This window comes from Anas platyrhynchos, chromosome 10 (genome assembly GCF_047663525.1).
Source record: "Anas platyrhynchos isolate ZD024472 breed Pekin duck chromosome 10, IASCAAS_PekinDuck_T2T, whole genome shotgun sequence".
Classification (NCBI taxonomy): Eukaryota; Metazoa; Chordata; class Aves; order Anseriformes; family Anatidae; genus Anas; species Anas platyrhynchos.
This window is the reverse complement of record NC_092596.1, coordinates 8,450,934-8,711,015: the sequence shown is the minus strand read 5'-3', so window position 1 is coordinate 8,711,015 and position 260,082 is coordinate 8,450,934. Positions and strand designations below refer to the sequence as shown.

The following is a 260,082-nucleotide window of genomic DNA, read 5'->3' as shown; positions in this document are numbered from 1 at the left end:
GCACGGTGGCATCCCAACCCAGCCCTCTGGGGGTGCCACCGTGCCCAAGGCAATGCAGCCACCCCTTGCCTTGCCCCGTGCGTGGGGCTGCATGGCAGGGCTTATAGGGCCAGACAGGGGCAGCTGGGACACCAGTAAACAGGTCTGCACCTTGCTGGGGACAATCCCCAGCGGGGTGAGATGCACTTTCTGGAGAAGAGTGGAAAATTCCTCTTGCTGTGCCGGGCACTCCCTCAGCCCCAGCACATCAGCTGTTGTCTCGCAGGACTTGGCATGCCCCGCAGTGTTTATCAACACCGTTGCGCAAGGGCCGTGGCACACAGCTTGGCAGGGCCGCGTGGGCCGCTTGGGCAACCGGCTCTGCCGAAAGCCAGAGCACTTGGGAAAGAGTCCTGCAGCCTGCATGGGAGGCGAGACACGCCTGGCAGTCCGGCACGGTGTCGTCAACATGATGGCCATGGGCACCGGATGGCTGTCAGCGATGTCTGCGCCCTGGGGTTCGCTCCATCTCGTGTGACTCTTCCAGCACGTCCACAAGCACGAGGTGGTGCCACTCTCTTCGGCTCTGGGGCCCACAGAGCAGGCACCAGCCCCAAAATCCATCCATCCCCAAGCCACTTCGGTGTCCAGAGGGCTCCGTATGCCTCCCAACACCTCTCCGTGGGTCTGGTTTCATCTGGCAGGGCTGTGAAGGACCTCGGTGTGTTGGTGCCCCCTTACCCAAGATGTGTGGCTCCCTTCTCACCGAGGAAACCCTTCTGAGGGGTTGGGGGCACCAGGAGGAGCATGGACACCACAACGGCACATCTGGATGAGGGCTGCTCCGTGGGTGCAGCTGAGCACCAGCACTTTTTAACTTCAGGTGTGCAGAGCTGGCACGGTCCCCTGGGGCAGAGGAGGAGGATGGTGTCTGGGGGGCAGAGGGGACATGAGGCTGAGATGGGGGGGGCAGCAAGCGGGCAGCCCCAGGACGCAGTGGCAGTGGCAGGCAGGGCGGTGGGAGCTGGAGGTGTTGGCCAGGAGGCTGCTGAGAAGCAGCACCATGAGCAGCGTTCCGCACTGCCAGAGACACCCTGGAGCCCAGGAAATTCCTCGGCTGTTTCTCAAATCCCAAGGTGCGCCCCAAAGCCCGGCTGGAGCCAGAAAGGGCTGGCAGGTTGGTGGGGGTGGGTGCCAACCCCCACGGGGCAAGGAAGCAAAGCGTGGTCCCTCTGCACCCCCTCCAAGGGGCCGGCAGCTCCTCCGGGCACGAAAGGCACAGGGACCGAGGAGGGGGCTGCCCGGAGAGGGGTCCCATCGGGAAGAAGGGCAGCAGCCCCCTAAATTCAGCATCACGCAGACCCTTCCCCAAGCCTCCAGGCAGCTGGAGCCGTGGCGGAGAAGCAGGCTTCGTGCAAAGCCGGCCAAGAAGTTAGTCGGAGCAGAGGCATGCGTAAACATTTGGTTTCACCGAGGGCTCCGGGCGAACACAGTGTACCCTGGCTCCACGCAGCGGGAACAGCTGTGGCCCTGCGGGGCCCAGAGGCACCAAACCACAGTGGCAGAGCGACCTCCTGCGGCACGGCCACGGCCGGGGGCACCCCAAAACATCCTCGGTCCCTGGGAGCACCCCAAAACATCCTCGGCCCCCGGGGACAGGGCGCGACGCCGGTGCCAGGCGGATCCGCGCCCCTGCGGAGCCCCAGCCAAATTCTGGCAAAGGGGGCTGGCAGCTGGGGTGCCTCTGCCCGAGAGCTGTTAGCAGTGGTTAAGCAAACGATGCGGCAAACAACCCAGATATTGCCTCGCCTCGCTTGTGGCTGGCTGCAGTTTGGATTTCCAAGAACGGAAGCAGCCCGGGGCATGCTGCCGCGCCGGCAAGCGCAGCCCCTCATAGGGGAGAGGGAGCTGAAACCCAGTCCTTGCTCCCTCAGGTGGGGAATCTGACAAAATAAAAATATAAAAATAAAAATAAAAAACCCACTCACTGCACCTCTAGATGCTCCAGAGCACGGCACCAGCCGAGCCCTGGGCTTCCCTCTCTGCACCAACAGCGGGACCACCGCCAGCTGGGGATGCGCAACCCCACACAGACACCAAAACGCCACAGCCACAGCCCAAAACCACTCCCAGCATGGCCACAGAGCACAAGGTGCTGACAGGAAAACTCCTCCACCTCAGGGGAACCGCAGGGCTTGTGCCCATGCTGCCAGCAAAGGGGGTTCCCAGACCATTCCAGGGACTGCGTGGACCAAGGGATGTCCCCGAGGTTTACCCGTGCTCCTTGCCCAACCCACCCCAAAACCCAGGAGTGGAGGGGCCAGGGGCTGGTGGGGGGCACCCCACAGCCCCCAGCTGTCTCCGCTGAAGCTAAGGACAGCCTGCACTGCAGGTCAGCTGCGGGACGGTGACTTTGGACAGGTACCCGCGTGCTCTCCAGCTGGTATTTCGGAAAGCTTCCCGGGTTCCTGCACCCGTTTCTCAGCAGGCCCTCCCCCTGACAACAAGCAGAAGTTCCTGCGAAGCCTGCTCAGCTCGGGTGCGAGGTTCCTGGAGCTATTTCGGAGAATTTCTCTGAAACCCCTGTGTGCTGCACCCTGGTTATTCAACAGCCACACAGCACAGCAGGCGGGCTGGCTCCTGGCAAGCGCTCAAGAAGACAGATAATGGAAACGCAGAGCACAGCATCGCTCAGTGGTGGATCTGATTAATGGCAGGCTCGGAGGAACCTCAAACTTGGTGGGTTGGGTTTCTGTATTATTATTACTATTTGTTTTTGTTTTCTGGGAAATAAAGTGTCTGAGGTGTTGTGTTTCAGGCTGAGCATTTAAATGTCCCTCCTCTCTTCCCCCACCCCAGCAACGTTCTGCACAAACCAGTTTTCTCCTGAAGCTTTACATATATGTTTTGAATGACTCATTTTGCAAAGAATTGTACTCCCAGGATTATTTTTTTTTCTTATTTTAATTTCCTGAAAGCCTTTTCTTTTTCTGCGCTGGAGAAAAGACCCTGAGCGGCTCGGTGAGCTCGGTGAAGGTCACCAGAACACAGCACCATCCATCAGCGCACGCCTCTCTGCTTCCCACCAGCCTCGAGCTCTGCTGCTGAGCTTACTGCATGGTTTCTTGGCCAATTAGTGTTACAACATACATACATGCAACAAGCAGAACCACGCCAGCTTTCCACACGTTCTTGCCAATCGCTCTTGTCTTTTTAAGCCTTTGTTAATACTGAAATGTCTGGTGATAATGACAGGCCTAAGTCCCAGGGATGCAAGACCCTGAATCATGCTTTTCTTCTCCTTAGCTGGGGGACAGCTTTGGATGTGTGAGCTTCACTGCTTATTTCCAACCTCCTTGCTCTCGGCTGCTTGTTTTTTAATCAGCTTGGAATTAACTGGCTTATGGGGTGTTGCTTGCTTGTTGGGTTGATTATGGCCATTGAAAAGCAGTCTTAATTTTGATCTTAGGCGTCCTGGTACTTTATTTCTACAGCACCTTCTATCTCATCTTTCCATTTTTCATGGAAATGAAGTTCCTCTGGGATACCATGAATTATGGTAGCTGTTCTTTTGGCTTTGCTCCCAGAAAGCTCGTCCTAGTGAGAAGCAGCACTAGCTGCGATCTGGGGCAGCACTGGCACACAGCGTGATTAGCGGGGACGCGGGGCACTGGTGCCAAGTGACCGGGTATGAATTTCAAAGCTGTTCTTGAAGATGACGAAGATGAAGGGAGACACTTTGCACAGCAAACAACACCAAAGCTGGGCTGCCTAAGGAAGAGCAGCAAAGGGAGAGGAGACCTTGGGCAGAAGAGATTTTGCTGTTAGCCCTCTCTGCCAACATTTGGCTAGGACTTGAGGGGGAACGGCAAATTTGCCAGAAAAATGACAAGAGCAGCACTGGGACGGTGATTAGGAGGGGCATTCTCTCCATCTCCTTCCTGGGGATGGATGCACGTCAGTGCTCTCGCTCTGGCAGAAGCCTGTGGGGCTGACCCAGGCTCCCCCAAGCTCCGAAGTTGCCTTCTCATTGCTAGCTCCACCTCAGCAACACGAAGGTGCCAGATTTCACGGGCCAAGTGTTAACAAGTCCTGGCTTACCATTTCTTCTAAGCAGGTGACTTTGGGGCTTTGCTAACCCACGATTACACAGAGACGCAGACACGAGGAAACCTTTCTAATCCGCCCCTGTCGTAATCTGAGGGCGTGTAGGTGCTTAGATATTGCAGGGGAAAGTGCAAAGACTACCTGAGGACCTAGATAAGGCCACCTGTGCGGGTGTTTCAGCAATGTCAGGGCACACGGAGTGGTTCCCTGCTGCTGCACTGCCGGAGGCACACACGGGGACACGGAGCGCGGCGGGGGACCCGTGCCAGCGCGTGGTCAGGGCAGACCTGCCAGGGGAAAAAAAAAATAAAGAGATTGGGTTATTAAAATCACCAGGGGACAAAAAAAAAATGTCCCATCTCCACGTGGGACAAAGAGACTCCCCCGCCTTTTACAGGGAAAGCAATCTCTTTGATAACAGCTGTATATATATATATATATAATAATAATAATAAAAAAAAAACACTCTATCGTGATGACTTGGCTTTGATGCTAGGCTTGTTTCCACAGGGCAGAGGTTGCTCCGGCATCCTCGCGGAGCATGCACGCCCCAAGTGACTCCCACAAACAGGCTGGCTTCGCAGGCACAAAAAAAACCTTCAAAACAGCCAAAAAACCGAGATTTTGGGTCAGGATTTTGGTCCGGGGGGCGGCGGGGGGGTCTCCAAAACCCTTTAGCTTCAACTTATTTATTCCTTCCCCGCACCCCCAGCTCCCACAGCGCTCTCCTTGGAGGCGATGACCCCCCCCGTTCCCCGGGACCGCCCCGCTCCCCGGCGGCCATTTTGCCGCGGCGCTGCGAGCCCGGCGCCTTACGCCGGCTGCGCACCCTACGCCACCTCCGCAGCGCTCCGCACCGTTACCGCGGCAACCGCGCCCTCCTTCGGGCGGTGGCTCCGCTGTTTACGTAGCTTCCCCGCCCGCACTTGGCGCACTTGGGTCACTAGGGGCACTAGGAGCACTTGGTGCACTTGGAGCACTTGGAGCCCTAGGGGCGCTGGGAGCGGCCATGGCGCTGTCTCGCGCCGAGCGCTGCCTGGCGCTGCTTCTGCGGCTGCTGTCCCGAGCCTGCCTGGCGCTGCTGGGGCTGGCCGCCCCCTCGCCGCCCCGCTCCGTGCCCCCCCCGCGCCGCTCGCTGCTGCTGCTGCCAGCCTGCCAGCTGGCCAAGAAGCTCCGGCAGAGGGAGGTGGGCACCCCGGGGTGCTGGGTATGGGGATTTATGATTTATTTGGGGATTTATTTGGGGGGTTGGGGGGGTGTAGGGTGAGTTTTGGGGCAGCCCCCGTCGCTCAGCGCCTTCCTCCCCCCCTTCCCCAAGGTGACGTGCGTGGAGGTGGTGGAAGCCTACATCGAGAGGATCAAGGAGGTGAACCCGCTGATCAACGCCGTCGTCAAGGACAGGTAGCGTGGGGGCTACCTTATCCCCTTTATCTCATCCCTTATCCCTTATCCCTTATCCCCAGCACCTGAGCTGCCTCTCCCCTGGGTGCCCTGCAGGTTCGAGGAGGCTCTGCAGGAAGCCCGGCAGGTGGACAAGCTGCTGGCAGAAGGTCCCGGCGATGACTACCTGGAGGAGAAGTTCCCCTTCCTGGGGGTGCCCATCACTGTCAAGGAGGCCTTCTCGTTGCACGGTGGGTTCCCCCCTTCCCCTGCCTCTTGCACGCAGCGCCTTGGGTGTTAGGTGGCCTCTGCGGGGAGCTTGGGGGGAAACAGTGTCCTGCTCCCCATCTGCCTCCCCTTTGCTGACCCTTCCCTCACAGGGATGCCCAACACCTCTGGCCTGGTCAACCGCCGCGATGTCATCGCCACCTGCGATGCCACCGTGGTTTCACGGCTGAAGCAAGCCGGCGCCATCCCGCTGGGGGTGACCAACTGCAGCGAGCTGTGCATGTGGTACGAGTCCAGCAACAGGGTCTACGGCCGGACCAACAACCCCTATGACCTGCAGAGGATCGTGGGGGGCAGCTCAGGTGAGCACGCTGCTCCGGGGGAGGGAAGGGGTCAAAATGTACAAAGGAAATTGCTCTCGCTGAACGCTGCTTTCACTCGCTGCCGGGTTCCTGCAGAGCTTGCAGGCATTGTCCGGGGCGGTGCAGGAGGTGATTTGTAGGCCCAGCGTCTTCACACCTCCTAGGTGTTACACTTGGCACTGCTTCATCTTGTTATGGCTACAAAGCACAATGCAGATGTGGCATTTAAGCAAGCAAAAATCCGCTTGGCCTGTTTTCCCAGACATTGCAAAAGTGGCTGGGGCCACTTTGCGTGCACACAAAGGGAAGTGCCTACCGCGGGGTGCTTCTGCTTGTTCTGTGCTATCGACCACTGTTTTTGCTTTATTTTCTCCTGTGCAGGAGGGGAGGGTGGCGTCCTTGCAGCCGCCTGCTCGGTGATAGGTGTGGGCTCCGACATCGGCGGCAGCATCCGGATGCCGGCTTTCTTCAACGGCGTCTTTGGCCATAAACCCACCACAGGTGAAGCTCTGCAGGTGAAATGCACGGAGGAGGAGGGCGGTGGGAGGAAGCTCTGCTGGTTGCCTCCAGTGGGTTTTGCCACCGTGGGGCTGCCGGGCAGCGACAAGCAAATTCTTGCACGGGGCAAGCCCATGGCGTGAGCGCCGCAATGAGAAACCATCTGATGGCAGGACGTCAAGTGCATGGGAGGCAGGAGGTGTCTTGTGACAGGTATTGCATCCCCAGCGTGGGATGTTTTCCCAGCACCGGTATATGCTGCTTGGGTGTTTCCCTGACAGCAAGGACACAGGGTGCTTTCAGGTGGCGTCAGGGGTGGTTTTCAGCCTGGAAGGGTGCTTGGCTGTGCCAGCCAGCTGCTTTTGCCCCTTGTGCAAATTGCCCTGGGGTTGCAAACGCTCTGAGGAACACCACTGGAAATTCCTGGAGCTCGGGTGCAATCCTCAGGGTACCTCTGCAAATGCCTGGAGCAGGAACACAATCTCCAGGGCACCGTCACAAATTCCTGGAGCAGAAATGCGGTGCCCAGGGCACCGCTGCGAGTTCCCAGGGCAGCAATGCAAACATTGGATGTGCAACCCCTGAGCTGCAGTGGGAGACCGTGGTGCTGCAGGGCTCGCCCCATCTGGCACTGGTGGTGCTGGGGACACAGCTCGTGGTGAGTGACACCTCTCCTTGCTTGCAGGAGTGGTCCCCAACGACGGGCAGTTCCCCATCGCACAGGGGGTGCGCACCAGCTTCCTCTGCACCGGGCCCATGTGCCGCTACGCCGAGGACCTGGAGCCGATGCTGCGGGTCATGGCTGGCCCCGGAGTCCACAAGTAGGTTGCTCTTGGTGCTTCCCTGGTGGAGCTGGCCTTTTCTGTGTTCCGCCTGCTTTTTCCTGCCGTTGCAGAACTGGTTTTCTCTTGCACCTGAGCAGCGTTCAGTATGCACACAGCAGCACGGTGCAGGTAGGGCAGGTCCTGCTGCTTGCTGCAGCCCCTGCAGGCTCACGGTGCTTCACGTGGCCACGCGCTCCATTACTGCTTTCATTTCTGCTTTGGCCCTTGCAGTGCAAAGCTGAAGTCCTGACCTCAGCCTCAGGCAGGATCTGTCCCTACGGGGTGCACCTCGAGGGACAGGGTGCACCTCAAGGGACAAAGTTTCTTCTTACTGCTAGAGCAGCAATAAACTTGCAAAGCTAGCAGAGCACGGTGCCAGTGGGATGGGGAATGGGCAGTTTTGGGGTGTCTGTGTGTCTTGAGGGACCTTCCTTCTCCCACTGACCAAGGGCATGGTGTCCTGAGGATGTTTCCAAGCCTGTGAGCAGCTCCGGAGCAGGGAAGGAGCCAGGCATGGATTTGCGAGCAGCCTCGTTCCCTTTGCAGGCTGAAGCTGAACGAAAAGGTGTCTCTGGAGAAAATCAGGTTTTTCTGCATGGATCATGACGGCGGCTCCGTTTTTGTGTCGCCTGTGGACAAGGAGATCCTGCAGGCCCAGAAGAAGGTAGGAAGGAAGGGGGAGAAGATACTTCTCTTGTTCCTCATTACAGCAGAAACGGTGGAAACGTGACTGTCCTGGGGTATCCAGGGCTTTTGGTGTTTTGGGTTTATGGCAGCATATTGCGTCCTGGCGGAATCAAACCCTTCCCTCTGTCCCCACAGGTGGTGGAGTACCTCGAACGCGATCTGGGGGTGCAGGTGCAGCGCGTGTCCGTCCACAAGATGAAGTACTCCTTCCAGATCTGGTCGGCTATGATGTCTTCCAAGGACAGCGACGGGCAGGTGGGTGAGGTGGCACAGGCAAAGGCAGGGAGGAGAGGAGGATCAGCCCTCTGCTCCTCCAACTGTGGAGAGTTACAGAGCTCCCAGACCTGCCCAGAAGTTTTCTGTGCTCCTTTGCTCCATGAACAGAAATGGGAACCTCGTGGCACGCTGTTGCTGCAGTAGGGGTGTGTGTGTGCTTGCAGGATGCGCAGCTCTTCACGGACCTGCTCGGGGATCACGGGAAGCCGGTGTGGCCGCTGTGGGAGCTGATGAAGTGGCTGGTGGGGATGTCTTCTCACACCCTCCCGGCCATTGGTAAGCGCAAGCCCCGTGCTGTGCGGAGGTGCTGCTGGCTTGGCAGCAGGTAACGGGGGGGATAATGGGGAGCCCTCGTTAGCAGTGCTAGCATCACCTCCTGGTGAGTGCCGAGGTTGCTCTGCTCAACCCTTGGAGCAGTGGGCGAGCAGAAAGACGTTCCCCTACCAAATCTGGAGAGCGTCTCCTCCAATTCTAAGCTGTGGACAGCGTTGCGTGTGGCTTCACAACGTGCCTCCGAGCCTGCTGTAACCCACGGTCCTGTTGGCTCCGCTTTAACGCTGTGCTCCTCTTTGTGCCCTTGCCCTGCAGCCCTGGGGCTGACGGAGAAGCTGGTGAAACTCAACCGTGGCGCTAACGCCAAGCTGGTGAGCATGGGGAAGAGCCTGCAGGCTGAGATGGAGAGCTTGCTGGGGCCAGACGGAGTGCTCCTCTACCCATCCCACCCCACCGTGGCTCCACGGCACCACTCCCCGCTGTGCATGCCCTTCAACTTCGCCTACACAGGTGAGCAGCTGCAGCCCCCTCGCCTGCATCTTGAGCTCCTTGTTACCAGCTCCACGGTGCGATGCTGCCTGGCTTCAGAGCAGTGTAGGGACGGTGCCTGAAGCAGATCTTGGCACCTCACAGCAAGGGTGGCATCGCTTGTGGGTCATCCCTGTGATGCTGGCAGCCTCTGGCCGCTGCTGTCCCTTTGTGCTCTGCCTGGTGGTCACCTAGCTTGGCGGACCTGATCCATGCGAGATATCGGCCTCCGAGTCAGCTGGGGGAGAGCTCTGATGTGATCTTCTCTCTTCCAGCCATCTTCAACGTCCTGGGCTTGCCCGTCACGCAGTGCCCACTGGGTTTGAGCAGCGAGGGCTTGCCACTGGGCATCCAGCTGGTGGCTGCATCCTACAACGACCACCTGACGCTGGCAGTGGCCCGCTACCTGGAGGAGGCCTTCGGAGGATGGGTGCTGCCTGGCAAAGCTTAGCCCGGCCTCCAGGAGGCAGGGACAGAGGTGGCCACGCTGGGAAAGGCGGCGGCAGGCGCTGATGTCCTGCCACTGCCTTCTGCCTCCGTGCTTGGAGCATCCTGCCCGCGTCCAGCCCGTGTCCTCCTGGGCGGGGGGGTGCCCGTCCCTCCGTAGCGCCTGCTGCTTTGGAGACGCTGTGTGAAGGCGAGGGAGAGGAGGCTCGATAGGGCACGGGTGCTGCAGAACTGTCTTCATTCTTCTTGGCCTCTCCCTACCCATGGCTTGGGCTGCTCGTGGGCACCCCAAAGGTGTCCTGGTCCCCGCAGCTTCCGTGATGTGCTGCAGGGCGTCCCCCCCCCAGCCGGCAAGCAACGCAGGAGGTGATGCTGGAGGTGATGTTGGAGGTGGCTGCGCACAGAAGGGACCGAGCATTTGCTCTTGTGAGCCTTTGACAGCACTGAAGAGCTTTTTGGCTGCAGCTCTCTGCGTGCTGGGATGGCTGACGCGTCTCCTGCCCACAGCTTCTTGGGATCACCCAGCCTGATCGGCGTCCCGTGCTCCTGCCCTCCAAGGTGCCCGCTGCCTTGCCGTCCCCCATGAGTGACACGGGCAGAGATTTGGGCCGGGGGGGGCTATGGGGCAATAAGTGCGAGGTGTTCTCAATGAGGATAACATTAAAGAGTTTGTCTGCCCGGTGCCTGCGTGTCCTTGTCCCTGCAGCCCTGCTGGTGTGGTGTCGGTGACAGCCTCGTCCCCAAGGAGCCCACCTCAGGCTGCAGCTGCTGCTTGCTTTGCAGGGGTTGCACAGTGTGGTCCTCTGGCAGAGCATCAGCCTGGTGCTCGTCCTCCTGCTCCCTTGGGGTCCCGCTGTTTGGAGGGTGTCCTGTGGGTGCCAACCAGCAGCATCTGCACTGGGTGATGCCCGAAGGCTTAAAAGCCAGGGAGGCGCCGATTTAGGGAACAGCTTGCAGAGGGCACTGCTGAGCCAGCTGAGAGCCTGGTGGAGCCTGCAGCAAGGTAACCGAGTCAAGGAGGAAGGAAGAGAGAAGAAACCTGACCCAGGGGTAAAAAAAAAAACTCCCACGAACCACCAAAGCAACATCACGTGTTGTGCCCTGGAACGTCTCTGTCGGCTTCCAAGTGCAGCTGGGTCGGGCACGGAGGACGCAACTGGTGGCTTGTCCCCTGCGAGCAGGTGGCCAAAACGGTGGGCAAGCGTCTGGAGATACTTCCAGTGGGAGCTCAGAGCATCTCAAAGGCTAACGTGGGGTTTTGGAGCTGGACTAGACCTGGGCTTGGAGTCCAAAGCTGTTTGCTGCAAGGCATTCCCACCACAGCAGGGCGCAAATGGGCAGCTGCACGGCTGAAGGTAGGGAGAACCCGGGTGGCGCTGGGGGAAGAGGGCTGCGGGGAGCTACCTCCACGTGGGGCAGCTAAAAAAAACAGGAGCAAACACTGCTGGGCATAAATGCTGCTCCGCTGGGTGGGTTTTGGAGCTTTCCGATGGCTGGGGGCGCCCTGTTTTGCCCAGCCAGGGTGCAGGCATGCCTGGCATCCTCCTCATCTCATCCCCGGGGTCACAGCACCGGTGCCACCGGTCGTGCCGGTCTGAGTGCTGTCCCAAACACACCCAGATCCTGGCAGCGCCAGTGCTTGCCTTCTGTGGGCTTCCCCCGAGCTCCCAGGCGTGCTGCATGAGCAGACCAAGGCAGCTGCAGCAGGAGGTGGCCACAGCACAGTGGGGCAAGGGATGGCAAGCTGTCCCCGTGCACCCCCTGGCCACCACAGCCCCCGTCGTGGGGGGACAGTGGGGACAGTGCAGGGTCCCCAGCAGGCTGCGGAGGTGGCACCCTGTGCCACGATGCACGCAGCCTCTGTGGGCAAGGTGTGCTTGCAGCAGCTTTGTGGGGGGGAAAAAAAACAACTCCTGTTTTTTATAATCCCAGGTCCTGGCTGCCCGGCGTGGCCACGGGTGGCCAAAGTGCTCGAGCACACGGCGGGATGTGGCACGGCGATGTAGAGCAGATGGCTGAGGGATGAGCCCGGCGCTGAGCCTGCTGCTGTCCCTGGCTGGCTGCACCCTGCTCCAGGGTGAGTCCTGCACCGGGCAGTGGCACCACAAAGTGGCTTCACGGCTGGGAAAAACCACGGGGACGGCTCTTTGAGCAACAAAACACACCCGCGGGGAGGTTGGGTGCAGGGGGCGCTTGGTCAAAGCGGGGGGACCCCCGCGACGTGGCCAAGGAGGACGGGGCACGCGGCTGCTGGGATATGCAAAGTGGGGTGCAGAGCCTCACGCCCCCCCCCTGCTCCCTCCAGGCTTGCCGTTCCCACCCCAGGACGTGAGGCTGGAAGCCCAAAATTTCCACGTGCAGCTGTGGTGGGAGCAGGACCCGCGCACCCATGGCGAGGCCACGTACCAGGTGGAGTGGAAGAGGCGGTAGGTGCTCTGCACGGGCTCGGCACCCCAGCAGGGTGCCCCCCAGGAGCCCGAGGACTGCTTTCCCGTAGTAAACATCCCCTAATAATAGAAACGCAGAGAGCAGCTCGTTATTTCCCCGTGCTCAAACAGGAGTTTTGTATTTCAGTCCCTGCCCCTCGCCTCCTGTCCTTTCGCTGGGCAGCACCAAGAGGCTCCCAGCTCCACCAGCGTCGCTCCACTGGGAGCCTGCCCGCGTTGATAAGGTCTCCTTGCCCCAAAGACCTTATCTCCTCGCTCCTTTTGGGGCTGAGCCTTCCCAGGTGGTCTTTTTGGACCTCTGCTGGGCTCGCTCCTGCATGTCAGCTGGTGATGCCCTTAGTGCAGCCCGTGCCTGGATCTTGCTCTCCAACCCCTCTCGCTTGGATGTTTGTTGGCCAGGGAAGGGTTTTTCCTTCTGGCACCTTCTCCCTGCATTTTCTCTGTGGGCAGAACCTCCAGTTGGACCAGGGCAGATGCCTCCTGGGGGAACCACACGGGCTCGTCCTGGGTGTGCCAGCTGTATTTCGGCGAGATCTACGATATCTACTGGGCGAGAGTGAGAGCCGCCGAGGGCGGCGAGCTGTCCCCGTGGGTCTATTCCAACGAGCTGCAGCCATACAGAGACAGTAAGGACCAGGGAGCACCTTCAACCACATCCCTGCCCCTCCTGGGGGGGCTGATGGGCAGAGAGGTCCTTGGAGAGGTGGGAAAAGTGCCCGGGCAGAGGAACAGGGAGGGGAGCAAGGAAAAGGGCTCAGTGTAGAGAAAGGGGATGGAGGAGGAGACGCAGTTGAGATGAAAACCCTCGATGGGACACCCCAGGCCATCAGGAATGTGGGTTTTTGGAGAAGATGGGGAAGCAAAAGGGATGGGATGTCCCTTCACATCTAAAAGCATCCCTTGTTCATCCCAGCCGGGGGTGCAAGAGGCGCTGGCTGGGGGCAGTTTTGTCACAGCAGGCTGGTGAGGGCAGGAGGATCAGAACAGCATAATTTCTAGAGAGACATTTCTAGAGAAACGAGATGTTTTGAAGGCTTCTTCTGCTTCCTCCTAATTTTTTTTTCTCTCCCTACAGCCATTGTGGGCCCCCCCACGTTGTCCTGGCTGTTCCAGGGCCACAGCCTCAGCATCAACGTCAGCGTGCCGCTCACCCCGTTCCGCAGCAAGAAGGGCTCCTACAAACCGGTCAACAAAGTGCTGCTCAAGCTGTGGTACTGGCTGCACCTCTACGACGGGGAGGTGCTCACCCAGCAAGTGCGTGGCGGGGGGGGGGGACACAGGCAAAAAGGGCACGGGGCATGCAGAAGTTCCCTGGTGCAACGGGGATGCTTTGGAGCCCGCACCCCATTGCGCAAAGGGTGGTAGCGGATACGAGGGGGCTGATGGTTTGCACCCCCCCCAAAATCAGGGGGTGGAAGGGGACCCCTTTTCCTCTTCTGGCTTGCAGGCGTACTGAAAAATGAACAATTTGGGGATGGAAACACGGGGATGGGGGGGGTCTTTGCACAGGCAACGACGCTCGGTGCCTCGGCCACGCGTCCCCTCGGCTTGCAGGTGCCCTGCAGGCGGAGCGGGAGGGGAGCACCCTGCACCTTCAGGCACCTGAAGCAGAGCACGCGGTACTGTGTGCGCACCATGGCCGTGGGCACGGCCCCCGAACGCAGCCGGGAGGCTGAGCAATGCCTGGTGACCCCGGCAGCTCCTGCAGGTGAGAGCTCGCCGCGTCCTCCCCACGGGTCGCACAGCCTGGGCTGATCTGCTCAGCGCCAGACCCGTTTCGGGGGGATGCTGCCTAGCGTGGGAGCTCCCTCCACCCCTCAACCCCGTGGGGACCATCCCAGCAGGCTTCCCCTGGGTCCTCCTCGCCGCGCTGAATGCCACCTTCCTGCTGCTGAGCGTGGCCGGGCTCTGCCTGCTCCATCTCTACATCTCCCCGAAGCCCTCGGAGATGCGCCTCCCGAAAACGCTGGTGAGTGACGGCCACGGGGATCCCTGCACCTCCTTCTCTCCACCTCTCCGGGCATCCCAGTGCTCCCAAGTCTTGCTGCATGCGAGGAGATGCTGTCTTTGCAATTTCTGGGAAAATTCAGAAATTTTTCTGGGGCTGCAGTGCTGCTGGGCTCACCCAGGGTATTCTCAGCCAGCAGAACGGAGCCATAAATCTCCATTTCCTACAGGAAAAGCCCCATGGAAACACTCACCAGGACAGCCCATCTCCCCAGATCCTTTTTCCCCTCTTTAATCCCATTTCCCGGGACTGTGGGTGGCACCTCTGGGCACACAAGTGACCTGCCAGGCTACGAAGCCCCCCGTACCTCATGCGGAGTCGGTGGCCAGCTGCATGGGGCTCGCTTGCGCACCGGTTGGGATTTTGGCAAGCCGGGACCGACTGCTTTTGCTGCTTGCTTTCCCCCAGGCCCCTCTGGACAGGAGCAGCGGGGTGCCCACCCTCGTGCCGCGGGAGGATGCGCTCGCCCTGCTGCTGCCTGCTGGAGAGGAGCCGGCAGCGCCTGGAGCCCCACCACAACCCAGGGCGAGGCGTCCCCAAGAACCGAGTGGTTACTGCCCCAATGGGTTTGGGACGTCCCGTCCCGAGGGATGGGACACGTCCTGCACCCACAGCCAGCCCGGGCAGGCGCTGGGCACCTGGGCATCGCTGCGGCTGGAGGAGGAGGAGGAGGAGGAGGAGGAGGAGGAGGAGGAGGAGGAAGAGGAGGAGGAGCGTGATGGGGATGCCGCGATGCCATCCACTGACAGCAGCACGAGAGATGGGGACTATGGGACATCCGAGACGTGGCTCCCCCTGCGCCTCCAGCTTTATTCCAAGTGCCCGTGGGCAGCTCCAGGAGCGGCCGTCAGCCTTCGTCCCTCCCTGCAAACCATCAGCTTCAGCCCTGGGGAGCTGCAGGAGAGCGGGGCCGGGTGCTGGGTGCCCCTCAGCTCTGTCAAGCTGCCGGTCAGCAAAGAGGAGGACGAGGAGCAGCTCCCCTGTGCTGTCCCCCCCCCGAGGACCGAGCTGCAGCCGGGGGACAGTGGCACGCAGCGGGGTGACACGGGGCGGGCAGCACCAGGCTGCCCCTGCCCGGTGCCCCTCGGCACGTCCCACGTGGGCACACTCCGTGGACAGGTGGCAGCAACGTCCTCAGAGCATCCCTCCATGGTTTTGGGGGCTTCTGAGGCAAAATGTGAGGAATAGGAGCCCCGGCTGAACCCCCCCCACCTTTATCTATTTATCCACCTACAGAAGTGTGTGCGCACTGATGCCTCTCTCTGTATCCAAATGTCTCTTTTATTAGAGGAGATTAATTTTATTTTTTTTTAATCCTGTCTGGATAGACTGATTGCGCCCAGTTATTTTTGAATAACACTAATTTATGATGGGAGCTCGCTTATTGCCTCTGTGCCACAGGACGAGTGCTGCCAGGCCTGGGGAAGCTGCTGGGAAATTTGGGCTTCCCTGGGGGAAATGACAGCACGCCAAAAAGGCCGGTTCCTCAGCAGGATGGATTTATTATCCCTCCTCTCCAGGCTCCTGGACCTGTGAAGCTCAGTCTGGATTTGGGAAAGGCCCCCGCGGTGGCACGAGGGGCTGCCCCTCTCTGGGGCTGTCCCCAGAGGGGTGTCCTGGGGTTTTTGTCCGTCCCAGGGGCAGGTGTGTTGGGTGGTGCCTCACCAGGGCTCATCTCGGGCTCAGCTGGAACAAGAGAGTCTGATTTTCCTTCTCTGGTTTCACTTTCTTTTTTCACTACCACAAAAAAAAATTAAAAATTGGGGGGGTGGGAGAAGCACCTGCTGTCACGCCGGGCCATGTGAAATGGCCTTTTTCATTTTCAGGTGTTTAGAAAGCAAACCCAAAAGCCAAGTCAGAAGAATTTCCCCCATCTACACATCAGGCAGACTTCAGAGGGGGTTGAGGTTTTGAGGCAAAAGCGGTGTAATCTGTAAATCCTCGGCAAAATGTTCCACGCTGACATTCCCTCCCACTCAGTACCCTCTTTTCTTCCTTTCTTTCTTTTTCTTTTTCTTTTTTTTTTAATCTTTCCTTGGAGTTTTTTGATGCCTTTGCTCTGCCCAAGCTCCCCGTACCCAAGCCCCAGGGCTGCTTTTGCTGCTCTGCAGCCCCCTGGTGCCCGGCAGCTCCGCGGTGCTTATCTCCTCGGGGAGCTCCGCAGATGCACACCCTGCTTCTGCTTGGAAACCTCCAGGAGTGGAGACCCTGCCCTGCTTGCAGCTGCCCAGCATCAAAAAAATCCAGCCCAAAAATTCAGGTCACATCCACGCGCCGGTGACCCGGAGGTGGCACTCGGTGCCGAGCACCGTGCCAGCCAGGCTCCTCTACTGGGAGGTGCTGGGACCATGCTGGGCTGGTTGCTGGGCTCAGTCTGGGATGCAGCGGGTGCTTTTCTAGCAGCCTGCCAGCTCTCAGGGCGCGGAAGACGGGCAGCCCTTTTCCGAGCCCGCGGGTGACTCAGGCGAGGCGCTCGCCGCAGCAGGAGCCACCCAAGCCCAGGGGGTTGGAGCAGCAGCGGAGCCTCTCTGCGAAACAGAAACGGCGAGAGTGGAAAAAGGCAGAGAGCGCTGACATTTCGCGCTGGCATTTCAGCAGCACGAGTTTCTGATTGTTTTTTTTTTTTTTTGGGGGGGTAGATCGCACCACCTGGCAGGCGCGGGGCTGCGCAGAGCCACCGTGAGAAAGCGCAGGGCCGCGCGCCCACGTGCAGCGCTGGAGACCTGGTGCCACGGCGCACGGCTTGGTCTGCCCGCCCAGAGCCTCTGCTCCGTCTCTGCAGGCGTTAAAATGTTTCGTGGGAGGGGGCCGTGCAGGGGCAGCCCCCCACCCGAGCGGCATCGCGTCCCCTCCATCCTTACTGCGCGCACCAGCTGAGCCTGGCTCCTGCCCCATGCTGCACCCGGAGAGGTGGGGATGGGCCCCAAGGGTACCCCTCAGCATCGTGCCTGCGGGTATTTGCCGATGAAGTCCCCGAAATTCTCTGACTCACCCCCTCTTCTGCCTGCTCCCCGTGCCGTTGGTGTTGTGAGCGCCTGCTGGTGCCAGATCAAAGCGGCCAGGGGGGTGCAGCTGGGAACGGCTCTTTATTAGAAGCAGCCCATCAGGGACCATCAAGAGGGTATTTCTCATTACTAATTCTCGGAGAGCTGAGCTGCCAGCTACCGAAATATTGGAGAGGGGAATTTTGCAGTGCGGGGGCTCGCGGGGCTTTTGCAGCTGCCGCATGGGAAATCCGGCACTTAACAAACCCGAGGGAGACGGCAGCTCCTGAAATGACAGAGCCCAGCTCGGCTCTAGCATTTTGCCAGCAGCCAGGGCCCTGGGAGAGCCCTGCTTGGCGTCGGACGAGGCAGGAGGCAGAGATGCAGGGGGCTGGGGCTGGAGAAAATGTGGTGTGGGCTGCCCAAGGTGGTTTTGGGGCACTCCTCATCCTGGCCCATGCGGCTTCTCCGTGGGTAGCTCCGCGGCAGGACCCGAGGGAGGGTGCCCAAACCACGCTGGGGCCAAGCCCTGGGCTGGGAGGTGGCCCCAGGGGTGGCTTCGCTGCAGAGCATTTCCCATCTCGTGCCCTGGGCTGGGAGTGCCCTCGTCTGGGGACGCGTGGCAAGTGTCTGCAGGGTGCTGGGCTGGTGTCTGGGGCGCGCTGTCACCCCTCCGCCTCTGCTCCCCACAGCTCCCTGTGCCCCCCATCCTCAGGGGCAGGCTGAGGAGTGCTCCAAGCAGCCGGCTTGGTGCCTTGGTGCCTTCTCACCCTGCTCCAGAGACCCGTGAAACTCTCCCTGGCTGCTTACGGGAAGGGCACCACCAGGACCATGCTGTCCCAGCAGAGGCAACCGGTCTGAGGCCACCCAAGGGACCTCTGCCAGCTGGATTTCTCTGAGCTGAGCCTCCCAGGCGAAGAGGTTTAAAGGGAAGCCATCCCAGCTGGCCGATGCTGTGGTAGCTATTTTCCCAGGAAAACCCCTTTTCGTGACCCCGCCGCTGGAGCGCTGGCTGCCGGTCCTCCATCCGCCGGCTTTCCAGAGAAAAAAGGTGGGTGTTGGAGCCAAAAAAACATCCAGGCCCCAGCACTGGCCATGCCTCGCGTGATGTTCAACCAGAGTCCCTTTGGCTTGCAGGGATCTAACAGCCTGAATGTGGATCTGTGTGCTTCGTCCCCGTGTCCTCTTCTCCCAACCCGCCGCGGGCACGGGGTCACCTCTCCGCCTTCCCTCCCTCTTCCATCCCCAGCACAGCCCCGGCACGCAGCAGAGCCCCTGGAAACCCAAATCGGTTGATCAGGTGTCCTCACAGAGGAGGGACAGAGCTGTGGGAGCAGTGACAGTCCCCTCCTGTCACCGGGACGGGTGGCTGAGGCAGGAGAAGCGCCGACGCACCCGATGCACGCGTCCGGCTCGCAGGGCACCAGGGGAGGCTGGGGGCCATAAAAAAAGGACCTCTGCATGCCCCAAAACTCACAGGCTCCTGGCGACCTGCTCAAGGCTTGCAGCCGAAGGCAGGACAACCTCTTCCAAAACCTCAGGTCCCTTCCAACCTCTTCCAAAAAGCCTCCCAGGGTCGGGCCACCACCTTGCTGCCTGGCACTGCTGGGAAGGGAGCGGGCGCGCGGCTCCTCTTTGCCCCTCGGCTGACTCACGGGGACTTCCAGAGCTTTAGCAACTCCACCACGTGCCCAATGATAGGAAAATACCTCCATAGTCTAGTGCTTGGGCTGGCCGAGCTCCTGGCACCCTGCCCCTGGGGTTGTGCAAGGACACAGGGGCTGGGGGCCATCCCCGTCGCCACCTCCCCGTTGAACCCAAACGTTTGTGCTGACGGCTGGACCCAAGGATGGGGCTGCTGTGGGGTCACAGGCAGAGGGAGCTGAAGGGGATGCCCTTGTCCAGGCAGAGCAGGGCCCCAAAAAAGAGGAGTCCCGGGACCCTCTGTGACCTGCCAAGGGGACAGGGACACCTTGGGATTGGCCTTGGGGCGGGGGTGATCATGGCGCTGACAGGGGGCGAGCGAGGCGTATTAAAATAAAGTTTATTGCTGTTCTTAGTTACAAAATAGAAAAAAAAAAAAATAACACCCAACAAACAACCCGAAACCCATCAGTTACAAAAGCAGTCCCCAAACCCGGTGCTGTGGGAGCAGGCTGGCGAGGACACACCTTTTAGTGCAAAGAGGGAGGTGGCAGTGAGAGCTGGCGGGTGGCTCTGCCGGGGGGAGGGGGGTCCCCGCGGGGCCCTGGCGCTCACTGTACAGTATTTTTTTGGTGGCCACGGGGGGCTCGAGGGGGCTGGTGGAATTGGCAGGCGTGGGCAGGAGCCCTTGGAGGAGGTGGAGGGGTGGGGTGGGGAGGCCAGGGGGCTTTGGCACCGGGTGGGAAGGCACAAAAACGGAGCCAGGCTGGCACCAAAGCTGCCCGGGTGTCTCCCAGACCAGGTGGGAGCAGGGAAGGGGCAGTGAGTGGGGGGCTGCACGTGGCTGCATCCCCTGCAGGGACCCTCAGGGGCTCGTATCTGGCAGGGGCCAGGTGGGAGATCACAGCCGGCACCGCCTGGCCCCTTCAGGGTGCCCTTGATGGGCTGCAGGTCTGCGAGGAGACCCCCGCAGCCAAACTGCAGGGGAAGAGCTTTTCGGGGTCTCCAGCTGGAGCCCGGGTGCCTCGTGGGACGGGCGGTGGGGGGACCTTTGGGGAGGTCTCATCTCCACCACGGCAATCCGGTGCTTGGCTTTTCCCGTGGCGTGTCACGAGAGCAGGGCGTTGGGTTTGTGTTTTTTTTTTTTGGGAGGGCAAGGAGGGGAGGCACAGTGGCACGGTTGCCACTTTGGCCACGCAGCCACCGGTCCGTAGGTGGTGGCACGCACGGGAGGGGGGGTGCAAAGCAAGGTGCTGCTTCCACAGCTCGGGGTCTCGGGGTGCCAAAAACCCCCCTCCAGCCCCTCTCTCGACCAGGGTATGGTGGGAGGCGGAGGGCCCGGCGGTCCTACAAGGGGCTAGGTCATCTTCCTGGCCACGCTGGCGTAGGTGTGGATGATCTCCTCGTCCGCCGGGCACGTGTGGCTGAACTCATCGCAGGCGTAGGCGTTGTTGAGGTAGCGCCAGACGCCCGTCATGTCGGCCGGGATCTCGAAGTCGCGGTACTTTTTGGCTGCGATCTGGAGAGGAAGAGAAGGAGGAGGAAAAAGAGGAGGAAGAGGAGGAGGAGGAGGCTGAGACCCTGCTCGCGGGGTGCCCCCCAGCTCGGCCCTGGGTGCCCTTACCTTGATGATGTGCAGCTTGGGCAGGAGGTTGCAGTCGGCCAGCGTCAGGTGGTCCCCGTCCAGGAATTTCCTCTTGGAGACCGTGATGTCCTCCACGCTGTCCTGGTCGATCTCCTCGGGCAGCGGGTTGTTGAGGTACTGGTCCAGCCGGTGAAATTCCCGCAGCAGCGCCTTCTCCAGGTCTGGGAGGGCAGGGGGGGGGTCAACACGTGCTGCCTTCAGCCAGACACCCTCTCCCCGCCACCTCCCTCACCCTCAGCAGGCTTTGTGCCCCCCCATCCGCCCCCTCCCCGTTTTTCTTACTGCTGTTTGCTTCCTTGCGCGGGTTCTTGATGTAAGCCGAGAACTTGGCGAAGATGTCGCTGCCCACGTCGAAGGACTCCTTGTACTTGGGGCTCAGGTGCGGGTACCTTCAGAGAGACCAGTCATCAATCACCACTGCCGGCTGCAAAACCACCCAAAATCCACGGGGAAACCTGGCACCGCCTCCCCCCCGCCCCCCCCCCAGCTCCATCCCCAGCCCCGCTGCCTTTCCTCCCATTGTTTTCTGTCCCCGTCCCCCGCCCCGGCCCCGCTCTCCTGCCTCGGTTTCCCCACCCGCCCAGCCCGAGGCGGGTCTGCAATTACGTGGGGGGGCCCAGGGTCTGCTCCAGGAACTCCTCGATCTTGATGAAGTCAGTTTTCAGCTCCCTGTTGAACAGCAGGAAGGGTGGGTTGGTGCCCGGCGCTAAATCCTTCAGCTCTTCGGGTTTCCTGGAGCAGAGAAAATAAAAGGGCCAAGCTGGGGAGGGCGCACAGGACCAGGCTCTGGTATTCTAGACCGGGTTTGGGGGAGGCTCTGAGGTGCCCCCCAACTTTTGGCTCTGCCCTTGGACCTGGGTGCCAAGGATGCCCGCACATGGTTGCACGGGGCTGGAGCGCGGCGGTGGCACCTCACCTGGTCATGTCCACCGTGGTGACGTTGAACTTCACCCCCTTGAGCCACAGCACCATGAAGAGGCGCTGGCAGAAGGGGCAGTTCCCGATGTTCTCTCCATCCAGACCAGCCTGCGGGGAGAGCAGGGAGCACCCTCAGGATGGCCGGGGGTCGGAGCCTTCCCGGAGATCCAAGATAAAGCCGGGAGGAGGAAGAGGAGGAGGAAGAGGAGGAGGAGGAGGAGGGAGGATTGATAGCGGATGGGACAGGAAGGGAGGGTCAGCTTGGCCGGGAGGCCAGGCCGGAGAGGGGAAATGTTCTCATGTTTGCCAGGAAAAGCGCAGCTTGTTTTCGTCTGCTGCGCGCTTCGAGAGGCCAAGCACGGCTCCCCCAGCAGGAGGCACAAACATGGTCCACGTCCCAGGGTGGAAAAGGGGCTGGGGTAGCACCACCGGGGGGCTTCCAGCTCCATCCCTGCCCACGCCGACGTGGATGTAAGCAGGGAGGAAGAGGATGCTTCAGGAGCTGAGGATGCAGGGACCCCCGTGCCTGGTTCCCCTGGGCTGGAGGCGATGCTCTGCCTTTCCAGCACGCCACCACCTTCCAGTCTTTCCAGAATGAAACTAATCTTTAACCAGTTGGTTAAGTTGGGAATGGGTAAAATTTGGGTCTAGGTGTCCTGAGAGGGGCTGGAGGGTTAGGAGACGGCTTCCAGGGCTGCCCTGCTCTTGTGCCATTGAGCATCTCCACTCCCTTCCCGACTCCATCCCCCAAAAGCCAACACCAACATCAACCCTTGGGGCACCTCCTGCACCAGCAGCTCGGTGAGGCCACCTTGAAAGGAAAACAAGGACGGCCTCTGCAGGAAAAAACAGAACACAAACCTAAGCCAGAGCCCATCCTCGGATGCTCAGAGACAAATCTTTATCAAGAGGAAGCTCCCCCGGTGCTCGTGGGCAGCAGGGAGCGTGGGGGAAGCTTTGGGGAGGCCACGTGCCTTCCCTCCGCAGCGAAAGCCGAGCAGTGAGGAGGGGAAGTCATCGCTCTCCGCTTCCTTCTCCAGCAACAGCCTCTTCCTCTGCTCAGCGCAGGCTTCAGCAGCCCCCGGCCCCACCCTGTCTGACTTTGCTCCCCGTTTCCCCATCCAGAGGATGCAGGAACCCATCAGGATGAGGGATGAAGCCCTGCAGGTGACGGCTGAACTCTTCCCGATGATGGATGAGCCCCTCCAGATGATGGAGAAACCCTTCCAGATGATGGAGAAACCCTTCCAGCTGATGGAGAAAGCTCTCCAGATGACGAATAAATGAATAAACCCCTCCAGATGATGAATAAACCCCTCCAAGACCATGGGCAAGCCCAGCCCGGGAGGCGCAGCCTCTCAGCCCCAACCCCGAGGCCCCACGGTTGCACGAGGCATCGAAACCCCAACGTTGCTCAGAAGTTCCTGTGGTTTTGCTCTCGGTGAAGCAGCGCGAGGAGGAAGGAGCGCCCCAACCTGCATCACCTCAACGTCCCCCAGACCTGCGCGAAATTCCTCCCCCCCCAAAAAAAAAAGCTCAGGAGCACCTTGGGGTGAGCTACAGGCAGGCGCCGTTTCCTGAGGGCTCTGGGGGTGATGCGCAGCATCGCGTTGCTGACAGACACCCGCGAAGGGTTTTTTGGTGCTAAATTAAGATTTAGGGGAAGTCCTACAGCCGCTGCTTTGTTTTCTGTTTCCCTTCCCTCCAAAACCCCCCTCAAACGTGGTGCCGCCATCGCAGCCGCCTCACCAGGCGCTGTCCTCCTATCCCCACCCATCCTGGGGTGAAAAGCGGTGCGGAAAGGGGGAATTGGAGACCTCCTGAAGGTCTCAAATCCTAAATTGAAGGATTTTCTCCCAGCAAATACCCCGCACGGGGCTCAGCCTGAGCTCGGCACCCAGCGAGCAGCGCCTTGGCAAGGGGACGGGGGCAGAGCCTCGGGTGACCCTTCCCGGCACTGATTTCCAAGGAGGGGAGCAGAGACCGCGCGGCTGCAGCTGTTTGGAACGGGAGTGTTTCGAAACGTTCCCGAGGAAGCACTTGAAAAATTGCTCAATGGAAGGAGAAAAAAAAAAAAAAAGAGAGAGAGAGAGAGAAAGAGCAAAACCCATTTCCAGTGAATAATCCTCAGGGCTGACCTAAGAAGCCGCCCCATCCCGCCCACGCGTGGGCACCCGCTCTGTTTCCCAACGCCAGCTCCTAGCAGCCGCTCGAGGAGCTGCCCTGCTGCGTTCCCACCCTCCTGGTGCTTTTCCCACCTGTGGCTCGTCTTATTGGGTTCCCCGAGCACGCTCACCCCTCTCCCTGGCTGTTTTTATGGCTCTCAGGGCTGCAGGGCCACCGCTGGACCACAGCATCCCCCGGGGCTGGCTGCTCCCCGCGCCACCCCGCTGGGTCTCCCAAAGCGCGACGAGGGCCAGCAGCACCTCCTGCCCCCCACCCGCAGCACCCACCGGCCTCGCCAAGCCCACCTTGACAAAGAGCTCGATCTCGGGCTCCTTCGAGGGCCGGCTCTCCATCCCGACGGCGTGGCGAGCTGCTGGGGAGGGGAGGGTGACCCGCTCAGCGCTGCGCTGAGTTTCGCCCGTCCTCTGCGGCGCGCAGCTGCAGCACCTCTCGCCGGGCTGGGGCCGGGGCTGGGGCTGGGGCTCGCCCTTTCCTTCCCTTTTTGAAGCGGGGAGGAGCGATGGGGTGCAGGCAAGGAGGGGGAAGCTGCGGGGCCTCCCAGCTGTGACTCAGCACGGGTCTATCTGGATGCGCTGTCGGGTCCCCAGCCGGGCTATCGCACCCGCCCAGGCGCCTCCAAGCAGCCCGCTGCCTGCTGCCGCCAGCTCCCCGATGGGAGACGGGGTTTGGTGGTGGTTTGTTTTGCTTGGGTTTTGTGTTTTTTTGGTTGTTTTTTGGTTGTTTGTTTTTTTTTTTTATTGCACAGGAAGTGTCTGCATCTACCCCTTCGCCACCCTCCCAGCCCTTTTCCCTGTTGCTCCCCTCCGCCCTCTGAGCATCTCGCGCCGCTGCCCCGCGGGACCCCACGGGTTTGGGGTGCGGGCAGGGTGCCCACCCCGCTGCGAGGACAAGGAGAGGCTCTGGGGAAGCCCAGAGGGCGAGCAGCACGGCCTGGCTGCTTGCCACCACCTCCTCGCAGCCAGCCCCTGGCAGGAAGGCATTGCAAAACGCCCGAGGAGGGAAAGCAAAAAAGAGGACGGAGCGCATCGGGGCGCGGTGATGGGAAGGAGGGGAAAGGGGGGGGGTGTCTGGCGTCCAGGGCCCCATTCCTGGAATTTGGGCTGTTTCACAGGAAAGATGACTGCCCTGCTTTCCTCCCCAGGATGGGAGGGAAGCGCTCGCTGTCGGATGGGGCTGGCGGCTGGCCCGGAGCAGGCAGGCTTCCCGGCACCCCCGGGCTCCCCTCCTCTCCCAGCCTGGGCGAGCCCCGGCTTGTGCAGCGGTACCACAGCGTCAGTGCCGAGCGTCGAGTTAAAAAGTTGTATTTTTTCTTCATTTTGGTTGCTTTGCATAAAATGATTGGTGGTTTTTTTGTTTGTTTTTGTTTATTATTATTATTATTATTTTATTTTATTTTTTATTTCACCCCGATTGCTTGAACCAGCCCCGCTCCAGCTCGGGTAGGCTCAGACCTCGCTGCAATTAATCTGAGGCTGGCGAACGAGGCTCAGTGCCCATGGGTACGGGCAGACACGGGAGGCAGTGCCGCCAGCCCTTCCCTTCCTCCCCCGGCACTGAATGACCGGACGCGTGCCGAGATGGAGATTAGGGCACACGTGCATCCGGGTGGTCGCCTGCATCCCCCCCTCAGGGGACAGGCTGGGGACCCGGCTGAGCCCCCTCGATCTGCTCAGCTGCCGAGCAGCTGCTCGGCCCTACAGAGCCTTCAAAACCCCATTCCCCTCCTCCCGGTCCCCATGCAGCCACAGCTGTCCGAAGCGGCCCCGGTGTCCCTCCGCGGGGCACAGAAGGAGCCATTGTCACCGCCGTGCCAGCCCCCGCCCCGGCGCCAGCTGCCGCGGGGACCAGTGGGCAGTGGCGCAGCGGGGCGGTGGCACCATGGTGGCCACGGTCGTGGTGGCCCTGGTCCTCCTCTGCTTGCCTGCAGGGATGGAGGCCAGCCCAGAGCTTGGCGGTGAGTGGCACACGGGGAACCACAAGGGCTGGGGCACAAGTGAGGTTTGGGGGTGAGTGGGAGTTGTGGGGTGCATGGTTTCGGGGCACACCAAGGGCAAGATCCCCTGGGAGATGTGCTGGGAACGGCTCCACGCCCGCCCAGCCTGCCCCAGCACCCAGAAAGGTGCCCCAGAGCGCGGCGGGGAGGATGTGATTTCATCTGGGCAGAGCCAACTGCACGACCGCAGCGACGGGGACTGAGTCAGCGGCAGGCGAGGATAATCACTCGCAAAATCTGACGGCAGCCTCCTCGCTGCTTTTTTTTTTTTTTTTTTGCCCCCAAAAACAAGCGCGTGGCAGCGCTGGGTGGAGGCAGCGCCGTGCCTCCGTCGCCGGGGCTTTGAAGCACAAAGCCCGGCCACGTCCCCGCTGTCCCCCCTTGGCCGGGGGTGGCTCCGTGGACCTGTGGCCACAGGGGAGGTGAAAGGGGCTCTTTGTGCCAAGCCCGGCCCTGGTTTGCAGACAGACGGGCAGAGGGACAAGTGCAGGGCTGGGAGCTGAGGCTCGCAGCTGTTTGTGTGGGTTTGGGGGCTGCCAGGCTGCTGGCTGCACCCTGTGAACCCAGCATCTTGCGTCCTGAATCCCTCAGCATCCTGCATCCCTCCTGGCACGTGGCGTCCCGCCCTGTCCCCACTTCCAAACCTCCAAATAACAGAGGGAAAATAATAGGGTAAGAGGTTTGGGACACTGAGGAGGTAGGATTAAGACAGAGAAATACCCCATGCTGGGAATTTGGGGAGAGAAAGACTCCAAAAGGATGCGGGCAAGGAAAGGCCCTCTGTTAGTGATCATCTCCTCCTGGTGGTCATCTCTGGGGGGTCATTTCTGGGCATCACCTCTGGGTGGCCACTTCTGGTGATCATCTCCAGGTGATCATCTCCAGGTGATCATCTCCAGGTGGTCATCTCTTGGTGGTCACCTCTTGGTGGTCACCCCTGCTCACCGTCCCTGGGTGACCATCTCCGGGTGACCCCCTCGCTCCCCACACCCAGGGTACCTACGCAAGGTGCTGAGGAACCACACCACCCACACGTGTGACGGGGAGCAGCTCCTCATCCTCTGCCCTCGCAAGACCACCATCAGCATCCTGGGCGCCTTCTACGGGCGCCGCGTGCCCAGCCCCAACCTCTGCCCCAGCCCGGGCGATGCGTCCCAGGAGAACACCGAGTGCACGTCCCCCACGGCCCACCTGGTAAGGGCAGCGTCCCGCTGCTGGTGGCAGCGCGGGGAACCCTTGGGGACCTTTTCCTGGGGGCATTTTGGGGAGATCGGGGCTGGGGGGTGGCACCTCCTGCGCTGGATCCTGGCGAGAGCAGCCTGGGGGGAGGCTCTGCTGCAGCGCAGCCAGCAACAAAAGCTGATGGATGTCCCCAGGATGTCCTCGGGATGTCCCCAGGATGTCCCCAGGATGTCCCCTTCCTCCAGACCCCAGCAGGACAGGGTGCTGCATGCAGCCTCGTCCCCACCTCGTGGCCGTGAGCGCGCATTGCATGGGGCCACCAAAGCCACCCACGAGGCTGTGACCATGGTGAGGGTGCCAGCAGCCATGGGACACCTCCCGTGGGGTGAGGGCTTGGCCCCGAGCCCAGCGACAGCGCCGAGGTGAGATCCGCCTTGGGGGCTCCCTGCTGCTGCTCACCTCTACCCCGCTGTGCCCTGCAGAAGCTGCTGGCCGAGTGTCAGGACCAGCAGTGGTGCCAGTTCTCGGTGCACAGCCAAGTCTTCGGGCCAGACCCGTGCCCCGGGACGCACAAGTACCTCATCGCGTCCTACAAGTGCCGGCCAGGTGGGCAGCGCCACGGGGGAACCTCTGGGACCCTGTGGCTGGGTAAGAGGAGGGGGTTTGGGGGGACTGGGGCTGTGTCGGGACACCCTGCGGTGTCACCCCACCCCCAGACAACCATCGGGTGAAGACGGTGTGCGAGAACAACGTGCTGAGGCTGCAGTGCCGGCCGAAATCCGTCCTGGCCATTTACTCCGCGCATTACGGACGATTCCTGCGGGGCAAGCCTGAGTGTGACGCACCAAACGCCGGGGGACCCCATATCGGTACTGGGGGGCATGGGGGGACACAGTTTGAGCCCAAATTACATCTGGGAAGAGCGCAGGAGCACCATGCTGATGGCTACAGGTCCACACCGCGTGTCTCTGCAGAGTGCCTGGCTCCGGATGCCTTGAGGAGGGTCTCCAAGAAGTGTCACCGCAAGGGGAACTGCACCGTGGCCGCTGACTGGGCCACCTTCGGGGACCCGTGCCTGCCCGGCACGAAGAAGCAGCTGCGGGTCTCCTACACCTGCGGTGAGAGCAGGACCAGGAGCTGGCCGTGGGGACGAGCGGGGTGGTGATGCTCAGGGTGGTGCGTGTATGTGTGTGTGTGTGTCCTGTGTCTCGTTGCAGTGCCCAAGCAGCTGCTGGAGGAGGCAGGTCCGGACACCTCGGATCCCTTCGTGCTCTCGGACTACATGCACGGTAATTCGGGTTGGGGAGGTAGGGGGAGAGACCAGCTCACGCTCTCCCACGGGTGAAGGACCCCACGGGTCCCTGTCTCCAAGCAGAGAGGCTGGGGAGATGCTTTCTGATGGGGGGAGGAGGAGGGCTCAGAGAGGAGCACCCCGAGGGCAGAGAGGAGGGGGCCGGGGACTGGCCCCTCACATCCCCCTTGTTCACTGCAGGTGGCTGGTACAAAGGGCCCAGGTTCTCCAGGCTCCGGGAAGACAGGATGATTTTTACTAGCTCCCTGACAGCTTTTGCCCAGCTTTGGGGTACGTGGCCCCCACGTGCCAGGGTTGGGGAGGTGGGGGGGGTCTCCAGGCCCAGGTACCCCGCGTGCCGCGGTGGGGGTTTGCAGCACGGTGCCTCTCTTTGCTCTTCTCTCCCGCCAGACGTCCCTGAAAAAGTCGGCCTCTATTTCCTCTGCGGGGTGTCGGCGGGGCTGGCGCTGCTGCTCTGCATCCTCAGCCCCAAAGCAGCCTTCCTGCGGGAGGCCAGGGAGGCTCTGCAGGGTCCCGGCAGCGTCTCGGAGCCCAGCCGCACCAAACTGAGGGACGAGCAGGACGAGGACCTGCCCGACGACAGCTCCTCCGACTCCTCCTTCCGCCGCCTCACCCGCACCTACCGCGCCACCGACAGCATCTTCGGCCCCGAGCTGACGGCGGCCATGGAGGGGGCGGCCGAGCAGCAGGGCTGCGGCGGGGAGGAGATCTGGATGCCCAAGGAATCCAGCCCCTACGCCATCCAGAAGATCAAATCGGCCACCAAGTGAGGAGGGGACGAGGGGGCCGCCGCCGTTTGGAGACGCCGCCGCTCCTCGGCTTCCTCTCGCGCCTCCCTTCGTGCTTCGCGTGCCAGCGGGCGAGCTGCGCTTTCCAGGGAATGAATGGGCTTGCTCTTTCCAGGGAATAAAAGCCAAAGCTCGTGGTTCAGGGAATGAAGCTGCCAGCCCCGGCTCCTGCCAGCCCCGTCCCCGAGGGACTCCAGCCCGCAGGCTGGTTCCTACATCCCCCAAAGGGACTGCACGGGGATCCAGGCGTGGTGGTGCCTCCGAGCACCTGCGTTGTGTCACCACCGACTTCCAGCCCCCTTTAGCCACAGCTGTCCCTCCCCTGCAATTAATGGTGAAAAGAGAGGAGAAATTAAATGCCGAAACTCAGCCCTGCCTCTGCGCTGCTCAGCTCCCTGCCTCCCGCTGCTGCTTCTGGCACTGGGCCACGAGGAGCAACGAGTTGGGGCTGGGAAAAGGAAACCTTTTAGCCTGGGAAGGGGGAAAAGCCATCCATGTAGGTCCCACAAACACTTCCCTGCCCTCTCTCCTTCTCTCAAGACTTGTCTCTTCCCGGGAAGCCATCCCGGAGCAAACCTCCTGCATTGCACCTCACAGGGGATCCTGGTCCCCCTCTCCTTCCCCCATCCCTCGCTCTCGGCGCACCCACGAGCCTCCCGACGGCGGCGGCACCGCGGGGACTGGAAGAGCCGGCTGTGCCACGCCGAGCCCGGGCAGACACCGACCCGTCCCGGCACGGGCAGCTCGCCCCCACACCGCCGCGGGCGCACCGTCAGGGGGATTTTTGGCCGGGGATCGCACCCCCCCCCCGGGGCCGCTGCTCCGCCAAGTTTCCAGCAGCGGCGGGATGCGTCCCAGATTCCCAGGCGGTGGGTGTGGGGCCGCCCTGGAGGGTTAAGGATAAACAGAGCGATGTGGGGTTTCCGAGGGATAAACTGGGAGCTGGGACATCCACATGATAAACTGGGATCTGGGGTTTCTGAAGGATAGACTGGGATCTGGGGTTTCCAAATGATAAACTGGGATCTGAGATTTCCACATGATAAACCAGGATCTGGGGTTTCTGAAGGATAAGCTGGGATCTGGGGTTTCCAAAGGATAAACTGGGATCTGGGATTTCCGAGGGTTAAACTGGGATCTATGATTTCCACACGACAAACTAGGATCTGGGATTTCTGAAGGATAAACTGGGATCTGGGATTTCCACATGATAAATTAGGAGCAGGGATTTTCCAATGATAAATTAGGGTCTAGGGTTTCTGAATGACAAACAGGGACCTGGGATTTCCAAATGATAAACTGGGATCTGGGGTTTCCGAGGGATAAACTGGGATCTGAGATTTCCACGTGATAAACCAGGATCTGGGGTTTCTGAAGGATAAGCTGGGATCTGGGGTTTCCAAATGATAAACAGGGATCTGGGATTTCCAAGGGTTAAACTAGGATCTATGATTTCCACACGATAAACTAGGATCTGGGGTTTCTGAAGGATAAACTGGGATCTGGGATTTCCACACGATAAATCGGGATCAGGGATTTTCCAATGATAAATTAGGATCTGGGGTTTCTGAACAACAAATGGCGATCTGGGATTTCCACGTGATAAACTGGGACCTGGGATTTCCAAATGACAAACTGGGATCTGGGGTTTCCAAGAGATAAACTGGGATCTGGGGTTTCTGAAGGATAAACTGGGATCTGGGGTTTCCGAGGAATAAATTGGGATCTGGGATTTCTGAGGGATAAACTGGGATCTGGGATTTCCAAATGATAAATTTGGATCTTGGATTTCCAAAGGATAAACTGGGATCTGGGATTTCCACACGATAAACTGGGATTTGGGTTTTCTGAAGCATAAACTGGGATCTGGGATTTCCACATGAAAACCGGGATCTGGGGTTTCCACACGATAAACTGGGATCTGGGGGTTCTGACGGATAAACTCAGATCTAGGATTTCAATGCGATAAACCAGGATCTGGGGTTTCTGAAGGACAAATTGGGCTCTGGGATTTCCCCACGATAAACTGGGATTTTGGGGTTTCTGAAGGACAAACTGGGATGTGGGGTTTCCACATGAAAACTGGGATCTGGGGTTTCCACATGATAAACTGGGATCGGGAGGCTCAGCAGGGAACCTGTGCTCCCGTAGCCTGCGGCACGGCTCATGGGGCGACAGCGAGAAAGCCGGCTGCTGTTTAACCCACAGCAACACGTTGTAACGACCCCAAAAGACCACAGAAGGCGGCGCCGCCATAACCCCTCGCGGCCGCCATGGCACCGCCCCCGGCCGCCATGACACCGCCCCCCGCGGCCCGCCATTGGGCGGCGCGGCCGAATTTTAAACTTCTGCCCCCTCCCCCTAGCAACCGCATCCCGGCCGGCGCTCCCATTGGCTGCCGCCCCGCGCACGCCGCCCGCTGATTGGTCGAGAGGCTCGGCCAGTGCCGGCCGCCGCCGCCGCGCTGCTACTTTCAAAAGAGCCGGGGCCGGCGGCGGCGGCGGCTGCGCAGGTGAGGGGGGGACGCGGCCCTATAGGGCCATATGGGGCCCCCCAGCCCCACGGGAACCCCCATTTCTTCATGGGGACCACCTCTGGGGTCCCCCCTACCCGTGTGGGCCCTGCGGTCCCTTCCCGTGTGGGTTGAGGGGGTGTTGGGGGGGGTTATGGGGTGGTTGGGGCCTTGGTTCCCTTCCCTGGGGGGGGTTTTGGGGTTTGGGGTCCCCCCAGATGTGTGTTCCCGCTGTGTGTGGGGTCGCTGAGCCATGTATCCCTTTCCCTGGGGGGGTGTTGGGGTTTGGGGCACGTCCGTACATGTGCCTGCCCCTCCCCGTATATAGGGGATATGGGGTCACCGAGCCCTGTGTCCCCTTCCCTGGGGGGGGTGTTGGGATTTGGGGTCCCCCCAGACGTGTGCCCTCCACATACATGAGGGCTATGGGGTCGTTGAGCCCTGCATCCTCTTCCCTGGGTGTATGTGTTGAGATTTTGGGTCACCCCATACACGTGCCCCCCCCCCCCCCCCATAATTGGGGTCTGTGGGGTCACTGAGCCCTGCATCCTCTTCCCTGAGAGGGTGTTTTGGGCTTTGGGGCACGTCCATACATATATCCCCCCATAGATGGGACTCTGGGGTCACCGAGCCCTTTGTCTCCTTCCCTGGGGGGTGCGTTGGGATTTGGGGTCCCCCCAGATGTGTGCCCCCCTTCCAATGCTTGAGGTCTATGGGGTCATTGAGCCCTGCATCCTCTTTGTTGGGGGCGTGCTTTGGGATTTTCAGCCCCCCTATACACATGCCCCCCCCATACATGGGGGCTATGGGATCACTGAGCCCTGCATCCCCTTTCCTGAGGGGGGGGATACATTGGGATTTGGGCCTCCCCACATTCTTGGGGTCTATGGGTTCACCCTCAGCAGGGGGGTGCATTGGGATTTGGGTTCCCTAACATACATGTGCCACCCCTTTTTGCTCGCAGAGGCCGAGAAAGAGGATGCCGGTGGCACGCAACACCAAGACGCTGAGCACGAAGCAGCCCCGAGCAGGGAAAGGGGCCCCCATCACCGAGAATGTTGCCCCCGAGAAGGTGAGGCCGGGCTGGGAGGACAGGGGGGGACCCCTCACAACGGGGTGCCCCCTGCGTCCCCTCACCCTACTGTGTTGCAGGAGGAGAGCTGCCAGGCCAAGCGGTCCCCGTCCTCGCCCCAGGGGGGGCCCAAGAAGCGCTCGGCGTTCGGGGACCTCACCAACGTGAGTGCTGCTTTGTGGGGAGGGGGCTGTGCTGCCCTCCTGAGAGCACCCCGAGGCTCACTTCCCCCCTTTTTTTTTTTCCCCTCTGCCTTCCTCGTTCTCCCACCCCAAAACCAGGCTCACAAGAACCAGGCGGTGACGGGGAAGAAGGATGGGGTGAAATCTGCCCCCCGCAAGGCGCCGAGGGCCCCCGCTGCCAAGAACAACGAAGCCAACCTGAAAAAGTGAGTACCCAGGTGAGATGGGGCTGGGGTGGGAGGCCGCTGCGGCCGTGGGGGGGGGATTTCTTGGGGTGATGGGGGCAGGCAGTGGCTGGATGGGGTTTTTCAGCCCCCCTACTTATGTCCTTATCCCCTCCAGGTCCCTGAAAAAAACGCCCCTGACAGAAGAATCTGAGGAGTCTGAAAAAGATCCCGTGCCTGAGGAGCCTGTGCAGGTACCGAGCTGCTTGGGGGGGGGGGTTAAACCCTATCCTTCCTCCTCCAAAAAACCTCCGGTGGGGGCTGTGGGGCAGGTGGGGAGGGGCTGCCACCCCGCAGAGCTCCACCAGCCTCACCGCAGCCTCCTCCACCCCACAGGCCCCCGTGTTGGAGGACATCGACAAGGAGCAGCTGGGCGACCCCTACGCCAACGCCCAATATGCCAAGGACATCTTTGACTACATGCGGGAGAGGGAGGTGGGTGAGGCCTTTGTGGGGTGCTCGGGGGGCTTTTTTTTTTCTTTTTGGGGTGTGGGGGTGTCGGTGAGTCGCTGACGTCTGCTGCTTTGGCAGGAGAAGTTCCTGCTCCCTGATTACATGGAGAAGCAGGTGGACATCAGCAGGGAAATGCGCGCCATCCTGGTGGACTGGATGGTGGAGGTGCAGGTAGGTGGGCGCGGGGAGGGGACTCGGAGCTCTGCGGAGCAGCTCCCACCCCGCCGAGTGTACGGGACCCAGGAGCAACCCCAGGGTGCTTCAGGATTTGGGGGAGGAGAGGATTTGGCTTTTTCCTAACCCCTCCTGCCTCCCCCCAACCTCGCGTCCTTGCAGGAGAACTTTGAGCTGAACCACGAGACGCTGTACCTGGCGGTGAAGCTGGTGGACCACTACCTGGTGGAGGTGGTGAGCATGAAGGACAAGCTGCAGCTCATCGGCTCCACCGCCGTCCTCATCGCCTCCAAATTCGAGGTGACTCCCGGGGTTGGGTGCAGTGTTGAGGCGGGGGGGTTGTTTGGGAGAATTTTGGGACCCCGAGGAACTGATTGAAGGTGGCGCGTCCATCCTGGTGCTCCTCCTCCCTATCCCAGGGGCTGCAGATCTGCTTTTTTTCCCCACTGTGCAGAAGCAACGGGGACACCGGGATTCAGCCCAGGTGGACGTTGGGGTGGTCCCAGAAGGAAAAGTGCCCGAAAACCCTGTGGGGACCCCTGTGGGGTCAGGGTGAGGGCGCTGAGTGGTTCCCCCCTTTCCAGGAGCAGTGCCCGCCGTGCGTGGACGACTTCCTCTACATCTGCGACGATGCCTACAAGCGGGAGGAGCTGGTTGCCATGGAGAAGAGCATCCTCCGCACCCTCAACTTCGACATCAACATCCCCATCCCCTACCGCTTCCTGCGGCGTTTTGCCAAGGTGGGGGCGCCTCTCCCCTCCTGCCACCCCCCCCGGGGGGCACAAGCAGCACTTGGAGGGGGTGACGGGTGGCAAAATCCCGCAGTAGGGTTCTGGGAGTGTGGGGTTGGCATCCCGTGCCCCAAAAAAATAAAACGGGGAAGGGGAGGGGGGTCTGGGGTGGTGCCACACAAAAAAAAAATATTTTTGGCCGCAGTGTGCCCGTGTCAACATGGAGACGCTGACGCTGGCCCGCTTCCTCTGCGAGATGACCCTGCAGGAGTACGACTACGCCCGGGAGCGCCCCTCCAAGCTGGCCGCCAGCTGCCTGCTGCTGGCGCTCACCATGAAGAACCTGGGTGGCTGGGTGAGCCCCCGGGGCGGCGGGGAGGGAGAGGAGGGGGGGATGCTGCCTTTGAGGAGCCCCCCCCAGCTCACCCCGTGTCGTTTTGGCAGACCCCCACGTTGGAGTACTACAGCGGGTACCGCGCGCAGGACCTGCACCCCCTGGTGAAGAGGCTGAATTTCCTGCTCACCTACCAGCCCTGCGACAAGCTGAAGGCCGTGCGCACCAAATATTCGCACAGGTGAGCATCCCCCCACCCTCCTTTGAGCTGGGGGGGGCTCTGCCGAGCTTTAAGGCCCTGCTTTTCCTTCCAGGCTCTTCTTTGAGGTGGCCAAAATGACCCCCCTGGACATGCTGAAGTTGGAGGAGAAGCTGAAGAGCTAACCCTGCCTCTGTACATAGCCTGTAAATAGTTGGGTGTCCTGCTCTGGGAGCACGCTGTACATAGGAAAAAAAAAAATAAGATAACGGGGTTGTTTTTACTTGAAGAGGGAGGGGGGGAAAAAAGAAGCGATGTAGAAATGTCAATAAAATATTTGTGTATTTCTTATAAAAGGGTGTGTGTGGCTCCTGGGGGCGCTGCTGGAAGGGTCCCGCTCCCCCCCTCCCCTCCTTCCCTGAAGCAATGACACCACGCCAGCAGCAGCAATAAATATCTCTTCTCCAAATATTTACACAGCTTAAATACCCATCGGGGGAAAGGGAATTTTTTGGGGGAGGGAGGAAAAATCTCTGCTTTTGGCCCCACACTGCAGCCCAGCTCCCTGGCTCCTGTAGTGACCCCGCCACCCCGGTTGCTGGCGGGGACCAAAGCTCCGCTCTGGTGCCTCCAGCCCCGGGGGCTCGGCGAGAAGCAGCGGCTCCAGGGGCGCTGGGGGACGAACAGACAAAGCAAGGCAAGCGGGGGGGCTCCACACACACACACACAGGAGGCAGCGGGGTCCCAGGTGGCCCCCCCGGTGCCGCCGCCAGCCTAGGGCGGGTTGCTGAGCTCCTTGATGGCCTGCAGGATCCTCTTCATATGGCCGACTTTGGTGATGCCCAGGTCCTGGGGGGGGGAGAAAAAAAAAAAAAGGAGGTGAGGGGCTCGAGGGGTGCTCCCCGGAGCCGGGGGGGGGGAGAGGAGCGGTACCTTCAGGTCTCTCCTCTCCAGCAGGATCAGCTCGGAGCCCTGGATGTCGTGCCGGATGAAAATGTCTCTGTATTCCCCCAAACCCAGCGTTTCCAGCCACGCAGCCACCTCCTCAGCGCCCCACTTGTCCGCTGGCGGGGAGGAAACCCAGAGAGGTAGAACAGGGGGGGGCAGGCAGCACCCCCCCCCGTTCCCCACTGCCCTTGCTCAGGTTGGAGGGGTTTTGGCGCACCCAAACGCCTCCCCTTCGCCAAAACCACCCAGGGGCTGAGCCTCGCCACAGAGCGGGGTGGCTCTGCAGGGCTACCAGGAGAAAAATCACCCCCAAAGGGTGAATTGGTGATGAAGGTACAGAAGGGATGTGCCCCAACCCCTTTTTGGGGCTGCTGGGGGGGGTCAGCAGGTACCCATGACCCCTCCTCACCCGGCAGCGCGCTGTTGGCCTTCTGCTTCTGCGCCTTGTCCTTCCTGGGCTTGGGGATGTTGAGGCGAAGCTTGAAGCTGCCCTTGTTGGCGCTGCCGCCGCTCTCCTGCAAGAGCTGGGGCTGAGCGTGCTCCTGCAGCCCCCCCGTAATCACCCACGCCCCCCCCCAGCCCCTATTTCCCCACCTCCTCCGCAGGGTGGGCGATGGGCACCAGCCAGTGCACATCCAGCAGCCGCTGCAGCTCCTGGCCCAGCGCGCTCAGGGGGCCCTGCAGCGCCTCCTCCTCCTGGGGCGAGTCCAGCTGCGGGGGACAGGGACCGTCCCCAGCCCCGCTGCCACCAGCGGGGGGGCTCGGGGGGGTCCCCGGCCCCTCACTCACCGCCTTCCCTTCCAGGAACGCCCTGGTCTCGGCGTAGAGCGCCTTGATGCTCAGCACCACCTCCACCGCCGCGTTCCTGCTGAGAAACTGGGGCGCAGAGAGGGGCAGCGGGGGGGTGGTGGGCAGCGAGATGGGGGGGGCACGACGCCCCCCCCTCCCCAGACCCCCCCTGCTCACCTCGGCGGCGCTGGCAGCCTTGTTGGAGAGCGCCTCGCTCAGCGCCAGGGCGCTGGTGTTGACGGCGTGCGCCAGCTCCTGCTCCACCGCTTTGTGCGCCTTGGCCGCCTCGTGGATCCTGCGGGGGGGTCGGGATGGAGCAGGGCTGCCCCCCCCCGAAACCACAGCCCCCTCGGCCCCCAGGCTGACCTGGCGATGAGGCTCTCGGCCGCTCTCGAGAGCTGCTGCAGGAGGCTGCTCTCCTCCTCCGTCAGGTACTCCATGGATTGCTGCGAGCTGAGCCGCGGCCGTGCCGCCGCGCGGTAGCTCTCCCCCTTCTGCTTGTCCTCCCAGGACTTGAGGGTGCTCTCAAACGCCTGAAAGGGGGGGCCAGGAGGTTGCCACCATCCCTACGGAGCAGCAGAGCCCCCCCCCGCAGTGTCCCGGCACGTGAGGCTCACCCGGTCCCTGGTCAGCATCTGGGCTCGGTTCTTGTGCTGGATTTTGATGACGCCGGGGGGCTGGATCCAGGCTTCTCCATCCACCTGCACGGGGACGCCCTCGTCCCCTCGGATGGTGATCTTCACCACGCGGCACTGCGGGGGCGCACGGTGGGGGCTGGCACGGGCGCCGCCCCCAAAACCACCACCCCCCCTCCAACCCCCCCCCCCATTGCCCTACCTGGGCGATGCGGTGGTGCTGCAGGTTGATGACCCGCGACACGGCCATCTGGATGCTTCCAAAAACGGCCACCACCTCCAGCTTCTTGTCATCGAACGAGGGGGCTCCGAAGTTCTGCGGGGGGGCGGCACAACCAGGCTGGGCTCAGCCTTCCCCCCCCCAACCCCCCAGCACCCCCCTGCTCCCCGCGCCTCGCACTCACGTTGTCCTCCTTGGTGCCTCCCCAAAAATTGATGCCCCCGGCGTAGCTGGGGATGTTGAGCACGGCGATGCCCTGCAGGCTGGGCAGCGAGATGGGCACCCCGTCGCACTGCAAGTAGAGGGCTGAGCCTATGTGGGGGGGCACCACGACACCCCCTGTGCCCCCCCCAAGCCATCCCTAGCCCCCCTACCTCCAGCTGCACCCGCTGCTCCAGGTTCTTGTAGGTGCGCTGCAGCAGCTCCTTGGTGCCCAGCACCCCGTACCACATCATGTTCTTGGTGCGGCTGCTGCGGGGCGCAGCGGGGGGGCTGAGCGGGGCCGCCAGGCTCCCCCCGCTGCCGCCAGCCCCCCCCTTGACCCACCAGCCCCTCCTGGCATCCCCGTGGTCCCTTCCAGCATCCTGGTGCTCCCCCTCCGGCATCCCAGCGGTGCCCTCCAGCATCCCAATATCCCAGCGGTTAGTCCCAGTGGTCCCTCCCAGCATGTTTTTTTCCCCCGGGGGGGTGGGGGGGTCGCAGCCAACCTGCACTTTTTGGGGTGCTCGTCCCGCTTGTTGTTGAACTCCAGGGAGATCTTGGCATCCAGGCCGATGCCGAAGTAGTTGTTCATGACGCATTTCTCCGAGAAGTGGCTGAAAGCAGCAGGCACAGCAGGGCTGGCACCGGGACCCGGAGCACAAAACCCGTCAGAATTGGCGGGGAGGGGGCCGGCGGGACCCCCCCCAGACTCACAGCACGCTGGGCTCCTCGGGGAACTGCAGGCTGCCGAAGGTGTCCGGGCGCTCCAGGAGGATGGACGAGGTGGCCGAGGTCACCGTCTCCCGCCGGGAGCCTGGCCGGGGGGGGGTTGCTGCTGAATGAGCCCATCCCACGGCTCTCCCCATTGCCCCCCCAAAAAAAAAAAGCCATGTTGTGTGCCACACAATGCCTTACAGAGCCTCTCCTCCTTGTTGAGCTCCTCCGAGCTGTCCTTCTTGCTGGGGACCGTGCTGGCACGGTAGGCTTGGGTCTGCTTGTTCTGCTCGTCCACAGCTGGGTGCAAACACGGAGCCTGGCAGCGAGCCCAGGGCACCCGCCCCACATCCCAAAAGCTGCTCCCCATCCCCATCCCGCTGCGTTTGGGACCTTCCCCAGCACCGGAGAAACGCCCCGGAGAAGGAGCAATGCTCCTCTGGGACCCCGCAGCGCTGCTGCCAGGCTGAGGATGTGGTTGGGGAAACCGAGGCACGGACCCCGTGCCGCCCCCTCACCTTTCTCCGCCTGCTCGATGATCTGCCGCAGGGCTTTCTTCAGGCTGTTGGCCCGCAGCATCAGCTGCTCCTTGGATTTGAAGATGCGGGGCACGGGGCTGGGGTTGAAGCCGCTTTTCTCCAGCTCCTTGGCGTCGGCCGGGCTGGATGGCGGCATCCCCTCGGGGACCACGGCGGCCTGAGCCTCCTCGGTCAGCTCCCGCACCAGCGAGTCCAGCTTCTCGTTCAGCATGGCGCACTGCGGGGCGCCCACAGGCTCACCCCAAATGCTCAGGCACCCCAAATTCCCCCGGGGCACCGTGCGCTGGATGGGGGCACCCCAAGGTCCTGAGCACCCCAAGTGTCCGTGCACCCCGAGAGCTCGGGCACCCCAAGTGTCCGTGCGCCCCCGTGGCACGCACGTCTCCGCCAGGTCCCCAGCCCTCCTGGGGCTGTACCCCCAGACACGCACCCCAAATTCCCCAAATTCCCCCCTCCCTCACCTTCCTCGCCATCAGCTCAGCCTCCTGCTTGTTCTCGGTCGCTCTCTTGTACGCCCGGCCGACCTCGGCCACGAAGTCGTTGACGGTGCCGCAGAGGAACCTGCCCAGGGAAGCGGCATTGGGGGTGGCAAAGGGACCGGCCAGGGCACAGCCTGGTCCTCAGGGTGTGCTCAGCAGCGCTGGGGGGCTCGTCTCCCCTGGTCCCGTCACTCCCAGCTCCCCCTTACTTGGCCGAGGAGATCACCACCGAGTGCTTGTCCGACTCCAGGATCTTGGCCAGGTGGAAGGCGACGGAGTCAGCGTAGTGGGAGATCTGGGCCTGGCAGGGGACAGCGCGGGCTGGGACACCTGGGGGGGTGTCCCCGAGCCAGGACACGGCCTCGTCTGAGCACCGTGCGCCCCCCCTTTTGGCACCGGGACGAGGACACGTTGCCAGGCTGAGCCCCACCACGCTCACCTCATGCCACTGTCTCATTCCCCACATCCCCCCCAAAGCCCCCAAAGTCCCCAAAGGTGCCCACCTGGATGTTGGAGTCCCCGTCCTCCTCCTCCTTCAGGGCCGGTGGGGACTGCTTGGGGGCCTCGTAGGTCATCACGCTCCACCTGCCGAGCAGAGAGACCGCGGATGCCTGCGTCGCCCCGGGGGGGGACCCCATCCTGGGGGGGGCGAGCCGAGCCACCCCCAACCTTCACCCCGTTCCTCACCGGTCCAGCATCTTGGTGGTGGCCCTCTCCAGCTTCTCCAGGATCTGCAGCAGCTGGGTGTCATCGTCACAGAGGCTGCCCCAGCCCAGCACCCGTGCCAGGTCGTTACCGGTGCCCAGGGGCAGGACGCCCAGCTGGCACTGCGGGACGGGGACGGGGGGGCTCAGCCTGGCACCCTTGGGTGCTGCGGTACCCCCGGGAGGAGATGAGGATGGGAACGGTGGTGGTGGTGGTGGGAAGGGGGGGCTCACTTGCTTGTGCAGCCCCAGGGCGTCGATTTCGGAGAGCACCCAGCCCACGCTGCCGTCGCCGCCGCACACCAGGATGCGGAAGGTGGAGAACTTCTGGAAGAGGCGCAGCCTGCGGGGAGCAGGAGGGCAGGAGGAGGGAGGGAGGGCGCTGGGGAAGGGGGGTCCCGCCGGGCTTCCCGCGGTGCCACCCCCGTGCCAGGCGCTCACCCCAGGTGCGGGCCCCCGTTCATGAGGTCGAAGACCTGGGCCGGGTTGAGGAACTGCTTGAATTTGCGCAGGAATTTGACACCTTGGTTGTCGCCGCTCTTGGAGTTGACGAAGGCCAGGAGAGGGCTGGAGCAGGTGGAGGGGCAGGTGGCCTTCCAAAAACCTGTCCAAAAACCAGGGGTAAGGAAGGAGAAGTGGAAGGGGAGAGGGCATCGCTGCCCCCGCGGGCACCCAGTGAGCCACGGAGCCGGCTCCTGTGCCCAGCCCGCAGCAGGGGTGGCACGCGGGGGGCTGCTTTTGGGGGACCACGGGGGGATCCCCATTCCTCCCTGGTGGCACCCGGAGCCCCCCAGGGACCCGCCGCCCCCGCAGGCTGCAGGATCTCGCCCAGCTCTGCCAACCTGGCGGGCGGGTGGGTGCAGATGACGCAGCCGCCCGGGGAGGCTTGGCAGGCGGCGGCGTGCTTTTAGAGGAATGAGACAGGGAATGAAATGTGCCCGAGGCGGGAGGATCGATAAGAGCTGGCCCGCAGCCGGCTCGGGGACACCTCGGCCACCCCGGTCCCCGGGGCTGGATGGAGGGAACGGGCACGGCTCTGGAGAGGGAGGAGAAGCCGCGTGATGGTTGCCCTGACAGCATCCCGATGAGTAACGAGCAGCAGATGAGCCACCGGCTGAGCGGAGCGGTGGAAATCATTAAAGAACAAGAGAAGAAATATCCGGAGGAGAGGAACAGATTTCGCTCGGCGGAGGCCAGCTGGGCCCCTCCGGAGAAGGGTGCGGGGAGCGGGGAGGGAACGGCTGCGGGTGACGTTCACTCTGGAACCTACTGATGCCGCCCCCCCCAGCGTGCCGGGAGGCGGCGGGCACGGAGAGCCCCCCCAAATCCATCCCCCTGCCCCGCTCACCATCCGAATCGATGCTGTTCAGGGCGGTCGGCGGGATGATGGACACCTTGTACTGGCCCAGGGGGCACCTCTTGCCGAAAAGCTCCTTGCAGGCGCTGTGGACCTGGGGGGCATGGGGACGCTTGTGTGAGCCGGGGGACGTGGCGCCAACGCCACCAGCCTCAGCTGAGCCCCAGGGGAAGGTTTTTTGGGGGCGGGGGGAGGGACACGGCTCCTTACGATGGCTTTGCACCAGAGGCACCGCCAGTCCTGCAGCCTCCGCACGCTGCCGCAGGCGCGGTCGCAGACGGCGCAGCGCGCACTGACCGGCAGGTTGCCCTCCAGCCACTGGTGGGGCATGGCCACCTGCGGAGAGGGTGAGGGTGTCACCCGCGTGCCACCACCCAGGGAAGGTGGCCGTGCCACGAGGGACCCCCCGCGGGCTCACCCCGTCCTCGTCCTCGATGATTTCCGTGCCGATGGAGGCCAGCGTGGTCCACTTGCAGTTGTTGGTGGCGCGCACGGCGCAGCGCTTGTGGGCCTTGAACTTGCACACTTGGGAGGAAGAGGAGGAAGAGTGAGGACGGTCCCCAGCCCCACGGCCGCGGGCATCGCCCCATATCCCCCCCCGGGTGCTGACCTTCGCAGGAGAGGCCGTGGGAGGTGACCCCCGAGAGGGCTTCCCGGCAGACATTGCAGAAGGTGGGCCTGGCGTGGGAGCAGGCGTACCAGTTGTGCATGCCCGAGAAGTGCTCCATGTTGAACTGCGTGGCCTGCGGGGCACAGCCGGCTCCGTCAGCACCCTCAGGACCCCCCTCTTTGACCCCCCAGCCTGCCCCCGATGACCCAACCTCGGGGCTCTCCGCCCCACGTGCCCACGGCTGTCCCACCTCGTGGATCTCCCACTTCTGGACGGATTTGAGGGCACCGATCCAGTCCTCCATCTCCTTGCGGTTCTCGGCGCACAGGATGAGCTTCCGGAAAGGCGTGATCACCTGCAGCGAGCCACGGACCCCACACACCCCACGACCCCTTGTAGGGCCACCCCATGGCGAGCCAGCCCCTAGGAACCCCCCACACCCGACACAGCACCAGCAGCGCGGGGAGGGGGCCCCGCGGAGAGCCCCCGGCCCTCACCGTGAAGCTGTTGTTGATGTTTTTGGTGCTGCTCTCGGCCACGCTGGCATCGGACAGGTCCACCTCGTCGAAGATCAGGGACTGCAGGGGCAAAGCGCCGCTCGCTGCTGAGCTTGCAGGCTCCAGCCCCCAGGGGGGGAGCTCAGCGGGGGGCTCGGGAGGCCCCCCCACCGCCTACCTTAGCATCCTTGGCGTAATAAAGCGTCCTGCCCCGCAGCTTGAAGTATCTCCTCTTCCACCTCTGGAAGGAGCTCGTCTGTTTCAGCAGCAGCCCCTCCTTCACGCTCTTCTGCAGGGACCGCAGGGACATCAGCACCCAGGGCCCCCCTAGGAGCTGGGGGGCTCCTGATGGCGAGGAGCAGGAGTTCCCGGTGCCAAGGAGCCAGGGGACACCGGGTGGGTGCCAGCAGCTCGGTGCTGGCGCAGCGGGGTCGGCAGCCAGCGCCGCAGCCCGGCTCTGCCTGGCTGGGGGCCAGGCGGGCGGCATGATCCGAGCAGGCAGGTGCCAGCGCCGCAGCTTGGAGGCCCCCCCGGCCCCCTCCCTCCCTGGGCACCAAAAATTCTGGCGGCGCAGGGGTTGCGCAGGACGCAAGCAAGCAAGCGCTTTCTCCCCAAAAAAACTCCCCGCTCGGAGCAAGAAGCGCCAAGAGGAGGAGGAGGAGGAGGAGGCGGAGAGGGGGGGCTGGGACCCACCAACCTGCATCTCGCGGGCATCGTCCCCGCTCCAGCCCATGGGGCAGGCACCGGCCTCGTTCCCCAAAGAGGCAGCAGGGTCGGGGTGCGAGCCGCGGGCTGCGGTCGGCTGCAAGCCGTTATCAGGCTCTGCAGCGTGCCGGGGCTCTTCCGGGCTCGGCTGCAGCCGCGTGCCCCCCAGGACGGCTCCTGCTGCAAGGGCAGGAGCTCGGGGTCCCCCCCCCAAAACCCCGTGGCACGGGGACCTTTGAAAGGTTGCGTCCCCAGCGCTGGCATGCAGGAACACGAGGTGGGGGTGGAGGGGCTGCAGAATTGCCGGGGGGTCGGGGCCGCAGCGCGTGCACAACGGAAAGTGTGAGCGAGGCGAGGGCAGCGCGGCTGAGAAACCTCACAAACATCCGGCCGGTGCCACCGGGGCTATCTCCACCGCCCAGGCGCTGCGCCCTCCCCGCCCGTGCCACCAGGCAGGGCCTGGTCCCCTCGCCACGGCCCCGCTTTGGGGCTTTGGTGGCACCGCGCGGGGCTCTGGGGTGACGGCCGTGCCGGGTGGCCGGTGGGCACGTGGGCTTGGGAGACCCCCGGGGGGGCCCCAAAGCACGCAGGGGCCTCAGGGTATGCAGGGATCTCGGGACGTGCAGGGGGACCCCAAAGCACGCATGGGGATCCCGAAGCACACAGGGGGACCCTGAGTGATGAAGGAGAGCTCGCAGCCTGGGAGAGGACCCCGAAGCACAGCGGGGGACCCCAAAGTGTGCCAGGGACAGCTGAGCACATAGCGGGGACCCCAAAGCACGTAGGGGACCTCAGAGCATGAAGGAGGACCCCAAGGGCTGCAGGGGACCCCAAGGCATACAGGGGATCCCCAAACCATACAGGGGACCCCAAAGCGCACAGGGGACCTAAGAGCACACAAGGGGTCCCCAATGCATGCAGTGGACCCCAAAACGTACAGGGGACCTCAGAGCACGCAGGCTGGGCTGGCCCCACGGGTCCTTCCTCGCCACCCTCTTCCAGCAGCCGGGATCCCACCCTCCCCATCGCCTGACACCAGCACCCGACCCCCACGGGCACAGCTGGGTCCCTCCTGGGCACACTCGGGTCCTGCAGGACGCCTCCGGCCAGGAACGGAAGCGCTCGCTGTCGGGGTGCCCCACGGGGGGATGCTGCACACAGGGGGACCCCCCCGGCCCCACCGAGCACCTGCGTACCCCAGCAGCAGGAATTTGGGGCTGCGGGAACACAACCCCAAAACCACGGGGGTGCTCACCCCACAGGAACGCTCCCACCCCATGGTCCCCACCGATGCCCGCAGCCCCCTTCAGCTCCGGCGCTTGGAACCAGCAGTCCCTGGGCACAGCGAGGAGGAGGAGGAGGAGGAAGAGGAGGAAGAGGGGGCGGCAGCGAGGCCCCCCACCCGTCCTGGGGCCATTCAGCCCGGCAGGGGCACCTGCGCCTGGCAGCTGTCATTGTCACCGAGCACAATGGCCTCGCCGCCTCCGCACCGGGGCCGGCACAAAGCGCCCCGCGGGGCGCCCCGGCAATTACAGCCCGCAGAACGGGGAGCGGGAGGTGTGGGGGTACGGGGGGGGCGTGACGGATGGAGAAGGACGGGGGCGCTCGGGGTTGGGGGGCAGGATGGCTTTTGGGGCGCACGCTGAGGGAGGAGGACACAGCAGAGGTGGGGACGGGGTGCACGCCCTGCCCTGTCCCCACAGGGACAGCACCGTGATATGGGGGGGTGGGGATATGCTCGCCCCCCCAGACGGTGGGGTGGGGGCCCCAAAACTCAGCAGGTGGCTGCAGACCCCAATTACCAGCAGCATCCAGGAGTAGAGCCGAGGACGCCCCAAAAATAGGTCCCCCTTCTTTGTGACCGAGCCGGGCATCTCTCAGGAACCCTAACCCCGGGCTCCCCCTCCTTCATTAACCTCCTGCTTAATTAAGCACCAGCCCCGTGTCTGCGGGGTGCTGTCCCCCCCCTATACGGGTGCACAGAGGCCGCCTCGGCCGGCACACGTGCATCCCGCCCGCCGTCTGCCCCCAGCATCGCCTCCTGCACGGCTCATCGCCGCGCCGGGCAGGATGTGGCCGAGAGGACGGGCGGTGACACCCAGCCTGGGGGACACGGGGACGCTGCCCGGCCCCTCTGGCTGGGGGTGAGCCCCCCCCAGTACCCCCCACAGGGCCGGTGGTCCCCGAATGGCACCGAGGGCTCTGAGCCCCCCAAATCCAGAACCCACGGGTTTGGGCATCCCAAATGTCCCCGCGCCCACGGCAGCGCCCTATATTTTTGTAGGGCCCTACCCACACGCACGCGCCGCCAACCCCGAGCAAACGGCTGGGAGGGGAAGGAATTAAAAAAAAATACAAAAATACAAAAAAAAAAGCAAAACCACAAAGGTTGGGGGGTTATGGCGGGGAAGGGGCAGCGGCTGGGGGGGGGTCCCCGTGCCCCTCACCTTGCTGCGCATCTGCCCGGAGGTGGACACCTTGCGGATCAGTTTGTGGGTGCTGCCCTCCTGCTCGCCCTCGCTGTCCGACGACTCCTCGCCACCCGCCTCGGGGGACACTGGGGACAGCTTGTCCGAGTCCAGGGACGACACCGATTCCCGCGCCTGCCGCAGGAACAGGTCCCCGGCCACCACCTTCTCGGCCATCTTCTCCCCACTGCTCCGGGATAAGGAGAACCCAGAAATTGGGGGCGCGGAGCCTCCCCAAAACCCCGCCGCGCACACGCCGTGAGCTTTTCCTTTTATTTTTCTTGCTGTCCCAACTCTTTCTCGCCCTACCTGGCTCCCCCACCGCCCCCCCGCTTACCAGGGCCCACGGCCACCCCCTGGCTGCCCCGCAGCCCGCGCTGCCCCCACCCATGGGTGCCCTTCCCCAGGGGAAGTGGGGGGGGGGATTTGGGGAGGGATGGGAGCATCCCCAGGGCGCTGTGGGGTTGGATAGGGCGGGGGGCCCCGCATGCAGGGGATGGGGGGGGCACCTACCTGGCAGCGCTGCGGGCCGAGGGGAGCACAGCAGGGCTGCGGAGGGGAGGGGGGCACCCATTTGGGAGCCCCCCCATCTCCTCCCCAATCCCCAGCACCGGCGCTGCCTCCTCCCCATGCAGCAACAAGCGTGGGTTGCCCATTTTTTTATTGGGGGGGGGGCTGGGGGCGAGCAACCCGGCGGCACCGCATTGCTGTCTCCCCCCCCACCCCATGCACAACCCCCCCACGCCACCACCACCCCCTCCCCAAGCGTGTGGCCGCGCATCCCCCCCCCATAACCCCCAAAAATAAAAAATATCCCTGGGCACGCACCTTTGCAGCCCCGCGCCGCCTCCGCCGCCGCTGCCGGTGCAAGGTCGCTGCGCGCCCCCCCCCTCCCCAAGCCCCGTGCGCCCCCCCCCCACCCCTCCCGCCCCCCCCCCCGGCCTCTGCAAAGCAGCCCCGGCCCTGCCCCTGCGCCGCAAGCCCCAGCCTGCTCCGGCTGCTGCTGCTGCTGCTGCGGCACGGGCGGCCCACGCACGGCCCCGAGCACGCGTGCACGGAGCCGGGTGCTGGTGGTGCTGGTGGTGCTGTGGGGGGGGGACAGGGAAGGAGGGGGGGGGCCGAGCACACGCGCCGCCGCCGTGCACATGCGTGTGCGCGCCGCCCACGTGCGCGCAGGAGCCCCCGCGCGTGTCCGCGGGCGCGCAACCCACGCGTGCGCGGGCGCGCCGGGCGCTCCCCCGGCACAGGTGAGCGCACGCACCGCCCCCCCCTCCCTTTCTTTCCCCTCCCTCCCCACCCACCCAGCCCCTTTTTTTTTTTTTTTTTTATTTTTTTGGCATCCGCCCACGCGTGCACGGGCGTGCACGGGCACGGCGCCGGGGGCGCGGGCGCGCGCGGGGCTGCGCCCACGGACGCGCGCGGCGTGGTGGTGGTGGTGGTGGTGGAGGGGGGTGCAAGGAAAGGGGCTCGGCGTGGGGTTCCCGCGGGGGGGACGGATGGACAGACGGATGGACGGACAGACGGACGGGCAGTAGACCCCCCCCCCCACGCCTCCCGGGTCCCCGTGACACGCGTGTGCCCCCCTCCCCGTGGGAACGCTCACCGCCACGCGTGTGCGCGCACCCACGCGGGTCCCCCCCGTGCGCATCCACGCGTCTCCGCGCTCCCACGCGCGTGCACGGACCCACGCTGGGGGCTCACCCGCACCCCCCCTCCCCGTGTCCCCCCCCCACGAGCCCCCCACGCGTGCCCGGAGTCCCGCGGGTGCCACCCAGCGGCCGGCCCTGCCCTCACAGCGCAGGTCCCAGCCCCCCGGGGGCTGTGCTGGTGGCACCGGGACCCCCCCTCCTCCCCCCCCACCCACCCCCCCCCGCCGTGGGGACATTTGGGGACACCAAGTGACAAAGCAGGCGGACACAGCCGGGCCAGTTGTGCAGCTGCTGCTGCTCCTTTAGTGTGTGAAAGGCACGAAGTCACCGTGTGTGGCCCCCCCCCGGTGCTCCCCCCTTCCCTGGAGGGCACCCACTCTTTGGTCCTAGCGGTGGCCCCGCGCTCGGGTCCCCAAAATGTCCTTGTCGTCCCCCCACCCCCCCAAAAAAAAAAACAAAAAAAAACACAAAAAAAGGCACCTGCTGCTGCCAGACCCCTGTGCAAAATCAGCGTGGAGGCAGCCGTCTGTCCGGCCGGCCGGCGGGGCGGGGGGGGGCTAAGTGCTACTTTGGGGACACTGCAGCACCGACGGATTTGGGGACAGGCGCCCCGGTTTGTCCTTGGGGTGGTTTTGTCCCCCCCCTCCCCGGTGCGAGGGCTGGGTGCCCCCGGTGCCACCCCCGGTGTCCCCACGGGCCACGGGGACGCGGCCGGCGGGGAGCGGGGTCAAGGACGGAGGGAGCGGGGCCATTGTTCCCGACACAATGGGGAGGAAGAGGAGGCTGGGGGCCTGCGCATTCCTCTGCCTCTGGACAGACGGACACGGACACGGACAGACGGATGGGGCGTTGGGGAAGGGGGGGGGCTTGCGGAGGGTTTAACCCTTTAGGCACTGCGGCATCCGTGGGTTCTAAGGCACGTGGTGGCGCGGGCAGAGAGGGGCGCCACCCGCGGGCACCCCCCTGCTTCGATAGACCTGCAAAATAAATTAAAAAAAGAAAAAAGAACAAGAAAAAAAAACAAAAGGCCAACACTGGGTGGCTTGGGAGGGCCGGGCTAGTGCCCCGTGGGTGCCTGGCCGAGGCTCTCGCGCAGGCAGCGCAGCTGCTCCTGGCCCAGCTTGATCTTCTCCTCCAGCTCGCGCTGCTCGGCCGTGAGCGCCGACTTCATCTTGACGAAGTGCCGGTAGTCCTGCAGCTGCTCGGGGGGCAGGTAGCGCGCCACCATGGCCCCCACCGCCTCCTCGCGCCGCCCCACGTGCTCCCGCAGCTCCTTGGCGTCCTCCAGCTGCGCCGCCAGCAGCCGCTGCTTCTCCCGCAGGGCCAGCTGCGAGCAGACAGGGGGTTTGCCGAGCCCCGCCGTGCGCCCCCGTCCCCCACCTCCTCCCCAAATTTTTTCTCCTCCCCGCTTGCCCACCTCGTCCTCGGCGGCGGCGTGGGGTCCCAGCCCGCTCAGCGCGTTCTCCACCCGAGCCAGGCGGCCGGAGAGGGACAGCAGCAGGTTGACCACCTTGTCCAGGTCGCCCACGAAGAGCCGGTACTTGTCGAATTCGCCCGGCGTGCAGAGGGCCTGCAGCTGGGCGGCCACCTCCTCGCCCAGCGCCCCGTTGGCGCTGATGTCCTCCTGCAGCCCCCGCTGCGCCTCCCGCAGCACCGCCAGCTTGCGGCTCAGGCTCTCCACCAGCTGCAGCTGCGGGAGGGACGGGGGGAGATGCTTTTTGGGGGGGGGGGACCTGGGGTGCAGTCGCAGCCACCATCCTGGCACGGATGAGCAGCGCAGCCGCCGTCCCCGCGCAGACAGCCCGTGCTCTCCGCTTGGCACCCCCGTCCCCGTTACCTTCTTCTCCACCAGCTCGCGATCCACCTCCTCCTCCTCCTCCTCCTCCTCCGAGCTCCCCTCCGCCACCTCCGGCAGCTCCTTCATCTTGCCGAGCAGCTCGGCTTTGCCGTAATACGCCGCGTAGGAGGGGGGGCTGCCGGTGGCCCCGGGGGGCGGCGAGATGGGCTCGAAGCCCTGCCTGCGGGGAGCAAGGTGCTGGGGACACCGCGGTCCCCACGCGATGACCCTCCCCGGGGGGAAGGGGACGTGGTGACACGGTGCCAGCCCTACCTGTCCTGCGGCTCCGGGTGCCAATCCTGCTGGACCCGCTCCCTCCACGCCTGCCGGTCCCCCGCCGCCAGCAGCTCGCCCATGACGGTGGCGGTGGTGACCGGGGGGGTCACCAAGATGCCGGCCAAGGAGCGGTCCCTGCCCGCCACGTCCCACAGCAGCTCCTCCGAATTCATGCGGCGGGGCTGGGGGCGCCCCCCCCGGCTGCTCGCCCCCTCGGGGCTGCGGGGACAGGGCCCCCCCCCCTGGGTGGCCGCGGGGCTGGGGACGCGCAGGGGGCACTCGCTGGACCAGCCCCGCTCCCGGCTGCGGGCGAGCCTTTGGGGGGGCTCCTCCTGCTCCCAGGGGTCCTTCGCCATCGGGTGCTCTTCCCTGCTCCTGTGAACACCCACAGCATTGGGTGGGGGGCGTCACCTCCACGGGACATGCAGGGAGGGGACGGAGAGAGCTCGGGGACCCCCTTTCCTCCCAGAGACCCGCTGCGTCCCACCCCAGCCAGGTGACAGAGGTGCCAGCCCCCAACGGAGACGAGACCAAAGCCACCAAACCCCCCCGAGGTCACCAACCTGCAAACCTCGGCCTCTGGCTCCGGGGTCCCGCGGGGGCGGCCGGGGGGCTCGGCGGCGAGGCTGCGGGAGCGCTGCCGCACGACTTCGGCGATGCTGCGGGACGGCACCGTGGCCGTGCCGGGTCCTGAGCCCTCCTTGGGGTGCTGCGACGCCCGGCGCAACCGGTACTGCTCCCAGTTGGGGGGGGGCGGGCGGGGAGGCGGGGGCCCCTTTTTTTTGGGCAAACCCGGCGGCTCCGCTTTGGCCCGCAGAAGGTCCCTGCGGCCCCGGGGGCTGGCGGGCTCCAGGTTGAGGTGGCTCTCGGAGAAGGCTCGGCCCCGCAGCGGGCGGTGCAGGGGCTCCGGGGGGAGCTCGGGGGAGCGAGGCGGCCGCTCGGAGTCCCACGAGAGGTCGTGCGTGGACGCGGTGCGGTAGCAGGGCGGCCACTCGGGCTCGGCGCTCTCGAAGCACGGACGGAAGGGGCCGAGCCTCGGGAAGCCCGGCTTGTAGTGGGAGAGCTCGCTGGGGAGAAAAGTGGGCACCAGGCCCCCCCCGGGAAGTCACCCCCCGATCGCGCCCACCCCTCAGCACCCAGCCCACTTTGCATGGCAGCAGACGGGGACGCTTGGCACGTCCCCAGAACCACAGCAGCCCACCCTCCCTCCCTCCTGCTGCTACGGGGCAGGGGTCCCCGTGGGCAGCACGCACCCCCCGGCCCCAATTTGGGCTCACCCCATGGGCTGGCTGCTGGCCTTCCTGCTGATCGCCGGCGGCTCCCACTCCTCCGGAGTGAATTCCTGCGTGGGGATGCAGAGGCAGCGTGAAGGCAGGATCCAGGCCCCCTGGCCCGGGGTGTGAGTGAGCCGTGACCCCCGAGCGCTCCCCCAAAATCCCAAAAGCGCGGCTCGCTCACCGGCACGAAGGCTTTTCGGGGCGCCCAGCTGTCGCTCTCCTCCCGCGGGGGGCGCGGGGCCGGGCAGCAGCAGTCGGGGCAGCGCGCCCAGGGGTGGCAGCGGTAGGCATGGCCGCGGGGCAGCAGCGCCGGGCACATTTCTCCAGCGCAGTAGTGGCAAGGTTCGTGCAAACCGGGGCCGCCGTAGGGATAGGAGCAGCCCCGCAGATATTCCAGCTCGCCGTGCCTCGGTAGCACCTTGTAGTAGGGCGGCTGCTCCCGGCAGCACTCGCTGTAGGGTCCGGAGACGCGGCGAGCGTCGCGGTGCTCGGCAGCTTGGAAAGCGTCGGGCTCGGGCGGTTTTTGGGGCTTGCCGTGCCGGGTGGGCGCAGGGCGGCTGCTTTCCTCGAAGAAACGGCGCCGGTCGGCGAAGGGCAGGAGGACGGCTTCCTCGCCGCCCTTGTGCTCGCGGGGACTGGGCGAGCGCTGCGGCTGCAGCTTGCGTTCCGGGGACCAGCGCCAGCGGCCTCGGCTCGGCGCCACCCGCTCGGCTTCGGGGACTGGCAGCGACTCCCCCGAGCAGCTCCTGCCGTCCTCGCTGGGCGCGGGGCTCGGAGAGCCCTCGGCTGGCTCCTCCGCCTCCTCCACCGGCTCCTCGCCCCGGGCTTGGGCGCCGGGTCCTCGGCTCTTCTGCAGCTGCGCCTTGCGCCGCTGGATCTCGTTGCGCAGGTTGGTGGCGAAGCGCTCGCTGCGGCGCCGAAAGTGAGACGAGCGATTCGGGGGGCCCCCGGCGCGCCGGCCCCCCGCCCGGCTCTCCTCCGCCAGCCCCTCCGTGCTGGGCGCCGGGCTCAGCCCGCCCTGCCCGCGGTGCTCGGCGTGCAGCGGGGACGTGGTCCAGCGGTGCCCCTCGGGCGCGGGGGACGCCGGGGACGCTCGCCCGCTGCCAGTGCTCACTTGGAGAGCCCGGAGCTGGGAGGCCAGGAGCTGCTCGGGCGCGCTGTGCCGGTGGCCTTGGAGGGGGGACAGCAGCGCGGTGTCGCCCGCCACCTCCATCCCCGCGTCCGCTCCCCGCTGCATCGTGTTTTCCGGGTAGGGCCGGTCCCCGGCGTCCCCCAGGCAGCGGTCGGGGTGGGAGCTCAGCATGTAATACTGGTCGGCAGAGAGGTGCTCCTTGGGGGGGCACGCCGCCGGCATCCTCCCGCTCGTCGCCTCAGCGTCCTTGTCCCGCTGGCACAGGAAAGTGTCGGAAATCCACCTCCCCTGGGCGTGCAAGGAGGAGGTGGGCACCGATGCCCGGCGCCGGTCCGCCCCGCTACCAGCCGGGGATGCCCGCAGGCTGTCCCTGCGCACGGGGGGCTGGGGGGGCACGGGGTGGCGCGCGGGGTGGCGAGGCTCCGTCCCCTCGGTGCCCGTCTGCAGGTAGCGCCCCTCGGGGGGCTTGCAGGGCCCCTCGGGGCCGGCGTTTTCCTCGGGGCGGAGGGAGAGGGCGCAGTCGGAGGTGTTGGAGCTGGCGGAGAAGGAGCTGTAGGCCGAGTCCCGCTTGCTGTGGTGCTCGACGGGCGAGGGGGTGCCTTCGTAGTACGCCTGCCCAGGCTGATCCAAGCTTTCCATGCTCCCGATGGAGCTGCTGCGGTCCGTGCTGCAGTGCCGGGACAGCGGGTTCCACTGCAGGGACAGCTCGCTGCTGGCAGCGCCACGGTGCCATCAGTGTCCCCGAGGGGGAGCGAGCACCCCCCCGACACCGAGCACCCCCCCGACACCCCCCCCTTCGGGTTCAGGGCAGCTGAAGGGCTGCCCAGGGGACACAGGGACGCGGGGAATGCGTGGCACCGGGACTCGTCACCTCCTGGCTGGCTCCAGCAGAGCCACCACCCCTTCCTGCCGGCAGCGAGCAGGGCAGCGGCGAACCCGTGGGCGGCTCGGGGCGGACAGGGGACCCCCCCAAACCCTAACCCCCAACAGCCAGCCACCCCCCCACCGGCCCGATTTTCTCACCTGACATCACAGCCCGAGGGCCAGGAGAGGCTGAAGGTGTCGGGGGGGCAGTGCATGGCCGGGGCGTCGGGGCGGATTTCGGCGAGCTTGGCCACGTGCCAGGAATGGGGCCGGAGAACGGGCACGCTCCTCCTTGCCAAGAGCAACAGCGGGAGAGGACAAGAATGGGGAGGAAGCTGGGCCGAGGAACCGGGGCTGAAGTCACTTCCTACGGGGCTTCCTGGCCCCCCCACCCCAGGCCAGAGCCCGCCCGAGGGGGACAGCAATGAAGTTGGGAGGGGTCGGGGGGCGGGGGGGGCTGCAGGGGGTCCCGGGCGCAGCGTACGGGGTCCCCGTCCCAGGGCACGGCCACCGCCTGCTCCCCCGGGGCCCAGCTCAAGTTCAGCCCCCCAGGAGCTTCAGCCACCAGACCCCTCAAAGGGACCCTGGGGACACCTCTGTGACCCCCTCCCCGTGCCCCCAGCCCCTCACAGTGACACCACACGGAGCCATGGGGCGATGCCACCCCCCCGCGCCCCCAAAATGCCACCCACCACCCCCAGCATCCACGGGGCAGGCAGAGCGCGCCCACTCCCCGCTGCTCCCCGGGGCTTGGCGTGAGAGCCGAGGTGTTGGGGAGGGGGGCATGAGGGTCCTTTCCCCCCCAGCACCCCCAAACTCACCATGGATGAGGCTGCGCCCGGGCAGCGGCGCGGCCCAGGACCCCCCCTTGCCCCCGGGCGCGGCGGGAGCTGGAGCCCGGCCGCGAGGCAGCCGCCGGAGTGGCTGCAAGGGGGGGGCTCAGGGGGGGCCGGCGCTGCCTCCCCTTCCTTCCCCAGGCGGGCAGGAAGGCAGAGCTCGGCAATACCGCCCAGGGAGGGGGTGGCGAGCCGGCGGCACCGGGATGGGGACCTCCCCACCCCACCACGGGGACCAGGAGGGATGCCGGGGGGCGTCCCCACTGCTACCCGTCAGCCATCCCTGGGGCTGCGGGGGGCAGTTTCCAACCCCCCCCCCCTACACATCCATCCCCCCCCCAGCCCCCCCGGCGGTGCCAACCTGCGGACGATCATCTTGAGGGTGCGGTAGGAGCCCTTGATGAGGATGAGGGCTTCCTGGCGGGACCCGTACAGGGGGGTCCCGCTGATGTTCACCAGCTCGTCACCCGGCTGCAGCCTCCGGGACAGGGCGGCCTTCCCGCCGTCCTCCACCTGGCAGCGAGACGGGCGTCAGGGGGGCACCACCCCAAAAGTGTCCCCCAACCCCCCCCCCAACCCTTCTCCGTACCCCAACGGGGCACCGGGGTGCCTTCACCCCGGGCACCCCGCTGCGGACGCAAGGGATCTGCGGTGTCCGCCCCAGTCACATGAGTTTCTGAGCAAAGAAAGGGCACGGGGAGAGGAGGAGAGAGGACGGGGGGGGGGAAGAAAAATGTCCCGTCCCAGCAGATTCCCCCGCGGGCGCGGGCAGCACAAGGGCTCTTTGTGCCCGGCACCCATGGGGGCTTCCCTGCCAGCCCCGTAAGGATGCTGCCCCAGCTCCCACCCCAGAGTCTGGGGGCAAAACCCCCGGCGCAGGGCTTTGCCCCAAAAGCTCCGGGAGCTTTCAGCGCGGACCCCAAAGCCACCCGCGGGGTGACACGCCGCCGAGAGGCGCCCACCCTGCCCGTGGGCTCCTCGCCCTGCCCGGCGGAGGAACGAGCTCTGCCCGCAGCACCCGCCTGGGCGGCAGCCAGCCCCGCTGCCGGGGGGCCCCCGCCGCTCCCCGGCACCCCGGGGGTAGGGCTGGGGGCCCCACGGGCGACGCAGCCACCGGGGTGTGGGGTGGGGGAGCCGGCTGTTGGCCGAACCCCGGCGTTCACTCTGGGCCCTAATGGTGGCACCGCAGCCGTAGCTGCCCGCAGAGGGTCCGGGACCCCCTGCCAAGCCCACAGCAGGATGGGACCCCAAGCGGAGGCTCGCAGCGGGACCCCCCTCCCCATCCTTTTTCCGGCATGGGGCCGGGGGCCCCCCTGCGCCGCCAGCACGCACGCACCTCGGCCGGCCGCGGGCGCCCCGGGGGACCCTCGGTGAATGCACAGAGCGCTGGAACAAGCCCCCTTTGTCTGCACAGCACACGAGGCGGCGGCGGCGGGGGCCGGCACCGCAAGGACCCCCCCCTCTCTTTATTCCCAGCAGCGGCAGGACGCATCCCCAGGGCCCCCCCCGTCTCCTCCCGGCTCCCCAAACTCGGGGCCGAGCCGGGCGCGGTGGCAGCTCGCAGCCCCGCGGTGACACCCCCGGGGCGCAGGGCAGGGACCGGAGCCACTTTTCCAGCTCCCCCGGCCAGACCACGCTGCCCGCGTCCCGGAGCAGGGCGGGGAGGGCCCCGGGCGCGCTCGGTGCAGGGGGGGGGGACACGCGACAAAGTTTTGGGGGGGGGGGACACTGGGGGCTCACCCCACGGCTCCCACCGGGGAGATGCTGGTGGAGGGGGGGACATCGCAGCGCCCCGCGCCCTGATGCGAAAGGGACGCGGGGAGAGGGGGGGGACAAGCCCCGTGTCCCCCCCCCCCCGGGACGCATCGGGGATGGGGAGGGGGAGGTCCCGGAGAGGGTCGGGGCCCCCCCAGTTCCCATCCCGAGGACGAGATGGGGGCGGCACCGCGGGGACACGGGGGTCGCCCCCCTCCCGGCATCGCCATTCCCGGGGCCGGGCCGGGGGAGGGGGGGGCCGGGGGTGGCCGCCCCCCCGCCAGCCCAACGGATGTGCCGGAGGAATTTCCTCCCGCTCCCGGCGCTCCGCCCCGGGACCCCCCCGCCGCCGCCCCCGGCCCCTTCCTTGCCCCGGGGGGAGCCCCAGGGAAAGTTGGGGGGGAAGGAACACGACGCAGGCCCCCCCCCTAGACACACCGCCCCCTCCTCGCTCGCCCCTTACCTTGGAGACGATGAGGGGCTCGCCGTGCTCCAGCCCCCCCCGCAGCGTGAAGCCCCAGGGCGCGCCGCCCTGCAGCTGCACATGCACCAACTGCACGGCCCCGGGCCGGCCCTCGGCCCGCTCCATGGCCGCTACCGCCCCATCCCGGCACGGCTCGGCACGGCTCGGCACGGCGGAGGAAATGACACCCCCCCCAACCTCCCCCCGGACCCCCCTTCCCACCTCCCGCCCGCCCGCCAGGCCGGGGCGGAGCGCAGCGCAGCGCAGCCCCGCCCGGCTCGGCACGGCTCGGAGCCGCCCGCAGCCGCTTGGCACGGCTCGGCTCGGTCCAGCTCAGCCCTGCCCGGTGGCGCAAGGAGCGCTGGCACGGCTGGGCACGGTTTGGCACAGCTCGCGGGGGCGCTTGGCACGCTCGGGGGCGGTTTGGCACGCCGCGAGGGGCGCAGGATTTGGCACGGTTCGGCTCGGCGCAGCGTGGGTTGTTGGCACGGCTCGGCTCGGAGCCCGTCACTCGTGGGCCAGCCGTCACCACGCCCGGGTTGGGAGCGGGTGACGCGAGGCCGCCGTCTGGTCCCCACCCTGTCCCCCAGGACGTCCCCCCGCGTCCCCCCGGCAGCCCTGACTCATCGCCTCCTGCCCAAAACTGCGGCGCCGGGAGCTCGGCGCTGTCCCCACGCCACCGGGATGTGGGAGTCCCCCCTGTACAGACCCCCCTGCCACCCTCCCAGCTGTCCCCAGTGTCCCTGAGCCACCGCTGGTGGTCCCCATGCAGTGTCCCTCCCCCCAACCCCAAGATCTCTCCATCCCGCCACCAGCACGGTGACAGGCACAGCACAGGTGCCACCAGCCTGCGTTGTCCTGCTGGGATCGGGGTCACCGTGTCCATGTGTGCCACCACCCCTGAACTTGGTGCCACCACCCCCATGCTCAGTGCCACCACCCCCCAGGCTCGGTGTCCCCCATCCCACGTCCCTGCAGGGGAAACGTGACGGGCACGATGCTCCCTGCCCTCCAGCGTGACCCCAGGAGGAGCCCCCCCGGCCAGCAGCCGGCCCTGGGGAGCTCCTGCCCCTTTAAACCCTAATTGGGACCATGCCTTTAAAATGCCCCATGGGCCCCCAGCCCTCTCACCCTGCTGGACCAGGCTGGTGAGGAGCAGGTGGGCTGAGCAAGCTGGTCCTCCCCACCCACCCCGCCGCACCCCTCTCCCTTTTGCCCCCTCCCTGGCACTTTTAAGCCCCCTCCTTCTTTAGCCAGGCTCTTGTCCAGCTGGCTTTGCCCCCCCTGTTTTGGGGGACTGGGTTTTAGTCCTGATCTTGCACTCCTTTTTGCAGAGCCCTCCCTTTTCTTTTTTCTCTTCGTGCCCAGCCGAAGCAGTCGGCATGGGCTCCGCGGCGTGACAGCACCCTGGGACCTCCTTCTGCTGGTGCCCGTGCCCAGCTTCGCCCTTTTCTTTCTTTTTTTTGGGGGGACACACAAAGCATGACCGCAGGCCTCCCTTAATCCTGCTGCCACCTCACCCCCTCTTGCCCACCATGGCTTCGCTCCGGCCCTTCACCACCACCCTCCTCCTCCTCCTCCTCCTCGCCGTGCCGCTCTCCCAGGCTGCCAGCCAGCCCCCCCCGTTGCCCCTCCTGCAAGCGCTGCGGGCGCAAGCACCGGGCAGCTGGAGCTGGCGGGGGGGCCCTGCGAGCGGGCCCCCCCTGCGGTACATGCTGGAGCTGTACCGGCGTGCCGCCAACCGTGAGGGCCGGCCACGGCGCGGCCGCAGCCCAGGCACCAACACCGTCCGCTTGGTGCGGGCAGCTTCCCACGGGGGACAGCCCTGGGCAGGTAAGGTGGCGTCCCGGGGGAGGTTTTGGGGTGGTTTTGAGCCTGGGGGGCTCTGCTTGGGGTCCTCAGCGTGCCCTGCGTGGCAGCATTTGGCTATGGGGTCCCTGTGGGTCTGGGGACGCCGCGTTTATTGGGGTCCTCATTGTGCGCTGGGGAGCGCTCAGCTGTGGGGTTGGTGTTGGTTTGGGGGCAATATGGGGTTGGTGTTGGTTTGGGGGGCGATGTTGAGTTGGTTTGGGGACATTTTGGGCAAGAGCATTGCTTGGAACTCAAGCTGTGGGTGCTCCTGGCTCCCCATCCGTGCCAGGGTGGTGATGCTGGTGTGAGAGGGGTGGGATCCAGGTGGGACCCATCCCCGATGACCTCTTTTGAGGGTCCCGATGTGAACGCAGACCCCACCCCGGGTGCGGTGGGGTGGGAGGTGGCGATGCCACGAGCGCGGCCGCCCCATCCAGGCGGTCCCTGATGGCTTCACCCTGCAGGTCGCTGGTACGTGCAGCCCCTCACCTACCGCCTGGGCGGCCAACCCGAAGCTGAGCACCTTCTCCGCGCCACCGTGGTCTACCCGCAGAGCCTGCCGCTGCCCCGTGGCCGGCTCCTGTGCGCCCTGGAGCTGGTGGCCACCGCTGAAGCCCCCCCGGTGCTGCTCAGCCCCACCACCGCCCCACCGCGGCGCGGCTGGACCGAAGCGGACGTCACCCCCTACTTGTCCCCGGGGAACGGCAGCGCCGAGGGGACGCTGACCCTGCGGCACGTCTGCGTGCGAGCCGGCCGCGCCGCCGCCCCTCCAGCCCCACCGTCCCCCGCGGACCCCTTCCTCCTCCTCTTCCTCAACGACACTCGCAGCGGGACGCTGCCGGAGCCGCGGAGGAGCCGGCGAGATGCGGGGATGTTGCTCCACGACCTGCCCGGCTACCTGCGGGAAGCCGGAGGAGAGAAAAGTGACTGCTCCCTGCGCTCCTTCCCCGTCAGCTTCGCCCAGCTGGGTTGGGACCATTGGATCATCGCTCCCCACCGCTACAACCCGCGCTACTGCAAGGGCGCCTGCCCGCGGCTCCTCCGCGACGGCTACCACGCGCCCAACCACGCCGTGGTGCAGAACTTGGTCCACCAGCTGGTGGACGCCACCGTCCCCCGGCCCTCCTGCGTCCCCTACCGCTACAGCCCCATCAGCGTCCTGATGATCCAGCACGACGGGGGCATCCTCTACAAGGAGTACGAGAACATGATCGCAGAGTCCTGCACCTGCCGGTAACCCACACATCCAGAGCTGGATTTTTTTGGTGGTGTTTTTCTTTTTTTTCTTTGTTATTTTCCTTGGGAGGGGTTCGTCTCCGCCCTGGCGCGATGCTTTGCGGGAAAAGTTTTACAGTTTTATGGAAGAAGAAGGAAAAAAAAAAAAAAGGAAACACAAAACGTAGGTTTTTAAAGGCGGGAACCTGCCCCACAGCATCCCTCCGTCCCGCAGCCACTGCCTGTTTTGGGGACTGGAGCACGAAGCTGGTGGAGAGGGGTGTCCCCGTGCTGCCACCCCACGCCGGCAGCACCCACGGGACTCCGTCCTGCGCACCCCAAGCCGTCTTGTCCCAGCTCTGGGAATTTTGGGGGGCTTCCCCGCCCCTTCGCAGCCCCCCTGGCTTTGCTCGGGGGGGCTATGGAAACTGGTGGGACACGGGGACGGCGGTGCCACCTCCGTTGCGGTCTCCCTTTGCTGTCCCGCGTGGGCTGGGCTCTGCTCCGGGTCTGTCCCTGTCTCTGGAGGTGCCGGTGCCCCCCCCAGGCTCACACAGCCTGGCTTTCCTCTATTTATTGCTGACTGTAATTAAATAAACTGCTGGATTTTGCTAAACACCATCTTGGTGCCTTCTTTGCTCCGTGCCTGGTGTGCTGCTGCTCTCTGCGGGGGGGGTGCTCCGAGCCCCCCGACCCCCTTATGTGGGTGGTGTGTCCCTTGTCCCCATGTCTGGGTGGCAGTGGGGGGCTTGGGGGGGAACATCCCTGATCCTGTGGTCCTTCAGGGGACATTTGGGGCTCCTGGGGGGGGGGTCTCCAGAGGGATGTCCCTGAACCTGGGGGACATCTGGAGCTCCTGGGGGGTCCTCTGGGGGGACATCCCTGATCCTGGGGGGACATTCCTGATTCTGGGGGACCTCAGGTGACATTTGTGGCCCCTGTGGGGGGGGTCCCGTGGGGACATCCCGGGGGTGGGACGGATCAAGAGGGATCCCGGTTTCTGGGGGCTCACTTGGGGTGCCCGTGTGCCCCTTCTGCCCTCGGGGAGGGGTCAAAGGGACAGTGCCGCCCCCTCCCCGATGTCCCCGCGTGCCCCCCCCGTGTCCCCGCTCTCGCCCCAGCAGAGGGCGCCGCCTCCCCCTCCCGCGATGCCTTCAGAGGGGGGGTGAGGGGGGGGCAGGTCCTGCCCGCTCCATAGCGAGCTCCCCTCTGCGACCCCCCCCGCACCCCCCAATTTTCCCGGAGGCCCTGCAGACGCCGCAACCCCCCCGGGACCCCCCCACACCCCCAGGAACCCCGAATTGCGCCGGGGCTCGCTGCAGCGCGGAGCCTCGGGGCGCGGCGGCGGCGCTGCCAGGACCCCGGTGCCGCTGCCCTGGGCCCCCCCCCGCGGTGTTTTTTTTCCCCGTCCCCCCCCCACGGTGCTCCCGGTGTCGCCATGCGGGGCCGCAGCAACTCGGGCGTGCGCCTGGACGGCTACGGGCGGCTGGTGCAGCAAACCATCCTCCGGCACCAGGTGCGCACCGGCTTTAAAGGGTTTTAAAATTTGGGGAGGGGGGGTAAAAAAGGGCGAGGGGCTCGCTGCGTGTTACCGAAGGGTTTTTCTCGGCGTGTGCCCCCCCCCCAGGACGCAGTGACCGGGTTGCTGCCTGCCAGCGCCGACCACCGCGACGCGTGGGTGCGCGACAATGTGTACAGCGTGCTGGCCGTCTGGGGGCTCGGGCTCGCCTACCGCAAAAACGCCGACCGAGATGAGGATAAGGCCAAGGCGTACGAGCTGGAGCAGGTAGGGACGGGGACAGCAAAGGGGACAACGAGTTGGGACCCCCCCCTTGCGCCGTGCGGGGCTGCGCGCCCCCGGGATGGAGCTGGAGCCCACCCGGAGCAGCCCCCGGGGCGCTGTGGGGGCGCACATTGGGATATTCCATGATTTTGAGGTCTCCAAGCTGTGATTTGGTGATATGGGGCCGTGGGGGTGTGGGGACGCAGCCCCTTGTCCCGTCTAGGGGCTGCCGTGGCCCCCAAACCCGCGGCTCCCAGCCGTGGGGTTCTCCTTCTGCCTCCCCCCCGTGGCGTGGGGGACGGGGGGGGCTCTGGTTACGGGCAGCGGGTGGCCGAGTGCCGCAGAGGTCAGGCACCAGCTGCTCCTGAGTCAGGGCTTTCTCCTCGCCGGCCCCGCGGGGGTGACGGGGTTGTTTTCCCTTCGCCCTGCAGAGCGTGGTGAAGCTGATGCGGGGGCTGCTGCAGTGCATGATGAGACAGGTAAGGGGGTCTTTAGGGCCGTCAGCCCCGGCTGTGCTCCCCTCCGTGAGGGCAGGGGTGGCCTCCTGGCAGAAAGTCTTAAAAGAAGTCCTCACCGAGTGCCTGCCCCACAGAGGGGGGTCCCAGCGCTGCGGGAGCTCTGTGCTCCCCAAGCTGCTCTCTGCCTCGTGGCGCTGTGTTTCCCCAAGAATGTTTTGGAGTGACCCTCTCCTTTCCCTGCGGTGCAAACGTGGCCGTGTCGTCCACCGGGGTGGCACAGAGAGCCCGGCCCCCCGGGCAGAACGGAGCTGCCCTGGGGACCCTTCTCCTCTCCAGGTGGACAAGGTGGAGGCCTTCAAGTACAGCCAGAGCACCCGGGACTGCCTCCACGCCAAGTACAACACCCACACCTGTGCCACCGTGGTGGGGGACCACGAGTGGGGGCACCTGCAGCTGGACGCCACCTCCCTCTACCTGCTCATGCTGGCGCAGATGACGGCCTCAGGTGACGCTGCTGGGGCACCAGCTGGAACCCTGCGCCTCGGGGGAGCGCAAAAAATGACGTGGAGAGGGCCTGAGGGCTTTAGGGTTTTGGGGGTAGATCTGTGGTGTTGCTTTTTGGGTGTCCCCCGGTGCAAGGACACAGCCTGCAGGGTGGATTTGGGTCCCTCGGTGCTTGGAGAGCCCCAGAGCTGCTGTGTGGGGTGGGAGAGGGGATGGGGACACCGCGGGGCGGGTGAGGAGGAGGTGGCCCCTTCCTGGCGATGCCTGAGGAATAACTTGAGCTTTCCCCCCCTGGTTCAGGCCTCCACATAATTCACAGCCTGGATGAGGTCAACTTCATCCAGAACCTTGTCTTCTACATCGAAGCAGCCTACAAGACGGCGGTGGGTAGCCCACGGGGACTTTGTATGGGAAGGGGATGGTGCCCGGGGGGGGGAAGGTGGTGAGCAGAACCCCACAGGAGCACTGCCACCGGGTGGGATTCGAAGGCTTTTGGGGCACACCACGAACCGCTGCCTCCCTGCAGGACTTTGGGATATGGGAGCGCGGGGACAAGACCAACCAGGGCATCACCGAGCTGAACGCCAGCTCCGTCGGCATGGCCAAGGTGAGCCGGGGAGAGGGGAGACAGGATTTGGTCCCTCTTGCCAGCGGTGCCCTGCAGAGCCTCTGCAGATGCAGGGGGGGATTTTGCATCTCGTCCTTGCTCCAAATTGGGCAGCGGGGCTGGCGCGAGGCGGGAGCTCTTGCGGACGGGCAGCATGGTGGAGCGCACGCTGCTCCGGGTGTCGCCCTGCTTGCAGGCTGCCCTGGAGGCCCTGGATGAGCTGGATCTCTTCGGAGCAAAGGGAGGCCCACAGTCGGTCATACGGGTGCTGTCGGACGAGGTGCAGCACTGCCAGGTGAGGTCCCTGCCCGTGTCCCATCGCCGCGGGGCCGACGGCGATCTGCTGGGTTTGTGGCACGAGCGGCGGCGACTTAATCCCTCTCCTTCCCCTTGCGCCCAGTCCATCCTCCACTCGATGCTGCCGAGGGCCTCCACGTCCAAGGAGGTGGATGCCAGCGTGCTCTCCGTCATCTCCTACCCGGCCTTCGCCGTGGAGGACAGCGAGCTGGTGGAAATCACCAAGCAGGAGATCATCACCAAGCTGCAGGTGAGCGGCTCGGCCCTCCTCCTCCTGCCTTTCCTTCCCCAAAATGTTCTTGGGGATGGGGTGCCAGGATCTGTCCTCTCCCAATCTCTGTCACCTGTGGTGGTGGCCCCGGGCTGTGATCGTGGGGCACCGGGTGACCGAGGGAGGGGTTTTGGCCAGAGAAGCAGAAGGTGCCTCCCGCTGTGCCTCCTGCTCACCACCTCTCTCCCTCTCCTCCCAGGGGCGCTACGGCTGCTGCCGCTTCCTCCGTGACGGATACAGGACCCCCAAAGAGGTGAGGGTCCCCGTGCCGAGGAGAGGCTGCCCTGGCTTGCGTTTTTGGCACCCTGGCTTTCCCCAGCGCTCGAGAACTTTGCCAGCGTGTTGGCAGCCGTCGCGCACAGAGCGGGGGCATTTGGGGCTGGGGGCTCAGCGGGGAGGGGCTGGAACCCCACGATTTTGCAGGGATCCCGTAACCCTTTGCCTTGTGGTCGTGGGATGCTCTGCAGGATCCCAACCGGTCCTACTACGAACCCGCGGAGCTGAAGCTTTTTGAGAACATCGAGTGTGAGTGGCCTCTGTTTTGGACCTACCTGATCATCGATGGGCTTTTCAGCGGAAACATGGAGCAGGTAAAGGGGGGCAGGACCCGGCGGGGCAGGGAAAGGACTCCCTGGCGAGGGAGCCGTGCCCTTGGCTCATCTCCTCCGCTCTCTCCCCAGGTGCAGGAGTACCGGGAGGCCCTGGAGGGGGTCCTCATCAAGGGGAAGAACGGGGTGCGCCTGCTGCCGGAGCTCTACAGCGTGCCGCCGGACAAGGTGGGGGCCTGCAAAAAAAAAAAACAACCAAAAAACCCACAAACAATGACTTATTGGATAAATAAACTACTTTTTTTTTGCCAAAGTGTATCTTGGCCCCATCCTCAAGGGTGCCTTGCTGACCCTGCGGGTGGGTTGGCAGTCTCCGAAACGCGACGGTGATGTTTCCTTCAGCATCCCTGGTTTGGGGGTCCCCTGTTTACCTCCTGGCTTCTCTTGCAGGTGGATGAGGAGTACAGGAACCCCCACACCGTGGACAGGATACCCATGGGCAAGCTGCCGCTCATGTGGGGCCAGTCCCTCTACATCCTGGGCTGCCTGATGGCCGAGGTATGGTCACCGAGGACAAACGCTGCCACCCTGCGCCACCGGCTGCGGGGAAGCTGTCACCTCCATCCCTGCACACCCCATGAAGTGTTTGTTCATCCCCTCATGCCTCTTTTTTTTAATTTTTTTTATTTTCCCCCCCCAGGGGTTTCTGGCTCCGGGTGAAATTGATCCCCTCAACCGCCGCTTTGCGACCGTCCCCAAGCCTGACGTGGTGGTGCAAGGTGAGCCGAAGGGACCGGTCCCAAACCCCTGCACGGGGACTCTGCCCGTGCGGAATTTGGGGGGCTGGCTGTGGGGTGGTGGCTCTGGTCGCTGGTGGAGCCAGATCTCGGCTCTGGTAGCGGGGTGCCTTCTGCTGGCCCCTGTGGCACCTGGGTGGCCCCGAGCGCGAGCCCTGAGCCTGCTCTCCTCCCCCTGCAGTGTGCATCCTGGCGGAGACCGAGGGCATCAAAGCTGTGCTGAGGAAGGAAGGCATCGACGTGGAAACCGTGGCCGACGTCTACCCCATCAGGGTGCAGCCTGCTCGCATCCTCAGCCACATCTACGCTCGCCTGGGTGAGCCAGGAGTTTGGCAGGGTTGGGGGTGCAGAGGGGTCGTTCCCACCCCTCTCACAGATGCTGATGTCCTGCCCGTCTGTTTAGGACGTTGCCATCCTGGTGTGAGCAGGAGCTGGTTTTTGTTCCTGTAGCCAAATTTTGGTGAGGGAAGCCAGGCAGACCGCAGGGAAGGGTCTCCCAGCTGAGCCAGGACGGCTGTTGCTGGAGGGAAGGCAGGCGGTGAGGGGAGGGAGCGTTGAAATCCGCGCGCTCCTTCCCCGGTGCCGCGGCTCCTCGGGCGCAGGGCTTGTTGTGCAGGAGCTGGAGATCCAGCCCGGGGCCAAAGGAGAAACCTGACCTGCCCCAGGCTGCGAGCGCTGGCTAATTTAAGCCACCGAAAGGCCAAGTGTGACATGGGCAAAAGGGGCAGGGGAGCAGCCTGGCAGCTGCTGGGGTGCCTCTGCGTGGGGCTGCCGTGCCCGAGGGTGATGTGGCTGCTGTGTCACCCACCACAAATCGCCCTTTTCCTCCTGGCTGCTAGCACAGGAGCCCGTCTCCGCTTGCCACAGCATCCCCTTTAGTCAGAGGGCTCGGGGAAGATGCCATAAAACCTCCTTTTCCCCCAGGTCGCAACAAGCAGATGTGCCTGACGGGGCGGCCCTACCGGCACATGGGCGTCCTGGGCACCTCCAAGCTCTACAACATCAGGAAGAACATCTTCACCTTCACCCCCCAGGTGGGTGGCCACACCGTGTAACAGGGCAGGAGGCTTCCCTGCTGGCCGAGTGCCTCGGTTGCTCTCGGGGGTGGCTGGTGGCAGGGCGCGGGTGGCACCAGAGGGACCCGGTGGCTGCGGGGGGGGCCGCTCACATCTCCTGCTTGCCCCGCAGTTCATCGACCAGCAGCAGTTCTACCTGGCTCTCGACAACAAGATGATCGTGGAGATGCTGAGGACGGACCTCTCGTACCTCTGCAGCCGCTGGAGGATGACCGGGCGGCCCACCATCACCTTCCCCATCTCGCAAACCATGCTTGGTAGGGATCCTCCAGCCTCCTCGGCCTGGGGGGGGTGGATGGGGACAGGCCGGGTAATGTGTACACGGCAGGGCCAGACCAGCCAGGGGCGTCTCGTGGAGAGCTCAAAGGAGTCACGCTGGGTTGGCAGCTGGCCTGGTTGCCAGCAGGGCTACCTGCCAAGCAGCAGCGCCTGGAGCTCGAGTCAGGTTTGTTGGCATGGGAGCATTTCGTCTCCGGGCAGCCAGGCCTGTTTGGGAAGCCTTTCGGGAGCAAAACCAAAAAAATAATTCCCCTCTAAAAGCGTTCTTGGGGCTCTTCCTGCATCTTAACCCTTCATCACGGCTAACTGCCCCTTCAAGGCTTTCCTAAACGGCCTGGAGTGCATCCTGGCCTGGCTTTGCTGGTTAGCCAGCCCAGCCAGTCCCGAATTTCTCTTTTTGGGTGGTGCTCTTGGTGCCGCGCACCCCAGAGCAAGGGTCTGGCTGCTGCCGCGGCGCTTTGCATGTCTGAATGCCCACCCGGCCCCGCGTTACCGGGTGCCTGTTGGGGCAGGAGAGCCTGACTGCCTGTCTCTCTTGTCCCCACCAGACGAAACGGGCAGCAGCGTGCACCCGGCGGTGCTGGCGACGCTGCGGAAGCTGCAGGATGGGTATTTCGGGGGCGCAAGGTGAGCGCAGCCGCTCGGGGCGCAGCAGGGAATTGGGGACAGCCCCAGCCTTGGCAAACAGCTCAAGGAAGCTGTGGGATTCGTGCACCACCCCATTGCCTGTCCCTGCTTGCTGAAGGCCAGGAGGCGAGCCGAGGGCACTGCCTCGCTTTTCCTCTGGGTGACCTCCCCTCTTCTTGCCCAGGATCCAGACGGGTAAGTTGTCGGAGTTCCTGACAACGTCGTGCCGAACACACCTCAGCTTCATGGACCCTGGGCCGGAGGGTAAGGTCTTTGCCAGCGGTTACGAGCTCGGCATTGGCAGCTTTGAGGAGCTAGACCCTGAGGAGTGGCTGCATGGCTTGCAGTTGGCAGAGGATGGTAAGGGGGAACGGGCCAGACGCTGCTGTGGCACGGAAAACGCCCAACTCTCCCGTGAAACCCGTAGCTCCCGACCTCCCTGACGGCGCCTGCCACCAAATTTTTCACCCTTTTGGGTTCCCACCATCAGTTAACCCCTTCTGGGTGATGCTCGCAGGGTGCTGGGGCTGGGTGAGCGGAGGTGGCTGTCGCAGCCCCTCGCCACAGGGGTGTCCCGGCCGGATGGGGGCTGAGGATGGGGAACGGGGCTGAAACGAGCAGAGGGGCTGCTCCTGAGCGAGCCACCCCAAAACCTTCATAGGCTGTTGCGTGGGGAAGAGACGAAGGCTCGGCCACCTGCCTCTGCCCGGGAGATTTGGCTGAAGATCTCGGGTGCGCTCAGCACAAGTGGCGGTGCAGAAGGTGATGGTGCAGTGCCCGAGGTGGTGGGGAAGAGCCACCACCTCCCCCAGCAGTCTCTGGGTGGTGTTGTCACAAGGCTTTTGGGTGTCCCCGGACAGGGCAGCTCCAGTCTGAGCCTCGCTGCCACGGACGGGGTGCCCGTAGGGGCCGTGGCCCCGTCGCAGCCTGCAGGACCCCCGTGTCCTGAGAGCGCAGCAGGGCGCAGGTTTTGCTGCTCCCCTGGGCACCTCCTCCTGTGTGCCCCAGTGTCGCTCAGGTCATCTTCCCGGCCTTCCCATCGATCTGCTCTGCCTCTGCTGCGCCTGGAGCCAACGTCTGCACCGCTGCGACTCTGAGTGCTTGTTTCTCTCGCATGACTGCCCTTCTCTCGCTTCATCCACGCTCCACGGTTGGCCTGCCTGGGGCTGCAGCTTTGCGGGCTGCGGCCGAGCTCCTCCGGGGTGTCTTTTTTTTCCCTTTACCCCAGCAGAAGATGGGGCCTGCCTGGCCAGTGCGTCCACCCTAAAAGACGCTCGGTTTAAAGTTTTTTTCTGTGGCCGGATGGACAGGACGATGCTCTCCGATGCGCTGTCTGTCTTGGGGGACTTCTCTAACGGAGCCTCCGGGTGCTGGTTCGGGGCATCCCCGCCAGATGTGGGAAGGAGATATCGTGCTGCCAGCCTCGGATGCCATCCCTAACTCTCCTCCTGGAGCAGAAAAGCTTCTGGACAGCAGCAAGGCTGGAAATTCACCAACAGCTCCGTGTTGCGTGGCATCACCTGGCGTGGGGCAGCTCCCACCTGGGGCATCACCCGCGCTGCTCCGCGGCACCCTTACGTCCTGGGCGGCAGAGACGTGGCCTCTGAGCCCCTTCTCCATGCCGTGGGTAGCGAGCAGCCGAAGTGGAGGCAGGGCAAAGAGCCACACAGGAGGTGGCCATTTATAAAGGAGAGCCGGCTGGCCTCCTGCAACTCCTCGTTAGAAATAACCGGTGATTTCCAATCACAAATAATGGTCGCAAAACCCTCCCTGTCTTGCTCTCGTGCTGAAGCCGTGCCGGGCTGTGCTGGGGCACCCTCAGCGCTCTGTGCTGGGACAGACGGTGCCTCCCCTGGCAGTGCCACCACCGTCTGTCCGTCTGTCTGTCCGTCCTGCCGGCTGTCGCTTCGTGCAGCCAGCCAAGCTCTGTCCCCGCCGGGGGCACGGTTGGGGAGCTCTGCCCTCGGGGCGCTAGGCGGGCGGCCGGTGGCTGAAGCTTTCTCCTCTTCCTCCCGTTGCAGCGGACACGTTTGACGAGGTGGCGCAGTACCTGGACCACCTGCTGCAGCGCACGGTTCCCCAGGCCAACCTCCCTCCCACCGCCCAGCGCGGGGGGCTGAGCCGCTTCCGCGCCGCCGTGCACACCACCCGAGACCTCATGTCCCTGGCGTCCAAGGCCAAGGATCTCCACGTCCAGAGTGAGTCACGCCGGCGCCCTCCCCGGCTCCGTTCCGTCCTCGTGGTGGGGATGAGGCGCTTTTGGGAGCGTCCCCATCCGTGTGGGATCCGGCATGACCCGGGGGATGCGCTGTAGGGGCAGCTGGTGGGGCAGAAGGTGGGGTGGGAGCTGGCTTGGGGCACTGTGGGGGTGGTTGGAGGTGAGAAATGCCTGCACCAGCCCCGTCTGCCTTTCAGATGTGGGGATGTACGTCCCCAGCAAGATCTTCCAGGCATCCCAGCAGTCGGTCAAGTTGCTGAGCTCGCCCCACCAGCATGAGCAGGAGGGCAAGGTGAGCCCCTTCCCGTCCCAGCTGGGCAGGCGGCACCGCCAGGCTTTTTGGCTGCAGCCAGAGGATCCTTCTGGGGAAAGCTGGGCCCTTTGTGGCCGGGGATGCTCACGGGTGCTAACCAGGAGCACGGGTCTCTCTTCCCCCAGAGCCACGCGCTCCATGCAGAGATGAACCTGCCCCGCGACGAGGCTGGCAACGTGGACTGCAAGGCACTGGTGGAGCAGCTGCGCATCTGCCCCACGCTGCAGGAGCAGGCGGACATCCTCTACATGCTCCACATCCTCAAGTACGGCGAGCTCGGAGTCCTGCCCGCTCGCTGAGCAGCCACAGCCGTGCTCCTGCCTCGACCTGCAGAGCCTGGGAGCTGCCCCAGGGCGAGCTGGTGGCACTCACCCAGCATCTCCTTCGCCGCAGGGGACCCGAGTGGCACACGGGGCTGGAGAGCGAGCCTGGCCCTACTGTTAAGGAGCTCCTCACCGAGCTGTACGTCAGGGTGGGCGCCACGCGCCAGTGGGCTCTGATCCGCTACATCTCCGGCATCCTGAAGAAGAAAGTGGAAGCTCTGGATGAGGTGAGAGCCCCGCTGGAGAGCTCTGGTGGGGCTGAGGGCATTGGGGGGGAGGCGGCTGGGAGGGCAAGAGAACTGTGGCTACATCTGCCTGGTGCTGAAGCCCCGAGGGCAGGTGGTGATGCCTGGGGTGACCTCGCTGTCCCCAGGCCTGCACGGACCTGCTGTCTCACCAGAAGCACCTGACGGTGGGGCTGCCCCCCGAGCCACGCGAGAAGACCATCTCTGCGTGAGTGCAGCACTTTTCCCTCGCCACGTGTGCTGGGCTGGGGCTGCCCGTGGGGCTGCATCTCCTCCCAGGAGCAAGGGGGGACGCGGGGCTGTCCCTTACCTCTTCCTGCCATTCCCTCCCCAGCCCGATCCCCTACGAGGAGCTCGTCCACCTCATTGACGAGGCCAGCGAGAAGAACCTCAGCGTCTCCATCCTCACCCAGGTGAAGGGCTGGGGGCAGCGGGGGACCTCGTGGCTGGTTGTGGGCTGTGGGGAGCAGCCGTGGGGTGACGTGCCCCTCTCCCTGCAGGAGATCATGGTGTACCTGGCCATGTACATGCGCACCCAGCCCGCGCTCTTCGCGGAGATGTTCCGAATCCGCATCGGGCTCATCATCCAGGTGATGGCCACGGAGCTGGCGCACTCCCTGCGCTGCTCGGGTACGTGCGGCGGGGTCAGTGGGACGGGGGATGTGGTGCCAGGGAGGAGAAGTGCCATTAAAAATGGGCAGCGCTCAGTGCCAGGGTGAGACCCTGCCTGAAAGTGTCAGGCTTTGTGGCTGGGACTGCTCTGGGGTAGCACAATACAGTAAAAACACACAAAAATCTACAAAACAGGAGGTAATTTCGTGGTGATGTTTATCCGGGCATGCATTGGGTGGGCGTGGGGAAGAATCCCTGCTGTAGGCGACACCTGGAGTTAACATTTGTCCTTGGGGGACGAGGTGTAGCCCCCGCTAACAGGCTGGGGCACAGGCTCGAAATCTCCCAGGAGGGTTGTGCAGGGGGTGCGACGTCCCCACTCTGTTGTCCCCAGCTGGAGAAGCCACTGAGAACCTGATGAACCTCAGCCCGTCCGACATGAAGAGCCTCCTCTTCCACATCCTCTCTGGCAAGGAGTTTGGGGTGGAGAAGAGCGGTGAGTCTGGTCCAGCCCAAATGGCAGCAGCTCTGCGCTGTGGTGCTGGCTGGGGTGGAGGGGAAGGCTGCGTGAGCTGTGGGACCCACTCTGGCCCTCTCCTCTCCCCCAGTGCGATCGGTGGACTCGTCGGTCACCACCTCCATCTCCATCTGCGAGGTGGGCGCTGTCGGGGCCACCAAACCCGAGCGTGCTGGCATCGTCAGGCTGAAGAGCGAGATCAAACAGGTGAGGGTGGGCGGCGCAGGCTGCTCCTGTGCAGTTTTGTGGGGACGAGCGGCTCCGGGACGAGCAGGATTGATGGGAGAGTAGATAGAGCCCGCTCCTGGGCTTCAGAGAGAGCTTAGAGCTGTCTCCAGGACCCCTTTTTGGTTCAGTTGTGCCCTGAAGGGGATGTGGGATAAATCTAACGCGGGGGTGACTCCAGCAGTGCAGTACAGGGGGAGCACAGGGGTGCTCGAGAAGGTGCAGGGGTGGGCAGGACCATGAGGTTCCCCCCTGGGGCTGGGGTCCTGGTGGGCCTCTTGCAGCAGCAGCCACTTCATTTCCTTCTTCTCTTTTCAGCAACTGGATAAACGTAGGCAGTCTCTGACCGGGAGTAAGGTGAAGCCACCTTGGTCCTCCTACAGCCTCAGCTTTTATCCCTCATGCTGCATCCTAGGGCAGCTTCCGAGCATGCATGAGTTAATGAGCTTTCCTAAACGAACCCGCTGAGCGAGCTGTTGCAGCAATGAGCTGGCTTCCCCTCTCGGCAGGCTCGGGGTTGCTCCGTTTAGGGCTGGGGGGAGGCGCCCCGGGAAGAGGTCGGTGTGGCTGGGTGGCCCCACAGCATTCAGGCGGCTGAGCCCCTTCGGGACCTGCTCTCTCGAGGCCATCAGGGAGGAAGGTTTCTCAAAGCCACGGGTGCGATGGCATTGCAGCCAGCTAGGAGCTGTGCTGCGTAGCTGCCACGGCTGAACAGATCCCATAATACCAACAAAGAAGCGCTGAGCAAGGTGGCACAGTGTCTCCGCTGCCAGTGGTCCTGCTGGAACAGTGACTGGTGATCACTGGATCCCAGCTCTACCCCCATTCTACCTCCTCCTGGGCTCATGCTGGACTAGGACCTCCTGTGGCGCCTGGCTTGTGTCCTGGCGAGGTCCCGTCCCCACAGATCCTGTGGGGCCCAGTTTGATGCAGCAGGTTTATGGCCACCCTGCTGCAGCGTGAAGCTTGGCAGCGGGACCGTGCACGTGGCGAGGACAGGTCCCGGGTGGCGACCTGCTGCTAGCCCTCCACTCCTCCTGGAACTAAATCCCTGCCCGTGCCAGCAGCCAACAACAGCCCTGCTCCTGCTCCAGTGCAGTCTCCCCCCTTCTGATGCTAACGTGAGACTTTCCACAGCTCGCCTCTCAAAACTACCTCTCAGTCTCCAGCTAACCGCAGCCCTTGGGATAACTGAGCTTGGTCTGTGCTGCTGCTGCTCCGCTCGCCGCACCGGCTGCCCAGCCCCCCGGCACGGTTTGATTTCTGCCTCTCCTTTTCTCCCCCAGCCCATCAGTTTGCAGTCCGGGGATGGTGACCTGATGTCCTCTCTGGTAACCTCTGTTTGTTGGCCATCCCGTTGTGTGGCTGCAGGATGGAGCTGTGCTCCGGCGGGGGCTGCTGCCCTCCGGGCTGTGGGGAGCGGGGGCTGTGGGTCGGGATTTGCTGGGGACAGGGGGTGGCAGCTCTGCCCTGGGAACCAGGCTGGGTGAGCACAAGCCCTCGGGTGGCAGCGGGCTGCGCTCCTGTGGGCTGTTTAACCCTGCAGAGGTTTCCATGGTCCTTGTTTTGTCTGCCCAGTCCACCGGGCACTCGGAGCTGCTGGGCAAGGGCTCCTTTTCGAGCATGCTGGAAGACCAGAGTGGTAAAGACAGCCGCCAGGGCCAGTGGAAGCGGAGACGGCGGCTGGATGGGGCCCTCAACCGTGTCCCCATGGGCTTCTACCAGAAGGTCTGGAAGATCCTGCAGAAGGTGAGCTGGGCATCCAGCTGCATCCTTTCCACACGCATGGCACCGGCCTTCCTAGGGTGAATTTGACACCCAGGGCTGGTCCCCAAGGTTATGGTGACACATGCATCATGGAGAAGGCCTTCTGCTGGCCCTGGAAAGCCAGGGGAAGAGCTTGGAGGCATGCAGGACCTCCTTCACCCTGCTCTGACCCTCGCAGAGAGATGCTGGGTCTGCTGAGGAGCTTTTTGTGAGCTGTGGGAGCCCAGTGCTGGAGCCCCAGCTGAGGCAGCTCCAGGCACTGCTCATCATTGGCATGGTAAAGCAGGGAGCAGAGCCCCGTGCTGGGTGTGGGAGCGCTCCGGGTGATGCCGAACCGATGTTTAAGGAGCGATGGAGTGTTGCAAGGAGTCGGGAGGTGGAGCTGGAGTGTGTGGGCAGCACATTGCTGATGCTCAGCTGGGAACGAGTGAGCGCACAGTGCTGCTGCAGGCTGTAACCATGGTCTCCACATCTTGTTCTGCAGTGCCATGGTCTTTCCGTGGAGGGCTTTGTTCTCCCCTCTTCAACAACCAGAGAGGTAGGAGGTTCATGAGGCAGGGAACAGTGCAAGGGGGTTGGCGTTGGGTACGGAGCTGCCCTGGCGAAGTGCCCAGCGTGGCTCAGGACTTGTGCTGGTGATAACGAGACCCTAGGTGCATTTCCTCCTCCCTCCACGCAGATGACCCCGGGGGAAATAAAGTTTGCCGTGCACGTGGAGGCAGTGCTCAACCGCGTGCCCCAGCCGGAGTACCGGCAGCTGCTGGTGGAGGCCATCCTGGTGCTCACCATGCTGGTGGACATGGAGGTGCACACCATCGGGGGCATCATAGCCGTGGAAAAGATCGTGCACACTGCCAACGACCTCTTCTACGAGGAGCAGGTAGGGGCTGCGGTCAGCCCCCAGGCTACCTAAGGGTCAGTCGCCCACGCTGAGGGTCCTGCCTGTCGTCCCCACTGTGGCACGGTGACGATGCGGTGTCCTCCTCCCGTGTGTGGGGTGCCAGCTGGCGGGTGGCAGCGCGTTCCTAACGCTGCCTTTCCCATTTCCCTCGTCCCAAATCCAGAAAGCCCTGGGTGCTGACGACGACATGCTGGAGAGGGATCCCACGACGGGCATCTGCAGCCTGCTGTACGACAGCGCGCCGAGCGGCCGCTTCGGCACCATGACCTACCTCTCCAAATCCGTGGCCCTCTACGTCTACGAGTTCCTGCCCGGCGACGGCTGTGCCATGCAGTAGATCTCGCCGCTTTTCTCCCCAGCCTGCGGGCTCGACGGGAGGGTTTTTGGGGGACGACGGACCTTCGGGCTGGGTTTGCAGGCAGACGGCCTTGCGCCGGGAGAGCAGCACCAGCAGGGAAGGGCTGAGCTCCTGCCAGCACCTGCCTGCTTTTTGGTACTCTCCTCAGGGCTGGTTGTGTCCGAAGGGGCTTGGAAGGACCCCCCCCTTCTTCCTGCAGCATTTTGGAGGTTTTTAACCCGTTCTGTGCTGCTTTGTCCTCCAAATCTGCAGGGTGTAGCCTAGCTAGAGCTGGTGCTCTTCCAGCTGCTGATAGGGATAGCGCTGTTGGACTGATGGGGAGCGGGCAGCCCGTGCCTTCTCCTCACCCCTTTCCGCCCCCAAAATGCTGGGGGAAGTGTTTTCCACGTGTGTTCGCTGACCTCTGGGTCTGGTTTGCCTTAAAGCTGCTGGGGGGCTGTGCCAGCAGCCCCCTGCCCCTCAGGGCCTGCCTGGCTGTGAGCCGGCTTGGGGCCCTCCCGTGGGCCTTTTTTAACAAATGTTTTAAAAACAAACTCAAAAAAAAAAAAAAAAAACACACAAAAAAACACAAAAACAAACAAACAACAAAAAAATGCTCGTGCTGTGTGGGAACCTGCAATAAAACGTCTCCAGCACACGTGTGCAGAGTGCGATCCTCATGGGGGGGGGGGTTGGAAATGATTGAATAATTAGGGGGAGGGCAATGATTGAATAATTAAGCGTGGGGGAGAGAAGCAGCCATGTTCCCGTCCCAGGACAGGGGACTACAGCTCCCAGCCTGCCTCAGGACGCGGCCGGCGGCTCCGTCACCCTGCGTGGGGCCGTGGTGGCGGCGCTGATGGCGGCCGTGCCGCCGGTGGCCTACATCTACAGCCCCGAGTACACGGCCCGCTGCGATGCCCTCTGCAAGGCGCCCCGCCGGGTCAGCGCAGGATGACGGGCTTGGGGCTGCCCACCGGCCTCGTGCTCACCCTCTCCCTCCTTTTGTTTTTGTTGTTTTTCTGTTTTTTAACTCGCCTTCCCCCTGGTTTTGCAGGCCAGCATGGTGCACTCGCTGATCGAGGCGTACTCGCTGCTGGAGCACATGATGTGAGTGTCGCCGTGCCATGGCCGTGAGGCACACCGAGCGTGGCCGGGGCCTGCGGGGAGCCACACGGCTCGTGGCGGTGCCCGGCTGCCACCGAGGGGATCTGCGGGGGTCTTGGGGCTCTTGGGGGAACAGTCGGGGTATGGGGTTTGGGGCAGAGCGGTGAGAAGCCCTCTGCTGTTCTCCGGGCCCTTGGGGTTGGGTGTGGAGGGAGAGGAGAGGCTCCTGCACAGCACCTCAGGATGTCCTCACGCCCCTGTTGAGGGACATCCCCGCAGGACTTTTCCTTTGCTCCGTGTACAAATCTTTGTGTTGGTTTAGCTGGGGGTGTTTTGGTAGGGTGCCACACAAACCGTCGTGGAGGTGGACTCGAACGGTGTGGGGATAGAAATGCCCGGCCTGTGGGCGATCTTCCACTAGCCACAACCTGCACTGCATCGCCTGATTGCAGAGGGCTTCGGCACAGCCTCAGCTTTAATTTTACAGGTTGAAAATCACCCAGACCCAGGGATGGTGTACACAGGTGGCTGAAGACAGGCTTGGTCTCTGCTTGGGTTGCAGGAACCGCTGCTCAGCTCCTGCCCCAGCAGGCGGCTGTCCTGCCACAGCCACTGCAACTAGCCCTTGCCAGGAGTTGCTCAAATGGGAATAACAAACCTAACAGGGAAAAAAAAAATCTCAAAGTGATGTGGAGAGGTTAATGTAGGCAGCTCCTGTGGCTGGTCCTCATCGGGGTGGGCACAGCCGGCAGCACCAGGCGTGGGGAGCGGCGTGCTGCAGCCCAGCGGGGTGGCTTTCTCTCTCCAGGTGACAGTGTGGGAGGAGGAGGAGGGATTTTGTGGGTTATTTTTCAACAAAAAGCGCTGAACTGTCCGAGAAGGTTCCAGCTGGGTGGTGTTTTGACTTGCTCCCTCTCCCCTCCCTGCTAGGATAGTCAAGCCGAAGGTGGCTACCATGGAGGAGATGGCGAGCTTCCACACGGACGCTTACCTGCAGCACCTGCAGAAGGTCAGCGAGGAGGGGGATGACGACCATCCGGAGTCCGTGGAGTATGGACTGGGTGAGGACACGAGCTTTCTGGGGGAGGGTGCCCAGCTATCAGGTGCCAGGTGCTCTTTGCTGGTGCCTAGGTGAAGCTGAGCTCCAGGGGCTTGCTGTGGCTTTGGTGTGGTTCTGGTCATTCCGATGCTTTCTGTGTTGCCAGCAGAGGGTACTGTCAGCCCCATGCTGCTCTGTCTAGCCCCAGCTTCCAGCTTTTCATGCTCATTTGGGGATCCTGAGAGGGGTGGGAGGCCCTGGCACGGTGCTCTTGGTGGAGAGCTGAGGAAGGGCTGCCCCAGCCTGCTGGGGTGGAGGGCACGCGTGAACAGCAGCCTGAAGCTGCAGCCAGGAACCAGGTTTGCACTGTTCACACATTAGCCTGATTTACATCTTCAGCAGTGAGCTCCTGCCTGCTGGACTCCGTTTCTTTCTCTTTTAGCAGCAAGTTAGGGCTGCGCTTGAGGAGCGACAGCTCGGGGCGTGCTTTGCACAGAGGAAACGCCCGACGCTGGCTCTCACCCGCAGGTTACGACTGTCCGGCTACCGAGGGCATCTTTGACTACGCGGCAGCCGTGGGGGGAGCCACCATCACCGCGGCCCAGTGCCTGCTGGACGGCAAGTGCAAGGTAGCGATTAACTGGCCTGGAGGGTGGCATCACGCTAAGAAGTAAGAAAAACATCTCTCTTCCCTTGCGTTTTCTCAACTGGGGGTCTGACCCCAGCCTCCTCACCCCCGGCTTCCCTGGGAGCCCTCGGGGGAGGCTGCCCAGCGGTGGCTGTGCGGGCAGAGGGCCGAGAGGAGGCAGGGGGGAAGGCAGGGCAGAGGCTGCAGCGTGGCTCTGGGGCTCAAACCCATCGCCAGGGATGGTTTCCTCTCCCCTGGGAGTCAAGCAAGAATTAAGTCAAGCACAGCACGTCGTGGTCCACAGAGCAGGGCCGTGGAGAGGCAAGTGGTTGGTGTTGCTTCAAACTCAGGAGAGTGTGGCGAGACATTGTCCACATTGTTTGGTGTGGCTTTCTTGGCTCATTAATGAGAGGAGTGAAACGGTGCAGGCCCAGGCTCTGGTTTTTGTTTTGCTCTGCTGGCCCTGAGCTGTGGTGTCAGTAGCAGCCCTCCAGAACAGCAGGAGAGGAAGCATCAATGTTGTCCCCAAATCCTGGGATTTCTGTAGTGCTCGAACAACTTATTTCTGTGGCTTCCTTGTTTCCCGAGGATAAAAGAAGTTTTTGCCTTGCTGCTGCCGCTGGGCTGAGCGGGTAGTTTTCTGCCAGCTTGTTAAATCCCTTCTGGAGCCTGTATGAAATTGGTGCCCTCGTGGCACTTCGTGGTGTCACCAAGGGTTGGGTTCCCCTTTGTGCTGTTGCATCCTGCCAGCTGCTAGCTTTGCTACTTGCTTCTCACTGCTTGGTGAGAGCGAATGCAGAGCTGCAGGCACCAGGACATTCACCAGGAATGGCTCCAGGTTTCTTCCCCTTGCCCCTGCTTAACAGAGGCTGTTCCGAAACTAAAAATTTTTTGGGGTGGTGGAGGGGAAGGAATTTGGCTGGGTTGTCTCAGGCTCCCAGTCACAGCCTTAAACAGCTTCTGCCCCACCTGGAGCTTGCTGTCTTCGTGCTCGCTCTCAGGGCATGGCGTTTGTTGGAAAGGGAGAACTCCTCAGAGTTCCTTGTGAGCTCTGAACCTGTGAAGTTTGATTCTTTGCATTGCTTCAAGTTTCTGGCTCCAGTTGCCATGGGCTTCTCCCTTCTTCCAACTGCGGTTGGCTGGGTGACCCTCTGGAGGAACGCCGTTTTCTCTTTTTATTTTGATGTTGGCACCGCATTTGCTCCTCAGGCTGCAGGGTTTGGTTCCTCCTGGTCCCTCTCAGAAGGAACCAGCAGCCTGGGAGCTCACTGAAGTCTTGCCAAGCTGGAACCATGTCCACACAGAATTTATTCCCAGCAGTGTGAGAGCAACGAGAAAATCATTACCCAAGCTGTGCCCTTCCTGTGTGAGAGATGGAAAGGGAGAGATCTCACCCGGCAGGTGGGCACTGGAGCTGTGCCATTATGCATCTCTGCTGCTGGAGGATGAGGATTTTCGCCTGTGGTCTTTCTCATTCAAGCCCCAGAGCTGGTCCTGGTGTGTGTGCATGCAGAATAGGTGTCCTTTTGTCAAAACACCGGCTTCTGGTGGCTCTGAGGCCACCGAGCAGGGAGTGGAGCAGTGCTGCTTCCTAAGGGGCACACCTGAGGTCGTGGAGCCATTTGAGCCCGGGGAAGAGGGATCTGGGCCCACACAGGGCTTGGTGGCAGCTTGCAGAGCTGCAGGGAGCTGACATCTTTTCGCTGCGTCCCCAAACCAGGTAAATGGGCTGGTGCCAAGTGGTGACCGGGGACTTGACTTTGAAGCAAGTCAATCTGGGACAAGCGTCCCCACCACACCTCTGTCCTCTGTCCTCTGCTGGCTTCTTGTTGCAGAGGAAGAGGAGGGTACAGTTGACAGCAGTTTTGATCTCGGTGATCCTGAATTTCTTTAAAACATCTTTCTTTGCTAATATTTTATTTGCTAACGTTTTATTTGCATGACAGCGAAATGGGCAGAGCTCCTGCTGAGGGGTCAGAGCCTCCCCTCAGCTGCTGCTGAGCCCAGGTGTGAGAAGGGATCAGTGTGAGCCATGGTGAGCTGTGCTCCCTGTGCTCCCCGTGCTCCCCAGCCGTGCTTTGGGCTGCTCCTGACCCACCTCTTGATCGCTGCTGGCCTTTGGCTGGGCTCCTTTTCCTGGAGGTGAAGGTGCAGGCTTGCAAAGTGCAGGTGGTGAAGCCGAGCTCGGTGGTGATTGCAGTGGTGCTGTTCAACCTCACGGCTATTTTTTTCACAGAGATGAAGCCTCAGGCTTTTGTTACCTGAACGACGCCGTCTTGGGGATCCTGCGGCTGCGCCAGAAATTTGACCGAGTCCTTTATATTGACTTGGATTTGCATCACGGGGATGGTAAGGGATTTGCAGACTTGAGGGAAGGGATGGGGCAGGAAGGCTTCCCCTGTTGTAGCAGCCGTGGCTGTGTCCCCTTCCAGCGTGAATTCCCTCGATCCAGTTCTGCCGTGTCCTGCTCTGTGGGTTTGCCCCGTGCTGCTCATTATTTTGGTGTTATTCGAGCGTGCTGCCCTCCTGTGAGGCTCTGGGCAGCACTCTCGTGCCTAAAGCAATGAACTGCATGAAGGGCCAGCTCCCGCTGCAGTTATCCCTCTGCCAGGGGCTCTCTGGCAGGGACTTCCCCGGGTTCGTGTGCCTGGCCCCGCAGAGCTCACGGTGCTTGATTCTTTGATGTCACCAGAGCAAAGCAGAAGCAGCCAGCAGTGCACGATGCCTTTAAAAGGACTGACTTTGTACAGCTCAAGTCGGAGAGGGCCTTGCTGAGAGTGCTCCCTGCTTCAGGGCCGTTATTGCAACACCCCTTAGCATTTCCTGCTCTCCCTACGTGGTGCGTTTCGCTTTGCTCCGTTCCACCCCTGCCCCACCATTTGGTTTCTGTTAAGTTTCCCGTAACTGCTCTTTCCCTGCACACCCCCACTATTTTAATCCATATTTAAGGGAAAGAAGTGGCGTGTGGGATTGCAGAAGAGCTGGGGAAAAAGCGAGAGAGCCCAGGAGCTCTGGTTCTCAGCAGAGCCACGCTCCAGCCAAAGCATCCTTGCTAAGCTCCCTCCCCAGCCTGCCAGGGCACCGACCCGTTCAGTTTTGATGAGCACGAGACCAGCCAAATTCATTTCAGTTGTGAACACTGATGTGTTTGAATTCCTATCCCTGTTGCTGAAGGATGGATTTGCCAAGCCACGTCTGGGTTTCAGGGTCATTCATTCCTCCTCTGCTCGCTGGCCCACGTTTATCGGGTGCGCGTTCAGGCTCTGTTGCTTACGCAAATGAAAATGCTTGAAAGCTTTTTTTCTTTTCCCTCTTCTGCCAGGGGTTGAAGATGCCTTTAGCTTCACCTCAAAAGTTATGACCGTTTCTCTGCACAAGTTTTCGCCAGGATTTTTCCCAGGCAAGTTGAACCTGTGAGGTTTGTACCGATTTGACTCACGCATCGTTGACGAGGTCCCTGCAAAGGCACACCCCGTCCTCACCAGCAGAGGTGGCTCTCTAAATGTTCCCCCCTTCTGACCCAGAAGAAGAAAAGAGGGGGAAACTATGCATTTGACACACACCCCCCTTTCTGTTTGTGGCAGAGCCACTGCTGGGCTGCCCTTGAAAGCTTAATTGCAGGGTAGGGCAGGCAGCTAGAACTGGGTCCATCCAAACCCTCCTGTGTTCGTGGAGGTGAGGGAGCTTCCCCACGGACACGCCTGGTGCTTTGCCCTCACCTGAGCCATGCCACACGTTTCTCTTGCTGCTGAGCCTCTTTTCCCCTTTGTTAACCCCTGGGTGTTTCTGCTTTTCAGGCACAGGCGATGTGACGGATGTCGGCCTGGGGAAAGGTCGCTATTACAGCGTGAACGTGCCTATTCAAGATGGCATTCAGGACGAGAAGTATTACCAGATCTGTGAAACGTGAGTCCTCTTGCTCTGATACGGTTTGCTTGGATGGGATTTTAGAGAACAGATTGCACAGATTTTGCTTATTTACTATTTTTAATTACTGTTCTTCCTCGGATAAGGCTCGCCCCTTTCCCTGTTGCTGTTTTTGATGACAACAAACACAGATCTTAAGAGGTCTCAGAGGTTTTCTTCAAATCTTTGGGCAAGCTGAATAAACAAAGGTGTGAGTGCGAGGGTCTCTTGGCCACCGGTCAGCCTGGTGTGTTTAAGGAGAAGATGAGAAGGGAGAAGTACATTTTAGCTGTGGAGCTAGGGCTACATGCTTCTTCTTCAAATAAATGCTCCGAACCCTGGCCATCCATCAGATACGTGCTTGGGGCTGAACTAGGAGTATTTTCAAAGCTCCTTTTGTCCTTCTCTCTCTTGATTTGTGACAAACCCCACGAGCTGTTAGCCACGTTGAAAGTGGACCGCTGGGCTTGTTCACTTTTGGGCGAGGTGAGCCTGAGTGCAGGGCTGCAGGACACGGTCTCACATCTGGCTCTCAGCTGTAACAGCTGAGGGCTGAAACCACGCAGGGCTTGGAGCCCCTTCGGGTGGTCACGCTGTGTGCCTCCTGCTGCTCGTGGATGCTTGTGCCTCGTCTTGCTGGGGGCTACGCTTCCAAAAAGCAGCGCAGCTTTAGGAGCAGAAAGAGGGGTTAGGAGCCCAGTCAGGATCAGCCCATCACACATGTAACGAGTTGAAGGACATCAAAAGCTGCCGTAGGTTCCAAGCTACGTGCTGCCAGCACAGGCATTCCCAGAGCAATTCCCAGGGAGACGATGTTAATTATTTGTCAATAACTACCGCGTGGAAGCGGGGGGCCAAAATCTGATTTTGCTTTTTTTTTTTTTTTCCTTCTGGAAATCTGACAGGTCTTTAAAATTTTGGAGACAAAGACAGCTAGGAATGAAAAGTTTCAGAGCTGCAGTGAGGTTGGCAGCACCAGAGCTGGATGCTGAGTTTCTGTGATGTACAAGAGTTGTAGCTCACGTAGGGATGTGTCCAGGGCACATTTCCACCCAGAGTAACCTTCTGTAAACCTGGCTGCTCACGTAGTGTTTCCATCAAAAGAGGAAATGATGAAGGGTCTGTCTAATCATAAGAGTAGCTGATTTGCTTGATCGCCTTCCAAAACTGCCCAACGTAATGATTCAAACTGGTTCTGACAAGATGTGGGTGACTTTACCTGGAGATTAAATGCTAACCTTTTGAAGATTAAAAAAAGCAAAACGTGTGAGAAACATGACAAGTGCAGCAAAGGAAAAGTAAGGAATAATCTAGAGGAATTCAGTGACGTTAGCTTTGCTCCAAAGACAAAGAAAAATCTGAATTCTATGAAACGGTTGTGGTAGTTTGCATAATAAAGCCACTCTTAATTATAGCTGAAAGAGGTAATTAATCAGCTAGTTTCAGCTATTAATCAGCCCACGTATGTGGTCTCAGCAGGGTCGAGTTTTCCCCAGAGGCACCTGTGTTTCAGCAGTGAGGGCAGCCCTCAGCTTGCCGTGCTTGCAGAGCTGATGGCTTCAGCCCTGCAGGCACCTTGGTGGGGTTTTTGTGCTGGGGCAAGCGGCTGGTGAAGTTTCTGGGGTGAGCCCTGGGTAAGGGCAAGCTTTTTGTCCCAGGGATGCATCTCCCTGGACATCAAACCATCCAGGAGATGCTTAGGAAGGCCCCTGGGGTTGGATTCCTGCCCTGTCCTCAGGGCAGCTGATGTAAGATGCCTGCTTTGATGTCCATAACCCAATTTCTCCCTGCAGCGTGCTGAAGGAGGTGTATGCCGCCTTCAACCCGGAGGCGGTGGTGCTGCAGCTGGGAGCTGACACCATCGCCGGGGACCCCATGTGCTCCTTCAACATGACCCCCGAGGGAGTGGGCAAGTGCCTGAAGTACGTCCTGCAGTGGCAGCTGGCGACCCTGGTGCTGGGAGGAGGTGAGTGGAAATCCCCAAGGAGTGTCCCAGCACCACAGCTTGCGGAAGCGTTTGGGGTGGAAACTGGAGGAAGAGAGGAGAAATGGTATTTGGCAAAAAGAAAAGAGGGGAAGGAAGCTTTGGAAAACACAGTCTTCCTCTCTTGTCAAAGTGTTTTTCTCTCATTATTTCAGTCTGCTGGGAAATTCGGAGTCTCTGGCAGGATTGCCTTCAGCCAGGGTTTTTCCCTGTGAGGTTGTGCACAGTCACGATGGACGTGACTGCTCCCATACTGCCTGTGAAATGTCATTTACTTGTAAAGCAGTCACTCATCGTACTAATTAGCTTCGTATTTGTCTTCTCAAGCATGACAGTGCTGAAGAGCTCACCAGCAAATGGCTGGACGTGTGGATCATGCTTTATGGGCCCAAGGCTGGCATTTAAAAGCAATAGTTCCTTGTCTCTGCTGCTGCCCTTGCACTTCTGCCCCTGTTACCCATGAAAACCCCTCTGTGCTGTCAAGAGACAGATGGGCTTGTGCTGGGTCTGCAGAGGTGGCTGGAGGAGCTTCCGTGGCTTGTTCCTGCTAGTAAAATCTGCTTTTTCCCTTTTCTCCCATCTTTCTTCTTCCAAAATCGCAATTCTTGCTGGAGACAGGAGGCTACAACCTTGCCAACACGGCCCGCTGCTGGACATACTTGACTGGGGTTATCCTTGGGAGAACGCTGTCCTCGGAGATCCCTGATCACGAGGTAAGGTTTGCCAAAACCCTGCCTGCTCCTTGCCCAGGAGCGGAGTCACTCCACCTAATGCGAGCGGCGCCCTGGCTGCTCAGTGCTGTTTTGTTGAGAGAGGCTCCTGCAACAATAACGCACTGTCCGAGCAGCACAGTGGGTGCTTGTTCCCCAAACCTAGGGCTGTCCACAGCTTTTTGGAAGGGAGCTGAGAAGCCAGTAAAGTCAACCCTCAGGTAATTACACAGGGGGTGGGGAGGTGGAGTCACCTGCGGGCTCAAAGAGTCCTTTAGGATGTGCCAGAGCTTTCTCAAGGCTCTACGTTTTAGTCTGCAGTGACTGCGGAGGAGAACTACATTCTGGTTTGTCTGAGGGTCTCACAGACCAGTATGCATGAGGAACTAAAGCGTATGAGTGGGTTTAAGCTGAAAGTATATCATCATGGACATTGGTGCTTGCAGATATGAGATGAATTTTGGGAGTCGTCCTGCTTAGATGCGATCCTTTAGCCAGAAACAGGTTTTAAAACTGAGGAATGAGTTGCGTGCGGGATGTCACAAGATGCACAATGGGCTCCTGTGTGCTCTGGCTGCTCCTTCTCAAAGGAATATTTATCCTCTTCTGGGACAGCCGACGCTTGGGCTGCAGAGCTGAGCTGGCTGCGACTTCTGGCGCCACTGCTGGCCAGCCAAGTTGGGCTCCCCTTGCAGCGTAATGCTGCTTGTGATTTTTCGTTTCCGGAGACGAGATGAGCTGCTCAGGATTCACCCTCCTGGAGGAACACGCTCCTGGAGAGCAGCCCAGTCTGCCTCGTGGAGCTGTGCTGCAGCACCTGAAGAGGAATGAGCTGGAGCCAGGGAAAACGTGGGCTGCCTGGAGTGAAGCAGTCACCTGGTGTCACCGGTGCCACCGGGAGGAGAATGTGTGTGATCAAACCAAGTCCCTGCCGTGCACGAGTGCGTCTCGACTCTGCATCTCAGAGAAGATTTACTAAGTGGTGGTGATGTTAGCCCCAAGGCTGCTGGTGGGGATCAGGAGCGTAACTGCAGCACTTACTGGGTGCCAGGTGAAGTGGCTCAGCACAGCCAGAAAGGTCCTGGGAGAACAGAGCTGGGTGGAGCTGAGACAGGAGCAATTTAGAAATCCTCTCTGATCTGCTTTGGGTTCAGAAAGAATACGTGGAGACGCAGGAGCAAGATAGGTTGTCTGATTGTTCAGAGCCTGTGGCCATATCCTTCATCAAAGGTAATAAAGTAATTTTGGTAGTAAGAAACAGCTTCGGTATGTGAATTGAACAGCTCTGGATCTAAAACCGGCCAGAAGATGGTGGCATTCATCTCATTAAGCGTGGAGCAGCAGCCTGCCTTCGGGGAACCTGCATTTCTCTCCTGTGGCATGGAGAAAGTGGCCAAGCAATTCAGGGGGGTGCAGAGCCCCAAGGACGAGGCTGCTCATCGACCAAACCGAGGCAGTGAAGTGTTCAAACAGCAGCAGGTGAAGGACCTCCAGGCACAGCCCTTAGGTTGGTGTATGCCTCCAGGAGATCAAGAGCTTCATTCCTAGCCTTGTTAGTGGCTCCAGCTGCTATTTTTCATTGAAGCTTGTAATCCTGTTTTGAAATGTATTAAACAGTTTGTGTCCAAAAATACCCTTAAGCCCAGATACACGGGCTGATGCTTGCAGGTTTTTCAGAGGATTTCCCTTATTGGTTTTATTTTTTTTTCTTGCATCTTCCCATCAGCGCTGGTCTGTGTTTGGAGCTCTTGAACCAGAACCAAGATCAACAACTTCCGAAACCGGCTGTCTTGACAAGAACATTGAAGGATCACTTGTTTTCCTTCAGCTGATGCAGTTAGCTGTCCCCTCCCTCCTCCTCCATCGCATTATTTCATGATGTGCTGCAGAAGGAGCATCTGAATGCCTGCTGGCCGAGGCAGATGGAGCATGTTGGCTTTGGACGGCTTTACTGGTCCATGGTGCTCGTGCGTGGTCATGCTCCATCTCCTTGGGTGTGCTCAGGGAGATGGTTGAGGGATTATAAAGTCTCGTTAGCCTTATTTAGCTCCCCCAGAAAGCTCACATTAACAGTTAAATGTGCTCCCTGGAAGGAGAGGAAAAGTTTTGCCTTGTTACAAACAGGTGCCCCTGGGAGCCCTCCTCCAGCCTCAGCCATCCCGGGACCCCTCTGGTGACTCCTCTCTTCTTCCTGCAGTTCTTCACGGAGTACGGACCTGACTACGTGCTGGAGATCACGCCCAGCTGCAGGCCAGACCGCAACGAGCCACAGAGAATTCAAGAAATTCTCAACTTGATCAAAGGTGAGCAGTCCAGCTCAAGCTGACACTCCTGCTTCGGGCTTAAGGGTCCTTTTAGGGAGGACTTTGGGCTCGCTGGAGTCTTCCTTGCTGACTGGAAAGGTAAACCCCATTTATTCGATTGCCCTTCTGATACATTTCATGTCTAATAAAAACATCACTGGATGCTCCCCACGGGAAGGTAGGCTCAGGAGGTGCCTCTGTGAACATACAGTAAATGAGTCCTTAAATTTCCACTTCCATCAGGAGCATGGCAGCTGCTTTTCTGCTGCCTTTTCCTGGTGTCCTTCCCAGCTTTTTGGGTTCAGTGGTTTCGGGGCTTCCTAACCTCTCGGCACTGTTGCTGGTTGCACGTTACGGATCCAGCGAGGAACCTGTCCTCCATCCATTCCTCCATTCGTTTCCCAGGTTTATTCAGACTTTGGGTGCCAGCACACAGCGTAGCAGCAAGTGTCGTGGTTGGCACGTGGAAAAAACACTTTCTTTTGCATAAAACTTGGCGTTGGGGATTTTCGTTGAGCGCTGACTTGTTGTGGAATGAGAAGCAGCCAGGAACCGGCTCCTAGGCGCCTTCCCAGTGCCCATCTGTGGTTTCACAGACCTGTGTCACTGCCACCATTTGATAAACCCTCAGAGCTTGCTGCAGTTCCCAAGGGTGAAATGAGAGCGACGTCTTTTAGGTGAAAGCTTCCTTTAGGTGAAAAAATAAGAGATTTTCACTGCAGGAGTTACCCGGCAATGCAGAAACATCCATGGCACGCTCAGCCCTGCAGCAAGATTTTTTTGTCAGTGTCAGAGACAGGGAGAGCCGTGGCCGCGTGGCACGCCCTGGCACCCCTTCTGCATTCTCCCCCCGAAAAAAACACCCAGGGCAGGCAGCGCTGATCAGATGAGCCCAAAGAACAGAAAATAAAGCAGTGCCAAAACCATGCAGCGAGTGGGATCGGAGGCAGTCGGGCTCACCTTTTTGTGCATCTTTCTCTGCAGGGAATCTGAAGCACGTGGTGTAGGAAGGCGCAGGTTTCCCCCAGAGCATTTCCCCACGGGAGGGGACACGTTTACGGCAGCGGCTGCAGAGGGGATTTGGAAGAAACTACTGTTGGTTCGTTGGTGGATTCGTTTCTCGTTTTCAAAAAAAAAACAGAAAAGCCTGCTGCGTACCAGGGCTCGCCGTGGGCAGGAGCAGGAGCCCTCTGGCCCCAGGTTCCCCGTGCCAGCAGAGCCTTCCTTGCTCCTTTCTCTTCCCTTTTTTAACACGACAGAGTTTATTCTCACTACTGGTTCTAATGTTTTTTAAAAGAGGGGCCACTGCAAGTTGTGTTTTTAACTGGTGGGCATTTTTTTCCCCCCAAATAAAGTGTTTGAAATACTCCAGCCCTTTTCCTTTCGTCCTGTGTCCACCCTACCGTGCCAGCACCCAAAACCCATGGGGGGGGGGGGGGGGAGGATCACCTGGCCTGGGAAGCTTTTATTTGTGCGGATTCTTTTTATTTTATTTTTAAGCAACATCCGCTTGTTGTGGGAAAGCAGATTTCCTGTTTGCTTTAATTAGCTTGTGCTGGAATAAATAGCACAGACGGAGGGGCTCCTAGGCGGCCAGGCTTTTGTTTCGGTCTCTTGTTTTTCCCGGCTACAAAGAGCAGGAACTGGGGCGGGGATGGGGGGCTGGATGCTGACACCCCCTTGGAGCTGGCCTGTTGGCAAATCTCTGTGAGATTTGCTCCTTTTCATAGAAAAAAAAAAATGGGTCGAGGCAGGAGCTGTTGTCGCCTGGCTCCCCCTCGCTGGCTGCAGGGATGGAAAAAAAAAAATCAGGAAAAAGGATCTGAGCGGGGTCCCAGCTTTTATGGGGGAGGATGCTTGGGGGGGTCTAAGCATAGATGGGGGGGACATGGGGCGTCCCAGCCTGGATGGGGGACACATGGGGGGCTCCCAGCCTGGATGGGGAGGTACACAGGGGGGTCCCAGCCTGCATGGGGGGCACATGGGGGGCTCCCAGCCTAGATGGGGGACACATGGGGAGGTCTCAGCCTAGATGGGGAGTACATGGGGGGGTTCCAGCCTGGATGGGGGGCACATGAGGGGTTCCCAGCCTGGATGGGGGGGTACATAGGGGGGTCCCAGCCTCCATGGGGGCACATGGGGGGCTCTCAGCCTAGATGGGGGGCACATGGGGGGCTCCAAGAGTGGATGGGGGGGCACATGGGGAGGTCTCAGCCTGGATGGGAGGTACATAGGGGGGTCCCAGTCTGGATGGGGGACACATGGGGGGGTCCCAGCCTGGATAGGGGGCACATGGGGGTCTCCCAGCCTGGATAGGGGGCACATGGGGGGCTCCTAGCCTGGATGGGGGGGTACATAGGGGGCTCCAAGAGTGGATGGGGGGCACATGGGGGGCTCCCAGCCTAGATGGGGAGTACATGGGGGTCTCCCAGCCTGGATGGGGGGCACATAGGGGGGTCCCAGCCTCCATGGGAAGGGACATGGGAGGATCCCAGCCTAGATGAGGGACACATGGGGAGGTCTCAGCCTGCATGGGGGGCACATGGGGGACACATGGGGGTCTCCCAGCCTGGATGGGGACACCCAGAGACCCCCCCTGAGGTGGGCCCGGGCGCTGCTCGGGGTCCTCCCGGCCGCCAGGGGGCGCCCCTCAGCGAGGCGGCCGCGCCCCCCTCTCCCCCCCCCACATCCTCCCCCCGCCGCCGTCCCCGCCCCTTTCCCGCCCGAGCGCAGCCATGGTGAGTCCGCGGCCCCGCCGCTCCCCGCCGCCATCCGCCGCCATCCGCGGCCCGGGGCCGCCCCCGCCGCCACGGGAGACACCGGGAGGGAGGGCGGGAGCCTGGGGAACGCTCGGGAGGGGGAATGGCGGCGGCGGGAGGCGGGATGAGGCGGCCCCGGGGGGTGCGGGATGAGGAGGCCCCGAGCTGAGGCGGCCCCGGCGCGTCCCGCCCGCAGGCCCGAGGCCCCAAGAAGCACCTGAAGCGTGTGGCGGCGCCCAAGCACTGGATGCTGGACAAGCTGACCGGCGTCTTCGTGAGTAATGGATCGGGGAGGGGGCGGGGGGGGGATTTCCCTGTCCCTGTCCCTGGGAGGGAGGTGGGGGGAGAGGGGGGGGCTCAGGTTGGTCAGGATGGGAATTAAAGAGGTTTTTCTGCTCGCAAGGAGCATTCAGGTGTTGGGATGGGCTGCACAGGGAGGTGGGGGGGTCACCGTCCCCAGGGGTGTGCAAGGAGAGGGTGGGCGTGCTTGGGGACACGGCTCTATGGTGATATTGGTGGTTGGGCTGGGGGATCTTGGGGGGTTCTTACATCCCTGATGGGTTTGGGGTGGGTCTGTGGGGAGGGGAGCGCCCTATGAGGCTGTACAAGCCAGGAAAACTTCCTGCAGCTGCCCTAGGGTGTTGCTGTGAGAGTTATGGGGGTCCTGGGGCTCCCCCCTCCTGGGGCTCCCCTGCCCAAGGCTCCTCTCCTGCAGGCGCCCCGTCCGTCGACGGGCCCTCACAAGCTGCGGGAGTGCCTCCCGCTCATCATCTTCCTGAGGAACAGGCTGAAGTACGCCCTGACCGGCGATGAGGTGAAGAAGATTTGCATGCAGAGGTTCATCAAGATCGACGGCAAAGTTCGCACGGACATCACCTACCCTGCGGGCTTCATGGGTGAGCGGGGAGGGTTGGTGCAGGTGCCTCGGGCCATGGTGGGGGGAATGTCCTGTGGGGCCAGCGGGATTTGGGGGCACGGTGCTTTTTTGGTGACAGCGAGTGTTATTCAGCTGTCTTCAGATCTATTTAAACGTGAGCTTTGTGCTGATTGTTGGATAAAGTAGCCACTAACAGCTGTTTTTCTCCTTCTCTCTCTGAAATCAGATGTCATCAGCATCGAGAAGACGGGCGAGCATTTCCGCTTGGTGTACGACACCAAGGGCCGGTTTGCCGTTCACCGCATCACAGCTGAAGAGGCCAAGGTGAGGGGCTAAAGCTTGGCGCCCGCGCGGGCCCAGCCGGGTGTTCCTGGGGGCACTGCTTCCTCCCTGGCATCTCCTGAACAGGAGCTGGCGGCTCTGAGCGCCGAGTCCTTGCCGCCCCTGAGAGGATCGGGGCCTTCTGGGTTGGGGCACGAAGCCTTTGAGGGGGGAAAACCTGCTGGTGTGCCGCGAGGGCAGCTCCCAGACGGGTCTGCAGGTGCGTGCTCTGCTGCTTGCTGTGCTCGCTGTCAGCATGGGCGACGTTACCTTCACCGGGAGCTTCGCTTGTGGTGTAGGGGCAGAGCACAGGGGGCTCGGGGCTTCCTGGAGCTGAGGTTAAAGGAAGCCAGAAAGCTCTGGAGGAGGGATATGGGTCTGGGAGAAATCAGCCTCTGCTGTGTGGCCACAGGCTGCAGGGCAAAATGAGGCAAAATGCCTGGGTGTAAGATTTTGTAGGGAAACGCAGCGTTTGTAGGGAGGCTGAAGGCTGGGGTGCCTTATCTGAGCAGCGCTGGGTTTTGCTTGCAGTACAAGCTGTGCAAGGTGAGGAAGATCTTCGTGGGCACCAAAGGAATCCCTCACCTGGTGACCCACGATGCCCGCACCATCCGCTACCCGGACCCCCTCATCAAGGTGAACGACACGATCCAGATTGACCTGGAGACTGGCAAGATCACGGATTTCATCAAGTTTGACACAGGTGGGTCTCGAATTCCCTGCAAAAACGCTGGGTTCTTGGAGAGCGAAGAGCACTGTGAAGGTTAAACACAACCATCGGGGATCTTTGACCTGGAGCAGATGCTCGAGGCTGGCTCCGTGTTGTGCGGGGAATGTGTTGGGGAATATTTTGGGACCGCAGAGCTGTTGGGCTCCTCGAGCTGTGCCGGGGTTCCTGTGGGATGTTGGCGGGGGATGTCGTGAGGTGCCTGGCAGCTCTGCGGGCTGCCCCGTGGGCTGTGCGGCTCTGTCCCTGCCCTCTTCCTCCCGGCAGAAGGGCTTCAGCTCAGCACCCAGCACGAGCTCTTGTCACAGCCGCCTCCCTCCACCCTAGGTAACCTGTGCATGGTGACTGGTGGCGCCAACTTGGGCCGTATCGGGGTGATCACCAACCGGGAGAGGCACCCCGGCTCGTTCGACGTGGTTCACGTGAAGGACGCCAACGGCAACAGCTTTGCCACCAGGCTCTCGAACATTTTTGTGATTGGCAAGGTAAGCGAGCATGGGCTGGAGGTGGGTGGGCCCTCTCCTGGTTTTGGGGGGCTGTGGGCTGAAGCTCTGCTCCCGTGGTTCTGACAGCTTCAGGCTGACCACTTTGGGATGGGAAAGCGCAAATAAACTGGGAAGGGGTGGGTGGGGATGTTTTCAGGAGGGAGCCCCCTGGGATGTGGAAGAAAGAGGCCTGACCATACACCACAGCTTCTTCGGGGTCTCCTGCTGGGTGAAATCCATCCCCGCAGGGGTTGGCTCGTGCTGCGGTCTGTGCTTCTCGGTGTGATGTGACTTCTGCTTTGCTTCAGGGCAACAAGCCGTGGATCTCCCTGCCCCGTGGAAAGGGCATCCGGCTGACCATCGCCGAGGAGAGAGACAAGAGACTGGCGGCCAAGCAGAGCAGCGGGTAACCTGCTGCTTGGCCAGCTGCGGTCCTTCCAGGATGTCCAATTAAACGTTTAATTACCAAGCTGGCTGCTGCTGGTGTGGCCCCGACCACGGCTGGGGGACGAGAGCGTGCGCTCAGCCGGGATGGGGATGTCGTGAGGCTGGGCAGCGCCGGCTGCAGGAGCGTCCTTGTGGCTGCGGGGACAGAGCACAGCGGTGTGCGGGGGGACCGGGACAGCCTCGAGCCCCTTCTGTTGCCTCTGGGCTCTTCCACCTTCCCCACGCGCAGCCCCTCCGGGCTCAAAAGCTCCTGTTTTGGGCTTAGAGTCCAGGGGCTGCCTCTTTATTGGCCGTAGCTGAGCTCCTGGGTTTTCCCAGCTCGCTTCCCCTCTCCTGGATGACTTGATGAGCTGGGAGCTCCCCCTTTGAAGGTTTTTATCAGACAACCATTCCTCCTCGTTTCTTCCAACTGATTCATTCAGCCCCAGTTCTCTCTGAACTGGTAGCAGGTGCCCTCCTGTGGCTCCTGTGCTTGTTTCTTCCCTTTCTTTTTCCCCAGATTCAGCCCTGAGGGAGTGGGAAAGAGCAGGTGAGGGTGAGAGGTTCCTGCCTGACACTCAAGTCCCCTCTACACACTGTCTCCACCCCCGTGTCCCTGTATCCCTGTTGTGGGCTGGGGACAGTGGGAAAACACTCGATCCCGGGGGTGTTCAGTGCTGCGTGCTACAGAATTTGCAGTGGGGCTCTCCCTTTTGGGGATTTTTGCATCACCTCACGGCCCTGCCCGTGTCCTGTGCCTCCCACAGGGCTCCATCCTGCCTCGCCTGCCCTGTGGGGGGGTGGGTGCTCAGCACGGGGTGGACCCTGCTCTCCCTGCACCCCATAACGCTGAGGGCATGAAAAATGGAGATGGAAAAAACCCTGAGTGGTGGTCCCACAGCCCGGAGTGGTGAAGGTTTCTCTTAAACCCCCAACTCTTTCACCTCTGCCTGGTTGGCAGCAGGTTACACGTGGTTATTGGTATAGCTCTGATTTCCTGAGAGGGGTTTAGCAGGGGGAAAATATGCCAGGAGAAAATGTGCCAGGAGAATCTGGTGCGCTGGGAGAAACTGGTGCACCTTTTGGGAGAATTGAGCTCTTGGGGGGCCACAAGACGTGGGAGCTCTTCACATAGAGAGCTTCAGCCTGTGCAGCAGGGCTGGAGGAGGAGACATGGCGTCACCTACAGATGTTTAACAGCCTACAGCTGTTAAATAACGGTCTGTAAGACAGATCTCTAAGGCACACGACGTTATATCCAGCTTTTGCAGCCGCAGAGCTCCCTGAGCCTGCTGCACCCCACAGCCCCCGGCCTCGCGGTGTGCCCCAGGCGTCCTGGTGCCCCGTGCCGAGCCCAGCCGCGTGTCGGGGCCTGAGTGACGGCGACAGGAGGCGGTGGCACCCGGTGCCGGTCCCGGTCCCAGCCCTGCCGCAGGCCGCGCTGCGCCCCAGGTCTGCCATGCTCGCCCTTCCCCTCCTCGTCCTCCTGGCCTCCGCCGGGACAGGCCCAGCGGCCGGCCTGGCTGTCATAGGCAAGTCCTGGGGCTGGGGGCGGTGGTGCTGGTGCTGGGCAGGGTGGTGCAGGCTCCCCCCCCTCCACCAGGGAGCTTCTCCCGGCTGCTTTTCCCACCCCAAAGCCCCTGCTGCGTGCTCGCAGCCTCGATAACAACTTTCAAAATGTTTTGGGGAGCAAATGGGTGGTTGGGAGGGGGCTGCCCTGGCTCCGACCATGGCTCCCTGGGGCTCCTTTGCTTCCAAGCCCCCCTCATAGAGCAGGGCCAGGAGCAGGCGGCTCTCGCAGCCGTACCCGCGCGTGGAAACTCCTCAGGCAGAAGCCGGCTGCGAAGCGAAGCAGCGCAGGCTTTCAGGGAGATGAAGGCAGCGCCTCCGCAGCCTCCTGCTTCTCCGTGGTGCTGCTTAAGGCCCCACCACAAGCCCCCCCAGAAATAATCCCGTCCCCAGCACCGCCGCTTGCGCAGGAGCCGAGCCAGGGCGGCTCTCCCTGCCCAGCTGCCTGCTGGATGCCGGTGCGTCCCGCTAGCCCCGCGCCGCGTTCCTCCCTTGCAGCCCGCACGCTCTTCCCGTGCTACTCTGCCGACCTCAAGCCGGTGTCCGAGGTCCTGGTCTCGGCCAGGGGCTGCACTGTGCTCTTCAGCGTCGAGCCGAGGGCAGCCGGCACCACGGCGTCCTGGGAGTACGAGTCCGGCGCGCGCAAGGAGCTCATCGCCACGTTGGTTCCCAACAAGTCGGCCGAGATCTCCCGCGCCTACGTGGGCCACGCCAGGCTCAGCGAGATGGACTTCTCGCTGCAGCTGGTGCTGCGCTGGTGGAACGGGGGGTTCTACCGCTTCCGCTCCGAGTCGGAGGCCACGGGCTGGTTGGAGCTGCGCGTGGTCGGTGAGTGCCAAACCCTGCGCCGCAGCCGGGGAGCTGGAGCTGCTGCCCGGGTGCTGGCACCCTCGAGGCGGGGGTGTCAGTGCCGACGGGTGCTCCATCTGCGCAGAGCCGCTCTCCGAGCCAGAAATCCTGGGCAACTCCTTCGTGGAGGTGGGAGGCGACACCAAGCTGTACTGCAACGTGCTGGAGGGGCAGGTGGACGTGTACTGGTGGAAGAGGAACGGGGAGCTGCTGATGGAGAGCAATGGCCTCCAGTTCATCCACAACAACACGCTGGAGATCCACCGAGCCCTGATGAACGACACCGGCTACTACACGTGCATAGTCAGCAACGCGGTCAGCCACAACGAAACCTCCTTCCTGCTGCGCGTCCACAGTAAGTGGGGCTTCCTTCCCCGGGCACGGGAATGGAAAGCTGGGGAATGGCCCCAAAACTGTCACTCTGGCCCCGTTCCCTGAGGTCTCATGGCTTCCCAGCACAGTCTGAGACAAGCAGTGGGAACAGCAGGGCTCCACTGAGGACTTGTGTCCTCATGTCCTTGTGCCAGACTGCCCGGTGGCAGGAGTTTATTTTTTTTCTCTGTGGGGGCAAAATTCTGGGATTTGCTTGTTTTTCAGGCAACAACAAGGCGTTTTTACCCATCATCCTGGTGTTCGTTAGCATCGGCTTGCTGGCAGGTGAGTGCTGGGACCAGCTTCCCCTGGCATTTTGGGCTCTGCTGCACCACCGATGGGCTCCGTGGCAGGCACCGCGTGCTGCCTCGCCCCCCTGCCCCAGCATCAGGAGCAGAGGTTGCTCTGAGCAGGCTTCAGATCCTGCAGATCCTCTCTCTGTCCCTGCCCGGGTCAGTCCCACGGATGCTTCTGGACCCCTCATATCCCTGCTGGGGTGGGAGCAGTTTTGCCCCCCAGTGCAGCCCGCTGGGGTTTTCTGCCTGCAGAAGGCAAGCGCGCGTCCTCGCCCCGTGGCCTTGCTTCTCTTCCTTGTTTGGAGTGCTTTTTCCAAGCTAATCCATCTCCAGGATGACAGCAGATTGCTGGCTACAAATTGGGAGGGGAAAAAAAAAAAAAAAAAAAAGCAGGGATGCACCCAAGTTGGGGCCCAAGGAGAGAGTCTGGTGGCTTAAAATAGGAAGCTCTGTGCGGGTGGTGAAAAAGCCTCCAGGCGTGAGGCTCCTTGCCACGCGTTGAGCATCTTCATCCCTGGGGTGTTTAACAGAGGCAATGTTTGTCCGCAGGGATCTTCGTCTGGTGCAGGTTGAGGAGGAGCCAAGACGATAGCTCCAGGTAAGAAGCCTTCATCCCCGTGTGCTGTGCCCGGGTGTTGAGGGATGCTGGAGCTTTTCTGGGCTGGTCTGGAGTCATTCCCGGTGTCTCCTGCTGCAGAAGCAGCCCAAAAATCAGAGCAGAGCAGGGTCTCTCCCAGAGGAGGAACACTCAGCGTCCCCAAAGCACCTCTGCGGCTCAGACGCTGGCTGCCGGTAAAGTTTTCCAGATTGGTTCATCAATCTGGCAGCCTCTGGGGTGGAGCAGACGGGGATGGCGCGCAGACCTGAAACGTGCTCCGTAATGTTTACAGAGCTGTTGTTGTTTGTTTGTTTTAAATTCCCCAAAATGCTCGAGAGGCTGCTGGGAAACGTGTGGTTTTGCAGCCTCCCCGAGGCTTGCTCGCTCTCAGGTGACTCGTGCAAGCAGCAGGGTGTTAACAGAAGGAGGGCAAGGACCGGGATACGGTGCCCCAAGGACGGGAAACCCCATCCCGAGTCAAAAATAACAGCTCTGAGCTGTCTGGCAGCCCCAGCTGGCTGAGCCCGTCCCCAGCAGCTCCGCAGCTCGGGCGGTTTGGGGGCCCCGTGCCTGCTCCTCTGCGCTGGTGGCTTGGGGACCTCTCCCGGCTGTGAGCTTCAAGGAGAGAGATGGGGGGCTTCAGGCTGTGCGTTCTTCGCTGTTCTGTTCCTGCAGGTGTTTTTTTTTTTATCTTCTGTTTGTGATTTTCAGGTAGTTTCTGACAATTTAGCACTGGAAAAGCCAGAGGTTTCATTGTCCTCAGCATTATCCCTATGGAGATACCTCTTGGGAGAGTGGAAGCTCATCCAGGAGCGGGTGAAATCATGCCCCACGGTGGGAGTGATTGCTATGCTTGCAAGCGTTCAGGGAAGCCAAATGTTACAGAAAAAAATATATTTTTGAACTGTTTTGAGTGTTGTCTATAAAATCATTTGGGGAAACTAGTTTTTCATGTCTCTTGCTACAAATAAAAGCGCACACGTTCTCCTTCTTACAGTGCCGTGGTCTCTGGCTATGGGAAATAAGCCCCGTGCAGTTCCCAAAACCCACAGCAGGGACGGGATGCGGGCAGGAGGGGGAGCCAGAGCATCAGGAGAGGAAGGGGGATGATGACAAAAATGTGTCTGTCTGGCCAGGGCCTCGCTGCGCTCAGAGCGAAGAATTTCTTCCTTGTACCTCATCTAACCCTAACCTCTTTTAGTCTGAAGCCATTCCCCCTGTGTCCTATCCAGCCAGAACGATCTTGGTTCCTTACCTGGTTTAGTTCTGCCGCCTCTGACTTTGCTTTTCCCACCGCTGGTGCCCTTGTTGGCCTGCAGAGCCCCCCCGGCCCCCCTGGAAGGGGACGCGTGCTGCCCCTGTCCTCTCTCGGACCACGTAACCTCACCAGGAGGGTGCTGCGGGCACCTCCGAGCACCACGGCTTGGTGCGTCCCAGGCGGGGGCTAAGCGAGCTCTGCAAGCAGAAAAGCTTTTCTGCTCTTCTCTCAAGTGCCACGAGGCTGAGCCCTTGTCAGCGCCTGGGTCCTGGCCCCACGAGCTCCTGCCCTGGCCTGGAGGAGGCATCTTGGCAAGCTGTGCTCCGGCCTGGCTGGGACAGGGGCTTTCCTTGCCCCGGGGATGCGCTTTCCCTTGGGACGGGATTTGTTGCAACCCAGGGCACTGCTCAGCTTTAGTTTGCTCTGTAAAGCAGTCTGCCCTGGCCCGCACCCCCTCGAGAAACCTGGTCCAGAGCTGGCCAAGGCAGGATCTGGCCCCAGAGCTGGGGCCCAGATAGCACTGAGCTATCCTGTGCTTGAGGAGACCCAGCGGGGACACCAGCAGAGGATCCAAATGGAATCCTTCTATTGCAGCAGCTCTAGAAAAGCAAAGAAAAAGGTGACCTAAGGTAGATTGTTTATTTATTTATTTATTTTATTTTCTTGTATGAACACATTTCTCATCTGATACCAGGGGGCACAGCAAAGGACCTTCAGCTGAACCCAAAAGTCTACAGCCCACAAAGGATGGAAACCACTGAGAGCTGTGGTGTGACCACAAGGTCAGTTAAGAGCCAGTGCAAGGGAAATCAGCACAGACTCGATCACTGGTTCTTTTAAATATATATAAAAGATTAGGGTATATATATAAATATATAAATATAAATATAAAGATATATATTGCAGGAAGAACGGCCAAAAACATCACAGATGCTAGTATGGTCAGATCATGCTCCCCTCTATTACCCGAACAGCCTGATTCTTATAGCAAACTTAACAGGGGCAAATAGTGTCTCGCACATGATTATCGGTCAAAAAGCACTCAGACAAACAACTGCAAGAAAACAACCCCCTTGTGATTAGCAGCCACGCAGATCTTGTTCTTGAAGCCAGCTGCTGGCAACAATATTTTTAATTCCTCAGTCGGGCGGTATGGGAACACCGTCATGGGAACTCCTCGTAGTCGCCCTGGAAGCTTGGTTTGATCAGCTGAAATAAGTCATGGCCTCCTTGTTGTTTTTAAAAATCATTCAACATCTATCTAAATATATATATATAAATATATATAGAAATATATATATATGAAAATATATGTATATAAATATATAAAAAGAGAAAAGGAGAGCTTGCCAACCACAATAATGGTCAGTACCTAGGAAAGGGCACCTGAAAAAAGGCAGACCAGTGTGGGATCTGTAATCACATATTGCCAGCCGTACCCTGGGGTGCACCAAGCACGGCATCACTAGTCGGTCGAGGGAAGGAACTGTCCTGCCTGCCTGCCCTGCGCTGTGCGGCCTCACCTCCAGTGCTGTGAGCAGTTCTGGGCAAGGACTGCCACGAGGCCCAGGAAAGAGGAAAGTACCAAAGTGTGACCAAAACCCAGCATGGGAACAGGAGGTTGCAGTAAGTTACCTACCAGCCTGAGAAATACAAGGATCAAAGGACTGTAAACGGGGCTGGAGGATTTGTGGAAGGAAAACCTCTGGAAGGGAAGTGTGTAAAAGGAGCATCGCCGGGTTGCAATAGAGACTTGATCACATGAAGAGTCCGTGCACTCGGTCACCACAAATGGCACCCAACGTGGGGCAAAAGTGAGGCTGTAGCAGCCCATTCCAGTGTTAATGCTCAACCCAACCGTAGCTGGAGGAAAAGGAAAGGCTCTCGAGCACCATCAGTGATCTGCAGGACAGGAGATGAGCAGTCGGGAACTACAGGAAGCTCCCTTACAAAAGAGCTGCAATCTAACCTAGATGTATTACAAAGAATTCTTAAGACTCAAAATCATCCAGTATCCACTTTGGCACTAGTTCAGTGTCTGGACTGGCCTAGGAGGAATGTACCAGCTTTTCCAATGACTGGTTCTTCTGATGTCATCCCCGTGCGGTGACAAATCCACCCGTGCTGTTCTGCAGGAAGGCAGATGGATGCTTCCCAGTGAGTATTAAATATTCATCATACCATTACAAGTATCTGCAGCACCCAGAGAAGGAGACACCTGATATGTGCTGGAAGTCACTGAGGTAGACGTGGTCTGTAAGCTGGGGGTGACCTCCTAGGGCTCCAGCGGCTGCTGCCTCTCCCGAATTTTCTTGTAATCTGAAAACGAAGGAGAGGGGATCAGCTCCTGGGTTTGCAACACCACCCTGAGCTTCATGGGGACATGTGAAAATGCGACTGCAGGGAAGAATGGGTTTTGGAGGCTTTCCCATGGCCAAACCCCTCTGTGTCCAAAACCAGATCTCTGTTTTGGATGGAGAGCCAGAAGGCAGCACAGAGATGGACACCCACCTTGCCTGCAAGCCCCTGCACCTCTAACCTACCAGCCTTTGGTAGGTTACTGCAATATTTCTTGTAGTTCCAATTCCCAAATATTCTGCACACCCTGGCAAAGCAGGGGTCCCCTTCCCACCCTCTCTTCAACATGTAATGAAGCATCCTCCGCACTCGTTCCTGCAGGAGATGATGAGAGTTGAGCACTCGTTTCTGGGGAGTCACACCGTGGGCTCACTACTGCTCAGGTTAGTGGCCAGCTGGGCACCAGCCCACGTCTCCTGGGTCAGGAGGAGAGCAGAAGAGCATCCTCCATGTTCGGGAGGAGAAACTCGCCTTCCACAAACACCTCCTTGAGCATCCCTGAGTGAAGCAGAGGCACGTTGCCTCTTGTCTCAAGACCTGCTGCCAGGGGGTGGGAGCTGAGAGTGGGGTCTCAGAGATGAAGCAGGTACTTGGTGTGGCTGAAAGGAAACCAATGGGCTACTTACAGCACAGGAAGAGGAGCAGCAGCATGGGGACGACTGCTACAGCACCAATGATGAAGCCAATGTTCAGATAGACAGCCTCTGAGCAGCCCCGCTCTGCCAAGGAGACAGTGAGAACTTGTCAGTGGTTGCTCTCCTGCCCCCCTTGAACATCTACAGAACATGAAGGTCATTCAGAGCATCCTGGTGCTTCATGCTCTGGAGCTCCAGAGGCAAACCGTGCCCTGCTGTGACCTCCCGGCTAAGCACAAGGCTTGCCATGACTGCATCAACTACAGCCTACAAAGCCACCCAGGGCTTTGCAGGGCAGGCCAACACTAACCTGTCACAGTCAGGTTGAGGGCTGCCTCCTTCCAGCTTATGGAGTTGTTGATTATGCAGGAGTAGGAGCCACAATCCGACTTCTCTGCCTTCCTTATCTGCAGCACAGTGGTCTTCCCAGTGAGCTGGAAGCACTTTTCGGGAGGAAGGGGATGTCCATCCTTCTTCCAGGAGACATCAGCCACCGTTCCTTCTGGCAGCACGCAGGTCAGGTTGATGAGTGAACCATCCAGGTTTGAGATGCTCAGGAGCTTGGGCTGGGGCAAGGGCTCTGGAAAGCAGAGAGCGACATGGCAGCACTGCCTGGGATTGCCTCTCCTCCCACCTTAAACCCGCCCCGCATGAGATGCAAGAACAGCAAGCCCCATGAGGGGTGAGCAGCACCTCCCCTTCTCATTCGCACCTCAGCTCAGTGCCTCGGTTGAGTCTGGCAGGGGAGAAAGTGCAGGAGCAGGGCAGCATCCACCAAGCTCAGAGCCGATGTCCCAGCCGCTGCCCTTAAGCCACGGCACCTCCCCTGGGGTGGGCAGCACCAGCCCCTGGAGCTCAGGCATGGCACCCTGGGGCCACGGTCACTGACCCGACAGAGCTGCACATCGGGATTATGCTGGGAAGTGATGACGGGGACTTTATGGACACTTCCAAGAGGAGAAAGCTGTCCCCGCACAGAAGTGGGGTGGAGGGGTGCTCTGGCACAAGGACATGGACGTATCAGAAGAGTCCAGAGGAGGGCCACAACAGAGATGATCAGGGGGCTGGAGCACCTCTGCCAAGGACACAGGCTGAGAGAGTTGGGGGTGTTCAGCTGGGAGAAGAGAAGGCTCTGGGGGGACCTTTTACCAACCTTCCAGTACCTAAAGGGGGCTACAGGAAAGCTGGGGAGGGACTCTTTGCCAGGGAGTGGAGTGATGGGACAAGGGGTAAGGGCTTTAAACTAAAAAAGGGTAGGTTTAGATTAGATACAAGGAAAAAAATCTTTATAACGAGGGTAGTGAGGCACTGGCACAGGCTGTCAGGACAAGCTATGGGTGCCCCATCCCTGGAGGTGCCCAAGGCCAGCTCAGATGGGGCTGGGGGCAGCTTGGGCTAGTGAGAGGTGTCACTGTCCATGGCAGGGGGTTGGAAAGGGGTGGGCTGTAAGGTCCCTTCCAACCCAAACCATTCTGTGATTCTGTTATTATGACCATTTACACTGGTCAAGCACCAGATGGATCAAAGCCAAGAGGAGCAATGCTGAAGAGCCATGCCATGGCAAAAGGATGTCAGAGTCCATCCCTCAGCTAGCACCTGGGTGCCTGCAGCATTTGGAGTTGCTCTTAGCTACATCTGGACCTCCACCTGGTAGCAACCACATGCCCCTTAAGTCTTCCTTCCCTGGATGTCCTACATGCAGGGTGCTCCTGCAGTGCTGCTGAGCTCTAGGAAAGGGCAATGCAAACCAGGGTGAGCTCTTGTTTCTGTTTGTCCTCAAGGGAATTGCAGAGGAAGGGGAAGGCAGTGCTGGTGTGAAGGGAAAGGCTGCAAAGCCTGGTGAGAAATCCTGTCTCTAGAGGGCATTTTATGACATTCACCGCCTATGAGCAGCTGGTTGTGGTGAAGTAAGCAGGTACAAGAATGGAGGCACTGAGCCGCCTGGATTCCCAACCCAGATCTCAACCCACAGCCAGATTCAGTCTCAGAATACATTACAACATTTCCCAGCAATTCTTCTGGGGTCTCCAGTCCATGTCATTCAAGGCAGTAATGAAACCAGACAGTCCTCCTCTAGTCCACTTAGGGGGAGGCATACCTGTGCACCCTACTGATGGCAAATCCTACTGATGGTCAGAGAAAAACATCCTTTCAACCAATTTTGACTTACTGAGCACTCTAAGAGTGGTTGTTGTTGCTTTGTCCTGCATCAAGTTAACTGTTGCTCTATAGATGCCACTGTCCGTCTCTCGCAGCTTCTGCAGGACAAGGGAGCCGTTGTTTTGGTGGAAAAACACTCTGCCTTCGTAAGCTGGGTCAATGGTTACTGACTGCGACTCTGCGTAGTACTGCAGGATTAATTCGGGGATGTTCTCTCTTATGTATTCCCACTCGGCCAAGCTGATGTTCCTAATAGCCGGTGCGTGCATCGTGACAGAGGATCCTTCCTCTGCCCAGAGCTCTGTCATTTCTTCTGCAAGACAGGACACCTGGAAAAGCAGCAGCAGGTCTGGAAACAGGAGAGAAGCCAGAGCAGGGTGGGTTACTTCTAAGCAAAAGCCAAAGGACAAATTCAGCTGCTCTTATGCTCTTCTTGGAAAGGCCCCAACTGACTTCTTGAAACCCATTGTGCACATCTGATTTCCATCCTCCCTTTTTGCTTTTTAAGAAAAAAACATAACATTATGGGCACGTTATAAAAATGGTTCGTAACTGGTTCAAGTATTTCCTTGCTTTTTGGAATGAAAACAACAGGAATCAGGCTCCTTCTGCATGTCAGGAGCTGCTCAGTGGGACCACGTTCAGCGTGGCTTCACCCCTGGACCTCACCCAGTTCCCTCAGCACCCGAACCTGGTGGGACCCAGGCACGGTGAGGCTGCAGCACTGGGAGGCACCTGCCAGCATGCTCACGCCTCGACCAGCCCTTCTGCAGCACAGAGGTGCAAGCGAGCGTGGAAATGCTGCAGGTGCCCGCTCTCCACCTCTCCCAGGTCTGCTGCAGCAGGAGGGCTGCGCGGTGGTACCCAGCCCAAGGACAAGTCCCCTCTCACACTCACAGCCTGCGAAGGACATGGCAAAGAGCCACAGGTGCTTTCAAACCGCCACGAGGGTTGAGCTCCTTCTGCAGCAACGCTCTCAGCAGGGTCACTAGCAGCGATGGACCAGCCTGGGAACGACACCGTGAAAAGCACCCTCAGCACCATCAGCACTTCCCACGCGCTGCCAGCCCATGGCAACACAGGCAGCAGTGCTGGTGCTTTCTGCAGCTCTCCCTTCACTGCAGCTTGGCAGTGCTGCAGCTCTGCCTCGTCCCTTCAACACCCATTTGTAGAGCCGCTGCCCGTGACGGCCATGCCCCTGCCTGTACAGAAACACCTCTCTGGTTGAGCTCCCTCCCTCACTTCCTCGGGAAGATTTAGCTCCTGAGCTTGTGTGTGGCTGCAGGCTCTGCACCTGCCATATCCGTCATCGTGGGGACTTGGAAAACCCCAATCACATCCCGTTCCGTTTGTGCAACAGATCACAAGAACAAATTGTCTGCACCTAACACAGTTTGCAGTGGGGTGCAACACTGCTCGAGGCTGGCTTGAAGAGCTCAGATGCAATCATTGGCTTTTGGATGACGGAGACCAAATTTACTCCTCTTTTTTTTTAAATATTTTTATTTTTTTTTCCTACTGTTTTGCAAAGCACTGGAGTAAAGATGACGGGGGAGGAGCTTATATTTTTGTCAAAGGGACAAAATATAATGACCTGTAATTAGAGTCTCAGATGGGACACAAAGATTTTAAGATATTTTTTTTTTTAAGATTTTTTAGAGACATGGTCTGTTTTAGAGACAGCCTGAGGCTGGTGGGAAAGGAGCTTCTCATGCAGAGACGAGAACCTGTGCTGGAGGATGGGCCCACTCCAGAGAGACATTACCTCCTGGCAGCATCCAGCTGGCTTCCATGGACCCCTGCAAACATCAGAGCAGCATCTGAAGGAAAAGAAGAAAAAAGCCTTTTCAACCATGGAGCTGCTTCTGGATCACTCCAAGCAGGTGCCCAGCCCAGCATCCTCACCCCAGGAGGAGCCAAAACCCAAGGCAAGAGGAAACAGGCCAGGCACATTGTGTTCACCCCTGTGATGGAGCTGATGGCCTGGCTTCTGCCCTGCTAAAAGGATTTTGGGAAATGAGGTTTCGGAGGTGCAGGACTTGCCCTCATATTTCATTGAGTTTCTCCCTGCCAGGTCTATCTGGATGGCAGCACGGCCTTCCGGCCTCTCAGCCACTCCTCCCGGTTTTGTGTCTCTGCCTTCTCTTCGTCTCCTGTCACCAGGGCACCCACCTCATTCAGCAGTGGGCCTAAATTGCCTCTAGTGTTAGTTTTATCCACAATGAATTTGAAGAAGCCCTTTCTGTTGTCCTTGACCCCTCTCGCCAGGTGTAATTCTAGGGAGGCCGGAGCTTTCCTGGTTGCCTCCCTACATCCTCTGACAACAGCCTTATATTCCTCCCAAGTGGCCAGCCCCTCCTTCCATGATCTCTCCCCTTCCACTGGAGTTAGCCCAGCACTTCCCTGTTTAGCCATGCAGGCCTCCTGGCTCTCTTTCCTGACTTCCCACCTGTTGGGATGCTCTGATCTTGAGCTCGGAACAAGCACTCCCTGAATGCTAACCAACTCTCTTGGGCTCCTTTTCCTTCAAATACCCTGTCCCATGGGACTTCCCCCAGCAATTGCTTGAAAAGGCCAAAGTTGGCCCTACTGAAGGCCAGGGACGTGATTCTGCTCAATATTCTCTTCGTGCCACATGAGATCCTGAACTCCACCATCTCAGGGTCGCTGCAGCCAAGGCTGCCCTCAGCCTTCACCACTTCAACCAGCCCCTCCTTGCTGGTGAGGACAAGACCCAGCAGTGCTCCTCTCCTAGTTGGCACGTCCACCATTTGCATCAGGAAGTTATCATCAGTGCACTGGAGTGTGATATATGGAGTGATAATTCATGTCAAGAAAATGGTTGATGTTAATAAAGAAGGGGGAGATGTGGGAGTGTGGCCATGGGGGTGGGCTGTTGAGGGATTTTTGAAACAGCAAAGATCCCATGGCTTGCCGCAGCTGAGCAAACCAAGCTACCAGGACGACTGTGAGAAGTTCCCACATCGCCCAATTGAGGGATTTAGAAAAATATTGTTGCCAGCAGCTGGCTTCAAGGATGGGATGTATGTGACTGCTAATTCTATGAGGGTTGTTTTCTTGCAGGTGGGGTTGTTTTCTTGCAGTTGTTTGTCTGAGTGCTTTTGACCGATAATCTTGTGTGAGGCACTATCCGCCCCTGTTAAGTTTACTACAAAAGTCAGGCTATTCTGATAATATAGGGCAGCATGATCTGACCATACTAGCATCTGTGATGTTTTTGGCCGTTCTTCCTGCAAGAGTCAGCAAACCTCATGGTTAATGATAATATCAGATTGTTAACAATGAAGCCATGAGGAGTGTAAAAGAGTTTAGCGGGATCAAAGAAGGGTGATTCAGGAGACACCATGCAGTCTCGGGTTGCTTGTTCTCCAGCCATTAAGGCATGGATGTTGCTGGGTGTTTGCTGTTGCTGCTCTATGCAAAGTTCTTTAACCAATGAAAAGTTGTTTTGAAAAGAAACAACTGGGGCAAAGGGTATAAGAGGGGAGCCTGCCTTCAGGATAAAAAGGCAACACGATGTGATGAAATTATGTCATCACTAAAGAAGTAGAAAGAAGGAATGAATAGGGACAGGCTAGCAGAACAGGGACCAGGACGGGAACAGGCACATTGATTGCCTCACGAGGAGATGTTTGGCCAAACTCAGCTAACCACTCAGAGAAGCTCGTACAGAAAGTCGCTGAAAACGGGCTCACTGGAGCTGGAAAGAAGCTCGAGCTGAGAGAAGCGGACCCGTGCACACAGCTGCCCCTCGCTGGTAAGCAGCTGCGCATTATGGGGAATCATACGTCCTTAGGAACAAAGACTGTCCTGGTCACCTCACAGCTTATTCTCCTTATTAACAATCGGACAGTTTATGATCCTGAAACATGGGACCAAACTGAGGTCAAGGTGTGGGACTCTGCAACTAAAAACGACAAGGTTGCAGTGGGATTGCTCGGCACCTGGTGAGCAGTCTCTGAGGCGTTAAAGAGCCGTGTGGGACCACAGTCAGAAACGTGTGGTTTGCCAGAGAGTGAGGGAGCTGCGGGCTCCTTTACTGATCCGACTGCTACGCCATGGGCCCCTCTGCTGCTACAGCCATCGAAGGCTTTTGCTGTTATGTCCCCTGGTGACCTGGACGTGCCTTTTGACCCTGGCCTATTAGCCTTGAAAAGGAGATGGATATGCTTTTCTTCCATCCGGAAAGAACGGGATACATAAGGTCTGAAGACTGAGTTGCTTGACAACTTAAAGCGAGGCATATTGTTTAAAAGGAATGGAAAATGGAGACCTGTTAGTAATCAAGAAAAGGAATGGAAAAATGGAGACCGTTAAGTCATGGAACGTAAAGGGTTGTTTGTTACCTTTCCTGATTGTACGTATGTATAGGCATACTCCGGTTTCATATGTAAAGCAATGTTCTGTATATTTAGAACATCTGATGTTCGTGTGTGCGTGTTGGTGGAACATAGGCTCCCCACACACCCAGCGCTGTTTCCTTGCCTTCTATACCTTTTACACCTTTTATAAGTATAAATATTACAAAATTCAGATTGAGTTGAGACTTCATTTATAACAATCTCCCTGTGAACACCTGATCAGGATGGAGCTGCTTCCCCCAGATGCGTGGAAGTTTATGGGTTTGTCATAGCTTGGGCTCTAAGTGACGCTCCAAGGACTGCAAATGGTCACAGTGCCAGGCCCCGAGTGAAGAAAAAGAGTTTTTGGGAAAAGCCAGGCAAAAATCACTGCTAAAATCCCAGCCTGTACAGCGGATGCTTTAAAAACAAGCAAACAAAATTGGTGATTGCAAAGAGCTTAGAGGAACTAAGGCAGAGGAAATGAAAGGAAGGGTAATTGTTTACTTAGAAATAAAAGTAGCCGTGAAGTACTTGGCAGTTATCCACCCAGGCACGGATCCAATGAATTACAGTATCACCGAATAACAGAATCACAGAGTCACAGAGCTGAGAGCAGGGTCTCAGTGACCGATCAGCTACTCGGTGTGGCTGGAATCACAGAATCACAGAATTGTCTAGGTTGGAAGAGACCTCAAATCATCGAGTCCAACCTCTGACCTAACACTACCCAGGCCTCCACTAAACCATATCACTAAGTTCAACATCTAAACGTCTTTTAAAGACCTCCAGGGATGGTGACTCCACCACTTCCCTGGACAGTCGATCCCAATGCCTCAAAACCCTCTCAGTAAAGAAGTTCTTCCTAATATCCACCCTAAAACTCCCCTGGCGCAACTTTAGCCCATTCCCCCTCGTCCTGTCACCAGGCACGTGGGAGAACAGACCAACCCCCACCTCACGACAGCCTCCTTTGAGGTGTCTGTAGAGAGCAATACGGTCGCCCCTGAGCCTCCTCTTCTCCAGGCTGAACAAGCCCAGCTCCCTCAGCCGCTCCTCGTAGGACTTGTTCTCCAGGCCCCTCACCAGCTTCGTCGCCCTTCTCTGGACCCGCTCAAGCACCTCCATGTCCTTCTTGTAGCGAGGGGCCCAAAACTGAACACAGTACTCGAGGTGCGGCCTCACCAGAGCCGAGTACAGGGGGACGATCACCTCCCTAGCCCTGCTGGTCACACTGTTCCTGATACAAGCCAGGATGCCGTTGGCCTTCTTGGCCACCTGAGCACACTGCTGGCTCATATTCAGCCGACTGTCCACCATCACTCCCAGGTCCTTCTCTGCCTGGCAGCTCTCCAACCACTCCTCTCCCAGCCTGTAGCTCTGCTTGGGGTTATTGCGCCCCAGGTGCAGGACCCGGCACTTGGCCTTGTTGAACTTCATGCAGTTGACCTCAGCCCATCGGTGCAGCCTATCCAGATCCTCCTGCAGAGCCTTCCTACCCTCGAGCAGATTGACACATGCGCATAGCTTGGTGTCATCTGCAAACTTACTGAGGGTGCGCTCGATGCCCTCATCCAGATCATTGATGAAGATATTAAAGAGGACCGGCCCCAGCACCGAGCCCTGGGGGACGCCACTAGTGACCGGCCTCCAACTGGACTTGACTCCATTCACCACGACTCTTTGGGCCCGGCTATCCAGCCAGTTTCTAACCCAACGAAGCGTGCGCCAGTCCAAGTCAAGAGCAGCCAGTTTCTTGAGGAGAATGCTGTGGGAGACAGTGTCAAAAGCCTTGCTGAAGTCAAGGTAGACCACATCCACAGCCTTTCCCTCGTCCACCCAGCGCGTCACTTTGTCATAGAAGGAGATCAGGTTCGTCAAGCAGGATCTGCCTTCCATAAACCAATGCTGACTGGGCCTGATCGCCTGCTTGCCCTGCAAGTGCTGCATGATGACTCTCAAGAGGATCTGCTCCATGAGCTTCCCTGGCACTGAGGTCAAACTGACAGGCCTGTAGTTTCCCGGGTCAGCCCTCCGGCCCTTCTTGGAGATGGGCGTCACATTTGCTAGCCGCCAGTCAGCTGGGACCTCCCCCGATAGCCAGGACTGCTGATAAATGATGGATAGGGGCTTGGCCAGCTCCTCTGCCAGTTCTCTCAGTACCCTTGGGTGGATCCCATCCGGCCTCATCGACTTGTGCACACCCAAGTACCGTAGCAGGTCTCCAACCAGTTCTTTGTGGATGGTGAGGGCCACATCCTGCTCCCCATCCCCTTCCACCAGCTCAGGGTGCTGGGTATCCGGAGAACAACCGGTATTGCTGCTAAAGACTGAGGCAAAGAAGGCATTGAGCACCTCTGCCTCTTCCTCATCTCTTGTAACTAAGTTTCCCCCTGCATCCAGTAAAGGATGGAGATTCTCCTTAGTCCTCCTTTTTGTGTTGATGTATTTGTAAAAAGATTTTTATTGTCTTTAACGGCAGTAGCCAGATTGAGCTCCAGATGAACTTTGGCCTTCCTAATTTTGTCCCTGCACAGCCTCGCTACATCCTCGCTACAGTCCTCCCTAGTGTCCTGCCCACTTTTCCAAAGATTATAAACCCTCTTTTTTCTCCTAAGCTCAAGCCACAGTTCTCTGTTGAGCCAGGCTGGTCTTCTTCCCCACTGGCTCGTCTTTGGGCATGTGGGGACAGACCGCTCCTGTGCCATTAGGATTTGCCTCTTGAAGAGCGCCCAGCCTTCCTGGACCCCTCTGCCCTTCAGAACCGCCTCCCAAGGGACTCTGCCAACCAGTGTCCTGAGCAGCCCAAAGTCAGCCCTCTGGAAGTCCAATATAGCAGTTTTACTGGTCCCCTTCCTGGCCTCGCCAAGAATAGTGAACTCCACCATTTCGTGGTCACTCTGCCCAAGACAGCTCCCGACAACCACATCTCCCACCAGTCCTTCTCTGTTTGTGAAGAGAAGGTTTAGTGGGGCACCACCCCTCGTAGGCTCACTAACCAGCTGTGAAATTGCTGGTGCCAATCCCAGCACCACAAGAGTTCCTGTCCTGTGCCTCTCCTGATGCAGACGCTGGGATTTCTGCCCGAGCTCCTCTCCCCTCGGGGCTGCCAGGCTGCCCCTGAGTGTCCGGGCGAGATGCTCGGAGCAGGGCCAGCAGCAGGAGCCCCAGCCGGCAGCGCAGGCTCAGCATCCTCCCTTCTCGAAGCTGCTGGCGTGCCTCACACTGCCGCCTGCTGTCTGCAAAGCCCCTGGGAACTGGCCCCGGCCGGTAATCTCTCCCGGTGCTTTTGCAGCGCAAGGACAGGCATTACGCGTAAGAATGCAAACAAACCAAGCCCTGCTGACGGCTCTGCACTTCTCAGGCTCGTGACCTCCAGAAACAGCCATCGGTTTTTATTTTTGTGTCCCCCAAACTGTGAGAGATGTGTCCTCATGTGATATATGGCATAATAACTTGTGTCAGGAAAATGGTTGATATTAATAAAGAAGGGGGAGATGTGGGAGTGTGCACATGGGGGTCGGCAAGCCCTGTGGTTGATGATAACATCAGACTGTTAACTTTGAGGCCATCAGGAATGTAAAAGAGTTTAGAGGGATCAAAGAAGGGTGACTCGGGAGACTCCATGCAGTCTTGGATTGCTTGTTCTCCAGCCATTAAGGCATGGAAGTAGCTGGATGTTTGCTGTTGCTGTTCTTTGACCAACAAAAACTTGTTCTCCCTGCGTGGAACTACTGATTAACCTGGCTCGATGAGTCATAGGAGCAAAGAAAGTCATCACAGGTGCTGACCTCTCCCGGGGAGGGCACACCGCTGCCTCCGCCCACTCTTTCAGCCTCTAAGGAGTGCAGCCGCAGGCGTGCCAGTGCTCTTAGCAGCTGTTCGGAGAGGCATTGGTCCTCCCGCTCCACTGGAGAACACGTCTGATCCAGACTCAGCGAATCCCTGGGAATGGGTTGGGCTGGAGATACTTCCTAGAGTCAGAACTTCTCTCCTGGGGCAGGAAGCCAAAGGTCCCGGTTCACACGGGGTGGGCACATTGGTCAGAGCGAGCATCTCGGTGCGTGGCACAGAAGCTGCTGCTTCCCATTGCTTAGCAAGGGGGGGAGCCTGGGGGGAGCCGGGGCTGAGCCGAACCCTGCACACGGCAGCTTTCAGGACCTCCTGCCACCATGGAGCTGGCTTTGGGTAACGCTGGTGTATTGGCTTTATGTGCCAAGGTTTGGTATGTGGCTGCCAATTGAGTGATGCTGATTGTGCCTCGGAGACAGCAGACTTCAGAAAAGAAAAGGAAAACAAACAAAGAAACAAACAACCAAACAAAAAAAAAAAAAACCACTGCTGTGAACAACTGCTGAAAACAGCAGCTGAGAAGAGGAAGGAGGAACACAGAAACAGCCCTGCAGACACAAGGTGAGTGCAGCAGGAGGGGCTCCAGGCAGGCAGCAGCAGATCCCCTGCAGCCTGTGGAGAGGCCCCTGGTGGAGCAGGCTGTCCCCCTGCAGCCCATGGGTCCCACATGGAGCAGATCTCCACGCTGCAGCCCGTGGAGAGGAGCCCACGCAGGACCAGGGGATTTGGGGAGCTGCTGCCCACGGGGTACCCACGTTGGAGCAGTTTGCTTCTGATGGGTGCACCCGGTGCTATGGACCCGTGTGTGGAGCAGCTCTCTGCTGCTTTAAGAGCAAAATGGGAACGAGGTGAATACAAAGGAATGTGAAAAGGGGTTGGGGACAGGGAGATGGGGATGGAGCCATGAGGACAGAGGGACCAGAATCACACAGAATCACAGAATTTCTAGGTTGGAAGAGACCTCAAGATCATCAAGTCCAACCTCTAACCTAACACTAACAGTCCCCACTAAACCATATCCCTAAGCTCTACATCTAAACGTCTTTTGAAGACTTCCAGGGATGGTGACTCCACCACCTCCCTGGGCAGCCTGTTCCAATGCCTCACAACCCTTTCAGTAAAGAAATTCTTCCTAACATCTAACCTAAAACTCCCCTGGCATAACTTTAGCCCATTCCCCCTCGTCCTGTCACCAGGCACGTGGGAGAACAGGCCAACCCCCACCTCTCTACAGCCTCCTTTAATGTACTTATACAGAGCGATAAGGTCACCCCTGAGCCTCCTCTTCTCTAGGCTGAACAAGCCCAGCTCCTTCAGCCGCTCCTCATAGGACTTGCTCTCCAGGCCCCTCACCAGCTTCGTCGCCCTTCTTTGGACCCGCTCAAGCACCTCGATGTCCTTCTTGTAGCGAGGGGCCCAAAACTGAACACAGTACTCGAGGTGCGGCCTCACCAGAGCCGAGTACAGGGGGACGATCATCTCCCTAGCCCTGCTGGTCACAGTGTTTCTGATACAAGCCAGGATGCCGTTGGCCTTCTTGGCCACCTGAGCACACTGCTGGCTCATATTCAGCCGACTGTCTACCATCACTCCCAGGTCCTTCTCTGCCTGGCAGCTCTCCAACCATTCCTCTCCCAGCCTGTAGTTCTGCTTGGGGTTATTGCGCCCCAGGTGCAGGACCCGGCACTTGGCCTTGTTGAACTTCATGCAGTTGACCTCAGCCCATCGGTGCAGCCTATCCAGATCCTCCTGCAGAGCCTTCCTACCCTCGAGCAGATCGACACACGCACCTAGCTTGGTGTCATCTGCAAACTTACTGAGGGTGCACTCAATGCCGTCATCCAGATCATTGATGAAGATGTTAAAGAGGACCGGCCCCAGCACCGAGCCCTGGGGGACGCCACTAGTGACTGGCCTCCAACTGGACTTGACTCCATTCACCACAACTCTTTGGGCCCGGCTGTCCAGCCAGTTTCTCACCCAACGAAGCGTGCGCCAGTCCAAGTCAAGAGCAGCCAGTTTCTTGAGGAGAATGCTGTGGGAGACGGTGTCAAAAGCCTTGCTGAAGTCAAGGTAGACCACATCCACAGCCTTTCCCTCGTCCACCCAGCGCGTCACTTTGTCGTAGAAGGAGATCAGGTTCGTCAAGCAGGACCTGCCTTCCATAAACCCATGCTGGCTGGGCCTGATCGCCTGCTTGCCCTGCAAGTGCCGCATGATGACTCCCAAGAGGATCTGCTCCATGAGCTTCCCTGGTACTGAGGTCAAACTGACCGGCCTGTAGTTCCCCGGGTCTGCCCTCCGGCCCTTCTTGTAGATGGGCGTCACATTTGCTAGTCGCCAGTCAGCTGGGACCTCCCCCGATAGCCAGGACTGCTGATAAATGATGGATAGGGGCTTGGCCAGCTCCTCTGCCAGTTCTCTCAGTACCCTTGGGTGGATCCCATCCGGCCCCATCGATTTATTGACATCCAAGTGCCGTAGCAGGTCACCGACCAGTTCTTCGTGGATGGTGAGGGCCACATCCTGCTCCCCGTCCCCTTCCACCAGCTCAGGGTACTGGGTATCCAGAGAGCAACCGGTATTGCCGCTAAAGACTGAGGCGAAGAAGGCATTAAGCACCTCCGCCTTTTCCTCATCTCTTGTAACTAAGTTTCCCCCCGCATCCAGTAAAGGATGGAGATTCTCCCTAGTCCTCCTTTTTGTGTTGATGTATTTATAAAAGCTTTTTTTGTTATCTTTAACAGCAGTAGCCAGATTGAGCTCCAGATGAGCTTTGGCCTTCCTAATCTTGTCCCTGCACAGCCTCGCTACATCCTTATAGTCCTCCTTAGTGGCCTGCCCAATTTTCCAAAGATTATAAACCCTCTTTTTCCTCCTAAGCTCAAGCCACAATTCTCTGTTGAGCCAGGCTGGTCTTCTTCCCTGCTGGCTCATCTTTGGGCACATGGGGACAGACCGCTCCTGCGCCATTAGGATTTGCCTCTTAAAGAGCGCCCAGCCTTTCTGGACCCCTCTGCCCTTCAGAACCGCCTCCCATGGGACTCCACCAACCAGTGTCCTGAGCAGCCCAAAGTCAGCCCTCCGAAAGTCCAATACAGTGGTTTTACTGGTTCCCTTCCTGGCCCCGCCAAGAATAGAGAACTCCACCATTTCGTGGTCACTCTGCCCAAGACTGTTCCCGACAATCACATCCTCCACCAGTCCTTCTCTGTTTGTGAAGAGAAGGTCTAGCAGGGCACCACCCCTGGTAGGTTCACTAATCAGCTGCGTCAGGAAGCTATCTTCCACTTTCTCCAGAAACCTCCTAGACTGCTTCCTCTGGGCTGTGTTGTGCTTCCAGGATATGTCAGGGAAGTTGAAGTCCCCCACGAGTACAAGCGCCGACGATTTCGCAACTTCTGTCAGCTGCCTGTAGAACTCCTCATCCGTCTCCTCATCCTGGTTCGGCGGTCTATAGCAGACCCCGACCAGGACACTAGCCTTGTTGTCCCTGCCGATCCTAACCCAAAGGGACTCGATCTTGTCATTCCTAGCCTCGAGTTCTACAACATCGAAAGACTCTCTGATATAGAGAGCCACACCGCCACCCCTTCTGTGCTGCCTGTCCCTTCTGAAGAGCCTATAGCCAGGCATCGCAGCACTCCAGTCATGAGACTGGTCCCACCACGTCTCCGTGATGGCAACCAAGTCGTAGCCTGCCCGCTGCACGATGGCTTCCAGCTCCTCCTGTTTGTTACCCATGCTGCGTGCATTGGTGTAGATGCACTTCAGCTGGGCCTTTACCTTATCCTCCGGCCTTGCCATTGCTCCCCCTGGCACAGCCCTAACAGTCCTTGTTTCAGCCCCATCCCCCTTCTTACCTAGTTTAAAGCCCTATCAATGAGCCCCGCCAGCTCCTGGCCCAGGATCCTTTTTCCCCTAGAGGATAGGGACCCGTCTACGGCCATCAGACCAGGTGCTGAGTAAACTGCCCCATGGTCGAAAAACCCAAGATTTCTGCGTAGGCACCAGCCCCGGAGCCACGTGTTTAGCAGGTGGGCTTTCCTTGTCCTCTCCGTACCCCTCCCTGTCAACGTAGGGATGGACGAAAATACTACCTGCACTCCCGCTCCGTCCACTAACCGTGCCAGCCCCCTAAAGTCTCTTTTGATAGCCTTCAGGCTTCTGTCATCAATGTCATCACTACCTGCCTGGACTATCACAAGAGGATAATAGTCTGAGGGGCGTACCAGGTTGGGGAGCTTCCTGGCAACGTCCCTGACCCTGGCCCCAGGGAGGCAGCAGACTTCCCTACGGGTAGGGTCAGGCCGACAAATAGGGCCCTCCGTCCCCCTAAGGATAGAGTCTCCCACGACAATCACCCTTCTTTCTGTCTTGGTGGAGGCAGTCCTGATGCGTGGAGTCGACCTCCTCGCCCTAGGCATCCTCCTGGGAACACTTTCTACCTCTTCCTCAGTCGCTGTTGATCTCTCATTCTCCAGGGCCTGAAACCTGTTTTGTAAGGGCACCTGGGAAGGTGGGGCTGGAAGGGGAGGGCATCGCCTGCCATGTCGCGCAGGGACCAGTTTCCATTCCTCCTCAACTCCCAGATCCCCTCCCTCTGTCCGACGGCGACAGGGCAGGGGGTCCACCCCCATTTGGGGTGTCTCACCCCGGTACCTCTCCTTGAGGCCCTGCAGGGAGTTGCTCCAGAAGTCTATCTCCCGCTCACATTCCCTGATGACCCCCCTGCTTTCCCCTAGGGCTGCAGCTGCTCACCCCAAAAGGGTACTGGGATCTGCTCCCCCAGCTCAGCTTCCCCTCCTATCCAGCTCTGTATCTGCCCCCTCCTGATAAGTGCACCTGAAAGCACCAGCTCATACCATGTGCTGTGGGAAAATAACTGGTCCTGAGTGTGAGAGATGAATTTGCACATGCCTGCTATTTCTTTCCATCATGAGGCCTTTTTCTTCCCTGTCTGAGCTCTTGGTGAGGGCTGATAATGACTGACCATGTCTGCTCCTCGCCCATCCTCTGTGCTTGCCCTGCACAGCTGCTGCAACGTGGTAACACAAGGGCACACAGCAGTGAGGGGCCCACGAGCAATGCTGGGCAAAGCTGGCTGCAGACAATCCTACTTCTGTCAGACCACGTAGAAAATATTTCCTGTTTCTTTCTGACAACTTAAGCTATGTGCAAAGCACCCAAGCTGGAGGAATGAGGTTCCTTTTCCTAAGGGAAGCTGGCTCTGGTTACTCTGGATGGGCATTTCCTGGATGAGCCAGCAAGGAGAGGTGGAGGAGTTGCTCTTTCTGTGAGAGAGCAACTACATTGTGTTGAGTTCTGCCCAGGGGAGGATGAGGAGAGAGTTGAGAGTCAACCAGAGAAGTGTTTCTGTACAGGCAGGGGCACGGCCGTCACGGGCAGCGGCTCTACAAATGGGTGTTGAAGGGACGAGGCAGAGCTGCAGCACTGCCAAGCTGCAGTGAAGGGAGGGCTGCAGAAAGCACCAGCACTGCTGCCTGTGTTGCCATGGGCTGGCAGCGCGTGGGAAGTGCTGATGGTGCTGAGGGTGCTTTTCACGGTGTCGTTCCCAGGCTGGTCCATCGCTGCTAGTGACCCTGCTGAGAGCGTTGCTGCAGAAGGAGCTCAACCCTCGTGGCGGTTTGAAAGCACCTGTGGCTCTTTGCCATGTCCTTCGCAGGCTGTGAGTGTGAGAGGGGACTTGTCCTTGGGCTGGGTACCACCGCGCAGCCCTCCTGCTGCAGCAGAGCTGGGAGAGGTGGAGAGCGGGCACCTGCAGCATTTCCACGCTCGCTTGCACCTCTGTGCTGCAGAAGGGCTGGTCGAGGCGTGAGCATCCTGGCAGGTGCCTCCCAGTGCTGCAGCCTGGGTCCCACCAGGTTTGGGTGCTGAGGGAACCGGGTGAGGTCCAGGGGTGAAGCCACACTGAACGTGGTCCCACTGAGCAGCTCCTGACATGCAGAAGGAGCCTGATTCCTGTTGTTTTCATTCCAAAAAGCAAGGAAATATTTGAACCAGTTACGAACCATTTTTATAACGTGCCCATAATGTTATGATTTTTTTCTTAAAAAGAAAAAAGGGAGGACAGAAATCAGATGTGCACAATGGGTTTCAAGAAGTCAGTTGGGGCCTTTCCAAGAAGAGCATAAGAGCAGCTGAATTTGTCCTTTGGCTTTTGCTTAGAAGTAACTCACCCTGCTCTGGCTTCTCTCCTGTTTCCAGACCTGCTGCTGCTTTTGCAGGTGTCCTGTCTTGTAGCAGAAATGACAGAGCTCTGGGCAGAGGAAGGATCCTCTGTCACGATGCACGCACCAGCTATCAGGAACATCAACTTGGCCAAGTGGGAATACGTAAGAGAAGACACCTCCAAATTAATCCTGCAGTACTACGCAGAGTCGCAGTCAGTAACCATTGACCCAGCTTACGAAGGCAGAGTGGTTTTCTACGAAAACAATGGCTCCCTTGTCCTGCAGAAGCTGCGAGAGACGGACAGTGGCATCTATAGAGCAACAGTTAACTTGATGCAGGACAAAGCAACAATAACCACTCTTAGAGTGATCAGTAAGTCAAAAATTGGTTGAAAGGATGTTTTTCTCTGACCATCAGTAGGATTTGCCATCAGTAGGGTGCACAGGTATGCCTCCCCCTAAATGAACTAGAGGAGGACTTTCTGGTTTCATTAATGCCTTGAACGACATGGACTGGAGACCCCAGAAGAATTGCTGGGAAAGGTTGTAATGTATTCTGAGACTGAATCTGGCTGTGGGTTGAGATCTGGGTCAGGAATCCAGGCTGCTCAGCGCCTCCATCCCATAGAGATGGAGATTTGGGGCACCTTCTGCCCTAACATGTACCTGCTTGCTTCACCACGAGCAGCTACTCACAGGAGGTGAATGTCATAAAATGCCCTCCAGAGACAGGATTTCTCACCAGGCTTTGCAGCCTCTCCCTTCACACCAGCATTGCCTTCCCCTGCCTCTGCACTTCCCTGCAGGACAAACAGAAACGAGAGCTCACCCGGGTTTGCATTGCCCTTTCCTAGAGCTCAGCAGCACTGCAGGAGCACCCTGCATGTAGGACATCCAGGGAAGGAAGACTTCAGGGTCATGTTGTTGCTACCAGGTGGAGGTCCAGATGTAGCTAAGAGCAACCCCAAATGCTGCAGGCACCATGGGCAGTGATTCCTCCCACCAGCCCAGGCTGCCCCCAACCCCATCTGAGCTGGCCTTGGGCACCTCCAGGGATGGGGCACCCATAGCTTGTCCTGACAGCCTGTGCCAGGGCCTCACTACCCTCATTATAAAGATTTTTTTCCTTGTATCTAATCTAAACCTACCCTTTTTTAGTTTAAAGCCCTTACCCCTTGTCCCATCACTCCACTCCCTGGCAAAGAGTCCCTCCCCAGCTTTCCTGTAGCCCCCTTTAGGTACTGGAAGGTTGGTAAAAGGTCCCCCCAGAGCCTTCTCTTCTCCCAGCTGAACACCCCCAACTCTCTCAGCCTGTTTCCATAGCAGAGGTGCTCCAGCCCCCTGATCATCTCTGTTGTGGCCCTCCTCTGGACTCTTCTGATACGTCCATGTCCTTGTGCCAGAGCACCCCTCCACCCCACTGCTGTGCGGGGGCAGCTTTCTCCTCTTGGAAGTGTCCATAAAGTCCCCGTCATCACTTCCCAGCATAATCCCAAGGTGCAGCTCTGTCGGGTCGGTGTCCGTGGCCCCAGGGTGCCATGCCTGAGCTCCAGGGGCTGGTGCTGCCCACCCCAGGGGAGGTACCGTGGCTTAAGGGCAGCAGATAAGGAAGGCAGAGAAGTCGGATTGCGGCTCCTACTCCTGCATAATCAACAACTCCATAAGCTGGAGGGAGGCAGCCCTCAACCTGACCGTGACAGGTTAGCATTGCCCTGCCGGGGTGGGTCCGGTGGTTTGCCACCTTGTCACAGCAGCCCTGAGCCCACAGGTACCTGGACGAGACCCCCAGCAGCTCTGCTGTGGTCCTGGGGCTGGCAGATGGCTTGTTCATTGGCTGTTGTCTCACTTGGACCTGCAGCCTTTGTGCATTTAGGTGCCAGCTCAAGCCCGCTCTGTCTTCTCATCTCTAGCAGGTCTGGGCACCAGCACTTTGTCTCTGAGACCCTCGCAGGTTTCAGCTGCCTCTCGTGGGATCTGCCACACAAGGAAACCCAGTAATCCTTTAGGGTTTCGAGCTTGTTGCAGACTCCTGGGATAGCTGCTCCATGTTGTGGGGTTGTCCTCCATGCAGGTCTTACACCTCCTGCCCCTGCTGAACAGATGACGTCTGCTGCTGCGCTGATGCTCACTGCCATCTCTGCCGTCCTCTTCGTTATCCGGCTCTGTCAGCTGGGGAAGCTCAGACTCGGTGAGTGCCCACGCCTGAGCTCCTCTCTCCATGCTGTGGAGAGGGCAGAGGGCGAGGCAAGCCCCTTCTCTCCTAACTCACCACGGTAGTTGGAGGAAGCTTGCTCGATGGTCGTGGAGTTCATGCACTTCTTCTTATGCTTCTGTGGCTTGAACAGAAAGTAAAATTTCCTAGCAGCAGTAATCCCAAATGGCTTTGGGAGAAATTGGGCCACCCGCAGGTATCATGGTATGAGGCATAGGAGTTGCTCCTCTCTGTCCTCAGGAGTCCCTGGGGAGAAATAGAAAGGGCAGGACACAAAGAGCTTCCTGCGTGGAGGTGCTGAGAGCTGACCAAGGGCCATGTGGCATTGGGTTTGGCGACCAAGCACACTGTTGTTTGGGTCAGGATGGTGCAAACTGCTGTGCACCCATACCCAAGCTTACCGGTTGATGTGGGTGCTTCTGTAGCAACATGATGGTTAGCAGAAAAGAGACCATGAGACCTAGCCAACAGCAAGTCCTCCCATCTGACTCGCATCTTATGGTTCCTCCTCAAGTCAAACAAAGCCCTTTGGAAGCCTACCAAAAGCCTTTGAAGTCCACCAGCGTTTGTCTTTGAGGTTTCTAAATCTCGGGAATTTGATTCTTTACAAGGGAAACGTGTGCTTGGTATTCACCTTCCCTTCCCAGGCTGCACCCTGGATCCCTTGGTGAGGTTCTGAGCCCTAACTCAAATGTATTTGCCTTTTTCCCAGGAAAGGAAGTGTGGGAATGGTTAATGATGTCCTTACTGGGGCTGCTGTGCACTTCTTCTCTCCTCCTGTTGGCTGCCTCTGTCATCTGGATGCAGGAAGATGGTAGGATTCATTTAAACTGAGTTGTTCTTCATTTCTCCTGTGTCTTATCTTTGACGACACCAAAGACCTCCAGGTCTCTCCAGCAGCATCCTTGTCTGATGCAGTGCTGTTGGGTTTGGAGAATCAATGTCAGGGTTCCCTGCTCTGTATCATCTGCCTTGGCCAGGAGAAGCTTTTCCATCTCACCTCCTTGTTTAATTCTGCTCCCCACAGGTCATTCTGCTGCCTTCATCCTGCTCGGGCTTTTCCTCTCAGCTGGGATCGTGGCCAAGGCACTGACGGTGGTGGCGATGTTGCCGTGCAGACCAGCAGTGCTCACACGCTTCAGGTCCAAAGGCTGTGAGTTGCTGTCGCTGGCCTAAACCTCCGGTGCAAAAGGCCCCATGAGAGCCTGGGGGCAAACTCCCCGTGCCGGCCTGCCCTCTTCTCCCATTTCTCTCCCATCCACCAGAACTTCTCCCCTCTCCCAGGGCACCGTGTCATCACGTGCATCACAGCCACAACGCTGGTAGTCAACCTGCTGTTCACCATCCTCATGCTGCGCGGCTTCCATCAGCTCCACGGTAATGGGCGGCCGGGTTGGCACTGCGTGTGCCCTTGGTCGCCTTCCTTCTGGGGAGAGGTGGGGTGTTCGGGGTGGGACTGGCCTCACCATGGGAAGAGAAAGTCCTTGGGTGGCTTTGTAGGCTGTAGGTGATGCAGTCATGGCAAGCCTTGTGCTTAGCTGGGAGGTCACAGCAGGGCACGGTTTGCCCCTGGAGCTCCAGAGCGTGAAGCACCAGGATGTTCTGAATGACCTTCATGTTCTGTAGATGTTCAAGAGGGGCAGGAGAGCAACCACTGACAAGTTCTCACTGTCTCCTTGGCAGATTGGGGCTGCTCAGAGGCTGTCTATCTGAACATTGGCTTCGGAATTCCTGCTGTGGCAGTCCTCTCCATGCTGCTGGTCCTCTTCCTGTGCTGTAAGTAGCCCATTGGTTTCCTTCCAGCCACACCAAGTACCTGCTCCATCACTGAGACCCCGCTCTCAGCTCCCACCCCCTGGCAGCAGGTCTTGAGACAAGAGGCAAAATGCCTCCACTTCACCCAGGAGAGCTCAAGAAGGTGTTCGTGAAAAGCGAGTTTCTCCTCCCGAACATGGAGGATGCTCTTCTGCTCTCCTCCTGACCCAGGAGATGTGGGCTGGTGCCCAGCTGGTCACTGACCTGAGCAGTAGTGATCCCATGGTGTGCCTCACCGGCTCCATGATGTGTTGAGGAGAGGGTGGGAAGAGGACCCCTGCTTTGCCAGGGTGTGTAGAAGAATTTGGAATCTGAAACACAAGAAATATTGCACTAACCTACCAAGGGCTCATAGCTTAGAGGTGCAGGGGCTTGCAGGCAAGGTGGGTGTCCATCTCTGTGCTGCCTTCTGGCTCTCCATCCAAAACAGAGATCTGGTTTTGGAAAGGGAAGGGTTTAGCCACAGGAAAGCCTCCAAAACCCATTCTTCCCTGCAGTCGCATTTTCACATGTCCTCGTGAAGCTCAGGGTGGTGTTGGAAACCCAGGAGCTGATGCCCTCTCCTTCGTTTTCAGATTACAAGAAAAATCGGGAGAGGCAGCAGCAGCCGGATCCCCAGGAGGTCACCCCCAGCTTACAGACCACATCCACCTTGGTGACTTCCAGCACACATCAGGTGTCTCCTTCTCTGGTTTCTGCAGATACTTGTAATGGTACGATGAATATTTAATACTCACTGGGAAGCATCCATCTGCCTTCCTGCAGAACAGCACGGGTGGATTTGTCACCATCTGGGGGGTGACATCAGAAGAACCAGTCATTGGAAAAGCTGGTACATTCCTCCTAGGCCAGTCCAGACACTGAACTAGTGCCAAAGTGGATAGTGGATGTTTTTGAGTCTTAAGGATTCTTTGTAATACATCTAGGTTAGATTGCAGCTTTTTTGTAAGGGAGCTTCCCATAGCTCACCTCCTGTCCTGCAGGTAGCTGATGGTGCTCGAGAGCCTTTCCTTTTCCTCCAGCTATGGTTGGGTTGGGCATTGCCACTGGAATGGGCTGGTACAGCCTCACTTGTTGTGCCTCTGTACTGGGTCTGGCTGGAATGTTAACTTTCCCGGCAGCAGCCCATACAGTGCCGTACTCTGTACTTGTAGCTGGAACAGCAGTGTTATCACACCAGTGTTGTGTCTACTGCTGAGCAGCAGTGGCACAGTATGGGCTTTTCTCTAACCCTCCTAGGGGGTGGGCAAAAATTGAGGAGAGAAACATCACTAGGGCTGCTGGCCTAAACCAACCAAAGGGATATTCCACACCATGTGGTGTCACACTCAGCAGTAAAGGTTGGAAACAGGAAGAAGAGGGGAGGGGTGGGCTCTCGTTGGTAAAACGTCGGTCCTCCTCTCGAACACCGGCTGCGTGCGTTGAGGCTTTGCTTCAAGGACGTGGTCAATCATCGCTCATTTGTGTGAAATAGAGAGTAATTTCTTTCCTCTGCATTTCCATGTAGCCTTCATTTATTTTGTTTGTTTGTTTTCCTCCCTTCTTTTTATTTTTCCCTTTTCCCCTCCCTTTTCCCCTTTCTCTTTTTCACAGAATCAGAGAATCTCTAGGTTGGAAGAGACCTCAAGATCATCGAGTCCAACCTCTAACCTAACACTAACAGTCCCCACTAAACCATATCCCTAAGCTCTACATCTAAACGTCTTTTGAAGACTTCCAGGGATGGTGACTCCACCACCTCCCTGGGCAGCCCGTTCCAGTGCCTAACAACCCTTTCAGTAAAGAAATTCTTCCTAACATCTAACCTAAAACTCCCCTGGCGCAACTTAAGCCCATTCCCCCTCGTCCTGTCACCAGGCACGTGGGAGAACAGGCCAACCCCCACCTCACTACAGCCTCCTTTAAGGTATCTGTAGAGAGCGATAAGGTCGCCCCTGAGCCTCCTCTTCTCCAGGCTGAACAAGCCCAGCTCCCTCAGCTGCTCCTCGTAGGACTTGTTCTCCAGGCCCCTCACCAGCTTCGTCGCCCTTCTCTGGACCCGCTCAAGCACCTTGATGTCCTTCTTGTAGCGAGGGGCCCAAAACTGAACACAGTACTCGAGGTGCGGCCTCACCAGAGCCGAGTACAGGGGGACGATCACCTCCCTAGCCCTGCTGGTCACACTGTTCCTGATACAAGCCAGGATGCCGTTGGCCTTCTTGGCCACCTGAGCACACTGCTGGCTCATATTCAGCCGACTGTCCACCATCGCTCCCAGGTCCTTCTCTGCCTGGCAGTTCTCCAACCACTCGTCTCCCAGCCTGTAGCTCTGCTGGGGGACGCCACTAGTGACCGGCATCCAACTGGACTTGACTCCATTCACCACGACTCGTTGGGCCCGGCTATCCAGCCAGTTTCTAACCCAATGAAGCGTGCGCCAGTCCAAGTCAAGAGCAGCCAGTTTCTTGAGGAGAATGCTGTGGGAGACGGTGTCAAAAGCCTTGCTGAAGTCAAGGTAGACCACATCCACAGCCTTTCCCTCGTCCACCCAGCGCGTCACTTTGTCATAGAAGGAGATCAGGTTCGTCAAGCAGGATCTGCCTTCCATAAACCCATACTGACTCGGCCTGATCGCCTGCTTACCCTGCAAGTGCTGCATGATGACTCCATATTTTTATTTCCCCTTAGTTAAATTGTTTAGTATATGGTAATCTTTATGTAATTGTTATTATGATTTCCCTTTAATTAAATTATCCTTATCGCAACGCGTGAGTTGTTCTTTGCTTTACTTCTCCCCCTCCTCATCTAAAGGAGGGGGAGTCAGAGAGCTGTTGTGGGGTTTAGCTGCCCAGCACGGTAAAACCACCACAGCCCCACGTTGGGTGCCATTTGTGGTGACCGAGTGCACGGACTCTTCGTGTGAACAAGTCTCTATTGCAACCTGGCTATGCTCCTTTTACACACTTCCCTTCTAGAGGTTTTCCTTCCACAAATCCTCCAGCCCCGTTTACAGTCCTTTGATCCTTGTATTTCTCAGGCTGGTAGGTACCTTACTGCAACCTCCTGTTCCCATGCTGGGTTTTGGTCACACTTTGTTACTTTTCTCTTTCCTGGGCCTTGTGGCAGTCCTTGCTCTCACCTCCTCTTGTTATTCCTGTATGCCTCAGACTCTGTGGTGACTCGCATCCCCCACATTTCTCTTGTCTTCAGAACTCCTTTCCTGATTTTTCACGAGTCTTATCCACATTTCTAACTAAACCTACTTTTTCTACATTTCCCACAATTTATCCGTATACGGTGCTAATTAAACCTACATTTTCTGCATAGAATCATAGAACCATAGAATATCCCGAGTTGGAAGGGACCCATGAGGATCATCAAGTCCAACTCCTGGCACCGCACAGGTCTACCCAAAAGTTTAGACCATGTGCCTAAGTCCGATCTCTTCTTAAATTCAGACAGGCTTGGTGCAGTGACTGTTTCCCTGGGGAACTTGTGCAGAACCTCACCCTGATGTCCAGCCTAAACCTCCTTTACCTCAGCTTTACACTGTTCCCCCTGCACTGGTGTTTACACAGAACAGGTCACCTGCCTCCCACTCCCCCTCACGAGGAAGCTGCAGACCGCGATGAGGTCCCCCCTCAGCCTCCTCTTCTCCAGGCTGACCAGACCCAGTGCCCTCAGCCGTCTTCCCCTCTAGGCCCCTCACCATCTTCATCGCCCTCCTCTGGACACCCTCCAACAGTTTCGTGTCCTTGTGCTGTGGTGCCCAGAACTGCTCACAGCACTGGAGGTGAGGCCGCACAGCGCAGGGCAGGCAGGCAGGACAGTTCCTTCCCTCGACCGACTAGTGATGCCGTGCTTGGTGCACCCCAGGGTACGGCTGGCAATATGTGATTACAGATCCCACACTGGTCTACCTTTTTGCAGGTGCCCTTTCCTGGGTACTGACCATTATTGTGGTTTGTAAGTTCTCCTTTTCTATTTTTATATATTTGTTTATATATATATTTTCATATATATATTTATATAAATGTTGAGTGATTTTTGGAACAGCAAGGAGGCCATGACTTGTTTCAGCTGATCAAACCAAGGTACGAGGGCGACTACAAGGAGTTCCCATGACGGTGTTCCCATACCGCCCGACTGAGGAATTAAAAATATTGTTGCCAGCAGCTGGCTTCAAGGTCAAGATCTACGTGACTGATAATCACAAGGGGGTTGTTTTCTTGCAGTTGTTTGTCTGAGTGCTTTTTGACTGATAATCATGTGCGAGACACTATTTGCCCCTGTTAAGTTTGCTATAAGAATCAGGCTTATCGGCTAATAGAGCAGAGCATGATCTGACCATACTGGTGTCTGTCATGTTTTTGGCCTTTCTTCCTGCAATATATATCTTTATATTTATATTTATATATATACCCTGATTTTTTTATATATATTTAAAAGAACCAGTGACCTAGCCTGTGCTGATTTCCCTTGCACAGGCTCTTAACTGACCTTGTGGTCACACAAGTGGTTTCCATGCTTTGTGGGCTGTAGACTTCTGGGTTCAGCTGAAGGTCCTTTGCTGTCCCCCCTGGTATCAGATGAGAACTATTCAAACATGAAAAAATTAAATAATAATAAAAAAATAAATCCTACACTCACCTTTTTCTTTGCTTTGCTAGAGCCACTGCAATAGAAGGATTCCATTTGGATCCTGTGCTGGTGTCCCCGCTGGGTCTCCTCAAGCACAGGATAGCTCAGTGCTATCTGGGCCCCAGCTCTGGGGCCAGATCCTGCCTTGGCCAGCTCTGGACCAGGTTTCTCGAGGGGGTGCGGGCCAGGGCAGACTGCTTTACAGAGCAAACTAAAGCTGAGCACTGCCCTGGGTTGCAACAAATCCCGTCCCAAGGGAAAGCGCATCCCTGGGGCAAGGAAAGCCCCTGTCCCAGCCAGGCCGGAGCACAGCTTGCCAAGATGCCTCCTCCAGGCCAGGGCAGGAGCTCGTGGGGCCAGGACCCAGGCGCTGACAAGGGCTCAGCCTCGTGGCACTTGAGAGAAGAGCAGAAAAGCTTTTCTGCTTGCAGAGCTCGCTTAGCCCCCGCCTGGAACGCACCAAGCCGTGGTGCTCGGAGGTGCCCGCAGCACCCTCCCGGTGAGGTTACGTGGTCCGAGAGAGGACAGGGGCAGCACGCGTCCCCTTCCAGGGGGGCCGGGGCCAACAAGGGCACCGGCGGTGGGAAAAGCACTGTCAGAGGCGGCAGAACTAAACCAGGTAAGGAACCAAGATCGTTCTGGCTTTCTGGATACCTGGCAGTGGGTGACCAGGTGACAGAGTCCCATACGGTGGCTCAGACTCGTCCTTCTCTTTCTTTCTCTGTGCAGGAAGATGCCCACTGGCAATGACAAGTGGGGGAGAGCCCCAGGGAGCCCCCTGGCAGTGCCCAAGGCCAGGCTGGATGGGGCTGGGGGCAGCCTGGGCTGCTGGGAGGGGTCCCTGCCCATGGCAGGGGCTGGAATTAGATGGTCATAGAAACACAAGGTTGGAAAGGACCTACAAGGTCATCTAGCCCAACCGTCCTGCTGTCACCAATACTACCGCCTAAGTTACTAAATCTTATCTCGTAGCACCTCCTCCAGGCACTTGTTGAACACTGCCAGGGACGCTGATTCCACCACCTCCCTGGGCAGGCCATTCCAGTGCGTGACCACTCTTTGAGAGAAAAAGCTTTTCCTGATATCTAACTCTCCCCAGGAGCAACTTGTGGCCATTTCTTCAAGTCCTATTGTTAGTTATCTGAGAGAAGAGGCCGACTCCCTCCTCATCACAACCTCCCTTCAGGCAGTTGTAGAGAGCAATGAGGTCTCCTCTGAGCCACCTCTTCCCCAGACCAAACAACCCCAGTTCCCTCAGCCGCTCCTCACAGGACTTGTGCTCCAGGCCCTTCACCAGCTTTGTAGCCCATCTCTGGACATGCTCCGGGGCCTCAATGTCCTTCTTGTAGAGAGGGGCCCAAAGCTGAGCACAGCACTCAAGGTGCAGCCTCGCCAGAGCAGAGTAGAGGGGGGCGATCACCTCCCTGGTCCTGCTGGCCGCACTGTTGCTGATACAAGCCAGGATGCTGTTGGCCTTCTTGGCCACCTGGGCGCACTGCTGGCTCACGTTCAGGGAAGCATCGACCAACACCCCCAGGTGCTTTCCCTCTTCACAGTCCTCTAGCCACTCTGCCTGTAGCTTTGAATGGCCAAAGTGCAGGACCCGGCACTTGGCCTCGTTGAACTTCTTCCCATTTGCCTCAGCCCAGGAGTCCAGCCTAAACCGACCCCTCTGAAGGGCCACCCTACCCTCAGGCAGGTGCACACTACCTCCCACCTTGGTGCCATCTGCAAACCTTCTGAGGGTACACTCAATGCTCTCATCTAGGTCAACAGTAAAGGTATTAAACAAGATAGGCCCCAGTACTGACCCCTGGCAGACAACACTTGTGACGGGACACCAGCTGGTCCTCAGAAGCTCTGCTGGAAGCCAAATAAGTTGCAGAACAAGGGGGAATGCCCCTAAAGTAAAAGAGGTTAGGATAGATGAGATACAAGGAAGAAATTCTTTGATCTGTGTGTGGTGAGGCCCTGGCCAGCCCAGCTGCTGTTAAAGCCAGACAGACACGACATTTTTGTCATCATCATCCCCCATTCCCCACCTGATGCTCTGGCTGCCCCTCCTGCCTGCACATCCCTACCCTGCTGTGGGTTTTGGGTGCCGCACAGGGCTTATTTCCCATAGCCACAGACAACAGCAATATAACAGGGAGAACGTGTGCGCTTTTATTTGTAGCAAGAGACATGAAAAAATGCACTTTTCCCAAATGATTTATAGACAACACTCAAAACAGTTTGAAAATATATTTTTTCTGTAACATTTGGCTCCCCTGAACACGCACAAGCACTGCAGGGAAATGAACAACTTTTAACACAGCTTAAAAATTAGCCTGAAAACTCCTCTAATACATCCGGTTTGTTTCACTTCCTTTAATTTTTCATTTGTGACGTGGTTGAGAGATGACATTTTGCTGCCAACCTACTTTACACTGTATGTTTCAAGGACTTGTGCCATGCAGAGCCCAGCTGCACCTTCCAGCTCATCCTGCCACAATGCAACAAGCACAAACACAGCCAGAACCATTCAGCAACGCAAACAAGCACCAAACTATGTCCAACTTTTTTTTTTTTTTTTTTTTTTTTTTTTTTTAAGAAAACAGCTTCACTGAAATTTTGTTCTTCTGCACGTCAGCTTTGACTCCCCCTGCAGAGAACTCTGCTAGGATTTTCACCATGAAAATGGTGTAGGATGGCGTAGCAATCACTCCCACCATAGGATGTGATTTGACCTTCTCCTGGATGCACTTCCACTCCAAAGATGTATCTCCATAGGGTTAATGCTGAGGACAATGAAACTTCTGGCTTTTCAGTGCTAAATTTTCAAAAAGTAAGGTCATCATCCGGGGAGTTCCTCAACCTCCACCAGTTGAAGATCCCTGTGGACAAATATGACCTCTGTTAAACACCCCAGGGATGAAGATGCTCAACGAGTGGCAACACTCAGGCAAGAAGCCTCAAGCCTGGAGGCTATTTTCACTGCCTGCAAGGAGCTTCCTATTTTCAGCCACCATATTCACTCCTTGGGCCCCACTTTGGCTGCTTCACTACTGCGAAGCTGGTCCCAGCACTCACCTGCCAGCAAGCCGATGCTAACGAATACCACGATGAGGATGAAAAACGCCCTGTCGTTGTCTGAAAAAAATAAACAAAACCCAAAATTCCCAGAATTTTGCCCAGGGAAAGAAAAACTCCTGCCACTGGGCAGGCTGGTGCAGAGACACAAGTCCTCAGTGGAGCCCTGCTGTTCCTACTCCTCGTCTCAGACTGTGCTGGGAAGCCACGAGACCTCAGGGAACGGGGACAGAGTGACCGTTTTGGGGCCATTCCCCAGCTTTCCATTCCCGTGCCCGGGGAAGGAAGCCCCACTTACTGTGGACGCGCAGCAGGAAGGAGGTTTCGTTGTGGCTGACCGCGTTGCTGACTATGCACGTGTAGTAGCCGGTGTCGTTCATCAGGGCTCGGTGGATCTCCAGCGTGTTGTTGTGGATGAACTGGAGGCCGTTGCTCTCCATCAGCAGCTTCCCGTTCCTCTTCCACCAGTACACGTCCACCTGCCCCTCCAGCACGTTGCAGTACAGCTTGGTGTCGCCTCCCACCTCCACGAAGGAGTTGCCCAGGATTTCTGGCTCGGAGAGCGGCTCTGCGCAGATGGAGCACCCGTCGGCACTGACAGCCCCGCCTCGAGGGTGCCAGCACCCGGGCAGCAGCTCCAGCTCCCCGGCTGCGGCGCAGGGTTTGGCACTCACCGACCACGCGCAGCTCCAACCAGCCCGTGGCCTCCGACTCGGAGCGGAAGCGGTAGAACCCCCCGTTCCACCAGCGCAGCACCAGCTGCAGCGAGAAGTCCATCTCGCTGAGCCTGGCGTGGCCCACGTAGGCGCGGGAGATCTCGGCCGACTTGTTGGGAACCAACGTGGCGATGAGCTCCTTGCGCGCGCCGGACTCGTACTCCCAGGCCGCCGTGGTGCCGGCTGCCCTCGGCTCGACGCTGAAGAGCACAGTGCAGCCCCTGGCCGAGACCAGGACCTCGGACACCGGCTTGAGGTCGGCAGAGTAGCACGGGAAGAGCGTGCGGGCTGCAAGGGAGGAACGCGGCACGGGGCTAGCGGGACGCACCGGCATCCAGCAGGCAGCTGGGCAGGGAGAGCCGCCCTGGCTCGGCTCCCGCACAAGCGGCGGTGCTGGGGACGGGATTATTTCGGGGGGTGCTTGTGGTGGGGCCTTAAGCAGCACCACGGAGAAGCAGGAGGCTGCGGAGCACGCAGCAGGGGCTTTGGGGTGGGAAAAGCAGCCGGGAGAAGCTCCCTGGTGGAGGGGGGAGCCTGCACCGCCTGGCCTACCACAGCCACCACCAGCACCACCACCACCAGCACCACCACACTCACCACCTCCACCAGCACCACCGCCCTCAGCCCCAGGACTTGCCTATGACAGCCAGGCCGGCCGCTGGGCCTGTCCCGGCAGAGGCCAGGAGGACGAGGAGGGGAAGGGCGAGCATGGCAGACCTGGGGCGCAGCGCGGCCTGCGGCAGGGCTGGGACCGGGACCGGCACCGGGTGCCACCGCCTCCTGTCGCCGTCACTCAGGCCCCGACACGCGGCTGGGCTCGGCACGGGGCACCAGGACACCGGGCACGACTCGCACCACGAGGCCGGGGGCTGTGGGGTGCAGCAGGCTCGGGGTGCCCAGGAGATCTGCGGCTGCAAAAGCTGGATATAACGTCGTGTGCCTTAGCGATCTGTCTTACAGACCGTTATTTATCTGCACGAACCAAGGCCGTGTTCTGCTCCACACCTTCCGGAGGGGGGGGTGAGCCCCAGAGCCCCCCACTCCACCTTCTGCCAGCCGCACGCTCGGTTGCCCTGCCTGGGCCTTGAGCATTACCATTGCTGTTGTTGGCACCCTCTCCTTTTGTGAGCCCCAGAGCATCCGATCTGCTGCACAGGGGCACCTCAGGGGCAAGGGGGAGACGCCTCACTCTTGCCAGGACTTAAGGCAGGGCTGCTCAGCCCGTGGCAGGGCATGGTACCACGCATTGATCTGTTGCTCGGATTCCTGGATGCATTGCAGCCTGCCGAGCTCCTCTTGCAACCTGGCACCTTGCTTAAAGAGTGCATCCACCTGGTCACACTTGCACCCCCAGCACCCAGCTCTGCCTTCAGGCCCTAGCTGGATGTCCAGATGGTGGACGTCCCTGCAACAGAGGGTCTTATCAACTTAACAAGTCAAAAAAAAAAAAAAAAAAAGAAAAAAAAAGAATGAAAGAAAAAAGAAAAAGAAAGACCTAAGAGCCAGGCTTATGGACTCTTCTGAGGAGTTTGGCCCAGTTGTCTCATTTGCAATGCATTGCTGCTATTAATCGGCATAGATAGAGGATGGCATGAGAGCAAGATTGACTAGGTCGATGAGGTTTTTGTATGAAAGACTTCTGTATTTGGCTTCCAGCAGAGCTTCTGAGGGTCTGCTGGTGTCCCGGCACAAGTGTTGTCCGCCAGGGGTCAGTACCGGGGCCTATCTTGTTTAATAACTTTAAATCCCCTCCGGGATTTGTTGCAACCCAGGGCACTGCTCAGCTTTAGTTTGCTCTGTAAAGCAGTCTGCCCTGGCCCGCACCCCCTCGAGAAACCTGGTCCAGAGCTGGCCAAGGCAGGATCTGACCCCAGAGCTGGGGCCCAGATAGCACTGAGCTATCCTGTGCTTGAGGAGACCCAGCGGGGACACCAGCAGAGGATCCAAATGGAATCCTTCTATTGCAGCGGCTCTAGAAAAGCAAAGAAAAAGGTGAGTGTAGGATTTCTTTTTTTATTATTATTATTTTTTTCATGTTTGAATATTTCTCATCTGATACCAGGGGGGACAGCAAAGGACCTTCAGCTGAACCCAAAAGCCTACAGCCCACAAAGGATGGAAACCACTGACAGCTGTGGTGTGACCACAAGGTCAGTTAAGAGCCTGTGCAAGGGAAATCAGCACAGGCTAGGTCAATGGTTCTTTTAAATATATATAAAAAATCAGAATATATTATATATATACATATAATTATATATATATATATATATATATATATATATATATATATATATATATGCTGCAGGAAGAACGGCCGAAAACATGACAGACACCAGTATGGTCAGATCATGCTCTCCTTTAGCAACCAAATAGACTGATTCTTATAGCAAACTTAACGGGCAGATAGTGTCTCACACAACATTCTTGGTCAAAAGCACTTAGACAAACAACTGCAAGAAAACAACCCCACCTGCAAGGAAACAACCCCCTTGTGATTAGCAGCCGTGTAGGTCTTGTCCTTGAAGCCAGCTGCTGGCAACAATATTTTTAATTCCTCAATCGGGCGATACGGGAACACGGTCATGGGAACGCCTCGTAGTTGCCCTGGTACCTTGGTTTGACAAACTGGGGACACCAACAGAGGATCCAAATGGAATCATTTAATTGGAGCGGCTCTAGCAAAGCAAAGAAAAAGGAGACCTAAGGTAGGTTGTTTATTTATTTATTTATTTTATTTTCTTGTATGAACACATTTCTCATCTGATACCAGGGGGCACAGCAAAGGACCTTCAGCTGAACCCAAAAGTCTACAGCCCACAAAGGATGGAAACCACTGACAGCTGTGGTGTGACCACAAGGTCAGTTAAGAGCCTGTGCAAGGGAAATCAGCACAGGCTAGGTCATAGATGCTTTTAAGTCTATATAAAAAAATCCCACCTCTAAGGTGATGGAGCTGTCGAGACTGATGGCACCACGGTTTTAGGCAGAAAGACACCTTAAAAAGGGACATGCCAAGGAGACAGCAAGGAAGCAGTGCAGGAAGGAAACACCCTCAGAAGCTCTGCTGGAAGCCAAATACACAAGCCTTTCATACAAAAACCTCATCAACCTGGTCAGTATTACTCTCATGCCATCCTTTATGCCAATCAGTAGCAGCAATGCATTGCAATTGAGACAGCTGGACCAGACCCCTCAAAAGAGTCTAAGAGCGTTGGGGAAAGATCACAGGGTTGCTGTGCTCATTCCCAAACATCGGCCGAGGGCTGGACCCAGCACAGATGTTCATGGAGCTCCTGCTCCCTGCTCGTGCTGCTGTGCAAGTGCTGCTGGTCCCTGGGTGGCCCGTGAGGGGGGATACCTGCAGGATGGCCGTGCCAGCTGGAGAGCTGCATCCCGTGGGCATCCCACCACCGGGGATGCAAGGGATGCATTTTGCTGAGAGCCAGAGGAGGTGTGTGAGGAAGTGGTGGTGGGGCAGGGGGGGATGCGAGCACTGTGCTGCAAGGGGAGGGAATCTGCTGCTGATCTGCTGACCCCTCTGCAGGGCAAAACCTGGGCCTCCTCGTGGAAATCCCGCAGGATGCAGTCACTGGCACCGTGGGGCAGTCCGTGCTCCTGCCCGTCTCCTACAGATGCAACATCACCTCTTGCTTCCCACTGTCAATTAGGTGGATGTTTGGTCACACCTCACAAGTAATCATCGCTTGCTCAGTGAGGAAGTGCTCCCTGGATGATGAGGGGGCTCCCAAGAACTGCACCAAAAAGTGTTACCCCTATCCTGCACATTGGGGCCGTGTTGTGCTCTTCCCCGAGAGTGACAGCGGGGTGTACAACGTGAGCTTTGTACAGCAAAGACAAATCAGGAACATCACCCTGACCGTGCTCCAGCAGCCTGTCACCCCAGACCACTCCAGCAACAGTAAGTGTCCCTGTGCTGCCCTGGCAGCATTCCTGCCCCTCCTGATGGGGACAGCACGGGACCCCTGCGGAGGTGTCCTGGGGACGTGGCAGCCTCCCGATGCCACATCTCCTCTCTCCTACCGCAGGCACTTCTCAAACAGCAGGGGCCGGGGCACAATGAAGTGCCCACAGTGCCCGGGCACAGGGGACACCCCACAGCCCCCTCTGTCCCCGCAGCCCCAAAGCGTGCAGGTGGCACAGGAAGGAGCCGGGGCTCGCCCGCCCGCCCGCAGCGAACCCCACAGCGCCGAGGGGCTGAGCGAGAGCCTCCGACTTCCTCCTGGCCCAGGCGAGCGCAGCAGCCGCAGGCGATGTGTCCCGGCCGGCGCTGCTGGGGCCTCGGCTCCCTCCTGCTGCTGCTGCTGCTGCTCGGTGAGCTGGGGACGGGGCCACTGCGGCTGGAGAAGCCAGCGGGGAGGAGGCTGGGGCCAAGGGGTTGTCAGGGCAGGTGGTGCGGAGCCCATCCTGGGGTGGCTGCATCCAGTGGGGTTCCCAAAATCAAGGGCACCGCACTGAGGTCTGGGCGTGAGGCTCCTGTCGGGGGGCGGTGTGCTGTACTGCGTCTGGCTGGGATGTCAGCTTTCCCTGCAGCAGCCCACACAGTGCTGGGCTCTGCACTTGCAGCTGGAACAGCAGTGGGATCAGCCCAGTGCTGTGTCTGCTGCTGAGCAGAGCTGGCACGGCACCAGGGCTCTCTCTCACCCTCCTGGGGGTGGGCAACGAAGTGACACAGGAACATCCCCAGGGCAGCTGCCCTAAACCAACCAAAGGGATATTCCGTACCACTTGGTGGCACACTCAGCAATATCGGGTGGAAAAAGGAGGAAGAGGGGAGGGCTGGGCTCTCGTTGCGAAAACATCGGTCCTGCTGAACACCGGCTACGTGCGTTAAGGCTCTGATGCAAGGACGTGGTCAAGCACCGCTCACTTGTGGGAAGTAGAGAGTAATTTCTTTCCTCTGCACTTCAACATAGCCTTTATGAGTTCTGTTTTGCTTTTTTTTTTTTTTTTTTTTTTTCCCCTCTCTTTTCCCCTTTCCTTTTTTTCCCTGTAGTTGAATTGTTTAATTACTGATAACCTTTCCTTCAGAATTATTTTCTTCCTTTAATAAAATTATCATTATGTCATCCCGTGAGTTCTTCTTTCCGTTACCTCTTCCCCTCCTCTTCTAAGGAGGGGGAGTGAGAGACAGGTTGTGGTGTTCAGCTGCCTAGCACAGTAAAACCAACCCATGGGGCAGGGTGGGCTGAGCGCTGTGCTCCAAGGGGGGAGAATCTGCCGCTGCCCTGCTGAGCTGCTGATCTGCCTCTTCCCCTCTGCAGGGCAAAACGTGGGCCTCCTCGTGGAAATCCCGCAGGATGCAGTCACTGGCACCGTGGGGCAGTCCGTGCTCCTGCCCGTCTCCTACAGATGCAACAGCACCTCTTGCTTCCCGGTGGCAATTCAGTGGATGTTTGGTCACACCTCACAAGTAATCTACACCTGCTCAGTGCAGAAGTGCTCCCTGGATGATGGGGGGGCTCCCAAGAACTGCTACCAAAAATGTTTCACCAATCCTACATATTCGGGCAATTTTGTGTTCTTCCCCGAGAACGCATCCCTGCTGCTGCAGGACCTGCGGCTCAGTGACAGCGGGGTGTACACCGTCAGCTTCCAGCACCAAAGACAAATCAGGCACATCACCCTGACCGTGCTCATGCAGCCTGTCCCCACAGGTCCTACCAGCAAAGGTAAGTGTCCCTGTGCTGCCCTGGCAGCATTCCTGCCCCTCCTGATGGGGACAGCACGGGACCCCTGCGGAGGTGTCCTGGGGAGGTGGCAGCCTCCCGATGCCACATCTCCTCTCTCCTACCGCAGGCACTTCTCAAACAGCAGGAAGAATAGCCACACACATCCCTTGCTACATCCTCGGAGGCTGCTACTGCTTCATCCTGCTGCTCCTGCAGCTGCTCTTCCACCTGTGCTGGCTGCGGGGCAGCTGTGGGGAAGCCTGCGGCTGCTGCTGGGGAGAAGGGAGCCAGCGTGCGGGAGCAGCCAGGGCCGGGGCACAATGAAGTGCCCACAGTGCCCGGGCACAAGGAAGGCGCTCAGCTGCTGCCTCGGGGCTGCTTTTCCCTCTGGCACCTGCCCCTCTGCTGGACAAACCGGGCTCCCGGCCCCGGCCTGCCCCCAGTGCACAACCACTCCCCACGCTCACATACCCCTGCTGTGAAATTCCTGCTCCCAATTCAAACACCAAATAAACACCTTTCCTCTGGCCTCCCTGTCTCCAAAGTGCCTGGCATGGGGCTGCAGCACCACCTGAAGCAGTTCCAGCAGCAAAGCGAGAGCTGGGAGAGATTCCCAAAGCTTCTGGCCAGCCCCAGGTGGCAGTGGCACCTCGCAGTGGGGCTGGAGACTCCAAAGGCTGCTTTTGTGGGGCAGGGGCTGCTTGGCTGCTGAGGCTGAAGGGTGACAGCTTCAGGAACATCCTCCAAGCGATTGAGCTGCATCCCCTGGAAAATCCCCTCAAAAATGGGTATGCGATGGACGCATTTTCTGGCAGCTCCCTGCTGTGAGCGTGGAAGGGGTGCTGGGGCAGAAGCAGCGCCCGCAGTGGGGGCACAGGGGACACCCCACAGCCCCCTCTGTCCCCGCAGCCCCAAAGCGTGCAGGTGGCACAGGAAGGAGCCGGGGCTCGCCCGCCCGCCCGCAGCGAACCCCACGGTGCCGAGGGGCTGAGCGAGAGCCTCCGACTTCCTCCTGGCCCAGGCGAGCGCAGCAGCCGCAGGCGATGTGTCCCGGCCGGCGCTGCTGGGGCCTCGGCTCCCTCCTGCTGCTGCTGCTGCTGCTCGGTGAGCTGGGGACGGGGCCACTGGCTTTGCCCTGGGGGTAGCTTGGGGGTTGTGGCTGGAAAAGCCAGCAGAGAGGAGGCTGGGGCCAAGGGGCTGGGGGTGTAGGTGATGCGGGGCCCACCCTGGGATGGCTGCATCCAGTGGGGTTCCCAAACACAAGGGCACTGCACTGAGGTCTGGTGTGTGGGCGTGAGGCTCCTGTCAGGGGGCGGTGGGGCAGGGTGGGCTGAGCGCTGTGCTCCAAGGGGGGAGAATCTGCCGCTGCCCTCCTGAGCTGCTGATCTGCCTCTTCCCCTCTGCAGGGCGAAACCTGGGCTTCCTCGTGGAAATCCCCCAGGATGCAGTCACTGGCACCGTGGGGCAGTCCGTGCTCCTGCCCGTCTCCTACAGATGCAACAGCTCCCCTTGCTTCCCACTGTCAATTAGGTGGATGTTTGGTCACACCTCACAAGTAATCATCGCCTGCACAGTGCAGAAGTGCTCCCTGGATGATGGGGGGGCTCCCAAGAACTGCTCCACAGAATGTTACCCCTATCCTGCACACTGGGGCCGTGTTGAGCTCTTCCCCGAGAACGCATCCCTGCTGCTGCGGGACCTGCGGCTCAGTGACAGCGGGGTGTACACCGTCAGCCTCCAGCACCAAATACAAATCAGGCACATCACCCTGACCGTGCTCCAGCAGCCTGTCCCCACAGATCCTACCAGCAAAGGTAAGTGTCCCTGTGCCAGGCACAGGCACCTCCTGCACTGCCCCAGCCATGGGAAGCATTGGGCACAGACAGAATTCTGTCCCTCCTTCCACGGGGCCAAGCCACTGCAGTGATGAGAGGATTCCCAGGGGTGTCCTAGGTGCTGCTGGTTGTGCTCCTCCAGTTGTAGCTGGAAGCCCAGCCTTTCCCCCTCTGCCACCGTGAGCTAGAAGTACGAGTGAGTGCCTCTTGCACAGCCGCTTGTCTCTGCAGGAGAAAGGCTCCACAGCAGCGTTGCCTTTAGCTGAAAGGAATGGCTGCAGAGAATGAACGGGAGAGGTGGGTTCAGGAACCCAGGCACCAGGTCTGGGTCCTGTACTGGGGAAATTGGTTATGGACTGGGCAAATATATTATGTACTGGGGCAAATATTTCCTGGGGAGAATAGGGCACTTGGGGGTAAATCAGCGGCCACAGAGGCTGAGAAAAAAATGCACCAAATGCTCTCCTACAGCTCTGGTGCAACCCGACATGCAACGTCCATGAAATAATCACCAGGGCAGTACCTGCTGCCACTGCTTTCCTTTAGGAAGCACTTACAGCACCTGTTGTCTTCCAAATGCCAGGCACCAGCAATCAAGACCACATACATAACTACATAATTGGAGCTTCCTCATTAATCTTTCTCCTGCTGTTCCTGGTCTTCTGCGTTTGGCGCTGGGGTAGGTGGCTCTTGCACTGCAAACTTGGAGGTTGCACCTCTGGTTCCTTCGGGCATATTCCCTGGGGATAAAGGTAGTGGGGGGGCTCTGGAGAGGTTCTGCTCTTCACACCAGAATTATTCCTTTCCTGTGAGGTCCCCTTCAGCGTACCACCTCCTTCCAGCTGTAAAGAGTCACAGTTTCTAGTTTGTGATGCAGCTGAACGAACAGAAGCACAGCACGGGGCTGTTGAACAGGTTTTCTGGAAAGCCCATACCTTCTGGTGCTGAGACCAGAATCAAGTTGCTGCATCGCTTCTAGTCTGTAAAAGATGTACAACGCCATGGACTCAGAAACGTGTCCTCTAAGTGTGGCCAGACTGTTCTGTTGGGGACACTTTAAAACTCCATCTGGGGAGAGCACCTTGGGATGTGTGCACTGGAAAATAAACCGGCAAGGTGCCTATCTCCATGGCTCCCATCAAAGCCTTCACCCCCGAGGATGCCTTTGTCAGGAGACAAGTTCATTTGTTTCCAAGGGGGAGATTTCACCCGTGCTTGGCTGGAGCAGCCACAGAACTCTCCGTCTTGATGGCAAAATCCTCATTAACCCCCTGGTGAAAGTGCCAGTATATTATCTCTGGTCCTCCAGGGCTACGATGGGCAGGGTGCAACCTGTCAGTAACAAAACCTTCTTTTTCCGAGGTGCAGTGCAGAAGAAGAAGATGAGAATCGTTAAACAACAGCAGGTACGGAAAAAAAATTTTTGAATGTTCTTTGGTTAAATGCTAACTGCTGGCTTGAATAAGATGCACTGAGCTACAAGAATTGGTTGCTGAATTTAAAATTAGGAAGTTAATTCCGTGTTGTAAGGGCAAGCTGCAAAGTGGTAAGTGGCCCTGGGGTACTGCTTTCCCCCAGCTGCACCTTTCCCCTATGTCTCCTGCCCTGACCCCAAAAGGACCTGATTTTACCTTCGTGGCTGAGAAGCCAAGAGACAGCTTTGGCTGACGGCAGCAAGGAGGGTGCAGAATGGTTAAATGCAGAGCAATGTGCAGATGATCACCCTTCCCTGCCTGGCAGCCTCACGGGTTTCTGTCGGGGCACTACTTGAGGGGTCTCTGTGGGCCGTGCAGACAGCCAGGATCAACCCCGACCCTCCCATGGGCAAAGCCACCCGGGCTTTACATAGCTCCTGCTCCTGCTGAGTCCTCCTGGCTTGCAGTTAGCAGCTCCAGGACCCCTCCTGATCCCGACATCCTCTGGAGAAGGCTCTCTCTCACCCTGGGTGTTTTCTCTGTGCTTCTCAGGAGCCCCCCGAGGATAACACTGCAGCGGGGGAAGTAACAACCATTTATTCCAGAGTCGGAGACAGCTTTGAACATCCAGAGCTGAGAGAATCAGCACAGGTCATCTACTCATCCATAACCTCCCTCAATTCCTGAGGACAGGACTGGGCACCACCAGCTCCTGCTTTGGCTGCGGGAGCTGCCCGCAGAGCTCTGAACTTTGCAGGAGAGAGCCCTGCCGAAAAGGTGGCTGGTGATTTTGTCACTGACCAGAGAAAGGGGCCCAAGGTAAAGGCAAATCAGCCGTGCATCCGTGGGAAGCCTGATTCCACTGACTCACCTTAATCTGAGGGCTAACGGAGAGCACTGGATGTATTTCAGTGCTGTGCTCCAGGGTCACTTACCACTTGTCTTGTCATGCTGAAAGAATGCGTGAAGAAGGCCTTTTGACCTGGAAAGCTGTCCATATTTTTAGGAGTATGCCAAGTCACTGGGGAGCAGACCCTTCCTGCCATGAAATCTGCTTGGCCTTGGGATCCCAGGGCAAATGGTTCCTCTGCTGATCGTCTGAAAAGTCCCCTTGAAGGGCAAGGAGTTGGGGCTTTCTGTGCAATGGAGTTCCTGGCACATGGTGACGTTCCTTTAAAACTGTTTGTACAGGTGGAAGAAAGCTGAGACGCCTAACTCTGTTTCAAAATTAAAGGCCACATCTCCCCTAGCAGCACCAGCTTTTTTAAAATGCAGTAAGGGCATAAATCGTTTTGGTTTTGCTCTGGGCTTCATGGAAAACAAGAGAGAACATACTGAAACACGGGGCCCCATCAGTAATAAACGGATGCTAGGACAGGACAAGAGTGCTAGGCATCTCCCGACCACAGCCTGACCCAGAGAGGGCACGGAAACTGCTGCTGCTGCCTTCCTCTTTGTGTGCTCCTGTGTCAGCTGGGATGATGTTCAGGAGGGACAATGATGATGACAGTGGTGGTCCAAGCCCCCAGCATCAGCAGCCCCTCCCCTGGCTCCGGGTGAAGGACGTGGCTGCTCTGCTCTTGGAAAGCCCTGCTAACCTTCACGACAGCAGAGGTTATTTTTTTTTTTTCTCCAGAAAATAGAAGCTCCTTGTGACTTAATAAAGCCGCAAAAGCTGAAAAGTCGCCTTGGGTATGCACAAAGCTTTTGCAGTGGTTAGCGTGAAGCCTTAAGTAGCAGGAGAGAAGAAAGTACTAAAAAAAGTGAAGCAGTAGAAGATAATTGCACAGGAAATGTGACTATCAGTCCTCAGGCATATGTGGTCACTGGTTGTCCTCTCAGCAGACCTCATGTTGTTCCTGACCCCTGCAGAAGGATTTGGAAATGCCATCCCCGGAGAGCATGGCAGGACAAGGGAGGACTGCTGAGATCTGCTCCTCCACAGCGGTGAGTGGAGCCCACCCCCAGCAGAAAAAGCTCTTGATCTCCCTGGTGCCTGCTAGAGCACAAAATAACCTGCAGCAAAATGAAGACCGAGGTCTGAGTTTGGACACTCAGAAACACAACCACCCCTTTACAAGCCTTGCATGTCCCAGAGCAGCTTCTTCTTGGAGAAGACACCTTTGGAGAGCCTGGTCCCTGAAACATCATCTGCAAAGAAGACCTGCAAGGCAGGGGGGATTAAATCCTCCCTGTGGGACCAGGGCCTCGGGGGGGCACCAGGGAGCCCTTGCAGGAGGTGGTGTCCTGCTGCACCCATGCTCAGCTAAGGCACAGGGAGCAAAGTGCCCCTTCTGCTTCCACGGGTTTTCTCAGCTAAAATAAAGTTTTGCAAGAGTTCCCAGAGTTTTGCCTTATTCTCCTGCTCTTTGGTAGCATTGAGGCACGTTGTGCTTTCTTTTTGGCAACTCACTTGCTTTTGGACTAAAATTCTCTTTCTGCCGTCCTTGGTCTCAGGCAGGTGAGTTTGCCCTGCTGGAGCGGTGCCACGCAGAAGGGGCTGCAGGACTTGGGGTGCCAGAGGAACTGCAGTGCCCGGTTCTGGAGGTTTTGGGAAGCGCTTGGTCCATGCATCTCGAGAGAAAGGCCTGTGTCTGCTGGTGCTGCATTGGCACTGATTTGGCCCAGTTTTGTGCTCGCGAGGCCTGCTGAGACCTGCCCTCCAGGGTGGGCCATATGCAGAGGGGATCCCTGCATTTGTGGCGTGATGAGGTTGAAACTCCACACTTTTTGGGGGTCTACACGTGTAGGCCAGGGGAGGGGAAAGCAGGCCCCATGCGTGCCTCACACAGCAGCACAGTGCAGGCAGACCTCACAGAGAAGCTGACAAAGTATGGGCTTGATAAGTGAATTTATCAGTCTGGTGGGGCTGGAAACTGGGGAAACAGCCAGGCCCAGACATTCAAAACCCAACAAGACATGGAGGTGGGCAACCAGCTCCTCGGAACACAGTGCCACTCCTCCCCGCAGGAACAGCAGCGGCTTCGCGGCACGCCGGGGCGGGAGCGGCTGTTGGCAGCAGAAAACCTCCCAGGAAAGAGGAGAAGAGGCAGCAGGAACGGAGAGGAGCCATCAGCAGGGAAACGGTGAGCCTGGTGCCAGCCCACCCTCGGCACTGCCCTCCTGAGCATCAGCAATCCAGCCCCCTGCAAGCAACTACCTGACTTGCAATCATCATTACTTTCAAAATACAGGATTTTTTGAGCCTTTTCTCCTTGGCAGATGCAGCTTCACCGTCCCATAGAGCTGCTGGGGACCAGCTGGATGCTCCTGGCAGGTAAAGTAGGGGATGATGCCACCCAGCAGGCTCGGGGCTGGATTCTCACCTGCTGCAAACCAGCAGAGGTTTCAGCAGAGCTTTGCAATTGTGCGTGGGTAGCGCTGGTCCATGTGGATTAGGCTTTATAAAGGGGACAAATTGCTTGTCCTGCAAGGAAGGGCATCTCTGCTCCACTGTCCAAAGGCGGAGGAGGTAGAAGCAACTCAGAAGCATGGAACCGAGAATAAACATCCTCTGCGGGTAGGTTTATCTGAGACCAGGATATGTAACAACACAGAATTTACTGCAGTTATGGAAATAATCTCACTGTGGTCAAAGCACCGGCCGGCTTGAAGCACAAATGTACAAAGCTTTTCAGGGTGAACAGCTGAAATGGAAACCAAACCTGTTCAGGTATCTGCACCGTTTGCCAGATGCCATGGTGTCAGGGAGTGCTGAGCACCTACAGGATGAGCTTTGCATATTGCAGGCGTACAAATGTGCTTGTAATGAAATATTTTGTCTTATTTTGTGTGTGTAAAGAGTGCTCTTCTAGAGCACGGGGATTTTCAATTATAAGCTTGTTTCTTCTCCTCGCACACATCTCTCACAGTTTGGGGGGCACAAAAATAAAAACCGATGGCTGTTCCTCGAGGTCACGAGCCTGAGAAGTGCAGAGCCGTCAGCAGGGCTTGGTTTGTTTGCGTTCTTACGCCTAATGCCTTGTGCTGCAAAAGCACCGGGAGAGATTACCGGCCGGGGCCAGTTCCCAGGGGCTTTGCAGACAGCAGGCGGCAGTGTGAGGCACGCCAGCAGCTGCGAGAAGGGAGGATGCTGAGCCTGCGCTGCCGGCTGGGGCTCCTGCTGCTGGCCCTGCTCCGAGCATCTCGCCCGGACACTCAGGGGCAGCCTGGCAGCCCCGAGGGGAGAGGAGCTCGGGCAGAAATCCCAGCGTCTCCATGAGGAGAGGCACAGGACAGGAACTCTTGTGGTGCTGGGATTGCCACTGGTAATTTCGCAGCTGGTTAGTGAGCCTACCAGGGGTGGTGCCCTTCTAGACCTTCTCTTCACAAACAGAGAAGGACTGGTGGGAGATGTGATTGTTGGGAGCTGTCTTGGGCAGAGTGACCACGAAATGGTGGAGTTCACTATTCTTGGCGAGGCCAGGAAGGGAACCAGTAAAACCGCTGTATTGGACTTTCGGAGGGCTGACTTTGGGCTGCTCAGGACACTGGTTGGTGGAATCCCTTGGGAGGCGGTTCTGAAGGGCAGAGGGGTCCAGGAAGGCTGGGCGCTCTTCAAGAGGGAAATCCTAATGGCGCAGGAGCGGTCTGTCCCCACGTGCCCAAAGATGAGCCAGCGGGGAAGAAGACCAGCCTGGCTGAACAGAGAATTGTGGCTTGAGCTTAGGAGAAAAAAGAGGGTTTATAATCTTTGGAAAAGTGGGCAGGCCACTAGGGAGGACTATAAGGATGTAGCGAGGCTGTGCAGGGACAAGATTAGGAAGGCCAAAGCTCATCTGGAGCTCAATCTGGCTACTGCCGTTAAAGGTAACAAAAAATATTTTTATAAATACATCAACACAAAAAGGAGGACTAAGGAGAATCTCCATCCTCTACTGGATGCGGGGGGAAACTTAGTTACAAGAGATGAGGAAAAGGCGGAGGTGCTCAATGCCTTCTTTGCCTCAGTCTTTAGCGGCAATACCGGTTGTTCTCTGGATACCCAGTACCCTGAGCTGGTGGAAGGGGATGGGGAGCAGGATGTGGCCCTCACCATCCATGAAGAACTGGTTGGTGGCCTGCTACGGCACTTGGATGTGCACAAATCGATGGGGCCGGATGGGATCCACCCAAGAGTACTGAGAGAACTGGCAGAGGAGCTGGCCAAGCCCCTATCCATCATTTATCAGCAGTCCTGGCTATCGGGGGAGGTCCCAGCTGACTGGCGACTAGCAAATGTGACGCCCATCTACAAGAAGGGCCGGAGGGCAGACCCGGGGAACTACAGGCCGGTCAGTTTGACCTCAGTACCAGGGAAGCTCATGGAGCAGATCCTCTTGGGAGTCATCACACAGCACTTGCAGGGCAAGCAGGCGATCAGGCCCAGTCAGCATGGGTTTATGGAAGGCAGATCCTGCTTGACGAACCTGATCTCCTTCTATGACAAAGTGACGCGCTGGGTGGACGAGGGAAAGGCTGTGGATGTGGTCTACCTTGACTTCAGCAAGGCTTTTGACACCGTCTCCCACAGCATTCTCCTCAAGAAACTGGCTGCTCTTGGCTTGGACTGGCGCACGCTTCGTTGGGTTAGAAACTGGCTGGATAGCCGGGCCCAACGAGTCGTGGTGAATGGAGTCAAGTCCAGTTGGAGGCCAGTCACTAGTCACGTCTCCCAGGGCTTGGTGCTGGGGCCGGTCCTCTTTAATATCTTCATCGATGATCTGGACGAGGGCACTGAGTGCACCCTCAGTAAGTTTGCAGATGAAGTAAGTTTAACAGTGTGACCAGCAGGGCTAGGGAGGTGATCTAGGGAGGAGACTGTACGTGATTGTGGTCACCTTCCTGGTGGCCGCCAACATGACCTTCCAGCCTACCAAGCTCATCCAGCTCAAAAGCACAACAGGTGAGCTGTTCAAGCATGGCAGGGATGGAGATCAATAGAAAACAGGTGTGGGGAGGTGTTCTTTTGTGCAAAATCTCATCCTTCGTGTGCCAATTCATGCCGGTGGGTCCCCAGCAGATTGTGGTCTAAAGGAACCCCCATCCACCTCTGGCAGCACACGCTGACGTCTCTGTGGGTGAAGCCACGCTGAACGTGGTCCCACTGGGCAGCTCCTGACATGCAGAAGGAGCCTGATTCCTGTTGTTTTCATTCCAAAAAGCAAGGAAACACTTGAACCAGTTATAAACCATTTTTATAATGTTCCCATAATGTTACCATTTTTTTCTTAAAAAGCACTAAGGGAGGACAGAAATCAGACTTGCACAATGGGTTTCAAGAAGTCAGTTGGGGCCTTTCCAAGAAGAGCATAAGAGCAGCTTAATTTGTCCTTTGGCTTTTGCTTAGGAGTAACCCACCCTGCTCTGGCTTCTCTCCTGTTTCCAGACCTGCTGCTGCTTTTCCAGGTGTCCTGTATTGCAGCAGAAATGACAGAGCTCTGGGCAGAGGAAGGATCCTCTGTCACGATGCACGCACCGGCTATCAGGAACATCAGCTTGGTCGAGTGGGAATACATAAGAGAGAACATCCCCGAATTAATCCTGCAGTACTACGCAGAGTCACAGTCAGTAACCATTTACCCAGCTTACGAAGGCAGAGTGGTTTTCTACCAAAACAACGGCTCCCTTGTCCTGCAGAAGCTGCAAGAGATGGACAGTGGCATCTATAGAGCAACAGTTAACTTGATGCAGGACAAAGCAACAACAACCACTCTTAGAGTGCTCAGTAAGTCAAAATTGATTGAAAGGATGTTTTTCTCTGACCATCAGTAGGATTTGCCATCAGTAGGGTGCACAGGTATGCCTCCCCCTAAATGGACTAGAGGAGGACTTTCTGGTTTCATTACTGCCTTGAACGACATGGACTGGAGACCCCAGAAGAATTGCTGGGAAATGTTGTAATGTATTCTGAGACTGAATCTGGCTGTGGGTTGAGCTATAGGTCAGGAATCCAGGCTGATCAGAGCCTCCATCCCAGAAAGACAGAGATGTGTGGCACCTTCTGCCCTAACATGTACCTGCTTGCTTCACCACGAGCAGCTACTCACAGGAGGTGAATGTCATAAAATGCCCTCCAGAGACAGGATTTCCCACCAGGGTTTGCAGCCTCTCCCTTCACACCAGCACTGCCTTCCCCTGCCTCTGCACTTCCCTGCAGGACAAACAGAAACAAGAGCTCACCCTGGTTTGCATTGCCCTTTCCTAGAGCTCAGCAGCACTGCAGGAGCACCCTGCATGTAGGACATCCAGGGAAGGAAGACTTCAGGGGCATGTGGTTACTACCAGGTGGAGGTCCAGATGTAGCTAAGAGCAACCCCAAATGCTGCAGGCACCCAGGTGCTAGCTGAGGGATGGACTCTGACATCCTTTTGTTGTGGCATGGCTCTTCAGCATTGCTCCTCTGGGCTTTGGCCCATCTGGGGCTTGACCAGTGTAAATGCAGGCAACAGTGGAGTCCTACTTTAGATCCCATGAACCACAGAATCACAGAACGGTTTGGGTTGGAAGGGACCTTACAGCCCACCCCTTTCCAACCCGCTGCCATGGGCAGTGACACCTCTCACTAGCCCAAGCTGCCCCCAGCCCCATCTGAGCTGGCCTTGGGCACCTCCAGGGATGGGGCACCCATAGCTTGTCCTGACAGCCTGTGACAGTGCCTCAATACCCTCGTAATAAAGATTTTTTTCCTTGTATCTAATCTAAACCTATGCTTTTTTAGTTTAAAGCCCTTACCCCTTGTCCTATCACTCCACTCCCTGAGAAAGAGTCCCTCCCCAGCTTTCCTGTAGCCCCCTTTAGGTACTGGAAGGTTGGTAAAAGGTCCCCCCAGAGCCTTCTCTTCTCCCAGCTGAACACCCCCAGCTCTCTCAGCCTGTGTCCATAGCAGAGGTGCTCCAGCCCCCTGATCATCTCTGTTGTGGCCCTCCTCTGGACTCTTCTGATACGTCCATGTCCTTGTGCCAGAGCACCCCTCCACCCCACTTCTGTGCGGGGTCAGCTTTCTCCTCTTGGAAGTGTCCATAAAGTCCCCGTCATCACTTCCCAGCATAATCCCAAGGTGCAGCTCTGTCGGGTCAGTGTCCGTGGCCCCAGGGTGCCATGCCTGAGCTCCAGGGGCTGGTGCTGCCCACCCCAGGGGAGGTGCCGTGGCTTAAGGGCAGCAGATAAGAAATGCAGAGAAGTCGGATTGTGGCTCCTACTCCTGCATAATCAACAACTCCATAAGCTGGAGGGAGGCAGCCCTCAACCTGACCGTGACAGGTTAGCATTGCCCTGCCGGGGTGGGTCCGGTGGTTTGCCACCTTGTCACAGCAGCCCTGAGCCCACAGGTACCTGGACGAGACCCCCAGCAGCTCTGCTGTGGTCCTGGGGCTGGCAGATGGATTGTTCGTTGGCTGTTGCCTCACTTGGACCTGCAGCCTTTGTGCATTTAGGTGCCAGCTCAAGCCTGCTCTGTCTTCTCATCTCTAGCAGGTCTGGGCACCAGCACTTTGTCTCTGAGACCCTCGCAGGTTTCAGCTGCCTCTCGTGGGATCTGCCACGCAAGGAAACCCAGTAATCCTCTAGGGTTTTGAGCTTGTTACAGACTCCTGGGATAGCTGCTCCATGTTGTGGGGTTGTCCTCCATGCAGGTCTTACACCTCCTGCCTGTGCTGCACAGATGATGACCGCTGCTGCGCTGGTGCTCACTGCCACCTCTGCCGTCCTCTTCGTTATCCGGCTCTGTCAGCTGGGGAAGCTCAGACTCGGTGAGTGCCCACGCCTGAGCTCCTCTCTCCATGCTGTGGAGAGGGCAGAGGGCGAGGCAAGCCCCTTCTCTCCTAACTCACCACGGTAGTTGGAGGAAGCTTGCTCGATGGTCGTGGAGTTCATGCACTTCTTCTTATGCTTCTGTGGCTTGAACAGAAAGTAAAATTTCCTAGCAGCAGTAATCCCAAATGGCTTTGGGAGAAATTGGGCCACCCGCAGGTATCACGGTATGAGGCATAGGAGTTGTTCCTCTCTGTCCTCAGGAGTCCCTGGGGAGAAATAGAAAGGGCAGGACACAAAGAGCTTCCTGCGTGGAGGTGCTGAGAGCTGACCAAGGGCCACGTGGCATTGGGTTTGGCGACCAAGGACACTGGTGTTTGGGTCAGGATGGTGCAAACTGCTGTGCACCCATACCCAAGTGTACGGGTTGATGTGGGTGCTTCTGTAGCAACATGATGGTTAGCAGAAAAGAGACCATAAGACCTAGCCAACAGCAAGCCCTCCCACACAATCTCGGTAGCCTTCTCATATGCTCTTCTGCCCACCAAGAATAGTCCCCAGAGCAACAGAAACCATCTGGAAAACACGGGTGAAACCCGATAGCAGGTAGGAAGGTTCTCTCGCATGGATTTGTCTCCCACTACTAGCACTGGAAACATGCAACACTGGGTCTTGCCTTTGGGGTAATCTCCCCTGAGGAGCTATACGTGCCTGATGCCTGTGGGAAGAGCTTGCGCCATCTGTGCTCTTCCCCACAAAATGTAGTCTCCGGAAGAAATCCAGTGCTTGTTGGGTGGGCAGAATTGTATCAAGGTGTCAAACTAGATGAAATTAGTGTCTTGGTCAGCTCAGAGCAAGTCCAGATCTGGCTGGCATCTCATGGTTCCTCCTCAAGTCAAACAAAGCCCTTTAGAAGCCTACCAAAAGCCTTTGAAGTCCACCAGCATTTGTCTTTGAGGTTTCCAAATCTCAGGAATTTGATTCTTTACAAGGGAAGCGTGTGCTTGGTGTTCACCTTCCCTTCCCAGGCTGCACCCTGGATCCCTTGGTGAGGTTCCGAGCCCTAACTCAAATGTATTTGCCTTTTTCCCAGGAAAGAAAGCATTGAAATGGTTAATGATGTCCATCCTGGGGCTGCTGTGCACCTTTTATCTCCTCCTGTTGGCTGCCTCTGTCATCTGGATGCAGGAAGATGGTAGGATTCATTTAAACTGAGTTGTTCTTCATTTCTCCCGTGTCTAATCTTTGACGACACCAAAGACCTCCAGGTCTCTCCAGCAGCATCCTTGTCTGATGCAGTGCTGTTGGGTTTGGAGAATCAATGTCAGGGTTCCCTGCTCTGTAGCATCTGCCTCGGCCAGGAGAAGCTTTTCCATCTCACCTCCTTGTTTAATTCTGCTCCCCACAGGTCATTCTTCTTCCTGCATCAGGCTCGTGCTTATCCTCACAGCTGTGATCATGGCCATGGCACTGACGGTGGTGGCGATGTCGCCGTGCAGACCAGCAGTGCTCACATGCTTCGGGTCCAAAGGCTGTGAGTTGCTGTCGGTGGCCTAAACCTCTGGTTCAAAAGGCCTTTGAGAGCCTGGGAGCAAACTTCCTGTGCTGGCCTGTCCTCCTCTCCCATTTCTCTCCCAGCCACCAGAACTTCTCCTCTCTCCTAGGGCACCGTATTATCCTGTGCATTACAGCCACAATGCTGGTAGACAACCTGCTGTTCACCATCTTCCTGCTCCACAACTTCCATCAGCTCCACGGTAATGGGCGGCCGGGTTGGCACCGCGTGTGCCCTTGGTCTCCTTCCTTCTGGGGAGAGGTGGGGTGTTCGGGGTGGGACTGGCCTCACCCCGGGAAGAGAAAGTCCTTGGGTGGCTTTGTAGGCTGTAGTTGATGCAGTCATGGCAAGCCTTGTGCTTAGCTGGGAGGTCACAGCAGGGCACAGTTTGCCCCTGGAGCTCCAGAGCGTGAAGCACCAGGATGCTCTGAATGACCTTCATGTTCTGTAGATGTTCAAGGGGGGCAGGAGAGCAACCACTGACAAGTTCTCACTGTCTCCTTGGCAGAGTGGGGCTGCTCAGAGGCTGTCAATCTGACCATTGGCTTCGTCATTCCTGTTGTGGCAGTCCTCTCCATGCGGCTGCTCCTCTTCCTGTGCTGTAAGTAGCCCATTGGTTTCCTTCCAGCCACACCAGGTACCTGCTCCATCACTGAGACCCCAGTCTCAGCTCCCACCCCGGGGCAGCAGGTCTTGAGACAAGAGGCAATGTGCCTCTGCTTCACTCAGGGATGCTCAAGGAGGTGTTCGTGGAACGCGAGTTTCTCCTCCCAAACATGGAGGATGCTCTTCTGCTCTCCTCCTCACCCAGGAGATGTGGGCTGGTGCCCAGCTGGTCACTGACCTGAGCAGTAGTGAACCCACGGTGTGCCTCACTGGCTCCATGATGTGTTGAGGAGAGGGTGGGAAGGGGACCTCTGCTTTGCCAGGGTGTGCAGAAGAATTTGGAATCTGAAACAGAAGAAATATTGCACTAACCTACCAAAGGCTGGTAGGTTAGAGGTACAGGGGCTTGCAGGCAAGGTGGGTGTCCATCTCTGTGCTGCCTTCTGGCTCTCCATCCAAAACAGAGATCTGGTTTTGGAAAGGGAATGGTTTAGCCATGGGAAAGCCTCCAAAACCCATTCTTCCCTGCAGTGGCATTTTCACATGTCCCCATGAAGCTCAGGGTGGTGTTGGAAACCCAGGAGCTGATGCCCTCTCCTTCGTTTTCAGCTTACAAGAAAAATCGGGAGAGGCAGCAGCAGCCGGACCCCCAGGAGGTCACCCACAGCTTACAGACCACGTCCACCTTGGTGACTTCCAGCACACATCAGGTGTCTCCTTCTCCAGTTGCTGCAGATACTTGTAATGGTACGATGAATATTTAATACTCACCGGGAAGCATCCATCTGCCTTCCTGCAGAACAGCACGGGTGGATTTGTCACCATCTGGGGGGTGACATCAGAAGAACCAGTCATTGGAAAAGCTGGTACATTCCTCCTAGGCCAGTCCAGAAAATGAACTAGTGCCAAAGTGGATAGTGGATGTTTTTGAGTCTTAAGGATTCTTTGTAATACATCTAGGTTAGATTGCAGCTCTTTTCTAAGGGAGCTTCCCGTAGCTCACCTCCTGTCCTGCAGGTCGCTGATGATGCTCGAGAGCCTTTCCTTTTCCTCCAGCTATGGTTGGGTTGGGCATTAACAGTGGAATGGGCTGGTACAGCCCATTGTACCACACTGGTACAGTGTTATCACGCCAGTGTTGTGTCTACTGCTGAGCAGCAGTGGCACAGCATTGGGCTTTTCTCTAACCCTCCTAGGGGGTGGGCAAAAAGTGAGGAGAGAAACATCACTAGGGCAGCTGACCTAAACCAACCAAAGGGATATTCCACACCATGTGATGTCACACTCAGCAATAAAGGTTGGAAACAGGAAGAAGAGGGGAGGGGTGGGCTCTCATTGGTAAAACGTCGGTCCTCCTCTCGAACACCGGCTGCGTGCGTTGAGGCCTTGCTTCAAGGACGTGGTCAATCATCGCTCATTTGTGTGAAATAGAGAGTAATTTCTTTCCTCTGCGCTTCCATATAGCCTTCATTTATTTTGTTTGTTTGTTTTCCTCCCTTTTTTTATTTTTCCCTTTTCCCCTCCCTTTTCCCCTTTCTCTTTTTATTTCCCCTTAGTTAAATTGTTTAGTTCATGGTAGTCCTTATTCAATTGTTATTATGATTTCCCTTTAATTAAATTATCCTTATCTTAACCCGTGAGTTGTTCTTTGCTTTACTTCTTCCCCCTCCTCATGTAAAGGAGGGGGAGTGAGAGAGCGGTTGTGGGGTTTAGCTGCCCAGCACGGTAAAACCACCACAGACCCACGTTGGGTGCCATTTGTGGTGACCGAGTGCACGGACTCTTCGTGTGATCAAGTCTCTATTGCAACCCGGCTATGCTCCTTTTACACACTTTCCTTCCAGAGGTTTTCCTTCCACAAATCCTCCAGCCCCGTTTACAGTCCTTTGATCCTTGTATTTCTCAGGCTGGTAGGTACCTTACTGCAACCTCCTGTTCCCATGCTGGGTTTTGGTCACACTTTGGTACTTTCCTCTTTCCTGGGCCTCGTGGCAGTCCTTGCTCTCACCTCCTCTTGTTATTCCCGTATGCCTCAGACTCTGTGGTGACTCGCATCCCCCACCTTTCTCTTGTCTTCAGAACTCCTTTCCTGATTTTTCATGAGTCTTATCCACATTTCTAACTAAACCTACTTTTCCTACATTTCTCACAATTTATCCCTATACAGTGCTAATTAAACCTACATTTTCTGCATAGAATCCTAGAACCATAGAATATCCCGAGTTGGAAGGGACCCATGAGGATCATCAAGTCCAACTCCTGGCACCGCACAGGTCTACCCAAAAGTTTAGACCATGTGCCTAAGTCCGATCTCTTCTTAAATTCAGACAGGCTTGGTGCAGTGACTGTTTCCCTGGGGAACTTGTGCAGAACCTCACCCTGATGTCCAGCCTAAACCTCCTTTACCTCAGCTTTACACTGTTCCCCCTGCACTGGTGTTTACACAGAACAGGTCACCTGCCTCCCACTCCCCCTCACGAGGAAGCTGCAGACCGCGATGAGGTCCCCCCTCAGCCTCCTCTTCTCCAGGCTGACCAGACCCAGTGCCCTCAGCCGTCTTCCCCTCTAGGCCCTTCACCATCTTCATCGCCCTCCTCTGGACACCCTCCAACAGTTTCGTGTCCTTGTGCTGTGGTGCCCAGAACTGCTCACAGCACTGGAGGTGAGGCCGCACAGCGCAGGGCAGGCAGGCAGGACAGTTCCTTCCCTCGACCGACTAGTGATGCCGTGCTTGGTGCACCCCAGGGTACGGCTGGCAATATGGGATTACAGATCCCACACTGGTCTGCCTCTTTGCAGGTGCCCTTTCCTGGGTACTGACCATTATTGTGGTTTGTAAATTCTCCTTTTCTATTTTTATATATATATATTTTCATATATATATTTATATAAATGTTGAGTGATTTTTGGAACAGCAAAGGAGGCCATGACTTGTTTCAGCTGATCAAACCAAGGTACGAGGGTGACTACGAGGAGTTCCCATGACGGTGTTCCCATACCGCCCGACTGAGGAATGAAAAATATTGTTGCCAGCAGCTGGTTTCAAGGACAAGATCTGCGTGACTGGTAATCACAAGGGGGTTGTTTCCTTGCAGGTGGGGTTGTTTTCTTGCAGTTGTTTCTCTGAGTGCATTTTGACCAATAATCTTGTGTGAGACGCTATCCATCCATGTTACGTTTGCTATGAGAATCAGGCTATTTTGGTAATAAAGAGAGAGCATGATCTGACCATACTGGTGTCTGTCATTTTTCGGCCGTTCCTGCAACATATATATATATATATGTATTTTCTGATTATTTATATATATCTAAAAGAACCAGTGATGTAGCCTGTGCTGATTTCCCTTGCACAGGCTCTTAACTGACCTTGTGGTCACACCACAGCTGTCAGTGGTTTCCATCCTTTGTGGGCTGTAGACTTTTGGGTTCAGCTGAAGGTCCTTTGCTGTCCCCCCTGGTATCAGATGAGAAATATTCAAACACGAAAAAATTAAATAAACAATAAAAAAATAGAAATCCTACACTCACCTTTTTCTTTGCTTTGCTAGAGCCGTTGCAATAGAAGGATTCCATTTGGATCCTGTGCTGGTGTCCCCGCTGGGTCTCCTCAAGCACAGGATAGCTCAGTGCTATCTGGGCCCCAGCTCTGGGGTCAGATCCTGCCTTGGCCAGCTCTGGACCAGGTTTCTCGAGGGGGTGCGGGCCAGGGCAGACTGCTTTACAGACCAAACTAAAGCTGAGCAGTGCCCTGGGTTGCAACAAATCCCGTCCCAAGGGAAAGTGCATCCCCGGGGCAAGGAAAGCCCCTGTCCCAGCCAGGCCGGAGCACAGCTTGCCAAGATGCCTCCTCCAGGCCAGGGCAGGAGCTCGTGGGGCCAGGACCCAGGTGCTGACAAGGGCTCAGCCTCGTGGCACTTGAGAGAAGAGCAGAAAAGCTTTTCTGCTTGCAGAGCTCGCTTAGCCCCCGCCTGGGACGCACCAAGCCGTGGTGCTCGGAGGTGCCCGCAGCACCCTCCCGGTGAAGTTACGTGGTCCAAGAGAGGACAGGGGCAGCACGCGTCCCCTTCCAGGGGGGCCGGGGGGGCTCTGCAGGCCAACAAGGGCACTGGCGGTGGGAAAAGCAAAGTCAGAGGCGGCAGAACTAAACCAGGTAAGGAACCAAGATCGTTCTGGCTTTCTGGATACCTGGCAGTGGGTGACCAGGTGACAGAGTCCCACACGGTGGCTCAGACTCGTCCTTCTCTTTCTTTCTCCGTGCAGGAAGATGCCCACTGGCAATGACAAGCAAGGGAGAGCCCCAGGGAGCCCCCTGGCAGTGCCCAAGGCCAGGCTGGATGGGGCTGGGGGCAGCCTGGGCTGCTGGGAGGGGTCCCTGCCCATGGCAGGGGCTGGAATTAGATGGTCATAGAAACACAAGGTTGGAAAGGACCTACAAGGTCATCTAGCCCAACCGTCCTGCTGTCACCAATACTACCGCCTAAGTTACTAAATCTTATCTCGTAGCACCTCCTCCAGGCACTTGTTGAACACTGCCAGGGACGCTGATTCCACCACCTCCCTGGGCAGGCCATTCCAGTGCGTGACCACTCTTTGAGAGAAAAAGCTTTTCCTGATATCTAACTCTCCCCAGGAGCAACTTGTGGCCATTTCTTCAAGTCCTATTGTTAGTTATCTGAGAGAAGAGGCCGACTCCCTCCTCATCACAACCTCCCTTCAGGCAGTTGTAGAGAGCAATGAGGTCTCCTCTGAGCCACCTCTTCCCCAGACCAAACAACCCCAGTTCCCTCAGCCGCTCCTCACAGGACTTGTGCTCCAGGCCCTTCACCAGCTTTGTAGCCCATCTCTGGACATGCTCCGGGGCCTCAATGTCCTTCTTGTAGAGAGGGGCCCAAAGCTGAGCACAGCACTCAAGGTGCAGCCTCGCCAGAGCAGAGTAGAGGGGGGCGATCACCTCCCTGGTCCTGCTGGCCGCACTGTTGCTGATACAAGCCAGGATGCTGTTGGCCTTCTTGGCCACCTGGGCGCACTGCTGGCTCACGTTCAGGGAAGCATCGACCAACACCCCCAGGTGCTTTCCCTCTTCACAGTCCTCTAGCCACTCTGCCTGTAGCTCTGAATGGGGTTGTGGCCAAAGTGCAGGACCCGGCACTTGGCCTCGTTGAACTTCTTCCCATTTGCCTCAGCCCAGGAGTCCAGCCTAAACCGACCCCTCTGAAGGGCCACCCTACCCTCAGGCAGGTGGACGCTACCTCCCACCTTGGTGCCATCTGCAAACCTTCTGAGGGTACACTCAATGCCCTCGTCTAGGTCAACAGTAAAGGTATTAAACAAGATAGGCCCCAGTACTGACCCCTGGCGGACAACACTTGTGACGGGACACCAGGAGATCCTCAGAAGCTCTGCTGGAAGCCAAATAAGTTTCAGAACAAGGGGGAATGCCCCTAAACTAAAAGAGGTTAGGATAGATGAGATACAAGGAAGAAATTCTTTGATCTGTGTGTGGTGAGGCCCTGGCCAGCCCAGCTGCTGGTAAAGCCAGACAGACACGACATTTTTGTCATCATCATCCCCCGTTCCCCACCTGATGCTCTGGCTGCCCCTCCTGCCTGCACATCCTTACCCTGCTGTGGGTTTTGGGTGCCACACAGGGCTTATTTCCCATAGCCACAGACAACAGCAATATAACAGGGAGAACGTGTGCGCTTTTATTTGTAGCAAGAGACATGAAAAACTGCACTTTTCCCAAATGATTTACTCAAAACAGTTTGAAAATATATTTTTTCTGTAACATTTGGCTCCCCTGAACACGCACAAGCACTGCAGGGAACTGAACAACTTTTAACCCAGCTTAAAAATTAGCCTGAAAACTACTCTAATACATCCAGTTTGCTTCACTTCCTTTAATATTTCATTTGTGACGTGGTTGAGAGATGACATTTTGGTGCCAACCTACTTTACACTGCCTGTTTCTAGGACTTGTGCCATGCAGAGCCCAGCTGCACCTTCCAGCTCATCCTGCCACAATGCCACAAGCACAAACACAGCCAGAACCATTCAGCAACGCAAACAAGCACCAAACTATGTCCAACTTTTTTTTTTTTTTTTAAAGAAAACAGCTTCACTGAAACTTTGTTCTTCTGCACGTCAGCTTTGACTCCCCCTACAGAGAACTCTGCTAGGATTTTCACCATGAAAATGGTGTAGGATGGCGTAGCAATCACTCCCACCATAGGATGTGATTTGACCTTCTCCTGGATGCACTTCCACTCCAAAGATGTATCTGCATAGGGTTAATGCTGAGGACAATGAAACTTCTGGCTTTTCAGTGCTAAATTTTCAAAAAGTAAGGTCATCATCCGGGGAGTTCCTCAACCTCCACCAGTTGAAGATCCCTGTGGACAAATATGACCTCTGTTAAACACCCCAGGGATGAAGATGCTCAACGAGTGGCAACACTCAGGCAAGAAGCCTCAAGCCTGGAGGCTATTTTCACTGCCTGCAAGGAGCTTCCTATTTTCAGCCACCATATTCACTCCTTGGGCCCCACTTTGGGTGCTTCACTACTGCGAAGCTGGTCCCAACACTCACCTGCCAGCAAGCCGATGCTAACGAATACCACGATGAGGATGAAAAACGCCCTGTCATTGTCTGAAAAAAATAAACCAAACCCAAAATTCCCAGAATTTTGCCCAGGGAAAGAAAAACTCCTGCCACTGGGCAGGCTGGTGCAGAGACACAAGTCCTCAATGAAGCCCTGCTGTTCCCACTCCTCGTCTCAGACTGTGCTGGGAAGCCACGAGACCTCAGGGAACGGGGACAGAGTGACCGTTTTGGGGCCATTCCCCAGCTTTCCATTCCCGTGCCCGGGGAAGGAAGCCCCACTTACTGTGGACGCGCAGCAGGAAGGAGGTTTCGTTGTGGCTGACCGCGTTGCTGACTATGCACGTGTAGTAGCCGGTGTCGTTCATCAGGGCTCGGTGGATCTCCAGCGTGTTGTTGTGGATGAACTGGAGGCCGTTGCTCTCCATCAGCAGCTTCCCGTTCCTCTTCCACCAGTACACGTCCACCTGCCCCTCCAGCACGTTGCAGTACAGCTTGGTGTCGCCTCCCACCTCCACGAAGGAGTTGCCCAGGATTTCTGGCTCGGAGAGCGGCTCTGCGCAGATGGAGCACCCGTCGGCACTGACAGCCCCGCCTCGAGGGTGCCAGCACCCGGGCAGCAGCTCCAGCTCCCCGGCTGCGGCGCAGGGTTTGGCACTCACCGACCACGCGCAGCTCCAACCAGCCCGTGGCCTCCGACTCGGAGCGGAAGCGGTAGAACCCCCCGTTCCACCAGCGCAGCACCAGCTGCAGCGAGAAGTCCATCTCGCTGAGCCTGGCGTGGCCCACGTAGGCGCGGGAGATCTCGGCCGACTTGTTGGGAACCAACGTGGCGATGAGCTCCTTGCGCGCGCCGGACTCGTACTCCCAGGCCGCCGTGGTGCCGGCTGCCCTCGGCTCGACGCTGAAGAGCACAGTGCAGCCCCTGGCCGAGACCAGGACCTCGGACACCGGCTTGAGGTCGGCAGAGTAGCACGGGAAGAGCGTGCGGGCTGCAAGGGAGGAACGCGGCGCGGGGCTAGCGGGACGCACCGGCATCCAGCAGGCAGCTGGGCAGGGAGAGCCGCCCTGGCTCGGCTCCTGCGCAAGCGGCGGCGCTGGGGACGGGATTATTTCTGGGGGGGCTCACGGCGGGGCCTTAAGCAGCACCACGGAGAAGCAGGAGGCTGCGGAGGCGCTGCCTTCATCTCCCTGAAAGCCTGCGCTGCTTCGCTTCGCAGCCGGCTTCTGCCTGAGGAGTTTCCATGCACGGGTACGGCTGCGAGAGCCGCCTGCTCCTGGCCCTGCTCTATGGGGGGGGCTTGGAAGTGAAGGAGTTCCAGGGAGCCGCAATTGGAGCCAGGGCAGCTCCCTCCCAACCACCCATTTGCTCCCCAAAGCATTTTGAAACTTGTTATCGAGGCTGCGAGCACGCAGCAGGGGCTTTGGGGTGGGAAAAGCAGCCGGGAGAAGCTCCCTGGTGGAGGGGGGAGCCTGCACCGCCTGGCCTACCACAGCCACCACCAGCACCACCACCACCAGCACCACCACACTCACCACCTCCACCACCAGCACCACCGCCCCCAGCCCCAGGACTTGCCTATGACAGCCAGGCCGGCCGCTGGGCCTGTCCCGGCGGAGGCCAGGAGGACGAGGAGGGGAAGGGCGAGCATGGCAGACCTGGGGCGCAGCGCGGCCTGTGGCAGGGCTGGGACCGGGACCGGCACCGGGTGCCACCGCCTCCTGTCGCCGTCACTCAGGCCCCGACACGCGGCTGGGCTCGGCACGGGGCACCAGGACACCGGGCACGACTCGCACCACGAGGCCGGGGGCTGTGGGGTGCAGCAGGCTCGGGGTGCCCAGGAGATCTGCGGCTGCAAAAGCTGGATATAACGTCGTGTGCCTTATAGATCTGTCTTACAGACCGTTATTTATCTGCACGAACCAAGGCCGTGTTCTGCTCCACACCTTCCGGAGGGGGGGGTGAGCCCCAGAGCCCCCCACTCCACCTTCTGCCAGCCGCACGCTCGGTTGCCCTGCCTGGGCCTTGAGCATTACCATTGCTGTTGTTGGCACCCTCTCCTTTTGTGAGCCCCAGAGCATCCGATCTGTTGCACAGGGGCACCTCAGGGGCAAGGGGGAGACGCCTCACTCTTGCCAGGACTTAAGGCAGGGCTGCTCAGCCCGCGGCAGGGCATGGTACCACGCATTGATCTGTTGCTTGGATTCCTGGATGCATTGCAGCCTGCCGAGCTCCTCTTGCAACCCGGCACCTTGCTTAAAGAGTGCATCCACCTGGTCACACTTGCACCCCCAGCACCCAGCTCTGCCTTCAGGCCCTAGCTGGATGTCCAGATGGTGGACGTCCCTGCAACAGAGGGTCTTATCAACTTATCAAGTCAAAAAGGAAAAAAAAAAAAAAAAAAAAAGAAAGAAAGAAAAAAGAAAAAGAAAGACCTAAGAGCCAGGCTTATGGACTTTTCTGAGGAGTTTGGCCCAGTTGTCTCATTTGCAATGCATTGCTGCTATTAATCGGCATAGATAGAGGATGGCATGAGAGCAAGATCGACTAGGTCGATGAGGTTTTTGTATGAAAGACTTCTGTATTTGGCTTCCAGCAGAGCTTCTGAGGATCAGCTGGTGTCCCGTCACAAGTGTTGTCCGCCAGGGGTCAGTAATGGGGCCTATCTTGTTTAATACCTTTAAATCCCCTCCGGGATTTGTTGCAACCCAGGGCACTGCTCAGCTTCAGAGCTGGTGCCCAGATAGCACTGAGCTATCCTGTGCTTGAGGAGACCCAGTGGGGACACCAGCAGAGGATCCAAATGGAATCCTTCTATTGCAGCGGCTCCAGCAAAGCAAAGAAAAAGGTGACCTAAGGTTGGTTGTTTATTTATTTATTTATTTTATTTTCTTGTATGAACACATTTCTCATCTGATACCAGGGGGACAGCAAAGGACCTTCAGCTGAACCCAGAAGTCTACAGCCCACAAAGGATGGAAACCACTGACAACTGTGGTGTTACCACAAGATCAGTTAAGAGCCAGTGCAAGGGAAATCAGCACAGGCTAGGTCATAGATGCTTTTAAGTCTACATAAAAAAATCCCACCTCTAAGGTGATAGAGCTGTCGAGACTGATGGCACCACAGTTTTAGGCAGAAAGACACCTTAAAAAGGGACATGCCAAGGAGACAGCAAGGAAGCAGTGCAGGAAGGAAACACCCTCAGAAGCTCTGCTGGAAGCCAAATACACAAGCCTTTCATACAAAAACCTCATCGACCTGGTCAGTATTACTCTCGTGCCATCCTCTATGCCAATCCGTAGCAGCAATGCATTGCAATTGAGACAGCTGGACCAGACCCCTCAAAAGAGTCTAGGGGCGTAGGGGAAAGATGACAGGGTTGCTCTGCTCATTCCCAAACGTCGGCTGGACCCAGCACAGATGTTCATGGAGCTCCTGCTCCCTGCTCGTGCTGCTGTGCAAGTGCTGCTGCTCCCTGGGTGGCCCGTGCGGGGGGATACCTGCAGGATGGCCGTGCCAGCTGGAGAGCTGCATCCCGTGGGCATCCCACCACTGGGGATGCAAGGGATGCATTTTGCTGAGAGCCAGAGGAGGTGCGTGAGGAAGTGGTGGTGGGGCAGGGGGGGCTGCGAGCGCTGTGCTGCAAGGGGAGGGAATCTGCCGCTGATCTGCTGACCCCTCTGCAGGGCGAAACCTGGGCTTCCTCGTGGAAATCCCGCAGGATGCAGTCACTGGCACCGTGGGGCAGTCCGTGCTCCTGCCCGTCTCCTACAGATGCAACAGCACCTCTTGCTTCCCGGTGGCAATTCAGTGGATGTTTGGTCACACCTCACAAGTAATCTACACCTGCTCAGTGCAGAAGTGCTCCCTGGATGATGGGGGGGCTCCCAAGAACTGCTACCAAAAATGTTTCACCAATCCTACATATTCGGGCAATTTTGTGTTCTTCCCCGAGAACGCATCCCTGCTGCTGCAGGACCTGCGGCTCAGTGACAGCGGGGTGTACACCGTCAGCTTCCAGCACCAAAGACAAATCAGGCACATCACCCTGACCGTGCTCATGCAGCCTGTCCCCACAGGTCCTACCAGCAAAGGTAAGTGTCCCTGTGCTGCCCTGGCAGCATTCCTGCCCCTCCTGATGGGGACAGCACGGGACCCCTGCGGAGGTGTCCTGGGGAGGTGGCAGCCTCCCGATGCCACATCTCCTCTCTCCTACCGCAGGCACTTCTCAAACAGCAGGAAGAATAGCCACACACATCCCTTGCTACATCCTCGGAGGCTGCTACTGCTTCATCCTGCTGCTCCTGCAGCTGCTCTTCCACCTGTGCTGGCTGCGGGGCAGCTGTGGGGAAGCCTGCGGCTGCTGCTGGGGAGAAGGGAGCCAGCGTGCGGGAGCAGCCAGGGCCGGGGCACAATGAAGTGCCCACAGTGCCCGGGCACAAGGAAGGCGCTCAGCTGCTGCCTCGGGGCTGCTTTTCCCTCTGGCACCTGCCCCTCTGCTGGACAAACCGGGCTCCCGGCCCCGGCCTGCCCCCAGTGCACAACCACTCCCCACGCTCACATACCCCTGCTGTGAAATTCCTGCTCCCAATTCAAACACCAAATAAACACCTTTCCTCTGGCCTCCCTGTCTCCAAAGTGCCTGGCATGGGGCTGCAGCACCACCTGAAGCAGTTCCAGCAGCAAAGCGAGAGCTGGGAGAGATTCCCAAATCTTCTGGCCAGCCCCAGGTGGCAGTGGCACCTCGCAGTGGGGCTGGAGACTCCAAAGGCTGCTTTTGTGGGGCAGGGGCTGCTTGGCTGCTGAGGCTGAAGGGTGACAGCTTCAGGAACATCCTCCAAGCGATTGAGCTGCATCCCCTGGAAAATCCCCTCAAAAATGGGGATGCGATGGACGCATTTTCTGGCAGCTCCCTGCTGTGAGCGTGGAAGGGGTGCTGGGGCAGAAGCAGCGCCCGCAGTGGGGGCACAGGGGACACCCCACAGCCCCCTCTGTCCCCGCAGCCCCAAAGCCACAAGGGCGCCGTGCTGAGGTCTGGTGTGTGGGCGTGAGGCTCCTGTCAGGGGGCGGTGGGGCAGGGTGGGCTGAGCGCTGTGCTCCAAGGGGGGAGAATCTGCCACTGCCCTGCTTAGCTGCTGAGCTGCCTCTTCCCCTCTGCAGGGCAAAACCTGGGCTTCCTCGTGGAAATCCCGCAGGATGCAGTCACTGGCACCGTGGGGCAGTCCGTGCTCCTGCCCGTCTCCTACAGATGCAACAGCTTCCCTTGCTTCCCACTGCCAATTAAGTGGACATTTGATCACACCTCACAAGTAATCGTCGGCTGCACAGTGCAGAACTGCTCCCTGGGTGATGGGGGGGCTCCCAAGAACTGCTCCACAGACTGTTTCACCAATCTTACATATTCGGGCCGTGTTGAGCTCTTCCCCAAGAACGTATCCCTGCTGCTGCGGGACCTGCGGCTCAGTGACAGCGGGGTGTACACCGTCAGCTTCCAACAGCACCAAAGACAAATCAGGAACATCACCCTGACCGTGCTCCATCAGCCTGTCCCCACAGATCCTACCAGCAAAGGTAAGTGTCCCTGTGCTGGGCACAGGCACCTCCTGCACTGCCCCAGCCATGGGAACTCCTTCCTTCCTTCCCTCCTTCCACGGGGCCAAGCCACTGCAGCGAAGAGAGGATTCCCAGGGGTGTCCTAGGTGCTGCTGGTTGTGCTCCTCCAGTTGTAGCTGGAAGCCCAGCGTTCCTCCCTCTGCCACCGTTAGCTGGAAGTACGAGTGAGTGCCTCTTGCACAGCCGCTTGTCTCTGCAGGAAAAAGGCTCCACAGCAGCGTTGCCTTTAGCTGAAAGGAATGGCTGCAGAGAATGAATGGAGAGGTGGGTTCAGGAACCCAGGCACCAGGTCTGGGTCCTGTACTGGGGAAATTGGTTATGGACTGGGCAAATATATTATGTACTGGGGCAAATATTTCCTGGGGAGAATAGGGCACTTGGGGGTAAATCAGCGGCCACAGAGGCTGAGGAAAAAATGCACCAAATGCTCTCCTACAGCTCTGGTGCAACCCGACATGCAACGTCCATGAAATAATCACCAGGGCAGTACCTGCTGCCACTGCTTTCCTTTAGGAAGCACTTACAGCACCTGTTGTCTTCCAAATGCCAGGCACCAGCAATCAAGACCACATACATAACTACATAATTGGAGCTTGCTCATTAATCCGTCTCCTGCTGTTCCTGGTCTTCTGCGTTTGGCGCTGGGGTAGGTGGCTCTTGCACTACAAACTTTGAGGTTGCACCTCTGGTTCCTTCGGGCATATTCCCTGGGGATAAAGGTAGTGGGGGGGCTCTGGAGAGGTTCTGCTCTTCACACCAGAATTATTCCTTTCCTGTGAGGTCCCCTTCAGCGTACCACCTCCTTCCATCTGTAAAGAGTCACAGTTTCTAGTCTGTGATGCAGCTGAACGAAGCAGAAGCACAGCACGGGGCTGTTGAACAGGTTTTCTGGAAAGCCCATACCTTCTGGAAAATAAACCAGCAAGGTGCCTATCTCCATGGCTCCCATCAAAACCTTCACCCCCGAGGATGCCTTTGTCAGGAGACAAGTTCATTTGTTTCCAAGGGGGAGATTTCACCCGTGCTTGGCTGGAGCAGCCACAGAACTCTCCGTCTTGATGGCAAAATCCTCATTAACCCCCTGGTGAAAGTGCCAGTATATTATCTCTGGTCCTCCAGGGCTACGATGGGCAGGGTGCAACCTGTCAGTAACAAAACCTTCTTTTTCCGAGGTGCAGTGCAGAAGAAGAAGATGAGAATCGTTAAACAACAGCAGGTACGGAAAAAAAATTTTTGAATGTTCTTTGGTTAAATGCTAACTGCTGGCTTGAATAAGATGCACTGAGCTACAAGAATTGGTTGCTGAATTTAAAATTAGGAAGTTAATTCCGTGTTGTAAGGGCAAGCTGCAAAGTGGTAAGTGGCCCTGGGGTACTGCTTTCCCCCAGCTGCATGTTTCCCCTTTGCCTCCCTCCCCGACCCCAAAAGGACCTGATTTTACCTTCGTGGCTGAGAAGCCAAGGGACAGCTTTGGCTGACAGCGGCCAGGAGGGTGCAGAATGGTTAAATGCAGAGCAATGTGCAGATGATCACCCTTCCCTGCCTGGCAGCCTCACGGGTTTCTGTCGGGGCACTACTTGAGGGGTCTCTGTGGGCCGTGCAGACAGCCAGGATCAACCCCGACCCTCCCATGGGCAAAGCCACCCGGGCTTTACATAGCTCCTGCTCCTGCTGAGTCCTCCTGGCTTGCAGTTAGCAGCTCCAGGACCCCTCCTGATCCCGACATCCTCTGGAGAAGGCTCTCTCTCACCCTGGGTGTTTTCTCTGTGCTTCTCAGGAGCCCCCCGAGGATAACACTGCAGCGGGGGAAGTAACAACCATTTATTCCAGAGTCGGAGACAGCTTTGAACATCCAGAGCTGAGAGAATCAGCACAGGTCATCTACTCATCCATAACCTCCCTCAATTCCTGAGGACAGGACTGGGCACCACCAGCTCCTGCTTTGGCTGCGGGAGCTGCCCGCAGAGCTCTGAACTTTGCAGGAGAGAGCCCTGCCGAAAAGGTGGCTGGTGATTTTGTCACTGACCAGAGAAAGGGGCCCAAGGTAAAGGCAAATCAGCAGTGCATCCGTGGGAAGCCTGATTCCACTGACTCACCTTAATCTGAGGGCTAACGGAGAGCACTGGATGTATTTCAGTCCTGTGCTCCAGGGTCACTTACCAATTGTCTTGTCATACTGAAAGAATGCATGAAGAAGGCCTTTTGACCTGGAAAGCTGTCCATATTTTTAGGAGTATGCCAAGTCACTGGAGAGCAGACCCTTCCTGCCATGAAATCTGCTTGGCCTTGGGATCCCAGGGCAAATGGTTCCTCTGCTGATCATTTGAAAAGTCCCCTTGAAGGGCAAGGAGTTGGGGCTTTCTGTGCAATGGAGTTCCTGGCACATGGTGACGTTCCCTTAAAACTGTTTGTACAGGTGGAAGAAAGCTGAGACGCCTAACTCTGTTTTAAAATTAAAGGCCACATCTCCCCTAGCAGCACCAGCTTTTTTAAAATGCAGTAAAGGCATAAATCGTTTTGGTTTTGCTCTGGGCTTCACGGAAAACAAGAGAGAACATAACCGAAACGTGGGGCCCCATCAGTAATAAACGGATGCTAGGACAGGACAAGAGTGCTAGGCATCTCCCGACCACAGCCTGACCCAGAGAGGGCACGGAAACTGCTGCTGCCGCCTTCCTCTTTGTGTGCTCCTGTGTCGGCTGGGATGATGTTCAGGAGGGACAATGATGATGACAGTGGTGGTCCAAGCCCCCAGCATCAGCAGCCCCTCCCCTGGCTCCGGGTGAAGGACATGGCTGCTCTGCTCTTGGAGAGCCCTGCTAACCTTCACGACAGCAGAGGTTATTTTTTTTTCTCCAGAAAATAGAAGCTCCTTGTGACTTAAAAAAACCGCAAAAGCTGAAAAGTCGCCTTGGGTATGCACAAAGCTTTTGCAGTGGTTAGCGTGAAGCCTTAAGTAGCAGGAGAGAAGAAAGTACTAAAAAAAGTGAAGCAGTAGAAGATAATTGCACAGGAAATGTGACTATCAGTCCTCAGGCATATGTGGTCACTGGTTGTCCTCTCAGCAGACCTCATGTTGTTCCTGACCCCTGCAGAAGGATTTGGAAATGCCATCCCCGGAGAGCATGGCAGGACAAGGGAGGACTGCTGAGATCTGCTCCTCCACAGCGGTGAGTGGAGCCCACCCCCAGCAGAAAAAGCTCTTGATCTCCCTGGTGCCTGCTAGAGCACAAAATAACCTGCAGCAAAATGAAGACCGAGGTCTGAGTTTGGACACTCAGAAACACAACCACCCCTTTACAAGCCTTGCATGTCCCAGAGCAGCTTCTTCTCGGAGAAGACACCTTTGGAGAGCTCGGTCCCTGAAACATCATCTGCAAAGAAGACCTGCAAGGCAGGGGGGATTAAATCCTCCCTGTGGGACCAGGGCCTCGGGGGGCACCAGGGAGCCCTTGCAGGAGGTGGTGTCCTGCTGCACCCATGCTCAGCTAAGGCACAGGGAGCAAAGTGCCCCTTCTGCTTCCACGGGTTTTCTCAGCTAAAATAAAGTTTTGCAAGAGTTCCCAGAGTTTTGCCTTATTCTCCTGCTCTTTGGTAGCATTGAGGCACGTTGTGCTTTCTTTTTGGCAACTCACTTGCTTTTGGACTAAAATTCTCTTTCTGCCGTCCTTGGTCTCAGGCAGGTGAGTTTGCCCTGCTGGAGCGGTGCCACGCAGAAGGGGCTGCAGGACTTGGGGTGCCAGAGGAACTGCAGTGCCCGGTTCTGGAGGTTTTGGGAAGCGTTTGGTCCATGCATCTCGAGAGAAAGGCCAGTGTCTGCTGGTGCTGCATTGGCACTGATTTGGCCCAATTTTGTGCTTGCGAGGCCTGCTGAGACCTGCCCTCCAGGGTGGGCCATATGCAGAGGGGATCCCTGCATTTGTGGCGTGATGAGGTTGAAACTCCACACTTTTTGGGGGGCTACATGTGTAGGCCAGGGGAGGGGAAAGCAGGCCCCATGCGTGCCTCACACAGCAGCACAGTGCAGGCAGACCTCACAGAGAAGCTGAGAAAGTATGGGCTTGATAGGTGAATTTATCAGTCTGGTGGGGCTGGAAACTGGGTAAACAGCCAGGCCCAGACATTCAAAACCCAACAGGACATGGAGGTGGGCAACCAGCTCCTCAGAACGCAGTGCCACTCCTCCCCGCAGGAACAGCAGCGGCTTCGCGGCACGCCGGGGCGGGAGCGGCTGCTGGCAGCAGAAAACCTCCCAGGAAAGAGGAGAAGAGGCAGCAGGAACAGAGAGGAGCCATCAGCAGGGAAACGGTGAGCCTGGTGCCAGCCCACCCTCGGCACTGCCCTCCTGAGCATCAGCAATCCAGCCCCCTGCAAGCAACTACCTGACTTGTAATCATCATTACTTTCAAAATACAGGATTTTTTGAGCCTTTTCTCCTTGGCAGATGCAGCTGCACCGTCCCATAGAGCTGCTGGGGACCAGCTGGATGCTCCTGGCAGGTAAAGTAGGGGATGATGCCACCCAGCAGGCTCGGGGCTGGATTCTCACCTGCTGCAAACCAGCAGAGGTTTCAGCAGAGCTTTGCAACTGTGCGTGGGTAGCGCTGGTCCATGTGGATTAGGGTTTTTAAATGGGACAAATTGCTTGTCCTGCAAGGAAGGGCATCTCTGCTCCACTGTCCAAAGGCAGAGGAGGTAGAAGCAACTCAGAAGCATGGATCTGATAATAAACATCCTCTGCGGGTAGGTTTATCTGAGACCAGGATATGTAACAACACAGAATTTACTGCAGTTATGGAAATAATCTCACTGTGGTCAAAGCACCGGCCGGCTTGAAGCACAAGTGTACAAAGCTTTTCAGGGTGAACAGCTGAAATGGAAACCAAACCTGTTCAGGTATCTGCACCGTTTGCCAGATGCCATGGTGTCAGGGAGTGCTGAGCACCTACAGGATGAGCTTTGCATATTGCAGGTGTACAAAGGTGCTTGTAATGAAATATTTTCTCTTATTTTGTGTGTGTAAAGAGTGCTCTTCTAGAGCACGGGGATTTTCAATTACAAGCTTGTTTCTTCTCCTCGCACACATCTCTCACAGTTTGGGGGGCACAAAAATAAAAACCGATGGCTGTTTCTGGAGGTCACGAGCCTGAGAAGTGCAGAGCCGTCAGCAGGGCTTGGTTTGTTTGCGTTCTTACGCCTAATGCCTTGTGCTGCAAAAGCACCGGGAGAGATTACCGGCCGGGGCCAGTTCCCAGGGGCTTTGCAGACAGCAGGCGGCAGTGTGAGGCACGCCAGCAGCTGCGAGAAGGGAGGATGCTGAGCCTGCGCTGCCGGCTGGGGCTCCTGCTGCTGGCCCTGCTCCGAGCATCTCGCCCGGACACTCAGGGGCAGCCTGGCAGCCCCGAGGGGAGAGGAGCTCGGGCAGAAATCCCAGCGTCTCCATGAGGAGAGGCACAGGACAGGAACTCTTGTGGTGCTGGGATTGCCACTGGTAATTTCGCAGCTGGTTAGTGAGCCTACCAGGGGTGGTGCCCTTCTAGACCTTCTCTTCACAAACAGAGAAGGACTGGTGGGAGATGTGGTTGTCGGGAGCTGTCTTGGGCAGAGTGACCACGAAATGGTGGAGTTCACTATTCTTGGCGAGGCCAGGAAGGGGACCAGTAAAACCGCTGTACTGGACTTTCGGAGGGCTGACTTTGGGCTGCTCAGGACACTGGTTGGTGGAATCCCTTGGGAGGCGGTTCTGAAGGGCAGAGGGGTCCAGGAAGGCTGGGCGCTCTTCAAGAGGGAAATCCTAATGGTACAGGAGCGGTCTGTTCCCATGTGCCCAAAGATGAGCTGGCGGGGAAGAAGACCAGCCTGGCTGAACAGAGAATTGTGGCTTGAGCTTAGGAGAAAAAAGAGGGTTTATAATCTTTGGAAAATTGGGCAGGCCACTAGGGAGGACTATAAGAATGTAGCGAGGCTGTGCAGGGACAAAATTAGGAAGGCCAAAGCTCATCTGGAGCTCAATCTGGCTACTGCCGTTAAAGGTAACAAAAAATATTTTTATAAATACATCAACACAAAAAGGAGGACTAAGGAGAATCTCCATCCTCTACTGGATGCGGGGGGAAACTTAGTTACAAGAGATGAGGAAAAGGCGGAGGTGCTCAATGCCTTCTTTGCCTCAGTCTTTAGCGGCAATACCGGTTGTTCTCTGGATACCCAGTACCCTGAGCTGGTGGAAGGGGATGGGGAGCAGGATGCGGCCCTCACCATCCACAAAGAACTGGTTGGAGACCTGCTACGGCACTTGGATGTGCACAAGTCGATGGGGCCGGATGGGATCCACCCAAGGGTACTGAGAGAACTGGCAGAGGAGCTGGCCAAGCCCCTATCCATCATTTATCAGCAGTCCTGGCTATCGGGGGAGGTCCCAGCTGACTGGCGGCTAGCAAATGTGACGCCCATCTCCAAGAAGGGCCGGAGGGCAGACCCGGGGAACTACAGGCCTGTCAGTTTGACCTCAGTACCAGGGAAGCTCATGGAGCAGATCCTCTTGGGAGTCATCATGCGGCACTTGAAGGGCAAGCAGGCGATCAGGCCCAGTCAGCATGGGTTTATGGAAGGCAGATCCTGCTTGACGAACCTGATCTCCTTCTACGACAAAGTGACGCGCTGGGTGGACGAGGGAAAGGCTGTGGATGTGGTCTACCTTGACTTCAGCAAGGCTTTTGACACCGTCTCCCACAGCATTCTCCTCAAGAAACTGGCTGCTCTTGGCTTGGACTGGCGCACGCTTCGTTGGGTTAGAAACTGGCTGGATAGCCGGGCCCAACGAGTCGTGGTGAATGGAGTCAAGTCCAGTTGGAGGCCAGTCACTAGTCACGTCTCCCAGGGCTTGGTGCTGGGGCCGGTCCTCTTTAATATCTTCATCGATGATCTGGACGAGGGCACTGAGTGCACCCTCAGTAAGTTTGCAGATGAAGTAAGTTTAACAGTGTGACCAGCAGGGCTAGGGAGGTGATCTAGGGAGGAGACTGTACGTGATTGTGGTCACCTTCCTGGTGGCCGCCAACATGACCTTCCAGCCTACCAAGCTCATCCAGCTCAAAAGCACAACAGGTGAGCTGTTCAAGCATGGCAGGGATGGAGATCAATAGAAAACAGGTGTGGGGAGGTGTTCTTTTGTGCAAAATCTCATCCTTCGTGTGCCAATTCATGCTGGTGGGTCCCCAGCAGACTGTGGTCTAAAGGAACCCCCATCCACCTCTGGCAGCACACGCTGACGTCTCTGTGTCCTCTTTTTCATGGCCAGCACAGCGCACGATGGGCTACGCAGCTCCCGGTGGGGTGCTCTTGGTGGTGCTGACGAGCAGCTTCCACATAAAGAACATCCACCATCGCCACGGTGAGAAGCTTCTCTGCAACAGCCCTTCCACATGGCCATCCGGAGCTGGAGCCGCTCAAAGAAAATGCAAAAGATTGCTTTTATTTTTCAGGACAATTTCACTTTTTTATATGTACGCACGTTCTCACAGTGTCAGTCTGCCTTTCTCTTTTCCTTCTGACTGAGTTTTCTTCTGCTTTTTCACCTGTCTGACCTCAGAGGACGGCTGCACGGCGTTTGTGGACGTGACCGCCCTCGCGGTGAGCATGGCGGCAGTGTCAGCCCTTCCGCTCCTCGCCATCTTCCTCTGCTGTAAGTGCCCCTCCTCCGCTTCCTTCTCTACCTCTGCAGTCTAGCAGCAGTGTGAACTACCCACAACTCGGCTTTCTGCTTTAGAGAAGAGCCCACAGCCTCTCTGGTGACCGTTTCCCTTCCCCGTTTGAGCCCCGGGTGCTGTCCCCCAAAACGCTGTGCCCCGCAGGCGCTTTGCCCAGTGCCCGCGAGCGGACTTGTCTTTTCACAGATCACACCACACAGGGGTGGCAGAACGAACGTGACTCCAGCTGTGCCGAAAAGGAGAGGTAGAGCCTTCTTTGCCTTTTTCTGTATAAATTCACACCGTCCTGGAGTGAAAAGAGCAAGATATGGAAATTATCCCATGCCTTGTTTTAAGTCATTGACCCCATGAAAGGTGCAGCCCAGCTCTGCCCTCCCAGCCCCTGATTTTACACAGGATTTGGAGTGGGATGCTCCAATGGGGTCTGTGCTTGAGCACCTGCTCAAATCTCTCCACAAATGCATCACTTGTGGCCCCAGCTTGAAGTTTTAAGTCTTAATTCCTTCTGGTTTCATCCACGCCCTTTGGATTTTGGTGGTGCTGTGGGTGCATGGGGGCTTAGCCCTGGGGTAAAGCCCCCAGTGCCCGTCCTGCTCATCACAGCCTCAGTCAGCATCTCCGTACCCCAGCCAAAACCATCCAGGGCTGGAGGAACAAGTGTTAGACCCATGTGTAGGGTCTTGTTGGGTTTTGGGGCCATGCAGGGGTGGGTGAGAAGAGAGGCCCCCACAGCTCACGCCTCTGCCTGGTGTGGGGCAGGTCTGGACTGGTGGACCAGACCTTTGGCTCCACTGATGTTCAGCACGTGGGATTACAGCACGGTTTGGGTTGGAAGGGACACTTAGAGACCATCCCGTCCGTCCCCCTGCCATGGGCACGGACATCTCTCCCTAGATCAGGTTGCTCAAAGCCCCGTCCAACCCAACTTTGAACGCCTCCAATGATGGGGCACCCACAGCTCCTCTGGGCAGCCTGTTCCAGTGCCTCACCACCCTGACTGTGAAAAATTTCTTCCCTGCAGGTCCTCCAGGTCCTTTGAAATGTCCCTGCCCAACATCAAGGATCCTGTTCCCACCTGCTAGACACTGGGGGTGTTTCACACTTGGCTGACTCAACCCAATTTCTCCCCAACACTGAGTTTCAGTAGGTCTGAGTCTCCAGTGTACTGGTGATAAACAGCAATTAAAATAATTAATTCTGCCTTTTTCTTTTTTTTTATTTTTTTATACAATGCATAACTGGAGGGTCCAAATGCACACTTCCTCTTTTATTTTCCTCTTTAAAACCAGGACATGGGGGAGAGAAGGGCTTTTAAGAGTAGTTGCAAGTGTCTCTCTCAGTAGTTCATTGTATCAATGCGGATGCAGCCGTGCAGTTACCCACCCCTTCCTTCTGGTGTGTGAGGCCACACTCCACTGCTCGCTCACTGTGTGCAGATGATTTCAACGTGCTTTGGAAGGGGAGCAATGCCGAGTTGGCTCAAGTTAGTTCAAGTTTCAGCATAACTGGAGGCTGACACATAACGAGATGTCGAATATTTTGTTCTCATTACAATTTTAACTACAAGATTTATTTTATCCTAAAGTGAGTTTATACCATATCAATGCTGATTGTGCCTTGGGGAGAACAGAGTTCAGAAAAGAAAGAAAAAAAAAAAAAAAAAAACAAAAAAAACCTACTATGAACAACTGCTGAAAACAGCAGCTGAGAATAGGAAGGAGGAACACAGACAGAAACAGCCCTGCAGACACAAGGTGAGTGCAGCAGGAGGGCAGGAGGGGCTCCAGGCACACAGCAGCAGATCCCCTGCAGCCCGTGGAGAGGAGCCCACGCAGGACCAGGGCATCTGGGGGAGCTGCTGCCCACAGGGTACCCACGTTGGAGCAGTTTGCTTCTGATGGGTGCACCCTGTGCTATGGACCCGTGTGTGGAGCAGCTCCTGGGGAGCTGCATCCTGTGAGAAGCACATCTGGGATCAGGTTGGGCAGGATACGTTTTATTGGAGGAACTCCACACTGGAGCAGGAGGAGAAAGTGGCTTCATCTGCAGAGAAATCGTTTTTTCACTATATTTTCCCTCACAGCACTTGTGAGGCGGGGGAGGAAGATTCAGTGTGCTGAATCCGAGCTGGTGCTAGGACGGCTGTGCTGGGGCTCTGCAGAACCGCAAAGGGGGGTTAATTGCTAATGGTTAATTGCTGGGACCCTGAAGCAAGGCTGCAGGAAGGCACAGACCTCCACTGCTGCTGCTGCTTTAGGAGAACAACGGGACTGAGGTATGTATGGGGCTAGGAACGCAAAAAGGGGTTGGGGACAGGGAGATGGGGACAGGGTGATGGGGACTGGGATAAAGCCAGGGGGACGGAGCCATGGGGACACAGGGACCCCCCTGCTTTCCCCTAGGGCTGCAGCTGCTCTCCCCCACAGGGTACCGGGATCTGCTCCCCCAGCTCAGCTTCCCCTCCTATCCAGCCCTTAAATACCAGATAAACACTTACTTCCTGTAAGCGCTCTGTGGAGTTCGGAGCTCATAAACGTCCCGTCTGTCCCCACTCAGCCCATTCCTGTGTTTTTGCATGGCTCCAGCATCTTGCAAGGCTTTACACTTAACTCAGAGGTTAACGAAAAAGTTAATTCTCCTGACAACCATTGCTGGGTTTTCCCTACCTCCAGCACCATGGGTGGGACTGTGAGAAGCCTCCTCACCCCAGCTGTGTTCATCATTGAGCTTAGGGCTGAAATTGTGCATTAAACGTTCCCGACACATTTTTCCTTTTTGCTCATTCTCACTTTTGTTTTGACCACAACCTGCAGGATGAAAAAGAATTTCCCTGCTAGTTTGTGTTAGCTATGAAGAGCCATGCTCCTCTACAGTTGTGCTGTTACTTTTAGAAGACAAAGCAAGATTTTTCCTTCTGTTTAATTACCGGTGAGTAGCATTTTTTCTGCTTTTCACCAGTTTTGGTAGTCCTTTTTGCTCTGTGAGACAGGGATACCTGAGCTATACCTCTCTCACAACAGGGATTCGTATTTGCTAACTGGGTATTTGATCGGAAGCTGTGGGATGATTTGCATCTTTTTTCATATCAGGAGAGTCCAATAGATCATTCCAGATAATTCATCTTGCAGTGATATTTGAGCTGTCAACAAGAAGAAATATCTGACTGCTGTGTATCTGCCCTCCCCAACCCCCCCCAAAATAACTGTGGTCCTGATTGCAAGAGCTGAATTTTCACATTCCTGCTATTTCTTTCCATTATGAGGCCTTTTTCTTCCCTGTCTGAGCCCTTGGCGAGGGCTGATAACGACCGACCACGTCTGGTCCTCGCCCATCCTCTGTGCTTGCCCTGCACAGCTGCTGCAAAGTGGTAACACAAGGGCACACAGCAGTGAGGGGCCCACGAGCAATGCTGGGCAAAGCTGGCTGCAGACAATTGGGCTTCTGTCAGTCCCCACAAAATTTTTTTCATTGTTTTTGAAGCTGCGTGCGAGCCGCTGCAGCTGGGGGAAAGCAGTTCCTTTTTCTAAAGGCTGTGCTGGCTCCCCAGCCTGCAAAGAAAGACCCTGGGCTGCTGTTGCTCCTCTGGCACAAATAGTGTTCCTATTTGTTGGGGTGGCTGCTGGTAGTGTAGCCCTGGCCCCCGTAAGGAGCTCTTTTCAACAGCTGACATGCAGCTCACCCCTGCAAGAGGCTTGATAGGCGCTGCTGATGCATCTCCCAGGGCTGATGGGCTGGAAGCACACGCCTTACAAAATACTCTTTGTGAAACACCAGCACGCTAATGTGCTTCTGCTTCATTTTTTCCTCATGCTGTTTTGAAGAAATGAAAGACAAGGCACAGAAGAGATGAAAATCATAGTCTTGAGTCTGTCTGTCTTCATAAGCCTGTCCTCCCTTGTCTGTGTTATAGCTAAACTCCTTGAAACATCTGCCCTCATCAAAAGTCTCTGTGTTTGCAACTGCCTCTCATGCCACAAGTAACTGTGGGAGGTGCTTGTCTCACTGAGATGCAATGGCCTGTGTGATTGCCCTTACACAAAATCACCTGCCTGCCTTATGCAGTCATTTCCTGCCAAGGGCTCTTCTCTCTTTCCCACGGGTTTCCGAGAAATGAGATTTTATCTGCGGGAGGAGGGATTCATTTTTTTTAAAAAGCAGCAGCAAAGCACACGAGAGCTGCATTGCATGCCCTTCTTCCAAATTTTCCTTACTCTCCATCACCTGGGGATCCTCAGTGCGTCTCCATGAGCACGGGGAGAGCTGGGAGGGACTCCAGCCCCCAGCAGGAAAATGGGGCATTTCTGTGCTGGTTGGGATGTGCCTGGAAAAAGGAAATAATTCATCTATAAACGGTGCCAGCTTTCTGCACAGCCACTGTTCTTACATCCTTAAAATAGTTGCATATGCCATAAAACAAAATATTTTTCCCATTTTCCTGTCAAAAACCACAAGAGTTACTGCCCAAACTTTGGAGGATACCAGAGAGAAACAGCCAAAAACTGGCTGATTGTGGCACCAGCGTGGGGAAGAATCAGGAGGAGTTAGGTATCCGTGTTTTGTCAGGAGATTATGACCTGGTGGCCATTCCACAGACATGGTGGGACAGCTCACAGGGCTGGGCTGTGGCCGAGGACTGGTGTGTCCTGCTGAGGAAAGGCAGACCAGCAAGGCGAGGTGGAGGAGTTGCTCTTTATGTGAGAGAGCAACTACGTTGTATTGAGTTCTGCCCAGGGGAGGATGAGGAGAGAGCTGAGAGTCAAGCAGAGAGGTGTTTCTGTACAGGCAGGGGCATGGCCGTCACGGGCAGTGGCTCTACAAATGGGTGTTGAAGGGACGAGGCAGAGCTGCAGCACTGCCAAGCTGCAGTGAAGGGAGGGCTGCAGAAAGCACCAGCACTGCTGCCTGTGTTGCCATGGGCTGGCAGCGCGTGGGAAGTGCTGATGGTGCTGAGGGTGCTTTTCACGGTGTCGTTCCCAGGCTGGTCCATCGCTGCTAGTGACCCTGCTGAGAGCGTTGCTGCAGAAGGAGCTCAACCCTCGTGGCGGTTTGAAAGCACCTGTGGCTCTTTGCCATGTCCTTCGCAGACTGTGAGTGTGAGAGGGGACTTGTCCTTGGGCTGGGTACCACCGCGCAGCCCTCCTGCTGCAGCAGACCTGGGAGAGGTGGAGAGCGGGCACCTGCAGCATTTCCACGCTCGCTTGCACCTCTGTGCTGCAGAAGGGCTGGTCGAGGCGTGAGCATCCTGGCAGGTGCCTCCCAGTGCTGCAGCCTCACCGTGCCTGGGTCCCACCAGGTTCGGGTGCTGAGGGAACTGGGTGAGGTCCAGGGGTGAAGCCACGCTGAACGTGGTCCCACTGAGCAGCTCCTGACATGCAGAAGCCCCGAAGGAGCCTGATTCCTGTTGTTTTCATTCCAAAAAGCAAGGAAATACTTGAACCAGCTAAGAACCATTTTTATAACGTGCCCATAATGTTATGATTTTTTTCTTAAAAAGAAAAAAGGGAGGACGGAAATCAGACGTGCACAATGGGTTTCAAGAAGTCAGTTGGGGCCTGTCCAAGAAGAGCATAAGAGCAGCTTAATTTGTCCTTTGGCTTTTGCTTAGAAGTAACCCACCCTGCTCTGGCTTCTCTCCTGTTTCCAGACCTGCTGCTGCTTTTGCAGGTGTCCCGTCTTGCAGCAGAAATGACAGAGCTCTGGGCAGAGGAAGGATCCTCTGTCATGATGCACGCACCGTCTATCAGGAACATCAGCTTGGTCGAGTGGGAATACATAAGAGAAGACACCTCCAAATTAATCCTGCAGTACTACGCAGAGTCGCAGTCAGTAACCATTGACCCAGCTTACGAAGGCAGAGTGGTTTTCTACGAAAACAACGGCTCCCTTGTCCTGCAGAAGCTGCGAGAGATGGACAGTGGCATCTATAGAGCAACAGTTAACTTGATGCAGGACAAAGCAACAACAACCACTCTTAGAGTGCTCAGTAAGTCAAAATTGATTGAAAGGATGTTTTTCTCTGACCATCAGTAGGATTTGCCATCAGTAGGGTGCACAGGTATGCCTCCCCCTAAATGGACTAGAGGAGGACTTTCTGGTTTCATTACTGCCTTGAACGACATGGACTGGAGACCCCAGAAGAATTGCTGGGAAATGTTGTAATGTATTCTGAGACTGAATCTGGCTGTGGGTTGAGCTATAGGTCAGGAATCCAGGCTGATCAGAGCCTCCATCCCAGAAAGACAGAGATGTGTGGCACCTTCTGCCCTAACATGTACCTGCTTGCTTCACCACGAGCAGCTACTCACAGGAGGTGAATGTCATAAAATGCCCTCCAGAGACAGGATTTCCCACCAGGGTTTGCAGCCTCTCCCTTCACACCAGCATTGCCTTCCCCTGCCTCTGCACTTCCCTTGAGGACAAACAGAAACAAGAGCTCAGCCTGGTTTGCATTGCGCTTTCCTAGAGCTCAGCAGCACTGCAGGAGCACCCTGCATGTAGGACATCCAGGGAAGGAAGACTTCAGGGGCATGTGGTTACTACCAGGTGGAGGTCCAGATGTAGCTAAGAGCAACCCCAAATGGTGCAGGCACCCAGGTGCTAGCTGAGGGATGGACTCTGACATCCTTTTGCTGTGGCATGGCTCTTCAGCATTGCTCCTCTGGGCTTTGGCCCATCTGGGGTTTGACCAGTGTAAATGCAGGCAACAGTGGAGTCCTACTTTAGATCCCATGAACCACAGAATCACAGAACGGTTTGGGTTGGAAGGGACCTTACAGCCCACCCCTTTCCAACCCCCTGCCATGGGCAGTGATTCCTCCCACCAGCCCAAGCTGCCCCCAGCCCCATCTGAGCTGGCCTTGGGCACCTCCAGGGATGGGGCACCCATAGCTTGTCCTGACAGCCTGTGCCAGTGCCTCACTACCCTCGTAATAAAGATTTTTTTCCTTGTATCTAATCTAAACCTATGCTTTTTTAGTTTAAAGCCCTTACCCCTTGTCCTATCACTCCACTCCCTGGCAAAGAGTCCCTCCCCAGCTTTCCTGTAGCCCCCTTTAGGTACTGGAAGGTTGGTAAAAGGTCCCCCCAGAGCCTTCTCTTCTCCCAGCTGAACACCCCCAACTCTCTCAGCCTGTGTCCATAGCAGAGGTGCTCCAGCCCCCTGATCATCTCTGTTGTGGCCCTCCTCTGGACTCTTCTGATACGTCCATGTCCTTGTGCCAGAGCACCCCTCCACCCCACTGCTGTGCAGGGACAGCTTTCTCCTCTTGGAAGTGTCCATAAAGTCCCCGTCATCACTTCCCAGCATAATCCCGATGTGCAGCTCTGTCGGGTCGGTGTCCGTGGCCCCAGGGTGCCATGCCTGAGCTCCAGGGGCTGGTGCTGCCCACCCCAGGGGAGGTACCGTGGCTTAAGGGCAGCAGATAAGAAATGCAGAGAAGTCGGATTGCGGCTCCTACTCCTGCATAATCGACAACTCCATAAGCTGGAGGGAGGCAGCCCTCAACCTGACCGTGACAGGTTAGCATTGCCCTGCCGGGGTGGGTCCGGTGGTTTGCCACCTTGTCACAGCGGCCCTGAGCCCACAGGTACCTGGACTAGACCCCCAGCAGCTCTGCTGTGGTCCTGGGGCTGGCAGATGGATTGTTCGTTGGCTGTTGTCTCACTTGGACCTGCAGCCTTTGTGCATTTAGGTGCCAGCTCAAGCCCGCTCTGTCTTCTCATCTCTAGCAGGTCTGGGCACCAGCACTTTGTCTCTGAGACCCTCGCAGGTTTCAGCTGCCTCTCGTGGGATCTGCCACGCAAGGAAACCCAGTAATCCTTTAGGGTTTCGAGCTTGTTGCAGACTCCTGGGATAGCTGCTCCATGTTGTGGGGTTGTCCTCCATGCAGGTCTTACACCTCCTGCCCGTGCTGCACAGATGATGACCGCTGCTGCGCTGATGCTCACTGCCATCTCTGCCGTCCTCTTCGTTATCCGGCTCTGTCAGCTGGGGAAGCTCAGACTCGGTGAGTGCCCACGCCTGAGCTCCTCTCTCCATGCCGTGGAGAGGGCAGAGGGCGAGGCAAGCCCCTTCTCTCCTAACTCACCGCGGTAGTTGGAGGAAGCTTGCTCGATGGTCGTGGAGTTCATGCACTTCTTCTTATGCTTCTGCGGCTTGAACAGAAAACAAAATTTCCTAGCAGCAGTAATCCCAAATGGCTTTGGGAGAAATTGGGCCACCCGCAGGTATCACGGTATGAGGCATAGGAGTGGTTCCTCTCTGTCCTCAGGAGTCCCTGGGGAGAAATAGAAAGGGCAGGACACAAAGAGCTTCCTGCGTGGAGGTGCTGAGAGCTGACCAAGGGCCACGTGGCATTGTTTGGCGACCAAGCACACTGGTGTTTGGGTCAGGATGGTGCAAACTGCTGTGCACCCATACCCAAGCGTACGGGTTGATGTGGGTGCTTCTGTAGCAACATGATGGTTAGCAGAAAAGAGACCATAAGACCTAGCCAACAGCAAGTCTTCCCACACAGTCTTGGTAGCCTTCTCATATGCTCTTCTACCCACCAAGAATAATCCCCAGAGCAACAGAAACCATCTGGAAAACACGGGTGAAACCCGATAGCAGGTAGGAAGGTTCTCCCACATGGATTTGTCTCCCACTACTAGCACTGGAGACATGCAACACTGGGTCTTGCCTTTGGGGTAATCTCCCCTGAGGAGCTCTACGTGCCTGATGCCTGTGGGAAGAGCTTGTGCTCTTCCCCACAAAATGTAGTCTCCGGAAGAAATCCAGTGCTTGTTGGGTGGGCAGAATTGTATCAAGGTGTCAAAATAGATGAAATGAGTGTCTTGGTCAGCTCAGAGCAAGTCCAGATCTGGCTGGCATCTCATGGTTCCTCCTCAAGTCAAACAAAGCCCTTTAGAAGCCTACCAAAAGCCTTTGAAGTCCACCAGCGTTTGTCTTTGAGGTTTCCAAATATTGGGAATTTGATTCTTTACAAGGGAAACGTGTGCTTGGTGTTCACCTTCCCTTCCCAGGCTGCACCCTGGATCCCTTGGTGAGGTTCCGAGCCCTAACTCAAAGATATTTGCCTTTTTCCCAGGAAAGAAAGCATTGAAATGGTTAATGATGTCCATCCTGGGGCTGCTGTGCACCTTTTCTCTCCTCCTGTTGGCTGCCTCTGTCATCTGGATGCAGGAAGATGGTAGGATTCATTTAAACTGAGTTGTTCTTCATTTCTCCCGTGTCTTCTCTTTGACCACACCAAAGACCTCCAGGTCTCTCCAGCAGCATCCTTGTCTGATGCAGTGCTGTTGGGTTTGGAGAAATCAATGTCAGGGTTCCCTGCTCTGTAGCATCTGCCTCAGCCAGGAGAAGCTTTTCCCTCTCACCTCCTTGTTTAATTCTGCTCCCCACAGGTCATTCTGCTGCCTGCATCAGGCTCGTGCTTATCCTCACAGCTGTGATCATGGCCATGGCACTGACGGTGGTGGCGATGTCGCCGTGCAGACCAGCAGTGCTCACATGCTTCGGGTCCAAAGGCTGTGAGTTGCTGTCGGTGGCCTAAACCTCCGGTTCAAAAGGCCTTTGAGAGCCTGGTAGCAAACTTCCTGTGCTGGCCTGTCCTCCTCTCCCATTTCTCTCCCATCCACCAGAACTTCTCCTCTCTCCTAGGGCACCGTATTATCCTGTGCATTACAGCCATAATGCTGGTAGACAACCTGCTGTTCACCATCTTCCTGCTCCACAACTTCCATCAGCTCCATGGTAATGGGCGGCCGGGTTGGCACCGCGTGTGCCCTTGGTCGCCTTCCTTCTGGGGAGAGGTGGGGTGTTCGGGGTGGGACTGGCCTCACCCCAGGAAGAGAAAGTCCTTGGGAGGCTTTGTAGGCTGTAGTTGATGCAGTCATGGCAAGCCTTGTGCTTAGCTGGGAGGTCACAGCAGGGCACTGTTTGCCCCTGGAGCTCCAGAGCGTGAAGCACCAGGATGCTCTGAATGACCTTCATGTTCTGTAGATGTTCAAGGGGGGCAGGAGAGCAACCACTGACAAGTTCTCACTGTCTCCTTGGCAGAGTGGGGCTGCTCAGAGGCTGTCAATCTGATCATTGGCTTCGTCATTCCTGCTGTGGCAGTCCTCTCCATGCGGCTGCTCCTCTTCCTGTGCTGTAAGTAGCCCATTGGTTTCCTTCCAGCCACACCAAGTACCTGCTCCATCACTGAGACCCCACTCTCAGCTCCCACCCCCTGGCAGCAGGTCTTGAGACAAGAGGCAATGTGCCTCTGCTTCACTCAGGGATGCTCAAGGAGGTGTTCGTGGAACGTGAGTTTCTCCTCCCGAACATGGAGGATGCTCTTCTGCTCTCCTCCTCACCCAGGAGACGTGGGCTGGTGCCCAGCTGGTCACTGACCTGAGCAGTAGTGAACCCACGGTGTGCCTCACTGGCTCCATGATGTGTTGAGGAGAGGGTGGGAAGGGGACCCCTGCTTTGCCAGGGTGTGCAGAAGAATTTGGAATCTGAAACACAAGAAATATTGCACTAACCTACCAAAGGCTGGTAGGTTAGAGGTGCAGGGGCTTGCAGGCAAGGTGGGTGTCCATCTCTGTGCTGCCTTCTGGCTCTCCATCCAAAACAGAGATCTGGTTTTGGAAAGGGAATGGTTTAGCCATGTGAAAGCCTCCAAAACCCATTCTTCCCTGCAGTCGCATTTTCACATGTCCCCATGAAGCTCAGGGTGGTGTTGGAAACCCGGGAGCTGATGCCCTCTCCTTCGTTTTCAGCTTACAAGAAAAATCGGGAGAGGCAGCAGCAGCCGGACCCCCAGGAGGTCACCCACAGCTTACAGACCACATCCATCTTGGTGACTTCCAGCACACATCAGGTGTCTCCTTCTCCAGTTGCTGCAGATACTTGTAATGGTACGATGAATATTTAATACTCACTGGGAAGCATCCATATTGTGAGGAATGTTTTAACAATTCCAATTCGTGTCCATAAATTTGTGTCCATAAAGAATAATTCTGTCTGCCTCTGGGCCCTGCACTGGCAATTTGATTCTTGAACCACAGATGCAGTGTGTCCCAGTCTCCCCCTCATTCTAGTAAATTTATCACGTCTTCAGAAAATACTCCTTAAATTTATGAACCTGTTTGCTTTTGTTATTCCTGATTTCTAGTTCTAACAGTTACAGTTTTTTTCTGTCTTCTTCGAGATTGATTTAACACTGCTATAGATGTTATATAGATGACTGTGAATAGCTGGGAAAGAATGTTTTAATTGCTCGTGAGTCGTCAACCTGTTTGGGAGTTTCAGAACAACTGATAATAACTGGTGACTGCTGGTGACTGTTATGAGATACTATGTGGATCCTTGGTATCTGGCCAGGGGGGCCAAGAGACTAAGAGGAAGAAAAAAGAAGCTGAAGGACGGTTGGGAGACAAGACCTGTGGAGAGTGTTCCATAAACTTGGAATAGTGCCGAGTGAGTACAAAGGTGAGAGGAAGACTACGAGCCTTCAGCATGAAAGACCCCTAGAGACCCCCAGAGGAGACTGATGCGCATGCTCCAGTAGGAGGGACTGGACCCCAGAAGCTAATTATAATAATCTATTTTTTTAGAAGTAGTAATGAATATGTATTAGTCTAGGAGCATAAAAATCATCTGCTTGATGTAACTGGGGTGCGTCCTGCTGGAGCGGAGACTCCCGGTGCACCCAGCGCTGTTTGCTTACCTCTATTCCTTTATATTCTTTTAATAAATCCTATTTTTTTATTTAATCCTAATTTGAATCCTGAGCCATTTATAACAATCTGTCTTCCTGCAGAACAGCACGGGAGGCTTTGTCACCACACGGGGATGACATCAGAAGAACCAGTCATTGGAAAAGCTGGTACATTCCTCCTAGGCCAGTCCAGAAAATGAACTAGTGCCAAAGTGGATACTGGATGATTTTGAGTCTTAAGGATTCTTTGTAATACATCTAGGTTAGATTGCAGCTCTTTTGTAAGGGAGCTTCCCGTAGCTCACCTCCTGTCCTGCAGGTCGCTGATGATGCTTGAGAGCCTTTCCTTTTCCTCCAGCTATGGTTGGGTTGGGCATTAACAGTGGAATGGGCTGGTACAGCCCATTGTACCACACTGGTACAGTGTTATCACGCCAGTGTTGTGTCTACTGCTGAGCAGCAGTGGCACAGCATTGGGCTTTTCTCTAACCCTCCTAGGGGGTGGGCAAAAAGTGAGGAGAGAAACATCACTAGGGCAGCTGACCTAAACCAACCAAAGGGATATTCCACACCATGTGATGTCACACTCAGCAATAAAGGTTGGAAACAGGAAGAAGAGGGGAGGGGTGGGCTCTCATTGGTAAAACGTCGGTCCTCCTCTCGAACACCGGCTGTGTGCGTTGAGGCCTTGCTTCAAGGACGTGGTCAATCATCGCTCATTTGTGTGAAATAGAGAGTAATTTCTTTCCTCTGCGCTTCCATATAGCCTTCATTTATTTTGTTTGTTTGTTTTCCTCCCTTCTTTTTATTTTTCCCTTTTCCCCTCCCTTTTCCCCTTTCTCTTTTTATTTCCCCTTAGTTAAATTGTTTAGTTCATGGTAGTCCTTATTCAATTGTTATTATGATTTCCCTTTAATTAAATTATCCTTATCTTAACCCGTGAGTTGTTCTTTGCTTTACTTCTTCCCCCTCCTCATGTAAAGGAGGGGGAGTGAGAGAGCGGTTGTGGGGTTTAGCTGCCCAGCACGGTAAAACCACCACAGCCCCACGTTGGGTGCCATTTGTGGTGACCGAGTGCACGGACTCTTCGTGTGATCAAGTCTCTATTGCAACCCGGCGATGCTCCTTTTACACACTTCCCTTCCAGAGGTTTTCCTTCCACAAATCCTCCAGCCCCGTTTACAGTCCTTTGATCCTTGTATTTCTCAGGCTGGTAGGTACCTTACTGCAACCTCCTGTTCCCATGCTGGGTTTTGGTCACACTTTGTTACTTTCCTCTTTCCTGGGCCTCGTGGCAGTCCTTGCTCTTACCTTCTCTTGTTATTCCCGTATGCCTCAGACTCTGTGGTGACTCGCATCCCCCACATTTCTCTTGTCTTCAGAACTCCTTTCCTGATTTTTCACGAGTCTTATCCACATTTCTAACTAAACCTACTTTTTCTACATTTCCCACAATTTATCCATATACGGTGCTAATTAAACCTACATTTTCTGCATAGAATCCTAGAACCATAGAATATCCCGAGTTGGAAGGGACCCATGAGGATCATCAAGTCCAAGTCCTGGCACCGCACAGGTCTACCCAAAAGTTTAGACCATGTGCCTATGTCCAATCTCTTCGTAAATTCAGACGGGCTTGGTGCAGTGACTGTTTCCCTGGGGAACTTGTGAAGAACCTCACCGTGATGTCCAGCCTAAACCTCCCTTATCTCAGCTTAACACTGTTCTCGTGGGTCCTATCACTGGTCCTATCACACAGAACAGGTCACCTGCCTCTCCACTCCCCCTCACGAGGAAGCGGCAGACCACGATGAGGTCCCCCCTCAGCCTCCTCTTCTCCAGGCTGACCAGGCCCAGTGCCCTCAGCCGTCTTCCCCTCTAGGCCCTTCACCATCTTCATCGCCCTCCTCTGGACACTCTCCAACAGTTTCGTGTCCTTGTGCTGTGGTGCCCAGAACTGCTCACAGCACTGGAGGTGAGGCCGCACAGCGCAGGGCAGGCAGGCAGGACAGTTCCTTCCCTCGACCGACTAGCGATGCCGTGCTTGGTGCACCCCAGGGTACGTCTGGCAATATGTGATTACAGACCCCACACTGGTCTACCTCTTTGCAGGTGCCCTTTCCTGGGTACTGACCATTATTGTGGTTGGCAAGTTCTCCTTTTCTATTTTTATATATTTATATATATATATATATTTTCATATATATATTTATATAAATGTTGAGTGATTTTTAGAACAGCAAGGAGGCCATGACTTGTTTCAGATCAAACCAAGGTACGAGGGTGACTACGAGGAGTTCCCATGACGGTGTTCCCATACCGCCTGACTGAGGAATTAAAAATATTGTTGCCAGCAGCTGGCTTCAAGGACAAGATCTGCTTGATTGGTAATCACAAGGGGGTTGTTTTCTTGCAGGTGGGGTTGTTTTCTTGCAGTTGTTTGTCGGAGTGCATTTTGACCGATGATCTTGTGTGAGACACTATCCGTCCATGTTACGTTTGCTATGAGAATCAGGCTATTTTGGTAATAAAGAGAGAGCATGATCTGACCATACTGGTGTCTGTCATTTTTCGGCCGTTCTTCCTGCAACATATATGTAATTCTGATTTTTATATATATTTAAAAGAACCAGTGACCTAGCCTGTGCTGATTTCCCTTGCACAGGCTCTTAACTGACCTTGTGGTCACACCACAGCTGTCAGTGGTTTCCATCCTTTGTGGGCTGTAGACTTTTGGGTTCAGCTGAAGGTCCTTTGCTGTGCCCCCTGGTATCAGATGAGAACTATTCAAACATGAAAAAATTAAATAATAATAAAAAAAGAAATCCTACACTCACCTTTTTCTTTGCTTTGCTAGAGCTGCTGCAATAGAAGGATTCCATTTGGATCCTCTGCTGGTGTCCCCGCTGGGTCTCCTCAAGCACAGGATAGCTCAGTGCTATCTGGGCCCCAGCTCTGGGGCCAGATCCTGCCTTGGCCAGCTCTGGACCAGGTTTCTCGAGGGGGTGCGGGCCAGGGCAGACTGCTTTACAGACCCAACTAAAGCTGAGCAGTGCCCTGGGTTGCAACAAATCCCATCCCAAGGGAAAGCGCATCCCCGGGGCAAGGAAAGCCCCTGTCCCAGCCAGGCCGGAGCACAGCTTGCCAAGATGCCTCCTCCAGGACATTCCAGTGCGTGACCACTCTTTGAGAGAAAAAGCTTTTCCTGATATCTAAATCTACCCAGGAGCAACTTGTGGCCATTTCTTCAAGTCCTATTGTTAGTTATCTGAGAGAAGAGGCCGACTCCCTCCTCATCACAACCTCCCTTCAGGCAGTTGTAGAGAGCAATGAGGTCTCCTCTGAGCCACCTCTTCCCCAGACCAAACAACGCCAGTTCCCTCAGCCACTCCTCACAGGACTTGTGCTCCAGGCCCTTCACCAGCTTTGTAGCCCATCTCTGGACACGCTCCGGGGATCCTCAGTGTCCTTCTTGTAGTGAGGGGCCCAAAGCTGAGCACAGCACTCAAGGTGCAGCCTCGCCAGAGCAGAGTACAGGGGGGCGATCACCTCCCTGGTCCTGCTGGCCGCACTGTTGCTGATACAAGCCAGGATGCCGTTGGCCTTCTTGGCCACCTGGGCGCACTGCTGGCTCACGTTCAGGGAAGCATCGACCAACACCCCCAGGTGCTTTCCCTCTTCACAGTCCTCTAGCCACTCTGCCTGTAGCTCTGAATGGGGTTGTGGCCAAAGTGCAGGACCCGGCACTTGGCCTCGTTGAACTTCTTCCCATTTGCCTCAGCCCAGGAGTCCAGCCTATCCCGACCCCTCTGAAGGGCCACCCTACCCTCGGACAGGTGGACACTACCTCCCACCTTGGTGCCATCTGCAAACCTTCTGAGGGTACACTCAATGCCCTCATCTAGGTCAACAATAAAGGTATTAAACAAGATAGGCCCCAGTACTGACCCCTGGCAGACAACACTTGTGACGGGACACCAGCTGATCCTCAGAAGCTCTGCAGGAAGCCAAATAAGTTGCAGAACAAGGGGGAATGCCCCTAAACTAAAAGAGGTTAGGGTTAGATGAGATACAAGGAAGAAATTCTTTGATCTGTGTGTGGTGAGGCCCTGGCCAGCCCAGCTGCTGGTAAAGCCAGACAGACACGACATTTTTGTCATCATCATCCCCCGTTCCCCACCTGATGCTCTGGCTGCCCCTCCTGCCTGCACATCCCTACCCTGCTGTGGGTTTTGGGTGCCGCACAGGGCTTATTTCCCATAGCCACAGACAACAGCAATATAACAGGGAGAACGTGTGCGCTTTTATTTGTAGCAAGAGACATGAAAAACTGCACTTTTCCCAAATGATTTATAGACAACACTCAAAACAGTTTGAAAATATATTTTTTCTGTAACATTTGGCTCCCTTGAACACCCACAAGCACTGCAGGGAACTGAACAACTTTTAACACAGCTTAAAAATTAGTCTGAAAACTACTCTAATACATCCAGTTTGCTTCACTTCCTTTAATTTTTCATTTGTGACGTGGTTGAGAGATGACATTTTGCTGCCAACCTATTTTACACTGTATGTTTCAAGGACTTGTGCCATGCAGAGCCCAGCTGCACCTTCCAGCTCATCCTGCCACAATGCAACAAGCACAAACACAGCCAGAACCATTCAGCAATGCAAACAAACACCAAACTATGTCCAACTTTTTTTTTTTTTTTTTTAAGAAAACAGCTTCACTGAAATTTTGTTCTTCTGCACGTCAGCTTTGACTCCCCCTGCAGAGAACTCTGCTAGGATTTTCACCATGAAAATGGTGTAGGGTGGTGTAGCAATCACTCCCACCATAGGATGTGATTTGACCTTCTCCTGGATGCACTTCCACTCCAAAGATGTATCTCCATAGGGTTAATGCTGAGGACAATGAAACTTCTGGCTTTTCAGTGCTAAATTTTCAAAAAGTAAGGTCATCATCTGGGGAGTTCCTCAACCTCCACCAGTTGAAGATCCCTGTGGACAAATATGACATCTGTTAAACACCCCAGGGATGAAGATGCTCAACGAGTGGCAACACTCAGGCAAGAAGCCTCAAGCCTGGAGGCTATTTTCACTGCCTGCAAGGAGCTTCCTATTTTCAGCCACCATATTCACTCCTTGGGCCCCACTTTGGCTGCTTCACTACTGCGAAGCTGGTCCCAGCACTCACCTGCCAGCAAGCCGATGCTAACGAATACCACGATGAGGATGAAAAACGCCCTGTCGTTGTCTGAAAAAAATAAACAAAACCCAAAATTCCCAGAATTTTGCCCAGGGAAAGAAAAGCTCCTGCCACTGGGCAGGCTGGTGCAGAGACACAAGTCCTCAGTGGAGCCCTGCTGTTCCCACTTCCTCGTCTCAGACTGTGCTGGGAAGCCAGGAGACCTCGGGGAACGGGGACAGAGTGACCGTTTTGGGGCCATTCCCCAGCTTTCCATTCCCGTGCCCGGGGAAGGAAGCCCCACTTACTGTGGACGCGCAGCAGGAAGGAGGTTTCGTTGTGGCTGACCGGGTTGCTGATTATGCACGTGTAGTAGCCGGTGTCGTTCATCAGGGCTCGGTGGATCTCCAGCGTGTTGTTGTGGATGAACTGGAGGCCGTTGCTCTCCATCAGCAGCTTCCCGTTCCTCTTCCACCAGTACACGTCCACCTGCCCCTCCAGCACGTTGCAGTACAGCTTGGTGTCGCCTCCCACCTCCACGAAGGAGTTGCCCAGGATTTCTGGCTCGGAGAGCGGCTCTGCGCAGATGGAGCACCCGTCGGCACTGACACCCCCGCCTCGAGGGTGCCAGCACCCGGGCAGCAGCTCCAGCTCCCCGGCTGCGGCGCAGGGTTTGGCACTCACCGACCACGCGCAGCTCCAACCAGCCCGTGGCCTCCGACTCGGAGCGGAAGCGGTAGAACCCCCCGTTCCACCAGCGCAGCACCAGCTGCAGCGAGAAGTCCATCTCGCTGAGCCTGGCGTGGCCCACGTAGGCGCGGGAGATCTCGGCCGACTTGTTGGGAACCCACGTGGCGATGAGCTCCTTGCGCGCGCCGGACTCGTACTCCCAGGACGCCGTGGTGCCGGCTGCCCTCGGCTCGACGCTGAAGAGCACAGTGCAGCCCCTGGCCGAGACCAGGACCTCGGACACCGGCTTGAGGTCGGCAGAGTAGCACGGGAAGAGCGTGCGGGCTGCAAGGGAGGAACGCGGCGCGGGGCTAGCGGGACGCACCGGCATCCAGCAGGCAGCTGGGCAGGGAGAGCCGCCCTGGCTCGGCTCCTGCGCAAGCGGCGGTGCTGGGGACGGGATTATTTCGGGGGGGGCTCACGGCGGGGCCTTAAGCAGCACCACGGAGAAGCAGGAGGCTGCGGAGGCGCTGCCTTCATCTCCCTGAAAGCCTGCGCTGCTTCGCTTCGCAGCCGGCTTCTGCCTGAGGAGTTTCCACGCGCGGGTACGGCTGCGAGAGCCGCCTGCTCCTGGCCCTGCTCTATGGGGGGGGGCTTGGAAGCAAAGGAGCCCCAGGGAGCCATGGTCGGAGCCAGGGCAGCCCCCTCCCAACCTCGTTGTTATCGAGGCTGCGAGCACGCAGCAGGGGCTTTGGGGTGGGAAAAGCAGCCGGGAGAAGGAGCCTGGTGGAGGGGGGAGCCTGCACTGCCTGGCCTACCACAGCCACCACCAGCACCACCACCACCAGCACCACCACACTCACCACCTCCACCACCAGCACCACCGCCCCCAGCCCCAGGACTTGCCTATGACAGCCAGGCCGGCCGCTGGGCCTGTCCCGGCGGAGGCCAGGAGGACGAGGAGGGGAAGGGCGAGCATGGCAGACCTGGGGCGCAGCGCGGCCTGCGGCAGGGCTGGGACCGGGACCGGCACCGGGTGCCACCGCCTCCTGTCGCCGTCACTCAGGCCCCGACACGCGGCTGGGCTCGGCACGGGGCACCAGGACACCGGGCACGACTCGCACCACGAGGCCGGGGGCTGTGGGGTGCAGCAGGCTCGGGGTGCCCAGGAGATCTGCGGCTGCAAAAGCAGCCCAAGCTGGATATAACGTCGTGTGCCTTAGAGATCTGTCTTACAGACCGTTATTTATCTGCACGAACCGAGGCCGTGTTCTGCTCCACACCTTCTGGAGGGGGGGGTGAGCCCCAGAGCCCCCCGCTCCACCTTCTGCCAGATGCACGCTCGGTTGCCCTGCCTGGGCCTTGAGCATTACCATTGCTGTTGTTGGCACCCTCTCCTTTTGTGAGCCCCAGAGCATCCTATCTGTTGCACAGGGGCACCTCAGGGGCAAGGGGGAGACGCCTCACTCTTGCCAGGACTTAAGGCAGGGCTGCTCAGCCCGCGGCAGGGCATGGTACCACGCATTGATCTGTTGCTCGGATTCCTGGATGCATTGCAGCCTGCCGAGCTCCTCTTGCAACCTGGCACCTTGCTTAAAGAGTGCATCCACCTGGTCACACTTGCACCCCCAGCACCCAGCTCTGCCTTCAGGCCCTAGCTGGATGTCCAGATGGTGGACTTCCCTGCAACAGAGGGTCTTATCAACTTAACAAGTCAAAAAGGAAAAAAAAAAAAAAAAAAAAAGAAAAAAAACATAAAGACCTAAGAGCCAGGCTTATGGACTCTTCTGAGGAGTTTGGCCCAGGTGTCTCATTTGCAATGCATTGCTGCTATTAATCGGCATAGAGGATGGCATGAGAGCAAGATCGACTAGGTCGATGAGGTTTTTGTATGAAAGACTTCTGTATTTGGCTTCCAGCAGAGCTTCTGAGGATCTGCTGGTGTCCCGTCACAAATGTTGTCCGCCAGGGGTCAGTACCGGGGCCTATCTTGTTTAATACCTTTAAATCACCTCCGGGATTTGTTGCAACCCAGGGCACTGCTCAGCTTTAGTTTGGTCTGTAAAGCAGCCTGCCCTGGCCCGCACCCCCTCGAGAAACCTGGTCCAGAGCTGGCCAAGGCAGGATCTGGCCCCAGAGCTGGGGCCCAGATAGCACTGAGCTATCCTGTGCTTGAGGAGACCCAGTGGGGACACCAGCACAGGATCCAAATGGAATCCTTCTATTGCAGCGGCTCTAGCAAAGCAAAGAAAAAGGTGAGTGTAGGATTTCTTTTTTTTTTTTTTTCATGTTTGAATATTTCTCATCTGATACCAGGGGGGACAGCAAAGGACCTTCAGCTGAACCCAAAAGTCTACAGCCCACAAAGGATGGAAACCACTGACAGCTGTGGTGTGACCACAAGGTCAGTTAAGAGCCTGTGCAAGGGAAATCAGCACAGGCTACGTCACTGGTTCTTTTAAATATATATAAAAAATCAGAATATATTATATATATACATATATATACATATACACACACACATATATATATATATATATACATGCTGCAGGAAGAACGGCCGAAAACATGAAAGACACCAGTATGGTCAGATCATGCTCTCTCTTTATTACCAAAATAGCCTGATTCTCATAGCAAACTTAACAGGCAGATAGTGTCTCACACAACATTATTGGTCAAAAGTACTCAGACAAACAACTGCAAGAAAACAACCCCACCTGCAAGAAAACAACCCCCTTGTGATTAGCAGCTGTGTAGGTCTTGTCCTTGAAGCCAGCTGCTGGCAACAATATTTTAATTCCTCAATCGGGCGATATGGGAACATGGTCATGGGAACGCCTCGTAGTTGCCCTGGTACCTTGGTTTGAAAAATTGGGGACACCAACAGAGGATCCAAATGGAATCATTTAATTGGAGCGGCTCTAGCAAAGCAAAGAAAAAGGAGACCTAAGGTAGGATGTCTTTCTTTCTTTCCTTCTTTCCTTCTTTCCTCCCTTCTTTCTTCCTTCCTTCCTTCCTTTCTCTTTCTTTCTCTCTTTTCTTTTTTCTTTGTTTCCTACCTTTCTTCTTTCCTTCCTTCCTTCTATTTCTTTCCTTCTTTCTCTTTCCTTCTTTTTCATTCTTTCTATCGCTCTTTCATTTTTTTTATTTCCTTCTTTCCTTTCTTTCCTTCCTTCCTTTTTCTGTAATTTTTTTTTGTTTGTTTTCCTTCCTTCCTTTCTTCTTTCCTTCCTTTTCTTTTTTCCTTTCCTTTCCTTTCCTTTCCTTTCATTAGTTTTTTTCATGTATGAAAATATTTCTCAGATGATACCAGGGGGACAAAAAAGGGGGACCTTCAGCTCCACCTAAAACACTACAGTCCACAAAGGATGTAAAGCCACTGACAGCTGCGGTGTGACCACAAGGTCAATTAAGACCCTGTGTAAGGGAAATCAGCACAGGCTAGGTCACAGGTGCTTATAAATATATATAAAAAATCAGAATATACGTATATATAAATATATATATATATATGTGAGTATATATATATATATATATATGAATATATAAAAATAGAAAAGGAGAATTTACAAACTACAATAATGGTCAGTACCCAGGAAAGGGCACCTGCAAAAAGGCAGACCAGTGTGGGATCTGTAATCACATATTGCCAGCCGTACCCTGGGGTGCACCAAGCACGGCATCGCTAGTCGGTCAAGGGAAGGAACTGTCCTGCCTGCCTGCCCTGCGCTGTGCGGCCTCACCTCCAGTGCTGTGAGCAGTTCTGGGCACCACAGCACAAGAAGGACACGAAACTGTTGGAGGGTGTCCAGAGGAGGGCGATGAAGATGGTGAAGGGCCTACAGGGGAAGATGGCTGAGGGCACTGGGCCTGGTCAGCCTGGAGAAGGGGAGGCTGAGGGGGGACCTCATCGCGGTCTGCAGCTTCCTCGTGAGGGGGAGTGGGGAGGCAGGTGACCTGTTCTGTGTAAACACCAGTTGTTAGCTGGAGGAAAAGGAAAGGCTCTCGAGCACCATCACTGATCTACAGGACAGGAGATGAGCAGTCGGGAACTACGGGAAGCTCCCTTACAAAAGAGCTGCAATCTAACCTAGATGTATTACAAAGAATCCTTAAGACTCAAAATCATCCAGTATCCACTTTGGCACTAGTTCAGTTTCTGGACTGGCCTAGGAGGAATGTACCAGCTTTTCCAATGACTGGTTCTTCGGATGTCACCCCCCAGGTGGTGACAAATCCACCCGTGCCGTTCTGCAGGAAGGCAGATGGATGCTTCTCGGTGAGTATTAAATATTCCTTGTTACATGACGAGTATCTGCAGCAACCAGAGAAGGAGACACCTCATGTTTGCTGGAATTCACCAAGGTGGACGTGGTCTGTAAGCTGTGGGTGACCTCCTGGGGGTCCGGCTGCTGCTGCCTCTCCTGATTTTTCTTGTAAGCTGAAAACAAAGGAGAGGGCATCAGCTCCTGGGTTTCCAACACCACCCTGAGCTTCATGGGGACATGTGAAAATGCGACTGCAGGGAAGAATGGGTTTTGGAGGCTTTCCCATGGCTAAACCATTCCCTTTCCAAAACCAGATCTCTGTTTTGGATGAAGAGCCAGAAGGCAGCACAGAGATGGACACCCACCTTGCCTGCAAGCCCCTGAACCTCTAACCTACGAGCCCTTGGTAGGTTAGTGCAATATTTCTTGTGTTTCAGATTCCCAATTGTTCTGCACACCCTGGCAAAGCAGTGGTCCCCTTCCCACCCTCTCCTCAACACATCATGGAGCCTGTGAGGCACACCGTGGGCTCACTACTGCTCAGGTTAGTGGCCAGCTGGGCATCAGCCCACGTCTCCTGGGTCAGGAGGAGAGCAGAAGAGCATCCTCCATGTTCGGGAGGAGAAACTCGCTTTTCACGAACACCTCCTTGAGCATCCCTGGGTGAAGCAGAGGCACATTGCCTCTTGTCTCAATACCTGCTGCCAGGGGGTGGGAGCTGAGAGCAGGGTCTCAGTGACGGAGCAGCTACTTGGTGTGGCTGGAATCACAGAATTGTCTAGGTTGGAAGAGACCTCAAGATCATAGAGTCCAACCTCTGACCTAACACTAAGCAGGCCTCCACTAAACCATATCACTAAGTTCAACATCTAAACGTCTTTTAAAGACCTTCAGGGATGGTGACTTCACCACTTCCCTGGGCAGCCCGTTCCAATGCCTCACAACCCTCTCAGTAAAGAAGTTCTTCCTAACATCCACCCTAAAACTCCCCTGGTGCAACTTTAGCCCATTCCCCCTTGTCCTGTCACCAGACACGTGGGAGAACAGGCCAACCCCCACCTCACTACAGCCTCCTTTAAGGTACCTGTAGAGAGTGATAAGGTCGCCCCTGAGCCTCCTCTTCTCCAGGCTGAACAAGCCCAGCTCCTTCAGCCGCTCCTCGTAGGATTATTCTCTAAACCCCCCCACCAGCTTCGTTGCCCTTCTCTGGACTTGCTCAAGCACCTCCATGTCCTTCTTGTAGAGAGAGCCAAAGGAAACCTCTGGGCTACTTACACCACAGGAAGAGGAGCATTAGCATGGAGAGGACTGCCACAGCAGGAATGACGAAGCCAATGGTCAGATTGACAGCCTCTGAGCAGCCCCGCTCTGCCAAGGAGACAGTGAGAACTTGTCAGTGGTTGCTCTCCTGCCCCCCTTGAACATCTACAGAACATGAAGGTCATTCAGAGCATCCTGGTGCTTCACGCTCTGGAGCTCCACGGGCAAACAGTGCCCTGCTGTGACCTCCCAGCTAAGCACAAGGCTTGCCATGACTGCATCAACTACAGCCTACAAAGCCACCCAAGGACTTTCTCTTCCCATGGTGAGGCCAGTCCCACCCCGAACACCCCACCTCTCCCCAGAAGGAAGGCGACCAAGGGCACACGCGGTGCCAACCCGGCCACCCATTACCGTGGAGCTGATAGAAGTTGTGGAGCAGGAGGCTGCTGAACAGCAGGTTGACTACCAGCGTTGTGGCTGTAATGCACAGGATGACACGGTGCCCTGGGAGAGGGGAGAAGTTCTGGTGGATGGGAGAGAAATGGGAGAGGAGGGCAGGCCGGCACGGGGAGTTTGTTCCCAGGCTCTCATGGGGCCTTTTGCACCGGAGGTTTAGGCCACCGACAGCAACTCACAGCCTTTGGACCTGAAGCATGTGTGCACTGCTGGTCTGCACGGCGACATCGCCACCGCCGTCAGTGCCATGGCCATGATCACAGCCGAGAGGAAAAGCCCGAGCAGGATGAAGGCAGCAGAATGACCTGTGGGGAGCAGAATTAAACAAGGAGGTGAGATGGAAAAGCTTCTCCTGGCCGAGGCAGACGCTACAGAGCAGGGAACCCTGACATTGATTCTCCAAACCCAACAGCACTGCATCAGACAAGGATGCTGCTGGAGAGACCTGGAGGTCTTTGGTGTCGTCAAAGATAAGACACGGGAGAAATGAAGAACAACTCAGTTTAAATGAATCCTACCATCTTCCTGCATCCAGATGACAGAGGCAGCCAACAGGAGGAGAGAAGAGGTGCACAGCAGCCCCAGGATGGACATCATTAACCATTTCCATGCTTCCTTTCCTGGGAAAAAGGCAAATACATTTGAGTTAGGGCTCGGAACCTCACCAAGGGATCCAGGGTGCAGCCTGGGAAGGGAAGGTGAACACCAAGCACACGTTTCCCTTGTAAAGAATCAAATTCCCGAGATTTGGAAACCTCAAAGACAAACGCTGGTGGACTTCAAAGGCTTCTGGTAGGCTTCTAAAGGGCTTTGTTTGACTTGAGGAGGAACCATGAGATGCCAGTCAGATCTGGACTTGCTCTGAGCTGACCAAGACACTCATTTCATCTAGTTTAACACCTTGATACAATTCTGCCCACCCGACAAGCACTGGATTTCTTCTGGAGGCTGCATATTGTGGGGAAGAGCACAGATGGCACAAGCTCTTGCCACAAGCATCAGGCACGTAGAGCTCCTCAGGAGAGATTACCCCAAAGGCAAGACCCAGTGTTGCACGTTTCCAGTGCTAGTCGTGGGACAAATCCATGTGGGAGAACCTTCCTACCTGCTATCGGGTTTCACCCCTGTTCTCCACATGGTTTCTGTTGCTCTGGGGACTGTTCTTGGTGGGTAGAAGAGCATGTGAGAAGGCTACCAAGACTGTGTGGGAGGACTTGCTGTTGGCTAGGTCTTATGGTCTCTTTTCTGCTAACCATCATGTTGCTACAGAAGCACCCACATTAACACGTAAGCTTGGGTATGGCTGCACAGCAGTTTGCACCATCCTGACCCAAACACCAGTGTGCTTGGTCGCCAAACCCAATGCCACGTGGCCCTTGGTCAGCTCTCAGCACCTCCACGCAGGAAGCTCTTTGTGTCCTGCCCTTTCTGTTTCTCCCCAGGGACTCCTGAGGACAGAGAGGAACAACTCCTATGCCTCATACCGTGATACCTGCGGGTGGTCCAATTTCTCCCAAAGCCATTTGGGATTACTGCTGCTAGGAAATTTTGTTTTCTGTTCAAGCCACAGAAGCATAAGAAGAAGTGCATGAACTCCACGACCATCGAGCAAGCTTCCTCCAACTACCGCGGTGAGTTAGGAGAGAAGGGGCTTGCCTCGCCCTCTGCCCTCTCCACGGCATGGAGAGAGGAGCTCAGGCGTGGGCACTCACCGAGTCTGAGCTTCCCAGGCTGAGTGAGCCAGATAACGAAGAGGACGGCAGAGATGGCAGTGAGCACCAGCGCAGCAGCGGTCATCATCTGTGCAGCACGGGCAGGAGGTGTAAGACCTGCATGGAGGACAACCCCACAACATGGAGCAGCTATCGCAGGAGTCTGCAACAAGCTCGAAACCCTAAAGGATTACTGGGTTTCCTTGCGTGGCAGATCCCACGAGAGGCAGCTGAAACCTGCGAGGGTCTCAGAGACAAAGTGCTGGTGCCCAGACCTGCTAGAGATGAGAAGACAGAGCAGGCTTGAGCTGGCACCTAAATGCACAAAGGCTGCAGGTCCAAGTGAGACAACAGCCAACGAACAATCCATCTGCCAGCCCCAGGACCACAGCAGAGCTGCTGGGGGTCTCATCCAGGTACCTGTGGGCTCAGGGCTGCTGTGACAAGGTGGCAAACCACCGGACCCACCCCGGCAGGGCAATGCTAACCTGTCACGGTCAGGTTGAGGGCTGCCTCCTTCCAGCTTATGGAGTTGTTGATTATGCAGGAGTAGGAGCCGCAATCCGACTTCTCTGCCTTCCTTATCTGCAGCTCGGTGGTCTTCCCAGTGAGCTGGAAGCAATTTTCGGGAGGAAGGGGATGTCCATCCTTCTTCCAGAAGACATCAGCCACCGTTCCTTCTGGCAGCACGCAGGTCAGGTTGATGAGTGAACCGGCCAGGTTTGAGCTGCTCAGGAGCTTGGGCTGGGGCAAGGGCTCTGGAAAGCAGAGAGCGACATGGCAGCACTGCCTGGGATTGCCTCTCCTCCCACCTTAAACCTGCCCCGCATGAGATGCCAGAACAGCAAGCCCCATGCAGGGTGAGCGGCACCTCCCCTTCTCATTCGCACCTCAGCTCAGTGCCTCGGTTGAGTCTGGCAGGGGAGAAAGTGCAGGAGCAGGGCAGCATCCACCAAGCTCAGAGCCGATGTCCCAGCCGCTGCCCTTAAGCCACGGCACCTCCCCTGGGGTGGGCAGCACCAGCCCCTGGAGCTCAGGCATGGCACCCTGGGGCCACGGACACCGACCCGACAGAGCTGCACCTTGGGATTATGCTGGGAAGTGATGACGGGGACTTTATGGACACTTCCAAGAGGAGAAAGCTGCCCCCGCACAGAAGTGGGGTGGAGGGGTGCTCTGGCACAAGGACATGGACGTATCAGAAGAGTCCAGAGGAGGGCCACAACAGAGATGATCAGGGGGCTGGAGCACCTCTGCTATGGAAACAGGCTGAGAGAGCTGGGGGTGTTCAGCTGGGAGAAGAGAAGGCTCTGGGGGGACCTTTTACCAACCTTCCAGTACCTAAAGGGGGCTACAGGAAAGCTGGGGAGGGACTCTTTGCCAGGGAGTGGAGTGATAGGACAAGGGGTAAGGGCTTTAAACTAAAAAAGGGTAGGTTATATTAGATACAAGGAAAAAAATCATTATTACGAGGATGGTGAGGCACTTTCACAGGCTGTCAAGACAAGCTCTGTGTGCCCCACCCCTGGAGGTGCCCAAGGCCAGGCTGGATGTCACCTTGGGCATTCTGGACTGGTGGGAGGGGTCCTTGCCCATGGCAGGGGGCTGGCACCGGGTGGGCTGTAAGGTCCCTTCCAACCCAAACCATTCTGTGGTTCATGGGATCTAAAATAGGACTCCACTATTGCCTGCATTTAAACTGGTCAAACCCCAGATGTCATGCTTGATGCACCCCAGGATACGGTTGGCCCTCCTGGCTGCCAGGGCACACTGCTGGCTCATATTCCGCTTGCTATCAACCACTACCCCCAGATGCCTCTCTGCAGGGCTGCTCTCCAGCATCTCATCACCCAGTCAGTACGAACAGCCAGGGTTGCCTTGTCCCAGGTGCAGGACCCAGTAATTGCTCTTGTTGAACTTCATGCCGTTGGTGATTGTCCAGCTCTCCAATCTGTCCAGGTCTCTCTGCAAGGCCTTTCCACCCTCATTCAAATCCACAACTCCCGCAAGTTTGGTGTCGTCGGCAAATTTGCTCAGAACTCCTTCTACTCCTACATCCAAATCGTTTATAAAGACATTGAAGAGGACTGGCCCTAAAATGGAGCCTTGAGGGACCCCACTAGTGACCATCCGCCAGCCAGATGTGGCCCCATTAACCACAACCCTTTGAGCCCTGCCTGTCAGCCAATTGCTCACCCATCGGATGATGTTTTTATTAAGTTGTATGCTGGACATTTTGTCCAGTAGGATCTTAAGGGAAACCTTGTCAAAAGCCTTGCTGAAGTCCAAAAAGATCACATCAGCTGGTTTCCCTTGGTCAACTAGACAGGTGATCTTATCATAAAAGGAAAACAAATTTGTTAGGGAGGACCTGCCCCTCATGAACCCATGTTGGCTGGGACCAATGACTGCATTGTCCCCCAGATGCACTTCAGTAACTTCAAGAATCATCTTCTCCATAATTTTACCAGTTTACCAATAATATTTATTGACGTGAGACTGACAGGCCTGTAATTGCTAGGATCTTCTTTCTTGCCCTTCTTGAAAATTGGCACAACATTTGCCAGCTTCCAGTCTACCAGGACCTCTCCAGATTCCCAAGATCACTGAAAAATAATTGAGAGAGGTCCTGCGATGACATCACCCAGCTCCTTAAGCACCCTGGGATGGATCCCATCCGGACCCATGGGCTTGTTTGGCTCCAGGTGGAGCAGCAAATCCCACACATGTTCAGGGTTCGTTGGGAGTTTGTCATTCCCACTGTCATGGTCCTCCAGCTCCGGGCACCCTGGGTCCAGAAGCCCAACGTCAGTGTTGAAGACAGAGGTGAAGAAGGCATTAAACATCTCTGCTTTGCCTATGTCATTGTCTGTGAGGAGACCTTCCCCATCAAGTAGCAGACCTATGTTTTCTTTGGTCCTCCTTTTTCTGTTCATATATCTAAAAAAACTTTTTTATTGTCTCCTACAGACATGGCCAGCTTCAACTCTAGTTGGGCTTTGCCCACACAAATTTTCTCCCTGCAAACACGAACAGCGTCCCTGTATTCCTTCTGGTTGCTCCAGTCGCAAAGCCACATGTTAATGTGGTGAGCCCGCTTGTCAGCATCGATCCCCCCTATCGGAAGGACAGAGGCAAACACAACCTGTGCCCCTGGTCCCTTTTGATTGCTTTCAGACTTCTCGTTGCTACCTCGTCATTACCAGCCTGAAAGACCAGCAGTGGGTAGCAGTCGGTGGGCCGTACCAGGCGCTTGACTTTCTTAGCGAAGTCTCTCACCCGAGCTCCGGGGAGCCAACAGACCTCCCTGTGGGCTGGGTCCAGTCGGCATATCGGGCCCTCTGTCCCTTTTCAGAAGGGAGTTCCCCAGGACAATAACCCTTCTGTCTTTCTTGACAGACGATGTAGCAATGCAGGGGGTAGGTTGCCTTGCCTTAGGCACCTTCTCCAACTGGGACAGGCTTTTGTCTACATCGCTGTTCTGACTGTCGTGTTCTAGACCCTCATACCTGTTATACAGGGGTGAGGTGGGCAAGGACAGGGCTCACCTACCACCCCGAACAGGAACCCGCCTCCATTCCCCCCCTTGGCCTAGGTCCCCTCCTATTCCCTGGCAGGATGGGGGAACTTTTGTCTTCTGCGTGGCAGGAGACACTCGTGCTGTGGCAGGCTCGTGAGCCTGTCTCACGGAGGGCAGAGTATGCTTCCACCAGTCAATTTCCCTTTCTGACTCCCTGATGCTCCAGAGCCTGCTCACCTCCCCACAAAGCTCCGCAACCTGGCTGAGCAGCTCTTCTACCTGGGCACAGCTCGCACAGGCATACCCCTTGCTGCTGCTGTGGGATACCGACAGGAGTGGTTGAATGACAGTCTATGTCATTCAAGGCAGTAATGAAACCAGAAAGTCCTCCTCTAGTCCACTTCGGGGGAGGCATACCTGTGCACCCTACTGATGGCAAATCCTACTGATGGTCAGAGAAAAACATCCTTTCAACCAATTTTTGACTTACTGATCACTGTAAGAGTGGTTGTTGTTGCTTTGTCCTGCAACAAGTTAACTGTTGCTTTATAGATGCCACTGTCCGTCTCTCGCAGCTTCTGCAGGACAAGGGAGCCGTTGTTTTCGTAGAAAACCACTCTGCCTTTGTAAGCTGGGTAAATGGTTACTGACTGCGACTCTGCGTAGTACTGCAGGATTAATTCGGGGATGTTCTCTCTTATGTATTCCCACTCGGCCAAGCTGATGTTCCTGATAGCCGGTGCGTGCATCGTGACAGAGGATCCTTCCTCTGCCCAGAGCTCTGTCATTTCTTCTGCAAAACAGGACACCTGCAAAAGCAGCAGCAGGTCTGGAAACAGGAGAGAAGCCAGAGCAGGGTGGGTTACTTCTAAGCAAAAGCCAAAGGACAAATTAAGCTGCTCTTATGCTCTTCTTGGAAAGGCCCCAACTGACTTCTTGAAACCCATTGTGCACGTCTGATTTCCGTCCTCCCTTTTTTCTTTTTAAGAAAAAAATCATAACATTATGGGCACGTTATAAAAATGGTTCGTAACTGGTTCAAGTATTTCCTTGCTTTTTGGAATGAAAACAACAGGAATCAGGCTCCTTCTGCATGTCAGGAGCTGCTCAGTGGGACCACATTCAGCGTGGCTTCACCCCTGGACCTCACCCAGTTCCCTCAGCACCCGAACCTGGTGGGACCCAGGCTGCAGCACTGGGAGGCACCTGCCAGGATGCTCACGCCTCGACCAGCCCTTCTGCAGCACAGAGGTGCAAGCGAGCGTGGAAATGCTGCAGGTGCCCGCTCTCCACCTCTCCCAGGTCTGCTGCAGCAGGAGGGCTGCGCGGTGGTACCCAGCCCAAGGACAAGTCCCCTCTCACACTCACAGCCTGCGAAGGACATGGCAAAGAGCCACAGGTGCTTTCAAACCGCCACGAGGGTTGAGCTCCTTCTGCAGCAACGCTCTCAGCAGGGTCACTAGCAGCGATGGACCAGCCTGGGAACGACACCGTGAAAAGCACCCACAGCACTTCCCACGCACTGCCAGCCCATGGCAACACAGGCAGCAGTGCTGGTGCTTTCTGCAGCCCTCCCTTCACTGCAGCTTGGCAGTGCTACAGCTCTGCCTTGTCCCTTCAACACCCATTTGTTGAGCCGCTGCCCGTGACGGCCATGCCCCTGCCTGTACAGAAACACTTCTCTGGTTGAGCTCCCTCCCTCACTTCCTCGGGAAGATTTAGCTCCTGAGCTTGTGTGTGGCTGCAGGCTCTGCACCTGCCATATCCGTCATCGTGGGGACTTGGAAAACCCCAATCACATCCCGTTCCCTTTGTGCAACAGATCACAAGAACAAACTGTCTGCACCTAACACAGTTTGCAGTGGGGTGCAACACTGCTCGAGGCTGACTTGCAGAGCTCAGATGCAATCATTGGCTTTTGGATGACAGAGACCAAATTTACTGCTCTTTTTTTAAATATTTTTAATATAATAAATATTTTTAATATAATAAAAAAATAATATTTTTTCCTACTGTTTTGCAAAGCACTGGAGCAAAGATGATGGGGGAGGAGCTGATATTTTTGTCAAAGGGACAGAATATAATGTCCTGTAATTAGAGTCACATCTCGGACACTCTTCTATAATGACAGTCTCAGCAGTGATACAAAGATTTCACGAGTGTCTGTTTTAGAGACATGGTCTGTTTTAGAGACAGCCTGAGGCTGGTGGGAAAGGAGCTTCTCATGCAGAGACGAGAACCTGTGCTGGAGGATGGGCCCACTCCAGAGAGACATTACCTCCTGGCAGCATCCAGCTGGCTTCCATGGACCCCTGCAAACATCAGAGCAGCATCTGAAGGAAAAGAAGAAAAAAGCCTTTTCAACCATGGAGCAGCTTCTGGATCACTCCAAGCAGACGCCCAGCCCAGCATCCTCACCCCAAGAGCAGCCAAAACCCAAGGCAAGAGGAAACAGGCCAGGCACATTGTGTTCACCCCTGTGATGGAGCTGATGGCCTGGCTTCTGCCCTGCTAAAAGGATTTCGAGAAATGAGGTTTCGGAGGTGCAGGACTTGCCCTCATATTTCATTGAATTTCTCCCTGCCAGGTCTATCTGGATGGCAGCACGGCCTTCCGGCCTGTCAGCCACTCCTCCCAGTTTTGTGTCTCTGCCTTTTCTTTTTCGTCTCCTGTCACCAGGGCACCCACCTCATTCAGCAGTGGGCCTAAATTGCCTCTACCGTTAGTTTTATCCACAATGAATTTGAAGAAGCCCTTTCTGTTGTCCTTGACCCCTCTCGCCAGGTGTAATTCTAGGGAGGCCGGAGCTTTCCTGGTTGCCTCCCTACATCCTCTGACAACAGCCTTATATTCCTCCCAAGTGGCCAGCCCCTCCTTCCATGATCTCTCTTCTTCCACTGGAGTTTGCCCAGCACTTCCCTGTTTAGCCATGCAGGTCTCCTGGCTCTCTTTCCTGACTTCCCACCTGTTGGGATGCTCTGATCTTGAGCTCGGAAGAAGCACTCCCTGAACGCTAACCAACTCTCTTGGGCTCCTTTTACTTCAAATACCCTGTCCCATGGGACTTCCCCTAGCAATTGCTTGAAAAGGCCAAAGTTGGCCCTACTGAAGTCCAGGGACGTGATTCTGCTCGATATTCTCTTCGTGCCACATGAGATCCTGAACTCCACCATCTCAGGGTCGCTGCAGCCAAGGCTGCCCTCAACCTTCACCACTTCACCCGCCCCTCCTTGCCGGTGAGGACAAGACCCAGCAGTGCTCCTCTCCTAGTTGGCACGTCCACCATTTGCATCTGGAAGTTATCATCAGTGCACTGGAGTGTGATATATGGAGTGATAATTCGTGTCAAGAAAATGGTTGATATTAATAAAGGGGGAGATGTGGGAGCACGGCCATGGGGGTGGGCTGTTGAGGGATTTTTGAAACAGCAAAGATCCCATGGCTCGCCGCAGCTGAGCAAACCAAGCTACCAGGACGACTATGAGAAGTTCCCACATCGCCCAATTGAGGAATTTAGAAAAATATTGTTGCCAGCAGCTGGCTTCAAGGATGGGATGTACGTGACTGCTAATTCTATGAGGGTTGTTTTCTTGCAGGTGGGGTTGTTTTCTTGCAGTTGTTTGTCTGAGTGCTTTTGACCGATAATCTTGTGTAAGGCACTATCCGCCCCTGTTAAGTTTACTATAAAAGTCAGGCTATTCTGGTAATATAGGGCAGCATGATATGACCATACTAGCATCTGTCATGTTTTTGGCCATTCTTCCTGCAAGAGTCAGCAAACCTCATGGTTAATGATAATATCAGACTCTTAATGACGAGGCCATCAGGAACGTAAAAGAGTTTAGAGGGATCAAAGAAGGCTGATTCAGGAGACACCATGCAGTCTCCGTTTTCTTGTTCTCCAGCCATTCAGGCATGGAAGTTGCTGGGTGTTTGCTGTTGCTGTTCTATGCAAGATCTTTAACCAATGAAAAGTTGTTTTGAAAAGAAACAACTGGGGAGAAAGGTATAAGAGGGGAGCCTGCCTTCAGGATAAAAAGGCAACACGATGTGATGAAATTATGTCATCAATAAAGAAGTAGAAAGAAGAATGAATAGGGACAGGCTAGCAGAACGGAGACCAGGACAGGATCAGGCACATTGATTGCCTCATGAAGAGAGGTTCAGCCAGACTCAGCAAACTGCTCAGAGAAGCTCGTACAGAAAGTCGCTGGAAATGGGCGCACCGGAGCTGGGAAGAAGCTCAGGCTGAGAAATGGACCTGTGCACACAGCTGCCCCTCGCTGGTAAGCAGTTGTGCATTATGGGGAATCATACGTCCTGAGGAACAAAGACTGTCCTGGGAACCTTACAGCTTATTCGTTTTATTAACAATCAGACAGTTTATGAGCCTCAAATATGGGACCAAACTGAGGTCAAGGTGTGGCACTCTGCAACTAAAAACGACAAGGTTGCGGTGGGATTGCTCGGCACCTGGTGAACAATCTCTGAGGCCTTAAAGAGCCGCGTGGGACCACAGTCAGAAACGTGGGGTTTGCCAGACAGTGAGGGAGCTGCGGGCTCATCCACCGATCCTTCTGCTACACCATCACCCCCCCCACCGCTACTGCCATCACAGGCCTTTGCTGGTATGTCCCCTGGTGACCTGTACGTGCCTTTTGAGCCAGGCCCTATTGGCCTTGAAAAGGAGATGGAAATGTTTCCCTTCAATCTGGGAGGAACAAGATACATAAGGCCCAAAGGCCGAGTTGCTTAACAACTTAAAGCGAGATGTGTTGTTCCCATGACTAACTCTGGAATTATCCGGTGTTTGTAATCAAGAAAAGGAACGGAAAATGGAGAGTGTTATATGATCTGAGGAAAATTAATGAAGTGATGGAAGATATGGGAGCACTCCAACCAGGATTAGCAACTCCAACTCTGTTCCCCCAATCATGGACATTAATAGTGATTGCCTTCAAGGATTGTTTGTGAAACACTTGCTTCTTAAAACTTTGCCATGTTTATGATTCATATCTATAGGCGTACTCGGGTTTAATATGTAAAAGAAGTGTTCTGTATATTTAGAAAGTTCGATGTTAGTGTGTACGTGCTGGTAGAACATAGACTCCCCACGCACTCAGCGCTGTTTACTTGCCTTTTATAAATATTACTAAATTCAGATCGGGTTGAAACTTCATTTGTAACAGGAGGAACCTCTGGGACTGTGGGTGTCTGGCTGAGGCCTTCCAGTAAATGTCAGGGTAGCTGAAATCCCCCACGATAAGCAGGGCCTGTGATCGTGAGGCTGCTATCAGTAGGAGGCCTCGTCAGCTTCCTCATCCTAGTCTGGTGACCTGTAACAGACACCCACAACACTATTCCCCACACCAGCCTGCCCCTTAATTCTCTCCCACAGACTCTCAGCTCTCTCCTCATCCTCCCCTGGGCAGAACTCAATACAACGTAGCTGCTCTCTCACATAAAGAGCAACTCCTCCACCTCGCCTTGCTGGCCTGCCTTTCCTCAGCAGGACACACCAGTCCTCGGCCACAGCCCAGCCCTGTGAGCTGTCCCACCATGTCTGTGGAATGGCCACCAGGTCATAATCTCCTGACAAAACACGGATTCCTAACTCCTCCTGATTCTTCCCCACGCTGCTGCCACAATCAGCCACTTTTTGGCTGTTTTTCTCTGGTAGCCTCCAAAGTTTGAGCAATAAACTGTTGTGGTTTTTGACAGGAAAATGGGAAAGATATTGTGTTTTACGGCGTATGCAACTATTTTAAGGATGTAAGAACAGTGGCTGTGCAGAAAGCTGGCACCGTTTATAGATGAATAATTTCCTTTTTCCAGGCACACCCCAACCAGCACAGAAATGCCGTATTCTCCTGCTGGGGGCTGGAGTCCCTCCCAGCTCTCCCTGTGCTCATGGAGATGCACTGAGGATCCCCAGGTGATGGGGAGTAAGGAAAATTTGGAAGAAGGGCATGCAATGCAGCTCTCGTGTGACTTTTTTTAAAAATGAATCCCTCCTCCAGCAGATAAGATCTCATTCTTCAGAAACCTGGGGGAAACAGAGAAGAGCCCTTGGAAGGAAATGACTGCATAAGGCAGGCAGGCGGTTTTGTGTAACGGCAATCACACAGGCCTTTGATTCTCAGTGAGACAAACACCTCCCACAGATATTTGTGGCATGAGAGGCAGTTGCAAACACAGAGACTTTTGATGAGGGCAGATGTTTCAAGGAGTTTAGCTACAACACAGACAAGGGAGGACAGGCTCATGAAGACAGACAGACTCAAGACTATGATTTGCATCTCTTCTGTGCCTTGTCTTTCATTTCTTCAAAACAGTCATGAGGAAAAAATGAAGCAGAAGCACACTAGCGTGCTGGTGTTTCACAAAGAGTATTTTGTAAGGCGTGTGCTTCCAGCCCATCAGCCCCGGTAGATGCAGCAGCAGCGCTAATCAAGCCTCTTGCAGGGGTGAGCTGCATGTCAGCTGTTGAAAAGAGCTCCTTACGGGGGCCAGGGCGACACTACCAGCAGCCACCCCAACAAATAGGAACACTATTTGTGCCAGAGGAGCAACAGCAGCCCAGGGTCTTTCTTTGCAGGCTGGGGAGCCAGCACGGCCTTTAGAAAAAGGAACTGCTTTCCCCCAGCTGCAGTGGCTTGCACACAGCTTCAGGCCTCAAAAACAAGCAAAAAAATTTTGTGGGGACTGACAGAAGCCCAATTGTCTGCAGCCAGCTTTGCCCAGCATTGCTCGTGGGCCCCTCACTGCTGTGTGCCCTTCTGTTATCGCTTTGCAGCAGCTGTGCAGCTCAAATATAAAAACCTCACTGCAAGATGAATTATCTGGAATGATCTATTGGACTCTCCTGATATGAAAAAAGATGCAAATCATCCCACAGCTTCAGGTCAAATATCCAGTTAGCAAATACAAATCCCTGTTGTGAGAGAGGTGTAGCTCAGCTATCCCTGTCTCACAGAGCAAAAAGGACTACCAAAACTGGTGAAAAGCAGAAAAAATGCTACTCACTGGTAATTAAACAGAAGGAAAAATCTTTCTTTGTCTTCTAAATGTAGCAGCACAACTGTAGAGGAGCATGGCTCTTCGCAGCTAACACAAACTAGCAGGGAAATTCTTTTTCATCCTGCAGGTTGTGGTCAAAACAAAACTGAGAATGAGCAAAAAGGAAAAATGCGTCAGGAACGTTTAATGCAAAATTTCAGCCCTAAGCTCAATGATGAACACAGCTGGGGTGAGGAGGCTTCTCACAGTCCTACCCATGGTGCTGGAGGTAGGGAAAACCCAGCAATGGTTGTCAGGAGAATTATCTTTTACATTAACCTCTGAGTTAATTGTAAAGCCTTGCAAGATGCTGGAGCCATGGAAAAACACAGGAATGGGCTGAGTGGGGACAGACGGGATGTTTATGAGCTCTGAACTCCACAGAGCGCTTACAGGCAGTAAGTGTTTATTTGGTATTTAAGGGCTGGATAGGAGGGGAAGCTGAGCTGGAGGAGCAGACCCCGGTACCCTGTGGGGGAGAGCAGCTTCAGCCCTAGGGGAAAGCAGGGGGGTCCCTCTGTCCCCATGGCTCCATCCCCCTGGCTTTATCCCAGTCCCCATCTCCCAGTCCCCAACCCCTTTTTGCATTCCTAACCCTGTACTCACCTCGGTCCCGTTGTTCTCCTAAAGTAGCAGCAGCAGTGGCGGGCTCTGCCTTCCTTGCAGCCTTGTTCCACCCTCCCGGCAATTAACCCCCTTTGCTGTTCTGCGGAACCCCAGCACAGCTGTCCTAGCTCGGATTCAGCACACTGCTCTCTTCCTCCCCCTCCTCAGAAGTGCTGGGAGGGGAAATATAGTGAAAAAACGATTTCTCTGCAGACGAAGCCACTTCCTCCTCCTGCTCCAGCATAGAGTTCCTCCCATAACACGTGTCCTGCCCAACCTGATCCCAGATGTGCTTCGCACAGGATGCAGCTCCCCAGGAGCTGCTCCACACACGGGTCCATAGCACAGGGTGCACCCATCAGAAGCAAACTGCTCAACGTGGGTACCCCGTGGGCAGCAGCTCCCCAAATTCCCTGGTCCTGCGTGGGCTCCTCTCCACGGGCTGCAGCGTGGAGATCTGCTCCATGTGGGCCCCATGGGCTGCAGGGGGACAGCCTGCTCCACCAGGGGCCTCTCCACAGGCTGCAGGGGATCTGCTGCTGTGTGCCTGGAGCCCCTCCTGCCCTCCTGCTGCACTCACCTTGTGTCTGCAGGGCTGTTTCTGTGCTCCTCCTTCCTCTTCTCAGCTGCTGTTTTCAGCAGTTGTTCACAGTAGGTTTTTTTTTCTTTTCTTTCTTTTCTTTCTTTTCCGAAGTCTGTTCTCCCCGAGGCACAATCAGCACTGATACTGTATAAACTCACTTTAGGATAGAATAAATCTTGTAGTTAAAATCGTAATGAGAACAAAATATTCGACATCTCGTTATGTGTCGGACTTCAGTTATGCTGAAACTTGAGCTAACTTGAGCCAACTTGGCATTCCTGCAGCTTGGAAAACAACTGATTCAGCCAACTTGGCATTCTGTAGCAAAAGATGAAAAGTACATCATGAAGAAGACCTACAGTCTAACTCCCAAATACCACTGCCCACGCCCCGAAGACCCCTTCCTACAATTCTTGGGAGGCTTTGCGTAAGTGCAAGGACTGATAAGCTAATTAGCATACGAAGTGAGAGTAGGCGGGTTTTGGTAATGAATACGTATAGGTGTTAATTGAATATCCATTGTTTTGCTGTATAAATATGAGACAGTTTGCTACTTCGAACATGCACGTGAGGTGGAAGGATCCCCCGTGCATCCAGAGCTGTCAATAAAGGATACTTCGCCACTTAGAAATTTCGGCTTCGATCTTTGAATCAGCATCACTCAATTGGCAGCCACATACCAAACCTTGGCACATAAAGCCAATACACCGGCGTTACCCAAAGCCAGCTCCCCGGTGGCAGGAGGTCCTGAAAGCTGCCGTGTGCAGGTTGCGGCTAAGCCCCGGCTCCCCCCAGGCTCCCCCCCTTGCTAAGCAATGGGAAGCAGCAGCTTCTCTGCCACGCACCGAGATGCTCGCTCTGACCGACGTGCTCACTCCACGTGGACCGGGACCTTTGGCTTCCTGCCTCACGAGAGAAGTTCTGGCTCTAGGAAATATCTCCAGCCCAACCTGTTCCCAGGGACCTCACTAGGTACTAGGTGGGGTGGGCGGAAAGCCAGCTGAGCAGCTGGGTTAGGAGCAGCAGCACAAAGTCCATCTGGAGGCCGGTCACTACCGGTGCTTCCCAGGGGTCGATACTGGGGCCAGTATTGTCCAACACTTACCTAAATGGAATTGCAGAGAAACAAAAGACTGCTAACCAAAGCTAAGCAAACACAAAGTGAATAAGTAATTCAGGCACCCACTGGTACCGGGGCAACCGGGATCTGTGACAGAAGGCTGGAGATAAGCACACAATGCCCATGCCCCCTGGAGAAGCTACTGCCATCCATGTCCAACCAGACCTTGTTACCTTGGTTACCACGTGGAGAAAATCACCCTTACAAAGGGCAGCGAGGCCTCATCACCTGTCTAATTTGTGTTTGCCTCCCCTTGGCCATCCCGGAGGTTTCCCACGTGCAGAACTGCAAGGGCCCAGCTGCCTTTGTGGGAATACTTGGGGGTGGGGGGCACTGAAAGGCAAACTTTATAAAGCCATAAAAGTGGGTGAATTATTAACCCTTACTCCTGAAACAGCTGCAGTCTGGTAGAGCAGAGGCCGCTCTCAAGTACCAGCAAAAAGCTGAATATCGCACCGGCATCCTGATGGGATAGGGGCGTCTGGCCTAAAAGGCCTTTCAACATTTGCTAGGTCCATGAGTTACCTTGCTTTGTGCAACTGGCTGAGGCCATAGTGACCTCTGCGGCCTCTCAGTTTAACTCTCCTTAAACGTGTTGAGATCTGAAGACTCAACCTGAGAGTATCTCACACTGTAGTTTCTGTTTCCTAGCAGCTAAAACCAGCCCCACATCACTGCTGAGCTGAGGGGGGAACCCATGATGCTGAGAATCCAACCTCCACTTTTGATTTGAGCATGTATTTCAGCATGTATTTTATTGTGTATTTTTCTCATGCCTCTATCCTATTCAATTGCTTATGTTCAGTTGCTTACTCGTGCCAGGTTAGATTGTGTTTGGAGGAAGGAAATACGGTTCTTACTCTAGTTGATACAATAACCGGACGGGAGGAGCAGGAAAAACAACAAGGCATGGTTGAGGACCCTGATTCCTGCCGACTGCATGGAGTGAGCCCTTACCTTCCCCAGCCCTGTAGCACGGCAACACCCAAAGCCTGGCCTCCATGATGCCCCCTCAAAGAAACACATCATATTTTCCCTCCTGGGCAGAAAAACCCATAAGAGAACAGAGCAGCTACTGTCAACACCCAGTGAATTCAGCAGAGGGATTTGCATTTAGGCAAATAGCTTCAGAAGCACACCAAGGTCGCTGCAGGTGTGGGTGCTGGTGCGGGTGGGGACAATGGTCCTTGGAGATGCTGTCCCATCTGCAAAGGGCATCAGGGGTGGGCAGGGAGGACACAGAGCTGTGGATGTGGGGGAAAGCAGCCTGACCTCCCCTTCCAAAGCACGTTGAAATCATCCGCACACGGGGAGCGAGCAGTGGAGTGTGGCCTCACACAGTGGAAGGAAGGGGTGGGTAACTGCACGGCTGCATCCGCATTGAAACAATGAACTACTGAGAGAGACACTTGCAACTACTCTTAAAAACCCTTCTCTCCCCCATGTCCTGGTTTTAAAGAGGAAAATAAAAGAGGAAGTGTGCATTTGGACCCTCCGGTTCTGCATTGTATAAAAAATAAAAATAAAAATAAAGGCAGAATTAATTAATTTAATTGCTGTTTATCACCAGTACATTGGAGACTCAGACCTACTGAAACTCAATGTTGGGGAGAAATTGGGTTGAGTCAGCCAAGTGTGAAACACCCCCAGTGTCTAGCAGGTGGGAACAGGATCCTTGATGTTGGGCAGGGACATTTCAAAGGACCTGGAGGACCTGCAGGGAAGAAATTTTTCACAGTCAGGGTGGTGAGGCACTGGAACAGGCTGCCCAGAGGAGCTGTGGGTGCCCCATCATTGGAGGCGTTCAAAGTTGGGTTGGACGGGGCTTTGAGCAACCTGATCTAGGGAGAGGTGTCCGTGCCCATGGCAGGAGGACGGACGGGATGGTCTCTAAGTGTCCCTTCCAACCCAAACCGTGCTGTAATCCCACGTGCTGAACATTAGTGGAGCCAAAGGTCTGGTCCACCAGTCCAGACCTGCCCCACACCAGGCAGAGGCGTGAGCTGTGGGGGCCTCTCTTCTCACCCACCCCTGCATGGCCCCAAAACCCAACAAGACCCTACACATGGGTCTAACACTTGTTCATCCAACCCCGGCTGGTTTTGGCTGGGGCACGGAGATGCTGACTGAGGCTGTGATGAGCAGGATGGGCACTGGGGGCTTTACCCCAGGGCTAAGCCCCCATGCACCCACAGCACCACCAAAATCCAAAGGGCGTGGATGAAACCAGAAAGAATTAAGACTTAAAACTTCAAGCTGGGGCCATGAGTGATGCATCTGTGGAGAGATTTGAGCAGGTGCTCAAGCACAGACCCCATTGGAGCATCCCACTCCAAATCCTGTGTAAAATCAGGGGCTGGGAGGGCAGAGCTGGGCTGCACCTTTCATGGGGTCTAGGACTTAAAACAAGGCATGGGATAATTTCCATATCTTGCTCTTTTCACTCCAGGACGGTGTGAATTTATACAGAAAAAGGCAAAGAAGGCTCTACCTCTCCTTTTCGGCACAGCTGGAGTCACGTTCGTTCTGCCACCCCTGTGTGGTGTGATCTGCGAAAAGACAAGTCCGCTCGTGGGCACTGGGCAAAGCGCCTGCGGGGCACAGCGTTTTGGGGGACAGTATCTGGGGCTCAAATGGGGAAGGGAAATGGTCACCAGAGAGGCTGTGGGCTCTTCTCTAAAGCAGAAAGCCGAGTTGTGTGTAGTTCACACTGCTGCTAGACCGCAGAGGTAGAGAGGGAAGCGGAGGAGGGGCACTTACAGCAGAGGAAGATGGCGAGGAGCGGAAGGGCTGACACTGCCGCCGTGCTCACCGCGAGGGCGGTCACGTCCACAAATGCTGTGCAGCCGTCCTCTGAGGTCAGACAGGCGAAAAAGCAGAAGAAAACTCGGTCAGAAGGAAAAGAGAAAGGCAGACTGACACTGTGAGAACGTGCGTACATATAAAAAAGTGAAATTGTCCTGAAAAATAAAAGCAATCTTTTGCATTTTCTTTGGGCGGCTCCAGCTCTGGATGGCCATGTGGAAGGGCTGTTGCAGAGAAGCTTCTCACCGTGGCGATGGTGGATGTTCTTTATGTGGAAGCTGCTCGTCAGCACCACCAAGAGCACCCCGCCGGGAGCTGTGTAGCCCATCGTGCGCTGTGCTGGCCGTGAAAAGGAGGACACAGAGACGTCAGCGTGTGCTGCCAGAGGTGGATGGGGGTTCCTTTAGACCACAGTCTGCTGGGGACCCACCGGCATGAATTGGCACACAAAGGATGAGATTTTGCACAAAAGAACACCTCCCCACACCTGTTTTCTATTGATCTCCATCCCTGCCATGCTTGAACAGCTCACCTGTTGTGCTTTTGAGCTGGATGAGCTTGGTAGGCTGGAAGGTCACGTTGGCGGCCACCAGGAAGGTGACCACAATCACGTACAGAAGGACAATCTCCGGCAATATGACGGCAATGGATGGGCCTGAAAGAAAACGTTTCAGGGCTGAGCATCACTTCTCCCTGCAAGCAGCTCCCTGTCTGGCACAGCAAGGATTACTCTTGCATGCTGCACCCTGCATGGGGGAAAGCAGAGGGGTCCGCGCCGCACCGCCCCCCAAAACGCCCCGTACCTTCTTCTCGCATCCAGAGGAGCCCGGCAGTGCCAGCCAGGATGGAGGAGACGCACACCAGCCCGCAGGTGTAGGCGCTGAGCCACCGCCACAGCTCCCCCCCTAGACACCCAGAGCAGTGCGAGGTGACACCTGCGTCCCCACGGGGGATCCCGCGCCAGCCCCCAGCCCTCCCCTGGGTGGGACGCAGCACTGGGGGGTCCCTGCCTGGGGCACGGAGGGGTTGACCTGCTCCAGAGAGAGGGGAGCTGGGAGGGGCTCTGTGCCCACGGCACAGCGTGTGCTAAACACTATTAAAATGGAGCCTTCTCATAAAAATAATGCTTTGAGATGCTTCATTTCTATGAGTGTCACTCAGTCGTTTCAATCCTCTGAGCAAAGATGCGTAGGAAACGCCAGGGTTTAACCTAGCCTGAAAACAGAGCAAAACAAGTTTTCTCCCTTAAAAACAAAATCCACCAAGGAAGGTTTCTCTCTTTACTCTTAAAAGACCTGCCAGACGAGGAGAAAGTGAGAAGTTCGGGCAGCTGGAAGGGGAATGAGCCAGTTACTGGCTCCTCTGGCAGCATCGCTCCTGGCTCTGCCCCGCTGGGTACGGGGACTGGGGGTTCGGCTGCCCCTCGCTGCAGACTCACTTATTCGCAGCTTTTCGGACTGGCAGACGGGAATAACTAATCCCCATCCCGAGACAGCAGCAAAGACCACGGCGACCACTGCAATCCTCAGCACATCCTTCAGGGGAGGAGAGAGACCTGGAAACAAACAACCCACGGCTCTGGGAATGAGGCCACCGACAGGACCAGCACGGATGGCGATGCTGGGCCGTGGAGCTCCCCCGTGGCTGCCATGGGTTTGCTTTGCCAGCTGGTGGATCAGAGCCTCTGCTGGAGGCCCTGGTCCACGAAACATCCGCGCTGGGCTGTGTGCTGCCCACAGGCACCCTGCCCACCACCCTCTGCCCACATCCTGCCCACCATCGCCTTGGCCAAGGGCCTTGGGACCTCCTCCAAGAGGGAATGGCCAACCTCCTGCTGCCCATCCCGACAAGAACCGGGACTTGGGGGCAGGCAGAGGTGTGAAGGGAGACGGGGAGTTGCTGCTGAGCATCGCACGATGGGGAGCTCCACTCAATGGTGTGTGTCGGCCACCGCCTCACGGGATGGGGGCCAGGCCTTGGGGCATGGGGGAAGAAGAAGGGGCTGAGAGCACTCCGGGGTGCTGGGGATGGGTGGAGAGCAGGAAGAGTGCTGGGAGCTGGGGAGCAGCATCTCTCCATTTCCCTGGGCCCATGGAAAGTACCACTTGAGCTGCTGTTTTGGTGAGCACCTGCAACAGTGACGTTCAGGGAGGTCTCCTGCCAGCTTATCCCGTTGCTGGCGTTGCAGGAGTAGGAGCCGCAGTCCGACTTCTTCACCGCCCTCAGGTGCAAAATGCTGAGGCTGCCGGAGACGTGGAAACCTCTGCCCCGGGGAAGCGCCTGCCCGTCCTTCTTCCAGGTGATGGTGTCCACCCTGCCCTCCACCACCTCGCAGAGCACCTCACCGGTGGCCTTGGCCACCAGGCCACTGCTCCAGAGCTGAGGGCGAGACACGGGCTCTGGGAAGAGGACAGAGACACCAGCACTTCTCTCAGATACGAGCTGGAGCAGCTTTCCCCACTGCATCCTGGAGTCTGCAAGGATGCAATCACAGCTGCCCTTCTCCAGAAGGTCCTGCACTGCTGAGAGCTGCTGTGCTTCCTGGTATTTATTTATTTTTCCTAGCTGAGTCATTGTTTATATTGTGTTTGAGTTGTTACAGAGCATTTAATATAATTTAATATATGGAAAAAAAAAAAAAGGGAAAAAGAAAAAAAAAAAAAAAGAAGAGGAAAGACAGTCCCCAGGCAGACTACTGTGTAGCAGAAAGGGAAAATGAATGTTGGGGAGCTGCGGTTGCATCATGGCCACAGCCTTGTTAGGAAGAAAATCGAGCACACAAGCAAATTAAGGGAATTGGCAGGAGCAGCAGGACGAGCTTCTGTGTTGTTTACAATGTGCTCTTAGCTCTGCAACGGCGGCTGGCGCCTGGAAATGGCAGACAGCTGCTCAGCCAGTGTGGTCTGAGGGGGAGGTTTTTGGTGAGTCCTCCATAAAGAGCACCCTGCTGGGCTTCGCTCCATCAGTCCCACCAGAACCTTGCTAAAGATGCTGCAGAGCTAGCAATGGACACAACCACACCGGTCCCTCCGTCCTTCCACTGAGAGCAGAGACCAAGGGAGGAAGGGACCTTCCAGGATGGGGGCCAGCCCTTTGTCACAGCTCCAGGAGGTCTCTCAGGGCAGCCCCACCAGACCTGGTGGTCGCCCAGAGGTCTCCAGGAGGCTCTGCCCCAAGTTCCCCTTGCGATGTCTCCATCCATGGCTGGTCCAAGCTCCTCATGATCAGCCAAGAAACATTCCTCCGCTTGTATCCATCAGCCCGCTCCTCCCTCCCGTGCCCACCACTTACTGAGGACATCCAGCAAGACCTTCAGGCTCTCCCTTTCTGCCAGGTTGATGGTCACTTTGTAGATGCCGCTGTCGCTTTCCTGTAGGTCCTCCAGGAGGAGAGATCCATTGGGTGGATGGAAAAGGGCTCGTCCCACGTAGGGTGGGTGGATGGCCACGTAGTGCGACCCCTCATCGTACTGCACGACGGCGCGGGAGATGGAGCCATTGAGGTACTCCCAGCGCGCGGAGTGGATGTGCACAGCATCAGCTGGCCCAGCAAGCAGCACGGAGGAGCCCACCACGACCACTCTTCTCTGCAGGGCTCCCTCTGCTTCCGCGGCCTGCTGCAAAGGCACCAGCAGCCCTGGATGGCAGAAGATGGAGAGAAGACAGGGCTGGGAGGTGGAGCAAGTCTTGGGAGAAGCTGTGCCAAGGGCACACAGGTGGCACCTGGACAGCTTGGTGATCACGTCTCACAAAGCACTGCCAGCAACCAGCACGTCACCAGGCAGGGAGGCATCCCAGCCTGAGCTGCTAGGGGTGGCTGAAGAAGCCTGGCTGCAGGGCTGAGACCTTTTCTGCTCCAGTTGTGTTGGGGTGGGGGTGGCCTCCCCTCCCCGTCTGTGCCTAGAAGGGGCTTCCCAAGCATCTCATCCCCAGCACCTGGTCTTGTCTGGAGCTGAAAACATCTCCCTGTGAACACCTGAGCAGGATGCAGCTGCTTCCCCCAGGTGCCTGGCAGTTTATGGCTTTGTCATGGCTTGGGCTCTAAGTGACGCTCCAAGGACTGCAAGTGGTCACAGCGCCCAGCCCTGAGTGGAGAAAAAGAGTTTTCGGGAAAAGCCAGGCAGAAATCATTGCTAAAATCCCAGCCTGTACAGCAGATGCTTTAAAAACAAGCAAACAAAATTGGTGATTGCAAAGAGCTTAGAGGAACAGTCTGGCTTAGGCAGAGGAAATGAAAGGAAGGGTAATTGTTTACTTAGAAATAAAGATAGCCGTGAAATACATGGCAGTTATCCACCCAGGCACGGATCCAATGAATTGCCGGAGCCAATCCCAGCACCACAAGAGCCTCTCCTCATGGAGACGATGGAGCCCGAGCTCCTCTCCCCTCGGGGCTGCCAGGCGCAGGCTCAGCATCCTCCCTTCTCGCAGCTGCTGGCGTGCCTCACACTGCCGCCTGCTGTCTGCAAAGCCCCTGGGAACTGGCCCCGGCCGGTAATCTCTCCCGGTGATTTTGCAGCACAAGGCATTAGGGGTAAAAACGCAAACAAACCAAGCCCTGCTGACGGCTCTGCACTTCTCAGGCTCGTGACCTCCAGAAACAGCCATCGGTTTTTATTTTTGTGCCCCCCAAACTGTGAGAGATGTGTGCGAGGAGAAGAAACAAGCTTATAATTGAAAATCCCTGTGCTCTAGAAGAGCGCTCTTTACACACACAAAATAAGAGAAAATATTTCATTACAAGCATCTTTATACGCCTGCAATATACAAAGCTCATCCTGTAGGTGCTCAGCACTCCCTGACACCATGGCATCTGGCAAACAGTGCATATACCTGAACAGGTTTGGTTTCCATTTCAGCTGTTCACCCTGAAAAGCTTTGTACATTTGTGCTTCAAGCCGGCCGGTGCTTTGACCACAGTGAGATTATTTCCATAACTGCAATAAATTCTGTGTTGTTACATATCCTGGTCTCAGATAAACCTACCCGCAGAGGATATTTATTCTTGGTTCCATGCTTCTGAGTTGCTTCTACCTCCTCTGCCTTTGGACAGTGGAGCAGAGATGCCCTTCCTTGCAGGACAAGCAACTTGTCCCATTTAAAAACCCTAATCCACATGGACCAGCGCTACCCACGCACAATTGCAAAGCTCTGCTGAAACCTCTGCTGGTTTGCAGCAGGTGAGAATCCAGCCCCGAGCCTGCTGGGTGTCATCATCCCCTACTTTACCTGCCAGGAGCATCCAGCTGGTCCCCAGCAGCTCTATGGGACGGTGCAGCTGCATCTGCCAAGGAGAAAAGGCTCAAAAAATCCTGTATTTTGAAAGTAATGATGATTGCAAGTCAGGTAGTTGCTTGCAGGGGGCTGGATTCCTGATGCTCAGGAGGGCAGTGCCGAGGGTGGGCTGGTGCCAGGCTCACCGTTTCCCTGCTGATGGCTCCTCTCCGTTCCTGCTGCCTCTTCTCCTCTTTCCTGGGAGGTTTTCTGCTGCCAGCAGCCGCTCCCGCCCCAGCGTGCCGCGAAGCCGCTGCTGTTCCTGCGGGGAGGAGTGGCACTGCGTTCCGAGGAGCCAGGCTGTAGCTGGGCAGAGTAGCGTTGAACCCCAGAAGCGGCCCCACCACAAGAAATGCAGTGCCTGCTGGCCAGGACAACCCAGGGAGAAGAACCCATCTGACTTCTCTCCTAGGGGGTATATCTTATTTCCTTGCTGGCATGGGCAATACAAATCCCGGGTGATGTCCCAGGTTGTTTCCATGCCCTGAGGCCAAAGATCCATCATCCCCATCCCTTTCTTGCAGCTCAAGCATCTTCCATCCTGCCCCTGGGAGAGGGCCTCAGCTCCCTAAGCCTGTTTCTGGTCCTCTAACCTGCTTTTAGCATTGGCAGGGGCTCGGAGACACTTATTCCACTGCCAGGGGCTTTTTCCTCCACCAAGACAGGTGCAGAATGGGATCACCCATGTGCCACAAGCTTTCCACAAAGGGAATTTCACTGTAAGGGGGTTTGCACTGGAGGAGCACCTAAGGACCAAGTTTCATGCTCTAGGCTGAGGAGCAGAGAGATGAGAGGCTCGGGAAGGTTGGAGATCTGCCCCAGAGCAGCAGGGAAAGCTTTCCTGCCCTGCCGAGAGTGACCCCCAAAACTGGAGCAAGATGGAGCAAGACAGCTGTCTGTGCAGCCAGTCATTTCACAATTCCGTATTTTCATTTTTAAATGAACTTCTCTTTCTCCCTGTGGCTATCGAAGTGCAGGCTCTCTGTTCCCATCTTGGTTCCTCCACGTAAGGTCACAGCACAGGCCATGTGCATTCTGTCATAGTGAAGCACTGCTGCATCCTGTGAGCTTGGAGAGCTGCAAAACTAAAAGCAACTGATAGAAGTGTAAGGGTGCTGGTGCAAAACAGCAGCAGAAAAATGTGATTTGTCACAGGGAGCAGCAGCTCTGTCCCCTCCCTAAAGCAGCACATCGCTTGGGTAGCCCCTTGCAGCTGCAACGGATGCATCAATGTGCGACAACAGCCATCAGGGTGACAATTCAACTGAAGTTGCCTTCAAGAATATGTGACAGGATGAAGCTTTCTTTCTCTGGGCAGATGTGTTATTTGTTTGCCGGAAGGATGAACTGTCGCAGATGAAGGTAGTCCACCCACCTGTCCCACCATGCCCCCATCATCCAGACCCACCGCTCCAAAGAGACATTTTTCTATATCAGGCTACTCTAGTATCATTCCTTCCACAACTTTCTGGAAGAAAACTTTAAAATCATGTTTTCCACTTAATCTTGGATGAACTGCAGGAAAAAGGCAAGCTAACGCCTTTCGCATGAACTTTTAAAAGCTTTTCTGGCACTTACTTTCGGGCATTTGTTGCACCTTGCACCTTTCAGGGGGATGGAAGAAATTAAACACCAAACACAGCAGCACAACCCTATAAATATTGTCTGTGAGGAAGATTTTCCACACATGCTGCTTTGGGGCAGTGCAGCTTATTGCGGTTGGAGAAAGATGAGCAGAGTGTCTGACCACCAGCAGATGCGAATCTCATGCCACAGCCTATCAAAATGCACAGCACCAGGCCTCTCTCTCCCACTCACACACTGCTGCAGCCCAAATAGTTGTGAAGGGATGGTCACGCTGCTGCAGCTCAAATAGTTGTGAAGGGATGGTCATTCTCTGCTAGAAAACAGAAATGCCCCAGTGAAAAAGATAATTACATTTTCTGGTCGATCTCAGCGTCTCTTGCGGCAGTGTTTTGAGGACCCGGGCCTTTGCCAAGGAGGTGCTTGGCTGATTGTTCACACAGAACACTCCTAAATTCTCCATCTAGGGTTAAATGAGAGGGGAAAAAAAAAAACGTAAAGAGACTCCTCTACCTGATCAGTCCTGGTGAAGCCATGGGACACCCTTTCCCTCTGAGCAAACAGCACCAGAGTCCAAGAAAGGCAGAAGAGTGTGGGTCTGCAGGCACCTCTGGAGGTCATCTAGTCTACCCCTTGCTCATGCAGGGTCTCCTAGAGTTGGTTGCCCAGCACCATGTCCTGTTGGGTTTTGAATGTCTGGGCCTGGCTGTTTAGCCAGTTTCCAGCCCCACCATACTAATAAATTCACTTATCAAACCCATACTTTATCAGCTTCTCTGTGAGGATGCTGTGGTGCTATCTCTATGGGAGATGGTGTCAAAAGCCTTACTGATATGGAAGTAGGCGACATCCCCTGCTCTCCCTTCGTCCATCAATCAGCCCTTTCATTGCAGAAGGCTATTGGGTTAGTTACGCAGGATTTCTCATTCCTAAATCCACGCTACCTTCTTCCAATCACCTTCTTGCCCATCATGTGCTGGGAAATGCTGCCCAGGAATTGAGGTGAATCTGTCCGTCCTGTATTTCACTCATGTCCTCCTTGCCCCTTTCTGAAGGTAGGGGTGACACTTGCTTTCCACCAGCCTTCAGAAACCTCCCCACAGCCTCTCAGAGATGATCAGGAGTGGCCTGTCACTGCCATCAGCCAGCTCCCTCAGAGCTTGTGGGTGCATCCTTTCAGGCCCCATGGGCCTATATATGCCCAGTTGGCTTCAGTGCTCCCTGATCTGGTCCCCTCCCACCAAGAACACACCTTCCTTGCTCCAGACCTTCTCCAGGCCCTCGGATTGCTGAACACAAGTACCGGTGAAGACCGAGGTGAAGAAGGCACTGGGTACCTCGGCATTTTCCACCCCTCTTGTTACCAGGCCCCCTGCCCCACTCATTGTCAGCCCCAGAATATGGCTTTCAGACACATGGGATGGATTTCCGATCCCTAATATTGTGATTCTGTGACTAAAACATGGAAGAATAAACTAGGATGAGCGGCAAGGCCGCAGAGAGGACCGGTGCACTACCTGAATCGTTAATTCAAAGGCCGCGTGTATCCAGCAGAGGAAGCTGCTCTGAGGTGTAGCTAGCGAGTGTCTGAGAAGCACCTGCAAGACCTGCAAGCACCGAGCCGCCTGCAGCCACAAAGAAAGCCACACTGACCTTTAAGAGCTGCAAAGAGCAAGCAAAGGAGGGGGCTGGGAGGCAGAGGCCTGCGAGGAAGCCGCTCGGAGAAGGAAATGAAATGGCAGCGGCAGCTGGCGGGGCTGCAGTGTGGGGGCTAGAGGCAGAGACAGGTGGTGTGGGTGAGAACAAAAGGCCTTTGGTGGTGGGAGCTCGGGGCAAGCAGGGGTGAGAGTCAGGCAGGGACAGGGAAGCACACAAAGCACCACGTATCCTGTGTGGCCGTCCAGCCCCCCCTCTGCTCGTTCAGTTTCTCTTTTTCCCTTCGGTTTCTGCAGTTCCCTCTGTGCTCTGCACGCAGCGTGGGTCACGAGAGGAGCTGTGGGCTCGCTGTGAGGTCTGCCTGCACTGTGCTGCTGTGTGAGGCACGCATGGGGCCTGCTTTCCCCTCCCCTGGCCTACACGTGTAGCCCCCCAAAAAGTGTGGAGTTTCAACCTCATCACGCCACAAATGCAGGGATCCCCTCTGCATATGGCCCACCCTGGAGGGCAGGTCTCAGCAGGCCTCGCGAGCACAAAACTGGGCCAAATCAGTGCCAATGCAGCACCAGCAGACACAGGCCTTTCTCTCGAGATGCATGGACCAAACGCTTCCCAAAACCTCCAGAACCGGGCACTGCAGTTCCTCTGGCACCCCAAGTCCTGCAGCCCCTTCTGCGTGGCACCGCTCCAGCAGGGCAAACTCACCTGCCTGAGACCAAGGACGGCAGAAAGAGAATTTGAGTTCAAAAGCAAGTGAGTTGCCAAAAAGAAAGCACAACGTGCCTCAATGCTACCAAAGAGCAGGAGAATAAGGCAAAACTCTGGGAACTCTTGCAAAACTTTATTTTAGCTGAGAAAACCCGTGGAAGCAGAAGGGGCACTTTGCTCCCTGTGCCTTAGCTGAGCATGGGTGCAGCAGGACATCACCTCCTGCAAGGGCTCCCTGGTGCCCCCCCCGAGGCCCTGGTCCCACAGGGAGGATTTAATCCCCCCTGCCTTGCAGGTCTTCTTTGCAGATGGCGTTTCAGGGACCGGGCTCTCCAAAGGTGTCTTCTCCAAGAAGAAGCTGCTCTGGGACACACAAGGCTCATAAAGGGGTGGTTGTGTTTCTGGGCGTCCAAATTCAGACCTCGGTCTTCATTTTGCTGCAGGTTATTTTGTGCTCTAGCAGGCACCAGGGAGATCAAGAGCCTTTTCTGCTTGGGGTGGACTCCACTCACCACTGTGGAGGAGCAGATCTCAGCAGTCCTCCCTTGTCCTGCCATGCTCTCTGGGGATGGCATTTCCAAATCCTTCTGCAGGGGTCAGGAACAACATGAGGTCTGCTGAGAGGACAACCAGTGACCACATATGCCCGAGGACTGATAGTCACATTTCCTGTGCAATTATCTTCTACTGCTTCACTTTTTTTAGTACTTTCTTCTCTCCTGCTACTTAAGGCTTCACGCTAACCACTGCAAAAGCTTCGTGCATACCCAAGGCGACTTTTCAGCTTTTGCGGTTTTATTAAGTCACAAGGAGCTTCTATTTTCTGGAGAAAAAAGAACCTCTGCTGTCGTGAAGATCAGCAGGGCTTTCCAAGAGCAGAGCAGCCACGTCCTTCACCCAGAGCCAGGGGAGGGGCTGCTGATGCTGGGGGCTTGGACCACCACTGTCATCATCATTGTCCCTCCTGAACATCATCCCAGCCGACACAGGAGCACACAAAGAGGAAGGCAGCAGCAGCAGTTTCCGTGCCCTCTCTGGGTCAGGCTGTGGTCGGGAGATGCCTAGCACTCTTGTCCTGTCCTAGCATCCGTTTATTACTGATGGGGCCCCACGTTTCGGTATGTTCTCTCTTGTTTTCCATGAAGCCCAGAGCAAAACCAAATCAATTTATGCCCTTACTGCATTTTAAAAAAGCTGGTGCTGCTAGGGGAGATGTGGCCTTTAATTTTAAAACAGAGTTAGGCGTCTCAGCTTTCTTCCACCTGTACAAACAGTTTTAAAGGAATGTCACCATGTGCCAGGAACTCCATTGCACAGAAAGTCCCAACTCCTTGCCCTTCAAGGGGACTTTTCAAATGATCAGCAGAGGAACCATTTGCCCTGGGATCCCAAGGCCAAGCAGATTTCATGGCAGGAAGGGTCTGCTCTCCAGTGACTTGGCATACTCCTAAAAATATGGACAGCTTTCCAGGTCAAAAGGCCTTCTTCATGCATTCTTTCAGTATGACAAGACAATTGGTAAGTGACCCTGGAGCACAGCACTGAAATACATCCAGTGCTCTCCGTTAGCCCTCAGATTAAGGTGAGTCAGTGGAATCAGGCTTCCCACGGATGCACTGCTGATTTGCCTTTACCTTGGGCCCCTTTCTCTGGTCAGTGACAAAATCACCAGCCACCTTTTTGGCAGGGCTCTCTCCTGCAAAGTTCAGAGCTCTGCGGGCAGCTCCCGCAGCCAAAGCAGGAGCTGGTGGTGCCCAGTCCTGTCCTCAGGAATTGAGGGAGGTTATGGATGAGTAGATGACCTGTGCTGATTCTCTCAGCCCTGGATGTTCAAAGCTGTCTCCGACTCTGGAATAAATGGTTGTTACTTCCCCCACCGCAGTGTTATCCTCGGGGGGCTCCTGAGAAGCACAGAGAAAACACCCAGGGTGAGAGAGAGCCTTCTCCAGAGGATGTCGGGATCAGGAGGGGTCCTGGAGCTGCTAACTGCAAGCCAGGAGGACTCAGCAGGAGCAGGAGCTATGTAAAGCCCGGGTGGCTTTGCCCACGGGAGGGTCGGGGTTGATCCTGGCTGTCTGCACGGCCCACAGAGACACCTCAAGTAGTGCCCCGACAGAAACCCGTGAGGCTGCCAGGCAGGGAAGGGTGATCATCTGCACATTGCTCTGCATTTAACCATTCTGCACCCTCCTTGCTGCCGTCAGCCAAAGGTGTCCCTAGGCTTCTCAGCCACGAAGGTAAAATCAGGTCCTTTTGGGGTTCTGGGAAGGAGGCATAGGGTAAAGGTGCAGCTGGGGGAAAGCAGTACCCCAGGGCCACTTACCACTTTGCAGCTTGCCCTTACAACACGGAATTAACATCCTAATTTTAAATTCAGCAACCAATTCTTGTAGCTCAGTGCATCTTATTCAAGCCAGCAGTTAGCATTTAACCAAAGAACATTCAAAAATTTTTTTTCCGTACCTGCTGTTGTTTAACGATTCTCATCTTCTTCTTCTGCACTGCACCTCAGAAAAAGAAGGTTTTGTTACCGACAGGTTGCACCCTCCCCATCCTAGCCCTGGAGGACCAGAGATAATATACTGGCACTTTCACCAGGGGGTTGATGAGGATTTTGCCATCAAGACGGAGATTTCTGTGGCTGCTCCAGCCAAGCACGGGTGAAATCTCCCCCTTGGAAACAAATGAACTTGTCTCCTGACAAAGGCATCCTCGGGGGTGAAGGTTTTGATGGGAGCCATGGAGATAGGCACCTTGCTGGTTTATTTTCCAGAAGGTATGGGCTTTCCAGAAAACCTTTGCAACAGCCCCATGCTGTGCTTCTGCTTCGTTCAGCTGCATCACAAACTAGAAACTGTGACTCTTTACAGATGGAAGGAGGTGGTACGCTGAAGGGGACCTCACAGGAAAGGAATAATTCTGGTGTGAAGAGCAGAACCTCTCCAGAGCCCCCCCACTACCTTTATCCCCAGGGAATATGCCCGAAGGAACCAGAGGTGCAACCTCAAAGTTTGCAGTGCAAGAGCCACCTACCCCAGCGCCAAACGCAGAAGACCAGGAACAGCAGGAGAAAGATTAACGAGGAAGCTCCAATTATGTAGTTTTGTATGTGGTCTTGCTTGCTGATGCCTGGCATTTGGAAGACAACAGGTGCTGTAAGTGCTTCCTAAAGGAAAGCAGTGGCAGCAGGTACTGCCCTGGTGATTATTTCATGGACGTTGCATGTCGGGTTGCACCAGAGTGGTAGGAGAGCATTTGGTGCATTTTTTTCTCAGCCTCTGTGGCCGCTGATTTACCCCCAAGTGCCCTATTCTCCCCAGGAAATATTTGCCCCAGTACATAATATATTTGACCAGTACGTAAACAATTTCCCCAGTACAGGACCCAGACATGGTGCCTGGGTTCCTGAACCCACCTCTCCCATTCATTCTCTGCAGCCATTCCTTTCAGCTAAAGGCAATGCTGTTGTGGAGCCTTTCTCCTGCAGAGACAAGCGGCTGTGCAAGAGGCACTCACTCGTACTTCTAGCTAACGGTGGCAGAGGGAGGAACGCTGGGCTTCCAGCTACAACTGGAGGAGCACAACCAGCAGCACCTAGGACACCCCTGGGAATCATCTCTTCGCTGCACTGGCTTGGCCCCGTGGAAGGAGGGACCGAAATTCTGTCTGTGCCCGATGCTTCCCATGGCTGGGGCAAGTGCAGGAGGTGCCTGTGCCCAGCACAGGGACACTTACCTTCGCTGGAATGGTCCGGGGTGACAGGCTGAATGAGCACGGTCAGGGTGATGTTCCTGATTTGTCTTTGGTGCTGGAGGCTGATGGTGTACACCCCGCTGTCACTGAGCCGCAGGTCCTGCAGCAGCAGGGATGCGTTCTCGGGGAAGAGCACAACACGGCCCCAGTGTGTAGGATTGGGGTAACATTCTATGGAGCAGTCCTTGGGAGTCCCCCCATCATCCAGGGAGCAGTTCTGCACGGTGCAGGCGATGGTTCTTTGTGAGGTGTGATCAAATGTCCACTTAATTGACATAGGGAAGCAAGAGGTGCTGTTGCATCTGTAGGAGACGGGCAGGAGCACGGACTGCCCCACGGTGCCAGTGACTGCATCCTGCGGGATTTCCACGAGGAAGCCCAGGTTTCGCCCTGCAGAGGGGAAGAGGCAGATCAGCAGCTCAGCAGGGCAGCGGCAGATTCTCCCCCCTTGGAGCACAGCACTCAGCTCACCGAGCCCCACCACCCCGTGACAGGAGCCTCACGCCCAGACACCAGACCTCAGCGCAGTGCCCTTGTGTTTCGGGACCCCACTGGATGCAGCCGCCCCAGGGTGGGCTCCGCATCACCTGCCCTGACAACCCCTTGGCCCCAGCCTCGTCCCCGCTGGCTTCTCCAGCCGCAGTGGCCCCGTCCCCAGCTCACCGAGCAGCAGCAGCAGCAGCAGGAGGGAGCCGAGGCCCCAGCAGCGCCGGCCGGGACACATCGCCTGCGGCTGCTGCGCTCGCCTGGGCCAGGAGGAAGTCGGAGGCTCTCGCTCAGCCCCTCGGCGCCGTGGGGTTCGCTGCGGGCGGGCGGGCGAGCCCCGGCTCCTTCCTGTGCCACCTGCACGCTTTGGGGCTGCGGGGACAGAGGGGGCTGTGGGGTGTCCCCTGTGCCCCCACTGCGGGCGCTGCTTCTGCCCCAGCACCCCTTCCATGCTCACAGCAGGGAGCTGCCAGAAAATGCGTCCATCGCATACCCATTTTTGAGGGGATTTTCCAGGGGATGCAGCTCAATCGCTTGGAGGATGTTCCTGAAGCTGTCACCCTTCAGCCTCAGCAGCCACCCAGCCTCTGCCCCATGAAAGCAGCCTTTGGAGTCTCCAGCCCCACTGCGAGGTGCCACTGCCACCTGGGGCCGGCCAGAAGCTTTGGGAATCTCTCCCGGCTCTCGCTTTGGTGCTGGAACTGCTTCAGGTGGTGCTGCAGCCCCATGCCAGGCACTTTGGAGACAGGGAGGCCAGAGGAAAGGTGTTTATTTGGTGTTTGAATTGGGAGCAGGAATTTCAGAGCAGGGGTATGTGAGCGTGGGGAGTGGTTGTGCACTGGGGGCAGGCAGGGGCCGGGAGCCCGGTTTGTCCAGCAGAGGGGCAGGTGCCAGAGGGAAAAGCAGCCCCGAGGCAGCAGCTGAGCGCCTTCCTTGTGCCTGGGCACTGTGGGCACTTCATTGTGCCCCGGCCCTGGCTGCTCCCGCACGCTGGCTCCCTTCTCCCCAGCAGCAGCCGCAGGCTTCCCCACGGCTGCCCCGCAGCCAGCACAGGTGGAAGAGCAGCTGCAGGAGCAGCAGGATGAAGCAGTAGCAGCCTCTGAGGATGCAGCAAGGGATGCGTGTGGCTATTCTTCCTGCTGTTTGAGAAGTGCCTGCGGTAGGAGAGAGGAGATGTGGCATCGGGAGGCTGCCACCTCCCCAGGACACCTCCGCAGGGGTCCCGTGCTGTCCCCATCAGGAGGGGCAGGAATGCTGCCAGGGCAGCACAGGGACACTTACCTTCGCTGGTAGGATCTGTGGGGACAGGCTGCTCGAGCACGGTCAGGGTGATGTGCCTGCTTTGTCTTTTCCATAAGAAGCTGACGGTGTACACCCCGCTGTCACTGAGCCGCAGGTCCCGCAGCAGCAGGGATGCGTTCTCGGGGAAGAGCTCAACACGGCCTGAATGTGGAAGACTGGTGAAACATTTTGTGGAGCAGTTCTTGGGAGCCCCCCCATCATCCAGGGAGCAGTTCTGCACTGTGCAGGTGATGATTATTTGCGAGGTGAGATCAAACCTCCACAGAATTGACAGTGGGAAGCAAGAGGTGCTGTTGCATCTGTAGGAGACTGGCAGGAGCACGGACTGCCCCACGGTGCCATTGACTGCATCCTGCGGGATTTCCAGGAGGAAGCCCAGGTTTTGCCCTGCAGAGGGGAAGAGGGGAGAGCTCAGCAGGGCAGGGGCAGATTCTCCCCCCTTGGAGCACAGCGCTCAGCCCACCCTGCCCCATGGGGTGGTTTTACCGTGCTGGGCAGCTGAACACCACAACCTGTCTCTCACTCCCCCTCCTTACAAGAGGAGGGGAAGAAGTAACGGAAAGAACAACTCACGGAATGAGATAATGATCATTTTATTAAAGGGAGAAAATAAGTATGAAGGAAAGGTTATCAGTAATTAAACAATTCAACTAAAGGGAAAAAAAGGAAAGGGGGAAAAGAGGGGAAAAAAAAAAAAGGCAAAACACAACTCGTAAAGGCTATGTTGAAGTGCAGAGGAAAGAAATTACTCTCTACTTCCCACAAGTGAGCGGTGCTTGACCACGTCCTTGCAGCAGAGCCTCAATGCACGTAGCCGGTGTTCAGGAGGACCGATGTTTTCGCAACGAGAGCCCAGCTCTCCCCTCTTCCTCCTTTTTCCACCCGATATTGCTGAGTGTGCCACCAGGTGGTACGGAATATCCCTTTGGTTGGTTTAGGGCAGCTGCCCTGGGGATGTTCCTGTTTCACTTCTTTGCCCACCCCCAGGAGGGTGAGAGAGAGCCCTGGTGCCGTGCCAGCTCTGCTCAGCAGCAGACACAGCACTGGGCTGATCCCACTGCTGCTCCAGCTGCAAGTGCAGAGCCCAGCACTGTGTGGGCTGCTGCATGGAAAACCGACATCCCAGCCAGACGCAGTACAGCACACCGCCCCCTGACAGGAGCCTCATATACAGACACCAGCGTGGTGCCCTTGTGTTTGGGGACCCCACTGGACGCAGCCGCCCCAGGGTGCTCCCTGCATCACCTGCACCCCCAGCCCCTTGGCCCCAGCCTCGTCCCCGCTGGCTTCTCCAGCCGCAGTGGCCCCGTCCCCAGCTCACCGAGCAGCAGCAGCAGCAGCAGGAGGGAGCCGAGGCCCCAGCAGCGCCGGCCGGGACACATCGCCTGCGGCTGCTGCGCTCGCCTGGGCCAGGAGGAAGTCGGAGGCTCTCGCTCAGCCCCTCGGCGCCGTGGGGTTCGCTGCGGGCGGGCGGGCGAGCCCCGGCTCCTTCCTGTGCCACCTGCACGCTTTGGGGCTGCGGGGACAGAGGGGGCTGTGGGGTGTCCCCTGTGCCCCCACTCTGGGCACTTCATTGTGCCCCGGCCCTGGCTGCTCCCGCACGCTGGCTCCCTTCTCCCCAGCAGCAGCCGCAGGCTTCCCCACGGCTGCCCCGCAGCCAGCACAGGTGGAAGAGCAGCTGCAGGAGCAGCAGGATGAAGCAGTAGCAGCCTCCGAGGATGCAGCAAGGGATGCGTGTGGCTATTCTTCCTGCTGGTTGAGAAGTGCCTGCGGTAGGAGAGAGGAGATGTGGCATCGGGAGGCTGCCACCTCCCCAGGACACCTCCGCAGGGGTCCCGTGCTGTCCCCATCAGGAGGGGCAGGAATGCTGCCAGGGCAGCACAGGGACACTTACTGTTGCTGGAGTGGTCTGGGGTGACAGGTTGCTCAAGCACGGTCAGGGTGATGTGCCTGCTTTGTCTTTGGTGCTGTAGGAAGCTGACGGTGTACACCCCGCTGTCACTGATCCGCAGGTCCCGCAGCAGCAGGGATGCGTTCTCGGGGAAGAGCTCAACACGGCCCCAATGTGTAGGATAGGGGTAACAGTTTGTGGAGCAGTTCTTGGGAGCCCCCCCATCACCCAGGGAGCAGTTCTGCACTGTGCAGGCGATGATTGTTTCTAAGGGCTGACTAAACAGCCACTGAATTGCCACTGGGAAGCAAGGGGTGCTGTTGCATCTGTAGGAGACGGGCAGGAGCACGGACTGCCCCACGGTGCCAGTGACTGCATCCTGCGGGATTTCCAGGAGGAAGCCCAGGTTTCTCCCTGCAGAGGGGAAGAGGCAGATCAGCAGCAGACTCTCCCCCTTGGAGCTGGGCTTCGAGCTACAACCAGAATAGCACAACCAGCACTGCATAAGAAAGCCTTGGGAATCCTCCCTTCGCTACAGTGGCTTGGCCCCTTGGAAGCAGGGACCGAAATTCTGTCTGTGCCCGATGCTTCCCATGGCTGGAGCAGTGCAGGAGGTGCCTGTGCCCAGCACAGGGACACTTACCTTCACTGGAATGGTCTGGGGTGACAGGCTGCTGGAGCACGGCCAGGGTGATGTTCCTGATTTGTCTTTGGTGCTGGAGGCTGACGGTGTACACCCCGCTGTCACTGAGCCACAGGTCCCGCAGCAGCAGGGATGCGTTCTCGGGGAAGAGCTCAGTACGGCCCCAATGTGCAGGATGGAGGAAACAGATTGTGGAGCAGTTCTTGGGAGCCCCCCCATCATCCAGGGAGCAGTTCTGCACTGTGCAGGCGATGATTACTTGTGAGGTGTGACCAAACATCCACCTAATTGACAGTGGGAAGCAAGAGGTGCTGTTGCATCTGTAGGAGACGGGCAGGAGCACGGACTGCCCCACGGTGCCAGTGACTGCATCCTGCGGGATTTCCAGGAGGAAGCCCAGGTTTTGCCCTGCAGAGGGGAAGAGGCAGCTCAGCAGCTCAGCAGGGCAGCGGCAGATTCTCCCCCCTTGGAGCACAGCGCTCAGCCCACCCTGCCCCACCGCCCCCTTACAGAAGCCTCACGCCCACACACCAGACCTCAGTGCGGTGCCCTTGTGTTTGGGAACCCCACTGGATGCAGCCGCCCCAGGGTGGGCTCCGCATCACCTGCCCTGAGAACCCCTTGGCCCCAGCCTCCTCCCCGCTGGCTTCTCCAGCCGCAGTGGCCCCGTCCCCAGCTCACCGAGCAGCAGCAGCAGCAGCAGGAGGGAGCCGAGGCCCCAGCAGCGCCGGCCGGGACACATCGCCTGCGGCTGCTGCGCTCGCCTGGGCCAGGAGGAAGTCGGAGGCTCTCGCTCAGCCCCTCGGCGCCGTGGGGTTCGCTGCGGGCGGGCGGGCGAGCCCCGGCTCCTTCCTGTGCCACCTGCACGCTTTGGGGCTGCGGGGACAGAGGGGGCTGTGGGGTGTCCCCTGTGCCCCCACTGCGGGCACTGCTTCTGCCCCAGCACCCCTTCCATGCTCACAGCAGGGAGCTACCAGAAAAGTGTCTATTCCATCTCCATTTATGGAGGGATTTTCCAGGGGTTGCAGCTCAATCGCTTGGAGGATGTTATTGAAGCTGTCAGCCTTTAGCCTCAGCAGCCAACCAGCCCCTGCCCTACAAAAGCAGCTTTTGGAGTCTCCTGGGGCTGGCCAGAAGCTTTGGGAATCTCTCCCGGCTCTCGCTTTGGTGCTGGAACTGCTTCAGGTGGTGCTGCAGCCCCATGCCAGGCACTTTGGAGACAGGGAGGCCAGAGGAAAGGTGTTTATTTGGTGTTTGAATTGGGAGCAGGAATTTCACAGCAGGGGTATGTGAGCGTGGGGAGTGGTTGTGCACTGGGGGCAGGCAGGGGCCGGGAGCCCGGTTTCTCCAGCAGAGGGGCAGGTGCCAGAGGGAAAAGCAGCCCCGAGGCAGCAGCTGAGCGCCTTCCTTGTGGCCGGGCACTGCGGGCACTTCATTGTGCCCCGGCCCTGGCTGCTCCCGCACGCTGGCTCCCTTCTCCCCAGCAGCAGCCGCAGGCTTCCCCACGGCTGCCCCGCAGCCAGCACAGGTGGAAGAGCAGCTGCAGGAGCAGCAGGATGAAGCAGTAGCAGCCTCTGAGGATGCAGCAAGGGATGCGTGTGGCTATTCTTCCTGCTGGTTGAGAAGTGCCTGCGGTAGGAGAGAGGAGATGTGGCATCGGGAGGCTGCCACCTCCCCAGGACACCTCTGCAGGGGTCCCGTGCTGTCCCCATCAGGAGGGGCAGGAATGCTGCCAGGGCAGCACAGGGACACTTACCTTCGCTGGTAGGATCTGTGGGGACAGGCTGCTGGAGCACGGTCAGGGTGATGTTCCTGATTTGTATTTGGTGCTGGAAGCTGACGGTGTACACCCCGCTGTCACTGAGCTGCAGGTCCTGCAGCAGCAGGGATGCGTTCTCGGGGAAGAGCACAACACGGCCTGAATGTGTAATATTGGTGAAACAGCTTGTGGAGCAGTTCTTGGGAGTGCCCCCATCATCCAGGGAGCAGTTGTGCACGCTGCAGAAGATGGTTCTTTGTGAGGTGTGACCAAATATCCACCTAATTGACATTGGGAAGCAAGGGAAGCTGTTGCATCTGTAGGAGACGGGCAGGAGCACGGACTGCCCCACGGTGCCAGTGACTGCATCCTGCGGGATTTCCACGAGGAGGCCCAGGTTTTGCCCTGCAGAGGGGAAGAGGCAGATGAGCAGCTCAGCAGGGCAGGGGCAGATTCTCCCCCCTTGGAGCACAGCGCTCAGCCCACCCTGCCCCGTGGGGTGTTTTTACCGTGCTGGGCAGCTGAACACCACAACCTGTCTCTCACTCCCCCTCCTTAGAAGAGGAGGGGAAGAAGTAACGGAAAGAACAACTCACGGGTTGATACAGGGGTCATTTTATTTAAGGGAAAAAATAATTATGAAGGAAATATTAGCATTAATTAAACAATTCAGCTTAAGGGAAAAAAAATTGAAAGGGGAAAAGAGAGGGAAAAAAAAAAAAGCAAAACAAAACTCCTAAAGGCTATGTTGAAGTGCAGAGGAAAGAAATTACTCTCTGCTTCCCACAAGTGAGCGGTGCTTGACCACGTCCTTGCAGCAGAGCCTCAACGCACGTAGCCAGTGTTCAGGAGGACCGACGTTTTCGCAACGAGAGCCCAGCCCTCCCCTCTTCCTCCTTTTTCCACCCGATATTGCTGAGTGTGCCACCAGGTGGTACGGAATATCCCTTTGGTTGGTTTAGGGCAGCTGCCCTGGGGATGTTCCTGTTTCACTTCTTTGCCCACCCCCAGGAGGGTGAGAGAGAGCCCTGGTGCCGTGCCAGCTCTGCTCAGCAGCAGACACAGCACTGGGCTGATCCCACTGCTGTTCCAGCTGCAAGTGCAGAGCCCAGCACTGTGTGGGCTGCTGCAGGGAAAGCTGACATCCCAGCCAGACGCAGTACAGCACACTGCCCCCTGACAGGAGCCTCATATCCAGACACCAGCGCGGTGCCCTTGATTTTGGGGACCCCATTGGATGCAGCCGCCCCAGGGTGCTCCCTGCATCACCTGCACCCCCAGCCCCTTGGCCCCAGCCTCCTCCCCGCTGGCTTCTCCAGCCGCAGTGGCCCCGTCCCCAGCTCACCGAGCAGCAGCAGCAGCAGCAGGAGGGAGCCGAGGCCCCAGCAGCGCCGGCCGGGACACATCGCCTGCGGCTGCTGCGCTCGCCTGGGCCAGGAGGAAGTCGGAGGCTCTCGCTCAGCCCCTCGGCGCCGTGGGGTTCGCTGCGGGCGGGCGGGCGAGCCCCGGCTCCTTCCTGTGCCACCTGCACGCTTTGGGGCTTCGGGGACAGAGGGGGCTGTGGGGTGTCCCCTGTGCCCCCACTGCGGGCGCTGCTTCTGCCCCAGCACCCCTTCCATGCTCACAGCAGGGAGCTGCCAGAAAATGCGTCCATCGCATCCCCATTTTGGGGGGATTTTCCAGGGGATGCAGCTCAATCGCTTGGAGGATGTTCCTGAAGCTGTCACCCTTTAGCCTCAGCAGCCGCCCAGCCCCTGCCCCACAAAAGCAGCTTTTGGAGTCTCCAGCCCCACTGCGAGGTGCCACTGCCACCTGGGGCTGGCCAGGAGCTTTGGGAATCTCTCCCGGCTCTCGCTTTGGTGCTGCAACTGCTTCAGGTGGTGCTGCAGCCCCATGCCAGGCACTTTGGAGACAGGGAGGCCAGAGGAAAGGTGTTTATTTGGTGTTTGAATTGGGAGCAGGAATTTCACAGCAGGGGTATGTGAGCGTGGGGAGTGGTTGTGCACTGGGGGCAGGCAGGGGCCGGGAGCCCGGTTTGTCCAGCAGAGGGGCAGGTGCCAGAGGGAAAAGCAGCCCCGAGGCAGCAGCTGAGCGCCTTCCTTGTGGCCGGGCACTGCGGGCACTTCATTGTGCCCCGGCCCTGGCTGCTCCCGCACGCTGGCTCCCTTCTCCCCAGCAGCAGCCGCAGGCTTCCCCACGGCTGCCCCGCAGCCAGCACAGGTGGAAGAGCAGCTGCAGGAGCAGCAGGATGAAGCAGTAGCAGCCTCTGAGGATGCAGCAAGGGATGCGTGTGGCTATTCTTCCTGCTGGTTGAGAAGTGCCTGCGGTAGGAGAGAGGAGATGTGGCATCGGGAGGCTGCCACCTCCTCCCTTGGGACACCTCCACAGGGGTCCCGTGCTGTCCCCATCAGGAGGGGCAGGAATGCTGCCAGGGCAGCACAGGGACACTTACCTTCCCTGGTAGGCTCTGTGGGGACAGGCTGCTCGAGCACGGTCAGGGTGATGTGCCTGATTTGTCTTTGGTTCTGTAGGAAGCTGACGGTGTACACCCCGCTGTCACTGAGCCGCAGGTCCCGCAGCAGCAGGGATGCGTTCTCGGGGAAGAGCTCAACACGGCCCCAGTGTGTACGATAGGAGTAACAGTTTGTGGAGCAGTTCTTGGGAGCCCCCCCATCACCCAGGGAGCAGTTCTGCACTGTGCAGGCAATGATTCTTTCTATGGGGTGACTAAACAGCCACTGAATTGCCACTGGGAAGCAAGGGGTGCTGTTGCATCTGTAGGAGACGGGCAGGAGCACGGACTGCCCCACGGTGCCAGTGACTGCATCCTGCGGGATTTCCAGGAGGAAGCCCAGGTTTCGCCCTGCAGAGGGGAAGAGGCAGATCAGCAGCAGACTCTCCCCCTTGGAGCTGGGCTTCGAGCTACAACCAGAATAGCACAACCAGCACTGCATAATAAAGCGTTGGGAATCCTCCCTTCGCTACAGTGGCTTGGCCCCTTGGAAGCAGGGACCGAAATTCTGTCTGTGCCCGATGGTTCCCATGGCTGGGGCAGTGCAGGAGGTGCCTGTGCCCAGCACAGGGACACTTACCTTTGCTGGTAGGATCTGTGGGGACAGGCTGCTCGAGCACGGTCAGGGTGATGTTCCTGCTTTGTCTTTGGTGCTGGAGGCTGACGGTGTACACCCCGCTGTCACTGAGCCACAGGTCCCGCAGCAGCAGGGATGCGTTCTCGGGGAAGAGCACAACACGGCCCCAATGTGCAGGATGGGGGAAACAGGTTGTGGAGCAGTTCTTGGGAGCCCCGCCATCATCCAGGGAGCAGTTGTGCACTGTGCAGGCGATGATTACTTGTGAGGTGTGACCAAATATCCACCTAATTGACAGTGGGAAGCAAGGGGTGCTGTTGCATCTGTAGGAGACGGGCAGGAGCACGGACTGCCCCACGGTGCCAGTGACTGCATCCTGCGGGATTTCCAGGAGGAAGCCCAGGTTTTGCCCTGCAGAGGGGAAGAGGCAATTCAGCAGCTCAGCAGGGCAGCGGCAGATTCTCCCCCCTTGGAGCACAGCGCTCAGCCCACCCTGCCCCACCGCCCCCTGACAGGAGCCTCACACCCACACACCAGATCTCAGCGCAGCGCCCTTATTTTTGGAGACCCCACTGGATGCAGCCGCCCCAGGGTTCTCCCTGCATCACCTGCACCCCCAGCCCCTTGGCCCCAGCCTCGTCCCCGCTGGCTTCTCCAGCCGCAGTGGCCCCGTCCCCAGCTCACCGAGCAGCAGCAGCAGCAGCAGGAGGGAGCCGAGGCCCCAGCAGCGCCGGCCGGGACACATCGCCTGCGGCTGCTGCGCTCGCCTGGGCCAGGAGGAAGTCGGAGGCTCTCGCTCAGCCCCTCGGCGCCGTGGGGTTCGCTGCGGGCGGGCGGGCGAGCCCCGGCTCCTTCCTGTGCCACCTGCACGCTTTGGGGCTTCGGGGACAGAGGGGGCTGTGGGGTGTCCCCTGTGCCCCCCCCCCACTCTGGGCACTTCATTGTGCCCCAGCCCTGGCTGCTCCCGCACGCTGGCTCCCTTCTCCCCAGCAGCAGCCGCAGGCTTCCCCACGGCTGCCCCGCAGCCAGCACAGGTGGAAGAGCAGCTGCAGGAGCAGCAGGATGAAGCAGTAGCAGCCTCTGAGGATGCAGCAAGGGATGCGTGTGGCTATTCTTCCTGCTGGTTGAGAAGTGCCTGCGGTAGGAGAGAGGAGATGTGGCATCGGGAGGCTGCCACCTCCCCAGGACACCTCTGCAGGGGTCCCGTGCTGTCCCCATCAGGAGGGGCAGGAATGCTGCCAGGGCAGCACAGGGACACTTACCTTCGCTGGTAGGATCTGTGGGGACAGGCTGCTGGAGCACGGTCAGGGTGATGTGCCTGATCTGTATTTGGTGCTGGAAGCTGACGGTGTACACCCCGCTGTCACTGAGCCGCAGGTCCCGCAGCAGCAGGGATGCGTTCTCGGGGAAGAGCACAACACGGCCTGAATGTGTAGGATTGGGGTAACATTTTTTGTAGCAGTTCTTGGGAGCCCCCCCATCATCCAGGGAGCAGTTCTGCACTGTGCAGGCGATGATTGTTTCTAAGGGGTGACTAAACAGCCACTGAATTGCCACCGGGAAGCAAGAGGTGCTGTTGCATCTGTAGGAGACGGGCAGGAGCACGGACTGCCCCACGGTGCCAGTGACTGCATCCTGCGGGATTTCCAGGAGAAAGCCCAGGTTTCGCCCTGCAGAGGGGAAGAGGCAGATCAGCAGCTCAGCAGGGCAGCGGCAGATTCTCCCCCCTTGGAGCACAGCGCTCAGCCCACCCTGCCCCGTGTGCTGGTTTTACCGTGGTAGGCAGCTGAACGCCACAACCTGTCTCTCACTCCCCCTCCTTTGAAGAGGAGGGGAAGAAGTAAAGGAAAGAACAACTCACGGGTTGATACAGGGGTCATTTTATTTAAGGGAAAAAATAATTATGAAGGAAAGATTAGCATTAATTAAACAATTCAACTAAAGGGAAAAAAATTGAAAGGGGAAAAGAGAGGGAAAAAAAAAAGCAAAACAAAACTTATAAAGGCTGTGTTGACTTGCAGAGGAAAGAAATTACTCTCTACTTCCCACAAGTGAGTGGTGCTTGACCACGTCCTTGCAGCAGAGCCTCAACGCACGTAACCGGTGTTCAGGAGGACCGATGTTTTCGCAACGAGAGCCCAGCTCTCCCCTCTTCCTCCTTTTTCCACCCGATATTGCTGAGTGTGCCACCAGGTGGTACGGAATATCCCTTTGGTTGGTTTAGGGCAGCTGCCCTGGGGATGTTCCTGTTTCCCTTCGTTGCCCACCCGCAGGAGGGTGAGAGAGAGCCCTGGTGCCGTGCCAGCTCTGCTCAGCAGCAGACACAGCACTGGGCTGATCCCACTGCTGCTCCAGCTGCAAGTGCAGAGCCCAGCACTGTGTGGGCTGCTGCAGGGAAAGCTGACATCCCAGCCAGACGCAGTACAGCACACCGCCCCCTGACAGGAGCCTCATATCCAGACACCAGCGTGGTGCCCTTGATTTTGGGGACCCCACTGGACGCAGCCACCCCAGGGTGGGCTCCGCATCACCTGCACCCCCAGACCTTGGCCCCAGCCTCCTCCCCGCTGGCTTCTCCAGCCGCAGTGGCCCCGTCCCCAGCTCACCGAGCAGCAGCAGCAGCAGCAGGAGGGAGCCGAGGCCCCAGCAGCGCCGGCCGGGACACATCGCCTGCGGCTGCTGCGCTCGCCTGGGCCAGGAGGAAGTCGGAGGCTCTCGCTCAGCCCCTCGGCGCCGTGGGGTTCGCTGCGGGCGGGCGGGCGAGCCCCGGCTCCTTCCTGTGCCACCTGCACGCTTTGGGGCTGCGGGGACAGAGGGGGCTGTGGGGTGTCCCCTGTGCCCCCCCCCACTCTGGGCACTTCATTGTGCCCCGGCCCTGGCTGCTCCCGCACGCTGGCTCCCTTCTCCCCAGCAGCAGCCGCAGGCTTCCCCACGGCTGCCCCGCAGCCAGCACAGGTGGAAGAGCAGCTGCAGGAGCAGCAGGATGAAGCAGTAGCAGCCTCCGAGGATGCAGCAAGGGATGCGTGTGGCTATTCTTCCTGCTGGTTGAGAAGTGCCTGCGGTAGGAGAGAGGAGATGTGGCATCGGGAGGCTGCCACCTCCCCAGGACACCTCCGCAGGGGTCCCGTGCTGTCCCCATCAGGAGGGGCAGGAATGCTGCCAGGGCAGCACAGGGACACTTACCTTTGCTGGTAGGATCTGTGGGGACAGGCTGCACGAGCACGGTCAGGGCGATGTGCCTGATTTGTCTTTGGTGCTGGAGGCTGACAGTGTACACCCCGCTGTCACTGAGCCGCAGGTCCCGCAGCAGCAGGGATGCGTTCTCGGGGAAGAGCTCAACACGGCCCCGATGTGTAGGATAGGGGTACCATTTTGTGGAGCAGTTCTTGGGAGCCCCCCCATCACCCAGGGAGCAGTTCTGCACTGTGCAGGCAATGATTGTTTCTAAGGGGTGACTAAACAGCCACTGAATTGCCACCGGGAAGCAAGAGGTGCTGTTGCATCTGTAGGAGACGGGCAGGAGCACGGACTGCCCCACGGTGCCAGTGACTGCATCCTGCGGGATTTCCAGGAGGAAGCCCAGGTTTTGCCCTGCAGAGGGGAAGAGGCAGATCAGCAGCTCAGCAGGGCAGCGGCAGATTCTCCCCCCTTGGAGCACAGCGCTCAGCCCACCCTGCCCCTTGGGGTGGTTTTACCGTGTTAGGCAGCTGAACGCCACAACCTGTCTCTCACTCCCCCTCCTTAGCAGAGGAGGGGAAGAAGTAACGGAAAGAACAACTCACGGGTTGATACAGGGGTCATTTTATTTAAGGGAAAAAATAATTATGAAGGAAAGATTAGCATTAATTAAACAATTCAGCTAAAGGGAAAAAAATTGAAAGGGGAAAAGAGAGGGAAAAAAAACAAAGCCAAACAGAACCCATAAAGGCTATGTTGAAGTGCAGAGGAAAGAAATTACTCTCTGCTTCCCACAAGTGAGCGGTGCTTGACCACGTCCTTGCAGCAGAGCCTCAACGCACGTAGCCAGTGTTCAGCAGGACCGATGTTTTTGCAACGAGAGCCCAGCTCTCCCCTCTTCCTCCTTTTTCCACCCGATATTGCTGAGTGTGCCACCAGGTGGTACGGAATATCCCTTTGGTTGGTTTAGGGCAGCTGCCCTGGGGATGTTCCTGTTTCCCTTCGTTGCCCACCCGCAGGAGGGTGAGAGAGAGCCCTGGTGCCGTGCCAGCTCTGCTCAGCAGCAGACACAGCACTGGGCTGATCCCACTGCTGCTCCAGCTGCAAGTGCAGAGCCCAGCACTGTGTGGGCTGCTGCAGGGAAAGCTGACATCCCAGCCAGACGCAGTACAGCACACCGCCCCCTGACAGGAGCCTCATGCCCAGACACCGGACCTCAGCGCGGCGCCATTGATTTTGGGAACCCCACTGAATGCAGCCGCTCCAGGGTGCTCCCTGCACCACCTGCCCTGACAACCCTTTGGCCCCAGCCTCCTCCCCGCTGGCTTCTCCAGCCGCAGTGGCCCCGTCCCCAGCTCACCGAGCAGCAGCAGCAGCAGCAGGAGGGAGCCGAGGCCCCAGCAGCGCCGGCCGGGACACATCGCCTGCGGCTGCTGCGCTCGCCTGGGCCAGGAGGAAGTCGGAGGCTCTCGCTCAGCCCCTCGGCGCCGTGGGGTTCGCTGCGGGCGGGCGGGCGAGCCCCGGCTCCTTCCTGTGCCACCTGCACGCTTTGGGGCTGCGGGGACAGAGGGGGCTGTGGGGTGTCCCCTGTGCCCCCACTCTGGGCACTTCATTGTGCCCCGGCCCCGGCTGCTCCCGCACGCTGGCTCCCTTCTCCCCAGCAGCAGCCGCAGGCTTCCCCACGGCTGCCCCGCAGCCAGCACAGGTGGAAGAGCAGCTGCAGGAGCAGCAGGATGAAGCAGTAGCAGCCTCCGAGGATGCAGCAAGGGATGCGTGTGGCTATTCTTCCTGCTGGTTGAGAAGTGCCTGCGGTAGGAGAGAGGAGATGTGGCATCGGGAGGCTGCCACCTCCCCAGGACACCTCCGCAGGGGTCCCGTGCTGTCCCCATCAGGAGGGGCAGGAATGCTGCCAGGGCAGCACAGGGACACTTACCTTTGCTGGAAGGTTCTGTGGGGAAAGGCTGCTGGAGCACGGTCAGGGTGATGTGCCTGCTTTGTCTTTGGTGCTGTTGGAAGCTGACGGTGTACACCCCGCTGTCACTGAGCCGCAGGTCCCGCAGCAGCAGGGATGCGTTCTCGGGGAAGAGCTCAACACGGCCCCGATGTGTAGGATAGGGGTACCATTTTGTGGAGCAGTTCTTGGGAGCCCCCCCATCACCCAGGGAGCAGTTCTGCACTGTGCAGGCAATGATTGTTTCTAAGGGGTGACTAAACAGCCAATGAATTGCCACCGGGAAGCAAGAGGTGCTGTTGCATCTGTAGGAGACGGGCAGGAGCACGGACTGCCCCACGGTGCCAGTGACTGCATCCTGCGGGATTTCCACGAGGAAGCCCAGGTTTCTCCCTGCAGAGGGGAAGAGGCAGATCAGCAGCAGACTCTCCCCCTTGGAGCTGGGCTTCGAGCTACAACCAGAATAGCACAACCAGGACTGCATAAGAAAGCGCTGGGAATCCTCCCTTCGCTACAGTGGCTTGGCCCCTTGGAAGGAGGGACCGAAATTCTGTCTGTGCCCGATGGTTCCCATGGCTGGGGCAGTGCAGGAGGTGCCTGTGCCCAGCACAGGGACACTTACCTTCGCTGGAATGGTCTGGGGTGACAGGCTGCTGGAGCACGGTCAGGGTGATGTTCCTGATTTGTATTTGGTGCTGGAGGCTGACGGTGTACACCCCGCTGTCACTGAGCCGCAGGTCCCATAGCAGCAGGGATGCGTTCTCGGGGAAGAGCACAACACGGCCCCAATGTGCAGGATGGGGGAAGCAGTTTGTGGAGCAGTTCTTGGGAGCCCCCCCATCATCCAGAGAGCACTTCTGCACGGTGCAGGAGATGGTTCTTTGTGAGGTGTGACCAAACAGCCACTTAATTGACAGTGGGAAGCAAGAGGTGCTGTTGCATCTGTAGGAGATGGGAAGGAGCACGGAGTGCCCCACGGTGCCAGTGACTGCATCCTGCGGGATTTCCAGGAGGAAGCCCAGGTTTTGCCCTGCAGAGGGGAAGAGACAGCTCAGCAGCTCAGCAGCTCAGCAGGGCAGCGGCAGATTCTCCCCCCTTGGAGTACAGCGCTCAGCCCACCCTGCCCCACCGCCCCCTGACAGGAGCCTCACACCCAGACACCAGACCTCAGCGCGGTGCCCTTGATTTTGGGGACCCCACTGGACGCAGCCTCCCCAGGGTGCTCCCTGCACCACCTGCCCTGAAAACCCCTTGGCCCCAGCCTCCTCTCTGCTGGCTTCTCCAGCCACAACCCCCAAGCTACCCCCAGGGCAAAGCCAGTGGCCCCGTCCCCAGCTCACCGAGCAGCAGCAGCAGCAGCAGGAGGGAGCCGAGGCCCCAGCAGCGCCGGCCGGGACACATCGCCTGCGGCTGCTGCGCTCGCCTGGGCCAGGAGGAAGTCGGAGGCTCTCGCTCAGCCCCTCGGCGCCGTGGGGTTCGCTGCGGGCGGGCGGGCGAGCCCCGGCTCCTTCCTGTGCCACCTGCACGCTTTGGGGCTGCGGGGACAGAGGGGGCTGTGGGGTGTCCCCTGTGCCCCCACTCTGGGCACTTCATTGTGCCCCGGCCCTGGCTGCTCCCGCACGCTGGCTCCCTTCTCCCCAGCAGCAGCCGCAGGCTTCCCCACGGCTGCCCCGCAGCCAGCACAGGTGGAAGAGCAGCTGCAGGAGCAGCAGGATGAAGCAGTAGCAGCCTCCGAGGATGCAGCAAGGGATGCGTGTGGCTATTCTTCCTGCTGGTTGAGAAGTGCCTGCGGTAGGAGAGAGGAGATGTGGCATCGGGAGGCTGCCACCTCCCCAGGACACCTCCGCAGGGGTCCCGTGCTGTCCCCATCAGGAGGGGCAGGAATGCTGCCAGGGCAGCACAGGGACACTTACCTTCGCTGGTAGGATCTGTGGGGACAGGCTGCTTGAGCACGGTCAGGGTGATGTTCCTGCTTTGTCTTTGCTGTACAAAGCTGACGGTGTACACCCCGCTGTCACTGAGCTGCAGGTCCCGCAGCAGCAGGGATGCGTTCTCGGGGAAGAGCTCAACACGGCCCCAGTGTGTAGGATAGGGGTAACAGTTTGTGGAGCAGTTCTTGGGAGCCCCCCCATCATCCAGGGAGCAGTTGTGCACAGCACAAGTGCTGATTTTTTGTGAGGGGTGAACAAACATCCACATAATCGACAGTGGGAAATGAGGGGTGCTGTTGAATCTGTAGGAGACGGGCAGGAGCACGGACTGCCCCACGGTGCCAGTGACTGCATCCTGCGGGATTTCCACGAGGAAGCCCAGGTTTCGCCCTGCAGAGGGGTGAGCAGATCAGTTGCAGATTCCCTCCCCTTGCAGCACAGCGCTCGCAGCCCCCCCTGCCCCACCACCACTTCCTCGCGCACCTCTTCTGGCTCTCAGCAAAACGCATCCCTTGCATCCCCGGTGGTGGGATGCCCACGGGACGCAGCTCTCCAGCTGGCACGGCCATCCTGCAGGTATCCCCCCTCACGGGCCACCCAGGGACCAGCAGCACTTGCACAGCAGCACGAGCAGGGAGCAGGAGCTCCATGAACATCTGTGCTGGGTCCAGCCCTCAGCCGATGTTTGGGAATGAGCACAGAAACCCCCTGATCTTTCCCCAACGTCCCCAGCCATCTGTGCTTGAGGTGAGCACTCCACAGTCACCACCAGCTTCTTCCTTTCCTTTCCCTGAGCTCAAGCTTATCCCACCCGCAGCTCCCACAGCACCCAAGGTGCTTTCCGCTCGCCCCATCCCAACTTACCCACCAGCATCAGGCTGAGGCAGACAACGGCGCAGCTCTGCGGAGACATCCCGTCCCCTTGGCTGCACGCAGGGTGTCTCCGTGACAAGCTGAGCGTCTGTGCTGACCTCAGAATTTGCATGCAGACCGTCTCGGGGAGGAGGTCAGTCTACCAACAGGTTGGTAAGGGTGGTGCTCTGAAACAAGCCTCTTGCACGGGAGCCCAGCCCTGGCTGTTGGTGTAAAAACATTCGGTGCCATTCGGTCCATGGGCTTCCCAAGAGAGCAGCTTCCTCCCACGGTGAGGAGCTGTACCTCCCTCTTGGAAATGTTTATTGCCAGATATTGGAATATAAATATAACAGATATTGATTGGAATATAAACATAATGGGTATTTATTGGAATATAAATATAAAGGGTATTGAAATGGAGAAAGAAAGGGCTCCTGACAGGGATGCACGGGCAACCTGCACGCAGGCAGAGAGGCAGAAGCTTCCCCTGGATCTTCCTTCTTTGCCACCTGACAGGCAGAGATGTGCAATGGTCCCCACAACTGCTACAAGAAGGGCAGCTGGAAGGGAAGCACTGGTGGCAGCAAAGGACCTGAAAGCAGCCCAGATATCGCAAGGGCACTGAGGATGCCAGGGAGCCATCTCTCCAGAAGCCTGGCAGAGGGCACGGACCTGCTGGTTTGTGAGCATGGACCATGTCGGATAAGCTCTCCCTCACCTTTGCCGTGTCTCTCTTTGCTTTTCTACTTCCTGCTGCAGTTCACCCTCAGATGCCGCAGACCTCAAGGACTCTCACGGGCACTGACCACCTTCGGGGTAGCAGGGAGCTCTGCAAAACACCAAGAGCTTCAAAGCTCCCCCAACCTGCACCTTCAAGAGCAGTGCTCTGCTGATGGTGAGCGATTTCACACTATCCTCCCTCTTCCTCTTCCTTCCTGTTGCACTGAGCACGCTTGCAGTGGGTAGGATAGGATATGGTTGATGGTCAAAGGGGCTGGGAGCTCAGCAGGGAGCTGCAAGCAAAGCGTGCTGGTAGCAGCTTGCAGGCTGGGGCAGCAGAAGTGTGCCGAGAAGTTCAGGAGGATTTTAGGAAGCTCTGAACTGGACAAAGAACAAGGAGCTGGAAGAATTAGAACTATTGTTGTTCTTAATATCAATTCATTTGCAAACAGATCATTGCTGAGATCTTGGCTTGGAGTCCTGGTTTCCTTGGTCAGGACCACAGGATTTGGGCCACCATCCTTCTCCATTTCTTGTGCCCCGTGGATTCCTTCCACGATTCATCCTGCACAACGGACGAGAGAGATGCACGGCCATCCCACCTCCGGCACACGGTACCCATTGCACATCTCTTCTCCCATTCCCAGTGCTCAGCACCGGGCTCTGGCTTTCACTTGGTCAGACAGCTCACCTGGGAGGGAAGAGTGTCTGACTGCTGTGGGGGACTTCAAAGCCGCAGCACCCACAGCTCGAACAACAAAGCTTCAGCACCAACCAGAAAATTCACACCCCTCCATACTTGGCTGTAACTCACAGACGGTCGAGGTGGTTTTCAGACCTTCCTCCTGCAGGTCAGCCTGCAGCTGTGACGTGTGATCTCCACGGCTTTGGGTGGTAGGCTGGGGGTGCTGGGTTCAGCCGTGCCACCTTCGCCCAGCTCCACCGCCACCCTCCCAGCGCGTGGGTGGGGTGTTTCCAACCACAGCTTTTGCACGACTAAAATCACACCGTAGGTCCGGGCTGCAGCAGGACCCTTGCTCTAAGACCTGTTCAGTTCAGTGATGAGAGGCTTGGCATCGTTCTTTGTGCAGAGTTCTCCCTGCTTTCCCAAATCACTCCACTGGGCTGTTTTATATTTTTATACAAAGGGCCCATTGGATGGAGACTGCTCACGCTGCTGCTGTAAAGTACCAACTCAGACATCTGCATTCCCGTGGATCATTTAAGAATCCGCAGAGCATCTGTAAAATGGGAGGTGAAAGGAAGAGATTCAGGGCCAGCTGGTTCCTGCCATGGTTCCTGCATGGTCTGCACGTCACTTGTAGCATTTCCCATACTATAAGCAGCAGCCCACCCTCCCCGAGCATCTGAGTTTCACCACAAGGAATTTCTCCTGACCCATCCGTCTTTTCTCAAAATCGTGATACTTTCCAAATATTCCAGACTTGCTCCCACCTCATTTCTTCTGTGACTTTGTATCGCCCCACAAAGCAATATGAAAGCCCCACAAAATCCCTCCGTGTCTGCGTGATCCTGACAGTTCTGGTTTGAACTAAAGTGTTTAATTATGTTAATGATTAACTCCAGGTAATATTTTTTTCCAGTTTACTTAGATAAAGGAGCCTGTTAAAATAGCTTCTATGTTTTCAAGTAGTAAAATGGTAAATGGCTTTCAGCTAAGTAAAGAAGATTTCAGGATGGCAAGCACAAGACTGAAGGATGTTTTCCAAGGGGAGGCTTTGCATTCACTGAGAGATTGCTCTAGGGAGCACCAAAAGCGTAATGATGCCAAGGGGACAAGACACCAAAGAAAGACGTGGGTGTCACTGCAGGCCAAAAGGAGGTGGCCAGAAGGGACCAGAGGGCAAGCAGAGGCAACGGAAGGTGTGTATGCAGTGAGGGAATGAGTTCAGGTGCAGGTGTTTAGGGAGAGATGGACCCTGTGGCAAACTGCAGGTCCTCGGACACGCACGGGTGGGAAATTTACCTGTACTGATCCATGTGGTTGTTCCTTCCCAGGTGCAGGACTCTACACTTGCTCTTGTTAAACCTCACTTGGTTTCTTCCTGCCCATCTCTCCAGCCGGTCCAGGTCTCGCTGAATGGCCCCACAGCCTCCTGGCGTGTCAGCCACTCCTCCCAGCTTTGTGTCAGTGGTGTACTTGCTGAGGGCAGACACTATTCCCTCATCAAGGTCGTCGATGAAGACGTTGAATGAGACTGGACCCAGCACTGACCCCTGGGGAACACCGCTGGTCACAGGCCTCCAGCCAGACTCTGCTCCTCCGATCACCACCCTCTGAGCTCGGCCAGTTCTCAGCCCACCTTACTGTCCACTCCTCTGTCCCACACTTCCTCAGCTTTCCTATCAGGATGTTGTGGGAGAAAGTATCGAAAGCCTTGCTAAAGTCAAGGTAGATGACATCCATTGCTCTCCCCCCATCTACCCAGCTGGTGGTGCCATCACAGAAGGCAACAAGGTTGGTTGAGCACGCCTTGCCCTTGGTGAATCCATGCTGACCACTCCTCATAACCTTCTTCTCTTCCAACTGCTTGGAGATGGCATCCAGAACAAGCTGCTCCAACACCTTTCCAGGGACAGAGGTGAGACTGACTGGCCTGTAGTTTGTAGTTCCTCCTTCTTGCCCTTCTTGAAGACATGAGTGACACTGGCTCTCCCCAAGTCTTCAGGCACCTCAGGTTTTGGTAGCAAGGGGCCATAGGGGTGGTTTCTGTGAGAAGGATCTAGAAGCTGCCCCATGTTTGGTAAGGGCCCCACAGACCAGAGCCGAGCCAATAAGCGATGTTGTTTTGCGCCTCTGTGAGAGCAGATTTAAGACAGGGAAAAAAAATGCTGTGCCACGTACAGCTGGGAGAGTGAAGGGAGTGATGAACAGCCTTGCAGGCACCAAGGTCAGTGAAGAAGGAGGGGGAGAGGTGCTCCAGGCACTGGAGCAGAAGTCCCCTGCAGCCTGTGGTGAGGCCCATGGTGAAGCAGGATGTCCCCCTGCAGCCCATGGAGTACCACGGTGGAGCAGGGTTCCACGCTGCAGCCCGTGGAGGAGACCACAAAGGAACAGGTGACCTGACAGGAGCTGCTGCCCGTGGGGGAGCCAGGTTGGAGCAGTTTGCTCCTGAGGGATGGACCCCGTGGTACGGACCCATATCTGGAGCAGTTCTGGAAGAGCTGCTGCCTGTGGGAAGCCCACGCCGGATCAGTTCAGGAAGGACTGCATCCCATGGGAGGGACCCCACAGCACAGGGGACGAGAGTGACCAAGAAGGAGCGGCAGAGAAGAAGTGCTGTAGACTGACCATAACCCCCATTCCCCTGCGCGGCTCGGGGGGAGGAGGTGGAAGAGGGTGGAGAGGGTTGGTTTCTTTCCTTTGTTTCTCACTTCTCTAGCTTGTTAGTAATAAGCAATAAATCTTACTATCTCCCTATGCCGAGTCTGTTTTGCCTGTTACAATACTTACTGCGTGATCTTCTCGTCCTTATCTCATCTTGTCCTTATCTCAACCTTTGAGCCCTTTTCATCGTATTCTCTCCCTGTTCCTCTTTGAGGAAGAGGAATGAGAGAGTGGCTGTGGTGGAGCTCGGCTGCCCCCGAGTGGAACCACGACACACACGTGGATGCATCCCATTAGGACCCATGGATTTGTGTGCGCTGGGCCCACTCAGATGCTCCCAAACCACTCCCTTGTCAACAACAGGGGAGCCCTCCACTTCCCAGACCCTTTCTCCTCTGTACAGGGTCCAGGAGTCCCAGGGGGAGTCCTTGAAGCAAAGACTGAAGCACAGAAAGCGTTCAGTATCTCCGCCTTCTCGGCATCTCCCGTTACCAGGACATCCCCTCGTTCAGCAAGGGACCCACATTATCCCTAGTCTTCCTTTTACTGTTTACATACTTTAGAAACCCTTCTTATTATCCTTTATCTCTTTTGCAAGAAACAGAAGCTGCTTCAGGCCTAGAGTCACAGGTGGATGTGATGTGTCACTCAGTTTTTAAGACTCATTTTTTCCCTGTTCCTTGCCTCTTCTGCCATCGTGTGGCCAGTGAAAAGAATGAACACAGAGAAGCCCTTGGAGACGCATTGATTTACCCCTCTCAGATTTATTTCACCTTTGATGGGTAATACAGACTTCAAGACTGCTTGAAATATAGGTCTTGTTAACCTGACCACTATGTAACTCATTTAGTAAAATACATCACCACTTACTCCATTTCTTACCTTTGAAAAATGTCTTAAAAACACATACAGTGGTACCCTAGTGCACGGGGAGGGAGAAGGAAGCAGTTCATCATTTATTGGCTGAAAGGACTGAAAGAGCTGGATTATAAAAACTGATCCGATCTCATTACAGCAAACAACCAGTTCTGCAACAGATATCCACATCAGACTGCAATTGCCCAGAACTCCTGTTTCTACAAATAAGGCTTTGCTGCTCACAAGATGCTTAGGAAGAACTTAGTCCACTTGGGAAGAGGGGAAGAGGGGGAAGAAAGCTCTCTCCCCTCCCCATTTTATTATTGAAGTGGCTAAATTAAGCTGAACACCTATGAGAAAATGTGTGTCTGCTACATTCATGGTGGATAATTTTCCCCCAAACGCATGACACAATCACCTTGAGGACTGCGCTGGCTTGGAGGTGGCTCAGAAGAGGAGTCTGGTTGCTGAAGACCACAGCTCTTGGCAGCCCCACACCGCTCAGCGGGAGGCAGGTACCATAACCACGTTCCTCACCAAAGGCACAGGTATCGCTACAATTGTCAACACGGTTTGGTCAGTTCTCCCTTGTGATAGCCACAGTCCTGCACGCTCCACCTCAGGGCAGCAGCGGATTTTTGGCTTGCAGCTGATAAAAACGGAGATCCCCTGCACAGAGGAAGGTAAAGCTGGTCTCAGTGACTAAGGGATGGGTTCCACATGAACCCAAGTGTTTTTCCCTCTTATTCTCAGGGAGCACAGGGAGACAAGAGCCACTCAGGAACCCTCAACAGGTTTTGAAATACTGATCAGGCTCTTTTGTCCCCTCCTGTGCCATTTAACAGAGGCTGGTTTTGTCACGACCTCTCCTCACATGCTCCAGGCCTTGGCTTCACCCAGAAGTACAAGGTGGAACCACCCTGGAGCATCTGAGATGGGTTGTGCGAGAAGCGTACGTAACCACAGGGGGCTGCTACTTCAAGATTAATGAAGACTTCCAAAACTTCATACTCGAGTTACGCTGGCATAACTGGCATCTAAGGAGAAGCTATAAACCAAGTGTTTGGCAAAGAAAGTAACAGAAGTAATGTATACTGGAGGCTGCTTGAGGAACCCAGTGGCTCAGCCTAGAGGAAAACTCAAGCTCCTGCCCATGCCTGAGGCTGCCATCCTCAGCCCTTGTGAGAACAGGACCTGACAGAAGCCAGCTCGCTCTGTGCCTGCTGCCATGTGGCCCAGTTTTCACTTCCTTACGTGTCCTCGGATCAACAGCTTCCTGAGCCTTGGCTCTGAAACCCCTTTCATCTCCTGACGGCTCCCTGCAGGCAGGGCATGCTGCAGAAGACAGCATAAGGTAGCTCAGTCCACAAGAACAGAAGCTTTTAAGAGTGCCTCCTAGCACTAGGATCTATACATTCAGTATTTAGATTCAATGAGGGCAGCAGGTTTAGCACACGTGCATCTGCACTGCACTTGTACCTTAGGCATGACAGCATTTTGCTTGCACAGGAAAGCCAGGAGGGAACAGGACCAGCCCTGTTTTCAGGTCCAGTCAGAGCAGAGTGGATATCCCCAAAGATAAGGAAGAACAGAAGAATAAAACCTAAAGTCCTCTCTTGGTTTTACAGCTTCTATTTTTCTAGTAATATGGGACTTATTTTTGTTCCTTACACTACGGTTGTTCAGTGTGCCAAACTCTCCAATTTATCCTCCCTACCACCAGGAGCTGAAAGGCACCTCTGTGTTTATTACCTTCATATGGAGAAAACTCTGGTGAAAAAGAGTCAGCCTCATCCAGCAGCCAGTGTAAAGATGCCCTAAGACAAATTCCGCCTTCAGAGAAGATGAAAGAGTAGGCACAGTGGGAAATGTCAGTAAACACTGCAGCTGTCGAGCCTTGACTCTCAGTATAAGCATGGTGCAACTGGCAGAAAGAACACCAGACAGCATTACATCACTGAGGTCAAGAAAACATGAGAAATACACCCCTCATCCAACACATCTCTCCTTCCCAACATGCAGATTTTACTACTTCCCCTTTTTCTTCTACTGTAAGCCTTTTCAGAAATACCCTAACTACAAGAGCTTCTCTTTCCAGGCCACCCCTCAAGCAGCACGGATTGTATCAGTGCCTGTTATAAGGGTACGCAGTATGTTTAAGAGGAAGGAATTCACTGATACATGCCAACAGCCCTCAGTTTGAGTAGTGGCACTTCCATCAAAATAAGGAATTTTTTTTTAGAGAAAAAAAATTCTCTAGAAGGTGTAAAGTCCTGACTTTACATTTTTTCTAGAAGTTGTGAAGTCCAGACTGGGGTGAGACGAGACCCCAGGTATATCCATTCTGCTCTGCTATGCCAAACAAACAAAAAAAAAAACCATAGAAATGACAGGAAAGGCTGAACAACAGAAAGAAACAGATTTCAGATCCTGAAGGCACTTGATCAGAGGAGCACTTCACATCAACAGGTGCTGGGAGCACTTCTCACAGCGTGTTTAACCCCGATTCACTGCAGCTGAGACAAACTGGCTGGCTGCACAGACAGCACGAGCTGACCCTGCTTGGACAGAGGCAGAACGCGGTCCCAAAAAGCTCCCATAACCTTGGGCTGCCACCTGCTCCCTCTCCCGGGCAGGCAGAGAGAACTGCTCTGAGAGGGCGGAGGTGTCTGAGGTACGTACAACGCCTTCCTCGTGGTGACACAGCAGCACGGAGCTCTGCCTCCCCGCGGCGGCTGGCCGGCGCTAGGCTTGCAGTCCCAGCAGGCGCGCGGTGTTCAGCACGTCGTCTCTCGTCAGGTAGCAGCCACAGAGCTGGCGGTACCCCGTGAACGCTTCCCGCCCATGCAGGACGCGCCAGTTGTCTATGAAGAGTGCCTGCAAGGGAAGAGGAGAGGTTGTTGGGACAAGGGGGAGCACCGCAGCTGAGCCAGGACCCGCTGACACCACGGGTCCTGGAGCTGGAGCTGTAACCTTCCCGTTCAGCATGAAACCGTACGCAGGTGGCTGATCTGATCTAGCACAGCTCTAGTACCTGAAGCCAGCGGCCCGGCTCCGCTGCTAACCACAGGTTAAAACGGGTCAGCTAGCAAAGTATTTCTGGGTCATTGCTTTGCTTTTGTGCTGCAGAGGTTGGGCAACAGCGCACCAGCAACAGAAACTGGTCATTTTCAGCCTCCAGCGTGTCACTTTTCCCCAAGCATCCTTGAGAACAGAGAGCTGTAGAGGCTCTTTGATGTGAGCATCTTTCATACCTGGGGCCCTGGGTTCACACTGAATCTAGACCCATCTAGACCCTGTAGGAATAAAAACCCTTTCAAGCAGGCACAGCTGGTGGAAGAAGCCTCTAAGTCTGTGAATGAAGCTCTCGCCCTTCAAGCTCTTCCAAAACTGCACCCAGCATCGGCCTTTCAAACCCAGGGCAGAGCTTTTCCCTTTTAGTCCCAAGACGTGCTAAGATATTTCTGGGACAGTGAGGAGAGCTCAGGTCTCCTGTGATTCGCTGGCAATGTAGGGATTCAGATATAACCTCAGAATAGAAGCAAATTCAGCTTTCCACGTGCCCTTTACTTTTCCATTAAAAATTCTCTGCTTCTGGAACAAGTCAGAGGCCAAACAGTAAGTGCTCCCTGCTTTCAAGGGTCCTTGTTCAGTGACTGAAAATACCTTCCTCCTCTCCCCTGGTCTGAGCTAACTGTATATTCTGTCACAAAAGTAGGAATATACACGCAACAGATGCCATCACTGGAATACAAGGCACCTTAAAACAGCTGTGAAGAGGAAAATTTCAGCACAGGGTTTGCCTGAAGGTTGCACCTTTGCGGCAACATCCAGAAGGGCACCCTGCCTCCCTGCCCGTACCAAACACGGGTGAGCCTCCGAGTCCTACCTTGCCTGGCTTCAGTTTGACCCACAGCTCATTTTCTGGTCTCCTGAGCTCGGCGGTGAGTGTGCGGTGAGCGGTGTACCAGCGATGCACCACATCGTAAGGCACCGTGTTGATGACTGCACGATCGTAGTTATTGTATCTGGAGGTAAAGGCGACAGAAAAAAGACTGCTTATGGGGCCCCAAGAGCAGCCAGGTGTTCCCAGAGGGAGCCTCCGAAGATCTGAAGACACAGATTAGCCAGCATTTAAGGGAGGCTGTGAGATGAGTGGGCAGGTTATGCTGCAGGACTTTGGATCAAGGGAGAGTTTGCTGCCAGCTGTACCACAGGTTTTGCTGTTTCTCATGGAAGGCTGCCCCATGAGATCTCGGTGGTGGGAAAGGAAAAGTGGGAATGAAAGAGAAGCCCATCAGCAGCGAGGTATATTGAAAACTTCTTTCCTCAGTGGAAATGAAGCCCACACAACCTAGCAGCTTGCTGTCTGCTCAGCCAGAAGCTCCAAGCTATTGAGGAAAAGCCAGGCTCTAAACAGAAGCAGGCTGCTCACGTGGATAAGGGGGCACTGGTGCCAGCAACTCGCACTAGCTGGTGTAGTGGTTCTGCAAACCACCACAGACACAGCAAAGGATGAGACTAGATGTTTTTTTTAGCATAGAAGTGCAAAATAGTGCTGGATGACCTCCTGTGCTAAGCCAAGATGGAATTTCAAAAAGCAGCTCTCAAATGAAGTAACATGAGCTTGGACACTTCACATGGGGCAGGATCAGGGTCACCCCAGTGAGGCTCTAACGACTGGCAGTAGGATGGGCATTTGCTCATACCCAGATCTAACGGTGCTCCTCCTACATAACACACACAGTGGCAAAAATGTCTGAAGCCAAGCCCTTGAACTAGCCCTCAGTGGGGCCGAGGGCACGGAGATAAAGATAACAGGAGCTAAAAGCAAAGCTCAGCAGTGATGCCCCTCTTTGCATCAGTGGTTCTGACACTTCCTCAAAGGCAGCATTGCAAAACCCAGGAGGAAACACACGGTGTTTTTGTGGTTTCACTCCCTCCATCAAACATACATTGGTTTTCTGTCTGAATTTTCTTCTGCAAACCACTGCATTTTGACAGAACCCCATCCCTGTATGCACAAGGCCTCCCTCTCACTGACGTTACCTGATCAGATAAAGTTCGTTGTTCCAGGGATAGACGTTGAGGACTGGCCCAACTCCGATCATGTGGTTGTGACAGTCGCCCACGTTCTCGACGTACTCGTGCTTCAGGGGCACCTTGCTTAGCAGCTCAAATTGATCGGGGGCTTGCCGGAGAACCTGCTCCGCCGCGTAGAAGCCGTCCACCAGCAGCGTGCGCCCGCCCGTCCCCTCGTGCTTGAGGCAGTGAAACACCTGGATGCTGCAGGGGGGAGAGAATGCAGAGCACAACAGAAAAGACCTCAGATGTCTGTCCTGTGGAGAGAATGTGCTCCCCCAGACCCAGACAACGCATACTGATCTATCTGCCGGTTACAACAGGCTTTTCTGTTGTCTCCTTCATTTCACTAACACCTGCTAAGGAATGGAGACTTCGCAGCAAGCAGCAGCTCTGCCCGATGTTTCTTCAGCTGTCCAACTCAGCTAAATAGCTTTTGCTTTTTTACTTTTCTGAAGATTTGTTCTTTCCCTCCCTTTTCATCCAAGCCTGTTAGACCTTGCATTCTCAGAAACAAACACCCAGGAGCTGCCTTGAGCCATGCACTGCCAGTTTTCATGGTGTACCAACTTCACCTGTCAGAAGACAAACACAACCTTTTGGGGTTTCATCTCCTGATCTCCTTTGATGCCTCTTAACCCAGTCCTGCAGCAATCGATGTGGCACAAGCTCCCAGTTCCAGCCTCCCCGGCACCTTTTCACCTTGGCTCAACAAACCCTTAAAACCACAGAAGATTTAAAATAATTTCAGTCAGTCCACAAGGCTGGGAGCTCAGGATGCCCAAGCCCTGGTGGCTCTGCTCCTTGAAGGCACCTTCTCGTGCAGCTTGGGGCACTGAGAAAGTCTCTTTTGAAGGCAGGCTCTTTGCTGCCCACTGAGTGAGACAATGCCGCAGTCTTTCCCATGCCTTGAGCAGTTTCTCTCCTCTACCCTTTACAAAAAGGTAACTCGAGACTTGTCAGATTTAGCTGATTTCACCCAAAGCGGTGAGGAAAAGCAGACATTCAAATGAACAAACCTTTCTTGAAAAAAAATTTTAAAAATCACCTTTCCTCTGGAAGCAGGTCAAAGACAGTTTAAATTGTTGCTGAAGCAGTCTGAGCAGAAGGGATTTTTGGCAGATAGGGGCTCAGGAAAGCAAGAAATTCGTGTTCTTCCTGCAAAACTAAGGTTTTGCAGGATTGCAAGCATTAATGGTTAGCCCTGCTAGCCTGGTCCACAGTGTCATTGTTTACTGCAGCTGAAAATATACCTACCTGAAAGAAAGGGAACTTTTCCAAGTAGAAAACAAAGGTATGAAAATAGCTGATGAGCTCTGTAGTTCTCACACTGAGCAGCTTAATCAAAGCGTATCTGTAGGCTGAAGCTCTGATTACTGGTTACTTCAGCGTTTGACTTTGGGGGAGATTTGGTGAGCTCCTAAAACAAGTCAGGCAAGCAGGTAACTGCACAGGCCATGAAAGCACATGGGTTCTACAGTCAGCTGTTCACCGAAAACACAGAAGCCAACTAGATCAGTCTTGAAAGATGTGCCTGGATTTAAGTTTTATTTATCTACTTCTAAAACTAAAAACTGCGTACCTTGCTTCTGGGACATCGCTGCTTCAGAGCAAATGCTACCACCCAAAAGCTTTGGGCTAGGTTAGGCATGGGCAACCAAGGTGCCTCCTTGGCTGGCACGATCCTGAAGTCCTGAGTCCTGAAGGACTGCTCTGAAATCCATATGTAGGCAGTAGATCCCACCCCTTGGCTCTCCTCTACTTTTCCAGCTCTGCCTCACAGCCCCTTCCCATTAAGATGCTTAGCAACTTAACGGCCTCACTTGGGAAGAGCTAATCCTGCCCTAGGGCAGGAGGTGTAGACTAGATGGCTTCTCCTAGCCTTTGTAGTGCTACTTCCATATGAAGTCACAGTCCTTCCATCAGTTCTCCCCCAGGGCCATTTCATTGATTCTTTTCTTCATTGAGATGAAAGCAGACAAAAAAAGAGAATGAAGGTAGAAATTAAGCCTCCTGCACTTTAGTGGGAATCCCGCTCCGGGCTGCTGCCTTTCTTTCTCCAGCCAGGTACAAAACTTGCAGCCCGAAGGCTATATTGGAAAAGCAGTTTGCAAAACAGCATTTGGGAAACAACTGTAGCTACAAACTTTTTTTTTTTTTTAAAGCACAGACAGGTGTGAACTTTGAAGGGCTGGAGAAGCCTGGTTTCTGACTACCTCCAGGGCTGCACCATTGCCAAAATGCAAATCCCAACCAGTTTGAAGGAGAGCAACTGCACAGGGCATACGTGAGGACAGCACGTACGTCTGGTACCACTCACGCAGCTTGGGAGGGCAGAGACATTTGCTGCAGGCTGTGCAGAGGTGAGCTGCTCCCTCCTTCCCCATAGGCTACCACTGAAGCTAACAGCCAACTCCTTCATTGCCTGCATTCTGGAGGACCTTGGAGTTTGAAGCACAGGAAAGACTACAGACTACCCCACTCCAGAGGAATCAGGCAGGATCCAGAATTACGGTGTGACTAGTACCACTAAATCCCACCAGCAGAGCTGCAAACACTGAACTGCATCAGTGTGAATGACGCCTGCTTTCTGCACTGTGTGTGTGGAGCAGCAGCAGCAGCACGTACCCGCAGGGCTCCTGGAAATAGGTCGTGTCGGTGTGTCGATCCAGAGCCAGCTTGGTGTAGGCAGTGTCTCCCCGGGAGAAGTCGGAGGTGAAGTACCACATTCTGCCATAAATGGTCTCCCTGCAAGAAAGGTGGGCAGTTATCAGAGCGCTGCAGGGGTCAGCACTGAGCCAAACCAGATCCTCTCTTCCTTTTGAGGTTACTCCCCTTTATCTTACACACGGCATGCACAGAGTGAATGCAAACAGCAAATCATCCCGAGTTGACAGGATTCATGCTGTCAAAGAGATGGTGCTTCTAATGCCTCCTCCTAGTATTCACTTTATTTCCTCCTCCTTGAGAAGACCGATGGCAATAAGTCTTTTCCTCCACAAATACACAACTTCACTCTGAAGATCAGCCCGCCAAATCAAGGAAACACTGAGCAACACTGGGGGTGACCAGAGCCCAGGTTTGTACCTTGTTGTACAGGTCTGTGCCTTCGTTTGTACCCACCTTGAGTACAACCCCCATCTCAGTTCTTCAGATGCTCCATTTTCACCCACCTCCCCCTGCAATGTGCATGGCAGGAAGGCAAGGACCCAGTAGCAACAAACAGTACTGAGGGGCTACAGGAGGAGGGTAAGAATCTGGAGAAAAATGTTGGCTGGATATTCCTCGAGACCTTTATTTCTATTTGGAGTGGCTATTCATCAATAGAAATCCCTCCTCTCCTAATGGACCATGGCAAGTTTAGCCGTTTGTGCAGCTTGGATAAAACTCACTCAAACCCAGGCTTGCCATGCTGTTGTTGTGTTTCAAACACAGAAGAAAAGTTTCCCAGTATTTTTCTTTGGTGAGAGCTACAAATTGTTTTTGATCTCCCTGGCTCCCAGGGCCAGGGCTGACCTCCTAACCTTTCAAGTCATAACAGGAAATGTCTCTCCTTGCAAAGCTCAAGTCTTCCCAGACTGGCTCCTTCCCTCAGTCACTCCTCTCTGTGCACAGTCCCACTATCACAAAAGTCATCGCATGCTCCCGAGGCAGCTCTGTAACCTACTGACTCCAGGCCTCCCCCCAAAAAGAGGCCAGATGCCACAGTGCTGTACTGCATCTCTGTTCACGGGGACTGGCCAGGGACTGCAGATGACCTAGACCCTTCATCTGCAAACCAAGCCACACTGCACAACGTGTAGGATATGAGGGCAGCACCTTTCCAAAGAAAAAGGAAGCAACAGCCTCCCATTCATGGTTCTTCTACAAAGCTGCCCGTGGCCTTCCTGGGGCAGCCCCCGTTACCTGATTAAGCTGATCCTTTCTGCTAAGATTTGCGTGTCCTCTTTGGTGGGAGTGACGTTCTCAACAAAAGCGATCCCATACAACAGGAAGTTTTGCAGGAACTCCTTCAGCCCCTCGTCTGTCTCCAGGAAGCTCCGGCAGTCGACGGATGGGACCTGGGCTTGGCGGTAGATTTCGGCGTTCCAGAGGATCCGCGGGTGCATGACCCGCTGCTTCTGCCCCTCGTAGCTGTTCTTCACCAGCCACTCCAGCCCGTACCGCGTAACGTGCCCGTCCGGCCCTGTGGCAAATAAGCAGGGTCACGGTCACTGCAATCGCACTGAACAGACCGAGAGAGATCACAGCCACTGCAACCCTCAGTCTAGGACAATCCCCTCCTAATTTTGCCTAATGACAGACTCTTTAGAACCTCACTGAAAGCTTAAGTATTACTTGGTTCAGGCCACAAGTCCTACAAGTACCGTCAACAACCCCAACTCCAGGCCTAAGCGTTTCTACTTCAGGGGTTTTGTTTTCTAGTGACAGGACACTGAAGAAGCAGCACTGATGACAACCCCATAAATGAGGGTACCGTAAATGAAAGTTCTTTGTTCTGCTGCGATTGAAGCAGCCAGGAAGCAGAGGAGAAAGGACACAAGATGTGAATTCTAATCAGAGACACCAGTTCAAACAGGACAGAGCAAGGATAAGAAAGTCAACCTTTTCTTGACTGATCTCTTCACTATCTGCACGGCTCCCATGTTCAAACAAACCAATAAACTACCCAGACACTGGAGATGCACTCAAGAGGGGAGGGAGAAGAAAACCAGACATAAATAAGGCTAAGTTGTGTTTACAGCAACAGCCCTGCTCAGAAGAGCAGTGTTTAAGATCTGCTTAGAGCTACATCTCCTCCCAAAACAGCTCCTGATTTAGAGATAAGGTTTGCTAGGAGAGAGCAGCCTTCACAGCAGGATCTATCCACCAGCCTCCTTCCAAACAGGGCTGGTGAGTCCATGAAAGATGAGTGTTTTGATACTCACACGTGAGGAAGAGCGTGGTCTCATCCACTCGGACAGCCTTGGGCTTGATTCCCAGGTCCACGCTAGCCGTGTCCAAGCTGCGCTGGTTCGTCTTGGCGTTGTAGCAGGAAGCTGAGCGGCAGTGGTCCCGCAGCCAGACGAAATCGAAGCGCATCAGCGTGTTTGCGTACCTGAGCTCTGCAAAGAGACGGGCACAGAAGATGCACCGGCGTGAACAGTGAGAGAAATACAACAGGAAAACCCACAAGTTATGATCCCACTTCCAGGGGACACAGAAGCTGTTAGACTTAGCACCTCTCGGTGCAAGTGAAGCTAGCTTCTCACTCGAAGACTATCCACAGGCAGCCTCATCCTGCAACAGGGAGCAGGAGCGTGGCTAACACACACACTGCTCATTTATTTATGTCTATCTTCTCTCTTCAAGAAGTAAATTTGGATACCCGTTTATCATTACTACAAAGCCTCACCTTCTTGTTCCCTCCTGGGACAGCCCAAAGGCCTTCAGAGGAGGGTCAGAGCCAGGATGGGCAACAGGAGAGCCCTTCCTGCTCTACTGCTGCTCATCTGTGAGATCTAAGTATCCGAGGGATGAAACAACAACATCCTTCTTCAGGGGGCCACTATGCTTGATGAAACACTCAGCAATCCCCTTTAGAGATATGCTCACAAGGGGATTCCACAGTACCAGGCCTTCTAACCAGCCTCAGCAGACATCACCAGGCTGATGCTGGGTATCTGCAGGTACCAAATGAAGCAGACCACGGAGAAATGTGCTTTGGTTGCTAAGTTGTCTCCAAAAACCAGAGGGCAAAGCAGCATTAGACTGAATTTGTAACTGGCTTGCTTTCATTAAGGCACACCTTCCTTGCCTTTTCCTTAAGCTGTCTCGCAGTGAGGGATGACTGGCATCAAAAAGCCTTCAGTGCTCGTGCCATCCAGCCACACTAAAAGGCTGCTTACAGACCCACTCTAACTGTGTTTCAACATGTTTTAAGCAAAATCTGCAAGCGGGGGAAGGCAAAGAGCTGGGAACACACCGAGCCAGCCACCCCAGCTGCAAGTCAGAGGCCCAAACATCACACAGTGAACAACTGATGGACGGGGCAAGGTTCAGATGCAGTCAGAGTTCAGGAATTGCTCAAGTTCTCAGTGAGCATTGCTTTGTTTCTCATAAGGGACTTATGAGAGGCCAGGAAAACCTCGCTCCTCTCCCCAGGAAGCTCAGAAGCAGGCTCAAAACCACACACCTACCCAGGTGATCGCCGTGCAGCTGCCAGGCACAGCTCAGGGACTCCGGGGCCGTGTGGTGGCAGCGAGCTGCAGCAGTGGGGACGATCCTTGTGCTGTGGGGCAGCCCCAGTGAGCCATGCCCAGCACGTCGGCTCTGCCAGCACGGCAGGCCCAGCAGGCACGCCAGCCTCCGGCACCACATCCTGAGGACGAGAAGAAGGAGAACAAGGTGAGACAGCTGTGCTGCTGTTACTGGTGGAATCACAGAGCCTACACGGCAATCTCTGCAAAATTTCGGTCAGCAGCAGCGGATACTTCTGTGGACAACACCAACACGCAGAAGGGCTGTGAAGCTGGCAAGGGAAAACGGGCTGCCCTTAAAAACTGGGTGTAATGGAACCAGCAAGGAATTAACCATCAGGGGAGTGATGACTTTTGTAAAACAAGCTAATCCAATCCAAGCACACCAGGTGGAAACGGAGGAGAGAGAGGGGAATCTGGCTTGTTTTGTGACCACCATAATCTCCAGCAGAAAAATAGTCCTGAGAAGTAAATGAGATCTCAGGATTTATCACTTCCAGAAGAGACAATGCTCAGTCCCTGAGCTCAAGTGTTCAATGATCGTTACAAAGCACTGGCAAAACCTCACCTGCTGCAGGTCTTTCCCCCTCTTTGGCCTTCCCAATTTGAATTTCCCCTTCCTGGACAGAGCTGACCAGGGAAGCAGAGAAGATCAACCTTGGTTACAGAAGCAAGATCTAGAGGAATCCAGTAATTAGGGCAGTTCTAGAAAAAGTATGCGAAACAATGAGGAGGAGGAGGAGAAAGATCCCTCTTTCTGCCAAAGGGCACAGCCAGAATGGAAGAGTAACCAGTCACAGTTAACTTTTGACCAGAGATGAGAAGGTGACTTCCCACAGGCTGGTTTGTAACGCTTCAATGCGATCAAAGGCAGAAACCCTGCGAGTTTTAAGATGTGAAACCACACTAAATGCTCTGTCACGTGTTCATTAAGCTACAGAGGACAGGTCTAAACCCAGCAGGATTTCAACAACGCTTTGATCTGGAGCACGTAGGAATTCAGTATCGCTGGACAGCACACAGGCACAGGAAGAATTTCTTATCCCAGTTTTCTGACTGCCCTTCACTTTCTATCTGAAGAGCACAGACTGGTGCCTCAGCTGCCCGACCTGCTTCTCCCCTTCATAGCTGACTTCCTACAGAGATCTCAAAAGTTAGTAAGAACATAGTAGGAACAGTAAAATCGGTACAGACGTGGCACACTCATGGAAAACAATTTGCTGAAACAATTTTGAAGAGACTGAGAACTCTAGGGAAAAAAAAAAAAGCAGAAATCAAGATAATGCAGTTTGAGAGTAATATGCAAACCACTGTGTTCTGCAAGGTGCTTGGCCACAATCTGCACGAGCCACCAACAGCTTGAGAGCTGCAGAAAGAAAGTTCTGATTTCTGGGGCTGCTGAAGCGCAATATTCCCACCTAAGCAGACTGCTGAGAACCAAGCCACGGGTTACCACTCACAAAGTTCAAGACCATGCTTTCTGAAAGAAAAACACGAGAGCAGACTCGCTCCTTTTCACCTTTTGGATCTCAAGAATACCCGCTAGCTCAGAGGGATAAAAAGAAGCAGGCGTGTGCAAATAAGCTTCCTATCTCCTCACACAGGACCGCGCAGGACACAAAGCTGATAGGAAAAGCACATCTATAAATCCATTTAGAAAGTGGCCTCTGCCTGGGGCAGCTCCAGCCGTAGTTATCTTTCTGCACATGTTCTTTTTATCTCTGTCTTCTTCCAGTATCAAAACTTACCAGAGGATAAACACAGGTAATGGTAAGTGACCCAGATATTTAATCTAATCAATGAGACCTCTTGCTCCTCTGCTGGTCTTGCTGGAAGCAGACACCAGAAACAGCTCAGAGAAGCCATAAATTAAATCTTTCCAAGAGACACTAAAAGTAAGAGGAGCTGAACACACACACACACAAATCTACATGATTAGAGAGAATTTCCATTTTGTCTTTGAGCTTGTTTAACCGAAGCTAACAGCTCTCTCCTGGCTGAGATCAGTTATGTGAACAGCTCACTCTTTCTCCCACTCCTCCTGTTCACCTCACGTCTACCCTTCTGATCTTTCTGTTGTCCACATCACACACACCTCACCTGGACACCACTGAAATGCACCAGCTGCAAGGTTTCAAGACCAAATTTCCCTTGAAATCCAAAAAGAACACTCAGGAGGAAGGAGACAGCAAACCACCCTTCACGTAAAGGCAAACTGACTTTCAGAAGGGTGAGATCTTCAGTTTCCAACTCTGCCCCTCTGTCAGAGCAAGACAAGGTCCTGTGCAGACACTGTGCAGAGCATCTTGCTTGCCTGATCTCATCCAAGAGCCCACCACCTGGTGAATGAATAGAGGTGACAGGCTGAGCAGGAAGCACAGAGCTGCAGGAAAGGCAGAAAACTTGAATATATTGTGCTTTGAAGAACACTGTGAGGCTCCTGAGAGTGTGAAGACAAGAGACATGCTGTGAGAGGAGGAAGGAAGAGCCTCACGAGGGGCTTGTTTATCCAGGAGACTTTCCTCCCGGTCCCTCAGTGGTCTGCTCACTGCCAATGCAAGAAGCAATCGGAGTAACCAATCGTGCTACTTAAAGCTCTTGGAGAAAATAAAAAAAAAAGCCACAATTCCCATTCTGAGAAATAAAAACATACCAAGTTGAACAAAATTAGTAACCAAGTATTTTCCATCTATCTATATGGAAGGAGGAACAACTCTACTCTGTGGATTTCATCCAGCCTTTAGCAAAAACTTCCCAGAGCATCGTGAGAGCGCCCTGCTGGTGTTCAGCACGCTGCTCTGCTGCTGGAGCTGTGAACGGACCTGTTCCATCACTCCGTGACAGCATGCCCAGCCTGTTTTTCAAGCTTATTTGGCATCTGAAAAAAAAAATAATCTATTTTCCATCAAGCATTTTAAAAGGTCCAGTCTCTCAGTCTAAAGCAAAGTTTTCTGGTCTGTAAGAAATGCACAGATTTCAATAGCAAAAAAAAAAAAAAACCTTACTCACTTGGCTGGGTTTTTAATCTTTCGTTTCTAGAAGCTTTGGAGGAGGCACCCAAACACCACACAGTGCCAATGCCTGAGCGACGGCAGCCTTCAAAAAGAGGATACTGACAAGAGGAGGGCTGTTGCCCCAGAACCAGCCGAGGGACGCGACCTAACCTAAGCGATGAACCCCTGCGGTGGGTCAAGTCCCCTGGAACAGGAGTCTTGCACACACAGACGCTTCTTTGTCAGCAGAGCTTAAGGTTTAACAGCCCAGGCTGGCCCAGCTTACCTATTAATTACAAAAGAAACAAAAGGCAGAGCGGCCGTCCCCTGCTGAGAAAGGCCTGCGCTGCTGTGGCAGACAGCTCTATTAGATCTCAGCTGTCAGGTATCAGATTCCCCTTCCAGCCCTTCCCAGCAACAGAAAATTTTCAATTAAATTAAGCAGCCTAATGAAGACATCACAGACACTGCCAGCTTCGCAGCTCCTTCGTTTTCCTAGAAGTTAAAAAAAAATAAATCAATTACCCGCTCCCCCCCAAGGTTCGGCACCAACCGCCCAGACTCCAGACCCCTTCCTCACTGCACCACCTTCACTTATCTTGAAGGCAAAGCCCCCCCACCGGGCTCTAAAAAGCTCTTCTGCAGCATGGCAGCCAGCCCCAGAGGCGTGACCCCAATAGGGATGCACGTTTACTGGGGTGAACTGCTATTAAATCGCCCCCTTTGCCTCCTGTGTGTCCTGAGAGGGGCCAAGCAGCGTTCCCAGGCAGGGAGGGGATGCAATTGGGAAGGGAAAGGGTTTAAAGGAGCTGTGGTGTGAGGCAGAGCCGGCTGCCAGCATCCTTACCTGGGCCTGGGGGAGCTACAGGAGGGCGCAGAGCCGGGGCCCGGTGTCCGAGGGGCCGTGGGGGCCGTGCCGGGGGGTGTCCCCGGGGGGCATCGCTCCTCCGCTGCGGGGCTGGGCCTGCTGCCTTGCTGGGGGGGGACAGAAAGGAGGAAATTAAACCAAAATTGCCGTGCCTGAATCGCACCAAAAAAAAAAACAACAAGAAATGTCGAAGTTGAGCCAAAGCACCCGGCTGAAATCGCACCAAAAATATAAGTAAATATTGAAATGAAAGCAAAGCACGCTGCCGAAATTACACCGAAAGCCTGCTGGAATTAAACCCGACAGCCCTACAGAAATCAAACAAAACAAAAAAAAAGAAACCCCACTGAAATTAAACCCAAACCCGGCTAAATTTAAACCAAAATGCCCTGCTGGAATTAAACCTTAACCCGGCTAAAATTATACCAAAAAACCTACTGGAATTAAGCCAAAGCACCCTGCAGATATTAAAACAAAAAGCCTGCCGAAACTAAACCCCAAACCCTGCTGAAATTAAACCAAAACGCCCTGCTGAAGCCAAACCTAAAACTTGCTGAAATCACCCCAAAAACCCTCCTGAAATTGAACCAAAGCAGCTTGCCGAAAATAAACCACGACACCCCGCTGAGAGCAAACCCAAACCCTGCCGAAACCAAACCCAAAAACACCCTCCCGAAGCCAAACCCAAACCCTGCCGAAATCAACCCAAAACCCCTCCCTGCCGAAATCAACCCCAAACCTTGCCGGAATCACACCGAACCCCCCCGCCGGAACCAACCCCAAACCCTGCCGGAACCACACCGCAGCACCGGACCGGAGCGAGCCCCAAATCCCGCAGAAATTCCCCCAAAACGCCCCCGCCCCGCACCCGCCGCCAGGCGCCGCCCCCCGCTCCCCAGGCGGGGCCACCGAGAGGGGGGGAGGCCGCGGCTAGAGCGCCGCCCGCCATAGAGACGTGGGAGGTCCTAGAGCGCCGCCATGGAGACGGGCGGGCGGCTATAGAGAGGGCACAGAGCTGGCGGAAGAAGGGCAGGGCGCCCACAGAGACCATAGAGAGGAGCTGAGAGGCGGGCAGCGCATGCGCACAGCGCCGGCTCGCGGCCGCCATCTTGTGGGGAGCCCGTGCAGTGCGGGCGGGGATGTGCGCGACGTTTTGGGGCGAAACCTCGAGGTTTTGGGCAAAAGAGTCCCCGGGGCTGCGTGTGGAGCTATCATAGACATAGGGGTGGCAGAGAGAGGAGAGGGGGGGCTCGCTTCATGGCGTTAGAAAAAAAAAGGCTGGTTTGTGCAGGCACCTTTTGCGAGCCGCGTGAGGCGGGGATGGTGCAGCCTCCACACACCCCGTTTGTGCTCAGCTTGGGCAATACTACACGGGGCAAGGTTAGTGCACGGGACCAAGTTGTCCAAGGAAGTTGTGGTTCCCCCTCCCTGGAAGCGCTCAAGCTCAGGCTGGATGGGAATTTGAGCAACCTGATGTAGTGCAGCTCATGTCCTTGCCCATGGCAGGGGTTCAGAATTAAGGCCTCTTCCAACCCAAACCGTTCGGCGAGTCTACAGCGTGTTTGGTGACGGAAGCCAGGAGTTGTCAGCGTTATGCTTTGTGTTAGGATTGCTTCATTATTGTGTTAAAGAATCCTAACTTTTGCTGGCGTCAAGTCAAAGAAAAACACACCTCAGTCTCTTACAGAA

At 56.8% G+C, this 260,082-nt stretch overlaps 24 protein-coding genes and 2 long non-coding RNA genes across 89 annotated transcripts; 14 read left to right on the top strand and 12 right to left on the bottom strand.

Moving 5' to 3' along the window:
* Window positions 1–4,985: 4,985 nt before the first annotated feature.
* On the top strand, window positions 4,986–10,272 carry FAAH2 (fatty acid amide hydrolase 2). Of its 2 annotated transcripts, none has more exons than XM_027465126.3 (11): window positions 4,986–5,293; window positions 5,405–5,487; window positions 5,584–5,717; window positions 5,847–6,056; window positions 6,438–6,557; window positions 7,240–7,375; window positions 7,925–8,042; window positions 8,201–8,320; window positions 8,506–8,617; window positions 8,930–9,124; window positions 9,418–10,272. In XM_027465126.3, exons 1-11 carry the CDS (start codon window positions 5,096–5,098, stop codon window positions 9,591–9,593), a joined length of 1,602 nt encoding a protein of 533 aa, XP_027320927.2. In that variant the 5' UTR covers window positions 4,986–5,095; the 3' UTR covers window positions 9,594–10,272. The 2 variants fall into 2 exon arrangements, with proteins under 2 accessions (XP_027320927.2, XP_027320929.2); XM_027465128.3 differs by having other exon boundaries at window positions 4,988–5,272.
* A 137-nt stretch (window positions 10,273–10,409) lies between these two features.
* Window positions 10,410–15,754, top strand: LOC140003295 (uncharacterized). 3 transcript variants are annotated; one of them, XM_072042932.1, is made up of 8 exons: window positions 10,410–10,944; window positions 11,522–11,666; window positions 11,895–12,015; window positions 12,496–12,662; window positions 13,112–13,290; window positions 13,591–13,744; window positions 13,878–14,005; window positions 14,453–15,754. In XM_072042932.1, exons 2-8 carry the CDS (start codon window positions 11,612–11,614, stop codon window positions 15,230–15,232), a joined length of 1,584 nt encoding a protein of 527 aa, XP_071899033.1. In that variant the 5' UTR covers window positions 10,410–10,944; window positions 11,522–11,611; the 3' UTR covers window positions 15,233–15,754. The 3 variants fall into 3 exon arrangements, with proteins under 3 accessions (XP_071899033.1, XP_071899032.1, XP_071899031.1); XM_072042931.1 differs by having other exon boundaries at window positions 12,487–12,662; window positions 13,881–14,005; XM_072042930.1 differs by having other exon boundaries at window positions 12,487–12,662.
* A 3,301-nt stretch (window positions 15,755–19,055) lies between these two features.
* On the bottom strand, window positions 19,056–23,896 carry LOC101804453 (chloride intracellular channel protein 2). The gene is made up of 6 exons (XM_027465440.3): window positions 23,707–23,896; window positions 21,234–21,343; window positions 20,924–21,049; window positions 20,600–20,706; window positions 20,297–20,478; window positions 19,056–20,191 (listed from the first exon to the last, which is right to left on the bottom strand). The coding sequence occupies exons 1-6, from the start codon at window positions 23,752–23,754 to the stop codon at window positions 20,030–20,032; spliced, it is 735 nt and encodes a 244-aa protein (XP_027321241.1). The 5' UTR covers window positions 23,755–23,896; the 3' UTR covers window positions 19,056–20,029.
* A 953-nt stretch (window positions 23,897–24,849) lies between these two features.
* LOC101804640 (protein eva-1 homolog C) lies at window positions 24,850–29,066 on the top strand. Of its 2 annotated transcripts, XM_027465366.3 has the most exons (8): window positions 24,851–25,376; window positions 26,410–26,609; window positions 27,080–27,203; window positions 27,314–27,466; window positions 27,572–27,715; window positions 27,815–27,886; window positions 28,090–28,179; window positions 28,300–29,066. In XM_027465366.3, exons 1-8 carry the CDS (start codon window positions 24,980–24,982, stop codon window positions 28,677–28,679), a joined length of 1,560 nt encoding a protein of 519 aa, XP_027321167.3. In that variant the 5' UTR covers window positions 24,851–24,979; the 3' UTR covers window positions 28,680–29,066. The 2 variants fall into 2 exon arrangements, with proteins under 2 accessions (XP_038040456.2, XP_027321167.3); XM_038184528.2 differs by lacking the exon at window positions 28,090–28,179 and having other exon boundaries at window positions 24,850–25,376.
* A 1,999-nt stretch (window positions 29,067–31,065) lies between these two features.
* Window positions 31,066–34,934, top strand: CCNB3 (cyclin B3). Of its 2 annotated transcripts, none has more exons than XM_038184412.2 (12): window positions 31,066–31,209; window positions 32,174–32,281; window positions 32,362–32,445; window positions 32,563–32,669; window positions 32,806–32,881; window positions 33,024–33,122; window positions 33,219–33,311; window positions 33,477–33,614; window positions 33,899–34,054; window positions 34,251–34,400; window positions 34,490–34,620; window positions 34,694–34,934. In XM_038184412.2, the coding sequence occupies exons 2-12, from the start codon at window positions 32,189–32,191 to the stop codon at window positions 34,761–34,763; spliced, it is 1,197 nt and encodes a 398-aa protein (XP_038040340.2). In that variant the 5' UTR covers window positions 31,066–31,209; window positions 32,174–32,188; the 3' UTR covers window positions 34,764–34,934. The 2 variants fall into 2 exon arrangements, with proteins under 2 accessions (XP_038040340.2, XP_038040339.2); XM_038184411.2 differs by having other exon boundaries at window positions 31,209–31,335.
* Window positions 34,935–35,019: 85 nt separating this feature from the next.
* On the bottom strand, window positions 35,020–46,395 carry DGKK (diacylglycerol kinase kappa). 5 transcript variants are annotated; one of them, XM_072042857.1, is made up of 30 exons: window positions 46,273–46,395; window positions 45,424–45,631; window positions 42,450–42,560; window positions 42,272–42,352; window positions 42,025–42,129; window positions 41,775–41,907; window positions 41,583–41,689; window positions 41,375–41,500; window positions 41,156–41,258; window positions 40,249–40,411; window positions 40,042–40,150; window positions 39,791–39,930; window positions 39,607–39,688; window positions 39,313–39,404; window positions 39,086–39,185; window positions 38,604–38,841; window positions 38,287–38,385; window positions 38,086–38,185; window positions 37,878–37,985; window positions 37,545–37,641; window positions 37,355–37,462; window positions 37,153–37,266; window positions 36,933–37,067; window positions 36,682–36,848; window positions 36,493–36,610; window positions 36,316–36,402; window positions 36,121–36,237; window positions 35,936–36,050; window positions 35,512–35,642; window positions 35,020–35,427 (listed from the first exon to the last, which is right to left on the bottom strand). In XM_072042857.1, the coding sequence occupies exons 2-30, from the start codon at window positions 45,619–45,621 to the stop codon at window positions 35,353–35,355; spliced, it is 3,459 nt and encodes a 1,152-aa protein (XP_071898958.1). In that variant the 5' UTR covers window positions 45,622–45,631; window positions 46,273–46,395; the 3' UTR covers window positions 35,020–35,352. The 5 variants fall into 5 exon arrangements, with proteins under 5 accessions (XP_071898958.1, XP_071898959.1, XP_038040336.2 ...); XM_072042858.1 differs by having other exon boundaries at window positions 35,936–36,041; XM_038184408.2 differs by having other exon boundaries at window positions 36,121–36,402.
* Window positions 46,396–47,730: 1,335 nt separating this feature from the next.
* Window positions 47,731–55,742, bottom strand: SHROOM4 (shroom family member 4). 12 transcript variants are annotated; one of them, XM_038184396.2, is made up of 10 exons: window positions 55,534–55,742; window positions 53,677–53,828; window positions 52,639–52,770; window positions 50,665–52,327; window positions 50,484–50,548; window positions 49,770–50,273; window positions 49,204–49,581; window positions 48,931–49,111; window positions 48,511–48,783; window positions 47,731–48,420 (listed from the first exon to the last, which is right to left on the bottom strand). In XM_038184396.2, exons 1-10 carry the CDS (start codon window positions 55,657–55,659, stop codon window positions 48,151–48,153), a joined length of 3,744 nt encoding a protein of 1,247 aa, XP_038040324.2. In that variant the 5' UTR covers window positions 55,660–55,742; the 3' UTR covers window positions 47,731–48,150. The 12 variants fall into 12 exon arrangements, with proteins under 12 accessions (XP_038040324.2, XP_038040325.2, XP_071898951.1 ...); XM_038184397.2 differs by having other exon boundaries at window positions 50,665–52,324; XM_072042850.1 differs by lacking the exon at window positions 55,534–55,742 and adding an exon at window positions 54,652–54,885 and having other exon boundaries at window positions 52,639–52,767.
* A 114-nt stretch (window positions 55,743–55,856) lies between these two features.
* Window positions 55,857–59,215, top strand: BMP15 (bone morphogenetic protein 15). Its single transcript, XM_027465364.3, has 2 exons — window positions 55,857–57,366; window positions 57,849–59,215. Exons 1-2 carry the CDS (start codon window positions 57,069–57,071, stop codon window positions 58,619–58,621), a joined length of 1,071 nt encoding a protein of 356 aa, XP_027321165.2. The 5' UTR covers window positions 55,857–57,068; the 3' UTR covers window positions 58,622–59,215.
* A 752-nt stretch (window positions 59,216–59,967) lies between these two features.
* On the top strand, window positions 59,968–73,962 carry PHKA1 (phosphorylase kinase regulatory subunit alpha 1). Of its 4 annotated transcripts, none has more exons than XM_038184380.2 (33): window positions 59,968–60,115; window positions 60,227–60,385; window positions 60,814–60,861; window positions 61,177–61,345; window positions 61,645–61,727; window positions 61,871–61,951; window positions 62,148–62,246; window positions 62,352–62,498; window positions 62,719–62,772; window positions 62,987–63,109; window positions 63,200–63,295; window positions 63,518–63,625; window positions 63,768–63,846; window positions 64,046–64,180; window positions 64,789–64,898; window positions 65,053–65,197; window positions 65,768–65,846; window positions 66,031–66,110; window positions 67,868–68,044; window positions 68,262–68,356; window positions 68,503–68,642; window positions 68,771–68,927; window positions 69,074–69,153; window positions 69,280–69,358; window positions 69,446–69,575; window positions 69,952–70,053; window positions 70,166–70,281; window positions 70,618–70,656; window positions 71,586–71,630; window positions 71,878–72,048; window positions 72,551–72,604; window positions 72,746–72,946; window positions 73,131–73,849. In XM_038184380.2, exons 1-33 carry the CDS (start codon window positions 60,038–60,040, stop codon window positions 73,302–73,304), a joined length of 3,633 nt encoding a protein of 1,210 aa, XP_038040308.2. In that variant the 5' UTR covers window positions 59,968–60,037; the 3' UTR covers window positions 73,305–73,849. The 4 variants fall into 4 exon arrangements, with proteins under 4 accessions (XP_038040308.2, XP_038040306.2, XP_071898948.1 ...); XM_038184378.2 differs by having other exon boundaries at window positions 66,031–66,206; XM_072042847.1 differs by lacking the exon at window positions 70,618–70,656 and having other exon boundaries at window positions 73,131–73,962.
* Window positions 73,963–74,049: 87 nt separating this feature from the next.
* HDAC8 (histone deacetylase 8) lies at window positions 74,050–86,352 on the top strand. Of its 3 annotated transcripts, none has more exons than XM_027464956.3 (11): window positions 74,050–74,247; window positions 74,362–74,414; window positions 75,342–75,472; window positions 75,979–76,120; window positions 78,315–78,427; window positions 79,401–79,478; window positions 79,876–79,984; window positions 81,778–81,950; window positions 82,587–82,681; window positions 84,876–84,981; window positions 85,966–86,352. In XM_027464956.3, the coding sequence occupies exons 1-11, from the start codon at window positions 74,164–74,166 to the stop codon at window positions 85,986–85,988; spliced, it is 1,107 nt and encodes a 368-aa protein (XP_027320757.1). In that variant the 5' UTR covers window positions 74,050–74,163; the 3' UTR covers window positions 85,989–86,352. The 3 variants fall into 3 exon arrangements, with proteins under 3 accessions (XP_027320757.1, XP_038040309.1, XP_027320754.2); XM_038184381.2 differs by having other exon boundaries at window positions 74,157–74,247; window positions 75,347–75,472; XM_027464953.3 differs by lacking the exons at window positions 74,050–74,247; window positions 74,362–74,414; window positions 75,342–75,472 and adding an exon at window positions 75,583–75,809 and having other exon boundaries at window positions 75,893–76,120.
* Window positions 86,353–87,647: 1,295 nt separating this feature from the next.
* On the top strand, window positions 87,648–90,619 carry LOC101794462 (ribosomal protein S4 X-linked). The gene is made up of 7 exons (XM_038184589.2): window positions 87,648–87,719; window positions 87,937–88,014; window positions 88,456–88,636; window positions 88,844–88,941; window positions 89,470–89,641; window positions 89,993–90,150; window positions 90,459–90,619. The coding sequence occupies exons 1-7, from the start codon at window positions 87,717–87,719 to the stop codon at window positions 90,558–90,560; spliced, it is 792 nt and encodes a 263-aa protein (XP_038040517.1). The 5' UTR covers window positions 87,648–87,716; the 3' UTR covers window positions 90,561–90,619.
* Window positions 90,620–90,771: 152 nt separating this feature from the next.
* On the top strand, window positions 90,772–95,251 carry LOC119717926 (uncharacterized). 3 transcript variants are annotated; one of them, XM_038184586.2, is made up of 7 exons: window positions 90,772–92,108; window positions 92,644–92,973; window positions 93,080–93,349; window positions 93,592–93,651; window positions 94,212–94,260; window positions 94,360–94,454; window positions 94,972–95,251. In XM_038184586.2, the coding sequence occupies exons 1-7, from the start codon at window positions 92,036–92,038 to the stop codon at window positions 94,980–94,982; spliced, it is 888 nt and encodes a 295-aa protein (XP_038040514.2). In that variant the 5' UTR covers window positions 90,772–92,035; the 3' UTR covers window positions 94,983–95,251. The 3 variants fall into 3 exon arrangements, with proteins under 3 accessions (XP_038040514.2, XP_038040515.2, XP_038040516.2); XM_038184587.2 differs by lacking the exon at window positions 94,360–94,454 and having other exon boundaries at window positions 94,976–95,251; XM_038184588.2 differs by lacking the exon at window positions 94,360–94,454.
* Window positions 95,252–96,150: 899 nt separating this feature from the next.
* LOC113843518 (hepatic and glial cell adhesion molecule-like) lies at window positions 96,151–102,519 on the bottom strand. Of its 2 annotated transcripts, none has more exons than XM_072043198.1 (4): window positions 102,437–102,519; window positions 101,569–101,678; window positions 100,682–101,020; window positions 96,151–99,091 (listed from the first exon to the last, which is right to left on the bottom strand). In XM_072043198.1, exons 2-4 carry the CDS (start codon window positions 101,582–101,584, stop codon window positions 98,817–98,819), a joined length of 630 nt encoding a protein of 209 aa, XP_071899299.1. In that variant the 5' UTR covers window positions 101,585–101,678; window positions 102,437–102,519; the 3' UTR covers window positions 96,151–98,816. The 2 variants fall into 2 exon arrangements, with proteins under 2 accessions (XP_071899299.1, XP_071899298.1); XM_072043197.1 differs by having other exon boundaries at window positions 100,682–101,000.
* Window positions 102,520–108,893: 6,374 nt separating this feature from the next.
* On the top strand, window positions 108,894–150,572 carry LOC140003281 (uncharacterized). Of its 3 annotated transcripts, none has more exons than XM_072042863.1 (10): window positions 108,894–109,445; window positions 114,464–114,573; window positions 115,113–115,451; window positions 117,150–117,266; window positions 118,003–118,104; window positions 118,318–118,443; window positions 118,575–118,667; window positions 118,974–119,066; window positions 119,681–119,818; window positions 120,699–120,860. In XM_072042863.1, the coding sequence occupies exons 2-10, from the start codon at window positions 114,558–114,560 to the stop codon at window positions 120,713–120,715; spliced, it is 1,041 nt and encodes a 346-aa protein (XP_071898964.1). In that variant the 5' UTR covers window positions 108,894–109,445; window positions 114,464–114,557; the 3' UTR covers window positions 120,716–120,860. The 3 variants fall into 3 exon arrangements, with proteins under 3 accessions (XP_071898964.1, XP_071898966.1, XP_071898965.1); XM_072042865.1 differs by lacking the exon at window positions 120,699–120,860 and having other exon boundaries at window positions 108,894–109,092; window positions 109,253–109,445; window positions 119,681–119,962; XM_072042864.1 differs by lacking the exons at window positions 119,681–119,818; window positions 120,699–120,860 and adding an exon at window positions 147,954–150,572.
* Window positions 125,974–128,401, bottom strand: LOC119717850 (uncharacterized). 2 transcript variants are annotated; one of them, XM_038184252.2, is made up of 5 exons: window positions 128,151–128,388; window positions 127,472–127,801; window positions 127,096–127,365; window positions 126,798–126,857; window positions 125,990–126,601 (listed from the first exon to the last, which is right to left on the bottom strand). In XM_038184252.2, exons 1-5 carry the CDS (start codon window positions 128,221–128,223, stop codon window positions 126,546–126,548), a joined length of 789 nt encoding a protein of 262 aa, XP_038040180.1. In that variant the 5' UTR covers window positions 128,224–128,388; the 3' UTR covers window positions 125,990–126,545. The 2 variants fall into 2 exon arrangements, with proteins under 2 accessions (XP_071899114.1, XP_038040180.1); XM_072043013.1 differs by lacking the exon at window positions 126,798–126,857 and having other exon boundaries at window positions 125,974–126,601; window positions 128,151–128,401.
* On the top strand, window positions 131,659–138,799 carry LOC119713042 (uncharacterized). Of its 2 annotated transcripts, none has more exons than XM_038184255.2 (7): window positions 131,659–131,845; window positions 132,796–133,203; window positions 133,331–134,307; window positions 134,610–135,017; window positions 135,622–135,717; window positions 136,407–136,444; window positions 137,006–138,799. In XM_038184255.2, the coding sequence occupies exons 3-7, from the start codon at window positions 134,247–134,249 to the stop codon at window positions 137,138–137,140; spliced, it is 738 nt and encodes a 245-aa protein (XP_038040183.1). In that variant the 5' UTR covers window positions 131,659–131,845; window positions 132,796–133,203; window positions 133,331–134,246; the 3' UTR covers window positions 137,141–138,799. The 2 variants fall into 2 exon arrangements, with proteins under 2 accessions (XP_038040183.1, XP_038040182.1); XM_038184254.2 differs by having other exon boundaries at window positions 136,401–136,444.
* On the top strand, window positions 143,425–145,183 carry LOC140003282 (uncharacterized). The gene is made up of 2 exons (XR_011811641.1): window positions 143,425–144,694; window positions 145,066–145,183. It is a non-coding gene; the product is annotated as an uncharacterized lncRNA (long non-coding RNA).
* A 2,546-nt stretch (window positions 150,573–153,118) lies between the features above and the next one.
* LOC119717849 (uncharacterized) lies at window positions 153,119–155,759 on the bottom strand. 2 transcript variants are annotated; one of them, XM_038184251.2, is made up of 5 exons: window positions 155,524–155,759; window positions 154,607–154,936; window positions 154,231–154,500; window positions 153,933–153,992; window positions 153,119–153,736 (listed from the first exon to the last, which is right to left on the bottom strand). In XM_038184251.2, exons 1-5 carry the CDS (start codon window positions 155,594–155,596, stop codon window positions 153,681–153,683), a joined length of 789 nt encoding a protein of 262 aa, XP_038040179.2. In that variant the 5' UTR covers window positions 155,597–155,759; the 3' UTR covers window positions 153,119–153,680. The 2 variants fall into 2 exon arrangements, with proteins under 2 accessions (XP_038040179.2, XP_071899113.1); XM_072043012.1 differs by lacking the exon at window positions 153,933–153,992 and having other exon boundaries at window positions 153,120–153,736; window positions 155,524–155,737.
* Window positions 155,760–159,966: 4,207 nt separating this feature from the next.
* LOC140003296 (uncharacterized) lies at window positions 159,967–162,872 on the top strand. The gene is made up of 3 exons (XR_011811672.1): window positions 159,967–160,207; window positions 160,740–160,777; window positions 161,339–162,872. It is a non-coding gene; the product is annotated as an uncharacterized lncRNA (long non-coding RNA).
* A 3,694-nt stretch (window positions 162,873–166,566) lies between these two features.
* On the top strand, window positions 166,567–179,001 carry LOC119717846 (uncharacterized). Of its 5 annotated transcripts, XM_072042871.1 has the most exons (14): window positions 166,567–166,667; window positions 166,861–166,953; window positions 167,152–167,244; window positions 167,456–167,513; window positions 168,291–169,023; window positions 169,353–169,544; window positions 170,083–170,197; window positions 172,914–173,252; window positions 175,159–175,275; window positions 176,359–176,460; window positions 176,675–176,800; window positions 176,931–177,023; window positions 177,330–177,422; window positions 178,037–179,001. In XM_072042871.1, exons 8-14 carry the CDS (start codon window positions 172,955–172,957, stop codon window positions 178,189–178,191), a joined length of 984 nt encoding a protein of 327 aa, XP_071898972.1. In that variant the 5' UTR covers window positions 166,567–166,667; window positions 166,861–166,953; window positions 167,152–167,244; window positions 167,456–167,513; window positions 168,291–169,023; window positions 169,353–169,544; window positions 170,083–170,197; window positions 172,914–172,954; the 3' UTR covers window positions 178,192–179,001. The 5 variants fall into 5 exon arrangements, with proteins under 5 accessions (XP_071898972.1, XP_071898971.1, XP_071898970.1 ...); XM_072042870.1 differs by lacking the exon at window positions 169,353–169,544; XM_072042869.1 differs by lacking the exons at window positions 166,567–166,667; window positions 166,861–166,953; window positions 167,152–167,244; window positions 167,456–167,513 and adding an exon at window positions 172,247–172,356 and having other exon boundaries at window positions 168,577–169,023; window positions 178,037–178,994.
* Window positions 179,002–183,345: 4,344 nt separating this feature from the next.
* Window positions 183,346–186,565, bottom strand: LOC101794644 (cell adhesion molecule CEACAM1). Of its 2 annotated transcripts, XM_027456363.3 has the most exons (5): window positions 185,741–186,565; window positions 184,850–185,179; window positions 184,474–184,743; window positions 184,175–184,234; window positions 183,346–183,978 (listed from the first exon to the last, which is right to left on the bottom strand). In XM_027456363.3, the coding sequence occupies exons 1-5, from the start codon at window positions 185,811–185,813 to the stop codon at window positions 183,923–183,925; spliced, it is 789 nt and encodes a 262-aa protein (XP_027312164.3). In that variant the 5' UTR covers window positions 185,814–186,565; the 3' UTR covers window positions 183,346–183,922. The 2 variants fall into 2 exon arrangements, with proteins under 2 accessions (XP_027312164.3, XP_071899111.1); XM_072043010.1 differs by lacking the exon at window positions 184,175–184,234.
* A 1,519-nt stretch (window positions 186,566–188,084) lies between these two features.
* Window positions 188,085–204,544, bottom strand: LOC119717843 (uncharacterized). 9 transcript variants are annotated; one of them, XM_072043193.1, is made up of 12 exons: window positions 203,719–204,270; window positions 203,080–203,194; window positions 198,332–198,386; window positions 197,422–197,531; window positions 196,544–196,882; window positions 193,022–193,291; window positions 192,534–192,650; window positions 191,340–191,441; window positions 191,001–191,126; window positions 190,777–190,869; window positions 190,378–190,470; window positions 188,085–189,275 (listed from the first exon to the last, which is right to left on the bottom strand). In XM_072043193.1, exons 4-12 carry the CDS (start codon window positions 197,435–197,437, stop codon window positions 189,121–189,123), a joined length of 1,311 nt encoding a protein of 436 aa, XP_071899294.1. In that variant the 5' UTR covers window positions 197,438–197,531; window positions 198,332–198,386; window positions 203,080–203,194; window positions 203,719–204,270; the 3' UTR covers window positions 188,085–189,120. The 9 variants fall into 9 exon arrangements, with proteins under 9 accessions (XP_071899294.1, XP_038040134.2, XP_071899297.1 ...); XM_038184206.2 differs by lacking the exons at window positions 197,422–197,531; window positions 203,719–204,270 and adding an exon at window positions 204,299–204,544; XM_072043196.1 differs by lacking the exons at window positions 198,332–198,386; window positions 203,719–204,270 and adding an exon at window positions 204,299–204,531.
* Window positions 204,545–206,954: 2,410 nt separating this feature from the next.
* Window positions 206,955–213,884, bottom strand: LOC110351390 (uncharacterized). The gene is made up of 11 exons (XM_038184247.2): window positions 213,646–213,884; window positions 213,455–213,509; window positions 211,518–211,862; window positions 210,356–210,625; window positions 209,665–209,781; window positions 209,030–209,131; window positions 208,759–208,881; window positions 208,473–208,565; window positions 208,182–208,274; window positions 207,913–207,970; window positions 206,955–207,135 (listed from the first exon to the last, which is right to left on the bottom strand). The coding sequence occupies exons 2-11, from the start codon at window positions 213,507–213,509 to the stop codon at window positions 207,075–207,077; spliced, it is 1,317 nt and encodes a 438-aa protein (XP_038040175.1). The 5' UTR covers window positions 213,646–213,884; the 3' UTR covers window positions 206,955–207,074.
* Window positions 213,885–217,559: 3,675 nt separating this feature from the next.
* On the bottom strand, window positions 217,560–226,725 carry LOC110351392 (uncharacterized). Of its 10 annotated transcripts, none has more exons than XM_072042960.1 (9): window positions 226,204–226,725; window positions 225,523–225,806; window positions 224,883–225,293; window positions 224,310–224,755; window positions 222,968–223,375; window positions 221,183–221,590; window positions 220,481–220,576; window positions 219,911–219,954; window positions 217,560–218,034 (listed from the first exon to the last, which is right to left on the bottom strand). In XM_072042960.1, the coding sequence occupies exons 4-9, from the start codon at window positions 224,560–224,562 to the stop codon at window positions 217,663–217,665; spliced, it is 1,581 nt and encodes a 526-aa protein (XP_071899061.1). In that variant the 5' UTR covers window positions 224,563–224,755; window positions 224,883–225,293; window positions 225,523–225,806; window positions 226,204–226,725; the 3' UTR covers window positions 217,560–217,662. The 10 variants fall into 10 exon arrangements, with proteins under 10 accessions (XP_071899061.1, XP_071899060.1, XP_071899062.1 ...); XM_072042959.1 differs by having other exon boundaries at window positions 225,523–225,930; window positions 226,204–226,720; XM_072042961.1 differs by having other exon boundaries at window positions 219,911–219,948; window positions 225,523–225,930; window positions 226,204–226,719.
* Window positions 226,726–229,182: 2,457 nt separating this feature from the next.
* On the bottom strand, window positions 229,183–240,693 carry LOC113843526 (uncharacterized). 3 transcript variants are annotated; one of them, XM_072042971.1, is made up of 12 exons: window positions 237,412–240,679; window positions 236,839–237,284; window positions 236,121–236,528; window positions 235,481–235,891; window positions 234,908–235,353; window positions 233,554–233,961; window positions 232,977–233,426; window positions 231,633–232,040; window positions 231,055–231,505; window positions 230,374–230,781; window positions 229,734–230,144; window positions 229,183–229,602 (listed from the first exon to the last, which is right to left on the bottom strand). In XM_072042971.1, exons 9-12 carry the CDS (start codon window positions 231,113–231,115, stop codon window positions 229,406–229,408), a joined length of 1,077 nt encoding a protein of 358 aa, XP_071899072.1. In that variant the 5' UTR covers window positions 231,116–231,505; window positions 231,633–232,040; window positions 232,977–233,426; window positions 233,554–233,961; window positions 234,908–235,353; window positions 235,481–235,891; window positions 236,121–236,528; window positions 236,839–237,284; window positions 237,412–240,679; the 3' UTR covers window positions 229,183–229,405. The 3 variants fall into 3 exon arrangements, 2 of the variants coding, with proteins under 2 accessions (XP_071899072.1, XP_071899071.1); XR_011811720.1 differs by lacking the exons at window positions 229,183–229,602; window positions 229,734–230,144; window positions 230,374–230,781; window positions 231,055–231,505; window positions 231,633–232,040 and having other exon boundaries at window positions 232,139–233,426; window positions 237,412–240,693; XM_072042970.1 differs by lacking the exons at window positions 229,183–229,602; window positions 229,734–230,144; window positions 230,374–230,781; ... (2 more) ...; window positions 232,977–233,426; window positions 233,554–233,961 and having other exon boundaries at window positions 234,188–235,353; window positions 237,412–240,693.
* Window positions 240,694–243,097: 2,404 nt separating this feature from the next.
* Window positions 243,098–259,520, bottom strand: TMLHE (trimethyllysine hydroxylase, epsilon). Of its 7 annotated transcripts, XM_072043178.1 has the most exons (10): window positions 259,195–259,314; window positions 258,373–258,500; window positions 257,812–258,020; window positions 254,473–254,654; window positions 253,222–253,398; window positions 252,200–252,479; window positions 250,922–251,041; window positions 248,261–248,497; window positions 247,101–247,239; window positions 243,098–246,088 (listed from the first exon to the last, which is right to left on the bottom strand). In XM_072043178.1, exons 4-10 carry the CDS (start codon window positions 254,651–254,653, stop codon window positions 245,957–245,959), a joined length of 1,266 nt encoding a protein of 421 aa, XP_071899279.1. In that variant the 5' UTR covers window position 254,654; window positions 257,812–258,020; window positions 258,373–258,500; window positions 259,195–259,314; the 3' UTR covers window positions 243,098–245,956. The 7 variants fall into 7 exon arrangements, with proteins under 7 accessions (XP_071899279.1, XP_038040396.2, XP_038040397.2 ...); XM_038184468.2 differs by lacking the exon at window positions 257,812–258,020 and having other exon boundaries at window positions 259,172–259,520; XM_038184469.2 differs by lacking the exon at window positions 257,812–258,020 and having other exon boundaries at window positions 259,262–259,520.
* Between the last annotated feature and the right edge of the window lie 562 nt (window positions 259,521–260,082).

Bases quoted from the DNA above. Each gene is read 5' to 3' on its own strand.
- FAAH2 (XM_027465126.3), top strand. From the start codon at position 5,096: ATGGCGCTGTCTCGCGCCGAGCGCTGCCTGGCGCTGCTTCTGCGGCTG. The intron at 6,057-6,437 runs GTGAGCACGCTG...TCTCCTGTGCAG, and splicing joins GATCGTGGGGGGCAGCTCAG to GAGGGGAGGGTGGCGTCCTT. The intron at 6,558-7,239 runs GTGAAGCTCTGC...CCTTGCTTGCAG, and splicing joins TGGCCATAAACCCACCACAG to GAGTGGTCCCCAACGACGGG.
- LOC140003295 (XM_072042930.1), top strand. From the start codon at position 11,612: ATGAGCCCGGCGCTGAGCCTGCTGCTGTCCCTGGCTGGCTGCACCCTG. The intron at 12,016-12,486 runs GTAGGTGCTCTG...CTCTGTGGGCAG, and splicing joins CAGGTGGAGTGGAAGAGGCG to AACCTCCAGTTGGACCAGGG. The intron at 12,663-13,111 runs GTAAGGACCAGG...CTCTCCCTACAG, and splicing joins GCTGCAGCCATACAGAGACA to CCATTGTGGGCCCCCCCACG.
- LOC101804453 (XM_027465440.3), bottom strand. From the start codon at position 23,754: ATGGAGAGCCGGCCCTCGAAGGAGCCCGAGATCGAGCTCTTTGTCAAG. The intron at 21,344-23,706 runs GTGGGCTTGGCG...CTCTCCCCGCAG, and splicing joins AGATCGAGCTCTTTGTCAAG to GCTGGTCTGGATGGAGAGAA. The intron at 20,192-20,296 runs GTAAGGGCACCC...CTTCCTCTCCAG, and splicing joins CCAAGCTGCACATCATCAAG to ATCGCAGCCAAAAAGTACCG.
- LOC101804640 (XM_027465366.3), top strand. From the start codon at position 24,980: ATGACCGGACGCGTGCCGAGATGGAGATTAGGGCACACGTGCATCCGG. The intron at 26,610-27,079 runs GTAAGGGCAGCG...TGTGCCCTGCAG, and splicing joins CGTCCCCCACGGCCCACCTG to AAGCTGCTGGCCGAGTGTCA. The intron at 28,180-28,299 runs GTACGTGGCCCC...CTCTCCCGCCAG, and splicing joins AGCTTTTGCCCAGCTTTGGG to ACGTCCCTGAAAAAGTCGGC.
- CCNB3 (XM_038184411.2), top strand. From the start codon at position 31,279: ATGGGGACCACCTCTGGGGTCCCCCCTACCCGTGTGGGCCCTGCGGTC. The intron at 33,615-33,898 runs GTGACTCCCGGG...CCCCCTTTCCAG, and splicing joins TCATCGCCTCCAAATTCGAG to GAGCAGTGCCCGCCGTGCGT. The intron at 34,055-34,250 runs GTGGGGGCGCCT...TTTTGGCCGCAG, and splicing joins TCCTGCGGCGTTTTGCCAAG to TGTGCCCGTGTCAACATGGA.
- DGKK (XM_038184408.2), bottom strand. From the start codon at position 45,621: ATGGCCGAGAAGGTGGTGGCCGGGGACCTGTTCCTGCGGCAGGCGCGG. The intron at 40,412-41,155 runs GTGAGCGGGGCA...GTTTTTGGACAG, and splicing joins GAACAGCATCGATTCGGATG to GTTTTTGGAAGGCCACCTGC. The intron at 40,151-40,248 runs GTGAGCGCCTGG...TGCTCCCCGCAG, and splicing joins AACGGGGGCCCGCACCTGGG to GCTGCGCCTCTTCCAGAAGT.
- SHROOM4 (XM_072042848.1), bottom strand. From the start codon at position 54,807: ATGCGTCCTGCCGCTGCTGGGAATAAAGAGAGGGGGGGGTCCTTGCGG. The intron at 50,549-50,664 runs GTGAGCGAGCCG...ATCCCCACGCAG, and splicing joins CCCGAAAAGCCTTCGTGCCG to GAATTCACTCCGGAGGAGTG. The intron at 48,421-48,510 runs GTGGGCAAGCGG...GTCTGCTCGCAG, and splicing joins ACGCCGCCGCCGAGGACGAG to CTGGCCCTGCGGGAGAAGCA.
- BMP15 (XM_027465364.3), top strand. From the start codon at position 57,069: ATGGCTTCGCTCCGGCCCTTCACCACCACCCTCCTCCTCCTCCTCCTC. The intron at 57,367-57,848 runs GTAAGGTGGCGT...TTCACCCTGCAG, and splicing joins CGGGGGACAGCCCTGGGCAG to GTCGCTGGTACGTGCAGCCC.
- PHKA1 (XM_038184378.2), top strand. From the start codon at position 60,038: ATGCGGGGCCGCAGCAACTCGGGCGTGCGCCTGGACGGCTACGGGCGG. The intron at 61,346-61,644 runs GTGACGCTGCTG...CCCCTGGTTCAG, and splicing joins GGCGCAGATGACGGCCTCAG to GCCTCCACATAATTCACAGC. The intron at 68,928-69,073 runs GTGAGAGCCCCG...CGCTGTCCCCAG, and splicing joins AAGTGGAAGCTCTGGATGAG to GCCTGCACGGACCTGCTGTC.
- HDAC8 (XM_027464953.3), top strand. From the start codon at position 75,598: ATGCTTTCTGTGTTGCCAGCAGAGGGTACTGTCAGCCCCATGCTGCTC. The intron at 79,479-79,875 runs GCAAGTTGAACC...TCTGCTTTTCAG, and splicing joins TTCGCCAGGATTTTTCCCAG to GCACAGGCGATGTGACGGAT. The intron at 82,682-84,875 runs GTAAGGTTTGCC...TTCTTCCTGCAG, and splicing joins CGGAGATCCCTGATCACGAG to TTCTTCACGGAGTACGGACC.
- LOC101794462 (XM_038184589.2), top strand. The intron at 88,637-88,843 runs GTGAGCGGGGAG...CTCTGAAATCAG, and splicing joins CTACCCTGCGGGCTTCATGG to ATGTCATCAGCATCGAGAAG. The intron at 88,942-89,469 runs GTGAGGGGCTAA...TTTTGCTTGCAG, and splicing joins TCACAGCTGAAGAGGCCAAG to TACAAGCTGTGCAAGGTGAG.
- LOC119717926 (XM_038184586.2), top strand. From the start codon at position 92,036: ATGCTCGCCCTTCCCCTCCTCGTCCTCCTGGCCTCCGCCGGGACAGGC. The intron at 92,109-92,643 runs GCAAGTCCTGGG...CCTCCCTTGCAG, and splicing joins GGCCGGCCTGGCTGTCATAG to CCCGCACGCTCTTCCCGTGC. The intron at 92,974-93,079 runs GTGAGTGCCAAA...CCATCTGCGCAG, and splicing joins GTTGGAGCTGCGCGTGGTCG to AGCCGCTCTCCGAGCCAGAA.
- LOC113843518 (XM_072043197.1), bottom strand. From the start codon at position 102,464: ATGGAAGCCAGCTGGATGCTGCCAGGAG. The intron at 101,679-102,436 runs GTAATGTCTCTC...TGTCGTTCCCAG, and splicing joins CAGCTGGATGCTGCCAGGAG to GCTGGTCCATCGCTGCTAGT. The intron at 101,001-101,568 runs GTGAGTGTGAGA...CTGCTTTTCCAG, and splicing joins TGCCATGTCCTTCGCAGGCT to GTGTCCTGTCTTGCAGAAGA.
- LOC140003281 (XM_072042864.1), top strand. The intron at 115,452-117,149 runs GTAAGTCAAAAA...TCCTCCATGCAG, and splicing joins AACCACTCTTAGAGTGATCA to GTCTTACACCTCCTGCCCCT. The intron at 118,105-118,317 runs GTAGGATTCATT...TGCTCCCCACAG, and splicing joins CATCTGGATGCAGGAAGATG to GTCATTCTGCTGCCTTCATC.
- LOC119717850 (XM_038184252.2), bottom strand. From the start codon at position 128,223: ATGCTCGCCCTTCCCCTCCTCGTCCTCCTGGCCTCTGCCGGGACAGGC. The intron at 127,802-128,150 runs GCAAGTCCTGGG...CCTCCCTTGCAG, and splicing joins GGCCGGCCTGGCTGTCATAG to CCCGCACGCTCTTCCCGTGC. The intron at 126,602-126,797 runs GTGAGTGCTGGG...ATTTGTCCACAG, and splicing joins TAGCATCGGCTTGCTGGCAG to GGATCTTCAACTGGTGGAGG.
- LOC119713042 (XM_038184254.2), top strand. From the start codon at position 134,247: ATGTGTCCCGGCCGGCGCTGCTGGGGCCTCGGCTCCCTCCTGCTGCTG. The intron at 135,718-136,400 runs GTAGGTGGCTCT...TCTTTTTCCGAG, and splicing joins CTTCTGCGTTTGGCGCTGGG to GTGCAGTGCAGAAGAAGAAG. The intron at 136,445-137,005 runs GTACGGAAAAAA...TGTGCTTCTCAG, and splicing joins GAATCGTTAAACAACAGCAG to GAGCCCCCCGAGGATAACAC.
- LOC119717849 (XM_038184251.2), bottom strand. From the start codon at position 155,596: ATGCTCGCCCTTCCCCTCCTCGTCCTCCTGGCCTCCGCCGGGACAGGC. The intron at 154,501-154,606 runs GTGAGTGCCAAA...CCATCTGCGCAG, and splicing joins GTTGGAGCTGCGCGTGGTCG to AGCCGCTCTCCGAGCCAGAA. The intron at 153,737-153,932 runs GTGAGTGTTGGG...ATTTGTCCACAG, and splicing joins TAGCATCGGCTTGCTGGCAG to GGATCTTCAACTGGTGGAGG.
- LOC119717846 (XM_072042869.1), top strand. The intron at 175,276-176,358 runs GTGAGTGCCCAC...CCTTTTTCCCAG, and splicing joins GCTGGGGAAGCTCAGACTCG to GAAAGAAAGCATTGAAATGG. The intron at 176,461-176,674 runs GTAGGATTCATT...TGCTCCCCACAG, and splicing joins CATCTGGATGCAGGAAGATG to GTCATTCTGCTGCCTGCATC.
- LOC101794644 (XM_027456363.3), bottom strand. From the start codon at position 185,813: ATGCTCGCCCTTCCCCTCCTCGTCCTCCTGGCCTCCGCCGGGACAGGC. The intron at 184,744-184,849 runs GTGAGTGCCAAA...CCATCTGCGCAG, and splicing joins GTTGGAGCTGCGCGTGGTCG to AGCCGCTCTCCGAGCCAGAA. The intron at 183,979-184,174 runs GTGAGTGCTGGG...ATTTGTCCACAG, and splicing joins TAGCATCGGCTTGCTGGCAG to GGATCTTCAACTGGTGGAGG.
- LOC119717843 (XM_038184206.2), bottom strand. From the start codon at position 198,359: ATGGAAGCCAGCTGGATGCTGCCAGGAG. The intron at 193,292-196,543 runs GTAAGTCAAAAA...TCTGCTTTCCAG, and splicing joins AACCACTCTTACAGTGATCA to AGCCCTTGCCCCAGCCCAAG. The intron at 191,442-192,533 runs GTGAGTGCCCAC...CCTTTTTCCCAG, and splicing joins GCCTGGGAAGCTCAGACTCG to GAAAGGAAGCATGGAAATGG.
- LOC110351390 (XM_038184247.2), bottom strand. From the start codon at position 213,509: ATGCAGCTGCACCGTCCCATAGAGCTGCTGGGGACCAGCTGGATGCTC. The intron at 210,626-211,517 runs GTAAGTGGTGGG...TCCTCTTCCCAG, and splicing joins GGTCTTGCTGGATGTCCTCA to AGCCCGTGTCTCGCCCTCAG. The intron at 208,566-208,758 runs GTGAGCTGTTCA...TTTCACGGCCAG, and splicing joins CCAGCTCAAAAGCACAACAG to CACAGCGCACGATGGGCTAC.
- LOC110351392 (XM_072042960.1), bottom strand. From the start codon at position 224,562: ATGAAGTGCCCAGAGTGGGGGCACAGGGGACACCCCACAGCCCCCTCT. The intron at 220,577-221,182 runs GTAAGTGTCCCT...TCCAAATGCCAG, and splicing joins CCCGGACCATTCCAGCGAAG to GCATCAGCAAGCAAGACCAC. The intron at 219,955-220,480 runs GTAGGTGGCTCT...TCTTTTTCTGAG, and splicing joins CTTCTGCGTTTGGCGCTGGG to GTGCAGTGCAGAAGAAGAAG.
- LOC113843526 (XM_072042970.1), bottom strand. From the start codon at position 237,091: ATGAAGTGCCCAGAGTGGGGGCACAGGGGACACCCCACAGCCCCCTCT. The intron at 236,529-236,838 runs GTGAGCTGGGGA...TCCCCTCTGCAG, and splicing joins GCTGCTGCTGCTGCTGCTCG to GGCAAAACCTGGGCTTCCTC. The intron at 235,354-235,480 runs GTAAGTGTCCCT...CTCCTACCGCAG, and splicing joins CACAGAACCTTCCAGCAAAG to GCACTTCTCAACCAGCAGGA.
- TMLHE (XM_038184468.2), bottom strand. From the start codon at position 259,501: ATGGCGGCCGCGAGCCGGCGCTGTGCGCATGCGCTGCCCGCCTCTCAG. The intron at 251,042-252,199 runs GTAACGGGGGCT...CCTTTCTTGCAG, and splicing joins GAAAGGATCAGCTTAATCAG to GGAGACCATTTATGGCAGAA. The intron at 248,498-250,921 runs GTACGTGCTGCT...TCCCCCCTGCAG, and splicing joins TATTTCCAGGAGCCCTGCGG to CATCCAGGTGTTTCACTGCC.